At 41.5% G+C, this 257,500-nt stretch overlaps 13 protein-coding genes and 3 pseudogenes across 13 annotated transcripts in view; 5 read left to right on the forward strand and 11 right to left on the reverse strand.

Annotated features, from left to right (window-relative positions):
* Window positions 1-34,190: 34,190 nt before the first annotated feature.
* Window positions 34,191-37,537, reverse strand: LOC142940921 (serine/threonine-protein kinase pim-1-like). The gene is made up of 10 exons (XM_076083124.1): window positions 37,400-37,537; window positions 36,345-36,502; window positions 35,936-36,136; window positions 35,654-35,818; window positions 35,414-35,508; window positions 35,289-35,333; window positions 34,982-35,179; window positions 34,708-34,888; window positions 34,432-34,596; window positions 34,191-34,316 (listed from the first exon to the last, which is right to left on the reverse strand). The coding sequence occupies exons 2-10, from the start codon at window positions 36,406-36,408 to the stop codon at window positions 34,225-34,227; spliced, it is 1,206 nt and encodes a 401-aa protein (XP_075939239.1). The 5' UTR covers window positions 36,409-36,502; window positions 37,400-37,537; the 3' UTR covers window positions 34,191-34,224.
* A 2,004-nt stretch (window positions 37,538-39,541) lies between these two features.
* On the forward strand, window positions 39,542-42,626 carry LOC142940923 (ataxin-2-like protein). The gene is made up of 9 exons (XM_076083125.1): window positions 39,542-39,547; window positions 39,716-39,850; window positions 40,712-40,775; window positions 40,976-41,154; window positions 41,286-41,424; window positions 41,614-41,723; window positions 41,939-42,118; window positions 42,220-42,279; window positions 42,480-42,626. Exons 1-9 carry the CDS (start codon window positions 39,542-39,544, stop codon window positions 42,624-42,626), a joined length of 1,020 nt encoding a protein of 339 aa, XP_075939240.1.
* An 860-nt stretch (window positions 42,627-43,486) lies between these two features.
* On the reverse strand, window positions 43,487-50,596 carry LOC142940922 (ADP-ribosylhydrolase ARH1-like; annotated as a pseudogene).
* A 9,572-nt stretch (window positions 50,597-60,168) lies between these two features.
* Window positions 60,169-68,172, reverse strand: LOC142940924 (uncharacterized). The gene is made up of 11 exons (XM_076083126.1): window positions 68,035-68,172; window positions 66,980-67,137; window positions 66,571-66,771; window positions 66,289-66,453; window positions 66,049-66,143; window positions 65,924-65,968; window positions 65,617-65,814; window positions 65,343-65,523; window positions 65,067-65,231; window positions 62,311-62,468; window positions 60,169-60,345 (listed from the first exon to the last, which is right to left on the reverse strand). Exons 2-11 carry the CDS (start codon window positions 67,041-67,043, stop codon window positions 60,169-60,171), a joined length of 1,449 nt encoding a protein of 482 aa, XP_075939241.1. The 5' UTR covers window positions 67,044-67,137; window positions 68,035-68,172.
* A 2,004-nt stretch (window positions 68,173-70,176) lies between these two features.
* Window positions 70,177-73,261, forward strand: LOC142940925 (ataxin-2-like protein). Its single transcript, XM_076083127.1, has 9 exons — window positions 70,177-70,182; window positions 70,351-70,485; window positions 71,347-71,410; window positions 71,611-71,789; window positions 71,921-72,059; window positions 72,249-72,358; window positions 72,574-72,753; window positions 72,855-72,914; window positions 73,115-73,261. The coding sequence occupies exons 1-9, from the start codon at window positions 70,177-70,179 to the stop codon at window positions 73,259-73,261; spliced, it is 1,020 nt and encodes a 339-aa protein (XP_075939242.1).
* An 860-nt stretch (window positions 73,262-74,121) lies between these two features.
* On the reverse strand, window positions 74,122-81,213 carry LOC142940937 (ADP-ribosylhydrolase ARH1-like; annotated as a pseudogene).
* A 14,367-nt stretch (window positions 81,214-95,580) lies between these two features.
* On the reverse strand, window positions 95,581-100,257 carry LOC142940926 (serine/threonine-protein kinase pim-2-like). Its single transcript, XM_076083128.1, has 10 exons — window positions 98,923-100,257; window positions 98,647-98,811; window positions 98,310-98,527; window positions 97,255-97,412; window positions 96,846-97,046; window positions 96,564-96,728; window positions 96,324-96,418; window positions 96,197-96,241; window positions 95,890-96,087; window positions 95,581-95,796 (listed from the first exon to the last, which is right to left on the reverse strand). Exons 4-10 carry the CDS (start codon window positions 97,316-97,318, stop codon window positions 95,581-95,583), a joined length of 984 nt encoding a protein of 327 aa, XP_075939243.1. The 5' UTR covers window positions 97,319-97,412; window positions 98,310-98,527; window positions 98,647-98,811; window positions 98,923-100,257.
* A 195-nt stretch (window positions 100,258-100,452) lies between these two features.
* On the forward strand, window positions 100,453-103,537 carry LOC142940927 (ataxin-2-like protein). Its single transcript, XM_076083130.1, has 9 exons — window positions 100,453-100,458; window positions 100,627-100,761; window positions 101,623-101,686; window positions 101,887-102,065; window positions 102,197-102,335; window positions 102,525-102,634; window positions 102,850-103,029; window positions 103,131-103,190; window positions 103,391-103,537. Exons 1-9 carry the CDS (start codon window positions 100,453-100,455, stop codon window positions 103,535-103,537), a joined length of 1,020 nt encoding a protein of 339 aa, XP_075939245.1.
* Window positions 103,538-104,397: 860 nt separating this feature from the next.
* Window positions 104,398-110,258, reverse strand: LOC142940938 (ADP-ribosylhydrolase ARH1-like; annotated as a pseudogene).
* Window positions 110,259-116,987: 6,729 nt separating this feature from the next.
* On the reverse strand, window positions 116,988-121,019 carry LOC142940928 (protein NLRC3-like). The gene is made up of 6 exons (XM_076083131.1): window positions 120,946-121,019; window positions 120,743-120,859; window positions 119,687-119,765; window positions 118,135-118,348; window positions 117,032-117,869; window positions 116,988-116,994 (listed from the first exon to the last, which is right to left on the reverse strand). Exons 1-6 carry the CDS (start codon window positions 121,017-121,019, stop codon window positions 116,988-116,990), a joined length of 1,329 nt encoding a protein of 442 aa, XP_075939246.1.
* Window positions 121,020-125,509: 4,490 nt separating this feature from the next.
* LOC142940929 (putative E3 ubiquitin-protein ligase HERC1) lies at window positions 125,510-133,339 on the forward strand. The gene is made up of 13 exons (XM_076083132.1): window positions 125,510-125,522; window positions 125,696-125,967; window positions 126,497-126,712; window positions 127,593-127,713; window positions 128,636-128,873; window positions 128,965-129,137; window positions 129,843-129,998; window positions 130,103-130,209; window positions 130,293-130,403; window positions 130,496-130,666; window positions 131,658-131,897; window positions 132,131-132,214; window positions 132,665-133,339. The coding sequence occupies exons 1-13, from the start codon at window positions 125,510-125,512 to the stop codon at window positions 133,322-133,324; spliced, it is 2,562 nt and encodes an 853-aa protein (XP_075939247.1). The 3' UTR covers window positions 133,325-133,339.
* A 6,837-nt stretch (window positions 133,340-140,176) lies between these two features.
* On the reverse strand, window positions 140,177-210,159 carry LOC142940930 (putative E3 ubiquitin-protein ligase HERC1). The gene is made up of 77 exons (XM_076083133.1): window positions 210,058-210,159; window positions 206,000-206,976; window positions 205,384-205,479; window positions 204,951-205,145; window positions 202,481-202,792; window positions 202,289-202,385; window positions 201,188-201,331; window positions 200,887-201,014; window positions 200,441-200,585; window positions 199,468-199,639; window positions 198,196-198,330; window positions 197,388-197,547; window positions 196,443-196,568; window positions 195,518-195,739; window positions 193,310-193,462; window positions 192,157-192,289; window positions 191,335-191,526; window positions 190,210-190,434; window positions 189,886-190,059; window positions 189,677-189,791; window positions 189,447-189,567; window positions 188,833-189,004; window positions 186,802-187,132; window positions 185,599-185,719; window positions 185,013-185,064; window positions 183,264-183,535; window positions 182,519-182,734; window positions 181,518-181,638; window positions 180,358-180,595; window positions 180,094-180,266; window positions 179,233-179,388; window positions 179,022-179,128; window positions 178,828-178,938; window positions 178,565-178,735; window positions 177,334-177,573; window positions 177,017-177,100; window positions 176,010-176,566; window positions 174,243-174,858; window positions 173,288-173,561; window positions 172,422-172,632; window positions 172,160-172,326; window positions 171,053-171,172; window positions 164,703-164,949; window positions 164,344-164,397; window positions 164,210-164,262; window positions 163,706-163,906; window positions 163,443-163,617; window positions 162,576-162,843; window positions 161,070-161,283; window positions 159,981-160,189; window positions 159,750-159,877; window positions 158,358-158,494; window positions 156,486-156,686; window positions 156,261-156,391; window positions 155,193-155,404; window positions 154,962-155,064; window positions 154,601-154,747; window positions 154,375-154,476; window positions 154,096-154,269; window positions 153,187-153,486; window positions 153,031-153,096; window positions 152,807-152,932; window positions 151,981-152,119; window positions 150,623-150,804; window positions 150,381-150,536; window positions 149,200-149,322; window positions 148,980-149,082; window positions 148,501-148,670; window positions 148,188-148,326; window positions 147,828-147,997; window positions 147,457-147,626; window positions 145,873-146,038; window positions 145,710-145,786; window positions 144,393-144,645; window positions 141,703-141,855; window positions 141,245-141,550; window positions 140,177-140,811 (listed from the first exon to the last, which is right to left on the reverse strand). Exons 2-77 carry the CDS (start codon window positions 206,948-206,950, stop codon window positions 140,626-140,628), a joined length of 14,247 nt encoding a protein of 4,748 aa, XP_075939248.1. The 5' UTR covers window positions 206,951-206,976; window positions 210,058-210,159; the 3' UTR covers window positions 140,177-140,625.
* Window positions 210,160-213,059: 2,900 nt separating this feature from the next.
* On the reverse strand, window positions 213,060-229,746 carry LOC142940931 (ATP-binding cassette sub-family C member 12-like). The gene is made up of 28 exons (XM_076083134.1): window positions 229,696-229,746; window positions 229,014-229,165; window positions 228,750-228,896; window positions 228,363-228,510; window positions 227,929-228,165; window positions 226,286-226,459; window positions 224,714-224,861; window positions 223,886-224,034; window positions 223,621-223,751; window positions 223,359-223,431; window positions 222,517-222,720; window positions 222,077-222,208; window positions 221,695-221,785; window positions 221,242-221,292; window positions 220,882-220,974; window positions 220,661-220,764; window positions 219,151-219,333; window positions 218,356-218,582; window positions 218,028-218,165; window positions 217,226-217,415; window positions 217,032-217,121; window positions 216,721-216,910; window positions 216,275-216,340; window positions 215,455-215,548; window positions 215,270-215,348; window positions 214,599-214,712; window positions 213,232-213,396; window positions 213,060-213,152 (listed from the first exon to the last, which is right to left on the reverse strand). The coding sequence occupies exons 1-28, from the start codon at window positions 229,744-229,746 to the stop codon at window positions 213,060-213,062; spliced, it is 3,714 nt and encodes a 1,237-aa protein (XP_075939249.1).
* Window positions 229,747-234,056: 4,310 nt separating this feature from the next.
* Window positions 234,057-241,990, reverse strand: LOC142940939 (protein NLRC3-like). The gene is made up of 8 exons (XM_076083140.1): window positions 241,881-241,990; window positions 240,783-240,861; window positions 239,231-239,444; window positions 237,159-238,965; window positions 236,900-237,073; window positions 235,736-235,909; window positions 234,972-235,018; window positions 234,057-234,637 (listed from the first exon to the last, which is right to left on the reverse strand). The coding sequence occupies exons 1-8, from the start codon at window positions 241,946-241,948 to the stop codon at window positions 234,057-234,059; spliced, it is 3,144 nt and encodes a 1,047-aa protein (XP_075939255.1). The 5' UTR covers window positions 241,949-241,990.
* Window positions 241,991-243,756: 1,766 nt separating this feature from the next.
* LOC142940932 (protein kinase C and casein kinase II substrate protein 3-like) lies at window positions 243,757-250,484 on the forward strand. Its single transcript, XM_076083135.1, has 7 exons — window positions 243,757-243,787; window positions 244,004-244,236; window positions 244,417-244,572; window positions 246,017-246,183; window positions 246,759-246,866; window positions 247,895-248,015; window positions 250,051-250,484. The coding sequence occupies exons 1-7, from the start codon at window positions 243,757-243,759 to the stop codon at window positions 250,195-250,197; spliced, it is 963 nt and encodes a 320-aa protein (XP_075939250.1). The 3' UTR covers window positions 250,198-250,484.
* Window positions 250,485-250,870: 386 nt separating this feature from the next.
* Window positions 250,871-257,500, reverse strand: part of LOC142940933 (putative E3 ubiquitin-protein ligase HERC1) — a 14,416-nt gene continuing 7,786 nt past the window's right edge. The window contains exons 9-14 of the mRNA XM_076083136.1: window positions 256,054-256,219; window positions 255,891-255,967; window positions 254,565-254,817; window positions 251,914-252,066; window positions 251,456-251,761; window positions 250,871-251,064 (exon numbers count right to left, since the gene is read on the reverse strand). Of these exons, the coding sequence (XP_075939251.1) occupies window positions 250,879-251,064; window positions 251,456-251,761; window positions 251,914-252,066; window positions 254,565-254,817; window positions 255,891-255,967; window positions 256,054-256,219 (1,141 nt within the window). The 3' untranslated portion in view covers window positions 250,871-250,878. The remainder of the gene's footprint in view (window positions 251,065-251,455; window positions 251,762-251,913; window positions 252,067-254,564; window positions 254,818-255,890; window positions 255,968-256,053; window positions 256,220-257,500) is intronic.

Consider the following 257,500-nt stretch of genomic DNA (forward strand, 5'->3'; position numbering starts at 1 on the left):
TTGTCTGTCGGTCTATTATCTGTCTGTCTGTCTATTATCTGTCTGTCTATTATCTATTGTCTGTCTGTCTATTATCTGTCTGTCTATTATCTATTGTCTGTCTGTCTATTATCTGTCTGTCTATTATCTATTATCTGTCTGTCTATTATCTGTCTGTCTATTATCTATTGTCTGTCTGTCTATTATCTGTCTGTCTGTCTATTATCTGTCTGTCTATTATCTATTGTCTGTCTGTCTATTATCTGTCTGTCTGTCTATTATCTGTCTGTCTATTATCTATTGTCTGTCTGTCCTATTATCTGTCTGTCTGTCTATTATCTGTCTGTCTATTATCTATTGTCTGTCTGTCTATTATCTGTCTGTCTGTCTATTATCTATTATCTGTCTGTCTATTATCTGTCTGTCTATTATCTATTGTCTGTCTGTCTATTATCTGTCTGTCTATTATCTATTATCTGTCTGTCTATTATCTATTGTCTGTCTGTCTATTATCTGTCTGTCTGTCTATTATCTATTGTCTGTCTGTCTATTATCTGTCTGTCTGTCTATTATCTGTCTGTCTATTATCTGTTATCTGTCTGTCTGTCTATTATCTATTATCTGTCTGTCTGTCTATTATCTGTCTGTCTTTCTATTATCTATTATCTGTCTGTCTATTATCTGTCTGTCTGTCTATTATCTGTCTGTCTATTATCTATTGTCTGTCTGCCTATTATCTGTCTGTCTGTCTATTATCTGTCTGTCTATTATCTATTGTCTGTCGGTCTATTATCTGTCTGTCTGTCTATTATCTGTCTGTCTATTATCTATTATCTGTCTGTCTATTATCTGTCTGTCTATTATCTATTGTCTGTCTGTCTATTATCTGTCTGTCTATTATCTATTATCTGTCTGTCTATTATCTGTCTGTCTATTATCTATTGTCTGTCTGTCTATTATCTGTCTGTCTGTCTATTATCTGTCTGTCTATTATCTATTGTCTGTCTGTCTATTATCTGTCTGTCTGTCTATTATCTGTCTGTCTATTATCTGTTATCTGTCTGTCTATTATCTGTCTGTCTATTATCTGTTATCTGTCTGTCTGTCTGTCTATTATCTATTATCTGTCTGTCTGTCTATTATCTATTATCTGTCTGTCTGTCTATTATCTGTCTGTCTTTCTATTATCTATTATCTGTCTGTCTATTATCTGTCTGTCTGTCTATTATCTGTCTGTCTATTATCTATTGTCTGTCTGTCTATTATCTGTCTGTCTGTCTATTATCTGTCTGTCTATTATCTGTATCTGTCTGTCTATTATCTGTCTGTCTATTATCTGTTATCTGTCTGTCTGTCTATTATCTATTATCTGTCTGTCTGTCTATTATCTGTCTGTCTATTATCTGTTATCTGTCTGTCTGTCTATTATCTATTATCTGTCTGTCTGTCTATTATCTGTCTGTCTATTATCTATTATCTGTCTGTCTATTATCTGTCTGTCTATTATCTATTGTCTGTCTGTCTATTATCTGTCTGTCTGTCTATTATCTGTCTGTCTATTATCTATTGTCTGTCTGTCTATTATCTGTCTGTCTGTCTATTATCTGTCTGTCTATTATCTGTTATCTGTCTGTCTATTATCTGTCTGTCTATTATCTGTATCTGTCTGTCTGTCTATTATCTATTATCTGTCTGTCTGTCTATTATCTGTCTGTCTATTATCTGTTATCTGTCTGTCTGTCTATTATCTATTATCTGTCTGTCTGTCTATTATCTGTCTGTCTATTATCTATTGTCTGTCTGTCTATTATCTGTCTGTCTATTATCTGTTATCTGTCTGTCTATTATCTGTCTGTCTATTATCTGTTATCTGTCTGTCTGTCTATTATCTATTATCTGTCTGTCTGTCTATTATCTGTCTGTCTATTATCTATTATCTGTCTGTCTATTATCTGTCTGTCTATTATCTATTGTCTGTCTGTCTATTATCTGTCTGTCTATTATCTATTATCTGTCTGTCTATTATCTGTCTGTCTATTATCTATTGTCTGTCTGTCTATTATCTGTCTGTCTGTCTATTATCTGTCTGTCTATTATCTATTGTCTGTCTGTCTATTATCTGTCTGTCTGTCTATTATCTGTCTGTCTATTATCTGTTATCTGTCTATCTGTCTATTATCTATTATCTGTCTGTCTATTATCTGTCTGTCTCATTATCTATTATCTGTCTGTCTATTATCTGTCTGTCTGTCTATTATCTGTCTGTCTATTATCTATTGTCTGTCGGTCTATTATCTGTCTGTCTGTCTATTATCTGTCTGTCTATTATCTATTGTCTGTCGGTCTATTATCTGTCTGTCTGTCTATTATCTGTCTGTCTATTATCTGTTATCTGTCTGTCTATTATCTGTCTGTCTATTATCTGTTATCTGTCTGTCTGTCTATTATCTATTATCTGTCTGTCTGTCTATTATCTATTATCTGTCTGTCTGTCTATTATCTGTCTGTCTTTCTATTATCTATTATCTGTCTGTCTATTATCTGTCTGTCTGTCTATTATCTGTCTGTCTATTATCTATTGTCTGTCTGTCTATTATCTGTCTGTCTGTCTATTATCTGTCTGTCTATTATCTATTGTCTGTCTGTCTATTATCTGTCTGTCTATTATCTATTGTCTGTCTGTCTATTATCTGTCTGTCTGTCTATTATCTGTCTGTCTATTATCTGTTATCTGTCTGTCTATTATCTGTCTGTCTATTATCTGTTATCTGTCTGTCTGTCTATTATCTATTATCTGTCTGTCTGTCTATTATCTATTATCTGTCTGTCTGTCTATTATCTGTCTGTCTTCTATTATCTATTATCTGTCTGTCTATTATCTGTCTGTCTGTCTATTATCTGTCTGTCTATTATCTATTGTCTGTCTGCCTATTATCTGTCTGTCTGTCTATTATCTGTCTGTCTATTATCTATTGTCTGTCGGTCTATTATCTGTCTGTCTGTCTATTATCTGTCTGTCTATTATCTATTATCTGTCTGTCTATTATCTGTCTGTCTATTATCTATTGTCTGTCTGTCTATTATCTGTCTGTCTATTATCTATTATCTGTCTGTCTGTCTATTATCTGTCTGTCTATTATCTGTTATCTGTCTGTCTATTATCTGTCTGTCTATTATCTGTTATCTGTCTGTCTGTCTATTATCTATTATCTGTCTGTCTTTCTATTATCTATTATCTGTCTGTCTATTATCTGTCTGTCTGTCTATTATCTGTCTGTCTATTATCTATTGTCTGTCTGCCTATTATCTGTCTGTCTGTCTATTATCTGTCTGTCTATTATCTATTGTCTGTCGGTCTATTATCTGTCTGTCTGTCTATTATCTGTCTGTCTATTATCTATTGTCTGTCTGTCTATTATCTGTCTGTCTGTCTATTATCTGTCTGTCTATTATCTATTGTCTGTCTGTCTATTATCTGTCTGTCTGTCTATTATCTGTCTGTCTATTATCTATTGTCTGTCTGTCTATTATCTGTCTGTCTGTCTATTATCTGTCTGTCTATTATCTATTGTCTGTCTGTCTATTATCTGTCTGTCTGTCTATTATCTGTCTGTCTATTATCTATTATCTGTCTGTCTATTATCTGTCTGTCTATTATCTATTGTCTGTCTGTCTATTATCTGTCTGTCTATTATCTATTATCTGTCTGTCTATTATCTATTGTCTGTCTGTCTATTATCTGTCTGTCTGTCTATTATCTATTGTCTGTCTGTCTATTATCTGTCTGTCTGTCTATTATCTGTCTGTCTATTATCTGTATCTGTCTGTCTGTCTATTATCTATCTGTCTGTCTGTCTATTATCTGTCTGTCTTCTATTATCTATTATCTGTCTGTCTATTATCTGTCTGTCTGTCTATTATCTGTCTGTCTATTATCTATTAGTCTGTCTGTCTATTATCTGTCTGTCTGTCTATTATCTGTCTGTCTATTATCTATTGTCTGTCTGTCTATTATCTGTCTGTCTGTCTATTATCTGTCTGTCTATTATCTATTATCTGTCTGTCTATTATCTGTCTGTCTATTATCTATTGTCTGTCTGTCTATTATCTGTCTGTCTATTATCTATTATCTGTCTGTCTATTATCTGTCTGTCTATTATCTATTGTCTGTCTGTCTATTATCTGTCTGTCTGTCTATTATCTGTCTGTCTATTATCTATTGTCTGTCTGTCTATTATCTGTCTGTCTGTCTATTATCTGTCTGTCTATTATCTGTTATCTGTCTGTCTGTCTATTATCTGTTATCTGTCTGTCTGTTCTATTATCTATTATCTGTCTGTCTGTCTATTATCTGTCTGTCTATTATCTGTTATCTGTCTGTCTGTCTATTATCTATTATCTGTCTGTCTGTCTATTATCTGTCTGTCTATTATCTATTGTCTGTCTGTCTATTATCTGTCTGTCTATTATCTGTTATCTGTCTGTCTATTATCTGTCTGTCTATTATCTGTTATCTGTCTGTCTGTCTATTATCTATTATCTGTCTGTCTGTCTATTATCTGTCTGTCTATTATCTATTATCTGTCTGTCTATTATCTGTCTGTCTATTATCTATTGTCTGTCTGTCTATTATCTGTCTGTCTATTATCTATTATCTGTCTGTCTATTATCTGTCTGTCTATTATCTATTGTCTGTCTGTCTATTATCTGTCTGTCTGTCTATTATCTGTCTGTCTATTATCTATTGTCTGTCTGTCTATTATCTGTCTGTCTGTCTATTATCTGTCTGTCTATTATCTGTTATCTGTCTGTCTGTCTATTATCTATTATCTGTCTGTCTGTCTATTATCTGTCTGTCTTCATTATCTATTATCTGTCTGTCTATTATCTGTTATCTGTCTGTCTGTCTATTATCTATTATCTGTCTGTCTGTCTATTATCTGTCTGTCTATTATCTATTATCTGTCTGTCTATTATCTGTCTGTCTATTATCTATTGTCTGTCTGTCTATTATCTGTCTGTCTATTATCTATTATCTGTCTGTCTATTATCTGTCTGTCTATTATCTATTGTCTGTCTGTCTATTATCTGTCTGTCTGTCTATTATCTGTCTGTCTATTATCTATTGTCTGTCTGTCTATTATCTGTCTGTCTGTCTATTATCTGTCTGTCTATTATCTGTTATCTGTCTGTCTATTATCTGTCTGTCTATTATCTGTTATCTGTCTGTCTGTCTATTATCTATTATCTGTCTGTCTGTCTATTATCTATTATCTGTCTGTCTGTCTATTATCTGTCTGTCTTTCTATTATCTATTATCTGTCTGTCTATTATCTGTCTGTCTGTCTATTATCTGTCTGTCTATTATCTATTGTCTGTCGGTCTATTATCTGTCTGTCTGTCTATTATCTGTCTGTCTATTATCTATTGTCTGTCTGTCTATTATCTGTCTGTCTATTATCTATTGTCTGTCTGTCTATTATCTGTCTGTCTATTATCTATTATCTGTCTGTCTATTATCTGTCTGTCTATTATCTATTGTCTGTCTGTCTATTATCTGTCTGTCTGTCTATTATCTGTCTGTCTATTATCTATTGTCTGTCTGTCTATTATCTGTCTGTCTGTCTATTATCTGTCTGTCTATTATCTATTGTCTGTCTGCCTATTATCTGTCTGTCTGTCTATTATCTGTCTGTCTATTATCTATTGTCTGTCGGTCTATTATCTGTCTGTCTGTCTATTATCTGTCTGTCTATTATCTATTATCTGTCTGTCTATTATCTGTCTGTCTATTATCTATTGTCTGTCTGTCTATTATCTGTCTGTCTATTATCTATTATCTGTCTGTCTATTATCTATTGTCTGTCTGTCTATTATCTGTCTGTCTGTCTATTATCTATTGTCTGTCTGTCTATTATCTGTCTGTCTGTCTATTATCTGTCTGTCTATTATCTGTTATCTGTCTGTCTGTCTATTATCTATTATCTGTCTGTCTGTCTATTATCTGTCTGTCTTTCTATTATCTATTATCTGTCTGTCTATTATCTGTCTGTCTGTCTATTATCTGTCTGTCTATTATCTATTGTCTGTCTGCCTATTATCTGTCTGTCTGTCTATTATCTGTCTGTCTATTATCTATTGTCTGTCGGTCTATTATCTGTCTGTCTGTCTATTATCTGTCTGTCTATTATCTATTATCTGTCTGTCTATTATCTGTCTGTCTATTATCTATTGTCTGTCTGTCTATTATCTGTCTGTCTAGTATCTATTATCTGTCTGTCTATTATCTGTCTGTCTATTATCTATTGTCTGTCTGTCTATTATCTGTCTGTCTGTCTATTATCTGTCTGTCTATTATCTATTGTCTGTCTGTCTATTATCTGTCTGTCTGTCTATTATCTGTCTGTCTATTATCTGTTATCTGTCTGTCTATTATCTGTCTGTCTATTATCTGTTATCTGTCTGTCTGTCTATTATCTATTATCTGTCTGTCTGTCTATTATCTATTATCTGTCTGTCTGTCTATTATCTGTCTGTCTTTCTATTATCTATTATCTGTCTGTCTATTATCTGTCTGTCTGTCTATTATCTGTCTGTCTATTATCTATTGTCTGTCTGCCTATTATCTGTCTGTCTGTCTATTATCTGTCTGTCTATTATCTATTGTCTGTCGGTCTATTATCTGTCTGTCTGTCTATTATCTGTCTGTCTATTATCTATTGTCTGTCTGTCTATTATCTGTCTGTCTATTATCTATTGTCTGTCTGTCTATTATCTGTCTGTCTATTATCTATTATCTGTCTGTCTATTATCTGTCTGTCTATTATCTATTGTCTGTCTGTCTATTATCTGTCTGTCTGTCTATTATCTGTCTGTCTATTATCTATTGTCTGTCTGTCTATTATCTGTCTGTCTGTCTATTATCTGTCTGTCTATTATCTGTTATCTGTCTGTCTATTATCTGTCTGTCTATTATCTGTTATCTGTCTGTCTGTCTATTATCTATTATCTGTCTGTCTGTCTATTATCTGTCTGTCTATTATCTGTTATCTGTCTGTCTGTCTATTATCTATTATCTGTCTGTCTGTCTATTATCTGTCTGTCTATTATCTATTGTCTGTCTGTCTATTATCTGTCTGTCTGTCTATTATCTGTCTGTCTATTATCTGTTATCTGTCTGTCTATTATCTGTCTGTCTGTCTATTATCTGTCTGTCTATTATCTATTGTCTGTCTGTCTATTATCTGTCTGTCTGTCTATTATCTGTCTGTCTATTATCTGTTATCTGTCTGTCTATTATCTGTCTGTCTATTATCTGTTATCTGTCTGTCTGTCTATTATCTATTATCTGTCTGTCTGTCTATTATCTGTCTGTCTATTATCTGTTATCTGTCTGTCTGTCTATTATCTATTATCTGTCTGTCTGTCTATTATCTGTCTGTCTATTATCTATTATCTGTCTGTCTATTATCTGTCTGTCTATTATCTATTGTCTGTCTGTCTATTATCTGTCTGTCTGTCTATTATCTGTCTGTCTATTATCTGTTATCTGTCTGTCTATTATCTGTCTGTCTGTCTATTATCTGTCTGTCTATTATCTATTGTCTGTCTGTCTATTATCTGTCTGTCTATTATCTATTGTCTGTCTGTCTATTATCTGTCTGTCTGTCTATTATCTGTCTGTCTATTATCTGTTATCTGTCTGTCTGTCTATTATCTATTGTCTGTCTGTCTATTATCTGTCTGTCTTCCATTATCTATTATCTGTCTGTCTATTATCTGTCTGTCTATTATCTATTGTCTGTCGGTCTATTATCTGTCTGTCTGTCTATTATCTGTCTGCTATTATCTATTGTCTGTCGGTCTATTATCTGTCTGTCTGTCTATTATCTGTCTGTCTATTATCTGTTATCTGTCTGTCTATTATCTGTCTGTCTATTATCTGTTATCTGTCTGTCTGTCTATTATCTTTATCTGTCTGTCTGTCTATTATCTATTATCTGTCTGTCTGTCTATTATCTGTCTGTCTTCTATTATCTATTATCTGTCTGTCTATTATCTGTCTGTCTGTCTATTATCTGTCTGTCTATTATCTATTGTCTGTCGGTCTATTATCTGTCTGTCTGTCTATTATCTGTCTGTCTATTATCTATTGTCTGTCTGTCTATTATCTGTCTGTCTATTATCTATTGTCTGTCTGTCTATTATCTGTCTGTCTATTATCTATTATCTGTCTGTCTATTATCTGTCTGTCTATTATCTATTGTCTGTCTGTCCTATTATCTGTCTGTCTGTCTATTATCTGTCTGTCTATTATCTATTGTCTGTCTGTCTATTATCTGTCTGTCTGTCTATTATCTGTCTGTCTATTATCTATTGTCTGTCTGTCCTATTATCTGTCTGTCTGTCTATTATCTGTCTGTCTATTATCTATTGTCTGTCGGTCTATTATCTGTCTGTCTGTCTATTATCTGTCTGTCTATTATCTATTATCTGTCTGTCTATTATCTGTCTGTCTATTATCTATTGTCTGTCTGTCTATTATCTGTCTGTCTATTATCTATTATCTGTCTGTCTTATCATCTTGTCTGTCTGTCTATTATCTGTCTGTCTGTCTATTATCTATTGTCTGTCTGTCTATTATCTGTCTGTCTGTCTATTATCTGTCTGTCTATTATCTGTTATCTGTCTGTCTGTCTATTATCTATTATCTGTCTGTCTGTCTATTATCTGTCTGTCTTTCTATTATCTATTATCTGTCTGTCTATTATCTGTCTGTCTGTCTATTATCTGTCTGTCTATTATCTATTGTCTGTCTGTCTATTATCTGTCTGTCTGTCTATTATCTGTCTGTCTATTATCTATTGTCTGTCTGTCTATTATCTGTCTGTCTGTCTATTATCTGTCTGTCTATTATCTATTATCTGTCTGTCTATTATCTGTCTGTCTATTATCTATTGTCTGTCTGTCTATTATCTATTGTCTGTCTGTCTATTATCTAGTATCTGTCTGTCTATTATCTGTCTGTCTATTATCTATTGTCTGTCTGTCTATTATCTGTCTGTCTGTCTATTATCTGTCTGTCTATTATCTATTGTCTGTCTGTCTATTATCTGTCTGTCTGTCTATTATCTGTCTGTCTATATCTGTCTGTCTATTATCTGTTATCTGTCTGTCTGTCTATTATCTATTATCTGTCTGTCTGTCTATTATCTATTATCTGTCTGTCTGTCTATTATCTGTCTGTCTTTCTATTATCTATTATCTGTCTGTCTATTATCTGTCTGTCTGTCTATTATCTGTCTGTCTATTATCTATTGTCTGTCTGCCTATTATCTGTCTGTCTGTCTATTATCTGTCTGTCTATTATCTATTGTCTGTCGGTCTATTATCTGTCTGTCTGTCTATTATCTGTCTGTCTATTATCTATTGTCTGTCTGTCTATTATCTGTCTGTCTATTATCTATTGTCTGTCTGTCTATTATCTGTCTGTCTATTATCTATTATCTGTCTGTCTATTATCTGTCTGTCTATTATCTATTGTCTGTCTGTCTATTATCTGTCTGTCTGTCTATTATCTGTCTGTCTATTATCTATTGTCTGTCTGTCTATTATCTGTCTGTCTGTCTATTATCTGTCTGTCTATTATCTGTTATCTGTCTGTCTATTATCTGTCTGTCTATTATCTGTTATCTGTCTGTCTGTCTATTATCTATTATCTGTCTGTCTGTCTATTATCTGTCTGTCTATTATCTGTTATCTGTCTGTCTGTCTATTATCTATTATCTGTCTGTCTGTCTATTATCTGTCTGTCTATTATCTATTGTCTGTCTGTCTATTATCTGTCTGTCTGTCTATTATCTGTCTGTCTATTATCTTTTATCTGTCTGTCTATTATCTGTCTGTCTGTCTATTATCTGTCTGTCTATTATCTATTGTCTGTCTGTCTATTATCTGTCTGTCTGTCTATTATCTGTCTGTCTATTATCTGTTATCTGTCTGTCTATTATCTGTCTGTCTATTATCTGTTATCTGTCTGTCTGTCTATTATCTATTATCTGTCTGTCTGTCTATTATCTGTCTGTCTATTATCTGTTATCTGTCTGTCTGTCTATTATCTATTATCTGTCTGTCTGTCTATTATCTGTCTGTCTATTATCTATTATCTGTCTGTCTATTATCTGTCTGTCTATTATCTATTGTCTGTCTGTCTATTATCTGTCTGTCTGTCTATTATCTGTCTGTCTATTATCTGTTATCTGTCTGTCTATTATCTGTCTGTCTGTCTATTATCTGTCTGTCTATTATCTATTGTCTGTCTGTCTATTATCTGTCTGTCTGTCTATTATCTGTCTGTCTATTATCTGTTATCTGTCTGTCTATTATCTGTCTGTCTGTCTATTATCTATTATCTGTCTGTCTGTCTATTATCTGTCTGTCTATTATCTGTTATCTGTCTGTCTGTCTATTATCTATTATCTGTCTGTCTGTTTATTATCTGTCTGTCTATTATCTATTATCTGTCTGTCTATTATCTGTCTGTCTATTATCTATTGTCTGTCTGTCTATTATCTGTCTGTCTGTCTATTATCTGTCTGTCTGTCTATTATCTGTCTGTCTATTATCTATTGTCTGTCTGTCTATTATCTGTCTGTCTGTCTATTATCTGTCTGTCTATTATCTGTTATCTGTCTGTCTGTCTATTATCTATTATCTGTCTGTCTGTTTATTATCTGTCTGTCTATTATCTATTATCTGTCTGTCTATTATCTGTCTGTCTATTATCTATTGTCTGTCTGTCTATTATCTGTCTGTCTGTCTATTATCTGTCTGTCTATTATCTATTGTCTGTCTGTCTATTATCTGTCTGTCTATTATCTATTGTCTGTCTGTCTATTATCTGTCTGTCTATTATCTATTATCTGTCTGTCTATTATCTGTCTGTCTATTATCTATTGTCTGTCTGTCTATTATCTGTCTGTCTGTCTATTATCTGTCTGTCTATTATCTATTGTCTGTCTGTCTATTATCTGTCTGTCTGTCTATTATCTGTCTGTCTATTATCTGTTATCTGTCTGTCTATTATCTGTCTGTCTATTATCTGTTATCTGTCTGTCTGTCTATTATCTATTATCTGTCTGTCTGTCTATTATCTGTCTGTCTATTATCTGTTATCTGTCTGTCTGTCTATTATCTATTATCTGTCTGTCTGTCTATTATCTGTCTGTCTATTATCTATTGTCTGTCTGTCTATTATCTGTCTGTCTGTCTATTATCTGTCTGTCTATTATCTTTTATCTGTCTGTCTATTATCTGTCTGTCTGTCTATTATCTGTCTGTCTATTATCTATTGTCTGTCTGTCTATTATCTGTCTGTCTGTCTATTATCTGTCTGTCTATTATCTGTTATCTGTCTGTCTATTATCTGTCTGTCTATTATCTGTTATCTGTCTGTCTGTCTATTATCTATTATCTGTCTGTCTGTCTATTATCTGTCTGTCTATTATCTGTTATCTGTCTGTCTGTCTATTATCTATTATCTGTCTGTCTGTCTATTATCTGTCTGTCTATTATCTATTATCTGTCTGTCTATTATCTGTCTGTCTATTATCTATTGTCTGTCTGTCTATTATCTGTCTGTCTGTCTATTATCTGTCTGTCTATTATCTGTTATCTGTCTGTCTATTATCTGTCTGTCTGTCTATTATCTGTCTGTCTATTATCTATTGTCTGTCTGTCTATTATCTGTCTGTCTGTCTATTATCTGTCTGTCTATTATCTGTTATCTGTCTGTCTATTATCTGTCTGTCTGTCTATTATCTATTATCTGTCTGTCTGTCTATTATCTGTCTGTCTATTATCTGTTATCTGTCTGTCTGTCTATTATCTATTATCTGTCTGTCTGTTTATTATCTGTCTGTCTATTATCTATTATCTGTCTGTCTATTATCTGTCTGTCTATTATCTATTGTCTGTCTGTCTATTATCTGTCTGTCTGTCTATTATCTGTCTGTCTGTCTATTATCTGTCTGTCTATTATCTATTGTCTGTCTGTCTATTATCTGTCTGTCTGTCTATTATCTGTCTGTCTATTATCTGTTATCTGTCTGTCTATTATCTGTCTGTCTATTATCTGTTATCTGTCTGTCTGTCTATTATCTATTATCTGTCTGTCTGTCTATTATCTGTCTGTCTATTATCTGTTATCTGTCTGTCTGTCTATTATCTATTATCTGTCTGTCTGTCTATTATCTGTCTGTCTATTATCTATTATCTGTCTGTCTATTATCTGTCTGTCTATTATCTATTGTCTGTCTGTCTATTATCTGTCTGTCTGTCTATTATCTGTCTGTCTATTATCTATTGTCTGTCTGTCTATTATCTGTCTGTCTGTCTATTATCTGTCTGTCTATTATCTGTTATCTGTCTGTCTATTATCTGTCTGTCTATTATCTGTTATCTGTCTGTCTGTCTATTATCTATTATCTGTCTGTCTGTCTATTATCTGTCTGTCTATTATCTGTTATCTGTCTGTCTGTCTATTATCTATTATCTGTCTGTCTGTCTATTATCTGTCTGTCTATTATCTATTGTCTGTCTGTCTATTATCTGTCTGACTATTATCTGTTATCTGTCTGTCTATTATCTGTCTGTCTATTATCTGTTATCTGTCTGTCTGTCTATTATCTATTATCTGTCTGTCTGTCTATTATCTGTCTGTCTATTATCTATTATCTGTCTGTCTATTATCTGTCTGTCTATTATCTATTGTCTGTCTGTCTATTATCTGTCTGTCTATTATCTATTATCTGTCTGTCTATTATCTGTCTGTCTATTATCTATTGTCTGTCTGTCTATTATCTGTCTGTCTGTCTATTATCTGTCTGTCTATTACCTGTTATCTGTCTGTCTGTCTATTATCTGTCTGTCTATTATCTATTGTCTGTCTGTCTATTATCTGTCTGTCTGTCTATTATCTGTCTGTCTATTATCTATTATCTGTCTGTCTGTCTATTATCTATTATCTGTCTGTCTGTCTATTATCTGTCTGTCTTTCCATTATCTATTATCTGTCTGTCTATTATCTGTCTGTCTGTCTATTATCTGTCTGTCTATTATCTATTGTCTGTCGGTCTATTATCTGTCTGTCTGTCTATTATCTGTCTGTCTATTATCTATTGTCTGTCGGTCTATTATCTGTCTGTCTGTCTATTATCTGTCTGTCTATTATCTGTTATCTGTCTGTCTATTATCTGTCTGTCTATTATCTGTTATCTGTCTGTCTGTCTATTATCTATTATCTGTCTGTCTGTCTATTATCTATTATCTGTCTGTCTGTGTATTATCTGTCTGTCTTTCTATTATCTATTATCTGTCTGTCTATTATCTGTCTGTCTGTCTATTATCTGTCTGTCTATTATCTATTGTCTGTCTGCCTATTATCTGTCTGTCTGTCTATTATCTGTCTGTCTATTATCTATTGTCTGTCTGTCTATTATCTGTCTGTCTATTATCTATTGTCTGTCTGTCTATTATCTGTCTGTCTGTCTATTATCTGTCTGTCTATTATCTGTTATCTGTCTGTCTATTATCTGTCTGTCTATTATCTGTTATCTGTCTGTCTGTCTATTATCTATTATCTGTCTGTCTGTCTATTATCTATTATCTGTCTGTCTGTCTATTATCTGTCTGTCTTTCTATTATCTATTATCTGTCTGTCTATTATCTGTCTGTCTGTCTATTATCTGTCTGTCTATTATCTATTGTCTGTCTGCCTATTATCTGTCTGTCTGTCTATTATCTGTCTGTCTATTATCTATTGTCTGTCGGTCTATTATCTGTCTGTCTGTCTATTATCTATCTGTCTATTATCTATTATCTGTCTGTCTATTATCTGTCTGTCTATTATCTATTGTCTGTCTGTCTATTATCTGTCTGTCTATTATCTATTATCTGTCTGTCTGTCTATTATCTGTCTGTCTATTATCTGTTATCTGTCTGTCTATTATCTGTCTGTCTATTATCTGTTATCTGTCTGTCTGTCTATTATCTATTATCTGTCTGTCTGTCTATTATCTATTATCTGTCTGTCTGTCTATTATCTGTCTGTCTTTCTATTATCTATTATCTGTCTGTCTATTATCTGTCTGTCTGTCTATTATCTGTCTGTCTATTATCTATTGTCTGTCTGCCTATTATCTGTTTGTCTGTCTATTATCTGTCTGTCTATTATCTATTGTCTGTCGGTCTATTATCTGTCTGTCTGTCTATTATCTGTCTGTCTATTATCTATTGTCTGTCTGTCTATTATCTGTCTGTCTATTATCTATTGTCTGTCTGTCTATTATCTGTCTGTCTATTATCTATTATCTGTCTGTCTATTATCTGTCTGTCTATTATCTATTGTCTGTCTGTCTATTATCTGTCTGTCTGTCTATTATCTGTCTGTCTATTATCTATTGTCTGTCTGTCTATTATCTGTCTGTCTGTCTATTATCTGTCTGTCTATTATCTATTGTCTGTCTGCCTATTATCTGTCTGTCTGTCTATTATCTGTCTGTCTATTATCTATTGTCTGTCGGTCTATTATCTGTCTGTCTGTCTATTATCTGTCTGTCTATTATCTATTATCTGTCTGTCTATTATCTGTCTGTCTATTATCTATTGTCTGTCTGTCTATTATCTGTCTGTCTATTATCTATTATCTGTCTGTCTATTATCTATTGTCTGTCTGTCTATTATCTGTCTGTCTGTCTATTATCTATTGTCTGTCTGTCTATTATCTGTCTGTCTGTCTATTATCTGTCTGTCTATTATCTGTTATCTGTCTGTCTGTCTATTATCTATTATCTGTCTGTCTGTCTATTATCTGTCTGTCTTTCTATTATCTATTATCTGTCTGTCTATTATCTGTCTGTCTGTCTATTATCTGTCTGTCTATTATCTATTGTCTGTCTGCCTATTATCTGTCTGTCTGTCTATTATCTGTCTGTCTATTATCTATTGTCTGTCGGTCTATTATCTGTCTGTCTGTCTATTATCTGTCTGTCTATTATCTATTATCTGTCTGTCTATTATCTGTCTGTCTATTATCTATTGTCTGTCTGTCTATTATCTGTCTGTCTATTATCTATTATCTGTCTGTCTATTATCTTTCTGTCTATTATCTATTGTCTGTCTGTCTATTATCTGTCTGTCTGTCTATTATCTGTCTGTCTATTATCTATTGTCTGTCTGTCTATTATCTGTCTGTCTGTCTATTATCTGTCTGTCTATTATCTGTTATCTGTCTGTCTATTATCTGTCTGTCTATTATCTGTTATCTGTCTGTCTGTCTATTATCTATTATCTGTCTGTCTGTCTATTATCTGTCTGTCTTTCTATTATCTATTATCTGTCTGTCTATTATCTGTCTGTCTGTCTATTATCTGTTTGTCTATTATCTATTGTCTGTCTGCCTATTATCTGTCTGTCTGTCTATTATCTGTCTGTCTATTATCTATTGTCTGTCGGTCTATTATCTGTCTGTCTGTCTATTATCTGTCTGTCTATTATCTATTGTCTGTCTGTCTATTATCTGTCTGTCTATTATCTATTGTCTGTCTGTCTATTATCTGTCTGTCTATTATCTATTATCTGTCTGTCTATTATCTGTCTGTCTATTATCTATTGTCTGTCTGTCTATTATCTGTCTGTCTGTCTATTATCTGTCTGTCTATTATCTATTGTCTGTCTGTCTATTATCTGTCTGTCTGTCTATTATCTGTCTGTCTATTATCTGTTATCTGTCTGTCTATTATCTGTCTGTCTATTATCTGTTATCTGTCTGTCTGTCTATTATCTATTATCTGTCTGTCTGTCTATTATCTGTCTGTCTATTATCTGTTATCTGTCTGTCTGTCTATTATCTATTATCTGTCTGTCTGTCTATTATCTGTCTGTCTATTATCTATTGTCTGTCTGTCTATTATCTGTCTGTCTGTCTATTATCTGTCTGTCTATTATCTGTTATCTGTCTGTCTATTATCTGTCTGTCTGTCTATTATCTGTCTGTCTATTATCTATTGTCTGTCTGTCTATTATCTGTCTGTCTGTCTATTATCTGTCTGTCTATTATCTGTTATCTGTCTGTCTGTCTATTATCTATTATCTGTCTGTCTGTCTATTATCTGTCTGTCTATTATCTGTTATCTGTCTGTCTGTCTATTATCTATTATCTGTCTGTCTGTCTATTATCTGTCTGTCTATTATCTATTATCTGTCTGTCTATTATCTGTCTGTCTATTATCTATTGTCTGTCTGTCTATTATCTGTCTGTCTGTCTATTATCTGTCTGTCTATTATCTATTGTCTGTCTGTCTATTATCTGTCTGTCTGTCTATTATCTGTCTGTCTAATATCTGTTATCTGTCTGTCTATTATCTGTCTGTCTATTATCTGTTATCTGTCTGTCTGTCTATTATCTATTATCTGTCTGTCTGTCTATTATCTGTCTGTCTATTATCTGTTATCTGTCTGTCTGTCTATTATCTATTATCTGTCTGTCTGTCTATTATCTGTCTGTCTATTATCTATTGTCTGTCTGTCTATTATCTGTCTGTCTATTATCTGTTATCTGTCTGTCTATTATCTGTCTGTCTATTATCTGTTATCTGTCTGTCTGTCTATTATCTATTATCTGTCTGTCTGTCTATTATCTGTCTGTCTATTATCTATTATCTGTCTGTCTATTATCTGTCTGTCTATTATCTATTGTCTGTCTGTCTATTATCTGTCTGTCTATTATCTATTATCTGTCTGTCTATTATCTGTCTGTCTATTATCTATTGTCTGTCTGTCTATTATCTGTCTGTCTGTCTATTATCTGTCTGTCTATTATCTATTGTCTGTCTGTCTATTATCTGTCTGTCTGTCTATTATCTGTCTGTCTATTATCTGTTATCTGTCTGTCTGTCTATTATCTATTATCTGTCTGTCTTTCTATTATCTATTATCTGTCTGTCTATTATCTGTCTGTCTGTCTATTATCTGTCTGTCTATTATCTATTGTCTGTCTGCCTATTATCTGTCTGTCTGTCTATTATCTGTCTGTCTATTATCTATTGTCTGTCGGTCTGTTATCTGTCTGTCTGTCTATTATCTGTCTGTCTATTATCTATTATCTGTCTGTCTATTATCTGTCTGTCTATTATCTATTGTCTGTCTGTCTATTATCTGTCTGTCTATTATCTATTATCTGTCTGTCTATTATCTGTCTGTCTATTATCTATTGTCTGTCTGTCTATTATCTGTCTGTCTGTCTATTATCTGTCTGTCTATTATCTATTGTCTGTCTGTCTATTATCTGTCTGTCTGTCTATTATCTGTCTGTCTATTATCTGTTATCTGTCTGTCTATTATCTGTCTGTCTATTATCTGTTATCTGTCTGTCTGTCTATTATCTATTATCTGTCTGTCTGTCTATTATCTGTCTGTTTTTCTATTATCTATTATCTGTCTGTCTATTATCTGTCTGTCTGTCTATTATCTGTCTGTCTATTATCTATTGTCTGTCTGCCTATTATCTGTCTGTCTGTCTATTATCTGTCTGTCTATTATCTATTGTCTGTCGGTCTATTATCTGTCTGTCTGTCTATTATCTGTCTGTCTATTATCTATTGTCTGTCTGTCTATTATCTGTCTGTCTATTATCTATTGTCTGTCTGTCTATTATCTGTCTGTCTATTATCTATTATCTGTCTGTCTATTATCTGTCTGTCTATTATCTATTGTCTGTCTGTCTATTATCTGTCTGTCTGTCTATTATCTGTCTGTCTATTATCTATTGTCTGTCTGTCTATTATCTGTCTGTCTGTCTATTATCTGTCTGTCTATTATCTGTTATCTGTCTGTCTATTATCTGTCTGTCTATTATCTGTTATCTGTCTTTCTGTCTATTATCTATTATCTGTCTGTCTGTCTATTATCTGTCTGTCTATTATCTGTTATCTGTCTGTCTGTCTATTATCTATTATCTGTCTGTCTGTCTATTATCTGTCTGTCTATTATCTATTGTCTGTCTGTCTATTATCTGTCTGTCTGTCTATTATCTGTCTGTCTATTATCTGTTATCTGTCTGTCTATTATCTGTCTGTCTGTCTATTATCTGTCTGTCTATTATCTATTGTCTGTCTGTCTATTATCTGTCTGTCTGTCTATTATCTGTCTGTCTATTATCTGTTATCTGTCTGTCTGTCTATTATCTATTATCTGTCTGTCTGTCTATTATCTGTCTGTCTATTATCTGTTATCTGTCTGTCTGTCTATTATCTATTATCTGTCTGTCTGTCTATTATCTGTCTGTCTATTATCTATTATCTGTCTGTCTATTATCTGTCTGTCTATTATCTATTGTCTGTCTGTCTATTATCTGTCTGTCTATTATCTATTATCTGTCTGTCTATTATCTGTCTGTCTATTATCTATTGTCTGTCTGTCTATTATCTGTCTGTCTGTCTATTATCTGTCTGTCTATTATCTATTGTCTGTCTGTCTATTATCTGTCTGTCTGTCTATTATCTGTCTGTCTATTATCTGTTATCTGTCTGTCTGTCTATTATCTATTATCTGTCTGTCTGTCTATTATCTGTCTGTCTTTCCATTATCTATTATCTGTCTGTCTATTATCTGTCTGTCTGTCTATTATCTGTCTGTCTATTATCTATTGTCTGTCGGTCTATTATCTGTCTGTCTGTCTATTATCTGTCTGTCTATTATCTATTGTCTGTCGGTCTATTATCTGTCTGTCTGTCTATTATCTGTCTGTCTATTATCTGTTATCTGTCTGTCTATTATCTGTCTGTCTATTATCTGTTATCTGTCTGTCTGTCTATTATCTATTATCTGTCTGTCTGTCTATTATCTATTATCTGTCTGTCTGTCTATTATCTGTCTGTCTTTCTATTATCTATTATCTGTCTGTCTATTATCTGTCTGTCTGTCTATTATCTGTCTGTCTATTATCTATTGTCTGTCTATTATCTATTGTCTGTCTGCCTATTATCTGTCTGTCTGTCTATTATCTGTCTGTCTATTATCTATTGTCTGTCTGTCTATTATCTGTCTGTCTATTATCTATTGTCTGTCTGTCTATTATCTGTCTGTCTGTCTATTATCTGTCTGTCTATTATCTGTTATCTGTCTGTCTATTATCTGTCTATCTATTATCTGTTATCTGTCTGTCTGTCTATTATCTATTATCTGTCTGTCTGTCTATTATCTATTATCTGTCTGTCTGTCTATTATCTGTCTGTCTTTCTATTATCTATTATCTGTCTGTCTATTATCTGTCTGTCTGTCTATTATCTGTCTGTCTATTATCTATTGTCTGTCTGCCTATTATCTGTCTGTCTGTCTATTATCTGTCTGTCTATTATCTATTGTCTGTCGGTCTATTATCTGTCTGTCTGTCTATTATCTGTCTGTCTATTATCTATTATCTGTCTGTCTATTATCTGTCTGTCTATTATCTATTGTCTGTCTGTCTATTATCTGTCTGTCTATTATCTATTATCTGTCTGTCTATTATCTGTCTGTCTATTATCTATTGTCTGTCTGTCTATTATCTGTCTGTCTGTCTATTATCTGTCTGTCTATTATCTATTGTCTGTCTGTCTATTATCTGTCTGTCTGTCTATTATCTGTCTGTCTATTATCTGTTATCTGTCTGTCTATTATCTGTCTGTCTATTATCTGTTATCTGTCTGTCTGTCTATTATCTATTATCTGTCTGTCTGTCTATTATCTGTCTGTCTATTATCTGTTATCTGTCTGTCTGTCTATTATCTATTATCTGTCTGTCTGTCTATTATCTGTCTGTCTATTATCTATTGTCTGTCTGTCTATTATCTGTCTGTCTGTCTATTATCTGTCTGTCTATTATCTGTTATCTGTCTGTCTATTATCTGTCTGTCTATTATCTGTTATCTGTCTGTCTGTCTATTATCTATTATCTGTCTGTCTGTCTATTATCTGTCTGTCTATTATCTATTATCTGTCTGTCTATTATCTGTCTGTCTATTATCTATTGTCTGTCTGTCTATTATCTGTCTGTCTATTATCTATTATCTGTCTGTCTATTATCTGTCTGTCTATTATCTATTGTCTGTCTGTCTATTATCTGTCTGTCTGTCTATTATCTGTCTGTCTATTATCTATTGTCTGTCTGTCTATTATCTGTCTGTCTGTCTATTATCTGTCTGTCTATTATCTATTGTCTGTCTGCCTATTATCTGTCTGTCTGTCTATTATCTGTCTGTCTATTATCTATTGTCTGTCGGTCTATTATCTGTCTGTCTGTCTATTATCTGTCTGTCTATTATCTATTATCTGTCTGTCTATTATCTGTCTGTCTATTATCTATTGTCTGTCTGTCTATTATCTGTCTGTCTATTATCTATTATCTGTCTGTCTATTATCTATTGTCTGTCTGTCTATTATCTGTCTGTCTGTCTATTATCTATTGTCTGTCTGTCTATTATCTGTCTGTCTGTCTATTATCTGTCTGTCTATTATCTGTTATCTGTCTGTCTGTCTATTATCTATTATCTGTCTGTCTGTCTATTATCTGTCTGTCTTTCTATTATCTATTATCTGTCTGTCTATTATCTGTCTGTCTGTCTATTATCTGTCTGTCTATTATCTATTGTCTGTCTGCCTATTATCTGTCTGTCTGTCTATTATCTGTCTGTCTATTATCTATTGTCTGTCGGTCTATTTTCTGTCTGTCTGTCTATTATCTGTCTGTCTATTATCTATTATCTGTCTGTCTATTATCTGTCTGTCTATTATCTATTGTCTGTCTGTCTATTATCTGTCTGTCTATTATCTATTATCTGTCTGTCTATTATCTGTCTGTCTATTATCTATTGTCTGTCTGTCTATTATCTGTCTGTCTGTCTATTATCTGTCTGTCTATTATCTATTGTCTGTCTGTCTATTATCTGTCTGTCTGTCTATTATCTGTCTGTCTATTATCTGTTATCTGTCTGTCTATTATCTGTCTGTCTATTATCTGTTATCTGTCTGTCTGTCTATTATCTATTATCTGTCTGTCTGTCTATTATCTATTATCTGTCTGTCTGTCTATTATCTGTCTGTCTTTCTATTATCTATTATCTGTCTGTCTATTATCTGTCTGTCTGTCTATTATCTGTCTGTCTATTATCTATTGTCTGTCTGCCTATTATCTGTCTGTCTGTCTATTATCTGTCTGTCTATTATCTATTGTCTGTCGGTCTATTATCTGTCTGTCTGTCTATTATCTGTCTGTCTATTATCTATTGTCTGTCTGTCTATTATCTGTCTGTCTATTATCTATTGTCTGTCTGTCTATTATCTGTCTGTCTATTATCTATTATCTGTCTGTCTATTATCTGTCTGTCTATTATCTATTGTCTGTCTGTCTATTATCTGTCTGTCTGTCTATTATCTGTCTGTCTATTATCTATTGTCTGTCTGTCTATTATCTGTCTGTCTGTCTATTATCTGTCTGTCTATTATCTGTTATCTGTCTGTCTATTATCTGTCTGTCTATTATCTGTTATCTGTCTGTCTGTCTATTATCTATTATCTGTCTGTCTGTCTATTATCTGTCTGTCTATTATCTGTTATCTGTCTGTCTGTCTATTATCTATTATCTGTCTGTCTGTCTATTATCTGTCTGTCTATTATCTATTGTCTGTCTGTCTATTATCTGTCTGTCTGTCTATTATCTGTCTGTCTATTATCTGTTATCTGTCTGTCTATTATCTGTCTGTCTGTCTATTATCTGTCTGTCTATTATCTATTGTCTGTCTGTCTATTATCTGTCTGTCTGTCTATTATCTGTCTGTCTATTATCTATTGTCTGTCTGTCTATTATCTGTCTGTCTGTCTATTATCTGTCTGTCTATTATCTGTTATCTGTCTGTCTATTATCTGTCTGTCTATTATCTGTTATCTGTCTGTCTGTCTATTATCTATTATCTGTCTGTCTGTCTATTATCTGTCTGTCTATTATCTGTTATCTGTCTGTCTGTCTATTATCTATTATCTGTCTGTCTGTCTATTATCTGTCTGTCTATTATCTATTGTCTGTCTGTCTATTATCTGTCTGTCTGTCTATTATCTGTCTGTCTATTATCTGTTATCTGTCTGTCTATTATCTGTCTGTCTATTATCTGTTATCTGTCTGTCTGTCTATTATCTATTATCTGTCTGTCTGTCTATTATCTGTCTGTCTATTATCTATTATCTGTCTGTCTATTATCTGTCTGTCTATTATCTATTGTCTGTCTGTCTATTATCTGTCTGTCTATTATCTATTATCTGTATGTCTATTATCTGTCTGTCTATTATCTATTGTCTGTCTGTCTATTATCTGTCTGTCTGTCTATTATCTGTCTGTCTATTATCTATTGTCTGTCTGTCTATTATCTGTCTGTCTGTCTATTATCTGTCTGTCTATTATCTGTTATCTGTCTGTCTGTCTATTATCTATTATCTGTCTGTCTGTCTATTATCTGTCTGTCTTTCTATTATCTATTATCTGTCTGTCTATTATCTGTCTGTCTGTCTATTATCTGTCTGTCTATTATCTATTGTCTGTCGGTCTATTATCTATCTGTCTGTCTATTATCTGTCTGTCTATTATCTATTGTCTGTCGGTCTATTATCTGTCTGTCTGTCTATTATCTGTCTGTCTATTATCTGTTATCTGTCTGTCTATTATCTTTCTGTCTATTATCTGTTATCTGTCTGTCTGTCTATTATCTATTATCTGTCTGTCTGTCTATTATCTATTATCTGTCTGTCTGTCTATTATCTGTCTGTCTTTCTATTATCTATTATCTGTCTGTCTATTATCTGTCTGTCTGTCTATTATCTGTCTGTCTATTATCTATTGTCTGTCTGCCTATTATCTGTCTGTCTGTCTATTATCTGTCTGTCTATTATCTATTGTCTGTCTGTCTATTATCTGTCTGTCTATTATCTATTGTCTGTCTGTCTATTATCTATTGTCTGTCTGTCTATTATCTGTCTGTCTGTCTATTATCTGTCTGTCTATTATCTGTTATCTGTCTGTCTATTATCTGTCTGTCTATTATCTGTTATCTGTCTGTCTGTCTATTATCTATTATCTGTCTGTCTGTCTATTATCTATTATCTGTCTGTCTGTCTATTATCTGTCTGTCTTTCTATTATCTATTATCTGTCTGTCTATTATCTGTCTGTCTGTCTATTATCTGTCTGTCTATTATCTATTGTCTGTCTGCCTATTATCTGTCTGTCTGTCTATTATCTGTCTGTCTATTATCTATTGTCTGTCGGTCTATTATCTGTCTGTCTGTCTATTATCTGTCTGTCTATTATCTATTATCTGTCTGTCTATTATCTGTCTGTCTATTATCTATTGTCTGTCTGTCTATTATCTGTCTGTCTATTATCTATTATCTGTCTGTCTATTATCTGTCTGTCTATTATCTATTGTCTGTCTGTCTATTATCTGTCTGTCTGTCTATTATCTGTCTGTCTATTATCTATTGTCTGTCTGTCTATTATCTGTCTGTCTGTCTATTATCTGTCTGTCTATTATCTGTTATCTGTCTGTCTATTATCTGTCTGTCTATTATCTGTTATCTGTCTGTCTGTCTATTATCTATTATCTGTCTGTCTGTCTATTATCTGTCTGTCTATTATCTATTGTCTGTCTGTCTATTATCTGTCTGTCTGTCTATTATCTGTATGTCTATTATCTGTTATCTGTCTGTCTATTATCTGTCTGTCTATTATCTGTTATCTGTCTGTCTGTCTATTATCTATTATCTGTCTGTCTGTCTATTATCTGTCTGTCTATTATCTATTATCTGTCTGTCTATTATCTGTCTGTCTATTATCTATTATCTGTCTGTCTATTATCTATTATCTGTTTGTCTATTATCTGTCTGTCTATTATCTATTATCTGTCTGTCTATTATCTGTCTGTCTATTATCTATTATCTGTCTGTCTATTATCTATTATCTGTCTGTCTATTATCTATTATCTGTCTGTCTATTATCTGTCTGTCTATTATCTATTATCTGTCTGTCTATTATCTATTATCTGTCTGTCTATTATCTGTCTGTCTATTATCTATTATCTGTCTGTCTATTATCTGTCTGTCTGTCTATTATCTGTCTGTCTATTATCTATTATCTGTCTGTCTATTATCTGTCTGTCTATTATCTATTATCTGTCTGTCTATTATCTATTATCTGTCTGTCTATTATCTATTATCTGTCTGTCTATTATCTGTCTGTCTATTATCTATTATCTGTCTGTCTATTATCTATTATCTGTCTGTCTATTATCTGTCTGTCTATTATCTATTATCTGTCTGTCTATTATCTGTCTGTCTGTCTATTATCTGTCTGTCTATTATCTATTATCTGTCTGTCTGTCTGTTATCTAAACAACCGATCAGTGTTGAAATCAACAGGAGAGCTAACAGTGAACATTTCTATTGTATTTCCTTTTTTATAATAATAATATAATAAATTAACTTAAATTTGAACAAATTTTGCAGTATTGTTCTCATATTTTGCCTTTTATTTAAAATGTAAATGAATGTTTAGGTTGAAACGTTGGTGATACAAAGTCATGAGTTTTAGAAACAAACATTTGATTCCCAGCTTTAGTCACGTTGACTTTATGCCCAAAAATAGTCACAAAAACACTCGATTTGTTTGGTTCCAGTTGTTTTTCAGCCATCAGGTGACAAAAAGCAGATGTCACAGATTTTTGTAACTTTAACCACAACATCATGTGCAGCAGCACCATATTTATATTTCAAGGAAGTGAAATATTACAAAATGCTTTCACGCTGTTGTGGAATAGAACTTGACGTTCAGGAGACTTTCTACTGTCAGATTTAAGCCTTTTGAGCTCAGCCTGTGTTTCACAGTTGCTTTTTATTAACAGACTTTCTTCTGCTCTCAGAATAGTTTTCTCAAGAGGATCAAACGTCTTTGTTTTGATCTCATGTCCTCTGTTTGCCTGCTCATGTCCAGGGTGATGTGTAATAATGTACATATAATAATGTACATTCTTGGGTATTAAATAAAGAGTCTGTGCTGTCGGGTTAGAGGTACATGTGTCCCTGTGATTCTGTAGCTTCTCTTCACTAGATTTGAATCTTAACCTCGACCTCATCGCCAACCGAACGGAAACAAAACGAGACTTCTGTCCACGCGTACGTATCACTTGAAACTGAATACTTGTGCTGATAGATCAGATCATTTAAATGTGTATTATCATTGGACTATGATAAAAAATGTGGTTTCACAAAGTAGCATGCAAGGTATCATAATTCATATTATCATTGAATAGTGAGACTTGTTTGATTTGCCTGTGTTGTCAAAGTGTGTTAAATATAAATTGTTTATTTTGATCTGTAGTTTTCTCCACTCACCTTTTTGAATAAACTTTAACGCATTTAATAACTTAAAGACTCGTCTTTCCACCAAACCTTTTATAGCAGCAATATTATTAATAATACCAGACAAGCAGATGTTTTAAAACATTTCCTCAAAGCCTCTTCAAATTTATTTTCTGTCAGGAGATTACACACACACACACACACACACACACACACGCACACACACACACACACACACGCACACACGCACACATACAGAAAGTTCATCATAATATATCAAAAGTATTTAATGCACGGCGCTCTCATTGAGAACAGCTCTTCTGCTGCAATGCGACGTTTTGACCACTAGATGTCAGTGTGATGCAGTGATTTTAAGGACATCCCTTAAAACAGACACGACTCATGGAAGATGACAGAGACAGTATCACAGACTGGTTTCATGTCATCTCTAATGTAATATTTATTACCAGATACTATTTAATCAATGACAGTACAGGGCTGTCCTGAAGATCCACTAAAAATCACAATATGGCCGTCTGCAGTTCACAGCAGGCGCACCATTTGTAAAATGTCAAAAATACCATTTTACATGTCATTTGTCTTGCTGCAGAGATTCCCTGTTCGACATCATATTCTACAGATGTAAAGCCTTTAAACACTGCAGGAGTTTTTTAATTATAATACTGTTGAACACCATTATTTGGCAGCGAAAAAGCGACATCATTATTTTACAAACTTTATTACTCTTTTTAACCTTGACAAATGCAGCGCAGACCAGATCCACCCTCTTACCTTTCACAATAAAAGCACTACACATATGACGTGCACAGGCGAGTATTTTACTTTTTCGTATAGTTTATTCTTCAAACCCCAATAAACATCCCACTATAATGATTTTTCAATAAAATAGAATAACGATGTAAACAATGATCATTCCCTTTTAATATCACACATCATATGCAATCATTGGAATTAGTTTTTCTAAATATTTCTGCTCAGGTGACGTGAAAGTCTCTCACCTATAACAGTTTACCAGAGTCCAGGGTCTCCGATCAACAAGCCAAAGCCCAAAAAAATTCAGTTTAATATCAACTACAACAAAGAAAAGCAGCAAATCCTCACAGTTGAGAAGCTGAAACGAGGTAATATTCAGATTCTTCGCTTGGAAAGTGATTCATCAATGTAGAAAAAGAAAAAGCTGATTCGTTTTCTAATCGTTTCTTCTGGCTAATAATACCTTTAAATGTTCTTTGTTGGTCTAACAATAAGGTTGTTGCTGTTTATTTGCCTCTTCAGACTTTTTCTCTTCTCTATAGATAGCATATAAGCACCTTTGGAATTCGGTGAAGTTGAGCCAGAAATGCATAATCGGCTTTTCTTTTTTTTTTTTTTTGCATGTGAGCAAACTGAATGCATTTCACAATGCAAAAGGCCTCAGGTAGTCTTACATAATACATGTGATGCATTGGAGAGAATTGTGTGGATGTTTTGATCCTGCTTTGTTTTTTCTGTATTCATCATCACTTTTTATCTAAAATTCTAACTTTTTCCCGTAAACCCGGTGAACAAAGTCCCTCCGCTGAATGCGTCACGCTTCATTAGGTCCTGTGTGCTGCTGACCAGGTGTGGCCAGACACGCAGGTATCAGTGTGATGCTCATTACTTATTAACGTCCACCTTCCAACAGTCAGTCGCTCTGTAGCCAACAACATGCTCAGTAACAGAGAGGCCTTATGTCATCGCTGACACACAACTTATGATTGTGATTAAGCGCATGATCCTCTTTAGCAGTGTTGTGGAATATTTCTTATGACTAGTCGGGAGAAGAAAGTTGAGGTTTTCTATCAATATAAAGTAAAACAGAGTTTTGATGAACGATCAAGGTTTGTAAAGTCAATTTATTTGCTTGCAAGCAAAGAGAACAGTCTCACAGACACATCGCAGTCATCTGTAAGAGTGCTCTCTCTAACAGTCAGAATGCATGGACTTTTATGCTCAGACAGCTTCCTGTTATCTGCTTAGCTAACAAGAATACACAAAGAACACAACAAAAGGCAGGTCATCCTTCGAGCCTTAGTATATCATTTAAGACAGTAAGGAAGATGCTTTTATCTCCTGTTTACAAATCCCTTTTGTTCACAGTTTGCCTTACACTAATCAGTTTAAACTCACAACAGATGCTTCTTTTGAAGTCACTGTGACAACATAAAAATGACCATTTGCAGAGACAGAACAGACATTCTTTACCCTCACCCATCCCATCTGCATGCAAAGGTTTACGCCTTTACAACTTCAGATAACACGTCATCAAAGGAAGTCAAAAGTATTTCAAACAGAGGATCTCTGTTAATCAAGGCCTCTCTGTGTCTCTGTCTTACGAAGAGTAAACAAAAACAGTGCACAATGATAACAGATAACAAGACACCTGGATACTAAACTAATTAAAGTCATCTACTGAAACTACAGTTTGGTGTCTGCTCTTTTAGGACTTACATTCCTTAAACCTTCACATTAGACTATGACATATTTTCCCATTACAGCAGCCGCATTACAACTGTGGTTTGTTTGGACGCCGGGTATTATGAGTTTCTGATGACGCAACATGTTGAATGAGGCTCTGATCACAGACGGAGCTGGTTCTGTGAGCTGCCAACAGACCTGGACAGACCCAGATCTGGAGCTCCGGAGGGAGGAGGAGAGCTCAGCTCCCGGTAGCAGCAGCAGCGTCTCCTCCTCCTCCAGGAGCAGAGCTTCTCCTCTCTGGGAGCCAACACCGACACCACGCTGCTGGAGACCCAGGATGTATGGCTGGACCGTCTGGAGGGAAGGGAGGCACGGGAGAACCAGAACCAGGACTGAGAGGGTCAGACTGTCAGACCCTGCTGCAGTAAAATGAGATGTTTTCTAAAGGTTCAGAAACACTACCACTTTAGTCCACAGGGGGAGACAGAATCAACACGAATGAAAGTTCATTGTAGTAGCTTTAAATATCGCAATGCAAACACAAAAACAAAACTTCCCATTATTGAATAAAAACATTAGGTCCAAATATCATTGACACTTAAATAAAATACATCTTTACACAGCAGATGTTTTGACCCTAAATTTAAAAGGAATTCTTCTTTTTTACACCTGTGCTTTTTCCTCTGCGACACCCATCTACAACTTCCTTGACTTTCTTGTCTGGACTCATATTTAGTGAGTAAAAAAGACTTTAACTTCCTGCAGCAGCTGGTCACTGTAGTTTTTAGCAAACATTACTCAAACAGGAGGAAATGGTGCATTTGTTGGGGACTATTTTCATCGGCGGAATGATACAAATGTGGCGCACTAGTGCAACCCAGCCGCCAGACTGAAATATTGGAATTGTACGTTTCTGCAACCCACGGATACGTTGAATCTTGACGTTTCTGAACCAAAAATATGTCAACATTATGTATCAACGTTGCGCTTTTGCAGTTTTAAAAACGGTATTCTTAGTTACGTTTAGGTTCAGGTAACAAAACTTCTTGGTTAAGTTTAGTAAAAGTAAAACACAGACAAGTGGTCTCCTGGGTGAAAAGTCCCATGTTTGACTCATCCATCCGCCTCCACCTCCTCTCTACGCAGACTTATATTAAACGTATTTGTGATACATCAAAAATAAACGACATCCGGGAGAAAATACTTTCCTTCGAAACGTTATTGACAATGAGGTTCTATTTCATCCTTACTGACCGCCAGAGGCAGTGCTTCACACTGGATATCTTCCGTCTCGCGCGTGCGCAGGTCGAATATTTATACCAACAAAGTCACCTGTGACCTCGGATGACCCCCGTCGTCTATAAGTTCCGGTGTCATCCTGAATTCAGTCCTTTTTCATCTTCTCGCTACGCAGGTTAGCTACCATGGTAGCATAAACAAAGATGTGTCTACGATCAAGACATATTAGAGCTTGTCGCTGTAGCCTTGTGACCACCGGTCGGAGTTGCGGATTTCTCGCCCTCCAAGGGCTGCGACAAGCTGTCCCTCTTCGGAGGGAGCGGTGTGTTCGCCGTTCGGACATCGAGCCCCGGACCGGTGGACGCCCCTATCATCGGTCGTCACCAGTCTGATAAGGGCCACCTAAGTCGTGAAGACAGCAATCGGTGAGATCGATTAACATTGTTTTCTATAACCGTTGTTCGTTTTCCACGGTTGGCAGAGCGCTTCCGCTCTAGCTAATCGGGTGGCGTGCTAACGAGAGCGTAGAATATACGCTGTCGGCCCGCCCTTCACAGTGAGCAGAGTGTCCTGCTCAGGCTAACTTGATGAGATGCAAGTTCGACTAGATCGACATTAGCATTAGGTCCACTGATGTTGTAACATTACGGCTATCACAGTGAGCAGAGTGCTGCTGCTCAGGCAAACTTGGTGAGAGACTAGATCGACATTGGCATTGTGTCCATTGAGATTTAGTTTTTACATCTGACATAATTCACAGTTAGCAGGGTCTTCACTCAGGCTAACTTGGTGAGATGCTAGCTAGACAAAGCTGATACTGGGACTGTGTCCATCAACTTTGTAACCTTACGGCTGTCACAGTTAAACTTAGCTTTATTAAATGTCAGGTCTCTGTCAGGAAAAACATTTTTAATCAATGATTTTATTGTTCGGCACAAACTGGACATTTTGTTTTTAACTGAAACATGGTTAAATCAAGATAACAGTGCAGCTGTTCTTATTGAATCAACACCTCACAGCTTCAGTTTCATGAGTGAAACAAGAGCGCATAAGAAAGGAGGTGGAGTTGCTATATTTTATTTAATGATTCTCTTCAATGCAAGCAGATGTCCTTTGGTCATTTTAGTTCTTTTGAATATGTGGCTCTGAATTCCACTCAAGCTTTATTCCTAAACATTTACAGACCGCCTAAATACTGTGCAACCTTCTTTGATGAGTTTACTGAACTGCTGTCTATAATCTGTATTGATTTTGACTGTGTTGTTATTGTTGGCGATTTTAATATCCATGTTGATAATCCCCAGGACAGAGGGTCTATAGAACTATGTGGTGTCCTTGATAACTATGATCTGACTCAGCATGTGACAGGATCCACACACAACAGGGGGCACACTCTGGACCTAATCATCACCAAAGGTGTAAACATTTCCAAGGTCGCTGTGACTGATGTTGCACTCTCTGATCATTTCTGTGTTTTCTTTGAGAGTGCAGTCTCCTTGCGCACAAATGTCCAAACCAAGGTTGTGACGAAGCGTTACATCTCTGAAAACACCAGTGAACTATTTATTCAGAAGTTCTCCTCCACACCAGCCCTCTCTTGCATCTCAGTCAATGAGCTTGTAGATGGCTTCAATTCTAAAGTATATCAAGGATTAGAGGACTTATGTCTCAACAGGATTTGGATAAACTTGTCCATGCATTTATCTTCAGCAGACTGGACTACTGTAACGGTGTGTTTACAGGTCTCTGTAAAAAGTCTGTCAGAAAGCTGCAGCTGATTCAGAACGCTGCAGCTCGAGTCCTCACTAAGACCAGGAGGGTGGATCACATCACTCCAGTTCTGAGGTCTTTGCACTGGCTTCCTGTCAAACAAAGAATTTACTTTAAAATCCTGCTGCTGGTTTACAAAGCACTGAATGGTTTAGGGCCAAAATACATCTCTGATCTGCTGCTACCTTATGAACCATCCCGACCCCTTAGGTCGTCTGGGACCGGTCTACTTTCTGTTCCCAGAGTCAGAACTAAACATGGAGAAGCAGCGTTCAGTGTTTCTGCTCCACATATCTGGAACAAAGTCCCAGAAAGCTGCAGGTCTGCTGAGACCCTCAGCTCCTTTAAATCAAGATTGAAGACTTTTCTGTTTGCTGCCTTTAATTGAACCACATTCAATTCATATATTAATCAATTTCCTGCATTTCTGCATTTTACTACTGTATTTTATTTCTTACACTGTTTTGTAATGTTTTAATGAATGTTCTTAATTGTTTTTAAATCTCCTTTTCTTTTGCCTTATGTTTTGATGCTTTTAATGGTTTTATGTGAAGCACTTTGAATTACCTTGTTGAAATGTGCTATACAAATAAACTTGCCTTGCCTCTGGGGACGAGTATTATTAGAGGACGGGTGGAGTGAACAGGGCCCGGCTCTATTGCCAGCCGAGCTCTCCGGTGCAATGTCATCAGAGCTGCTGAGAGTGTTGCAGTGCGAGATGATGCGTTGGAGACGGGAGGATGTGCTGCTTGACGGTCTGAATCACAATCACTCAGAGAGATGAGAATATCAAGGAGGAGTATTTACTTTGCTGCTTTTCTGTGCAAAATGTAGATGTAGTTTGCTGGAGAGAGAGAGAGAGAGAGAGAGAGAGAGAATCGTGTGAATATTCCTCCTTCGAGGTCCAGGTTTTGCTTCACGTGAACTGATTTGTTGTGCTGCAGAGAATCTTCAGGGAAAAAAAGTATTTGTGGCAGCACTAAGAAATACACAAACACTAAACATGGAACTACTTTCAAAAGTACTGTTGTTTACTGCAACCGATGGGAGCAGTGAACTGATTACCAATATAATATCAGTGATGTTATTTATCAACCAAATTATAACGGACACACTCGATTAACTCTGAAGAGTTCATTAGATGGGGCAGCATGTTCGATTCATCAAGCCTCATTGAGTACGTTTCTAAGTGCATCACGGACAGAACTCATTGTCTGCTCTAGAAGTTTCCTCCCAATCATCCAGCCCCTGGCTATTTATTATCACATCTTTGCCTCCTCGGATTATACATCATACGTACTCTGGGCACTTCTTCTGTGCTGCAGCCAGAGTCAGTCTCTCATGGCAGATTTCATTTTTTGTCATTGCCCTCGTAGAAAGTTGTCCTTGACCCACTTTCTAATCATCAGGGAGGGGGGGAGGGAGGGCGGGGGGGGGGGGGCATGTGAGAGTGCAGGATGTGCAAGTGTGTCAGCATGCACTTCGTCAGTCTCGATGTATGATTGCTTGTGTATGTATGTGTGTGTGTGGGGAGAGGGCTATGTGGGCATGCATTCGATCTCTTCATGTAAATTCTGCACCTGCTGACGCTTACACTTGTCACTTAGGGGGAAGTGCTCTCGCTCGCCATTGTCATGTCGTTAAAATAGTGCCTGTAGAGACTTCTCCTGACGAGAACGTGCAGCTTCGGAATCTATTGGAGGACGCTGATTGGCTAAATTGTATGTCACTCATTTATATCTTTAATCAGCATTAAAGTATCATTGGCTAAACTGCTTCATAGATCCGCCTCTTTGGGGCAGATTCTCCAGCGTCCCAGCCAGCTGAGACGTGCAGACAGGCGGAGAGGACGTGCAGGAAAAGCATATATTTACTGCAGATATCATATTTTACACATATTACTGGGTGATTCCATATTTTCCATATTGTGTGTGTGTGTGTGTGTGGTGTGGTGTGGTGTGGTGTGTTGTGTGTGTGTGTTCAATTCAATTCAATTTATTTTTGTATATTATTTATTTTTGTCTCAAATTACAAATTAGCCTCAGAGGGCTTTACAATCTGTACACATTTGACATCCTCTTGTCCCGGGACCCTCACATCGGAACAGGAAAAACTCCCCCAAAAAAACCCTTTCACGGGGAGAAAAGAGGGAGAGACCTGTGGGAGAGCAACAGAGGAGGGATCCCTCTCCCAGGATGGACAGAAGTGCAATGATGTCAAGTGTAGAACAGGATAACTGAATTACAACACATTCAATGTATAACAGAACCACGACAGGAGGCAAGACCTGGTCCAGGTATAACCCGGATACACAGGAACCTGTGAGGCGAGAAAGTACAGACACTCTGGTGAAGAAGCAGGTCAATAATGTGCATTAATGGTATCGGTAATATGAAATAGTAATGTGAGTAATAGGACCAGGGTCCAGATGAAACCATGCTCCATGGAAACCTGTGAGGAGAGAAAGCACAAATACTCCGGGGAAGAAGTAAAGTTAGTAATGAGCATAATCAATTCATACAGACAGAGATGAAGAAGAGGAGAGAGGTGCTCAGTGTATCCTAAGGAAGTCCCCCTGTAGTTTTTGCCTATACCAGTTTGTCTAAGGGCCGGTCCAAGGCAAACCAGAGCCAGCCCTAACTATAAGCACTCTCACAAAGGAAAGTCTTAAGCCTACTCTTAAATGTGGTGAGTGTGTCTGCCCCCCGGACTGAAACGGGAAGCTGGTTCCACAAAAGAGGTGCTTGATAACTGAAGGCTCTGTGTTGTGTCACACCACACACCGCACCACACGCACACACCGCACCACACGCACACCACACACCGCACCACACGCACACCACACACCGCACCACACGCACACAACTTGTGTGTGTGGTGTGTGTGTTGTGTCACACAACACACACCGCACCACACGCACACAACTTGTGTGTGTGGTGTGTGTTGTGTCACACAACACACACCGCACCACACGCACACCACACACCGCACCACACGCACACCACACACAACTTGTGTGTGTGGTGTGTGTGTTGTGTCACACAACACACACACCACACCACACGCACACAACTTGTGTGTGTGGTGTGTGTTGTGTCACACAACACACACCACACCACACGCACACAACTTGTGTGTGTGGTGTGTGTGTTGTGTCACACAACACACACACCACACCACACGCACACAACTTGTGTGTGTGGTGTGTGTGTTGTGTCACACAACACACACACCACACCACACGCACACAACTTGTGTGTGTGGTGTGTGTGTTGTGTCACACAACACACACACCACACCACACGCACACAACTTGTGTGTGTGTGTGTGTGTGGGGTTAACAGAGCCATGGATGACTCCTGAGCTGTTTCAGGGTAGAACGCCGATTAGGGTCTCTGTTCAAACTTGTCCGAAAGAAATCCTGGCAATCTGGAGAGAAAGAAGGAGAAGAAAGGTGAGGGCGACGGCTCCGGTGATCCATCACAGTGTGAACTAAAATGAACAGATTTGTGTCTGCCGACATGTTTCTGTATGTTTTTCTTACTTTCGGAGAGCTTGTTGCTGATTCTCTGATTGTTTCGAAAGAACCTGTTCATAACAAATATATCAGTGTGGAGCATCTCAAAGAGGACCACTCCCATCTGAAACACTGTGGTGGGTCCGGCACTGTAAAACCCACGATCGTGATACTCTGGGGGGATGTGAGTACCTAGAATATACAGACATAATAAAAAGACAGTGAGGATGAGGAGCTTTGTTTCAATGTAAAGTCACAGATGGGTAAGTTAGTGAAGAGCAGGAGTAAAGCCAGACGTCTTACCGAAGAAGACGCGGTAAGTGGATGTTTTCTTCGCTAAGCAGCTCAGACCAAAGTCAATGAGGCGAACTCGCGGGATGTCCGAGCTGGTCTCGATCAATATGTTTTCCGGTTTTATGTCCCGGTGGAAGACGTGTTTGTCTTCAAGATCAATTGCTGCATCGATGAGCTGTTTCAGAATCACCTGACAGACAAAAAGAGAGAGATGATGATCAGAGAGGAGGATGTTCTGACATGTTCTCATGGCTGTGACTCGGAGCCAACTACAGCAGCTTACCTTGGCTTCCTCTTCGTCTAAGGGGCCTCCGTTAGCGTTGATGTGGTCGAGAAGGTCTTTGGCAGGGATTGGTCTCTCCAGCACCAGGATCAGCTCCTGGTCCAGTTTGTAGTGGTCCAGCAGGGATACGGGTGCCGATGTCCCCTCTGATTTGGCCGCCAGTTTTGACATGACGGTGACCTCCGCGGAGATCCCTTTCTGAAACATCACAACAGAGTTGAGTATGAGAGAGAAACACGATTCATCCGTAATACATTCAGAAAGAGAGCGCAGCACATTTCAACAGCAGCAGGTGTTGCTCACTCACGCGTTGGCAGAGAATGTTGTCATTAGGAACGTGTTTGATGGCAACCTACGAGGTACAAACAAGACTTGGTTAGCACTTCCTGACCATAGTGTGTGTGTGTGTGTGTGTGTGTGTGTAACACTTACAGGTAGATTATCTGCTTTGCGGTAGCCAGCAAACACAGATCCACATCCTCCTTCGCCGAGCAGATCCTGCTGCTGGTATTTGGCCTCAAATTCAGCTAAACAGAAAAACAAATATTCAGTTTTATTACATTTGTGAGTAACAGCAACTATATGTTACCTAAATATGAATCCCTCCTACGTTTGTTATATCTAATATAAATTATGATTTTACACTGAACATAATAAAGCCAAACTACTGACCTGTTGTGCCATGTACCGACAAACCCCGTTGGGTGTGTTCAGTCTCTGTAGGTCCAGAGGCCTCCTTCAGGTCCAGCCTGCTCTTCTCTGGACCTTCAGCACCGGCGACGGCCTTCCTCTTATTGCCTCTCTTGCTCACATCTTCCACAGATGTGTTGCAGCTTTCTACAGATGAGGAAAACAAACAGAGGAACATCAGTTTGTTGACAATCACAACACTAACGTGGACAAAAACTGATGATGGGATACATTTCCAACAGCAGTTTCACATGATCAGCTTACCAGAGTCTTCTAAGGTGGACGCCTCTACATCTTCTCTGACTTTCTCCGTCACTTCTGTCAGGCCACATTCGTCAGAGGAGGTTCGGTCGTCACTTTTAGCATTCCTTGACGGGTTAAAACGAAAGGTGGCGTTGGGGGGCCTGATAGTCCGGTTAGGGTTTCCAGATGCTGAACTTTGTTCAGATGTGCTGGTATTGAGATCTACAAATGAGAAAAATAAGTGGAACATCAGTTTGTTGTGAGCTAATGTCACTAACTGTATGAAACTGTCATCTTTCATCATTTCACAGACTCAGATCACAGTAAGAAAAAGGTCTCAACAGCAGGAATCAGGTCTATCTCGAGGTACTAACTCTAGATTAGTGCCTTCTCCTCCCTCCCTAGATTTATGCCTGGATTTCTCACTTACCTTGATCTCTTTTAAGGGCCGGAGAACCGCAATTCATTGTCTTCTTTGCAGAGTCTTTGTCCATTAAGATATTGAAGAAGTTTCGAACAGGAGAACTGTGTGAGTACTGATCCAATGCTTCACTGAGTGAACTTGCCACCGAGTGTCTTCTTATAAAGCTGTGATGAGCGGAACATAGAACATGGTGAGCGGAACATAGAACATGATGAAATGTTCTATCATGAGGTCATGTCTGTAACAGAACAATCAAGTGTTCCAGAATTATGCAAATTAGTGTTTATAGTAAATAGTGTATGTGTGTGTGTCCAGTATATTTGTATAGATGGAGGTTATCCACTGAATATATTCATACAATGCATAAAATACTATGTGTACAAGCATACAATACTTGATATTGACTCTTTCTCATCTGGCTGACTTTCCTACAAACTATTAAAATGTCCTCAGGTTGTTTCTATGAACTGTTCATCTTGATCTTAAAGTCAAAGACTTTAAAGAATGAATAAATACTACATCGTGTAAATACGTGGCAATGTGATAACAACAAAAAAGTACTTTTTGAATGAAGTATTAAATGTCTTCATGTCCTGCTGCCACTGCTGACTTGTCTTCATGTAAAGTTACTGTTCAGTTTTGAGGTAGGCTACTTATAGGCTGCTATACGTTTCATTTTCTGCTACTTTATACTTCTACTCCACTAGATCTCAGAGGGAGATATTGTACTTTTTACTTCACCACATTTATTTTGAAGATGTCTTCACTTTGAAGATTCTGATAATGAATACATTATTATGTATTAGTATAGGTAGTAGTTGAAATTAGCTTCAACATTAAATTGATGAACATATGAATCAGCATTTATAATATAGTAATTTAATTTGACATTATTTTGAAATGGGCCATTCTGCACAATGAAGACTATTACTTTAACTTAAACGCCCTTTCTTGTCCTGCAAAAAAACAAAGATTCCATTTTAAATAGAATTATAGGATGAATAACAAGTATACGTGTCAGGTCAAACTATTTGAGTCATCATTCTCCACTTAAGTCTCACCTGCAGCAAACCTGCTTTTCGAAGGATTGGCTGTTTGGGTTCAGTCACACACAGACTCCTGGGCAGATCGGCCCCTTTACGTAACGGAGAGTTGGAAGGCAGACGTTTGTCGAATAACTCGGGAGACAGGGGACCTCCAAAGGCAACCCCTTCCTTCTTCATCTGGGATGTGGGCAAGTCGGCTCCAAGTTCTTCACTTTTCCGTTTCTTGGACATCTCTTTCACCAAGAAATGAAGGAGAAGAAAGGTGAGGGCGACGGCTCCGGTGATCCATCACAGTGTGAACTAAAATTAACAGATTTGTGTCTGCCGACATGTTTATGTATGTTTTTCTTACTTTCGGAGAGCTCGTTGCTGATTCTCAGCTCGTTTGCAAAGAACCCGATGGTATCAAATGTATCACTGTGGAGCGTCTCAAAGAGGACCACTCCAATCTGAAACACTGTGGTGGGTCCGGATCTGTAAAACCCACGATCGTACCACTCTGGGGGGATGTCAGTACCTAGAATATACAGACATAATAAAAAGACAGTGAGGATGAGGATCTTTGTTTCAATGTAAAGTCACAGATGGGTAAGTTAGTGAAGAGCAGGAGTAAAGCCAGACGTCTTACCGAAGAAGACGCGGTAAGAGGCTCTTTTCTTAACGAAGCAGCTCAGACCAAAGTCGATGAGGCGAACTCGCGGGATGTCCGAGCTGGTCTCGATCAAGATGTTTTGCAGTTTTATGTCCTGGTGGAAAATGCGTTTGTCTTCAAGATCAAATGTAATTACATATGAATCAGCATTTATAATATAGTCATTTAATTTGACATTATTTTGAAATGGGCCATTCTGCACAATGAAGACTATTACTTTTAGTATTTTAAGTATATTTTGATCATAATAGTTCTGTACCGTTACTTTTACTTTTCTGAATACTTCACAGTTCATATTCACTTCAAGTACATTAACTCAAGTAGTGAACCATATTCACGTGAATGCAGTGAGAAAAAAACCTGCGAGACACTAGCTATCCTGAAGGAAACTTGGGAGGGAACCAGCTGCTGGTTCGATTAGTCTTTCGCCCCTATACCCAGATCGGACGACCAATTTGCACGTCAGGACTACTGCCTCCACCAGTGTCCTCTGGCTTCGCCCTACCCATGACGCCTTTTACGTGAGCCGATCCCCGCCTATATTTTCTCAGTTAAATATTGTTGTAAATTGAATCCCTCGACCATTTTTAACATTTAGGAACTGTTTGTAAATGATTAGGGTAGAGGATGGGCGCTGAATGGAGGAAGAGACCCATGTCTCTGATGTGTGTGTGTGTGTGTGTTGTCCTCAGGATGACTTTTTGACACTATAACAGAGATGAATGACAAAACACACAGAGATGATGAAACACATGACAAAGCACTCAGAACCAGCTTTAGTTCCTGCTAGATGTCTCCAGGACCACATTTAGCCATGAAGACAAACACAGACTCACATGGTGAAAACAATACTGGCAGCGCTGTCACAGCCGGGGAAAATGAAACACACAAGTGAAAAACCTGTTCAAACCTGACAGTCTGGCCACTCTGAATACACCAGAGGATAGTTTGACCGGATCCAAAATGGAGTCGCCCCAAACACACCGAAATAGAAGACTGAGCACGGTTTAGAGACACAACATCTGCACAGATGAAACCAAAACTATCTGCATGGAGCGATAACACAAAAGGAAAGTGAGAAAATATGTTGTTGGTTTTGTTATTTTGGTGAACTGAACTATTAAGGATGTATATGTAAATAATGATAAATACTTACTGCAGCTCATATTTTAGACTCAAAGACTTATTGGCACTTTGCTGTTGTCTCACTTATGGATACATATTTAGGAAGTGTTCCTATATCGAATAATAAATGATAGAGATGCACCGCTTACGGTTTTCAGCTGATCGGCCGATCAGTCTCATGTCTCTAATTTATTTTATTTTTATGTCGACACATTCACACTCTCTCACACACAAACACACACACACACACACACACACACACACACACATCATTTTAATTGTGTTTTTTTAATACAAGTAACCACGACAGATAACAAACTAAAAGGATAACAGAATTGTTGACAGTTCACACTTCGGAAGGGTTGTAATAAGTTTTCAGAATGGTGGTAAAAAAAGTTAGTCTGGACCCTTACTGTCAATTATTGTCCAAAGGAATCGTCAGGTCAGACTTTTAAATAATCTGAATTGGTGCGTCTCTAATGAAATGTTGAGTCCCCTGTGATTGGCTGAGTGACGTGCAGATTTAATTTACCTCTGGTTCTGTTGTCGTACAGACGAAGCCCAACACTGCGCCCACCCGTCCTCGGCCAACTCCTCCAAGCCCAGTGGTCCTTCAGCACCCCGGCGGACAGGGTCCACTGTACAACACCCCCTACCTCTCCTATGTGTCACAGATCCACTCTGTGCAGGTACGTGAGCAAATCAACGGTTACATATTTAATGCTTGTGTTGTTTTAAGACATGGAAACTCAACAAATCTGTAGCGCAACAGTATAATTAAAATTCCTGATAATTTAGTTTGAGCTACAAAAAACATTTATTTCCGTCATCGATTCATTTTGATTATGCTGATTACTTTGTCTATAAAAAGTCAAAAATAATATAAAAATGTAGAATCTACGGATGTATTTATATAGTTTATCTCTAAAATATGTGACACGTCCTCAGTGGGCAAGTGAAGGAATGTTGTGCAAACCTGGAGATGGCAGAAAAAGTTGCCTTCAGACTTTCCAGCCTGGCAACTGTGTCTTCCTAAAGCAAGCCTCTGAATGATACGATACCTTTTGATATTCCAAAGCGTGTCGGCAGAGTCGAGTTTAGATGTTAGAATTAGATGGTTGTTGCATAACCGGTCAAATAGACTGAAGTTAAACAGCTTGAAGTGTTGCGGATGTCTTCAGGGTTGACAAAACCACTGAGCTAGCAAATAGTTTAGGAGAGCAAGCCAAAGCTTTCCAATTCACACCGGTCCAACTCATCCTTATATTGCCAACTCAGTATTTGATGCCCAGTAGTCAAATATTAAATTAGCCATTAATCCACCCTCCCATCTTGGTGCTTGTGAAGCGCTTTTGTCCTATTTTGACCAGCTGCCTGCTCCTATAAATGAGGTTTTAGGTAGCTTCCTTTTCTTACTAGTTAAATAGCTTTTTGGGGGAAGTTGTTCCTTATCCAATGCAAGGGTCTGAGGACAGAGGGCTTTGTATGTATTGTCATATTGGGCTATACAAATTAAAACTGAACTGAATTGAATCATTTCTGTATTTCAGCCCCCACCAATGTACCAGTACACCATGTCTACAGTCAGCCAGGGAAAATACCCCAGGACCAAAGGTAAAAGCAGCGTTTTTAATTCTTAATTTACATTTTCACAAACTGCTTTCTAAGATGAATGTCCTGTCGGCTCTTGTCAAAGCCAGATATCTATAACCTGTGGTACAACAGTGCAGTGACATTTGCTGAACAAAGTGTAAGAAGCTGTAATGTTTATCCTTCACGTTTCTGTCGTCTTGATGATGCTTTGCGTCCTCCAGGCCAAGTAGTGGCGCAGCGTTCTGACCACGGTTCTTCAGCACCGCCCATGATGCAAGCTGCGTCAGCAGCTGGGGCCCCGCTGGTAGCGTCCCCCTACCCTCAGTCCTACCTCCAGTACAACCCTCAGCAGTACAGCCAGCAGCAGGTCATCCAGGCCATGACACCCTACCCTGGACAGGTAGGAAGTCTGCCCTCTGACCCCTTTATTTAATTCAGGGTTTAAATCCATGTGAAGCAGAGTGTTTGCAGTAGCATTAAAATAAACAACTGTTTTTCAAGTCACTTTAAGCTCTTCTTCTCCCTCTTCAGCCGATGTACTCCATGCTGCAAGGTGGAGCTAGGATGATAGGTCAAGGTGGGGGTCCCCACCCACAAGCCATGGGACCCCCAGGAGGCCCCCAGTTCTCTACACAGGGAGACGGATCTCAGGGACCACAGGGCATCTACGGTGAGTGGACCCAAAACAAAATATCTCTATGCACTCTAATGTAGAGAGCGCTCCAATATTCTGAATTTAAGGTTGTACTGCTAAATACTTTATCACGATGAGTCATGTCTGTACTTCTATTAAGAGTCTTGCATTCTATTGATAGTAAAACAACAGTATAAAGCATAATTTTCTTCTTTTTTTGTGCAGCTCAACAGTCCTTTGCCCACCACTCGGGTGCAGTTCATCAGCCCCAGCCCTCCATCACCCCGACAGGCAACCAGCCCCCTCCCCAGCACGCTGCACCGAGCCCTGGACAGGTGAGATACAGGACTGCATGGAATTCCCCAAATATACCGAAACACTTATGATGCGTCCCAATTCAGAGTCTAGATTTCTAGATGAATTGCATTGTAACAGGCGGACAAGCCTGGGCCAAAATTATACTCGTCACATGAAATCATTTGGGGAGGTGGTGGGTCCCGGTTATTGAGATTACTCAATTATCTCTTGACTTTGGGATCTCTCCTTTCAGAATGCCCAGTCAGGCCCTCAGCCCCAGTCCTTGTACCACTCAGGTCCCCTGTCAGCACCCACCCCACCCAACATGCCGCCGGGCCACACGTCTCCACAAGCCTCTTACCCCATTCAAGGCTACAGCATCCACAGCCACCAGGGTATCCCACAAGCGTACCCCCTTGGACAGATAGCACAGGTATGATACAGCCATCACTGCAAATGAGAGCATGTGTGAAATGAAAAGAAAGTTGTATCTTAAACTTGGTTTGTCAATCTGCTGCCCCCCCTCTCCTCCAGGCCCATGTACAGGGAGCCATGTCGGGTCCCCACCACTCGGGGGGGCCACGGTCAGCCCCAGTTAGTGATGTTGCAGCCGCCTCCTCAGCAGGGCCCCGGCTCAGTGCCCCAGCATCCCCAGCATGGACCACAGCAAGGAGCACACCAACACTTTTACATAGGACATCCACAAGGTACGAGACGTGAAAGCAAAAGCCGTCCCTTGATGCTGTCTGTGGCTTGAAGTGTAGCATTTATAGTGTTTTCTGTTTCCCTCACAGCAATGCAGGTACAAGCACACCCTGCTCCCTTCCATCAGCAAGGAAACTAAACCCCATCTACCCTCCTCCCCACCTCCCAAACTCTTCTTAGGAATGAGCCCCCAACATCCCCGCCGCCTGCTGGCCCAAACTGAACGCGACTCATGAAAAACAAACTGAAAGGATCGTACAGAAAGTCTCGCAGCAGCGTGTTCTTCTGCTGCAACATTCATCAGTAACAAACCTCGGTGTCGCCGAGGACCTTTTTAATGCCAATGATGGCCGACCCCTGCTGCCATCCTCCTCTTCTCTCCAACTTCTTCCCATTTCAGAGACATGAGGCACCTTGCTGGGCGGACGAGTCGGAGAGGAAAATATACGGATGAAAGACGGCAGCAGACACCATCTTCCAGCAGTGTGTTTTTAGCCTTGTACCACGACACACACGGGAGACAGACTGTCGTGGGATTCTCACGGATACAGCATGAAAGGAGAGGGGATTTTTAGCAAATCATTTCACTTTTTTTGAAAAGAAACTCGACCCAGTAGTAGAAAACACCCCTTTGCTTCTTCTCTCCTCTAGGAAAATATAATTAATAAAAAAAATAAAATGGACAAGACAAAAAAAATATTAAAACAACAATGGCCAAAAAAATAAAGTTTTCAACTTAACTTCAAAGCTTTGTTTTAATTTATTGTATCATTAATTGTACTTGTTTGAGTGTTCGTTTTGCTTTGCACTGCATGAAGCGGTTAACATCCATAATGAGACACATTTATTTTTCATTACACAACAAGAGCTCGTTAAACATTTGCTATTATGTCACTGTGGCGGCCCTGCCTCTAACAGCAGTGGTGGCTGATTGACTGCAGAGCACCTGGTCCTGGAGCATAAAGCTGCTCCAGTGTTGCTCTGGTATACGGGGAGTGATCGCTGCCGGTTATGTTTGGTTCTGCTGACAACACGCACACTTTATCACACACGCATCCACGTTGACATTACTGATGTTACTGACTGACACACTTCATAAAGTTAACCATTTCTTTATTTGGTTAAAATAAACACTTTACATAACCATCATCTGTTGTGTCTTTGCCGTATTTGTCATAGCCTAGGAGCCGGGTTGTGACAGTCACGCTGACGAAATTAAGTAATTACCTCAGAGGGGGATTTTTTGGATTCTCATTAGCTTGAATTTGTTCCACTCGCATGTTAATTTAAAATGGTCACTAGAGGGAACCGTCTTAATACACCAGCCTGGTGAGGCACACGGTCCTCGTTGCAGAAATGACTCTTCTTTGGGTTAGTGGGGCACTCTGCTTTCCCTTCAGGCCAGTATGACGCCACACTTTGTGGCTCAGCGACAGCTCTCTAGAGCTCTCTAGATCGATGTACCACAGGCCGTGTGGCCTAGTTTCCCCTCAGTGTAAGATGCTGGGACGCAGTGTGTGTGTGGCGGCCTTCTCAGTGCGACAGGGCGTAGAGCTGCTCGGCGCTGCGGTCCCGGTGTTAAGTACTGAGTTAACGAGTGCGCATGCGTGTAAGGCAGTTAGTTCTAGAGGAACGGAAGACGTGTAACCATTGTTGTTAATGTCGTGCATACGTATTAAGTAAAGTCTTAAACATGTACAGTTGTCGCTGGAGTTATTGCATTAACATGGTAGCAGAGGATGGTTGCTGGCAATTACAAAGTTCCGCCGCCGTTTGACGAGAAGAAGTCCTACGAGAGCTGGAAAAATGAAGTTGAAATTTGGAGGCTGGTGACGGACCTCGAGGAGAAGAAGCAGGCCTTGGCGGTCGCTTTATCGCTGACGGGAAGAGCGAGGGATAGTGCACTAGAAATTGCAGCAGTGGATTTGAACGACGATGAAGGAATGAATGTACTTCTCACGAAATTGGACGCTGTGTTTTTGAAAGAGGAAACGGATCGCCAGTACGAGGCGTACACAGAGTTTGACCGGATCACAAGAGAAAATGGCGTCTCCATGGTCGATTACATTGTCGAGTTTGAGTGCCGGTAAAACAGAATACGTAAGTTCAAGATGGAGCTTCCAGATGCTGTCAGCTTTCAAGCTACTTGATACTGCAGGACTTAATGTTAAAGACAAACAATTAGCGCTTACCGCATGTCCAAACCTTTCGTTTGTAAACATGAAGTCAGCCTTGAAAAGAATCTTTGCCGATAATTCTCCACAAGAGGGAGCTGATGACCTCCGTGTGTGTGGGGGTGCTGCCGAATCTGCCTACTACACACGGTTTACCGGCAAGCGTGAAAGTAATGCCAGGTCAAGCCCACAGATCCATACGGCTGTTCAAGGGACGAATCCACTGGACAGATACAGTAGATAGATAGATAGATATCTCTCCACACACACACACACACACACACACACACACACACACACACACACACACACACACATTATTTTAAAACGAAAAGTAAGAAACATATGTATGAATTTTATATTGTCTTCAGGAGCAATATTTTATAATAAAAATGAGTTCTGTGCGGTTGAACTAAACCAAACCAGTGAAATTGAGACTGTAACAGGTTAATAGAAGTTTGCTGATGTAGGAGATCTGACTACAGCATGACAACATAACAAAGCCTGATTTCAGCAGGTCATACCACTGCCACTTGGCACAGAAGTAGTCCCGGTCTCTCTCGGCCTCCTCCACGGCGTAGCCTCGACCCTGAACAAAGCTCTTTGCTATTGGACAGGCCTCGTTCAACAGGCCTAGACCCCAGGCAGTTATTGGCCTGCGCTGGACCGCGTATGCCGTGAAAAGGGCCGATGCTACGGCTCCCAGGAAACCAGTGGGGTGAGGATGGGTCATCCTGCCCGTCTCTACTGCAACAGCCACCAGCGACAACAGCTGGTCAGGCTTCGGATACCTGATGGGGAAAAAGTATTTACGTCCTTATCGGCTTTTATTATGTTATTATGATATATGTAGCTGAAGGTTCCACCATAAACCTAATGAGGTCCATCATATAGAAGATAAATACGTTTTCTGTGTTAGTATTCTGTCGGGATTAAAAACTTCTGTTTACAGTAATTACCTCTTTTCATGCTTTAATTGACTCCACATTGTTGTTGTTTTTACTGGTTCTGGCTCACGCTTTCACCCTGGAACTCTGTTTATGTTATTTTCTGCTTAGTGATCAAAGACTGTGATTCCACTGCTGCATTTATTATAAATTACTTTGGATAAAAGCAGCAGCTGTGTGCCTCAACTGTAAATGTGTTTGAAATGTTTAATGTCACGTTTTCTTTGTGTCCTTGGGTGACCAAACCAAGTTGCACTATGCATTTTTAATAATGCTACTCCACTGACATTTCATTTTGCTTTATCATCCTAACCTTTTCCAGAACCTGCCTGAATATTTCTCTCTCTTTCTGCAATTTAAATTGAACAATTTAAAAGCTGGTGACTACCATCCAATTCCGGATTAATTCCTCTTTACAACCAAATGTGACGAGTTTAGAGCTTAAACGATTAGTGGAATCATTGCTTAGTTGATCTACATTATATTATTATATTAATCGCAACTATTTTGTTGACTGATTAATTGTTTAAATCACGTTTTGAGCAACAATGTCAAACACTCTCAGATTCTCCAACCTAAAGATGAGCTTGTTTTTGATCTGGGAAACTGGGATGGACATTTTTCCCTACACTTAATTAATAGATCAAATAATCAGAAGATCAATCGATTGAAAATAATCATCAGATCATTGTAGATCCCAAAAACCAGAGTGAGGAAATGTATTCACACTTACTCATCGTATTTCAGAGACAGTAAGTCAGGAGTTATTTTGGACTCTGACCTTAACTTTGAAAGTCATGTCAGTAACTCTCTCACTTTAAAAACAAATCAATAATTGGGAGGATTTATATATCAAGCCATTTCTTTTAAGAAACTTGTTTCGACATAGTATAGTATGTCGAAACAAGTCATAGTAAATGTAGTTCATGTTACCAACTACCAAGGAGGGCTACTGTAATGCTCCCTAACCCCAAACATACAACTGTAGTTACTGTCTGTGTCTGAGAGGTGAATCCGGGTTCTTTGCTTTTTTTGGGTGGAAGGGTGTTTTACATGTGCCTTTTGATGTAACACACACTGAGTTTACTTATTAATAAATTTGCTTCATGAATAAAATGTCCTTGCATATTACTACAAATATCAAGTATGTCCCAAACTAAAACTAAACCCTACAGATTTCAGGAGACAAATGAAAGTCCAAAGACAACAGAGAGGTGCTTAGATTTGCTGGATCAGCTGCCATTTAAAAGATATGAATTGAACGTATCTCCTTTTCCCTCGCTTAGTCATCAAGTTGCCCTCTACCTGCTCGAGAAGGCAATACCGCAATATAATTGACAATTAAAAAATAATAACCATGGAGGAGAGAACATTGAAACTGGAATGCATAAGGATAAGACTGTTATTGTATTTATATTCTAAGGATTTTGATTGATTGAATAATTTAATAGCACATCAAAAATAACAATAATATAAATAATAAAAGAATATGCATGGGAAAAAGCCTAAAATGCTCTCACGGTTCTACTCCAGTTTTGATTAAAACGATCAAATCAAATAAACTTAAGTGATTAAAAAATAATTTTATTAAAAATTGTAAACAGTGACAGGGATCTGAGCTGTTTACTATTGTCCCACATGTTGCAATATATACACTAGACATTTATAAATGGACATATTAATAATACACATGATAATATTGTGTAAATAATCGAGCGCCTCTTAATTTATTTTATACGAACAGTTATGGTTACAGACTCTCTCTCCACCTCCCTACACTCATATTGTATTTAGAGTGTAACTCATTCGCCAAGAAATAGACAAAACGCTCAATAAACAAAGTGAAATATGAATTTCACTGACAGCATTATTATGATTATATTTCAGGATATTGCAATAATGTTTTTATCGTTAATTCTTTTGGCCACAATAATCACAGGTGTAGATAGATTTTCGTATACAAGAACACCTAAAAAATGGGTACTAGAGACGTATGTGCTGGGTACGTGATGGGACAACCGTCCTACCTGAGACCAATGCACATGGACCTCATGGCTGCTCCACAGCCCGTCCCCTCTGGATTCTAGGGCACTCTGTAGCCCCCTTCCTCTCCAGGCTTCAGCTGGGAGACTCCTTTAAGGGCAAATGAGAGTAAGTCCGATCTCTGCCATGACTACAAATAAATGAGATATGATTATAAAATTAACTTTGTGTCACCCAAAATGCTTGAAGGCCCTGGTTTCCTCCCATCCATGTCTTTCATACCCTCCACATATCGAGCAGCCGCCTCATGCATGAGTTCCTCCCCCGCCTTTCCTACGAGGGAGACAACGCAGAGCCAACTTGTTCAAACTGCAAACTGTTGTCCTTATTAACTTTTTAAAGATGAAAGGGGCCTGCTACCAAGAATGGCTGTTTGCCTTATCACAGCAAAGGTCAAGTTGAATTTCTACCATTTTCATTTCACTTGTGCAGAGCCGTAATAGAGCAGCAAATCAAGGCAAGACTGGAAATTAGATTAGACCTTTAGTTATGAGGAGGGTGTGGTGTGTGTGTCCCAGTGAGGGCTCAACAGAACACCGATTATCAAATCCAATAAAATGCTCGTTTGAAATGAAAATAGCAACGGAGGGACAGAAACTGGATAGAGAAAATAGTTTCAATGTCCTTTTAACCTCACCAGTGGCCAGTCCTTCAGCCGGTGCCAGATGCTGAACTGTGTCGTCGCTCACCGGCCAGTCAGGGAGCTCGGCCTTGATGTTCTTCAGACCACCAAGCTCTTTGAGCTCCTGCAAGGAGAGAAAGGGCAAGGGCAGACATTTTAGGGTAACACCACCTTCAGTAGTGCTTTAGTTTTATCACAACCTTAGCCCCTCCTTTCATATTGGTCCTGCACTGACCTGATGAATAGCTGGTCCCGACTCATTGTACTCCCAGAGCTGGTTCCTGTATCCCAGAGCATCACCAACACCACTTAGCAACACGGCTGCTTTATAGTGCTCCACTGTAGCCGAGCTAATGGGACAAAAGAGAACAAACAAATGTATGTATGCCACTGAGCCATAAGGAAACTAAGCCACTCCAGGGAAACTATAAAACCAGAAAATTGCAAATGTAGATGCTCTTTTTAACAGTCCAATTTTCACTGTAACAGTACTGAGGAGAAGATGTTTTATGAGTTTTTATCAAGATCATTTCTTCTGTCTGAGTAATTTCAACTGAAGCGGTGTTGCACATTTAAATGTTTATATTTGATTTGTAGAAAAACACCAGTAACATCACCAGCGTTATCTGTTTCTATTGATCATAATGCAAATAAAAAACACTGTGCTAAGTGAACACTTCAAAATAATATTACAACAAATAAATGATATATAAACACACACACACACATGCATGAAGACATCCTTTTCTGACCATTTATGTAACGTTCAAACATCGACATGTCAACGAGTCATCTTAGACATTACGTTACTCTCTGGCTTGATTTGAGAATACTTTCAGTCAAATGTTGCACTTGCTGCAGGAAGTCTCCATGCTGTGGTCAGTGGAAGTCTCACCGGTCCATTGCATGGTGTCAATGTACATGTTGAGGTTTAAAACAAAGGATGTGAGAGCCTGCAGGCCGCAGGTACTTTTCTGCTGCGAGCTTCTTACTGCGCATCAGAAAAATGAGCTGGATCCGGTTCAAAATTAAAAACAATATTTAATGTACTACACAAAGTTCACTTACAAACTGAATTAACTATCAATAGTAATATTTCATGAAATAGAGGCCCCATCCGCACCACACGACAGACTGGTGTGTCCGCCTCGTGGTCCAGATGAGGTCTGATTATCTCCGGGGATTCAGTTTCTTTGTCTCTCCAAAGTCTCTGAAATGTCTCATATTACACATTCCTTAGCCCATCGATCAGCTCAGTGATTGGCTGAACCCTTCGGCCTTCAGTCGGCCACTTCCTTGACCAATTCACCCCCCTTCTTGAAGGCTGTGCTCAGAAAGTCTCCAGCAACATCCCCCTCTCTCTGACTTAATGGCGGTGTCATAAAATCTCTGGTTTCTCTCACAGTGCACAACAAATTCAGTAACTCTCCCTTTAGTTTAAACCTTCTACAAGTAAACATATTGTAACACATAATATCCATCGCTAGGAGCGCTTTAAAACTTAAATTCCTCACATACAGATCCACTGGTGCCTGTTCCGTGCTTTCTGAAACAGCATGGACTTTCTCGGGCTTGTATTTTCATGGCTGCTACTGTGTTTTTGTCCTTCACATATTAGCAAAGTGGTTGGGCTTTTTGCATTTGTTACACTGACGTCCTTTTGCGGGGCATTGCTCCGTGCGACCGTGTTCTCTTCCTGCTAACTGCATGAACAGACTGGCTAGCTGTATTAGCGGCGGGGCAACCCATAGTCTTTAGCTGCTGCTGTGACAGCTCGTGTGAGCTGCAATGTCGATCGCTTTCTCGAGCGTGAGATCTGGACCGTGACTGAGTAGTTTTTCCCGGACTCTTGGAGAGTTTGTGCCGAAAACGATCCTGTCTCTAATCATCTCATCACCGTTAGGGTAGTTGCAGTCTTTTACTAGCAGCTTTAGCTCAGTCACAAACTGGTCCAAATGTTCACAATCCTTCTGTATCTTTTCGTCAAATTTATATCGCGCGAAAATGGGGTTAGCTTTGGGCGTTACAAATGCTTCAAACTTCGCATAGTACATTTGGAGTACCTTCCTCTCATCTGCCGTGAGGGTCCATGTATTATATACATCTCTGCCTTTTTCACCGACCCACAGGAGTAGATAGCTGCACTTTTCTTCCTCCTCTTTAGCGCTCAGCGGGCCGGAGAACATTAGCTCCACATGCTGGCGAAACTTTCTCCATGCGTCGGGCAGGTTAGATGAATCCCAATCCACCCGTGGCGTGGGGACGCCTGTGTTCTCCATCTTCCGTCGTCAGGTCGAAGTGAAAAGCAAGCTATTCTGACACCATGTAATACTCTGTTTCTACTGACATGTAAGTGTCTAAGTAAAACGAATGATACCAGTTTGTCTCATAGGGCGCGGTGGGCGTCCATCTTTGTTTGTATCGTTCGTTGAACCGGAAGTATCCAAGATACTACACCCATGTCGTTCTAGAACGGCATGGGTGTGCTTTGATCTGTGACGTCACAGATCAGCATAGCTCAGCACTCAAAGCCCACATTTACATTACATTACATTACAGTCACTGAGCAGACGCTTTTATCCAAAGTAACTTACAACAAGTGTATTCAACATCGGTTTTCGAGAGAACTAGTCACCAGAAGTAATAAGTGCATGTCATTTCCTCAAACAAGCATCTAAGAGCATAAACCTACGAATACAATACATTACAATACAATACAATACAATACAATACAATACTCCGAACACATTTTTGTTAGGAGACAAACTGTATATTTGTGGTAGTATATTTGTGTCATCTAATTTCCCCCTGGGGTTGAATAAAGTTTATATCTATCTATCTATCTAGTAGTAGTACAGACCAGTAGTTGAAATGGACGAAATAGGAGACGGATCTCAAAACGTAAATGTAAATGAAGAGGATAATGATATACTTCTTAACATTCACAACCCCGGATTCATCTTTCCTCCTACTCGAACAGGAGATCGAAATTATGTTGAATTCCAGGGCTTTGTGGAATTTCTCGACAATGATGGATGGTGGGATGAGTTTTCCGGAAGCGACACCGACTTCGACGAGGAAACTGAAACTAGTTCAATGGACGAAATAGGAGACGGATCTCAAAACGTAAATGTAAATGAAGAGGATAATGATATACTTCTTAACATTCACGACCCCGGATTCATCTTTCCTCCTACTCGAACAGGAGATCAAAATTATGTTGGATTCCAGGGCTTGGTGGAATTTGTCGACAATGATGGATGGTGGGATGAGTTTGCTGAAAGCGACACCGACTTCGACGAGGAAACTGAAACTAGTTCAATCGAACACGCTAAAGTTCCTGAAGACGATCCTCTGCCTGGTCCATCCAAGGAACGGAAGAGAAAGACTAACAGAGTAGAAGAGGAGAGGAGCTGCAAAAAAAGCAGACGGTGTGATGAGTCTGCTGAAAGCAGCACCGACTTCAACAAGGAAACTGAAACTAGTCCAATCGAACACGCTAAAGTTCCTGAAGTCGATCCTCTGCCTGGTCCATCCAAGAAACGGAAGAGAAAGACTAACAGAGTAGAAGAGGAGAGGAGCTGCAAAAAAAGCAGACGGTGTGATGAGTCTGCTGAAAGCAGCACCGACTTCAACAAGGAAACTGAAACTAGTCCAATCGAACACACTAAAGTTCCTGAAGTCGATCCTCTGCCTGGTCCATCCAAGAAACGGAAGAGAAAGACTAACAGAGTAGAAGAGGAGAGGAGCTGCAAAAAAAGCAGACGGTGTGATGAGTCTGCTGAAAGCAGCACCGAGAGCACCAACTTCAACAAGGAAACTGAAACTAGTTCAATCGAACACGCTAAAGTTCATGAAGACGATCCTCTGCCTGGTCCATCCAAGAAACGGAAGAGAAAGACTAACAGAGTAGAAGAGGAGAGGAGCTGCAAAAAAAGCAGACGGTGTGATGAGTCTGCTGAAAGCAGCACCGACTTCAACAAGGAAACTGAAACTAGTTCAATCGAACACACTAAAGTTCCTGAAGACGATCCTCTGCCTGGTCCATCCAAGAAACGGAAGAGAATGACTATCACATCAGAAGAGGAGATGAGCAGGGAAATAAGCAGATGGTGGGATGAGTCTGCTGAAAGCGACACCGACTTCAACAAGGAAACTGAAACTAGTCCAATCGAACACGCTAAAGTTCCTGAAGACGATCCTCTGCCTGGTCCATCCAAGAAACGGAAGAGAAAGACTAACAGAGTAGAAGAGGAGAGGAGCTGCAAAAAAAGCAGACGGTGTGATGAGTCTGCTGAAAGCAGCACCGACTTCAACAAGGAAACTGAAACTAGTCCAATCGAACACACTAAAGTTCCTGAAGTCGATCCTCTGCCTGGTCCATCCAAGAAACGGAAGAGAAAGACTAACAGAGTAGAAGAGGAGAGGAGCTGCAAAAAAAGCAGACGGTGTGATGAGTCTGCTGAAAGCAGCACCGAGAGCACCAACTTCAACAAGGAAACTGAAACTAGTTCAATCGAACACGCTAAAGTTCATGAAGACGATCCTCTGCCTGGTCCATCCAAGAAACGGAAGAGAAAGACTAACAGAGTAGAAGAGGAGAGGAGCTGCAAAAAAAGCAGACGGTGTGATGAGTCTGCTGAAAGCAGCACCGACTTCAACAAGGAAACTGAAACTAGTTCAATCGAACACACTAAAGTTCCTGAAGACGATCCTCTGCCTGGTCCATCCAAGAAACGGAAGAGAATGACTATCACATCAGAAGAGGAGATGAGCAGGGAAATAAGCAGATGGTGGGATGAGTCTGCTGAAAGCGACACCGACTTCAACAAGGAAACTGAAACTAGTCCAATCGAACACGCTAAAGTTCCTGAAGACGATCCTCTGCCTGGTCCATCCAAGAAACGGAAGAGAAAGACTAACAGAGTAGAAGAGGAGAGGAGCTGCAAAAAAAGCAGACGGTGTGATGAGTCTGCTGAAAGCAGCACCGACTTCAACAAGGAAACTGAAACTAGTCCAATCGAACACACTAAAGTTCCTGAAGTCGATCCTCTGCCTGGTCCATCCAAGAAACGGAAGAGAAAGACTAACAGAGTAGAAGAGGAGAGATAGTTATATGGACTGAGTGAGTCAGACAGACAGACAGTTTTAAGGAAGGAAGTAACCTCTTGAACACTAGCCCTATTTTTAGGCCTCTGCTCGAAAATTGCATACCCATACCAAAGAGAGTGTATTTCTGCAACTACAAGGTCTATTTTAATAATTTTTTGATTGTATAATACAGGTAACACTTGTGAGATGTGCTAATATGTGTATCAGCACAAAAGTTTCAGGTTCGCCTGAAAAAAAGCACTTGTGTCTAAAATATTACTTGAAATAATGCCTAAAAATGTCAATGGCATAGCCACAGTCATAGCACAACAGGTTTTACAGTCTCTAAAACTGATTTGACTTCGATTGAGTGAAGCAGGCCAGCATAAACCAAGCAAAGGCATGCAAAATTCTCATTTTTGGAAGCTCATCCGCCATGAACGCTCTGCGCTTTCTCATGAGAGACCAAAACAAAGACCATAGTACGCAGTATTTATGGTCGTTAGGATTTTATTGTCATATACATATACACATACACAAAATTTGACTTCTGCATTTGACCCATCCCTGCATATAGGGAGCAGTGGGCTGCCAATGATAGGCGCCCGGGGAGCCGGGGGTTCAGTGTATCTATCTGTCTGTCTGTCTATTATCTGTCTGTCTGTCTATTATCTATTATCTGTCTGTCTGTCTATTATCTATTATCTGTCTGTCTGTCTATTATCTGTCTTTCTATTATCTGTCTGTCTTTCTATTATCTATTATCTGTCTGTCTATTATCTATTATCTGTCTGTCTATTATCTGTCTGTCTGTCTATTATCTGTCTTTCTATTATCTGTCTGTCTGTCTATTATCTGTCTGTCTTTCTATTATCTATTATCTGTCTGTCTATTATCTATTATCTGTCGGTCTATTATCTGTCTGTCTATTATCTATTATCTGTCGGTCTATTATCTGTCTGTCTATTATCTATTATCTGTCTGTCTTTCTATTATCTATTATCTGTCTGTCTATTATCTATTATCTGTCTGTCTATTATCTATTATCTGTCGGTTTATTATCTGTCTGTCTTTCTATTATCTGTCTGTCTATTTTCTATTATCTGTCTGTCTATTATCTGTCGGTCTATTATCTGTCTGTCTATTATCTATTATCTGTCTGTCTATTATCTGTCTGTCTTTCTATTATCTATTATCTGTCTGTCTATTATCTATTATCTGTCTGTCTATTATCTATTATCTGTCGGTTTATTATCTGTCTGTCTTTCTATTATCTGTCTGTCTATTATCTATTGTCTGTCTGTCTATTATCTGTCTGTCTGTCTATTATCTGTCTGTCTATTATCTATTGTCTGTCGGTCTATTATCTGTCTGTCTATTATCTGTCTGTCTATTATCTATTATCTGTCGGTCTATTATCTGTCTGTCTATTATCTATTATCTGTCTGTCTGTCTATTATCTGTCTGTCTTTCTATTATCTATTATCTGTCTGTCTATTATCTGTCTGTCTGTCTATTATCTGTCTGTCTATTATCTATTATCTGTCGGTTTATTATCTGTCTGTCTTTCTATTATCTGTCTGTCTATTATCTATTGTCTGTCTGCCTATTATCTGTCTGTCTGTCTATTATCTGTCTGTCTATTATCTATTGTCTGTCGGTCTATTATCTGTCTGTCTGTCTATTATCTGTCTGTCTATTATCTATTATCTGTCTGTCTATTATCTGTCTGTCTATTATCTATTGTCTGTCTGTCTATTATCTGTCTGTCTATTATCTATTATCTGTCTGTCTATTATCTGTCTGTCTGTCTATTATCTATTGTCTGTCTGTCTATTATCTGTCTGTCTGTCTATTATCTGTCTGTCTATTATCTGTCTGTCTGTCTATTATCTGTCTGTCTATTATCTATTATCTGTCTGTCTATTATCTGTCTGTCTGTCTATTATCTGTCTGTCTATTATCTGTCTGTCTATTATCTATTATCTGTCTGTCTATTATCTGTCTGTCTATTATCTATTATCTGTCTGTCTATTATCTATTATCTGTCTGTCTATTATCTGTCTGTCTATTATCTATTATCTGTCTGTCTATTATCTGTCTGTCTGTCTATTATCTGTCTGTCTATTATCTATTATCTGTCTGTCTATTATCTATTATCTGTCTGTCTATTATCTGTCTGTCTGTCTATTATCTGTCTGTCTATTATCTGTCTGTCTGTCTATTATCTGTCTGTCTATTATCTATTATCTGTCTGTCTATTATCTGTCTGTCTATTATCTATTATCTGTCTGTCTATTATCTATTATCTGTCTGTCTATTATCTGTCTGTCTATTATCTATTATCTGTCTGTCTATTATCTGTCTGTCTATTATCTATTATCTGTCTGTCTATTATCTATTATCTGTCTGTCTATTATCTATTGTCTGTCTGTCTATTATCTGTCTGTCTGTCTATTATCTGTCTGTCTATTATCTATTGTCTGTCTGTCTATTATCTGTCTGTCTGTCTATTATCTGTCTGTCTATTATCTATTATCTGTCTGTCTATTATCTGTCTGTCTGTCTATTATCTGTCTGTCTATTATCTATTATCTGTCTGTCTATTATCTATTATCTGTCTGTCTATTATCTATTATCTGTCTGTCTATTATCTGTCTGTCTATTATCTATTATCTGTCTGTCTATTATCTGTCTGTCTATTATCTATTATCTGTCTGTCTATTATCTGTCTGTCTGTCTATTATCTGTCTGTCTATTATCTATTATCTGTCTGTCTATTATCTGTCTGTCTGTCTATTATCTGTCTGTCTATTATCTATTATCTGTCTGTCTGTCTGTTATCTAAACAACCGATCAGTGTTGAAATCAACAGGAGAGCTAACAGTGAACATTTCTATTGTATTTCCTTTTTTATAATAATAATATAATAAATTAACTTAAATTTGAACAAATTTTGCAGTATTGTTCTCATATTTTGCCTTTTATTTAAAATGTAAATGAATGTTTAGGTTGAAACGTTGGTGATACAAAGTCATGAGTTTTAGAAACAAACATTTGATTCCCAGCTTTAGTCACGTTGACTTTATGTCCAAAAATAGTCACAAAAACACTCGATTTGTTTGGTTCCAGTTGTTTTTCAGCCATCAGGTGACAAAAAGCAGATGTCACAGATTTTCGTAACTTTAACCACAACATCATGTGCAGCAGCACCATATTTATATTTCAAGGAAGTGAAATATTACAAAATGCTTTCACGCTGTTGTGGAATAGAACTTGACGTTCAGGAGACTTTCTACTGTCAGATTTAAGCCTTTTGAGCTCAGCCTGTGTTTCAGAGTTGCTTTTTATTAACAGACTTTCTTCTGCTCTCAGAATAGTTTTCTCAAGAGGATCAAACGTCTTTGTTTTGATCTCATGTCCTCTGTTTGCCTGCTCATGTCCAGGGTGATGTGTAATAATGTACATATAATAATGTACATTCTTGGATATTAAATAAAGAGTCTGTGCTGTCGGGTTAGAGGTACATGTGTCCCTGTGATTCTGTAGCTTCTCTTCACTAGATTTGAATCTTAACCTCGACCTCATCGCCAACCGAACGGAAACAAAACGAGACTTCTGTCCACGCGTACGTATCACTTGAAACTGAAGACTTGTTTGATTTGCCTGTGTTGTCAAAGTGTGTTAAATATAAATTGTTTATTTTGATCTGTAGTTTTCTCCACTCACCTTTTTGAATAAACTGTAACGCATTTAATAACTTAAAGACTCGTCTTTCCACCAAACCTTTTATAGCAGCAATATTATTAATAATACCAGACAAGCAGATGTTTTAAAACATTTCCTCAAAGCCTCTTCAAATTTATTTTCTGTCAGGAGATTACACACACACACACACACACACACACACACACACACACACACAGACACACAGACACACACACACACACACACACACACACACACACACACACAGAAAGTTCATCATAATATATCAAAAGTATTTAATGCACGGCGCTCTCATTGAGAACAGCTCTTCTGCTGCAATGCGACGTTTTGACCACTAGATGTCAGTGTGATGCAGTGATTTTAAGGACATCCCTTAAAACAGACACGACTCATGGAAGATGACAGAGACAGTATCACAGACTGGTTTCATGTCATCTCTAATGTAATATTTATTACCAGATACTATTTAATCAATGACAGTACAGGGCTGTCCTGAAGATCCACTAAAAATCACAATATGGCCGCCTGCAGTTCACAGCAGGCGCACCATTTGTAAAATGTCAAAAATACCATTTTACATGTCATTTGTCTTGCTGCAGAGATTCCCTGTTCGACATCATATTCTACAGATGTAAAGCCTTTAAACACTGCAGGAGTTTTTTAATTATAATACTATTGAACACCATTATTTGGCAGCGAAAAAGCGACATCAATTTTATTTTACAAACTTTATTACTCTTTTTAACCTTGACAAATGCAGCACAGACCAGATCCACCCTCTTACCTTTCACAATAAAAGCACTACACATATGACGTGCACAGGCGAGTATTTTACTTTTTCGTATAGTTTGTTCTTCAAACCCCAATAAACATCCCACCATAATGATTTTTCAATAAAATAGAATAACGATGTAAACAATGATCATTCCCTTTTAATATCACACATCATATGCAATCATTGGAATTAGTTTTTCTAAATAGTTCTGCTCAGGTGACGTGAAAGTCTCTCACAGTTTACCAGAGTCCAGGGTCTCCGATCAACAAGCCAAAGCCCAAAAAAATTCAGTTTAATATCAACTACAACAAAGAAAAGCAGCAAATCCTCACAGTTGAGAAGCTGAAACGAGGTAATATTCAGATTCTTCGCTTGGAAAGTGATTCATCAATGTAGAAAAAGAAAAAGCTGATTAGTTTTCTAATCGTTTCTTCTGGCTAATAATACCTTTAAATGTTCTTTGTTGGTCTAACAATAAGGTTGTTGCTGTTTATTTGCCTCTTCAGACTTTTTCTCTTCTCTATAGATAGCATATAAGCACCTTTGGAATTCGGTGAAGTTGAGCCAGAAATGCATAATCGGCTTTTCTTCTTTTTTTTTTTTTGCATGTGAGCAAACTGAATGCATTTCACAATGAAAAAGGCCTCAGGTAGTCTTACATAATACATGTGATGCATTGGAGAGAATTGTGTGGATGTTTTGATCCTGCTTTGTTTTTTCTGTATTCATCATCACTTTTTATCTAAAATTCTAACTTTTTCCCGTAAACCCGGTGAACAAAGTCCCTCCGCTGAATGCGTCACGCTTCATTAGGTCCTGTGTGCTGCTGAACAGGTGTGGCCAGACACGCAGGTATCAGTGTGACGCTCATTACTTATTAACGTCCACCTTCCAACAGTCAGTCGCTCTGTAGCCAACAACATGCTCACTAACAGAGAGGCCTTATGTCATCGCTGACACACAACTTATGATTGTGATTAAGCGCATGATCCTCTTTAGCAGCCGCATTACAACTGTGGTTTGTTTGGACGCCGGGTATTATGAGTTTCTGATGACGCAACATGTTGCTATGAATGAGGCTCTGATCACAGACGGAGCTGGTTCTGTGAGCTGCCAACAGACCTGGACAGACCCAGATCTGGAGCTCCGGAGGGAGGAGGAGAGCTCAGCTCCCGGTAGCAGCAGCAGCGTCTCCTCCTCCTCCAGGAGCAGAGCTTCTCCTCTCTGGGAGCCAACACCGACACCACGCTGCTGGCGACCCAGGATGTATGGCTGGACCGTCTGGAGGGAAGGGAGGCACGGGAGAACCAGAACCAGGACTGAGAGGGTCAGACTGTCAGACCCTGCTGCAGTAAAATGAGATGTTTTCTAAAGGTTCAGAAACACTACCACTTTAGTCCACAGGGGGAGACAGAATCAACACGAATGAAAGTTCATTGTAGTAGCTTTAAATATCGCAATGCAAACACAAAAACAAAAACAAAACTTCCCATTATTGAATAAAAACATTAGGTCCAAATATCATTGACACTTAAATAAAATACATCTTTACACAGCAGATGTTTTGACCCTAAATCTAAAATGAATTCTTCTTTTTTACACCTGTGCTTTTTCCTCTGCGACACCCATCTACAACTTCCTTGACTTTCTTGTCTGGACTCATATTTAGTGAGTAAAAAAGACTTTAACTTCCTGCAGCAGCTGGTCACTGTAGTTTTTAGCAAACATTACTCAAACAGGAGGAAATGGTGCATTTGTTGGGGACTATTTTCATCGGCAGAATGATACAAATGTGGCGCACTAGTGCAACCCAGCCGCCAGACTGAAATATTGGAATTGTACATTTCTGCAACCCACGGATACGTTGAATCTTGACGTTTCTGAACCAAAAATATGTCAACATTATGTATCAACGTTGCGCTTTTGCAGTTTTAAAAACGGTATTCTTAGTTACGTTTAGGTTCAGGTAACAAAACTTCTTGGTTAAGTTTAGTAAAAGTAAAACACAGACAAGTGGTCTCCTGGGTGAAAAGTCCCATATTTGACTCATCCATCCGCCTCCACCTCCTCTCTACGCAGACTTATATTAAACGTATTTGTGATACATCAAAAATAAACGACATCCGGGAGAAAATACTTTCCTTCGAAACGTTATTGACAATGAGGTTCTATTTCATCCTTACTGACCGCCAGAGGCAGTGCTTCACACTGGATATCTTCCGTCTCGCGCGTGCGCAGGTCGAATATTTATACCAACAAAGTCACCTGTGACCTCGGATGACCCCCGTCGTCTATAAGTTCCGGTGTCATCCTGAATTCAGTCCTTTTTCATCTTCTCGCTACGCAGGTTAGCTACCATGGTAGCATAAACAAAGATGTGTCTACGATCAAGACATATTAGAGCTTGTCGCTGTAGCCTTGTGACCACCGGTCGGAGTTGCGGATTTCTCGCCCTCCAAGGGCTGCGACAAGCTGTCCCTCTTCGGAGGGAGCGGTGTGTTCGCCGTTCGGACATCGAGCCCCGGACCGGTGGACGCCCCTATCATCGGTCGTCACCAGTCTGATAAGGGCCACCTAAGTCGTGAAGACAGCAATCGGTGAGATCGATTAACATTGTTTTCTATAACCGTTGTTCGTTTTCCACGGTTGGCAGAGCGCTTCCGCTCTAGCTAATCGGGTGGCGTGCTAACGAGAGCGTAGAATATACGCTGTCGGCCCGCCCTTCACAGTGAGCAGAGTGTCCTGCTCAGGCTAACTTGATGAGATGCAAGTTCGACTAGATCGACATTAGCATTAGGTCCACTGATGTTGTAACATTACGGCTATCACAGTGAGCAGAGTGCTGCTGCTCAGGCAAACTTGGTGAGAGACTAGATCGACATTGGCATTGTGTCCATTGAGATTTAGTTTTTACATCTGACATAATTCACAGTTAGCAGGGTCTTCACTCAGGCTAACTTGGTGAGATGCTAGCTAGACAAAGCTGATACTGGGACTGTGTCTATCAACTTTGTAACCTTACGGCTGTCACAGTTAAACTTAGCTTTATTAAATGTCAGGTCTCTGTCAGGAAAAACATTTTTAATCAATGATTTTATTGTTCGGCACAAACTGGACATTTTGTTTTTAACTGAAACATGGTTAAATCAAGATAACAGTGCAGCTGTTGTTATTGAATCAACACCTCACAGCTTCAGTTTCATGAGTGAAACAAGAGCGCATAAGAAAGGAGGTGGAGTTGCTATTTTATTTAATGATTCTCTTCAATGCAAGCAGATGTCCTTTGGTCATTTTAGTTCTTTTGAATATGTGGCTCTGAATTCCACTCAAGCTTTATTCCTAAACATTTACAGACCGCCTAAATACTGTGCAACCTTCTTTGATGAGTTTACTGAACTGCTGTCTATAATCTGTATTGATTTTGACTGTGTTGTTATTGTTGGCGATTTTAATATCCATGTTGATAATCCCCAGGACAGAGGGTCTATAGAACTATGTGGTGTCCTTGATAACTATGATCTGACTCAGCATGTGACAGGATCCACACACAACAGGGGGCACACTCTGGACCTAATCATCACCAAAGGTGTAAACATTTCCAAGGTCGCTGTGACTGATGTTGCACTCTCTGATCATTTCTGTGTTTTCTTTGAGAGTGCAGTCTCCTTGCGCACAAATGTCCAAACCAAGGTTGTGATGAAGCGTTACATCTCTGAAAACACCAGTGAACTATTTATTCAGAAGTTCTCCTCCACACCAGCCCTCTCTTGCATCTCAGTCAATGAGCTTGTAGATGGCTTCAATTCTAAAGTATATCAAGGATTAGAGGACTTATGTCTCAACAGGATTTGGATAAACTTGTCCATGCATTTATCTTCAGCAGACTGGACTACTGTAACGGTGTGTTTACAGGTCTCTGTAAAAAGTCTGTCAGAAAGCTGCAGCTGATTCAGAACGCTGCAGCTCGAGTCCTCACTAAGACCAGGAGGGTGGATCACATCACTCCAGTTCTGAGGTCTTTGCACTGGCTTCCTGTCAAACAAAGAATTTACTTTAAAATCCTGCTGCTGGTTTACAAAGCACTGAATGGTTTAGGGCCAAAATACATCTCTGATCTGCTGCTACCTTATGAACCATCCCGACCCCTTAGGTCGTCTGGGACCGGTCTACTTTCTGTTCCCAGAGTCAGAACTAAACATGGAGAAGCAGCGTTCAGTGTTTCTGCTCCACATATCTGGAACAAAGTCCCAGAAAGCTGCAGGTCTGCTGAGACCCTCAGCTCCTTTAAATCAAGATTGAAGACTTTTCTGTTTGCTGCCTTTAATTGAACCACATTCAATTCATATATTAATCAATTTCCTGCATTTCTGCATTTTACTACTGTATTTTATTTCTTACACTGTTTTGTAATGTTTTAATGAATGTTCTTAATTGTTTTTAAATCTCCTTTTCTTTTGCCTTATGTTTTGATGCTTTTAATGGTTTTATGTGAAGCACTTTGAATTACCTTGTTGAAATGTGCTATACAAATAAACTTGCCTTGCCTCTGGGGACGAGTATTATTAGAGGACGGGTGGAGTGAACAGGGCCCGGCTCTATTGCCAGCCGAGCTCTCCGGTGCAATGTCATCAGAGCTGCTGAGAGTGTTGCAGTGCGAGATGATGCGTTGGAGACGGGAGGATGTGCTGCTTGACGGTCTGAATCACAATCACTCAGAGAGATGAGAATATCAAGGAGGAGTATTTACTTTGCTGCTTTTCTGTGCAAAATGTAGATGTAGTTTGCTGGAGAGAGAGAGAGAGAGAGAGAGAGAGAGAATCGTGTGAATATTCCTCCTTCGAGGTCCAGGTTTTGCTTCACGTGAACTGATTTGTTGTGCTGCAGAGAATCTTCAGGGAAAAAAAGTATTTGTGGCAGCACTAAGAAATACACAAACACTAAACATGGAACTACTTTCAAAAGTACTGTTGTTTACTGCAACCGATGGGAGCAGTGAACTGATTACCAATATAATATCAGTGATGTTATTTATCAACCAAATTATAACGGACACACTCGATTAACTCTGAAGAGTTCATTAGATGGGGCAGCATGTTCGATTCATCAAGCCTCATTGAGTACGTTTCTAAGTGCATCACGGACAGAACTCATTGTCTGCTCTAGAAGTTTCCTCCCAATCATCCAGCCCCTGGCTATTTATTATCACATCTTTGCCTCCTCGGATTATACATCATACGTACTCTGGGCACTTCTTCTGTGCTGCAGCCAGAGTCAGTCTCTCATGGCAGATTTCATTTTTTGTCATTGCCCTCGTAGAAAGTTGTCCTTGACCCACTTTCTAATCATCAGGGAGGGGGGGAGGGAGGGCGGGGGGGGGGGGGGCATGTGAGAGTGCAGGATGTGCAAGTGTGTCAGCATGCACTTCGTCAGTCTCGATGTATGATTGCTTGTGTATGTATGTGTGTGTGTGGGGAGAGGGCTATGTGGGCATGCATTCGATCTCTTCATGTAAATTCTGCACCTGCTGACGCTTACACTTGTCACTTAGGGGGAAGTGCTCTCGCTCGCCATTGTCATGTCGTTAAAATAGTGCCTGTAGAGACTTCTCCTGACGAGAACGTGCAGCTTCGGAATCTATTGGAGGACGCTGATTGGCTAAATTGTATGTCACTCATTTATATCTTTAATCAGCATTAAAGTATCATTGGCTAAACTGCTTCATAGATCCGCCTCTTTGGGGCAGATTCTCCAGCGTCCCAGCCAGCTGAGACGTGCAGACAGGCGGAGAGGACGTGCAGGAAAAGCATATATTTACTACAGATATCATATTTTACACATATTACTGGGTGATTCCATATTTTCCATATTGTGTGTGTGTGTGTGTGTGTGTGTGTGGTGTGGTGTGGTGTGGTGTGTTGTGTGTGTGTGTTCAATTCAATTCAATTTATTTTTGTATATTATTTATTTTTGTCTCAAATTACAAATTAGCCTCAGAGGGCTTTACAATCTGTACACATTTGACATCCTCTTGTCCCGGGACCCTCACATCGGAACAGGAAAAACTCCCCCAAAAAAACCCTTTCACGGGGAGAAAAGAGGGAGAGACCTGTGGGAGAGCAACAGAGGAGGGATCCCTCTCCCAGGATGGACAGAAGTGCAATGATGTCAAGTGTAGAACAGGATAACTGAATTACAACACATTCAATGTATAACAGAACCACGACAGGAGGCAAGACCTGGTCCAGGTATAACCCGGATACACAGGAACCTGTGAGGCGAGAAAGTACAGACACTCTGGTGAAGAAGCAGGTCAATAATGTGCATTAATGGTATCGGTAATATGAAATAGTAATGTGAGTAATAGGACCAGGGTCCAGATGAAACCATGCTCCATGGAAACCTGTGAGGAGAGAAAGCACAAATACTCCGGGGAAGAAGTAAAGTTAGTAATGAGCATAATCAATTCATACAGACAGAGATGAAGAAGAGGAGAGAGGTGCTCAGTGTATCCTAAGGAAGTCCCCCTGTAGTTTTTGCCTATACCAGTTTGTCTAAGGGCCGGTCCAAGGCAAACCAGAGCCAGCCCTAACTATAAGCACTCTCACAAAGGAAAGTCTTAAGCCTACTCTTAAATGTGGTGAGTGTGTCTGCCCCCCGGACTGAAACGGGAAGCTGGTTCCACAAAAGAGGTGCTTGATAACTGAAGGCTCTGTGTTGTGTCACACCACACACCGCACCACACGCACACCACACACCGCACCACACGCACACCACACACCGCACCACACGCACACCACACACCGCACCACACGCACACAACTTGTGTGTGTGGTGTGTGTGTTGTGTCACACAACACACACACCACACCACACGCACACAACTTGTGTGTGTGGTGTGTGTGTTGTGTCACACAACACACACACCACACCACACGCACACAACTTGTGTGTGTGGTGTGTGTGTTGTGTCACACAACACACACACCACACCACACGCACACAACTTGTGTGTGTGGTGTGTGTGTTGTGTCACACAACACACACACCACACCACACGCACACAACTTGTGTGTGTGTGTGTGTGTGGGGTTAACAGAGCCATGGATGACTCCTGAGCTGTTTCAGGGTAGAACGCCGATTAGGGTCTCTGTTCAAACTTGTCCGAAAGAAATCCTGGCAATCTGGAGAGAAAGAAGGAGAAGAAAGGTGAGGGCGACGGCTCCGGTGATCCATCACAGTGTGAACTAAAATGAACAGATTTGTGTCTGCCGACATGTTTCTGTATGTTTTTCTTACTTTCGGAGAGCTCGTTGCTGATTCTCTGATTGTTTCGAAAGAACCTGTTCATAACAAATATATCAGTGTGGAGCATCTCAAAGAGGACCACTCCCATCTGAAACACTGTGGTGGGTCCGGCACTGTAAAACCCACGATCGTGATACTCTGGGGGGATGTGAGTACCTAGAATATACAGACATAATAAAAAGACAGTGAGGATGAGGAGCTTTGTTTCAATGTAAAGTCACAGATGGGTAAGTTAGTGAAGAGCAGGAGTAAAGCCAGACGTCTTACCGAAGAAGACGCGGTAAGTGGATGTTTTCTTCGCTAAGCAGCTCAGACCAAAGTCAATGAGGCGAACTCGCGGGATGTCCGAGCTGGTCTCGATCAATATGTTTTCCGGTTTTATGTCCCGGTGGAAGACGTGTTTGTCTTCAAGATCAATTGCTGCATCGATGAGCTGTTTCAGAATCACCTGACAGACAAAAAGAGAGAGATGATGATCAGAGAGGAGGATGTTCTGACATGTTCTCATGGCTGTGACTCGGAGCCAACTACAGCAGCTTACCTTGGCTTCCTCTTCGTCTAAGGGGCCTCCGTTAGCGTTGATGTGGTCGAGAAGGTCTTTGGCAGGGATTGGTCTCTCCAGCACCAGGATCAGCTCCTGGTCCAGTTTGTAGTGGTCCAGCAGGGATACGGGTGCCGATGTCCCCTCTGATTTGGCCGCCAGTTTTGACATGACGGTGACCTCCGCGGAGATCCCTTTCTGAAACATCACAACAGAGTTGAGTATGAGAGAGAAACACGATTCATCCGTAATACATTCAGAAAGAGAGCGCAGCACATTTCAACAGCAGCAGGTGTTGCTCACTCACGCGTTGGCAGAGAATGTTGTCATTAGGAACGTGTTTGATGGCAACCTACGAGGTACAAACAAGACTTGGTTAGCACTTCCTGACCATAGTGTGTGTGTGTGTGTGTGTGTGTGTGTAACACTTACAGGTAGATTATCTGCTTTGCGGTAGCCAGCAAACACAGATCCACATCCTCCTTCGCCGAGCAGATCCTGCTGCTGGTATTTGGCCTCAAATTCAGCTAAACAGAAAAACAAATATTCAGTTTTATTACATTTGTGAGTAACAGCAACTATATGTTACCTAAATATGAATCCCTCCTACGTTTGTTATATCTAATATAAATTATGATTTTACACTGAACATAATAAAGCCAAACTACTGACCTGTTGTGCCATGTACCGACAAACCCCGTTGGGTGTGTTCAGTCTCTGTAGGTCCAGAGGCCTCCTTCAGGTCCAGCCTGCTCTTCTCTGGACCTTCAGCACCGGCGACGGCCTTCCTCTTATTGCCTCTCTTGCTCACATCTTCCACAGATGTGTTGCAGCTTTCTACAGATGAGGAAAACAAACAGAGGAACATCAGTTTGTTGACAATCACAACACTAACGTGGACAAAAACTGATGATGGGATACATTTCCAACAGCAGTTTCACATGATCAGCTTACCAGAGTCTTCTAAGGTGGACGCCTCTACATCTTCTCTGACTTTCTCCGTCACTTCTGTCAGGCCACATTCGTCAGAGGAGGTTCGGTCGTCACTTTTAGCATTCCTTGACGGGTTAAAACGAAAGGTGGCGTTGGGGGGCCTGATAGTCCGGTTAGGGTTTCCAGATGCTGAACTTTGTTCAGATGTGCTGGTATTGAGATCTACAAATGAGAAAAATAAGTGGAACATCAGTTTGTTGTGAGCTAATGTCACTAACTGTATGAAACTGTCATCTTTCATCATTTCACAGACTCAGATCACAGTAAGAAAAAGGTCTCAACAGCAGGAATCAGGTCTATCTCGAGGTACTAACTCTAGATTAGTGCCTTCTCCTCCCTCCCTAGATTTATGCCTGGATTTCTCACTTACCTTGATCTCTTTTAAGGGCCGGAGAACCGCAATTCATTGTCTTCTTTGCAGAGTCTTTGTCCATTAAGATATTGAAGAAGTTTCGAACAGGAGAACTGTGTGAGTACTGATCCAATGCTTCACTGAGTGAACTTGCCACCGAGTGTCTTCTTATAAAGCTGTGATGAGCGGAACATAGAACATGGTGAGCGGAACATAGAACATGATGAAATGTTCTATCATGAGGTCATGTCTGTAACAGAACAATCAAGTGTTCCAGAATTATGCAAATTAGTGTTTATAGTAAATAGTGTATGTGTGTGTGTCCAGTATATTTGTATAGATGGAGGTTATCCACTGAATATATTCATACAATGCATAAAATACTATGTGTACAAGCATACAATACTTGATATTGACTCTTTCTCATCTGGCTGACTTTCCTACAAACTATTAAAATGTCCTCAGGTTGTTTCTATGAACTGTTCATCTTGATCTTAAAGTCAAAGACTTTAAAGAATGAATAAATACTACATCGTGTAAATACGTGGCAATGTGATAACAACAAAAAAGTACTTTTTGAATGAAGTATTAAATGTCTTCATGTCCTGCTGCCACTGCTGACTTGTCTTCATGTAAAGTTACTGTTCAGTTTTGAGGTAGGCTACTTATAGGCTGCTATACGTTTCATTTTCTGCTACTTTATACTTCTACTCCACTAGATCTCAGAGGGAGATATTGTACTTTTTACTTCACCACATTTATTTTGAAGATGTCTTCACTTTGAAGATTCTGATAATGAATACATTATTATGTATTAGTATAGGTAGTAGTTGAAATTAGCTTCAACATTAAATTGATGAACATATGAATCAGCATTTATAATATAGTAATTTAATTTGACATTATTTTGAAATGGGCCATTCTGCACAATGAAGACTATTACTTTAACTTAAACGCCCTTTCTTGTCCTGCAAAAAAACAAAGATTCCATTTTAAATAGAATTATAGGATGAATAACAAGTATACGTGTCAGGTCAAACTATTTGAGTCATCATTCTCCACTTAAGTCTCACCTGCAGCAAACCTGCTTTTCGAAGGATTGGCTGTTTGGGTTCAGTCACACACAGACTCCTGGGCAGATCGGCCCCTTTACGTAACGGAGAGTTGGAAGGCAGACGTTTGTCGAATAACTCGGGAGACAGGGGACCTCCAAAGGCAACCCCTTCCTTCTTCATCTGGGATGTGGGCAAGTCGGCTCCAAGTTCTTCACTTTTCCGTTTCTTGGACATCTCTTTCACCAAGAAATGAAGGAGAAGAAAGGTGAGGGCGACGGCTCCGGTGATCCATCACAGTGTGAACTAAAATTAACAGATTTGTGTCTGCCGACATGTTTATGTATGTTTTTCTTACTTTCGGAGAGCTCGTTGCTGATTCTCAGCTCGTTTGCAAAGAACCCGATGGTATCAAATGTATCACTGTGGAGCGTCTCAAAGAGGACCACTCCAATCTGAAACACTGTGGTGGGTCCGGATCTGTAAAACCCACGATCGTACCACTCTGGGGGGATGTCAGTACCTAGAATATACAGACATAATAAAAAGACAGTGAGGATGAGGATCTTTGTTTCAATGTAAAGTCACAGATGGGTAAGTTAGTGAAGAGCAGGAGTAAAGCCAGACGTCTTACCGAAGAAGACGCGGTAAGAGGCTCTTTTCTTAACGAAGCAGCTCAGACCAAAGTCGATGAGGCGAACTCGCGGGATGTCCGAGCTGGTCTCGATCAAGATGTTTTGCAGTTTTATGTCCTGGTGGAAAATGCGTTTGTCTTCAAGATCAAATGTAATTACATATGAATCAGCATTTATAATATAGTCATTTAATTTGACATTATTTTGAAATGGGCCATTCTGCACAATGAAGACTATTACTTTTAGTATTTTAAGTATATTTTGATCATAATAGTTCTGTACCGTTACTTTTACTTTTCTGAATACTTCACAGTTCATATTCACTTCAAGTACATTAACTCAAGTAGTGAACCATATTCACGTGAATGCAGTGAGAAAAAAACCTGCGAGACACTAGCTATCCTGAAGGAAACTTGGGAGGGAACCAGCTGCTGGTTCGATTAGTCTTTCGCCCCTATACCCAGATCGGACGACCAATTTGCACGTCAGGACTACTGCCTCCACCAGTGTCCTCTGGCTTCGCCCTACCCATGACGCCTTTTACGTGAGCCGATCCCCGCCTATATTTTCTCAGTTAAATATTGTTGTAAATTGAATCCCTCGACCATTTTTAACATTTAGGAACTGTTTGTAAATGATTAGGGTAGAGGATGGGCGCTGAATGGAGGAAGAGACCCATGTCTCTGATGTGTGTGTGTGTGTGTGTTGTCCTCAGGATGACTTTTTGACACTATAACAGAGATGAATGACAAAACACACAGAGATGATGAAACACATGACAAAGCACTCAGAACCAGCTTTAGTTCCTGCTAGATGTCTCCAGGACCACATTTAGCCATGAAGACAAACACAGACTCACATGGTGAAAACAATACTGGCAGCGATGTCACAGCCGGGGAAAATGAAACACACAAGTGAAAAACCTGTTCAAACCTGACAGTCTGGCCACTCTGAATACACCAGAGGATAGTTTGACCGGATCCAAAATGGAGTCGCCCCAAACACACCGAAATAGAAGACTGAGCACGGTTTAGAGACACAACATCTGCACAGATGAAACCAAAACTATCTGCATGGAGCGATAACACAAAAGGAAAGTGAGAAAATATGTTGTTGGTTTTGTTATTTTGGTGAACTGAACTATTAAGGATGTATATGTAAATAATGATAAATACTTACTGCAGCTCATATTTTAGACTCAAAGACTTATTGGCACTTTGCTGTTGTCTCACTTATGGATACATATTTAGGAAGTGTTCCTATATCGAATAATAAATGATAGAGATGCACCGCTTACGGTTTTCAGCTGATCGGCCGATCAGTCTCATGTCTCTAATTTATTTTATTTTTATGTCGACACATTCACACTCTCTCACACACAAACACACACACACACACACACACACACACACACACATCATTTTAATTGTGTTTTTTTAATACAAGTAACCACGACAGATAACAAACTAAAAGGATAACAGAATTGTTGACAGTTCACACTTCGGAAGGGTTGTAATAAGTTTTCAGAATGGTGGTAAAAAAAGTTAGTCTGGACCCTTACTGTCAATTATTGTCCAAAGGAATCGTCAGGTCAGACTTTTAAATAATCTGAATTGGTGCGTCTCTAATGAAATGTTGAGTCCCCTGTGATTGGCTGAGTGACGTGCAGATTTAATTTACCTCTGGTTCTGTTGTCGTACAGACGAAGCCCAACACTGCGCCCACCCGTCCTCGGCCAACTCCTCCAAGCCCAGTGGTCCTTCAGCACCCCGGCGGACAGGGTCCACTGTACAACACCCCCTACCTCTCCTATGTGTCACAGATCCACTCTGTGCAGGTACGTGAGCAAATCAACGGTTACATATTTAATGCTTGTGTTGTTTTAAGACATGGAAACTCAACAAATCTGTAGCGCAACAGTATAATTAAAATTCCTGATAATTTAGTTTGAGCTACAAAAAACATTTATTTCCGTCATCGATTCATTTTGATTATGCTGATTACTTTGTCTATAAAAAGTCAAAAATAATATAAAAATGTAGAATCTACGGATGTATTTATATAGTTTATCTCTAAAATATGTGACACGTCCTCAGTGGGCAAGTGAAGGAATGTTGTGCAAACCTGGAGATGGCAGAAAAAGTTGCCTTCAGACTTTCCAGCCTGGCAACTGTGTCTTCCTAAAGCAAGCCTCTGAATGATACGATACCTTTTGATATTCCAAAGCGTGTCGGCAGAGTCGAGTTTAGATGTTAGAATTAGATGGTTGTTGCATAACCGGTCAAATAGACTGAAGTTAAACAGCTTGAAGTGTTGCGGATGTCTTCAGGGTTGACAAAACCACTGAGCTAGCAAATAGTTTAGGAGAGCAAGCCAAAGCTTTCCAATTCACACCGGTCCAACTCATCCTTATATTGCCAACTCAGTATTTGATGCCCAGTAGTCAAATATTAAATTAGCCATTAATCCACCCTCCCATCTTGGTGCTTGTGAAGCGCTTTTGTCCTATTTTGACCAGCTGCCTGCTCCTATAAATGAGGTTTTAGGTAGCTTCCTTTTCTTACTAGTTAAATAGCTTTTTGGGGGAAGTTGTTCCTTATCCAATGCAAGGGTCTGAGGACAGAGGGCTTTGTATGTATTGTCATATTGGGCTATACAAATTAACACTGAACTGAATTGAATCATTTCTGTATTTCAGCCCCCACCAATGTACCAGTACACCATGTCTACAGTCAGCCAGGGAAAATACCCCAGGACCAAAGGTAAAAGCAGCGTTTTTAATTCTTAATTTACATTTTCACAAACTGCTTTCTAAGATGAATGTCCTGTCGGCTCTTGTCAAAGCCAGATATCTATAACCTGTGGTACAACAGTGCAGTGACATTTGCTGAACAAAGCGTAAGAAGCTGTAATGTTTATCCTTCACGTTTCTGTCGTCTTGATGATGCTTTGCGTCCTCCAGGCCAAGTAGTGGCGCAGCGTTCTGACCACGGTTCTTCAGCACCGCCCATGATGCAAGCTGCGTCAGCAGCTGGGGCCCCGCTGGTAGCGTCCCCCTACCCTCAGTCCTACCTCCAGTACAACCCTCAGCAGTACAGCCAGCAGCAGGTCATCCAGGCCATGACACCCTACCCTGGACAGGTAGGAAGTCTGCCCTCTGACCCCTTTATTTAATTCAGGGTTTAAATCCATGTGAAGCAGAGTGTTTGCAGTAGCATTAAAATAAACAACTGTTTTTCAAGTCACTTTAAGCTCTTCTTCTCCCTCTTCAGCCGATGTACTCCATGCTGCAAGGTGGAGCTAGGATGATAGGTCAAGGTGGGGGTCCCCACCCACAAGCCATGGGACCCCCAGGAGGCCCCCAGTTCTCTACACAGGGAGACGGATCTCAGGGACCACAGGGCATCTACGGTGAGTGGACCCAAAACAAAATATCTCTATGCACTCTAATGTAGAGAGCGCTCCAATATTCTGAATTTAAGGTTGTACTGCTAAATACTTTATCACGATGAGTCATGTCTGTACTTCTATTAAGAGTCTTGCATTCTATTGATAGTAAAACAACAGTATAAAGCATAATTTTCTTCTTTTTTTGTGCAGCTCAACAGTCCTTTGCCCACCACTCGGGTGCAGTTCATCAGCCCCAGCCCTCCATCACCCCGACAGGCAACCAGCCCCCTCCCCAGCACGCTGCACCGAGCCCTGGACAGGTGAGATACAGGACTGCATGGAATTCCCCAAATATACCGAAACACTTATGATGCGTCCCAATTCAGAGTCTAGATTTCTAGATGAATTGCATTGTAACAGGCGGACAAGCCTGGGCCAAAATTATACTCGTCACATGAAATCATTTGGGGAGGTGGTGGGTCCCGGTTATTGAGATTACTCAATTATCTCTTGACTTTGTGATCTCTCCTTTCAGAATGCCCAGTCAGGCCCTCAGCCCCAGTCCTTGTACCACTCAGGTCCCCTGTCAGCACCCACCCCACCCAACATGCCGCCGGGCCACACGTCTCCACAAGCCTCTTACCCCATTCAAGGCTACAGCATCCACAGCCACCAGGGTATCCCACAAGCGTACCCCCTTGGACAGATAGCACAGGTATGATACAGCCATCACTGCAAATGAGAGCATGTGTGAAATGAAAAGAAAGTTGTATCTTAAACTTGGTTTGTCAATCTGCTGCCCCCCCTCTCCTCCAGGCCCATGTACAGGGAGCCATGTCGGGTCCCCACCACTCGGGGGGGCCACGGTCAGCCCCAGTTAGTGATGTTGCAGCCGCCTCCTCAGCAGGGCCCCGGCTCAGTGCCCCAGCATCCCCAGCATGGACCACAGCAAGGAGCACACCAACACTTTTACATAGGACATCCACAAGGTACGAGACGTGAAAGCAAAAGCCGTCCCTTGATGCTGTCTGTGGCTTGAAGTGTAGCATTTATAGTGTTTTCTGTTTCCCTCACAGCAATGCAGGTACAAGCACACCCTGCTCCCTTCCATCAGCAAGGAAACTAAACCCCATCTACCCTCCTCCCCACCTCCCAAACTCTTCTTAGGAATGAGCCCCCAACATCCCCGCCGCCTGCTGGCCCAAACTGAACGCGACTCATGAAAAACAAACTGAAAGGATCGTACAGAAAGTCTCGCAGCAGCGTGTTCTTCTGCTGCAACATTCATCAGTAACAAACCTCGGTGTCGCCGAGGACCTTTTTAATGCCAATGATGGCCGACCCCTGCTGCCATCCTCCTCTTCTCTCCAACTTCTTCCCATTTCAGAGACATGAGGCACCTTGCTGGGCGGACGAGTCGGAGAGGAAAATATACGGATGAAAGACGGCAGCAGACACCATCTTCCAGCAGTGTGTTTTTAGCCTTGTACCACGACACACACGGGAGACAGACTGTCGTGGGATTCTCACGGATACAGCATGAAAGGAGAGGGGATTTTTAGCAAATCATTTCACTTTTTTTGAAAAGAAACTCGACCCAGTAGTAGAAAACACCCCTTTGCTTCTTCTCTCCTCTAGGGAAATATAATTAATAAAAAAAATAAAATGGACAAGACAAAAAAAATATTAAAACAACAATGGCCAAAAAAATAAAGTTTTCAACTTAACTTCAAAGCTTTGTTTTAATTTATTGTATCATTAATTGTACTTGTTTGAGTGTTCGTTTTGCTTTGCACTGCATGAAGCGGTTAACATCCATAATGAGACACATTTATTTTTCATTACACAACAAGAGCTCGTTAAACATTTGCTATTATGTCACTGTGGCGGCCCTGCCTCTAACAGCAGTGGTGGCTGATTGACTGCAGAGCACCTGGTCCTGGAGCATAAAGCTGCTCCAGTGTTGCTCTGGTATACGGGGAGTGATCGCTGCCGGTTATGTTTGGTTCTGCTGACAACACGCACACTTTATCACACACGCATCCACGTTGACATTACTGATGTTACTGACTGACACACTTCATAAAGTTAACCATTTCTTTATTTGGTTAAAATAAACACTTTACATAACCATCATCTGTTGTGTCTTTGCCGTATTTGTCATAGCCTAGGAGCCGGGTTGTGACAGTCACGCTGACGAAATTAAGTAATTACCTCAGAGGGGGATTTTTTGGATTCTCATTAGCTTGAATTTGTTCCACTCGCATGTTAATTTAAAATGGTCACTAGAGGGAACCGTCTTAATACACCAGCCTGGTGAGGCACACGGTCCTCGTTGCAGAAATGACTCTTCTTTGGGTTAGTGGGGCACTCTGCTTTCCCTTCAGGCCAGTATGACGCCACACTTTGTGGCTCAGCGACAGCTCTCTAGAGCTCTCTAGATCGATGTACCACAGGCCGTGTGGCCTAGTTTCCCCTCAGTGTAAGATGCTGGGACGCAGTGTGTGTGTGGCGGCCTTCTCAGTGCGACAGGGCGTAGAGCTGCTCGGCGCTGCGGTCCCGGTGTTAAGTACTGAGTTAACGAGTGCGCATGCGTGTAAGGCAGTTAGTTCTAGAGGAACGGAAGACGTGTAACCATTGTTGTTAATGTCGTGCATACGTATTAAGTAAAGTCTTAAACATGTACAGTTGTCGCTGGAGTTATTGCATTAACATGGTAGCAGAGGATGGTTGCTGGCAATTACAAAGTTCCGCCGCCGTTTGACGAGAAGAAGTCCTACGAGAGCTGGAAAAATGAAGTTGAAATTTGGAGGCTGGTGACGGACCTCGAGGAGAAGAAGCAGGCCTTGGCGGTCGCTTTATCGCTGACGGGAAGAGCGAGGGATAGTGCACTAGAAATTGCAGCAGTGGATTTGAACGACGATGAAGGAATGAATGTACTTCTCACGAAATTGGACGCTGTGTTTTTGAAAGAGGAAACGGATCGCCAGTACGAGGCGTACACAGAGTTTGACCGGATCACAAGAGAAAATGGCGTCTCCATGGTCGATTACATTGTCGAGTTTGAGTGCCGGTAAAACAGAATACGTAAGTTCAAGATGGAGCTTCCAGATGCTGTCAGCTTTCAAGCTACTTGATACTGCAGGACTTAATGTTAAAGACAAACAATTAGCGCTTACCGCATGTCCAAACCTTTCGTTTGTAAACATGAAGTCAGCCTTGAAAAGAATCTTTGCCGATAATTCTCCACAAGAGGGAGCTGATGACCTCCGTGTGTGTGGGGGTGCTGCCGAATCTGCCTACTACACACGGTTTACCGGCAAGCGTGAAAGTAATGCCAGGTCAAGCCCACAGATCCATACGGCTGTTCAAGGGACGAATCCACTGGACAGATACAGTAGATAGATAGATAGATATCTCTCCACACACACACACACACACACACACACACACACACACACACATTATTTTAAAACGAAAAGTAAGAAACATATGTATGAATTTTATATTGTCTTCAGGAGCAATATTTTATAATAAAAATGAGTTCTGTGCGGTTGAACTAAACCAAACCAGTGAAATTGAGACTGTAACAGGTTAATAGAAGTTTGCTGATGTAGGAGATCTGACTACAGCATGACAACATAACAAAGCCTGATTTCAGCAGGTCATACCACTGCCACTTGGCACAGAAGTAGTCCCGGTCTCTCTCGGCCTCCTCCACGGCGTAGCCTCGACCCTGAACAAAGCTCTTTGCTATTGGACAGGCCTCGTTCAACAGGCCTAGACCCCAGGCAGTTATTGGCCTGCGCTGGACCGCGTATGCCGTGAAAAGGGCCGATGCTACGGCTCCCAGGAAACCAGTGGGGTGAGGATGGGTCATCCTGCCCGTCTCTACTGCAACAGCCACCAGCGACAACAGCTGGTCAGGCTTCGGATACCTGATGGGGAAAAAGTATTTACGTCCTTATCGGCTTTTATTATGTTATTATGATATATGTAGCTGAAGGTTCCACCATAAACCTAATGAGGTCCATCATATAGAAGATAAATACGTTTTCTGTGTTAGTATTCTGTCGGGATTAAAAACTTCTGTTTACAGTAATTACCTCTTTTCATGCTTTAATTGACTCCACATTGTTGTTGTTTTTACTGGTTCTGGCTCACGCTTTCACCCTGGAACTCTGTTTATGTTATTTTCTGCTTAGTGATCAAAGACTGTGCACATATTCCACTGCTGCATTTATTATAAATTACTTTGGATAAAAGCAGCAGCTGTGTGCCTCAACTGTAAATGTGTTTGAAATGTTTAATGTCACGTTTTCTTTGTGTCCTTGGGTGACCAAACCAAGTTGCACTATGCATTTTTAATAATGCTACTCCACTGACATTTCATTTTGCTTTATCATCCTAACCTTTTCCAGAACCTGCCTGAATATTTCTTTCTCTTTCTGCAATTTAAATTGAACAATTTAAAAGCTGGTGACTACCATCCAATTCCGGATTAATTCCTCTTTACAACCAAATGTGACGAGTTTAGAGCTTAAACGATTAGTGGAATCATTGCTTAGTTGATCTACATTATATTATTATATTAATCGCAACTATTTTGTTGACTGATTAATTGTTTAAATCACGTTTTGAGCAACAATGTCAAACACTCTCAGATTCTCCAACCTAAAGATGAGCTTGTTTTTGATCTGGGAAACTGGGATGGACATTTTTCCCTACACTTAATTAATAGATCAAATAATCAGAAGATCAATCGATTGAAAATAATCATCAGATCATTGTAGATCCCAAAAACCAGAGTGAGGAAATGTATTCACACTTACTCATCGTATTTCAGAGACAGTAAGTCAGGAGTTATTTTGGACTCTGACCTTAACTTTGAAAGTCATGTCAGTAACTCTCTCACTTTAAAAACAAATCAATAATTGGGAGGATTTATATATCAAGCCATTTCTTTTAAGAAACTTGTTTCGACATAGTATAGTATGTCGAAACAAGTCATAGTAAATGTAGTTCATGTTACCAACTACCAAGGAGGGCTGCTGTAATGCTCCCTAACCCCAAACATACAACTGTAGTTACTGTCTGTGTCTGAGAGGTGAATCCGGGTTCTTTGCTTTTTTTGGGTGGAAGGGTGTTTTACATGTGCCTTTTGATGTAACACACACTGAGTTTACTTATTAATAAATTTGCTTCATGAATAAAATGTCCTTGCATATTACTACAAATATCAAGTATGTCCCAAACTAAAACTAAACCCTACAGATTTCAGGAGACAAATGAAAGTCCAAAGACAACAGAGAGGTGCTTAGATTTGCTGGATCAGCTGCCATTTAAAAGATATGAATTGAACGTATCTCCTTTTCCCTCGCTTAGTCATCAAGTTGCCCTCTACCTGCTCGAGAAGGCAATACCGCAATATAATTGACAATTAAAAAATAATAACCATGGAGGAGAGAACATTGAAACTGGAATGCATAAGGATAAGACTGTTATTGTATTTATATTCTAAGGATTTTGATTGATTGAATAATTTAATAGCACATCAAAAATAACAATAATATAAATAATAAAAGAATATGCATGGGAAAAAGCCTAAAATGCTCTCACGGTTCTACTCCAGTTTTGATTAAAACGATCAAATCAAATAAACTTAAGTGATTAAAAAATAATTTTATTAAAAATTGTAAACAGTGACAGGGATCTGAGCTGTTTACTATTGTCCCACATGTTGCAATATATACACTAGACATTTATAAATGGACATATTAATAATACACATGATAATATTGTGTAAATAATCGAGCGCCTCTTAATTTATTTTATACGAACAGTTATGGTTACAGACTCTCTCTCCACCTCCCTACACTCATATTGTATTTAGAGTGTAACTCATTCGCCAAGAAATAGACGCTCAATAAACAAAGTGAAATATGAATTTCACTGACAGCATTATTATGATTATATTTCAGGATATTGCAATAATGTTTTTATCGTTAATTCTTTTGGCCACAATAATCACAGGTGTAGATAGTTTTTCGTATACAAGAACACCTAAAAAATGGGTACTAGAGACGTATGTGCTGGGTACGTGATGGGACAACCGTCCTACCTGAGACCAATGCACATGGACCTCATGGCTGCTCCACAGCCCGTCCCCTCTGGATTCTAGGGCACTCTGTAGCCCCCTTCCTCTCCAGGCTTCAGCTGGGAGACTCCTTTAAGGGCAAATGAGAGTAAGTCCGATCTCTGCCATGACTACAAATAAATGAGATATGATTATAAAATTAACTTTGTGTCACCCAAAATGCTTGAAGGCCCTGGTTTCCTCCCATCCATGTCTTTCATACCCTCCACATATCGAGCAGCCACCTCATGCATGAGTTCCTCCCCCGCCTTTCCTACGAGGGAGACAACGCAGAGCCAACTTGTTCAAACTGCAAAATGTTGTCCTTATTAACTTTTTAAAGATGAAAGGGGCCTGCTACCAAGAATGGCTGTTTGCCTTATCACAGCAAAGGTCAAGTTGAATTTCTACCATTTTCATTTCACTTGTGCAGAGCCGTAATAGAGCAGCAAATCAAGGCAAGACTGGAAATTAGATTAGACCTTTAGTTATGAGGAGGGTGTGGTGTGTGTGTCCCAGTGAGGGCTCAACAGAACACCGATTATCAAATCCAATAAAATGCTCGTTTGAAATGAAAATAGCAACGGAGGGACAGAAACTGGATAGAGAAAATAGTTTCAATGTCCTTTTAACCTCACCAGTGGCCAGTCCTTCAGCCGGTGCCAGATGCTGAACTGTGTCGTCGCTCACCGGCCAGTCAGGGAGCTCGGCCTTGATGTTCTTCAGACCACCAAGCTCTTTGAGCTCCTGCAAGGAGAGAAAGGGCAAGGGCAGACATTTTAGGGTAACACCACCTTCAGTAGTGCTTTAGTTTTATCACAACCTTAGCCCCTCCTTTCATATTGGTCCTGCACTGACCTGATGAATAGCTGGTCCCGACTCATTGTACTCCCAGAGCTGGTTCCTGTATCCCAGAGCATCACCAACACCACTTAGCAACACGGCTGCTTTATAGTGCTCCACTGTAGCCGAGCTAATGGGACAAAAGAGAACAAACAAATGTATGTATGCCACTGAGCCATAAGGAAACTAAGCCACTCCAGGGAAACTATAAAACCAGAAAATTGCAAATGTAGATGCTCTTTTTAACAGTCCAATTTTCACTGTAACAGTACTGAGGAGAAGATGTTTTATGAGTTTTTATCAAGATCATTTCTTCTGTCTGAGTAATTTCAACTGAAGCGGTGTTGCACATTTAAATGTTTATATTTGATTTGTAGAAAAACACCAGTAACATCACCAGCGTTATCTGTTTCTATTGATCATAATGCAAATAAAAAACACTGTGCTAAGTGAACACTTCAAAATAATATTACAACAAATAAATGATATATAAACACACACACACACATGCATGAAGACATCCTTTTCTGACCATTTATGTAACGTTCAAACATCGACATGTCAACGAGTCATCTTAGACATTACGTTACTCTCTGGCTTGATTTGAGAATACTTTCAGTCAAATGTTGCACTTGCTGCAGGAAGTCTCCATGCTGTGGTCAGTGGAAGTCTCACCGGTCCATTGCATGGTGTCAATGTACATGTTGAGGTTTAAAACAAAGGATGTGAGAGCCTGCAGGCCGCAGGTACTTTTCTGCTGCGAGCTTCTTACTGCGCATCAGAAAAATGAGCTGGATCCGGTTCAAAATTAAAAACAATATTTAATGTACTACACAAAGTTCACTTACAAACTGAATTAACTATCAATAGTAATATTTCATGAAATAGAGGCCCCATCCGCACCACACGACAGACTGGTGTGTCCGCCTCATGGTCCAGATGAGGTCTGATTATCTCCGGGGATTCAGTTTCTTTGTCTCTCCAAAGTCTCTGAAATGTCTCATATTACACATTCCTTAGCCCATCGATCAGCTCAGTGATTGGCTGAACCCTTCGGCCTTCAGTCGGCCACTTCCTTGACCAATTCACCCCCCTTCTTGAAGGCTGTGCTCAGAAAGTCTCCAGCAACATCCCCCTCTCTCTGACTTAATGGCGGTGTCATAAAATCTCTGGTTTCTCTCACAGTGCACAACAAATTCAGTAACTCTCCCTTTAGTTTAAACCTTCTACAAGTAAACATATTGTAACACATAATATCCATCGCTAGGAGCGCTTTAAAACTTAAATTCCTCACATACAGATCCACTGGTGCCTGTTCCGTGCTTTCTGAAACAGCATGGACTTTCTCGGGCTTGTATTTTCATGGCTGCTACTGTGTTTTTGTCCTTCACATATTAGCAAAGTGGTTGGGCTTTTTGCATTTGTTACACTGACGTCCTTTTGCGGGGCATTGCTCCGTGCGACCGTGTTCTCTTCCTGCTAACTGCATGAACAGACTGGCTAGCTGTATTAGCGGCGGGGCAACCCATAGTCTTTAGCTGCTGCTGTGACAGCTCGTGTGAGCTGCAATGTCGATCGCTTTCTCGAGCGTGAGATCTGGACCGTGACTGAGTAGTTTTTCCCGGACTCTTGGAGAGTTTGTGCCGAAAACGATCCTGTCTCTAATCATCTCATCACCGTTAGGGTAGTTGCAGTCTTTTACTAGCAGCTTTAGCTCAGTCACAAACTGGTCCAAATGTTCACAATCCTTCTGTATCTTTTCGTCAAATTTATATCGCGCGAAAATGGGGTTAGCTTTGGGCGTTACAAATGCTTCAAACTTCGCATAGTACATTTGGAGTACCTTCCTCTCATCTGCCGTGAGGGTCCATGTATTATATACATCTCTGCCTTTTTCACCGACCCACAGGAGTAGATAGCTGCACTTTTCTTCCTCCTCTTTAGCGCTCAGCGGGCCGGAGAACATTAGCTCCACATGCTGGCGAAACTTTCTCCATGCGTCGGGCAGGTTAGATGAATCCCAATCCACCCGTGGCGTGGGGACGCCTGTGTTCTCCATCTTCCGTCGTCAGGTCGAAGTGAAAAGCAAGCTATTCTGACACCATGTACTACTCTGTTTCTACTGACATGTACGTGTCTAAGTAAAATGAATGATACCAGTTTGTCTCATAGGGCGCGGTGGGCGTCCATCTTTGTTTGTATCGTTCGTTGAACCGGAAGTATCCAAGATACTACACCCATGTCGTTCTAGAACGGCATGGGTGGGCTTTGATCTGTGACGTCACAGATCAAAGCACAGGTCAGCATAGCTCAGCACTCAAAGCCCACATTTACATTACATTACATTACAGTCACTGAGCAGACGCTTTTATCCAAAGTAACTTACAAGTGTATTCAACATCGGTTTTCGAGAGAACTAGTCACCAGAAGTAATAAGTGCATGTCATTTCCTCAAACAAGCATCTAAGAGCATAAACCTACGAATACAATACAATACAATACAATACAATACTCCGAACACATTTTTGTTAGGAGACAAACTGTATATTTGTGGCAGTATATTTGTGTCATCTAATTTCCCCCTGGGGTTGAATAAAGTTTATATCTATCTATCTAGTAGTAGTAGTACAGACCAGTAGTTGAAATGGACGAAACAGGAGACGGATCTCAAAACGTAAATGTATATGTACGTTATAGAAGAAATGATAATCATGTCATACTTATTGACCTTCACTACCCCGGATTCATCTTTCCTCCTACTGCAACAGGAGATCGACATTATGTTGGAATCCAGGGCTTGGTGGAATTTGTCAACAATGATGGAATACCGGATCACACCCCCATCTATTTGGTTTATAGCTGGTGGAGGTTTACGGCCGAAGAACTAATTGTGATCGATGAACTCCAACGCGATCAAAGGGACCCAGCCAACGAATATGATTACAATGACAACATGAATAATATTGTCAACATTGACAACAATGACGGCATCAACAACGACAATGTAGATGACAACGCTTACAATCGCAATCTTGATAACAATAATGAATATGCGGAAGTGGCTGGTCCATCCAATAAATGGGAAGAAAGCAGACGGTGGGATGAGTTTGCTGAAAGCGACACCGACTTCGACGAGGAAACTGAAACTAGTCCAATCGAACACGCTAAAGTTCCTGAAGACGATCCTCTGCCTGGTCCATCCAAGAAACGGAAGAGAAAGACTAACAGAGTAGAAGAGGAGAGGAGCTGCAAAAAAAGCAGACGGTGTGATGAGTCTGCTGAAAGCAGCACCGACTTCAACAAGGAAACTGAAACTAGTTCAATCGAACACACTAAAGTTCCTGAAGACGATCCTCTGCCTGGTCCATCCAAGAAACGGAAGAGAAAGACTAACACAGTAGAAGAGGAGAGGAGCTGCAAAAAAAGCAGACGGTGTGATGAGTCTGCTGAAAGCAGCACCGACTTCAACAAGGAAACTGAAACTAGTTCAATCGAACACACTAAAGTTCCTGAAGACGATCCTCTGCCTGGTCCATCCAAGAAACGGAAGAGAATGACTATCACATCAGTAGAGGAGATGAGCAGGGAAATAAGCAGACGGTGTGATGAGTCTGCTGAAAGCAGCACCGACTTCAACAAGGAAACTGAAACTAGTCCAATCGAACACGCTAAAGTTCCTGAAGACGATCCTCTGCCTGGTCCATCCAAGAAACGGAAGAGAAAGACTAACAGAGTAGAAGAGGAGAGGAGCTGCAAAAAAAGCAGACGGTGTGATGAGTCTGCTGAAAGCAGCACCGACTTCAACAAGGAAACTGAAACTAGTCCAATCGAACACACTAAAGTTCCTGAAGTCGATCCTCTGCCTGGTCCATCCAAGAAACGGAAGAGAAAGACTAACAGAGTAGAAGAGGAGAGGAGCTGCAAAAAAGTCAGATGGTGTGATGAGTCTGCTGAAAGCGACACCGACATCAACAAGGAAACTGAAACTAGTTCAATCGAACACGCTAAAGTTCCTGAAGTCGATCCTCTGCCTGGTCCATCCAAGAAACGGAAGAGAAAGACTAACAGAGTAGAAGAGGAGAGGAGCTGCAAAAAAGTCAGATGGTGTGATGAGTCTGCTGAAAGCAGCACCGACATCAACAAGGAAACTGAAACTAGTTCAATCGAACACACTAAAGTTCCTGAAGACGATCCTCTGCCTGGTCCATCCAAGAAACGGAAGAGAAAGACTAACAGAGTAGAAGAGGAGAGATAGTTATATGGACTGAGTGAGTCAGACAGACAGACAGTTTTAAGGAAGGAAGTAACCTCTTGAACACTAGCCCTATTTTTAGGCCTCTGCTCGAAAATTGCATACCCATACCAAAGAGAGTGTATTTCTGCAACTACAAGGTCTATTTTAATAATTTTTTGATTGTATAATACAGGTAACACTTGTGAGATGTGCTAATATGTGTATCAGCACAAAAGTTTCAGGTTCGCCTGAAAAAAAGCACTTGTGTCTAAAATATTACTTGAAATAATGCCTAAAAATGTCAATGGCATAGCCACAGTCATAGCACAACAGGTTTTACAGTCTCTAAAACTGATTTGACTTCGATTGAGTGAAGCAGGCCAGCATAAACCAAGCAAAGGCATGCAAAATTCTCATTTTTGGAAGCTCATCCGCCATGAACGCTCTGCGCTTTCTCATGAGAGACCAAAACAAAGACCATAGTACGCAGTATTTATGGTCGTTAGGATTTTATTGTCATATACATATACACATACACAAAATTTGACTTCTGCATTTGACCCATCCCTGCATATAGGGAGCAGTGGGCTGCCAATGATAGGCGCCCGGGGAGCCGGGGGTTCAGTGTATCTATCTGTCTGTCTGTCTATTATCTGTCTGTCTGTCTATTATCTATTATCTGTCTGTCTGTCTATTATCTGTCTTTCTATTATCTGTCTGTCTTTCTATTATCTATTATCTGTCTGTCTATTATCTATTATCTGTCTGTCTATTATCTGTCTGTCTGTCTATTATCTGTCTTTCTATTATCTGTCTGTCTGTCTATTATCTGTCTGTCTTTCTATTATCTATTATCTGTCTGTCTATTATCTATTATCTGTCGGTCTATTATCTGTCTGTCTATTATCTATTATCTGTCGGTCTATTATCTGTCTGTCTATTATCTATTATCTGTCTGTCTATTATCTGTCTGTCTTTCTATTATCTATTATCTGTCTGTCTATTATCTATTATCTGTCTGTCTATTATCTATTATCTGTCGGTTTATTATCTGTCTGTCTTTCTATTATCTGTCTGTCTATTATCTATTGTCTGTCTGTCTATTATCTGTCTGTCTGTCTATTATCTGTCTGTCTATTATCTATTGTCTGTCGGTCTATTATCTGTCTGTCTGTCTATTATCTGTCTGTCTATTATCTATTATCTGTCGGTCTATTATCTGTCTGTCTATTATCTATTATCTGTCTGTCTGTCTATTATCTGTCTGTCTTTCTATTATCTATTATCTGTCTGTCTATTATCTGTCTGTCTGTCTATTATCTGTCTGTCTATTATCTATTATCTGTCGGTTTATTATCTGTCTGTCTTTCTATTATCTGTCTGTCTATTATCTATTGTCTGTCTGCCTATTATCTGTCTGTCTGTCTATTATCTGTCTGTCTATTATCTATTGTCTGTCTGCCTATTATCTGTCTGTCTGTCTATTATCTGTCTGTCTATTATCTATTATCTGTCTGTCTATTATCTGTCTGTCTATTATCTATTGTCTGTCTGTCTATTATCTGTCTGTCTATTATCTATTATCTGTCTGTCTATTATCTGTCTGTCTATTATCTATTGTCTGTCTGTCTATTATCTGTCTGTCTGTCTATTATCTGTCTGTCTATTATCTGTCTGTCTGTCTATTATCTGTCTGTCTATTATCTATTATCTGTCTGTCTATTATCTGTCTGTCTGTCTATTATCTGTCTGTCTATTATCTGTCTGTCTATTATCTATTATCTGTCTGTCTATTATCTGTCTGTCTATTATCTATTATCTGTCTGTCTATTATCTATTATCTGTCTGTCTATTATCTGTCTGTCTATTATCTATTATCTGTCTGTCTATTATCTGTCTGTCTATTATCTGTCTGTCTGTCTATTATCTGTCTGTCTATTATCTATTATCTGTCTGTCTATTATCTATTATCTGTCTGTCTATTATCTGTCTGTCTGTCTATTATCTGTCTGTCTATTATCTGTCTGTCTGTCTATTATCTGTCTGTCTATTATCTATTATCTGTCTGTCTATTATCTGTCTGTCTATTATCTATTATCTGTCTGTCTATTATCTATTATCTGTCTGTCTATTATCTGTCTGTCTATTATCTATTATCTGTCTGTCTATTATCTGTCTGTCTATTATCTATTATCTGTCTGTCTATTATCTGTCTGTCTATTATCTATTATCTGTCTGTCTATTATCTATTATCTGTCTGTCTATTATCTGTCTGTCTATTATCTATTATCTGTCTGTCTATTATCTGTCTGTCTATTATCTATTATCTGTCTGTCTATTATCTATTATCTGTCTGTCTATTATCTATTGTCTGTCTGTCTATTATCTGTCTGTCTGTCTATTATCTGTCTGTCTATTATCTATTGTCTGTCTGTCTATTATCTGTCTGTCTGTCTATTATCTGTCTGTCTATTATCTGTTATCTGTCTGTCTGTCTATTATCTGTCTGTCTATTATCTATTATCTGTCTGTCTATTATCTGTCTGTCTATTATCTATTATCTGTCTGTCTATTATCTATTATCTGTCTGTCTATTATCTGTCTGTCTATTATCTATTATCTGTCTGTCTATTATCTGTCTGTCTATTATCTATTATCTGTCTGTCTATTATCTGTCTGTCTGTCTATTATCTGTCTGTCTATTATCTATTATCTGTCTGTCTATTATCTGTCTGTCTGTCTATTATCTGTCTGTCTATTATCTATTATCTGTCTGTCTGTCTGTTATCTAAACAACCGATCAGTGTTGAAATCAACAGGAGAGCTAACAGTGAACATTTCTATTGTATTTCCTTTTTTATAATAATAATATAATAAATTAACTTAAATTTGAACAAATTTTGCAGTATTGTTCTCATATTTTGCCTTTTATTTAAAATGTAAATGAATGTTTAGGTTGAAACGTTGGTGATACAAAGTCATGAGTTTTAGAAACAAACATTTGATTCCCAGCTTTAGTCACGTTGACTTTATGCCCAAAAATAGTCACAAAAACACTCGATTTGTTTGGTTCCAGTTGTTTTTCAGCCATCAGGTGACAAAAAGCAGATGTCACAGATTTTCGTAACTTTAACCACAACATCATGTGCAGCAGCACCATATTTATATTTCAAGGAATTGAAATATTACAAAATGCTTTCACGCTGTTGTGGAATAGAACTTGACGTTCAGGAGACTTTCTACTGTCAGATTTAAGCCTTTTGAGCTCAGCCTGTGTTTCACAGTTGCTTTTTATTAACAGACTTTCTTCTGCTGTCAGAATAGTTTTCTCAAGAGGATCAAACGTCTTTGTTTTGATCTCATGTCCTCTGTTTGCCTGCTCATGTCCAGGGTGATGTGTAATAATGTACATATAATAATGTACATTCTTGGATATTAAATAAAGAGTCTGTGCTGTCGGGTTAGAGGTACATGTGTCCCTGTGATTCTGTAGCTTCTCTTCACTAGATTTGAATCTTAACCTCGACCTCATCGCCAACCGAACGGAAACAAAACGAGACTTCTGTCCACGCGTACGTATCACTTGAAACTGAAGACTTGTTTGATTTGCCTGTGTTGTCAAAGTGTGTTAAATATAAATTGTTTATTTTGATCTGTAGTTTTCACCTTTTTGAATAAACTGTAACGCATTTAATAACTTAAAGACTCGTCTTTCCACCAAACCTTTTATAGCAGCAATATTATTAATAATACCAGACAAGCAGATGTTTTAAAACATTTCCTCAAAGCCTCTTCAAATTTATTTTCTGTCAGGAGATTACACACACACACACACACACACACACACACAGACACACAGACACACACACACACACACACACACACACACAGAAAGTTCATCATAATATATCAAAAGTATTTAATGCACGGCGCTCTCATTGAGAACAGCTCTTCTGCTGCAATGCGACGTTTTGACCACTAGATGTCAGTGTGATGCAGTGATTTTAAGGACATCCCTTAAAACAGACACGACTCATGGAAGATGACAGAGACAGTATCACAGACTGGTTTCATGTCATCTCTAATGTAATATTTATTACCAGATACTATTTAATCAATGACAGTACAGGGCTGTCCTGAAGATCCACTAAAAATCACAATATGGCCGCCTGCAGTTCACAGCAGGCGCACCATTTGTAAAATGTCAAAAATACCATTTTACATGTCATTTGTCTTGCTGCAGAGATTCCCTGTTCGACATCATATTCTACAGATGTAAAGCCTTTAAACACTGCAGGAGTTTTTTAATTATAATACTATTGAACACCATTATTTGGCAGCGAAAAAGCGACATCAATTTTATTTTACAAACTTTATTACTCTTTTTAACCTTGACAAATGCAGCGCAGACCAGATCCACCCTCTTACCTTTCACAATAAAAGCACTACACATATGACGTGCACAGGCGAGTATTTTACTTTTTCGTATAGTTTGTTCTTCAAACCCCAATAAACATCCCACCATAATGATTTTTCAATAAAATAGAATAACGATGTAAACAATGATCATTCCCTTTTAATATCACACATCATATGCAATCATTGGAATTAGTTTTTCTAAATAGTTCTGCTCAGGTGACGTGAAAGTCTCTCACAGTTTACCAGAGTCCAGGGTCTCCGATCAACAAGCCAAAGCCCAAAAAAATTCAGTTTAATATCAACTACAACAAAGAAAAGCAGCAAATCCTCACAGTTGAGAAGCTGAAACGAGGTAATATTCAGATTCTTCGCTTGGAAAGTGATTCATCAATGTAGAAAAAGAAAAAGCTGATTAGTTTTCTAATCGTTTCTTCTGGCTAATAATACCTTTAAATGTTCTTTGTTGGTCTAACAATAAGGTTGTTGCTGTTTATTTGCCTCTTCAGACTTTTTCTCTTCTCTATAGATAGCATATAAGCACCTTTGGAATTCGGTGAAGTTGAGCCAGAAATGCATAATCGGCTTTTCTTCTTTTTTTTTTTTTGCATGTGAGCAAACTGAATGCATTTCACAATGAAAAAGGCCTCAGGTAGTCTTACATAATACATGTGATGCATTGGAGAGAATTGTGTGGATGTTTTGATCCTGCTTTGTTTTTTCTGTATTCATCATCACTTTTTATCTAAAATTCTAACTTTTTCCCGTAAACCCGGTGAACAAAGTCCCTCCGCTGAATGCGTCACGCTTCATTAGGTCCTGTGTGCTGCTGAACAGGTGTGGCCAGACACGCAGGTATCAGTGTGACGCTCATTACTTATTAACGTCCACCTTCCAACAGTCAGTCGCTCTGTAGCCAACAACATGCTCACTAACAGAGAGGCCTTATGTCATCGCTGACACACAACTTATGATTGTGATTAAGCGCATGATCCTCTTTAGCAGCCGCATTACAACTGTGGTTTGTTTGGACGCCGGGTATTATGAGTTTCTGATGACGCAACATGTTGCTATGAATGAGGCTCTGATCACAGACGGAGCTGGTTCTGTGAGCTGCCAACAGACCTGGACAGACCCAGATCTGGAGCTCCGGAGGGAGGAGGAGAGCTCAGCTCCCGGTAGCAGCAGCAGCGTCTCCTCCTCCTCCAGGAGCAGAGCTTCTCCTCTCTGGGAGCCAACACCGACACCACGCTGCTGGCGACCCAGGATGTATGGCTGGACCGTCTGGAGGGAAGGGAGGCACGGGAGAACCAGAACCAGGACTGAGAGGGTCAGACTGTCAGACCCTGCTGCAGTAAAATGAGATGTTTTCTAAAGGTTCAGAAACACTACCACTTTAGTCCACAGGGGGAGACAGAATCAACACGAATGAAAGTTCATTGTAGTAGCTTTAAATATCGCAATGCAAACACAAAAACAAAACTTCCCATTATTGAATAAAAACATTAGGTCCAAATATCATTGACACTTAAATAAAATACATCTTTACACAGCAGATGTTTTGACCCTAAATCTAAAATGAATTCTTCTTTTTTACACCTGTGCTTTTTCCTCTGCGACACCCATCTACAACTTCCTTGACTTTCTTGTCTGGACTCATATTTAGTGAGTAAAAAAGACTTTAACTTCCTGCAGCAGCTGGTCACTGTAGTTTTTAGCAAACATTACTCAAACAGGAGGAAATGGTGCATTTGTTGGGGACTATTTTCATCGGCAGAATGATACAAATGTGGCGCACTAGTGCAACCCAGCCGCCAGACTGAAATATTGGAATTGTACATTTCTGCAACCCACGGATACGTTGAATCTTGACGTTTCTGAACCAAAAATATGTCAACATTATGTATCAACGTTGCGCTTTTGCAGTTTTAAAAACGGTATTCTTAGTTACGTTTAGGTTCAGGTAACAAAACTTCTTGGTTAAGTTTAGTAAAAGTAAAACACAGACAAGTGGTCTCCTGGGTGAAAAGTCCCATATTTGACTCATCCATCCGCCTCCACCTCCTCTCTACGCAGACTTATATTAAATGTATTTGTGATACATCAAAAATAAACGACATCCGGGAGAAAATACTTTCCTTCGAAACGTTATTGACAATGAGGTTCTATTTCATCCTTACTGACCGCCAGAGGCAGTGCTTCACACTGGATATCTTCCGTCTCGCGCGTGCGCAGGTCGAATATTTATACCAACAAAGTCACCTGTGACCTCGGATGACCCCCGTCGTCTATAAGTTCCGGTGTCATCCTGAATTCAGTCCTTTTTCATCTTCTCGCTACGCAGGTTAGCTACCATGGTAGCATAAACAAAGATGTGTCTACGATCAAGACATATTAGAGCTTGTCGCTGTAGCCTTGTGACCACCGGTCGGAGTTGCGGATTTCTCGCCCTCCAAGGGCTGCGACAAGCTGTCCCTCTTCGGAGGGAGCGGTGTGTTCGCCGTTCGGACATCGAGCCCCGGACCGGTGGACGCCCCTATCATCGGTCATCACCAGTCTGATAAGGGCCACCTAAGTCGTGAAGACAGCAATCGGTGAGATCGATTAACATTGTTTTCTATAACCGTTGTTCGTTTTCCACGGTTGGCAGAGCGCTTCCGCTCTAGCTAATCGGGTGGCGTGCTAACGAGAGCGTAGAATATACGCTGTCGGCCCGCCCTTCACAGTGAGCAGAGTGTCCTGCTCAGGCTAACTTGATGAGATGCAAGTTCGACTAGATCGACATTAGCATTAGGTCCACTGATGTTGTAACATTACGGCTATCACAGTGAGCAGAGTGCTGCTGCTCAGGCAAACTTGGTGAGAGACTAGATCGACATTGGCATTGTGTCCATTGAGATTTAGTTTTTACATCTGACATAATTCACAGTTAGCAGGGTCTTCACTCAGGCTAACTTGGTGAGATGCTAGCTAGACAAAGCTGATACTGGGACTGTGTCCATCAACTTTGTAACCTTACGGCTGTCACAGTTAAACTTAGCTTTATTAAATGTCAGGTCTCTGTCAGGAAAAACATTTTTAATCAATGATTTTATTGTTCGGCACAAACTGGACATTTTGTTTTTAACTGAAACATGGTTAAATCAAGATAACAGTGCAGCTGTTGTTATTGAATCAACACCTCACAGCTTCAGTTTCATGAGTGAAACAAGAGCGCAGAAGAAAGGAGGTGGAGTTGCTATTTTATTTAATGATTCTCTTCAATGCAAGCAGATGTCCTTTGGTCATTTTAGTTCTTTTGAATATGTGGCTCTGAATTCCACTCAAGCTTTATTCCTAAACATTTACAGACCGCCTAAATACTGTGCAACCTTCTTTGATGAGTTTACTGAACTGCTGTCTATAATCTGTATTGATTTTGACTGTGTTGTTATTGTTGGCGATTTTAATATCCATGTTGATAATCCCCAGGACAGAGGGTCTATAGAACTATGTGGTGTCCTTGATAACTATGATCTGACTCAGCATGTGACAGGATCCACACACAACAGGGGGCACACTCTGGACCTAATCATCACCAAAGGTGTAAACATTTCCAAGGTCGCTGTGACTGATGTTGCACTCTCTGATCATTTCTGTGTTTTCTTTGAGAGTGCAGTCTCCTTGCGCACAAATGTCCAAACCAAGGTTGTGACGAAGCGTTACATCTCTGAAAACACCAGTGAACTATTTATTCAGAAGTTCTCCTCCACACCAGCCCTCTCTTGCATCTCAGTCAATGAGCTTGTAGATGGCTTCAATTCTAAAGTATATCAAGGATTAGAGGACTTATGTCTCAACAGGATTTGGATAAACTTGTCCATGCATTTATCTTCAGCAGACTGGACTACTGTAACGGTGTGTTTACAGGTCTCTGTAAAAAGTCTGTCAGAAAGCTGCAGCTGATTCAGAACGCTGCAGCTCGAGTCCTCACTAAGACCAGGAGGGTGGATCACATCACTCCAGTTCTGAGGTCTTTGCACTGGCTTCCTGTCAAACAAAGAATTGACTTTAAAATCCTGCTGCTGGTTTACAAAGCACTGAATGGTTTAGGGCCAAAATACATCTCTGATCTGCTGCTACCTTATGAACCATCCCGACCCCTTAGGTCGTCTGGGACCGGTCTACTTTCTGTTCCCAGAGTCAGAACTAAACATGGAGAAGCAGCGTTCAGTGTTTCTGCTCCACATATCTGGAACAAAGTCCCAGAAAGCTGCAGGTCTGCTGAGACCCTCAGCTCCTTTAAATCAAGATTGAAGACTTTTCTGTTTGCTGCCTTTAATTGAACCACATTCAATTCATATATTAATCAATTTCCTGCATTTCTGCATTTTACTACTGTATTTTATTTCTTACACTGTTTTGTAATGTTTTAATGAATGTTCTTAATTGTTTTTAAATCTCCTTTTCTTTTGCCTTATGTTTTGATGCTTTTAATGGTTTTATGTGAAGCACTTTGAATTACCTTGTTGAAATGTGCTATACAAATAAACTTGCCTTGCCTCTGGGGACGAGTATTATTAGAGGACGGGTGGAGTGAACAGGGCCCGGCTCTATTGCCAGCCGAGCTCTCCGGTGCAATGTCATCAGAGCTGCTGAGAGTGTTGCAGTGCGAGATGATGCGTTGGAGACGGGAGGATGTGCTGCTTGACGGTCTGAATCACAATCACTCAGAGAGATGAGAATATCAAGGAGGAGTATTTACTTTGCTGCTTTTCTGTGCAAAATGTAGATGTAGTTTGCTGGAGAGAGAGAGAGAGAGAGAGAGAGAGAGAGAATCGTGTGAATATTCCTCCTTCGAGGTCCAGGTTTTGCTTCACGTGAACTGATTTGTTGTGCTGCAGAGAATCTTCAGGGAAAAAAAGTATTTGTGGCAGCACTAAGAAATACACAAACACTAAACATGGAACTACTTTCAAAAGTACTGTTGTTTACTGCAACCGATGGGAGCAGTGAACTGATTACCAATATAATATCAGTGATGTTATTTATCAACCAAATTATAACGGACACACTCGATTAACTCTGAAGAGTTCATTAGATGGGGCAGCATGTTCGATTCATCAAGCCTCATTGAGTACGTTTCTAAGTGCATCACGGACAGAACTCATTGTCTGCTCTAGAAGTTTCCTCCCAATCATCCAGCCCCTGGCTATTTATTATCACATCTTTGCCTCCTCGGATTATACATCATACGTACTCTGGGCACTTCTTCTGTGCTGCAGCCAGAGTCAGTCTCTCATGGCAGATTTCATTTTTTGTCATTGCCCTCGTAGAAAGTTGTCCTTGACCCACTTTCCAATCATCAGGGAGGGGGGGAGGGAGGGCGGGGGGGGGGGCATGTGAGAGTGCAGGATGTGCAAGTGTGTCAGCATGCACTTCGTCAGTCTCGATGTATGATTGCTTGTGTATGTGTGTGTGTGGGGAGAGGGCTATGTGGGCATGCATTCGATCTCTTCATGTAAATTCTGCACCTGCTGACGCTTACACTTGTCACTTAGGGGGAAGTGCTCTCGCTCGCCATTGTCATGTCGTTAAAATAGTGCCTGTAGAGACTTCTCCTGACGAGAACGTGCAGCTTCGGAATCTATTGGAGGACGCTGATTGGCTAAATTGTATGTCACTCATTTATATCTTTAATCAGCATTAAAGTATCATTGGCTAAACTGCTTCATAGATCCGCCTCTTTGGGGCAGATTCTCCAGCGTCCCAGCCAGCTGAGACGTGCAGACAGGCGGAGAGGACGTGCAGGAAAAGCATATATTTACTGCAGATATCATATTTTACACATATTACTGGGTGATTCCATATTTTCCATATTGTGTGTGTGTGTGTGTGTGTGTGTGTGTGTGTGTGGTGTGGTGTGGTGTGGTGTGTTGTGTGTGTGTGTTCAATTCAATTCAATTTATTTTTGTATATTATTTATTTTTGTCTCAAATTACAAATTAGCCTCAGAGGGCTTTACAATCTGTACACATTTGACATCCTCTTGTCCCGGGACCCTCACATCGGAACAGGAAAAACTCCCCCAAAAAAACCCTTTCACGGGGAGAAAAGAGGGAGAGACCTGTGGGAGAGCAACAGAGGAGGGATCCCTCTCCCAGGATGGACAGAAGTGCAATGATGTCAAGTGTAGAACAGGATAACTGAATTACAACACATTCAATGTATAACAGAACCACGACAGGAGGCAAGACCTGGTCCAGGTATAACCCGGATACACAGGAACCTGTGAGGCGAGAAAGTACAGACACTCTGGTGAAGAAGCAGGTCAATAATGTGCATTAATGGTATCGGTAATATGAAATAGTAATGTGAGTAATAGGACCAGGGTCCAGATGAAACCATGCTCCATGGAAACCTGTGAGGAGAGAAAGCACAAATACTCCGGGGAAGAAGTAAAGTTAGTAATGAGCATAATCAATTCATACAGACAGAGATGAAGAAGAGGAGAGAGGTGCTCAGTGTATCCTAAGGAAGTCCCCCTGTAGTTTTTGCCTATACCAGTTTGTCTAAGGGCCGGTCCAAGGCAAACCAGAGCCAGCCCTAACTATAAGCACTCTCACAAAGGAAAGTCTTAAGCCTACTCTTAAATGTGGTGAGTGTGTCTGCCCCCCGGACTGAAACGGGAAGCTGGTTCCACAAAAGAGGTGCTTGATAACTGAAGGCTCTGTGTTGTGTCACACCACACACCGCACCACACGCACACCACACACCGCACCACACGCACACCACACACCGCACCACACGCACACCACACACCGCACCACACGCACACAACTTGTGTGTGTGGTGTGTGTGTTGTGTCACACAACACACACACCACACCACACGCACACAACTTGTGTGTGTGGTGTGTGTGTTGTGTCACACAACACACACACCACACCACACGCACACCACACACAACTTGTGAGTGTGGTGTGTGTTGTGTCACACAACACACACCGCACCACACGCACACAACTTGTGTGTGTGGTGTGTGTTGTGTCACACAACACACACCGCACCACACGCACACCACACACAACTTGTGAGTGTGGTGTGTGTTGTGTCACACAACACACACACCACACCACACGCACACAACTTGTGTGTGTGGTGTGTGTTGTGTCACACAACACACACCGCACCACACGCACACAACTTGTGTGTGCGTGTGGTGCGGTGTGTGTGTTGTGTGACACAACACACACACCACACCACACGCACACAACTTGTGTGTGTGGTGTGTGTGTTGTGTGACACAACACACACACCACACCACACGCACACAACTTGTGTGTGTGGTGTGTGTGTTGTGTCACACAACACACACACCACACCACACGCACACAACTTGTGTGTGTGGTGTGTGTGTTGTGTCACACAACACACACACCACACCACACGCACACAACTTGTGTGTGTGTGTGTGTGTGTGGGGTTAACAGAGCCATGGATGACTCCTGAGCTGTTTCAGGGTAGAACGCCGATTAGGGTCTCTGTTCAAACTTGTCCGAAAGAAATCCTGGCAATCTGGAGAGAAAGAAGGAGAAGAAAGGTGAGGGCGACGGCTCCGGTGATCCATCACAGTGTGAACTAAAATGAACAGATTTGTGTCTGCCGACATGTTTCTGTATGTTTTTCTTACTTTCGGAGAGCTTGTTGCTGATTCTCTGATTGTTTCGAAAGAACCTGTTCATAACAAATATATCAGTGTGGAGCATCTCAAAGAGGACCACTCCCATCTGAAACACTGTGGTGGGTCCGGCACTGTAAAACCCACGATCGTGATACTCTGGGGGGATGTGAGTACCTAGAATATACAGACATAATAAAAAGACAGTGAGGATGAGGAGCTTTGTTTCAATGTAAAGTCACAGATGGGTAAGTTAGTGAAGAGCAGGAGTAAAGCCAGACGTCTTACTGAAGAAGACGCGGTAAGTGGATGTTTTCTTCGCTAAGCAGCTCAGACCAAAGTCAATGAGGCGAACTCGCGGGATGTCCGAGCTGGTCTCGATCAATATGTTTTCCGGTTTTATGTCCCGGTGGAAGACGTGTTTGTCTTCAAGATCAATTGCTGCATCGATGAGCTGTTTCAGAATCACCTGACAGACAAAAAGAGAGAGATGATGATCAGAGAGGAGGATGTTCTGACATGTTCTCATGGCTGTGACTCAGAGCCGACTACAGCAGCTTACCTTGGCTTCCTCTTCGTCTAAGGGGCCTCCGTTAGCGTTGATGTGGTCGAGAAGGTCTTTGGCAGGGATTGGTCTCTCCAGCACCAGGATCAGCTCCTGGTCCAGTTTGTAGTGGTCCAGCAGGGATACGGGTGCCGATGTCCCCTCTGATTTGGCCGCCAGTTTTGACATGACGGTGACCTCCGCGGAGATCCCTTTCTGAAACATCACAACAGAGTTGAGTATGAGAGAGAAACACGATTCATCCGTAATACATTCAGAAAGAGAGCGCAGCACATTTCAACAGCAGCAGGTGTTGCTCACTCACGCGTTGGCAGAGAATGTTGTCATTAGGAACGTGTTTGATGGCAACCTACGAGGTACAAACAAGACTTGGTTAGCACTTCCTGACCATAGTGTGTGTGTGTGTGTGTGTGTGTGTGTGTAACACTTACAGGTAGATTATCTGCTTTGCGGTAGCCAGCAAACACAGATCCACATCCTCCTTCGCCGAGCAGATCCTGCTGCTGGTATTTGGCCTCAAATTCAGCTAAACAGAAAAACAAATATTCAGTTTTATTACATTTGTGAGTAACAGCAACTATATGTTACCTAAATATGAATCCCTCCTACGTTTGTTATATCTAATATAAATTATGATTTTACACTGAACATAATAAAGCCAAACTACTGACCTGTTGTGCCATGTACCGACAAACCCCGTTGGGTGTGTTCAGTCTCTGTAGGTCCAGAGGCCTCCTTCAGGTCCAGCCTGCTCTTCTCTGGACCTTCAGCACCGGCGACGGCCTTCCTCTTATTGCCTCTCTTGCTCACATCTTCCACAGATGTGTTGCAGCTTTCTACAGATGAGGAAAACAAACAGAGGAACATCAGTTTGTTGACAATCACAACACTAACGTGGACAAAAACTGATGATGGGATACATTTCCAACAGCAGTTTCACATGATCAGCTTACCAGAGTCTTCTAAGGTGGACGCCTCTACATCTTCTCTGACTTTCTCCGTCACTTCTGTCAGGCCACATTCGTCAGAGGAGGTTCGGTCGTCACTTTTAGCATTCCTTGACGGGTTAAAACGAAAGGTGGCGTTGGGGGGCCTGATAGTCCGGTTAGGGTTTCCAGATGCTGAACTTTGTTCAGATGTGCTGGTATTGAGATCTACAAATGAGAAAAATAAGTGGAACATCAGTTTGTTGTGAGCTAATGTCACTAACTGTATGAAACTGTCATCTTTCATCATTTCACAGACTCAGATCACAGTAAGAAAAAGGTCTCAACAGCAGGAATCAGGTCTATCTCGAGGTACTAACTCTAGATTAGTGCCTTCTCCTCCCTCCCTAGATTTATGCCTGGATTTCTCACTTACCTTGATCTCTTTTAAGGGCCGGAGAACCGCAATTCATTGTCTTCTTTGCAGAGTCTTTGTCCATTAAGATATTGAAGAAGTTTCGAACAGGAGAACTGTGTGAGTACTGATCCAATGCTTCACTGAGTGAACTTGCCACCGAGTGTCTTCTTATAAAGCTGTGATGAGCGGAACATAGAACATGGTGAGCGGAACATAGAACATGATGAAATGTTCTATCATGAGGTCATGTCTGTAACAGAACAATCAAGTGTTCCAGAATTATGCAAATTAGTGTTTATAGTAAATAGTGTATGTGTGTGTGTCCAGTATATTTGTATAGATGGAGGTTATCCACTGAATATATTCATACAATGCATAAAATACTATGTGTACAAGCATACAATACTTGATATTGACTCTTTCTCATCTGGCTGACTTTCCTACAAACTATTAAAATGTCCTCAGGTTGTTTCTATGAACTGTTCATCTTGATCTTAAAGTCAAAGACTTTAAAGAATGAATAAATACTACATCGTGTAAATACGTGGCAATGTGATAACAACAAAAAAGTACTTTTTGAATGAAGTATTAAATGTCTTCATGTCCTGCTGCCACTGCTGACTTGTCTTCATGTAAAGTTACTGTTCAGTTTTGAGGTAGGCTACTTATAGGCTGCTATACGTTTCATTTTCTGCTACTTTATACTTCTACTCCACTAGATCTCAGAGGGAGATATTGTACTTTTTACTTCACCACATTTATTTTGAAGATGTCTTCACTTTGAAGATTCTGATAATGAATACATTATTATGTATTAGTATAGGTAGTAGTTGAAATTAGCTTCAACATTAAATTGATGAACATATGAATCAGCATTTATAATATAGTAATTTAATTTGACATTATTTTGAAATGGGCCATTCTGCACAATGAAGACTATTACTTTAACTTAAACGCCCTTTCTTGTCCTGCAAAAAAACAAAGATTCCATTTTAAATAGAATTATAGGATGAATAACAAGTATACGTGTCAGGTCAAACTATTTGAGTCATCATTCTCCACTTAAGTCTCACCTGCAGCAAACCTGCTTTTCGAAGGATTGGCTGTTTGGGTTCAGTCACACACAGACTCCTGGGCAGATCGGCCCCTTTACGTAACGGAGAGTTGGAAGGCAGACGTTTGTCGAATAACTCGGGAGACAGGGGACCTCCAAAGGCAACCCCTTCCTTCTTCATCTGGGATGTGGGCAAGTCGGCTCCAAGTTCTTCACTTTTCCGTTTCTTGGACATCTCTTTCACCAAGAAATGAAGGAGAAGAAAGGTGAGGGCGACGGCTCCGGTGATCCATCACAGTGTGAACTAAAATTAACAGATTTGTGTCTGCCGACATGTTTATGTATGTTTTTCTTACTTTCGGAGAGCTCGTTGCTGATTCTCAGCTCGTTTGCAAAGAACCCGATGGTATCAAATGTATCACTGTGGAGCGTCTCAAAGAGGACCACTCCAATCTGAAACACTGTGGTGGGTCCGGATCTGTAAAACCCACGATCGTACCACTCTGGGGGGATGTCAGTACCTAGAATATACAGACATAATAAAAAGACAGTGAGGATGAGGATCTTTGTTTCAATGTAAAGTCACAGATGGGTAAGTTAGTGAAGAGCAGGAGTAAAGCCAGACGTCTTACCGAAGAAGACGCGGTAAGAGGCTCTTTTCTTAACGAAGCAGCTCAGACCAAAGTCGATGAGGCGAACTCGCGGGATGTCCGAGCTGGTCTCGATCAAGATGTTTTGCAGTTTTATGTCCTGGTGGAAAATGCGTTTGTCTTCAAGATCAAATGTAATTACATATGAATCAGCATTTATAATATAGTCATTTAATTTGACATTATTTTGAAATGGGCCATTCTGCACAATGAAGACTATTACTTTTAGTATTTTAAGTATATTTTGATCATAATAGTTCTGTACCGTTACTTTTACTTTTCTGAATACTTCACAGTTCATATTCACTTCAAGTACATTAACTCAAGTAGTGAACCATATTCACGTGAATGCAGTGAGAAAAAAACCTGCGAGACACTAGCTATCCTGAAGGAAACTTGGGAGGGAACCAGCTGCTGGTTCGATTAGTCTTTCGCCCCTATACCCAGATCGGACGACCAATTTGCACGTCAGGACTACTGCCTCCACCAGTGTCCTCTGGCTTCGCCCTACCCATGACGCCTTTTACGTGAGCCGATCCCCGCCTATATTTTCTCAGTTAAATATTGTTGTAAATTGAATCCCTCGACCATTTTTAACATTTAGGAACTGTTTGTAAATGATTAGGGTAGAGGATGGGCGCTGAATGGAGGAAGAGACCCATGTCTCTGATGTGTGTGTGTGTGTGTGTTGTCCTCAGGATGACTTTTTGACACTATAACAGAGATGAATGACAAAACACACAGAGATGATGAAACACATGACAAAGCACTCAGAACCAGCTTTAGTTCCTGCTAGATGTCTCCAGGACCACATTTAGCCATGAAGACAAACACAGACTCACATGGTGAAAACAATACTGGCAGCGATGTCACAGCCGGGGAAAATGAAACACACAAGTGAAAAACCTGTTCAAACCTGACAGTCTGGCCACTCTGAATACACCAGAGGATAGTTTGACCGGATCCAAAATGGAGTCGCCCCAAACACACCGAAATAGAAGACTGAGCACGGTTTAGAGACACAACATCTGCACAGATGAAACCAAAACTATCTGCATGGAGCGATAACACAAAAGGAAAGTGAGAAAATATGTTGTTGGTTTTGTTATTTTGGTGAACTGAACTATTAAGGATGTATATGTAAATAATGATAAATACTTACTGCAGCTCATATTTTAGACTCAAAGACTTATTGGCACTTTGCTGTTGTCTCACTTATGGATACATATTTAGGAAGTGTTCCTATATCGAATAATAAATGATAGAGATGCACCGCTTACGGTTTTCAGCTGATCGGCCGATCAGTCTCATGTCTCTAATTTATTTTATTTTTATGTCGACACACACACTCTCTCACACACAAACACACACACACACACACACACACACACACACACACACACATCATTTTAATTGTGTTTTTTTAATACAAGTAACCACGACAGATAAACTAAAAGGATAACAGAATTGTTGACAGTTCACACTTCGGAAGGGTTGTAATAAGTTTTCAGAATGGTGGTAAAAAAAGTTAGTCTGGACCCTTACTGTCAATTATTGTCCAAAGGAATCGTCAGGTCAGACTTTTAAATAATCTGAATTGGTGCGTCTCTAATGAAATGTTGAGTCCCCTGTGATTGGCTGAGTGACGTGCAGATTTAATTTACCTCTGGTTCTGTTGTCGTACAGACGAAGCCCAACACTGCGCCCACCCGTCCTCGGCCAACTCCTCCAAGCCCAGTGGTCCTTCAGCACCCCGGCGGACAGGGTCCACTGTACAACACCCCCTACCTCTCCTATGTGTCACAGATCCACTCTGTGCAGGTACGTGAGCAAATCAACGGTTACATATTTAATGCTTGTGTTGTTTTAAGACATGGAAACTCAACAAATCTGTAGCGCAACAGTATAATTAAAATTCCTGATAATTTAGTTTGAGCTACAAAAAACATTTATTTCCGTCATCGATTCATTTTGATTATGCTGATTACTTTGTCTATAAAAAGTCAAAAATAATATAAAAATGTAGAATCTACGGATGTATTTATATAGTTTATCTCTAAAATATGTGACACGTCCTCAGTGGGCAAGTGAAGGAATGTTGTGCAAACCTGGAGATGGCAGAAAAAGTTGCCTTCAGACTTTCCAGCCTGGCAACTGTGTCTTCCTAAAGCAAGCCTCTGAATGATACGATACCTTTTGATATTCCAAAGCGTGTCGGCAGAGTCGAGTTTAGATGTTAGAATTAGATGGTTGTTGCATAACCGGTCAAATAGACTGAAGTTAAACAGCTTGAAGTGTTGCGGATGTCTTCAGGGTTGACAAAACCACTGAGCTAGCAAATAGTTTAGGAGAGCAAGCCAAAGCTTTCCATTTCACACCGGTCCAACTCATCCTTATATTGCCAACTCAGTATTTGATGCCCAGTAGTCAAATATTAAATTAGCCATTAATTCACCCTCCCATCTTGGTGCTTGTGAAGCGCTTTTGTCCTATTTTGACCAGCTGCCTGCTCCTATAAATGAGGTTTTAGGTAGCTTCCTTTTCTTACTAGTTAAATAGCTTTTTGGGGGAAGTTGTTCCTTATCCAATGCAAGGGTCTGAGGACAGAGGGCTTTGTATGTATTGTCATATTGGGCTATACAAATTAACACTGAACTGAATTGAATCATTTCTGTATTTCAGCCCCCACCAATGTACCAGTACACCATGTCTACAGTCAGCCAGGGAAAATACCCCAGGACCAAAGGTAAAAGCAGCGTTTTTAATTCTTAATTTACATTTTCACAAACTGCTTTCTAAGATGAATGTCCTGTCGGCTCTTGTCAAAGCCAGATATCTATAACCTGTGGTACAACAGTGCAGTGACATTTGCTGAACAAAGTGTAAGAAGCTGTAATGTTTATCCTTCACGTTTCTGTCGTCTTGATGATGCTTTGCGTCCTCCAGGCCAAGTAGTGGCGCAGCGTTCTGACCACGGTTCTTCAGCACCGCCCATGATGCAAGCTGCGTCAGCAGCTGGGGCCCCGCTGGTAGCGTCCCCCTACCCTCAGTCCTACCTCCAGTACAACCCTCAGCAGTACAGCCAGCAGCAGGTCATCCAGGCCATGACACCCTACCCTGGACAGGTAGGAAGTCTGCCCTCTGACCCCTTTATTTAATTCAGGGTTTAAATCCATGTGAAGCAGAGTGTTTGCAGTAGCATTAAAATAAACAACTGTTTTTCAAGTCACTTTAAGCTCTTCTTCTCCCTCTTCAGCCGATGTACTCCATGCTGCAAGGTGGAGCTAGGATGATAGGTCAAGGTGGGGGTCCCCACCCACAAGCCATGGGACCCCCAGGAGGCCCCCAGTTCTCTACACAGGGAGACGGATCTCAGGGACCACAGGGCATCTACGGTGAGTGGACCCAAAACAAAATATCTCTATGCACTCTAATGTAGAGAGCGCTCCAATATTCTGAATTTAAGGTTGTACTGCTAAATACTTTATCACGATGAGTCATGTCTGTACTTCTATTAAGAGTCTTGCATTCTATTGATAGTAAAACAACAGTATAAAGCATAATTTTCTTCTTTTTTTGTGCAGCTCAACAGTCCTTTGCCCACCACTCGGGTGCAGTTCATCAGCCCCAGCCCTCCATCACCCCGACAGGCAACCAGCCCCCTCCCCAGCACGCTGCACCGAGCCCTGGACAGGTGAGATACAGGACTGCATGGAATTCCCCAAATATACCGAAACACTTATGATGCGTCCCAATTCAGAGTCTAGATTTCTAGATGAATTGCATTGTAACAGGCGGACAAGCCTGGGCCAAAATTATACTCGTCACATGAAATCATTTGGGGAGGTGGTGGGTCCCGGTTATTGAGATTACTCAATTATCTCTTGACTTTGGGATCTCTCCTTTCAGAATGCCCAGTCAGGCCCTCAGCCCCAGTCCTTGTACCACTCAGGTCCCCTGTCAGCACCCACCCCACCCAACATGCCGCCGGGCCACACGTCTCCACAAGCCTCTTACCCCATTCAAGGCTACAGCATCCACAGCCACCAGGGTATCCCACAAGCGTACCCCCTTGGACAGATAGCACAGGTATGATACAGCCATCACTGCAAATGAGAGCATGTGTGAAATGAAAAGAAAGTTGTATCTTAAACTTGGTTTGTCAATCTGCTGCCCCCCCTCTCCTCCAGGCCCATGTACAGGGAGCCATGTCGGGTCCCCACCACTCGGGGGGGCCACGGTCAGCCCCAGTTAGTGATGTTGCAGCCGCCTCCTCAGCAGGGCCCCGGCTCAGTGCCCCAGCATCCCCAGCATGGACCACAGCAAGGAGCACACCAACACTTTTACATAGGACATCCACAAGGTACGAGACGTGAAAGCAAAAGCCGTCCCTTGATGCTGTCTGTGGCTTGAAGTGTAGCATTTATAGTGTTTTCTGTTTCCCTCACAGCAATGCAGGTACAAGCACACCCTGCTCCCTTCCATCAGCAAGGAAACTAAACCCCATCTACCCTCCTCCCCACCTCCCAAACTCTTCTTAGGAATGAGCCCCCAACATCCCCGCCGCCTGCTGGCCCAAACTGAACGCGACTCATGAAAAACAAACTGAAAGGATCGTACAGAAAGTCTCGCAGCAGCGTGTTCTTCTGCTGCAACATTCATCAGTAACAAACCTCGGTGTCGCCGAGGACCTTTTTAATGCCAATGATGGCCGACCCCTGCTGCCATCCTCCTCTTCTCTCCAACTTCTTCCCATTTCAGAGACATGAGGCACCTTGCTGGGCGGACGAGTCGGAGAGGAAAATATACGGATGAAAGACGGCAGCAGACACCATCTTCCAGCAGTGTGTTTTTAGCCTTGTACCACGACACACACGGGAGACAGACTGTCGTGGGATTCTCACGGATACAGCATGAAAGGAGAGGGGATTTTTAGCAAATCATTTCACTTTTTTTGAAAAGAAACTCGACCCAGTAGTAGAAAACACCCCTTTGCTTCTTCTCTCCTCTAGGGAAATATAATTAATAAAAAAAATAAAATGGACAAGACAAAAAAAATATTAAAACAACAATGGCCAAAAAAATAAAGTTTTCAACTTAACTTCAAAGCTTTGTTTTAATTTATTGTATCATTAATTGTACTTGTTTGAGTGTTCGTTTTGCTTTGCACTGCATGAAGCGGTTAACATCCATAATGAGACACATTTATTTTTCATTACACAACAAGAGCTCGTTAAACATTTGCTATTATGTCACTGTGGCGGCCCTGCCTCTAACAGCAGTGGTGGCTGATTGACTGCAGAGCACCTGGTCCTGGAGCATAAAGCTGCTCCAGTGTTGCTCTGGTATACGGGGAGTGATCGCTGCCGGTTATGTTTGGTTCTGCTGACAACACGCACACTTTATCACACACGCATCCACGTTGACATTACTGATGTTACTGACTGACACACTTCATAAAGTTAACCATTTCTTTATTTGGTTAAAATAAACACTTTACATAACCATCATCTGTTGTGTCTTTGCCGTATTTGTCATAGCCTAGGAGCCGGGTTGTGACAGTCACGCTGACAAAATTAAGTAATTACCTCAGAGGGGGATTTTTTGGATTCTCATTAGCTTGAATTTGTTCCACTCACATGTTAATTTAAAATGGTCACTAGAGGGAACCGTCTTAATACACCAGCCTGGTGAGGCACACGGTCCTCGTTGCAGAAATGACTCTTCTTTGGGTTAGTGGGGCACTCTGCTTTCCCTTCAGGCCAGTATGACGCCACACTTTGTGGCTCAGCGACAGCTCTCTAGAGCTCTCTAGATCGATGTACCACAGGCCGTGTGGCCTAGTTTCCCCTCAGTGTAAGATGCTGGGACGCAGTGTGTGTGTGGCGGCCTTCTCAGTGCGACAGGGCGTAGAGCTGCTCGGCGCTGCGGTCCCGGTGTTAAGTACTGCGCTGGACCGCGTATGCCGTGAAAAGGGCCGATGCTACGGCTCCCAGGAAACCAGTGGGGTGAGGATGGGTCATCCTGCCCGTCTCTACTGCAACAGCCACCAGCGACAACAGCTGGTCAGGCTTCGGATACCTGATGGGGAAAAAGTATTTACGTCCTTATCGGCTTTTATTATGTTATTATGATATATGTAGCTGAAGGTTCCACCATAAACCTAATGAGGTCCATCATATAGAAGATAAATACGTTTTCTGTGTTAGTATTCTGTCGGGATTAAAAACTTCTGTTTACAGTAATTACCTCTTTTCATGCTTTAATTGACTCCACATTGTTGTTGTTTTTACTGGTTCTGGCTCACGCTTTCACCCTGGAACTCTGTTTATGTTATTTTCTGCTTAGTGATCAAAGACTGTGATTCCACTGCTGCATTTATTATAAATTACTTTGGATAAAAGCAGCAGCTGTGTGCCTCAACTGTAAATGTGTTTGAAATGTTTAATGTCACGTTTTCTTTGTGTCCTTGGGTGACCAAACCAAGTTGCACTATGCATTTTTAATAATGCTACTCCACTGACATTTCATTTTGCTTTATCATCCTAACCTTTTCCAGAACCTGCCTGAATATTTCTCTCTCTTTCTGCAATTTAAATTGAACAATTTAAAAGCTGGTGACTACCATCCAATTCCGGATTAATTCCTCTTTACAACCAAATGTGACGAGTTTAGAGCTTAAACGATTAGTGGAATCATTGCTTAGTTGATCTACATTATATTATTATATTAATCGCAACTATTTTGTTGACTGATTAATTGTTTAAATCACGTTTTGAGCAACAATGTCAAACACTCTCAGATTCTCCAACCTAAAGATGAGCTTGTTTTTGATCTGGGAAACTGGGATGGACATTTTTCCCTACACTTAATTAATAGATCAAATAATCAGAAGATCAATCGATTGAAAATAATCATCAGATCATTGTAGATCCCAAAAACCAGAGTGAGGAAATGTATTCACACTTACTCATCGTATTTCAGAGACAGTAAGTCAGGAGTTATTTTGGACTCTGACCTTAACTTTGAAAGTCATGTCAGTAACTCTCTCACTTTAAAAACAAATCAATAATTGGGAGGATTTATATATCAAGCCATTTATTTTGAGAAACTTGTTTCGACATAGTATAGTATGTCGAAACAAGTCATAGTAAATGTAGTTCATGTTACCAACTACCAAGGAGGGCTGCTGTAATGCTCCCTAACCCCAAACATACAACTGTAGTTACTGTCTGTGTCTGAGAGGTGAATCCGGGTTCTTTGCTTTTTTTGGGTGGAAGGGTGTTTTACATGTGCCTTTTGATGTAACACACACTGAGTTTACTTATTAATAAATTTGCTTCATGAATAAAATGTCCTTGCATATTACTACAAATATCAAGTATGTCCCAAACTAAAACTAAACCCTACAGATTTCAGGAGACAAATGAAAGTCCAAAGACAACAGAGAGGTGCTTAGATTTGCTGGATCAGCTGCCATTTAAAAGATATGAATTGAACGTATCTCCTTTTCCCTCGCTTAGTCATCAAGTTGCCCTCTACCTGCTCGAGAAGGCAATACCGCAATATAATTGACAATTAAAAAATAATAACCATGGAGGAGAGAACATTGAAACTGGAATGCATAAGGATAAGACTGTTATTGTATTTCTATTCTAAGGATTTTGATTGATTGAATAATTTAATAGCACATCAAAAATAACAATAATATAAATAATAAAAGAATATGCATGGGAAAAAGCCTAAAATGCTCTCACGGTTCTACTCCAGTTTTGATTAAAACGATCAAATCAAATAAACTTAAGTGATTAAAAAATAATTTTATTAAAAATTGTAAACAGTGACAGGGATCTGAGCTGTTTACTATTGTCCCACATGTTGCAATATATACACTAGACATTTATAAATGGACATATTAATAATACACATGATAATATTGTGTAAATAATCGAGCGCCTCTTAATTTATTTTATACGAACAGTTATGGTTACAGACTCTCTCTCCACCTCCCTACACTCATATTGTATTTAGAGTGTAACTCATTCGCCAAGAAATAGACAAAACGCTCAATAAACAAAGTGAAATATGAATTTCACTGACAGCATTATTATGATTATATTTCAGGATATTGCAATAATGTTTTTATCGTTAATTCTTTTGGCCACAATAATCACAGGTGTAGATAGTTTTTCGTATACAAGAACACCTAAAAAATGGGTACTAGAGACGTATGTGCTGGGTACGTGATGGGACAACCGTCCTACCTGAGACCAATGCACATGGACCTCATGGCTGCTCCACAGCCCGTCCCCTCTGGATTCTAGGGCACTCTGTAGCCCCCTTCCTCTCCAGGCTTCAGCTGGGAGACTCCTTTAAGGGCAAATGAGAGTAAGTCCGATCTCTGCCATGACTACAAATAAATGAGATATGATTATAAAATTAACTTTGTGTCACCCAAAATGCTTGAAGGCCCTGGTTTCCTCCCATCCATGTCTTTCATACCCTCCACATATCGAGCAGCCACCTCATGCATGAGTTCCTCCCCCGCCTTTCCTACGAGGGAGACAACGCAGAGCCAACTTGTTCAAACTGCAAAATGTTGTCCTTATTAACTTTTTAAAGATGAAAGGGGCCTGCTACCAAGAATGGCTGTTTGCCTTATCACAGCAAAGGTCAAGTTGAATTTCTACCATTTTCATTTCACTTGTGCAGAGCTGTAATAGAGCAGCAAATCAAGGCAAGACTGGAAATTAGATTAGACCTTTAGTTATGAGGAGGGTGTGGTGTGTGTGTCCCAGTGAGGGCTCAACAGAACACCGATTATCAAATCCAATAAAATGCTCGTTTGAAATGAAAATAGCAACGGAGGGACAGAAACTGGATAGAGAAAATAGTTTCAATGTCCTTTTAACCTCACCAGTGGCCAGTCCTTCAGCCGGTGCCAGATGCTGAACTGTGTCGTCGCTCACCGGCCAGTCAGGGAGCTCGGCCTTGATGTTCTTCAGACCACCAAGCTCTTTGAGCTCCTGCAAGGAGAGAAAGGGCAAGGGCAGACATTTTAGGGTAACACCACCTTCAGTAGTGCTTTAGTTTTATCACAACCTTAGCCCCTCCTTTCATATTGGTCCTGCACTGACCTGATGAATAGCTGGTCCCGACTCATTGTACTCCCAGAGCTGGTTCCTGTATCCCAGAGCATCACCAACACCACTTAGCAACACGGCTGCTTTATAGTGCTCCACTGTAGCCGAGCTAATGGGACAAAAGAGAACAAACAAATGTATGTATGCCACTGAGCCATAAGGAAACTAAGCCACTCCAGGGAAACTATAAAACCAGAAAATTGCAAATGTAGATGCTCTTTTTAACAGTCCAATTTTCACTGTAACAGTACTGAGGAGAAGATGTTTTATGAGTTTTTATCAAGATCATTTCTTCTGTCTGAGTAATTTCAACTGAAGCGGTGTTGCACATTTAAATGTTTATATTTGATTTGTAGAAAAACACCAGTAACATCACCAGCGTTATCTGTTTCTATTGATCATAATGCAAATAAAAAACACTGTGCTAAGTGAACACTTCAAAATAATATTACAACAAATAAATGATATATAAACACACACACACACATGCATGAAGACATCCTTTTCTGACCATTTATGTAACGTTCAAACATCGACATGTCAACGAGTCATCTTAGACATTACGTTACTCTCTGGCTTGATTTGAGAATACTTTCAGTCAAATGTTGCACTTGCTGCAGGAAGTCTCCATGCTGTGGTCAGTGGAAGTCTCACCGGTCCATTGCATGGTGTCAATGTACATGTTGAGGTTTAAAACAAAGGATGTGAGAGCCTGCAGGCCGCAGGTACTTTTCTGCTGCGAGCTTCTTACTGCGCATCAGAAAAATGAGCTGGATCCGGTTCAAAATTAAAAACAATATTTAATGTACTACACAAAGTTCACTTACAAACTGAATTAACTATCAATAGTAATATTTCATGAAATAGAGGCCCCATCCGCACCACACGACAGACTGGTGTGTCCGCCTCGTGGTCCAGATGAGGTCTGATTATCTCCGGGGATTCAGTTTCTTTGTCTCTCCAAAGTCTCTGAAATGTCTCATATTACACATTCCTTAGCCCATCGATCAGCTCAGTGATTGGCTGAACCCTTCGGCCTTCAGTCGGCCACTTCCTTGACCAATTCACCCCCCTTCTTGAAGGCTGTGCTCAGAAAGTCTCCAGCAACATCCCCCTCTCTCTGACTTAATGGCGGTGTCATAAAATCTCTGGTTTCTCTCACAGTGCACAACAAATTCAGTAACTCTCCCTTTAGTTTAAACCTTCTACAAGTAAACATATTGTAACACATAATATCCATCGCTAGGAGCGCTTTAAAACTTAAATTCCTCACATACAGATCCACTGGTGCCTGTTCCGTGCTTTCTGAAACAGCATGGACTTTCTCGGGCTTGTATTTTGATGGCTGCTACTGTGTTTTTGTCCTTCACATATTAGCAAAGTGGTTGGGCTTTTTGCATTTGTTACACTGACGTCCTTTTGCGGGGCATTGCTCCGTGCGACCGTGTTCTCTTCCTGCTAACTGCATGAACAGACTGGCTAGCTGTATTAGCGGCGGGGCAACCCATAGTCTTTAGCTGCTGCTGTGACAGCTCGTGTGAGCTGCAATGTCGATCGCTTTCTCGAGCGTGAGATCTGGACCGTGACTGAGTAGTTTTTCCCGGACTCTTGGAGAGTTTGTGCCGAAAACGATCCTGTCTCTAATCATCTCATCACCGTTAGGGTAGTTGCAGTCTTTTACTAGCAGCTTTAGCTCAGTCACAAACTGGTCCAAATGTTCACAATCCTTCTGTATCTTTTCGTCAAATTTATATCGCGCGAAAATGGGGTTAGCTTTGGGCGTTACAAATGCTTCAAACTTCGCATAGTACATTTGGAGTACCTTCCTCTCATCTGCCGTGAGGGTCCATGTATTATATACATCTCTGCCTTTTTCACCGACCCACAGGAGTAGATAGCTGCACTTTTCTTCCTCCTCTTTAGCGCTCAGCGGGCCGGAGAACATTAGCTCCACATGCTGGCGAAACTTTCTCCATGCGTCGGGCAGGTTAGATGAATCCCAATCCACCCGTGGCGTGGGGACGCCTGTGTTCTCCATCTTCCGTCGTCAGGTCGAAGTGAAAAGCAAGCTATTCTGACACCATGTACTACTCTGTTTCTACTGACATGTACGTGTCTAAGTAAAATGAATGATACCAGTTTGTCTCATAGGGCACGGTGGGCGTCCATCTTTGTTTGTATCGTTCGTTGAACCGGAAGTATCCAAGATACTACACCCATGTCGTTCTAGAACGGCATGGGTGGGCTTTGATCTGTGACGTCACAGATCAAAGCACAGGTCAGCATAGCTCAGCACTCAAAGCCCACATTTACATTACATTACATTACAGTCACTGAGCAGACGCTTTTATCCAAAGTAACTTACAAGTGTATTCAACATCGGTTTTCGAGAGAACTAGTCACCAGAAGTAATAAGTGCATGTCATTTCCTCAAACAAGCATCTAAGAGCATAAACCTACGAATACAATACATTACAATACAATACAATACAATACAATACAATACTCCGAACACATTTTTGTTAGGAGACAAACTGTATATTTGTGGCAGTATATTTGTGTCATCTAATTTCCCCCTGGGGTTGAATAAAGTTTATATCTATCTATCTAGTAGTAGTAGTACAGACCAGTAGTTGAAATGGACGAAACAGGAGACGGATCTCAAAACGTAAATGTATATGTACGTTATAGAAGAAATGATAATCATGTCATACTTATTGACCTTCACTACCCCGGATTCATCTTTCCTCCTACTGCAACAGGAGATCGACATTATGTTGGAATCCAGGGCTTGGTGGAATTTGTCAACAATGATGGAATACCGGATCACACCCCCATCTATTTGGTTTATAGCCGGTGGAGGTTTACGGCCGAAGAACTAATTGTGATCGATGAACTCCTACTCGATCAAAGGGACCCAGCCAACGAATATGATTACAATGACAACATGAATAATATTGTCAACATTGACAACAATGACGGCATCAACAACGACAATGTAGATGACAACGCTTACAATCGCAATCTTGATAACAATAATGAATATGCGGAAGTGGCTGGTCCATCCAATAAATGGGAAGAAAGCAGACGGTGGGATGAGTTTGCTGAAAGCGACACCGACTTCGACGAGGAAACTGAAACTAGTCCAATCGAACACGCTAAAGTTCCTGAAGACGATCCTCTGCCTGGTCCATCCAAGAAACGGAAGAGAAAGACTAACAGAGTAGAAGAGGAGAGGAGCTGCAAAAAAGTCAGATGGTGTGATGAGTCTGCTGAAAGCAGCACCGACATCAACAAGGAAACTGAAACTAGTTCAATCGAACACGCTAAAGTTCCTGAAGACGATCCTCTGCCTGGTCCATCCAAGAAACGGAAGAGAAAGACTAAAAGAATTGTCCAATCTAAAAATAGTTTTTAAATTATTCCAATTAATACTGGATGAGTTGATATGTACAGAGCAACAATTTATTGGAATAAATGATGTAACACACCATTTGGCGACTTCGTGTTGTTCCAGAGATTTTGAGCAACTCAAATCCTCCCCCTTGTCTGAGTTTTGGATATGCCTCTAAAATAAATTCTCTAAAGTCATCTGGATCAGTACGACTACCTGAAAATAGAAGATAATAATACAAACAATCGATCTAACTTGAAATATAATAACGTTTAATGTTTTTGAAAGGTAACTTGATTCAAGAAAAATACGTCTGTCCATCATGATGCCTGACTTACCTCGGAATGCAAGACGTTTTCCCCCCTAGTCCTGCAGCAGCAAGTCCATCTCTGGCTTATCGGTTTGTCCTCAATACAACAGAAAGAGTGAGTGTACGAATGAAGTCGTGCAGGCGCAGCAACAGTTCGCCTCCTTCTCCCTCTAATGCAGGGGTCACCAACCTTTTTGAAACTGAGAGCTACTTCAAGGTGAGTAGTACTGAGTAGTACGAAGGGCTACCCGCGTTCAAACCTCTAGTCTGGGCCTTTTCGGTCGGATTGTGTTGCCTCGCCTCTACCCCCGCCACCCCTGAGTTGTTGCCCCGCGGCCTGTTCCGAGGATTTACGGACCTGACGACGGGGTGCGCTCGCAGCTCGCGTCTGGCACCAACGGGATGCGCCCGCCATTCAGAACCTGAAAACCTAGTGTGGTCCGCCAGCCTCGTCCTGGCTGTCCGCCGTGCGCCTCCGGGTACCCAACTCTTAACTCTCTGCAAGCGTTTTTGATTAAAAAAAGAACAACAACTACAATTTTAGACGGAGCTCCATAATGACTAGTGCTATTTTTAGAACATGTCTTGCGGGCGACTCACTTGGTCCCTGCGGGCGACAGGGTGCCCGCGTGCACCGTGTTGGTTACCTCTGCTCTAATGTATGGACCAAACGGTCTAGAAACCTCGGCTAGAATCAAGTGAAGAGGATAAGCTATAATCAGAGAATAAGGACGTTGCAGAAGACGCATGTTGGCTAACGATATCATCGCACAATTTACAGGAATGCGATCTGACGCACAGCATGAATAAATAAATCACTCATCACCGGCGATAGTAATTTAGTCTACACAAGGGATTTAGCATGGAAAACATCCCGCAGCGGGTCTGCCAGCGGCCGCCCGGTCTCCGAATGGCCACAGCTGGCGCATAGAATGACTCAAGATTCTCAAGATGAAAGGCAAAACAGACTCTAGAACGGCATGACGTCACAAATAGATGAAAGGCACAATCATTTGTCCAGATCAAAGGCAAAGAAACTATAAAGCCTACCTACCCCAGACTTTGTCCACAGTTATTGAGAACTTTCAAGACACACAGTACAGCTATTTATTCCTTCCTTATTTGAATAAATAAATATGAATCCGGCACAAATTTATCAATTTAGGGAGCGTCAAATGTTGAATCAGCAGGTCCGAATTAATGACCTTGAGCAGCAGCTAAAGGTAGCTAAGCATGACAATAATGTCAAGTCGGCCAAAATCAATGTCCTTGAGCAGGAGCTAAAGGCGGGTAGGCATGACAATAATGTCAAGGCGGGCCAAATCAATGACCTTGAGCAGGAGCTAAAGGGAGCTAAGCATGACAATAATGTCAAGTCGGCCAAAATCAATGTCCTTGAGCAGGAGCTAAAGGCGGGTAGGCATGACAATAATGTCAAGGCGGGCCAAATCAATGACCTTGAGCAGGAGCTAAAGGTAGCTAGACATGACAATAATGTCAAGTCGGCCAGAATCAATGTCCTTGAGCAGGAGCTATAGGCGGGTAGGCATGACAATAATGTCAAGGCGGGCCAAATCAATGACCTTGAGCAGGAGCTAAAGGGAGCTAAGCAGGGAGCTAAGCATGACAATGATGTCAAGTCGGCCCAAATCAATGACCTTGAGCAGGAGCTAAAGGGAGCTAAGCAGGGAGCTAAGCATGACAATGATGTCAAGTCGGCCCAAATCAATGACCTTGAGCAGGAGCTAAAGGGAGCTAAGCAGGGAGCTAAGCATGACAATGATGTCAAGTCGGCCCAAATCAATGACCTTGAGCAGGAGCTAAAGGGAGCTAAGCAGGGAGCTAAGCATGACAATGATGTCAAGTCGGCCCAAATCAATGGCCTTGAGCAGCAGCTAAAGGGAGCTAAGGATGACAATGATGTCAAGTCGGCCCAAATCAATGACCTTGAGCAGCAGCTAAAGGGAGCTAAGGATGACAATGATGTCAAGTCGGCCCAAATCAATGACCTTGAGCAGCAGCTAAAGGGAGCTAAGGATGACAATGATGTCAAGTCGGCCCAAATCAATGACCTTGAGCAGCAGCTAAAGGGAGCTAAGGATGACAATGATGTCAAGTCGGCCCAAATCAATGACATTGAGCAGCAGCTAAAGCGGGCTGAGCATGACAATGATGTCAAGTCTGAAGAGAGCCTCTTGGCAGCTGGAGCCGGCAAGAGGCTCTCTTCAGACTTGACATCATTGTCATGCTCAGCCCGTGAGTAGTACGAACAGTTATAGATTCTGTTATCCTTCATGTTCGAGAACATTTAATGTGCGTGTACTGTACCGAAAATAATGTTTATTTTCGTTGTTTAGTGCTGTATGGAATTGGTGTCCGTCTGCGCTACATGTGCATTTGAGCTAGCACAAAGATAACATGTTGTGAGTGTGATGCCCACCAATGTGTTGTCACATTGTTATGCATTTTGTTTTCATGCACAGCCAATATGTTTTAAAGTGAGCACACTTGTTTATTCCAGCAATAGTTTTATAAGTGACTGACCTAGTGGGAACAATGATGTTGCCACTAAAGCCACTAGAAGGCACTGTACTCCAGAGAAAGCTAGCACGACGTGAAGAGCGAAGCAGGATGTGAAATCCTTCTTTTCAAGTGACCAAGCGTTCAGGAGAGAACTGCAAGGCTAATAATGTTTAGCATTTTAAGACCATCCTACAGTTATAGATTCTGTTATCCTTCAAGTTCGAGACTTTCTATCCATCTTTAACTTTTTATCTCATAACTTTCTGTCTCATAACTTTGACTTTCTATCTGATAATTTAGACTTTCTATCTCATAACGTTGTACCTCCCCTAGGCCACTGCATAGCCTGGGGTAGCTTGACTTTAGGGTCGCCATGTCTATGCTGTCAACACGAATGAGTAAGGGCCACTATGGCTGGCAACCTGAGCAATGGCATGCGCAGGTTTTTGACCACATAGACCTTTGCCATGGTTTGCTTGGCTCCTATCCTCAGCAGCAGTCTAGTGAACCCCAACACATCTAGAGGAATCCGTCCTGGACCAAGTAAAGGCTTCTCTGCCTTCTGGAGCACAGTCTGCTGTGCATTGGAAAGAATGCTCTTAAAACAGACTGTTTTAAAACAGTGACATCCGCTCCGGTGTCAAGTTTGAAAGTGAAAGTTTTGTCCATAACGTCTATATCAACAGTCCATGGATCAGCATCAGATGTCACAGAGCTGAGAAAAAAACTCTCCTCCTCTTCCTCAAGACCAAGCACGGCTTTACCAGCAAGGCACACACGCTGGTAGTGACCTTTTATTCCCACAGGAACGGCACTCTGCATCCTTAGCAGGGCACTCGTTTTCAGGGTGGGGCATACCACCACATCTGTAACACTGGGAGCTCTTTGGACTTGTACTCTGAGAGCTGTGTGGCTTTGCGACATTACTTTTGAATTTGCCGAATTTAGGCTTTTCCTTTAGCTGTCTGCCTATTATCTGATATAATCAATGTGTTGTAATTTCATTGAATGTGTTGTAATTCTGTTATGCTGTTCTACACATGACATCTATTTCACTTATGTCCATCATGGGAGAGGGATCCCTCCTCTGTTGCTCTCCCACAGGCCTCTTCCTTTTTTTACCCCGTTAAAGGTTTTTTTTGGGAGAGTTTTTCCTGTTCCGATGTGAGGGTTCCGGGACAAGAGGATGTCAAATGTGTACATATTGTAAAGCCCTCTGAGGCAAATTTGTAATTTGTGATTTTGGGCTATACAAAAATTAATTGAATTGAATTGAATTGAATATCCATCTGTTTTCTCCAATTACAGGCTCTACCAACAACCATCACTGCTGCTGCCTCCACCTGCAGATCCTCGCAGACACCTGCCGCCTGAACCTTCACCTGCAGCCATCAACCTCGGCCTCCACCTGAAGACGCTGCCAGATGACTCTAGCTCCACCTGAAGCCTCCTCCATCAACCTGCACTGCTGCCTCCTCTCCTATTGCCATGTGAAGACCATAGAGGAACAGCAAGGACCAGAGACACACTCGTAAATATCACCTCTCAGATAACAAACAGAAACATAGCTGTGTCATAATAACATGTCTGGGCTGAAGAAGTAAAGCTGCCTTTCTGTTTACATCCTTCTTCTCCTCACAGCTATTTCCACACATTGACTGACTGTGATGCTGAACTTCATGGACCAGAGAGCGCTCTTCTTCCTCCTCAACTCAAGGTAGAGTTGATCAGCCAGATGTTCAGCAGTGTGAGATATTTGGTAGTGTCTCAGTGTGTAGCTGTGCTTCTTCAGCTCATCTGATTTTTTTTAATGGAGGGTTGGTGATGCGTGTTATTTCAATACAACACATGTTCTTTGTGGTTTCCTCCAGACCCTGTTGGACTTCACATCCAGATCCACAAGGAGCTGATAGAGAGCCGATGAGGACGATCCCTTCTACCAGAGCTGTGTACCAGAGATGCTTTGTCCTCCTCCACATCCTGCACATTCGCCACCGACTCCTGCTGCTCCTCTCCCAAACTGAGAGCGCCCCTCCCTGTCTCAGTTCCACCACCGCCAGATTAGTGGAAGTCTGAAAGATGCAGAGACGGCCAGTTAGCTCGCTCTGTTACTGTGCACGTGTAAACCTTTTCACTGTTGCTCAATAAATGTCCATCATTCTCTGCAGTCATCAGATCAGTCGTTTGTGTCCACAAGAGTTAACATAAACAGACACGTTCATATTAGAGATCATAGTCAGTTTTTTTTATGTTTTTACTTCAGTTTACCAGCAGATATTTTTACTTTATTTTTACTTTCTGATAAATGAGTTGATACAAATTATTTATTGGTTAAAAATGCTTACGTTTATCACTGTAAAATAATAAATCATCATCTCTTTCATCATCACCATGTCTTTCATATATGAAATTCATGTCTTTAATGCTTTATAAGCACAATCATAACACATTATAATGTATGTGCCGTCTTACCACCTAATAACCTCAGGATGGCGCCACAGCTACGGTTATTTGTTTCTAGGTGTGTAACATCACGTATTCGTATTAAACCGTTCGGTACGAGGCTTATAAACCGAACAATAATACTAGTGCATTTGGAAAATGCAGAAGCTTAAATTGTGGTAAATATAAAGATTTCGGTGGAGACACCGGTCTGTCTGTCTGTTTAGTTTCCGGGTCAGCGCCTGACCCCGGAAGCAAAACAAAACACAGCTGAGGCACGTATGTTCTGCGAGGCTTCGTGACTCCTCGATGTGGGAGATGATTCTGCCGCCGTGCTCATTGTCTCTGAATCTCTTTCTGAAGTACTCCTCCTTCTGTGGGTCACTGAACCCTCTCACCTCTGTCACCATATCAATGCATTCAGGAGGGATCTGATTGGCTGCTGCAGGTCTTGTGGTTATCCAGAGGCAAGCAGAAGGAAGCAGTTTACCTCTAATGAGGTTTGTCAGCAGCACTTCGACTGAAGTTGACTCTGTAACGTCAGTTAGGATCTTGTTGCTGTGGAAGTCCAGAGGAGGTCGACACTCGTCCAGACCGTCAAAGATGAACAGAACCTGGAACTTTTCAAATCTGCAGATTCCTGCTTCTTTGGTTTCAGTAAAGAGTTGATGAAGAAGTTCCACCAAACTGTATTCTTTTGCTTTCAGCAGGTTTAGCTCTCGGAAAGAGAATGGAAAGATGAACTGTATACTGTTGTTGTCTTTGTCTTCAGCCCAGTCCAGGATGTACTTCTGCGTTAGGACTGTTTTCCCAATGCCGGCCACTCCCTTTGTCACCAGAGTTCTGACTGGTTCATCTCTTCCGGGTAAAGGTTTAAATATATCCCCACATCCGATTGTTCTTTCTGAACCTGCCGTTTTTCGGGATGCTGCTTCTATCTGTCTGAGCTCATGTTGATCGTTGACCTCTCCACTCCCTCCCTCTGTGATGTAGAGTTCGGTGTAGATCTGATTTAGAAGTGTTGGGTTTCCTGCTTTGGCAATTCCTTCAAACAAACACTGAAACTTGTTCTTCAGTTTAGACTTTAGTTTACGTTGGCAAATCGCAGCATGAGTTTCTGAGGAAGTAACAGGAAAGATGGTCAATGGATGTTGCAGTAAATATGTAAAATTACACCTTTTGACGAATGCATACATTTCTCAACACACAAATTACCTTAATCTGCAATAATTATGCATAGTGAAAACTACTCACCAACCTCACATTTTGAACAAATTATTCAGACATTAGGCTAATGTTGGTTCAGATCTGGAGTTCAATAGATCTAATAGAAAAAGTACATATTTCCAGAAGCGGTATGTAATTCTATAAAAGCATCTTACTGCTCTGCAGAGAGTCAGCCAGCTGCTTCTGCTTCATGTTCCTCAGGAAGTTCAGTGCGAGTTTCAGAACTGCATGTCTGTTGCTGTTTCTTTGCTCGTCATCTTCACCACCCATAACGTCATCATCTTCTTTCAGCCCCTCTTCTGGACCCAGAACTTTCTTGAACTTCTTGAGCTCGTCCTTGACAAAAGTCACAATGTTTTCTTCAAGAAGCTGAAAGAGTAAAAAGTACCATTTAAAATGTTCTCACAATGATGGAAATAAACATCATATCCACCTGGCTCTGCTGATAGCCGACTCATCTAAAAACTATAACATGAAGACCATCAATATAGCATTAAAGCATGTTGGAATTAACAAGCTAGCCTGCTAGCTAGCTAAAGCGGATAGCTCTCTAGTTAGCCTGCTGTAATGCTACACTGATCACAGAAAATAAGCTTAGAAGTGCTAATGCTAGTTATTGATGTGCTACCATACTATGTTAGCTCCACAGGTTTTTACGTAGAAACGTAACGTTTTATAAACGTGTATCTCCTCCCAACCTCTCCAGGTAACGAGTATCACTATTACACAACGTTTAACCACGAAGAGCTCCAAATCCACCAAACCAGCCTGAACATGAAGAACATCTGAAACCATTGATGAGAGTTAATGGAGCAGAGACGGATAGTTGTCAGAGCTGGACGATGCTACGCTATGATTGGCCAGTATTTGTTTTAGGGGCGGGATTTAGCAAAGGGTCAATTAATGCAAATCTAAATTCAGCCCTGGATTTCTTTGGTACCATGCAGAACTTTCACAGTGTCCTTCATTTCATTGTTTTGGTTTTACAACACAAATGAACTGCTTTAGTTCACTTTCACTGCTATTATAGCTTTGTCTTCTGGCTGTAGGAGGCAGCTGTATAAGATAGGTTGAGACCAAAAACAGAGCTAAAAGAGAGTGATGATTGAACTTACATTCACCAGGTGGAAATAAACTCAACTCAAAAATGAAAGATCATGATGCTCCGTAAAAAAGCAAATGTTTGCGAACAAGTTCGCCATCATCACCTTCTCAAAGCTTGTTCCTCAGGCCCAAGTGAGCAAAAAATATTATTAAATAAATATAAATGTTTTTTATTATTGCAACTGCTGCACTGACTGCAGCCCAAATACCTACTGTTGTTTATCAGCTGATAGAGAATGAATACAGCTGCCACATCATGTGACACCTGCTTTTCACAACCGCTATGAACCGTATCACATTAGCACATAATCAACTTGCAGCTCAGCCAATTTGTGACCAGTATCTGATTGTCACGATGTGATTTAACAGGTTGGATTGCATGGTGCTTTCCAGGCAGAGGATGCCTTTGAGTGACAGTGCTAAAGAAAGACGAACAAAGGAAGTTCAGTCTTCTTTAGTTGATCTTGAAAATGTTGAAAGTGTGTATTTAAATCCGACAGAAACACAGAAATGTTCATATAAAATCAGAGCGTACAATTTCCGAACACAAAGGTTCAATGTTTGAAAAGTAAAAGTAAAAAGTGCTTTTGTGCTTTTCCATACCATGAAAACAGAGACCAGGTTTTGATGGTGCTTCAGGTCAGGCCGTTCACTGAGAACCTCTGACCTCTTCCGGTGAGGTCTGCAGACCCAGAAAACATGAGGTCATTTCACACACATACACACGCACACGCACACACACACACACACACACACACACACACACACACACACACACACACACACACACACACACACACACACACACACAGATGTGTTGTATTCTGCTGTGTATTTGTGGATGTCTTGAGTGAAAAACATTTGATTTCAATTTTTTAAAGTCTGCAATCTTCAGTCCACCTGACAAATCCATCCATTATCTCCCCCCACTCAACCTTTGCAAAAGACGATTAACCCGTACTTTGAATTGTTGGAGGAAATGAACGTTTGTTTTTTCTGAAGAATGTTGACCGACAGCAGGTACCTTCCAGTAACTGACGACTAAAATAATACGGCTTTGTTGAAGTCACCTCAGGTAGGAATGCAGGTGTTGTGTTCGAAATCGTACTTCATGTTACATCCTCGTACTGTATGTACTGCACACTGCCTACTTAACAATTAGGTATGTTGTTACCAGCAGGATGAAGTGCTTATTATAAGTTATTAAAACATTTGAACTAATAGATGGATCACCATGAAGCTTCCCCAGTAGATTTGTTTGTATTAAAGCTGTCTGAAAATGTATGTTATAATGTACAAATGAGGATTTATCTCATCAAATTTGTGCTAATTTGCTAATTTCCAGAACAGAAAAGTGAACATTGGATAAAGTCAGGTTTGAATTTAATACAGTCAAATTTAGGACTACAGGTGAATGTGGTAAAATTAACTGAATGTGTATTATGGATGTTTTCTTTCCACTAGTCTGAAAGAAGACGAGTTATGGAAACAAAATAGACCAAAATTTACAAAAAGCTTCACTGTGCAGAATGATAAATGAGCACAGTTTAACACTAAGAGGCTGTTCACATGAATCTGCAGAAGCAGAAAGTTTCTCTGTGCTCACTTTAAATCAGCTATAATACAGGTCAACTGCGATAACAAACTTTAAATTCTTACCTTGGCTCAACAATCGGCCCTCCATTCTTGAATTCTGGAGGTTCACTAATAGACCGGCCACTCTTCATGGACAAACAGCTGGGTCCATATGACTCTGGTCTCTCCTGCTTCACTGGGCTTCAACACAACATAGAGAGTACAAGTTACATTTTACAGCCCTGAGAAGACAAACAGTCATAAACAGAGAGAAAAGTGCATCTCACCTCCTGTCTCTAGTCCGGCTGTCATGTTGCTCAGAGGCAGAGACGCCGTGCTCTTTCTCCTCAGACACATTCATGTTTTAGGGTAAACCTTTACAAACACAAGCCCGGTGAGAACTCCAACCACACTGTAACAAATGTCTGCAAATCACTACAGTAAGAGATCGTTAATTCTAAACAGGTTAAATTCAGTTTCTATGACAGTGAAACACCGTAAATGTGTATCAGCCCAAACAATAATTTCTGCATTTATTTCTTGGAAAAAAATACATTTAGTCATTGTTAATTGTACTAAACATTGTACTGATTACAGAAATACACTGTAATATGAACAACAATCAATACCATCATTTTTGCATTTATAATTTAAGAAAAATACATTTGGTTACTGTTAAATATACGGACCATTGTGCTGGCAACGGAAATATAACTTATTATACATTTAAGAGCCAGCCCTGTATTTTTTTCATTCAAAATTTGTAAAAAACAACAAAAACTGTTTGTCACTGTCAAAAAACAGTTCTCAACTGTGAAATCTACGGTTGCAAAGAAACCACCATACCGTGATGCTTTATACATTGTTAATTTTTCACATTGAAGTACTGGCAACCACAGCTGCCAGTATTTTACCTTTTTACAGTGCAGTATGTCACAATAATTACATTTAATTTGTGGGTAAAGATTCTTACCTGCTTCACTCACATCCATATCATATTTTTCAAAACACTGAAGAAAAGTAAACAAATAGAAAACACTCTTCATTCTCTCCGTCTGTTCCTGAGAGTGTGTGTCTGATTTACTGTCACAGCCTCCTTACTTCATTCATAACATTCTCTAACCAGTCCAACCTGTTTGCAGGCTAAATGTGTCGCTGACGTAGATGATGGTAATCAAATGGTTATTAACTGTTACTTACCAAACCCCAACCTTTGACTTTGTCTCAAAGGCTCTGAAAACATATACGCAATGGAGTCCTTCAAGAAGACGCAATTTCAAAAGTTACAACAGATTTGGTCATTTATCTTTTTTTAATTCTTACTGGAATGAAGATGGGGCTTCGTTGAAAAAAGGTGATGCAACGTTTCTGTAAATCTAGTTAAACCACACCCACACAATCCTCAGGTAACTAAAGGTGTTTCTTTTCCCCAAAACTTTAACTTTGATTGTTGCTTATAAAGTTACAGTTATCTGTATAAAGTTTTAGCCCTGACTCAACCTTAACCAAGTCGTAGCCTTAAATTGGCTAAACAATGAACTTTGTAGACGCAGAACACATTGTCTATATTAGTCATTGATAGAAATGGGGAAGAAAACATACTAGACATCTTTTAGTTTAATAAAAAACAATTCAACAGCAAAATCTGCACATTAAAACCTTCATGAAGGAAGGATTTATTGCAGGACTGTTGTATTAGACTACATTAAATCAAGCTAGGTGTACCTACAGTAATAAACATGTTTATATATATGTTATATAAACATGTTATATGTTATATATATATATATATATATATATATATATATATATATATTAGTTTATTTGTATTGACTGTCTCACTGAGCTTTCTGTTATTGTTATTACTGTCTTGTTTTTGCTGCTTCGTTGTTAAAGCACTTTTAAAAAACATGAAATGTCAACTGTAGTGTACTGGCAAGTACTGGCAACCACAGCTGCCAGTATTTTACCTTTTTACAGTGCAGTATGTCACAATAATTACATTTAATTTGTGGGTAAAGATTCTTACCTGCTTCACTCACATCCATATCATATTTTTCAAAACACTGAAGAAAAGTAAACAAATAGAAAACACTCTTCATTTTTATGAAGCTCCACAGAAAGGACACCAGGTGGTTTGTTCCATCTGAGAAGCCATCATTAAAAAAGGAAGGAATAAATATATAGCAGGATGAACCATCTGTCAATCAAACTCCTACTGAAGCGAGTCGGGAGAAGAGCGAACACGTCTTTTCCTTGCTCTTCTTTCAATGAAGATATAACTGATGCTATTGCAGCATCTACGCTAACCTCTTCAGGAGCCGCCATTAGAACGAACAGTCGCCTCTCCGTGTCACCACACACACACACACACACACACACACACCTAAACCACGCCAGTAGCTCCTCACAGGACGCTGATTGGTCCGGCTGCAATGCAAAGTAATGCTCAGCCAGCAACCAACAGAAAAAGACCTGTTGTGTTGGAACGAGGCGGCAACCTCCGGTTCTGAAAAGTGAAGCCGATGCTTCATGTGTTAAAGCTGCATTCTCTCTAGTGTCCACCAGGGGGCGACTCCTCTGGTTGTATAGAAGTCTATGAGAAAATGACTCTACTTCTCCCTTGATTTATTACCTCAGTAAACATTGTAAACATGAGTTTATGGTCTCAATCTCTAGTTTCAAGTCTTCTTCAATACAGCATGATGTTCATTTAGTACATTATGGTCCATTTAGAGTCAAACAGACCATAAAGCAGGGGATGCTTTAGGGGCGGGGCTTACTGTGATTGACAGGTCTCTACCAGAGACGTATACAGCGTCCCTACATCACTCCTCCTCAGTCCAAATATGGTCACTTCCTGTTCACCGGTTGCAATACGGGCCAAAACACTGGACTCAAGGCTTCAAAACGGCGGTCCACAAACCAAATGAGTGACGATGACTACGTCCACTTCTTATACACAGTCTATGGTTTGATCATACAAATGTTTCAGAGCTAATTGTATCTTGAAATATGGCAGAAGACTACCTAATGATTACCTTGTGTAAACATCATTCACTCAGTTCACAGCTTAATTGATTTACAGGAAGTGTATTTTAAAGCATTGGCTGAAAAACTCTTGATACCAAACCTGGATCAAAATAAATCTGTGAGTTACGATCTCGACTTTGGCCCAAAAACATACGCAAACAAATCAACCAGCTGGGACGATTTGATCTGTCCGTTAATGTGTCTCCTCTCGCCTCTCGTGTCCCTTCAGGTCCTCAGTACGGGACGCTGGAGAAAGCGTGGCACGCCTTTATGCAGGCGGCCGATCGGCTCAGCGAGCTGCATCTGGAGCTGCGTGAGCGGCTGGCGGGCGAGGACAGCGAGAAGCTGCGCAACTGGCAGAAGGACGCCTTCCACAAGCAGATGATGGGAGGCTTCAAGGAGACCAAGGACTCGGACGACGGCTTCCGCAAAGCACAGAAACCCTGGGTCCGCAAACTGAAAGAGGTGAGCGGCACGTCGGTGGAGCCGGAGTTATGGGTTTATGTATTCGTCACTTTATTGTCTGTGTCGACACGCCGATGTTACACTGCGGCGGCGGTTTTGCATTTTTAAGAACGATAATGAGGTGAATGTATTCGGAGAATATCAAAGTGTGTGTGTGTGTGTGTGTGTGTGTGTGTGTGTGTGTGTGTGTGTGTGTGTGTGTCAGTCAAGGTGGAGGCCAGTAAGTACACGATGGCATGTTTCTTCCTCTCGTTAGCTCACTCCTCCATGACTGTGATGCCCCCCCCCCCCCCCCCGCCATTCATCTCTCATGATGAGGTTCTTGTTTTGAGCTTCACTTCAAGACACTGTCGTAGTCTACCTACAGCAAAAAGACAAAAAAGACCATACAGATGTGCCCATTGTTCAAATAACAGTTCATTCTTCTGTTACTTTGGACAACGAAGGCTCGTTCCCAGTGAAGATTGTGATTTGTGAGAGTTCATGGAATTACCAGTCGCAGAAATCATCCGTACTGATATAGAGATGTTTAGTCGTGTGTGTGTATAAGGTTCTTCTCCAGAGTCAGAGTTCTACTACAGTAGAGTTTATAGAAACACACAGGAGTACAATGTACTGCTGTGGACGTATTTTAGACTCCTTAAAGAATCTATTACAGTTTAAGCTTTAAGCTTTATTTAGAATATTTTCACCTCTTTACTTTGATGTCAGAGAACTGAAGCTGTTATCTTTGATCTCTACAAAGACACCAGACTCCATTCACAGAAACAGTGATTTAACCTCTCAGACCACAGGAGTTGTTGCTCTACTGCTGCCTCCATCTGTTAGTGTGTTTGTGTTATTGTGTTATTGTGTGACTTTGGTGATTCTGAACTACCGCTTTAAAACACCAAAGTCACACAATGACAAGTTAGGAGGCAACAGTAAACCAGCAACTCCTGAGTTCTGAGAGGTTAAATGACTGTTTTTATGAATGGAGTCTGGTGTCTTTGAAGAGAACAAAGATAACAGCTTCAGTTCCCCTCAGAAAGGTCTGTCTGACATCAAAGTAAAGAGGAGAAAATATTCTAAATAAAGCTTAAACTGATATAGATTATTTTAGGAGTCTAAAATATGTGTTTCTATAAACTCTACTGTAGTAGAACACTGATGATGGAGAAGAACCTCATACTAACGCACTTCTAAACATCACTACTGTCCTTTTTAAAATGAATCATCAGTACTGATGCTTAAACTTCAGTGCTTTAGAGTATGGAAACACGAGCTCCGGTTGCCATTTCACTTCTCAACTACAGCATTTTTACCCTCAGTGGGTGTTTGAAACTCAGTGCACCCATTATAGATGAATCCATAATGGCTCATAAAGGCTTGTGCCCGCATGACGACTCAGCATTTCTCCATTTGATGAGCTCTTATAGAGTAATAATGCATTGCCCTGCATAGCTCCTAAGTGCTTAAAAGCAACATGGCCCATCCATCAAAAGCGTTACGTTGTGCATTTAAACATCTGAAAGGCTCCTCTCTTCCTCCCGTCTTCAGGCTTACCTCAGAGCTCACCGGACTCCCTGGCCGAGTCCTGGTTCCGGGCCAAACTGAGCCGCCAGCGGAGCTACAGCTCGGCACTGTTCTACGAGGAGTCGGACCTGGACCTGAGCCGCTCGCTGGGCATCCACGCTCTCATCGACAACATGGTCAGCTTCATCAGCGGCGATGTGGGCCTCGCTCCGGCCTTCAAGGAGCCGGAGGAAAGTATGTCCACCAGCCCACAGGCGACTATCCTGGCCATGGAACAGCAACAGAGCAGGGCAGAGGTGAGGGGCTCTCTCAGGACCTCTCTGGGTCTCTGTCTCACTCTAAGTGACGTCGCTTTAAAATGTTGCCTACGAAGCAAAGGATGTCTCATTTAGTTAAATTCCTCAACTCCCCTCTCCTCGTGTCTCTTCCTCGCCTCCTCCGCTCACATCTCAGGTGGAAGGCACTAGGATGCAATGAGAGGAGGCGAGGAAAATTGATGGATGTACAAACTTAATCCCTGTGTGTTCATGGTAATGAATGAATCTACACGTCATCGATGTGTTTTAACAAGAGGAACAAGAGATATCAGGCTTTGATACACACACAATACTTCTTGGATACAATCAATATTGTTGTTTTTCAGTAAGAAAATGGTAGAATATAACCAGATTTATTCTTTAAAACTACGTAGTGTCAAATGAATGAGGCAGATTTTCTGAAAACAGTAACACATTATTGGTAATAGTGCAGCTAAAAGATCTAGAAAACACATGCGACGCTGTTAGAATATCCACTCGACCACTGGGATTTGTTTTTAATCTCCAGCTGCGGTTGGAGGCGCTCCACCAGATTGTGGTGTTGATCTCCGGCATGGAGGAGAAGGGCAGCCAGCCCGGGGACGCGGATCGATCCGGCGGCGCCTTCCAGTCCTCCTCCCTGCTCACCTCTGTCAGGTTGCAGTTCCTGGCGGGTTGCTTTGGCCTCGGCACCGTGGGCGCCGGAGGCCTGAAGAGGGAGAGCGTGCAGCTGCATCACTACCAGGTACGTGTGAGCCTCATCAACTGCTGATACTGATGAGCATCGATAGTCAAGTGACAGTTCAGTTTAACTCAAACTTGTAATGCTGCAACATTTTTTGCTGCTTTGATACAAATGGAAAGCTTGCACAGAAGATGTCAAATGTAACTTGATTTACTCAGATTTAAGAGTTGTTGGATACACAGAATTTGGTGGTCGTGACTCTGCATGCACAGCGAAGCACCAATCACAATTACTCTCATCAATTTATCAAACAACCAAAGCAGGAAAAAAGAGAAACACTGAAACAAAAAATTTTATTGCAAAAGTGAGAAAATATTTCTGCTGCAGAAAGGATGATGTTGAAGAAACGGGTACTTTGTTGTCATCTGGTGAAAATTATTTTTATATCACAAAAAAAATAAAAAATTCCCAAAGTCAGTTTTCAGCATATACATAGTTTATATGAAGTGGACGTAGTCATCATGACGTCACCCGTTGGTTTGTGGACTGATGTTTTGAAGACTCGAGTCGGGCGATTTCGCCGTCGCCCCTAAAGCATCCCCTGCTTTATGGTCCGTTTGACTCTAAATGGACCATAATCTACTAAATGAACATCATGCTGTATTGAAGAAGACTTGAAACTAGAGATTGAGACCATAAACTCATGTTTACAATGTTTACTGAGGTAATAAATCAAGAGAGAAGTAGAGTCATTTTCTCATAGACTTCTATACAACCAGAGGAGTCGCCCCCTGGTGGACACTAGAGAGAATGCAGCTTTAACACATGAAGCATCGGCTTCACTCAGCAGAACCGGAGGTTGGCGCCTGGTTGTCAGTAATGTCGTGCAGCCTGAGTAGTGACCATATTAACTGTGTGTTTACATCTTTCTCTTTTGCAGGATGGTGTAAAAGCAACGAAGAGGAGCCTCCAGATGGAAATCCAGACAGCTGTTCATAAGATCTACCAGCAACTGTCTGTCACCCTGGAGAGAGCACTGCAGGCAAACAAGCACCACATAGGTAAGAGAGACGACTGCTGCACGACCTCAGCAGTGGAGCCTCCATCATTTATCAGGATCAAATTATTCAGGTTGTAGAATATACGAATTAAAGACATTGAACATTAACTTTTTTTTGTCGTACCTGCGATCTGCTCTCACTTGTTCATTCAAAGTGCAGGACAACTTTCAAAAGTAGTTAATTGGGCTTGTTTTACATTTACATTACTTCGGGGAAGGTTTTTGACGGGGGCCATGATGGAACACGCCCCCTCAGTTTGGCCTTGATGCCCCGCCCACATTGCCTCAGCCTCTTTCCCGTCAATCAATTTTTTACAGATTCTATTTCAGCATCCTTGAGATTCTGAATACTTATTGAATGCTAAGTGAAACACTGGGCACACAACCAGAGTAGAAGAAGAAGTGTGAGCGTTCTCCTGCTAACAGACTCTGTATGTAAATAATTATGAGGATGAATGTTTAAAAATAAAAAAATAAAACACACCCACAAGTCTTCGATCCACGTCGTTCACAACTGGATTTATAACAGAATATTAACTTTGTCTGCAGGCAACAGACAAAGTAGGAAATAATAACAACAAACGCAAACAGACAAAAAATAAACCTTTTAACTACGCAGATAAATGAATCCGCTCAATTCAACAAAACCTTCCACAACTGAAACGTAAATGCCGATTAATTATTCTATGAAATAAAAAGTTTTTATTTCTTTATTTCACTGATAGTTATGTATCCGAGTTAAAATGATCTTTTACTTTTGGGTTAAATTCAGTATTTCTGTCGACCTAAAATCATCGTGCCGTCATTAAATTGACGACACCGACGGCAGAGCGGCTCCTGAAATGATGAATTTCCAGGCTTCGCTTTATTAACAGCCTGTTTGATTATTTTATCTCTTTCTCTCGACCTCTTCTCCGTCCTAGAAGCCCAGCAGCGCCTCCTGCTGGTCACCGTCTTTGCGCTGAGCGTCCGCTACCAGCCGGTGGACGTGTCCCTGGCCATCTCCAGCGGGCTGCTCAGCGTGCTGTCTCAGCTCTGCGGGACGGAGACGATGCTGGGCCAGCCGCTCCAGCTGCTGCAGAAACCCGGAGTGTCTCAGCTCAGCACCGCCCTCAAGGTGGCCTCCACACGCCTGCTGCAGATACTGGCCATCAGCACCGGGTAAGAGCTTTAGAAACCAGAGGAATGAAATCTGCACTTTGTAAAACCCGAAGATTATATCAACAAACTGTTTTGTCCTTTTGATTCGCAGGACGTACGCGGACAAGTTGAGTCCCAAGGTTGTCCAGTCGCTGCTGGATCTGCTCTGCAGTCAGCTGAAGAACCTGCTGTCCCAGGCGGGAGTCAGTCTTCTCTCTTCTGGAAAAGACCAAGAGGACAGCAAACAGGAGGACGGAGCAGACTCTGAAAAGAAAGACTTCAGAGGTGATGAAGGAGTTTTTATAATGCATGGTTAATACATGGTTAATACATGGTTAATACATGGTTAATACATGGTTAACACACGGATAACACACGGATAACACACGGATAACACACGGATAATACATACTGGTTTTCATCAACAGAAGCTATGATCAAACACGGTTGTTGACAATAGTATTTCCATTAACTAACTCAAATATAAAACTAATTTAACCTTGTTGGCAAGAATGATTTGGACGTAGACGCAACGTATATGTCTCTGGTAGCGACCTGTCAATCACCGTGTAGCCCCGCCCTAAAGCATCCCCTGCTTTATGGTCTGTTTGACTCTAAATGGACCATAATGTACTAAATGAACATCATGCTGTATTGAAGAAGACTTGAAACTAGAGATTGAGACCATAAACTCATGTTTACAATGTTTACTGAGGTAATAAATCAAGAGAGAAGTAGAGTCATTTTCTCATAGACTTCTATACAACCAGAGCAGTCGCCCCCTGGTGGACACTAGAGAGAATGCAGCTTTAACACATGAAGCTTTGACTTTACTGGACAGAACCGGAGGTTGCCGCCTGAAAGAATGGTTAAAAACAGATCCCTTTAAGAGCAATAGTTACTGTGCCTACAGTGAAAGTGTTTGTTTTCCATGAAACATAACCAAAGGTCTGTAATTGTGTCCGTGTTTTTTATTGTCTCGTTCCTCAGCGTTGATCCGTAAGCAGCACACTGCTGAGCTGCACCTCGGAGACTTCCTTGTCTTCCTCAGGAGAGTGGTGTCCTCCAAGGCCATCCAGTCCAAGATGGCCTCCCCTAAATGGACCGAAGTGCTGCTCAACATCGCAGCGCAGAAATGCTGCTTAGGTACAACCAGCCGTTGTGACACACAACACCGTGTAACATGTGCGCCTGCTTCATGTTACAAAGCTGAGATATTCATTAACCCCTCGTGGCTGTTTTGATTCTAGGGGTCCCTCTGGTGGGCAACCTGAGAACTCGGCTCCTGGCTCTTCATGTGCTGGAGGCCGTCCTTCCTGCCTGTGAGGCCAATATGGAGGACGACCAAATGACACAGGTTTGTCGGCTTTCTTTGCTTTTTTTTTTTTGTGCAACTCCTCAATAACAGCCAGTGAGCTGATAAAGTTTGTTCTCCTCTAGGTTGTCGAGCGGCTCTTCGCCCTTTTGTCCGACTGCATGTGGGAAGCTCCCGTTGCTCAAGCCAAACACTCGATCCAGATTAAAGAAAAAGTTCAGGAACTCAAACTGCAGGTGTAGTAATCATCCTCCATCCTCCCCCCCGACTCGTGTTTTGATTATTATGACTATTTGTTCGAGCGGCCGACGGTTTCTTTGATCCCCAGGGCGAGTCAGAGGAGGAGGACGAGAACCTTCCCATCCAGGAAGTGTCCTTTGACCCGGAGAAGGCTCAGTGTTGCATGGTGGAGAACGGCCAGGGTCTGACGCATGGCAGTGGGGGTAAAGGCTACGGCCTGGCCTCTACCGGCATCTCCTCTGGATGCTACCAGTGGAAGGTACAGTTACTGTTTATTACCTTATCTCCTGCTGCTTCCACGCGCTCCTCGGATGCTTTGACATCCTGAATTGTGGAAGTTGTTCCGACTTCGGAAGCTACAAAGAAGATGTTCTGTATTTTACTACTCGGAGCATTTAAACAAGACGTTGATAGCCATTACAACTTCCGTAGTCTGAACCAAGACGGCAAACTTTATTACACCTTTCAACCTTGACAAAGGCAACACAGACCAGATCCACTACTTCTGTTCTTACCTTTCACAATAAAAGCCCTCAAATTCACTCAGAGGTATTCACTGAAAGGAAATATCTTACAGTGTCTTCGGCTGTAACAGTTCAGCTCAGACAGTCAGACGCTGCTCTGGGTCAACAGGATGCTGGTTGTTGGTCTTCTGCTTGTGAATCTGTTTTAACCTTTGAAGTGTTGACAAAATTGCATCGCTGCCAGTATGAATAGTTTTGATACAAAATATTAGCAGACGAGTATTTCCCATTATTGTGTTGTCTATTAGTCCCGCCCCCGGTGTGGAAAGACCAACTTTTCGAACTAATCAAGGTCCCTCTACGTGGACAGCAACTAACTGTTACAACCTTATACCCTCTTAAAATTGATACGCAATACATGAATTAATAACAAAGTTTCTCATCGTCAACACGTTTACTTTCGTTCGCCATCTTTCTCAGTCATGTGACGTCAATCGGCAAGTCGTGTAACAAAGTTTTCAACATCTTTCCTAGTTTTTGTTCCGACTTGAGGGGCGGGGCGTTCATGGGAACTTTCCCAGTCGGGAACTCATTTTTTTTTTAAACATTTCAAAATCTTCATGAAGCCAGCTGAATGTACACACCAGGGCTGAATAATCTGATAGTTAAGGAAGGATAACAGTAGAGGCGGAGCATTAATTGATGGGAAACTGCTTTACACAGAAATATAAACTTATCTAATTTTTTGCCTGTTTTGAACCACGTCCCGTTTTATTTCCTCTGTAGTTTTACATCGTGAAGGAGAACCGAGGCAATGAGGGCACGTGTGTGGGCGTTTCACGATGGCCCGTGCACGACTTCAACCACCGCACCACGTCGGACATGTGGCTGTACCGGGCGTACAGCGGGAACCTCTATCACAACGGAGAGCAGACGCTGACTCTGAGCAGCTTCACTCAGGGAGACTTCATCACCTGCGTCCTGGACATGGAGGCCAGAACCATCTCCTTCGGCAAGAATGGAGAGGTGAGACACACTGAATATTGATTTGGATATTTAAAAAATAATTTAAAGTATCACAAACTGCGTTGATCATTGCTAGTCCGTCCCTAAATTATGAATGTCTCGTCTGGACATGGACACGCATGCATATTCATTTATTCGCACACAATTCAATAGCAAAGACGAAACATAAAAGAGCTACATGTCCTCCTCGGGGTTCTGTGTTCATCTCTAACTGCTGACTTGTGATTCAACAGGAACCAAAGTTGGCCTTCGAGGACGTTGACGCCACAGAGCTCTATCCCTGTGTGATGTTCTACAGCAGTAACCCAGGAGAGAAGGTAACGCACATAAGCATCCACCTACTGCTCCATCTGCAGGAGTTCTTTCATCTGCTCATTTTTACAGTGACTCAGCTGTTACTGGGGGATGAGATTCCATAACTTTAAGCTTTTGTTCTGGTATGATCTCTGAGGGCGGATTCACAGAAGGATTGTTAGGGTTTTGCAGCTGTTAAACCTGCACAAATAATACAAAAAAAACCCTGTGTGATTCTTCTAGCAACAAATAATACTCACCCCCTGTGTCATTTACTCATATTTAAATGAGGTAGTATGCAAAAATGTGGCCATTTTTATGTTAATGAGCCACATTGCAAAAACAGTCCAATTCACAAAGACCATTACACGCAGTTACACTAATGTGATGCTTTCTATATATATATATATTATATATATATATATATTATATATATATATATTATATATGTATATTCTGCTTATTTGTTCCAGGTTAAGATCTGTGACATGCAGATGAGGGGCACACCTCGAGACCTCTTACCTGGCAACCCGGTCTGCAGCCCCATGGCCACTGTCCTGGCCGAGGCCACTACGCAGCTGATCCGCATCCTGCATCGCACCGACCTCTGGACCCACCGCATCAACGAGACCATGACCGAGCGGCTCCACAGGATCAAGCCTTGCTTTAGGGAGTCCGCCGGCACGTCCGGTGGCGGGGGTCAGAGGCTGAAGAAGAGTCGCTCGGTGCAGAGCCGCGAGGAGCACGACGCCCAGAGGGAAAGCCAGGAGACGCCCACGAGGACGGAGGAGGAGCGGGGACGCCACGGGCGGCAGCACGGCCTGGGGGAGCTGTCGGAGCACCACCTGAGGACGCTCTGCACGGAGGTGTGGCCGGTCCTGGCGGTGATCGGAGGGGCGGACGCGGGCCTGCGTGTCGGCGGGAGATGTGTGCACAAGCAGACCGGGAGGCACGCCACACTACTGGGCGTGGTGAAGGAAGGCAGCACCTCGGCGAAGGTGCAGTGGGACGAGGCCGAGATCACCATCAGGTACGGGGGGTTGTGGCACCTTTCTTTGACATTTTTATACGTTGCTATATTTGTTATTTGCTGGTATATTTTACAGATATACCAAATTGTAAGCAAGTTGTGAATTTATTTCAACATCGGCCATGTAAAGATTTTGACTGTCACTGCACACTCAAACAATATGTGCTGAGTCAGCAGCTTTTGCTTTTAACGAGGGGAAATCCATCACATGATTGTTGGTCCAACAGCAGCGCTCTGCACGATGTTAGAGACGCACCGACAGCAAGTCTTCTTATTGGCTGATCCTGATTCCTTAAATCGTTTTGAATAGTCTGACCTGCTGATTCAGAGGTCATTTATAGTTTAGACAAACTTTCCTCTTAACTTTTCTTTAAATGGAAAATTTAATTGGATGTTCATAAATTATGAACATGATTTGTAAATTTTCATATCATAGAAAACATTCTATTCTATACTGATGTATGTAGGTCTGTTTTAGAGTCAACGATTTATTATCCGTCTAAAGTGATGTATTTATTTATCTGTTTATACAAAACTATGAATGAATCTATTTACAAGAATGTAAAGTGTGTATATTATGTTTTATTAACTCACTGCGTGGAATATATATCAATATGATATATGTGAATATATTTCTTGTGTTTACCTGATGGTCTGAATAAGTCGCTAAATATGTCGCCAGTTGTTGTTTTTTTTTAGAAATACAGTCGATAAGAGGGTTTGAAATGCGTGTAAATTCAAACCAGCACAGAATGGTCTGTATGTGAAACTGATCGGTGCGTCTCCAGTGCTCGTGTGACTTATGGTCGTCGGCAGTTTGACCTCATGGCTGATGAGAATGTATTCTGGAGCTTTCTTCACTGCCTGTATTCACATCCCTCTGACACCCTGCATTAGCCTCTTCATCGGTTTATTTTTCACCCTCCATTTCCCCCTCGCTCTAATTCACTGTTTTCATGTTTGTTATTGACTCATCATTAATCCACAACTCTTCTGCACGATGATTCACCGAGCGGCATGATTTTGTGCCATACCCACACACTCCATTTCTTTATTTGTCTCGCATGCTGTGCTCTTTCTCTCCTGCCCTTTCCCTCACTTTGTGTTTCCTTCCCTTGTCTCCTTTCACTCTCCACTCCCTTCTATTAAATTAAATTGTAATAAATTGTAATTGTAATAGTATAGTATGTTATTAAAAATGAAAATACTTTAGGCTTAAACCTTTATTTTAATCTCCATATACGTTGTACATTCATGACTTGTCATGTGTACATGTGAGCAACACATCAGCGCGGACACATGGACAGCAGGAGACATTCAACCGGCAACATGTTGGTTACAAACAGCCTCTTTGTTCTTCACAGTACAGGAAGCACTTCCTCTGTTGTTCTTGTTTCGATGAGGGAGCTGATCGTGAACCGTGCGCATCGTGTTACGCTTCATTCACGATACGGTGCTGGTGTTCTGTGGTGCAGCTCGTTCCTTAGTTTGACATCGTAGCTGGTTTATGTGCACGTGTAGAGTTAAAGTGAGACGGCAGACAGCAGCCTTTGCACAATAGTTAAGAGAGTAGAAAAGAAAGGATGATGATCGATTCAGAGCGGTAGAGCCGAGTGCCCCCATGACACACTTCTTCTTTTCTCACTGCAGGTCTCAGCAGTTTCCAGGAGAGCGTTGCAACGGACCGGATCCAGAGAATAATGGGGGTCCTTCAGAATCACAACGCGGGGTAAATAAACCTTAAGACATACGACCCGTTCACCCTGATCAGATGAGGACATCGTGTCTACATGCCTGATGAACAACAGCTGAAGCATGAGTGGGCTGATTGAATACACACTCATTTATTCCTCCTGGACTCAGTACGACCTCCAGTAACGTCTCAGACGGGAAGTATTACGAAAAAATACAAAAATACAAAATACAAAAAATATGACGTTGAGTATAAATCGTAATTTGTGTTACGATTTGTAACACAAATGTCACAGAGCCGGTTTCCAGCTGGCGTCCGTCAACCGTAGAAAAGACGTTCTGTGATTGACAGCTGACTGTGTGAGGAGCGTACAGATTCTATTCAGATTAAAACACACGGCAGTGAATTATATCTAAGTCTAAGCGCCTGTGAAGGTTTGTTTTCTTTGACGCTGAGCTCAAACAGTTACAAAAAACAAGATGAAAAGTGTTTGATTCATTGGTACTTCTGTACGCGTTGATGTCCAGCTTTCCTCCAAGAACAACGTCGCTCCAAACATGATTTAACACATTTGATAAAGTCAGTAAAGTCATAACAATGTTAAATTGGTAAAAGCATAGTAAAAGTCACGGTTTAGTATGTCATAAAATATAACAAAAGTTATAAAATAATATGTCATAAAATATAACAAACGTTATAAAATAATATGTCATAAAATATAACACAAGTTATTGTATAATATATCGTAAATATATAGTAAAAAGTTATAGTATATGTCATAAAATATATTTTTCTTAACACCTGGTGTTTTTATTGGACTGTAGTTTCACAGTACAGATGTTTATTTTAGTTATGCGTGTGTGTGTGTGTGTGTGATGCTGTGAGCGGTGGGCGGGGCCTCGGTGAGCTTACTGCTCTATTTATAGCCTGTGAATGGAACAAGGTCCTTCTCCTGCTGCCGTGTGTGTGTGTGTGTGTGTGTGTGTGTGTGTGTGTGTGTGTGTGTGTGGGCGTGGTCACATGTGGACCTGAACATGCTCTACTTGTCCTCCTCACACGTCATGTAACGCTTGTATGTTGCCGTCAGATAGCATCACACAGACGGAGAGGAATGTGGACGTACTAAGATTACCCCCCCCCCCCCCCCCCCAGCTTTCTATTTATTCAGTCTTTGTGCCGTTTCATGCCGTCCACCAATCAGATGCAGCCCCTCAGCCGATGTGTTGGCAGCGGCTTTATGAGGCTTATGTAACGTCCATTGGCGAGACGTCCGTCAGCCATCTGAGCTGCAGGGCAGCGACTGTAATCTGCAGCTGGAAACTCCTCCAATGTCACATTCATCCACCTGCTCACCAAGTACTCCAGTACTTTCACTTTACTGGATTCTATATTCATCAGACAGCTGGAGTTGGTTTTTGACTGTAAAGAGACAGATCGGATGTTTAGGAGTGTGTTTGTGCGAGGTTCTTCTCTACAGTCAGAGTTCTACTACAGTAGAGTTTATAGAAACACACAAAGTAATGTAGACTTTCATATTGGATCATATTGGTTTTAACTAACATGAGGTTTAGTAGCACACGCTACCAGTCCCAGCTGTGGCCACATTGGTACAGCGGTCTCTTTGTGAGGCATTGCTCGACCGATGTACCTTTATTGTTTGTGTGTCATTTTATGTATTTGTCTCTCTGGACCCTGAGTCTGAAATAAAGTCTATATCTATCTCTCTAATGTACTGCTGAGGACGTATTTTAGACTCTAGAATTTGCTCTAGTTTACAAAAAGTTACATTAACTTTAGTGTTCGTCGTGTTCATGTTTTTGATTTGAAGTATTTTAAATCCCTCGTTTACTAACTCCGTCTTCTTCTTCTCTCCCGTCTTTGTCGGCAGCGTCTCTGTGTGGAACAAACAACGATTAGTTTCATCCATTGAATCTGTTTCCTCTGCTATGACATGTACAAATGGCTGCTGTGAGTCCTTGAGTCCTTTCCTTAACCCCTGTTTCCTCTCTCCTCCAGCGGACGCTTCCTCAGCTTCATACTGAAGATAGAAGAAATGCTTCACAGCTGGTTCCCTCACATCACATCAGACCCGACGCAGACGGACGACGGCTCTCCTGCTAAGAAGCAGAAGGTGAAGATTTGTTGTCACATGACTGTTGGTCTCAGATGAATCATGACTTCATAGTTTCACACTTTAATGTTTTTACACACTCTGGTTAAAGTGAACGCTTTATTAGAGGAGAGATTTATAATGAGAACATGAAGAATAAAATGTTTTTGAGGAAATATCACATTTTTAATCTTCGTTTCGTTTTATTATAGAAGTGTTTGTCACACGTGATGTGTTCAAGGACCGTCGGAACGATGTAAATCCAACGATAAATACAGTATTTAGTCATGTTTAAAGCAGCTTCTTCAAATGTGAAACTGTTCCTTTGACGGTAAAACTAATGTTTGAGTTTTGAACTGTTAAATGTCCCAATGAGCTCCGAGAACATTTCATAAAAGATCCTTTGAAGAATAAAATAAGAAGCCCTAAAATACATCAGAGTAAGATAACAATCCTGCACGCTGAAGGTAATCTTGTGATTATGGTCTCTGAGGAAGAGAAGCACCTTATGTAACAGAACGACGAGTTCATGGTTTCATAAGAAGAGTAGAAGTCACACGATGAGGGGAAAACCAGAGCGGCCTCTCAACCATCTGTGGAGTAAACTCACGTTCATCCAGAGTCCACTGGAGGAGGTCCAGCTGCTCTCAGATCAGCACCACAAATCAATTCTTTGTTGTTGTTGTAATATTCGTAGACGGTTTACATTTCTCATCTTTCTGATCGTAGCCGTCGTTGCTTTTACTTTTCTTTGAGTTGATAAAGTCACGTATTCTTGTTATTGTTTTACTGAAGACTGGATTATTTGAGTTCATCAATCTTTGATCGCTTGTCCAGTTTCTCAGATAGTTGTTTATTTAAATGTACTGATACAACATATGTGGTTCAATAATTATGTTAATTCAGTTTGAGTTTAAGTCGTTTGTCTTCCACCAGGAATATAATTCTGTGGTTTTAATTTGTTTTAAACGTTTGTGTTTAAGTCGTTTGAATTACTGTAATCTCAATGGGACCTACCTGGTTAGAGAACGGTTCAATAATAATTATATTAATAATACGCAATTTAAAACGATTGACTGAAACAATGTTGTTGGTTATCGCTGACAGTCACATAATGTGTAATATTTATTGTATGTACATTTATTTTTGCTTGTTTTAACTACAGTCTTTAGTGAAAGGCTTGTTGCTCAACATCTTAACATTTAAACAATTCATTTACTTTTAATTGATTTAAAGGGACAGTGTGTAGGATGTGGTGACATCTAGTGGTGAGGTTGCAGAAGGTAACGTGAGCCTGCCGACAGTAAAGCCGTGGTAACGGTACGCTCGGAGGCCATCCATCCCATAATAACACCACTTTAGGAACAACGGCGGTCAGCCGGCAGCACCATGGCGTTAAACTCTGGAGCTCACGTTACCTCAGTTTTCAAAGAGAACTACGGTGGCCTTCAGGTGACATAAAAACATGAAAGACTGTTTGGTTTGTCCGTTCTGGGCTTCTGTAGAAACATGGCGGTGCAACTTGGCGGACTCCGCCTCCCGCTCCGTATGTGATATGAAGGGCTCATGCTAGGCTACAGAAAACACAATGATTCTTAGTTTCAGGTGATTCTACACTAAAGAACACCTAGATATTATGTCACTGATGGATCCTCTGAACGCTGTGGTACTGATGTGATTCTTCTTCTCTCCTGCAGCATCACGGTGGCGCCTCCTCTCCTCCTCCATCCTCTGCGGCGGCGCTCTGCTCCTCCGACTCCTCCAGGCGGCGCCACGCGTCGACCGTCCTGAAGACGCCCGAACCGACACCCGGCCGGCCCGCCGCCTCCTCCGCCCCCACCTCCCCTCCGCCCGCACGCCGCAGCATCAGCAGCCAGGAAGTGACCCAGGACGCCGCCGTCTCCTCCAGCACAGACTCGCACTCGGGGCCATCACCGCCACCGCCCTTCAAGATCCGCTTGCCGTGTCTGGAGAGACTCCTGCAGACCAAGGAGAGCATCGTCTCTCCTCAGGACCGCGGGGGACGGGGGCTGGTGGTCCTGAGAGAGGACTCCTCGTGAGACCGGATCTCATCGTGGCTTCCACAGAAGAAACTACAAGGCCTTAAAAAAAAGCATGTTTCAAAGTCTTCTACATCTTTTGTGTTCGTCTTGATTTTTAATTGACGCTCAGATGTCAAGTTCTCCAGCAGAAGAGTCGGAGTGTGATGAAGACGTGAACGACGGGTCAGAAAACAAATGTTAAACGTCTTCACTAATATTTGAGTTCATCTTCTAATGAGGTCAGAGGTTAAAACTATGATGGCAGATTTATTTCACGAGCTGAAGGCTTCTTCTCTTTGACACCTTGGTTGATCTGCTTCTCTTTAGATTTTTTTTTAAACATTCCTCGACCTCATGCTGACAGAAACGACACGGTTTGACCCCGTCAGGACACCGTTCCTGTCGGGTCAGAACAAACTAAACTCAGCTTTTCCTTCTTTTACAGAAGATACCATGATGTGGAAAGAAGTCTTTGTTTTTAATTAGCTTGGAATCTGCAGTTTTGTTTTATTTATTTTTTTAAAGGTGCAACGTTTCTCGAACAAGTGGAACCTTCAACACTAAAGACTTTGATCCGTTTGTCTTCTTTCAGGCCGCTGAACAGAATCACACAGACCCAGAGAGGACGTTTACAAACGTCTCCCACCATTTAAAAGATGGGTTTGGATTTCAGTTAATGTGAATACAAAACTCACAGTAATCTATAACTCATCTTCATAAACGCTGTGAGGACACAATTCACATCTTTGTTCTAGTCGTCCGTTATATCTAATGCTGCTGTTTTGGTTTAACTCATTAACTAACGGAGGTTCACAGAGTTTGCCGTTTGACAAAAACATCCGAAAAAAATATATTGACATGCAAATGAATGGAGTGTAAAGTCCTTCACAGCGACCGAGTCTTTCAGAGTACTGAGATAGAAACCCAAACCTCTCCTTTAACCGGAGCCGGCGGTCTGCACACTAAACTCAGACGTGTGGAAGCTCTTTCCTTCGTGTAAATAGTTTCTCCTCGTGAGAGACGGCCTTTGTGATATTTTGTACTTCTGAAATAAATGTGAAATCTGAGGAAACGATCGTCTTTCTTTAACAAACACACGACAGCAGATCAGTTGTGCAGCATTTATTGTTGTTGTAATGCTTTGGGAAACTCGGCATCGGCAATGAACACAATAAATATGGATATTATGCAAAACATTTTCCTAATGAAGCATTTTACACAATGTACAATATTCTTTTCTTCGGCCACCTGCTTGAATATTTTATACACATTTCCAAACTAATAAACAAACCTCCATGCAGAAACCCTGAAAATGGGATGTGGAGTAATGAGCAACCAAAGAGTTAACACGAAACACACTTCTCGCGTGGATTGTTGTGTCATTTAAAAACTGCTAATAAACCACCAGGAGAAATGAAACTCTGTGATGTTAAAGTACATAAAATGGATTTTAAAAAGTGGCCCGCCTGCTCGGGAGTTTTCCTTCGACTGGTGCAGCGATGGTGTTCAGACAATACAGTCACCCGTCACTCGTGGGTATAAATGTGTGCGTGTGTGTGTCAGTAGTCCGTGTCGGAGCCCTCCGCGTTGTCCACGTTCCTGGACAGCATGTAGTTGTCCATGTCGATGGAGCGGCAGTTGTTGATGGCGTAGCGCAGCCGCTCGGCCATGACGGCCTGGCTGGAGTACGGAGGCAGACACAGCTGGAAGAAGCAGGTCTGAGAGGTCGGCAGGCTGTCGTACGGCTGTGGAGGACGGACGGACACACACACACACACACACACACACACACACACACACACACACACACACACACACACACACACACACACAGAAACAAACAGTTAAGTCATCAGACGGGTTTCTAACTAACAGCCTGTTGTTCACACAGAGGATGACCTCACTGAGCTTCCAACAATGAAATGAACACGATCGACGGCAACATTGATGTTTAAAATGTCAAAGCAAGCGCTTCCTAAACTATTGAGATGGTAAACATCGTTATACGAGTGGACAAAGAGACGTCCTGACAGCTGAACGGTTTCCTGTCTGCATCTTTACCGTCTGATTTAAAGAAAAACAAAGGTGTGTTTCTGTTCTTCCATGTCAGCTGCACAAACCTCAACATGTTCTGCATATGGTGAGTAACCGATGCATTAAACATGACTCGTGACTCACCCGGTCCACCTTCATGATCTGAAACCTCTGGGAGATGTCGGCCGTGTTGGCGGGCAGCCGGGAGCGTCCGGAGACGAAGCGCATGAAGAGGACCCGCTCCTCGTTGGAGAACTCCTCCAGCGTCTGCCAGAACCACTGCACCAGGGAGTGCTGCTCGTCCACCTCCCTGTAGCGCACCACCTTCTTCAGCACGTCGCAGCAGATCTCCGGCATGCCGCACACCATCTGCTCCAGCTGCTTGGCCGTCAGCAGGGAGAGCAGCGGCACCGGCACGATCCACGACATGCCCTCACGCACCGCCGCCACCTGAGGGGGAAGGTGAATATAAATGTTTGAGGTGCTCAAAGCAAAGAAAAGTGTTGAAGTAAAAGACTCTGCAGCACGAGTACCAATACTCTGGTACTGCAGTACCATCTTTGATCAAGTTGTGCCAGAGTATAAGTACACAGACTGTGTACCTGTCGGTCGAGCTCGTGCAGCCGGTACTCGATGGCTCGCTCCACGTACTCCTTCCTGTTGGAGAAGGTGAGCGGGATGCTGTTTCCTCCGGGGATGATGGGAACCATCTTTCCATCGGCACTCTGCCCGACGAAGGAATCCAGAGGAATCATCTGAGAGGCAGAGAGTAACGCAACATGTTTCACTATTCATCGAGACTAGAAACACGACACAACAATGACTACAGACGACGATGCACGAGAGCCTCCTCATTGAACAGACAGCATCACATATCTCTCATATCTCTCCAGCTACATATGTATTTAAGGATTTATATCATTTTATTGCAACATTATGAACATCCGGACCTCCGGTGTCTTGAGTCACAACTGAAGAGAGAAGCAGCGTTCAGGTTGAATGATGTTTAATTCATCTGGAGAGAACTCTTCTTTTAAAGACTTCCCTGTTCTCCGTTCTCTCTGAAATCTCTTTCGTTTCTCTGAATAATATTTATTATGTCGTTCGTGGCAGTTTGAGCTCAGTGGTCACAAAGGTCAAATGTGACCGCGATGTTTTTTACAGGAGAACTCTGGTGAAGGTGGTTTAAGCTTCGTCTGTACTCGCTCTCAGCGCCGTAGCGTGAAGTCGTTTCTACTCAATCAAAAGACAACTAGTGTGACTCAGAGACATGAACAGACTGGAGGTGTAACCGGCTACACGTAATAAACTGACCTCCACAATAGAGAGGAGGGATTATCATTATCTGTAAACTCATCATTGTCCCGATAGAAGCCATGCAAATAAAGAAGTCAAGTATTAAAAGCCTCATAAAGAAATAAAGGTTGAATATCCTGTAAACTATTTGATTTGGCTGCAAAATATTTATTCAAATGAAGAGTTTTAAGAGTTCTTCTAAAGCTTCTAAAACGCTACAAACACTCGGAGGTGCAGCCCGATGCAGCGGCCATGATGACATCATTCTGTGTCTCTTCACTGCGGAGAGAATAAACTGAGCTTAAATGACCTCAAATGTAGTTTGAAAGTTCTCGTTACTCATCAGTGAGCTCATATCTGTAGAGTTACTGGTCTCTCGTCAGTATATTCAGTCTCTCTATGGTCAGACAGAAACCAAAAGTTTCATGGAATTGTTGAATAATCAGTCAGCGAGAGCGTTTCTCTCTTTGACTGAATGAACGATTCAACAGATCGGCTACAAAACCCTCAAATTAAATCACGTATTCACGGTTCTGTCAACAACAGATTATAATATCATGGTGAGACATTTGACAGCTCGTCTGGCAGAATTCAATCCAAAGCCAGCAGAGGAGCAGCTTCTCCCCCCCTCCCCCCCCTGAGAGTCTGGGAGCAGGGCCAGGTCTCCAGCAGGACACGCTGCATGGACAGCGGCCCCGGCGTTCCTGCAGCGCTGAGGGCTTCACGGTGGAGGGGTTGCGTGAGGCGAGTTTGGACAGAAGAGGGGCTCCGGGGGATACGTTGGCCGTGTGTGTGTGTGTGTGTGTGTGTGTGTGTGTGTGTGTGTGTGTGTGTGTGTGTGTGTGTGTGTGTGTGTGTGTGCGTGCTCATCCAGCAGGGCTCACATCCAGCTCTCACAAGGCTTCACGCACGTTTCCGACACCGGTTCGGAGTCTGAAATGTGAGCGCTGATTCGGGCCAACGTTCGGTTGGTTATTGTTCGACTGTCAGCTGTTAACAGGATCAACTGGTGTTCACTGTCAGCGCTCACTGGGCGTGGTGCAGCGTGTGTGTTTGTTTTGGGACAGTTTAAAAGGTTAAATGTGTAGCTTTTCCACATAAATGTTTCCAACTTCTAAACCAGAGAAATCTGCAGCTGTAATCGAGGTAACGGTGCGTTTCACTGTGGCGTCATATCCTCTTTGTGCAGCGTCATAAATTGACTTTTTATCCAGTTTTAAGCCACTTTTTTAAAGACAGATCATTAGATCGTTTTCATTTTTAACTCGATGAAGGATTTTAGTCATCAGAAAAACCAGCTGAGCTAACGTTAGCATCATTAGCTCGTCTCTCAGCTCCTGCAGGACGTCTCTGGCTGAAGAGAAGTAGCCGATCATCAGCCTCCCTGTGAGCCTTCAGGACGCTAACGGTGACGGTTTATTGTTTTCAGATGAAGTTTAAACACAGAGTGATGAGCGAGGAAGCTGAGGGGCGGCGGTGCGTCACCGGGATTGACTGCCGAGGCCTGCAGGAGATTCTATATGCAATAAAATGTGAGTCATGAATCTGACTCTATATGCAGCTGTGAATACATGTCACCTTCTCTCTCCTTTGAGAATCCTCTCTGTGGTTAAATGAAGAGTCGACTTGTTCAATTAGAGAGTTTGAAATACTGACGCATCTCCTCTTTAATGTTTAGAGTCTAAACTAGAGATCGAACAAGACTCGACATTTAAAATGTTCTTTTTTTACTGAAATACACACAAACAAAAACATTAAAGATCCTTAAATGTGGGTATACAATATGTATCTATATCAAATAATTAAGTTACATATACTCTTATGAAAAGAGTCGGGATAGATGGGCAAAAATAAGATAAAAGAAATGAAATCAAAATGGAACCAATTCACAGCTTCAATGTCCTTCAAAGTAAAGTATCACAACATTCTGACTTTAATCTCATATATATATATATATATATATATAAATAAAAGAATCAAGAAAGGGATTTCCCACCTCATGGAAGTTCTCCTCGGTGATGCCGCCGTCTTCAATGTGAAGAATGCTTTTGAGCGTCTGCACATAGAGGAGGTCCGCCTCCTCCAGGTCCTCCAGCATCAGCGGGATGCAGCACAGCTGTTTCCACACCAGCGGGGCCAGGTGGAGGTCCAGGGGCTTCTTGGTGCGGATGGCCACGCCCATCAGGATGCCCAGGAACCTGAACTGGAGCATGTGTTCGTCCAGACAGGAGGACGGGTTGAAGAGGAACCTGAGCAGATTGACAGGAGAAGGAAATATGGAGTTCTGTTCGTCACAAAGGTCAGTAGAGCAGCAACTCCTGAGTTCTGAGTTCTACAATCACTGGTTTCTCAATGGAGTCTGGTGTGTTTGTAGAGATCAAAGATAACAGCTTCAGTTCTCTAACAGAAAGGTAAAGAGGTGAAAACATTCTGAATGAAGCTTAAAACTTAAACTGATTCTTTTAGGAGTCTAGAATACGTCCACAGCAGAACATTGATTTGTGTGTTTCTATAAACTCTACTGTAGTAGAACCTCACACTAACACACCACTAAACATCTCTACTGTCTCTTACACCTGAATATAAATACATGTTCCCAACCAGCATCACCAGCTAACACAGGACAGTATGTATTAAAAAATATTACAACTTTTATTTTGAAAACCTTGTGTTTTAGGGTTAACATGGTGACTGCCTTTTACCTTGAAGAAGACACAAAGACAGAAAGGAGGGGCTTCAAAAATAGATGTAAGAAAATATTATAAATCTAAAATGTAATAATTAAATAAATAGTTTAAAAAAAAAAAAAGTAAAGAAGATGAATTTTGTCTTTAGTCCGTGTTTCATCTATTTGATCTGCATGTTGTCTTCATAGTACTTTACAATGAAGTGAATGCATGATGTTACTATGTTTCTGCATCCTCTAAATGATGAATGGTGAATAACTTCAGGTGACTTTGTAACATCTGTCCAGAGACTAGAGATGAAAAAGCTGTGACGCATTTACAGAATGTATTAATGTGCACCGTCCAAACAAACAAACAAACATTGTTTCTTTTATCTGCATTGGAGCATCAACGAACTGCCAAACTGACAATATCATCTTTAAAAAGGAATATAATGTCTCTTGTGTCTTATTTCTGTGAGATTGTTGTATTTATCTCCATATACACCACATGAAGTAGAATGTTATTTAAACATCACGTTTCCATCACACTGATACTAACAGTGAGGAACACTTTGTGTCTACCTGCGTCTCTTTCTCATGAGGTTAAATCTTCCCGAGCAGCAGGATCCTCAGCGGTGACCTCACCTGTCTCTGTTGTAGCCGACCTCGGCCGTGGCGTTGGGGGAGGGGATGAGCAGGTCGACCACGCCCGTCTCCAGCTCCTACAAACACACAGGACCAAGACCGTGAGCCATCCGGTAAACTCCTCTCCTCTTATCAAGAACCACCGACACGGATCCGTCCATACCTGACACATCTCTGTGATGGTGTCGTCAAACACCCCCCCCACGTCGTCGGCCCCCTCGCCCACCAGCTTCACCTTCCAGGCCCTGGAGGGCAGGCGGAGGTCCGAGGCGTTCAGCTTCACCACCTGACGGGCGATCTGCACGAAGACCGGTTTACACTTACGCCCCCTGTGGAGAGTTAGAAAGCACCACGCCATGAAGTCACCGGGTTCTTATTTAACGACGGTCTTCTCGTGTTGGAGATTTTCACAAGTTAAAAAAAACTGCCATTATCGTCAGATTTCATTCCGAGGGTCCTTGAACACATCATGTGTGACGAACAAAGAGCAGCCAAAACGAAGCTTAAGATTGTGATATTTCATCAAAAACATTTAAAATCTCACACCAAATAAAGAGTTCACTTTAACCAGATCGTGTAAAAACATTAAAGTGTGAGCTCCTCAGTGAAACTATGAAGTCATGATTGATTCATCTGAGACCAACAGTCATGTGACAACAAGGAGGAGACACTCTGACTGAACTACAGGAAGTGAACACGGAGAGGAGAGAGGAGAGAGGAGAGGAGAGAGTAGAGAGGAGAGAGGAGAGAGGAGAGAGAGGAGAGGAGAGGAGAGAGAGGAGAGAGGAGAGAGGAGAGAGCAGAGAGTAGAGAGTAGAGAGGAGAGAGGAGAGAGCAGAGAGGAGAGAGGAGAGAGCAGAGAGGAGAGAGCAGAGAGGAGAGAGGAGAGAGGAGAGGAGAGAGGAGAGAGGAGAGAGGAGAGGAGAGAGCAGAGAGGAGAGAGGAGAGAGGAGAGAGAGGAGAGGAGAGGAGAGGAGAGAGGAGAGAGGAGAGAGGAGAGAGGAGAGAGCAGAGAGTAGAGAGTAGAGAGGAGAGAGGAGAGAGCAGAGAGGAGAGAGGAGAGAGCAGAGAGCAGAGAGGAGAGAGGAGAGAGGCGAGAGCAGAGAGGAGAGAGCAGAGAGGAGAGAGGAGAGAGCAGAGAGGAGAGAGCAGAGGAGAGCAGAGGAGAGCAGAGAGCAGAGAGCAGAGAGGAGAGAGGAGAGAGGAGAGAGCAGAGAGGAGAGAGCAGAGGAGAGCAGAGGAGAGCAGAGAGCAGAGAGCAGAGAGGAGAGAGGAGAGAGGAGAGAGCAGAGAGGAGAGAGCAGAGGAGAGCAGAGGAGAGCAGAGAGCAGAGAGCAGAGAGGAGAGAGGAGAGAGGAGAGAGCAGAGAGGAGAGAGCAGAGGAGAGCAGAGGAGAGCAGAGAGCAGAGAGCAGAGAGGAGAGAGGAGAGAGCAGAGAGCAGAGAGCAGAGAGGAGAGAGGAGAGAGGAGAGAGGAGAGAGCAGAGGAGAGCAGAGAGCAGAGAGTAGAGAGCAGAGGAGAGCAGAGAGCAGAGGCTGGAAGTAGAGGTTTTTTAACATTTGTTTGTTGTTAAATTTGCTCTACAAAAACTTTACTTCACTAATATCGGCAGTGAAATGAACAATTGTGTCTATAAGAACACATTTTAATGAGGGTGTCCTGGTGGTCACAGAGAACATCTTCCTCAGGGATGTTCACCTGGACGTCGTTAAACACAAACAAAGACAAAGACCCATGTGGTACTGACCGTGTGGAGATCCGTTTGACGGTGATCTGGGGCCCGTAGTTCTTGCCCTGAACCATGGTCTTCCCTATGGAGCGCACCATGGGCAGAGTGTAGACTCTGGGGGCCAACAGGGGCCTCAACTGGCCCTGAACGATCCCCCAGGTACCGGCGTTGTAGTGCGACGTACAGCTCTGCACAGAAAGAAGTCACCATCATTACGTACGGTGATAGACTGTGTGTTTCACCTTCACCTCCTTGTCCAACACCCTCTTGAAGCAAAGACCACCTCTGAATGTTTAAAGACGGGTATTTAAACTAAACCCCGACCCTTTAACGTGCTCTTCAAGCTGTTACAGTCAGGAAACATGATTATGAATGTTTTCTTTGCTCACCTGGTTGTTGGGGCTGAGGTTGAGGAGTCTCCACGAGGAGTACATGAGGTCAGAGAAGTGGTAGAGGAGACGCAGACGAGCCCTCACCGCCTCGATGCTGACCTCTCTGAGGCCGCTGTACTGAGGAGGAACCGCCACGGGGAGACCCAGCTGGAGAGGAACCGAGGAGCCTGAGGAGGAGGAGGAAGAAGAGGAGGAGACACGACGACCACAAACGACACATGAAAATAGGAATGAGGAGCTTACTCATAAACGTATTAGTGTGGATGTACCCAGAGAGAGAGAGAGAGAGAGAGAGAGAGAGAGAGAGAGAGAGAGAGAGAGAGAGAGAGAGAGAGAGCGAGAGAGCGAGAGTCTAACCTGGAGCTCGAGGCGGTACGGAAGGAGCCGACCAGGCGGCGCTGTGGCAGCGTCCGGCTGAGATCTGGTGGATGTTTTTTCCCTGCAGCACCGTGGCCACCGTTGGCTCTCTGACGTGGTTGGTGTGGCCCAGACCGAGCTGCACGACACAAGGCACGGTGTTCAAAGTCACGTCAATTCATCATTTGTAGTAACGAGAAGTATTTAAACTCGTGGAAGTTTGAATTTACATTCGCCAAATTCTCATTTTCACTGAGCAGAGCCTGAACGCATCACAATTCTTGGGGGGTTCAGTGAGTGTTCAGCAGGTTACCTGTCCCTCCGAGTTGCTGCCCCAGGTGTAAACGTCTCCCGTGGACGAGAGCACCAGAGTGTGTTCAGCTCCGACGGCCACATCCTGGATGTGGACCCCCGACAGAGCCGGCACCTGCTGGGGCCGGTTGTGGTTCCTGGCCCGGCCTTCAGGTAAGCCGATCAGGGGGTCTGCGAACATAATATTTAAATTACATGTCAAACTAAAAGTTTTATACAATTACCTTATTAAGCTACTCAAATGTAACTGTGAAAACAGTATTTATCATTATTTGAGCGACATTTTTTCATCTGATCTGTATTTTCTCAACTCATCATTTACTGAAATATGGAAAATGTCATAAAGCCAAATGTCAGATGTAAAGCTGGAAATATTGAACTAATTTTCTTGAAAAATAAATAAATAACTGTTGATTGATTGATGGTTGCAGTTCTGATCGTTATAATATTATTATCGTAGAGAAGATGATGTAACCGAACCTTGGCCGAAGGTGAAGACTTTGCCGTCTGTGGTTAAAGCCACAGAGAACTGTGTTCCACACGCCACTTTGTTGATGCCGATTCCACACAACACGTCCACTTTCTGAGGAATCAAGAACTCTAAATAAACCTTCATTACATTCACCTACGTGGTTATTTTACAGCTAGAGTGAAGCAGCGGGCCTCCTAACAGTTCTGAACTCTTTCCATGTGAACAGACCTGAGGCGACGACTTGGCCGTGGAATTGCCGAGTCCCAGTTTTCCGTAGTCTCCGTCACCAAAAGCCCAAACCATCATCCCGTCGGCGGAGACGACTAAAGTGTGGTTCAAACCACAAGCCACCTGAGGAGGGGAGCACACGGCAACATGAACTCATCGAACGTGGGTTTTTAAGGAAACCTTCTAAATGTTTCAGCTGTCAGAACACAGGAACACAAATGTGAACACGTGGCATTCAAACTGAGCGTCAGGAAACAGGAAAAAAGACTGTTAAATAAACGATTTAGCCCTCGGTAAGTTCTAGTGGTGCAACGGACCATCGTAGATCACCGATCCGTACGGATCCATCCTCTTCAATTACACAGTCCAACGTCAACCATCACAGTTTAAATAAAGTTCAACTGACGATGGTTCTCCTCCAATATTCAGTCAAACATGTGATCATGATGTCATCGATCTCTGATCTCTGATAATGTTACAACAGGAGGAGAGCTAGTAACCGTGGTGTTTCACAACAACAACAGATATTAGAGATGAATTATGAGCTGTTTACACCAGCTCTAATAATAGATCATCAAAACCACTGATGACAACATTTGTTTTAATCAATAAAAATACAATATTTTATTTACTTATCATTTGAATTGTGTTTTTATGAAGAAAAAACAAAAACTATAAATTACAAATACAAAGTAAAAGGACAACATTTAGAATTCTTGATAGTTTACAGACTTATAATATAATATAATACTCTGGTGCTCTAATCAAACAACAAAGGGCTCTGTGTCTGTTAATATGGATCATCAATGATCAATAATTAGTATCGGCGGCAAAAAAACATGACCAGCGATCTCTAAAAGTTACTTTAAATTTGCTCCTTTTTTCTGTTGTGCTGATCCGACCCGTGACTCTGACCCGTGACTCTGACCCGTGCCTCTGACCCGTGCCTCTGACCCGTGCCTCTGACCCGTGCCTCTGACCCGTGACTCTGACCCGTGCCTCTGACCCGTGCCTCTGACCCGTGACTCTGACCCGTGACTCTGACCCGTGCCTCTGACCCGTGCCTCTGACCCGTGCCTCTGACCCGTGCCTCTGACCCGTGACTCTGACCCGTGACTCTGACCCGAACCGTTTCGAGACCCGTTGCACCTCTAGTCAGTTCTATCACTCCTCTGTCCTACCTGTCCCACTTGGTATCCCTCCAGAGCGGTGACCTTCTCCGGAAGCTTCTTGTTCGAGGTGTTTCCCAAACCCAGTTGTCCGTAATCACCGTTTCCAAATGTGAAAAGCTTCCCGTCGGCTGTTACCACCGCCGAGTGTTTGAACCCACAGGACATCTAAAACAAAAGATCAAAGTGAAGCAGATTGTGAAAGCACCCGAGCACCAAACATCCTTATCGGGTTCATTAGAACTCAGACTGACCTGCACCACCTCCTCTCCCTGCAGCGCTTCGATCTGCCTCGGGCGGCGCTGGCGGTCGCTGTTCCCGTGGCCCAGCTTGCCGTAGTCTCCGTCCCCCCAGCTGAACACCTCGCCGCTCTCTGTCAGGGCCATGGAGTGACCGTTGCTGCCGCACGACGTCACCAGCTGAGTCACAACGAACCCTGAAGGGGCAGAGAGACGACCGCGGAGTCAGAATGACGTTACTGAAGTAAGAAACTACAATAAAGATGTCTCATCACTGCTTTGAGTTATTTCATTATTTCTCTTTCACATCCATCCCTCCACTTCTAATCATGTTACATGTTCTTCTGCTACTGGAGGATGTTTGATTCACGGACTGTATACGAGAAGCCGACGTAGTCGTCCTGGCGTCTCACACTGGCTTGTGGATTGTCGTTGTGAAGTCTCGAGTTTGGCATTTTGGCCGTCGCCATCTTAGTTATTTGCAAACAGAAGTGACACTAGAGGGCGGAGCTAAGTACAACCGAAGGCTGAAGGAGACATTTTTAGACGACCAAAAAGTTACAATTAACTGTCATGAAGTAAAAACACACTGAGACTCGTGAGACGAGAACACCGACAACTGCCTCCCAGACTGGACAACGCTCTGGTAGAGACCTGTCAATCACTGTGTAGCCCCGCCCTAAAGCATCCCCTGCTTTATGGTCTGTTTGACTCTAAATGGACCATAATGTACTAAATGAACATCATGCTGTATTGAAGAAGACTTGAAACTAGATATTGAGACCATAAACTCATGTTTACAATGTTTACTGAGGTAATAAATCAAGAGAGAAGTAGAGTCATTTTCTCATAGACTTCTATACAACCAGAGGAGTCGCCCCCTGGTGGACACTAGAGAGAATGCAGCTTTAACACATGAAGCTTTGACTTCACTTTTCAGAACTTTCCAGGTTGCCGCCTGGTTTTATTTTATTTTCCAGTGTTTTTGTGTTATTGTGTGACTTTGGTGCTTTAAAGCGTTGATTCAAGTCTCTTTAAGCTTATAAAAACTTAATAATTCTGCAGAAGGACCTCCAGTGTTCGGATTTAAGAGCTCATGAAAAATAAAGAGTAAAGTCAGTAAGCTAGAGCTGTTATTTCAATGAGTCATATCGAATCAACATTTGCTGGAAAATATATTAACTTTCTCACAACTCAAAACTGTAGGTTTTAAAATCTTATGACAGTCGTTGAGTCGGAGTTATTCAAACCTCAATAGATTTGATTAAAAGCTATTAAACTCCATCAGAGGACACACAGGTGAGCACGTCTTAGTGTCAAACATATTAGTGAATCTTAACAGTGTGTGTGTGTGTGTGATATTTCAGCTCCACCTTGCAGAGCTGAGACGACGGTGAGGACGTGCAGGTCGTCAGAGTTGCCCTGACCCAGACGGCCGTAGCTTCCCTCCCCGCAGGCCAACACCGTCCCGTTGGGCTGGATCACAAAGGTGCAGTTCTGACCGCACACCACCTGGAGGAAGGAAAGACGAGCAGACAGATGCAGGGAATAAACAATCACATCAAAAAGGGACCACGTTTTAAAAGCTGGTAAAGAACACGCGTCAACATTCAAAATGTCAAAATCCATTAACTCAAAGAGGCACTCCGAAGAGTCGGTATTAAATACATAAAGTCTGAGGATTCCCACGTGACAAACACTGGATCCTACATCTAATAGTGCAGATTATGAAGTCAAGTCAAATGTAGCACACGTTTGACTTTATAAATGAACTGGACCTTTGACTACGGTTGCTTTCCCCGCACACATTTTGTTTTTTTGAGATAAAATTACTTTTTTTAGCAAACCAAAACTGCAATACATACATGTATTTATGCATTTTATTGTATTGTACTGTGGTAAATTGTACTGATGGTTCATATTTGCTTCTAAGTTTTCATAGTGAAGCACTTTGTAACTTTGTTCTGAAAGGTGCAATATAAATAAAGTTATTATTATTATTTTAAGAGCATTTGTAGAGGAATATTTCTGTTCCAAGCGTACTGATCCATGTAAGCGGTCGATCACTAGAAGCAGTTTCCACTGTCCTTGTCTTGCAGTAAAGTATAAGAAAATAGCAGACGTATCCTGGACTCTTCTGTGATGTGATGACAGTCACCAGGCTGGGTTAGTTAACAAACACGCGACACGTTTGTGTACCTGTTGTGCCTGAGAAAAGGACGGGGCGGTTGTGGGCACCAGGATGTTTCTGCCGGCCTCTGCCAGCTGGCCGTCTCGCCCGGCACCCCACAGATACACATCACACTTCCCCCCGAGGTGCCAGTCCTGCAAAAAAAAACACACACACACACATTATTATCGTCACAGTCTGAGAGTAAACAAGCACACTTATTACAGCTAATCTGGGTCTCAATCTAAACTACCTCTGGTCTGGAGGTGGCCCAGGACATGATCTGTTCATCCAGACCAGATGCCCATTTACTGTTGTCCTGGAAAAACAGAGTGGAACACGGTTATTACATTCAACAGTAGGTGTTAATTAGATGATAAACAGTTGAAGCAACAGCAGCCTCCCTCACCATGAGCAGAGCCATCTCGTCTTTGGGCACGGGCTCCAGGTCGGGAACGGAGAACGACTCGGAGAAGGAGGCGCCTCGAGCGAGGGCCTCCGCCGCCTTGACCGTCGTAGAGAAGCAGTCCAACCAGGACCACTCGCTGGCGCACCAGACGGCCGTGTCAGACTCCGGCGGGCAGTGTCGGAGGTTGGGCGGCACGGGGGGGCGACACAGGAGCTGGTCCAGGTGGAGCCCCACGGCCAGGGTGGCTAGGCACTGCATGTAAGGGCTGTGGACGAGCTGCTCGCCACACACCACGTGGGGCTGGAGGAGGAGGAGGAGGAAACATCAACAACTGGCAATGATGGAGAATAATCACCCTCAAGTGATGAGTAAATATGTGTGAAAACTGTTAAAATGTTAAGAAAAATACCCGAGAAATATTTGAATGTTATTTGTAAGATATGTGAAAAAAATTATAAATATATATTGATTATATATTTATAAAAAATATCCCAAGAAATACGGAAAACTACAAGAAGATTATATACGTGAAAAATATCCAAATATTATTTGTAAAATATTTAAAAAATAAAATATGTGAAAAAAGTCCAAAAAATATCTTTAAATTGTAGTAAAATATGTGAAGAAAAAACAGTGTCAGAAAAATGTGTGAAAAATGTCACAAATATATCCAACAAATATCAGAAAAATGTGAAACACATTAAACATGACAAAAAAAACGCCATCTGCTGGACGGTCCACCATTGCCATGACATGTGTGAAAAGGTGCAAGATGGAAATGTTCGAGAGTGTCGTGCATGTGTGAATAATGAACATCACAAGTGATGCCTGACAGACTATCCCATTAACATCTCGAGCATTATGTGTGAAAGAGGCTTTAGACCGGAGATAGATATTAAACGTGCGTACCTTCTCGTAGGCATACTGCTCCTGCAGCATGACAGGAAGTCTCTCCAGGAAGGCCCTCATGCAGGGCGCCATGTTGAGGCCGACCACTCCCTGCTTCTTCAGAGCGGTGCGACAAGTGGCCAGCACATGGTTGGACGCCATGAACTCTTTGGAGCAGTTCACCACCAGCACGTCCTGGAAGAGAAGCAGACCGGAGAGTAAATAGATATTCATCTCATCACAGCGATGCGGCTAGAAACATGGGGGGGGGGGGGGAACAAAGGTGTACAGATGTGGTACCTTGGACCTGTTGGAGCAGACGGCCACACCAACATCTGGGATCCAGACAATATTCTGGATCGCACCTGAACCGGCGACCACTGTCTGCAGCACCGACCCGTCCTGTTGGACACACACACACACACACACACACACACACACACACACACACAGTGTGAGAGGAGTGTGTGTACATCTGTTACTTCTACCTGCAGTGTTTACATTTATCCTGTGTGAGTTTTCTTACCCGCAGGGACCAGATGTTCATGAGGCCTCCCACTCCTCCAGATGCCAGAGCCAGGCCGTCGGGGCTGAAGGCCAGCGTTCTCACTGGGGTGATGTGGCCCTTCAGCTGGAAAACACACGTCGCTCCTCTGCCCGACCACCGGGAAGACTGCAACACAAGGACGGCAGATAAGTGGAAGAAGACCATGTACGTGTGGAGAGAATAAACAGTCATCAATTGGGATGAATCTGCAGGCTTGGTCAGAATTCGAGACAAAATCACCTTCAACATTCACCGCATGTCCAGGAATTTAAAAATAAACAGCAACCTTGTTTACATTATAACAGCAACATCTTGTAAGTACCATGAATTTAGGTTTTACTTCATTCTCCCACCATCCCTCAGAGTCAGAGGAAGAGGAATCTGGGAAGTTAGAGATGTTTTGAGGAACAGTCCAGACTGAGACGTGGCCGTTCTGGCAGCATCTGTAAAAAAAAGAAATAAAAGAGAATGAGTTTGAGGAACTCATCTAAAGGATGACTGCAACATGAACGCCTCATGAACTCAATAAAAACCAGTGAGTGTGATCAGGTGCGAGTACTTGAGGACCTACATGGCTAACATGCTGAGAGTCTTCGGGCCACGTCCCAGCAGGCCACACCAGGCCACGCCGTTCACCGGGGACGGGTGTCGAAGACCCTGCAGGCAGTGCCAGCCGGAGCCCGAGTGACAGTCCGGACTGGCCCACAGCTTCACCGTCTCCTCCTTGGCACAGGTCAGCAAGATCTGACCGTTAGGACTCCACTTCATACTGGTGATGGACTCCTGTGAAACACAAGATTCAGAGGTTCAGCCCACGAGGAGCAGGGACGAAAACCAAATCAAATCTCATTTATCGTGATGACGAGATCTATTGAAACTTTCGTCAACGAGTAAAATAGGAGACGGGAATGTGAGCGAGGGACGATTTGGGAAGAGATCCAATCCGAACTAATCTAGGAAGCTCTGTGCAGGAGGATCCCCGTGTGTGGTTGTGACATCACTATTCATATCTAAACAACCAATGTGTTTATGATGAAATAGTTTGCTAGATCAGAGTTGTTTACAAGAGCACAACGTTCTTCATAGGTAGCTCCCAAAGTTCATATTAACTGCTATATTCTTGTTTCTGTATAAGTATCTGATTTTAAGACAATTAAGGAAATGTTTCATATCACAACAGTTAAATATGTGTGAGTATTGTACATTTAAACCTTAATACATTCTATAATAGCAGGATAATCAATGTTTGTACACAAAGAGTTTACACTTAAACAATGTAACACACTTTAACTGAACCCGTTAGATGTTATCTTATGAACTAAAGATAAGATACAACTTTATTAATACCAAAGGAAATTCTTTCATTAAAGATTACAACAGAAGAATAGCAAAGAACAAAAGAATAAAATGATAAACATATATGAACAATAGAATGACAATTATTAAGTATAAAATAAATAATAATCACAATACGAGTAAATAAATAAAGAAAATTCAACTAAAATAGAAAAAGTAAAATACAACAAAGAGTAAAAATACAGATAACAAATAAAGTGGACTAAACTATAATAAAATGTGTTTAAAAACAAATCAAACTTTGCTGAGTAGAATCCTAGAAAGAGTAGAACTGAGTAGAAACCTTGTGAGCGTCGATGACCACGATGGCTCCTTTTTCTAAAGGCTCTTTGGATCCAATCAGCAGCTTTCCATCTGCGTAGCCCACCGCAAACGGCTTGTCCTCACTGTACCAGGCGATGTGCATCACGGCCACTGAGAGGGGAAGGAAACATTACTATCAAACATCTGTAAAGAGTTTCCTCCAAATAACATTTACCACCGAGAACACGAGAACACTGGCTCCTACCGTCTTTCCGGTAGCAGTGCTCCAGCTCGGTGCGGTGCATGCTGGAGCTGTCCAGCACCTCGATGAGGCCCAGAGATCCGTCCATCCGTCCCACCAGCAGCATGTCTTTGGGTTCCCCGCACCACAGGGACTCGGCCTCCTCTTTAGGCCAAGCCAACGCTGACACCCAGTGAGGCTGCACGTCCAACAGGCCCTTACCGCCTTAAAGGAGAGGAGGGGAGGTCACAGGTCAGCGAGGAGCTTTGTACCGGTCAGAGAAATAAAATCTACCGCTCAGAAGGTTTGTAATCTGCTGCCACAAAGATGGACTGCTGGGAGGACTCCTCTATACGACGCTTTATTAATAATAGATGTTATTTAGTTGGTTCAACCAGACTGACAGACGATGGGCTCTGATCACTGCACCTTCCTCTCCAGGAACACTTTGTTTATATGTTGTACATTTTGTCGGTGATTGTTTGAGATGTTTTATTTCGTCTTGTATTGACTTCCTGTTGCTGCCTTTTTGGAAAGGTCGTCATTGTAAATGAGAGCTGGTTCTTAAATTGACTTATCTGTTGAAATAAATAATAAATAATAACTAAAAGAACAACGGATCTCTCTGAACAACAGAGGAGTAGAAGACTAGAAGAAACATTTCAAACGTTTCCTTCTGATGATTGAAAAGTTGAAAGTAAACTTTTGATCAGACTGTAGACTGGAGGAGCCGAGGCATCAACTATTTATTATCATTATTATTCTATTATATCCACGGCTGCTCTTACTATTAGTAGTCCTCATTTGTCTAGCATTACTTTTTATGTACAAAAGTATTGGTATCAAAATATACTTGATGTACCAAAAGTACACTCAATATGCAGACTGACGCATTTCAAATACATTGACTTTAGGCTCTACGTCATTGGATTATAATTATTGATGCATTTAAGTGCTCATCACTTTAATGTCGGGGCTCATTTTTCCTACTTTATATACTTCATAATTGGACATTTACTACTTAATAATACATCATAGTTCATTAGTTTATTTATATTTTGTGTTAAGAATGTGAATCTGCAAAATAGCCAAACTAGTGACTAATACTGTCTAATAAATGTAATGAAATGAAAAGTATAATGTTTCCCTCTGAGATGTAGTGGAGTAGAAGTATAAAGTTACATAAAATGGAAGTACTTAAGTAAAGTACAGTACCTAAAAACCTGAATGTACTTCGTTACATTCCCCCTCTGCTAGAACAAGAGCACAAAGTTCTTCACAGATCTGGGTTCTTAATTCTGCACCAGATTGATGCATTTAACTTTAAAATGTACTGAATGTTATTCCTAAAGGTCCGCCCACCATCCTGTGGGGAACACGGACATTATACTGTTTTTATTTCTGTTACAATAAGAGGAAAAACATCAAACTTCTCAACGGTTGAGTACGTTTACACTGAACTTTAGAAGCGGTTCTGAAATATACCGAGGTGTTTAATGGACTTTGGTGCGAACTGATTGCTCAACAATGAACCACAGAAAGATGGCAATGACAGACAGAGTCACGTTTCAAAGGCAGAAGAGAGAAAATGTGCTCATGAAAGCTGATCAGAATCGTGGGCGTTGGTCCTGGAGGCGACTGAAAGTGGCCGAGGACAGATGGTCGGTGCTGCGGGGCGTGTGGGGGGAGCCAGTGAATAATGATTGGACCACATCCAGAGCATCTATTTTTAACGGGAGCGATAAAATCTTAATGCCGTCTCATTCATATTCTGCCGACACAAGCTGAGCCACGGAACACATTTCATAATGAAACAACGCTAATGGAGCGCATCATTAACATGGCCTCTTATAAAAGAAGAACCCAGTGGAGCCAGTGAAAAGCATAACTGCTTACCGTTAACCTGCCAGATGTTGACCATTTTCTCCATGGCCGACGCCAGGTATTTTCCAGTGACGCTCCAAGCCAGAGGAGACATGCAAGGGTCGCTGGGAGACCCCAAACCGGACATGCCGTCCTCTGAAGAGCCGTCACTGATGAGAGGAGACAGAATCAACACACATGAGACCCAACACTTTAAGCTGCAACACATTCTCATATTTGGCCCAAAATAAAAACATCTGACGTATTATAACCTCATAAAGTTGTTATGGGGAAATGTGAGCACATATTATCACCTCATGAGAAGTTGTTATGGGGAACGTTTTGGCAAACTGTCGCCTATTTACACACATCAACAGAACATTAGCATTCATTTGAATTAGGGAGGAGAGGAGAGGAGAGAGGAGAGGAGAGAGGAGGGGAGAGAGGAGTGAGGAGGGGAGAGGGGAGAGGAGAGGAGAGAGGAGAGAGAGGAGTGGAGGGAGGAGAGGAGAGGAGAGAGGAGAGGAGAGGAGAGAGGAGTGAGGAGGGGAGGGAGGAGAGGAGAGGAGAGAGGGGAGAGAGGAGTGAGGAGGGGAGGGGAGGGGAGAGGAGAGGAGAGAGGAGAGGAGAGAAGAGGAGAGGGGAGAGAGAAGAGGAGAGAGAAGAGGAGAGAGAGAAGAGAGGAGGGGAGAGAGAAGAGAGGAGAGGAGAGAGAAGAGAGGAGAGAGGAGGGGAGGGGAGAGAGGAGGAGAGAGGAGAGGAGAGAGGAGGGGAGGAGGGGAGAGAGGAGAGAGGAGAGAGGAGGGGAGAGAGGAGAGAGAATAGGAGAGAGAAGAGGAGAGAGAAGAGGAGAGAGAAGAGGAGAGGGGAGAGAGAAGAGGAGAGAGAAGAGGAGAGGAGAGAAGAGGCTGTAGAAATGTTAATAGTTCAATACATATAGCACAGAGAGCCTCCATTTATTCCCAACATTAGTAACACTTGTGGACACTTGGAGACATGTTGGATATATAGATTCCATTGTTTTTGTAACATTTTTCCAATTTTTGTAAAATAAAATATCAAAGAAATTCAACTTGTGTTTTGTTTCTTCTCTATGATTGATGTCATCATAACTGTGTTATTCTGCACTGAAGACACGTTCTCGTTCTCTCTACTTCTAGTCATGATGGTTCTGTTACTATAGAGCAGCAGGACTTTATACTGAGGTGAGACCACAGAGAGGAACTGTTTGGGGTTTAGAGGGTTCAACAAAAATAACTTATAAAACATGCTGTAGCTGCAGAAAGAAACAAGATCAAAGTAATGTTTAGATCAGTTCTGTGGCACCAGAGCTGTACTACAGCTCTTCCCTCCAAATGCAGCACTGGTTTCATTCACACACCGAGGTTTGTGCAGGTGGAACATTTGGATTAGAGAAAGCCTTACTCCTTGTTGAAGATGCAGGTCTGCTGGAGGGTGTACTGGTTCTTGGTCACGTTCCACATCCTCACCGTCCCGTCATTGCCACTCGTAGCCAACAGGCCTTTCTTACTGCACCAACCGCACGTGATGACCTGAGTGAAACAGACGTTTTCTTAACACCTAACAGTTTCTATTAATATATATTCTGAGCTCAAACCCAGCTGTGGGAACACTCCTGATCCCGTGTTGACTCACCCTGCTCTGGTGAGCCTCTAGCTTGATGAAGGAGCACTTCCGCAGGTCTCCCGCCATGTCGGCGAAGGTCTGCGGCCGGCTGTGGTTGTTGTCGCGGTCGTGGGCGGCCAGCGTGCGGACCAGCTGCTGGGCGGCCCACTGGCGGTGCTGCGAGGACAGCCGGGAGGACAGGCAACAGGCCGCCAGAGCGTTGGCCAGCTCCAGAGGCCCTACAGCGGAGGGATTATGGGAAGGGTGGGCATACAAATGCGCAATTAGACCTGCTCGACACGGAACAGAAGGTGACCCGGTGAGTGAGAGGAGGAACAAAAAGGACAAACACAAAAGGCACAGAAAAAAAGTGACCCAAGTGAACAGAAAGAAACAAGCTGGAACAAGAATGAGTCATGGAAGCTGAACAGACAGCACTGATGATACAATTATGTGAACATTTCTGTGACATTATATTTTGTTGAAAAACACATGATAGGACAGAATCACTGGAATACATATTTTCATCTTACCTGTAGTTGTTTATCAATCCAGACTGATTTGTTTTGATTGCAAAAAATACATTTGAAAAACTAAACAGCAACGTCTCTTTTCCAGAAATCAGTTTCATGCAGGAACTATTTTTTTTCTGCCGAACCACAGGCTTTAATTATACCTCCTCTCAGAAGGGGGCGTGCATCTTCTCGTGGACAACATGTCAATATTAATGCAATGTTAGCTCCGTGGTGTTAGGTGAGCTAGCAGTGTCGAGTGGAGATGCTTCCTTCTGAGCGGTGATACGGCTGGCAGGTGTAGTTTAGCAGAAAGAAAATAGTTCCTACATGAAACGTCTCACAACAAGGTCGGTGGATTATCTCGAGTAAACGCGTCAGGATTTATGGACAGAGACATAGCTGTTGGAATAAAAAAAATATGTTTTTGATTTTGGAGTGAACTGTCCCTTTAAGGTTAAATTACAATAACGTAAGAAAAAAGTACGTAATTTGGCTTAAATACCGGAGGCAGTGCCATGTTCAGGATGCTTGATTACTCTAATATGAACATAAAAATTAAACATTATTGATGAAGAGCCCAATGAGACAAACTGAGTCTACACACCTCTTTTCTCCATATCAGCCTTGTCATACGCAGGTCTGAGTCGGGCCCCTTTGTCTGCCAGCAGGGCCACCAGAGCCTGAGTCACCACGAAGTTTGGGGAGGTGACGAGCTTGTTCTCCTCGGCAACGCCGCGCAGGAAGCTGGGCAGGAACTTCCTCTGGATGGGGTCGTCCACCGTCGTCAGATTCATGCCGGTCGCTGCAGAGATCAGGTTCTGGAGAGGAAAGAGTATTCCTTTATAAATATATTAGTGCTGGGCAACGATTACAATTTTTAATCGCATTGTTATGCGCAAAATTCAATAATGCATTCAAAAGTAGTGTATTGCGCCCTTTTATTTTAAAAGTACTGCTATATGAACAAAAGTGCAATAACATTTGTTTTGCAAACACTTCTACAAATCACGTTCTTGTTAACAGCAGTATTCCCTTTACACAGTAGCAGTTATAACACAGTTATAATGATTCTGATAATAGATATTCAGCTGGTGTTCACAACTTTATCTTCATGTGTGTAAGAGATGCAATTTGAAATATACACCTTGAAAACTGCAAACCTATCCACGTCATGTTTTTATGTTTGATAAATTCTCAGTAGCGATAACTAAATGATATGCTTATTATAACAACTTTAAAAAAATAATTTAAAGGAATCATTTCTTTTTTAGTATTGTGGTCAGACACATATGCAACGCTGATTACCGTAATATGTGTGGTATTTGTTATAAATGTACGTTGGTACATAGAGGGTGATAAGAAGCTGTACATGGAAGCATGGAACCTGTAGTCTGTACCGTGGCAGTAACCTGCAGCACCAGGAAGTTAAGCTAATAAAGAGTTGCAGTTAAGAGCAGTTTGTTCTCTCGTGCTTATATGTTTATATAAAAACACGACAATATGCATTTTGATATTGTGACGATCCTGTAACGAGACGATCGTTTCTAAACACACGACACAATGTGTTTATTACTCAGCTTCAGAGGTGCTGGTAGGTGTTCTTTATAAACTGTGGACAGAGCCAGGCACCTTCAAGTCTTTATGCTAAGCTAAGCTAAACACCTCCTGATTCAAGCTCCATATTATAATTTATAGATGATCACTTTTAGTTCTCCGGCTGGACCTGATGCTGCTCCTTCATTCACTCACCAGGTGTTCCAATGTTAAAAACAATAATGTTTCAGCTTTAATACAGGTCACTGTTGGCGGATGAAGCAGCTCAACTGTGATTTTATTTCAGTATATTCCATCACATGCCACGGGCCATCAATAAGCAAAAACAAAGGGTGTCCTTGACAAAGTAAATACAACATCCCCAGTTCAAGTCGCGCGTATTTACTGTTACTTCTCTATTGTCCTAAATCTATATAAAGGGCGAAAAAAATCCCCAAAACACAAAAAACAAAGACTTTTAGTCAATAATCAATTAGCTGCTTGTCTGAGACACCTAAAAGACATTTGATGTTTGCCTCTGATGTGTTGAATCAGTCAATCATCAATCATGGCGTACCTCAGTGCAGAGCTGCACCAGCACCTTGGCCGCGTTGGGACTGTTGGAGGCCAAGCAGCCCACCGCGGTGCTGAGGTAAGCCAGACAGGAGATGGGTTTGCTGGCCTTGGCGGCCCCACGGGGCCTTTCGGCGTGACCGGAGCCCGACGTGGGGCTGGTGGACAGACCGGCTCGGCCGGCTGCCGCCAGACACATCAGCCTGACCAGAGTCCTGATGTTGGTTAGACCCAGAGACTCCAGACCGGCTGCGAGGCTGCAGCTCGAGCCGCTGTGTGGGAGGGAAGAGAGAGAAGTCACATATTACACAACAGACAGAAAGCTGCTTCCATCCAACCGCCAAGGACATTTTTAGGGTTGTAGTGAGGCGGCCACCTCTGGTTCTGAAAAGCGAAGCCAATGCCGAAGTGTCTTCGGGGCCGATCACAGTGAGACAAGTCGCAACAAGCGATGCTTCAAAAACACCTCTTGGCGAAGCGAGTCGGGCAAAACAGCTGATGAGCCGGTGGAGCGATCAAACGTAAATAATGGAGAACAAATAGATGTAATGCAGACGTCGAGCTCTCTGTTGCTCTGCTGTTGGATGAGGAGGAGGGAATTATATAGTTAAATCGGTAACATCAATGTCCGTTCCTACCACATCTACCGGCATCAAATCAGGAAGTCAGGAGTAAAGTAGTAAAGCCCGCCTTTTGCTTGATTTGACTGGCTGCCTCAGTCAAGCGTGACATTGACAAGCGGTGCAACTCCGCACTGAAAAGTTGAGAATATTTTAACTTTTAATGCGTGTCTAAAAAGAATGAAAGAAGACAAAGAAGATGAAGATGTAAACACAGAGCCCAGCCAGAGGGAGTGGTTAGTGAAGAGTACCTGACGGACAGCAGGGACAGGGCTCTCATCACCATGGTCCGGGCCAGCAGCACCTGGGCCGTGGCCGTCACCCTCCTCAGCGCCATCACCCGGTCGTGGGGGTTCTGGAGGGCGGCCGCCTGCTCGCCGAGGGTCACTCTGCCCGATGAACTCTTATCCACCGAGGTCTGACAGCCTGAACAACAACAACACACAGTCAGTTTACTGCTTCACTTCAGGCCGATACCATCACACGTGTTGCTGTGATGGGCTCTCGTCCTCACCTATCTGCAGCAGGGTCTCCTCCATGCTGTTGCTGGCCGTCACCATCGCAATGGAGGCCCCCAGCGGGTCGCTGTCGGGGAACTGGAGGGCCTCGGGGACGATCCTGCGCTCGCTGAGGCCCAACGGTCCAGACAACAGCTCAAACTCTCCCTCCCCCGTCAGCTTCTCGTCTTCGTCGACGTCCAGCATGTCCCAGTCCTCTGCAGCGGGACGGACAGACGCAGAGCATTTGAAGACATACACAGAATTAACATCAAGTTACACTTGAAAGGATGAAGGCACTTGCGAATGACGAAATGTAAACCATACTTTGATGTTTCAACTTATACTTTAACCAAAACACCGGCAATGAGGTAGATAATAACGACAATAAATATTAAACAAAATTTAAATCCTACCCTCTAAACTATAAAAGAAATATCTAGTTTGAATTGAAAACAAACACTATTACTGAGCTTGTTTACAAGAGAACCCAAACATCTGTTTATCACAACACGCCGTACCTTCATAGACACTGTCCTGCTTTCCCAGCAGGTCCGGAGCCTGTCCTTTATACCTGAATACACATCAGAGAATAAAATGACATGAGCTCCATTTTACTTCCTTTCAATGACAAAGTAGAACAAAATAAAGGCCTCTGAGCGGACCGCCGCTGGAGGCCGCCGCACTGTCCTGGTCCAGGCCCTCAGGACTACAAAGTACACAAACATAGACTTTTCTATATAGACTTTCACAAATAAAAAGCTGGAGTGTCGGTTCCTTCTGTAATGTTTACAGCAACGCTTCAGGTGAGTGGCACGACTCTCTCAAACACACAAAACTAACAGGCCCACAAACACACACACACACACAGATGAACCTTTAAAGGCATATAAAAAAAACGTTTTGGAATTAGTTTTCTCTTTTTGACCACGCTTGTTAATTGATGACTCAACATGTATTCAAGAAGACGTCTGTTATTAAAAACACTTTCATTTTAAGACTTCTCGTCTGTACCTCTCGCTGAAGCCCTCCTCCATCTCTGAAGCGTCTGCGCTGGCGATGTCTCCGGGCGAGCACAGGTACGGGCTCCGGTCCAGAGATTTGCCTCCAGAAGAGGCCGTTGCACCGGGACAGGACGAGTCGGACCCGTCGACGCCTCCTCTGGTGTGAGGCTCGTCCTGCTCGTCCTCCGTGCCCGGATGCTCGATCATCCACATGGCGAGCACCGTGATGTTCTGAGCGTCTGCTTCTCCTCGAGCGCCTGAGATTAACAGGATTGGATCAGACAACGAGTCATAACAAGTTTATGATGGACGACCTGCTGTATATAGAAATACTCATTTCAAATGCAACGCCATAATTATATAATGCTCTAATTACTACCTAATCACTGTTTGTTTTGCATTTTGAATTCACTTGCATTAGTTGCTAATAATACAGACATTTTAAATAAATGTACTTTTAAGAATTGTAAACTGTTGCGTCTGTTCTGTCAAACAAAAACGAGACATTCAAGCTTTATCCTTCACGTTTGGCTTTTTAACTTTTGCATCATTTTGGCTTCGTTAATGCAAAGCTGCGAGTATTTTCCTTTGTGGGAGTTGAACCTCACGTACTATAATGAATCTATAAAAAACTGTGTTGCCAAAATCAGACCCCTCAGCTCCTTATGGACAGAAATGTTTCCATTGAAACAAATCAAAACCAAAATCTTTGATCCAACAGCCATGACAGCGTAACATCTGTATCAGCCTTTAGATCTGGAGCCCTGGCTTCAAAACTACAGTTTTAACTATTTTCTCATATTTCACTAGTTTCCTGCACAAGAAATAGAAATGCATCAAAATCAACGTCAAAAATAAAATAATAACCCATAGATAAAATCAACGATGAATATAATGGTTAGTTGTATGTATATACATATAGTTGATGAATATAATGGTTAGTTGTATGTATATACATATAGTTGATGAATATAATGGTTAGTTGTATGTATATACATATAGTTGATGAATATAATGGTTAGTTGTATGTATATACATATAGTTGATGAATATAATGGTTAGTTGTATGTATATACATATAGTTGATGAATATAATGGTTAGTTGTATGTATATACATATAGTTGATGAATATAATGGTTAGTTGTATGTATATACATATAGTTGATGAATATAATGGTTAGTTGTATGTATATACATATAGTTGATGAATATAATGGTTAGCTGTATGTATATACATATAGTTGATGAATATAATGGTTAGCTGTATGTATATACATATAGTTGATGAATATAATGGTTAGTTGTATGTATATACATATAGTTGATGAATATAATGGTTAGTTGTATGTATATACATATAGTTGATGAATATAATGGTTAGTTGTATGTATATACATATAGTTGATGAATATAATGGTTAGTTGTATGTATATACATATAGTTGATGATATAATGGTTAGCTGTATGTATATACATATAGTTGATGAATATAATGGTTAGTTGTATGTATATACATATAGTTGATGAATATAATGGTTAGCTGTATGTATATACATATAGTTGATGAATATAATGGTTAGCTGTATGTATATACATATAGTTGATGAATATAATGGTTAGTTGTATGTATATACATATAGTTGATGAATATAATGGTTAGTTGTATGTATATACATATAGTTGATGAATATAATGGTTAGTTGTATGTATATACATATAGTTGATGAATATAATGGTTAGTTGTATGTATATACATATAGTTGATGAATATAATGGTTAGTTGTATGTATATACATATAGTTGATGAATATAATGGTTAGCTGTATGTATATACATATAGTTGATGAATATAATGGTTAGCTGTATGTATATACATATAGTTGATGAATATAATGGTTAGTTGTATGTATATACATATAGTTGATGAATATAATGGTTAGCTGTATGTATATACATATAGTTGATGAATATAATGGTTAGCTGTATGTATATACATATAGTTGATGAATATAATGGTTAGTTGTATGTATATACATATAGTTGATGAATATAATGGTTAGTTGTATGTATATACATATAGTTGATGAATATAATGGTTAGTTGTATGTATATACATATAGTTGATGAATATAATGGTTAGTTGTATGTATATACATATAGTTGATGAATATAATGGTTAGTTGTATGTATATACATATAGTTGATGAATATAATGGTTAGTTGTATGTATATACATATAGTTGATGAATATAATGGTTAGTTGTATGTATATACATATAGTTGATGAATATAATGGTTAGTTGTATGTATATACATATAGTTGATGAATATAATGGTTAGTTGTATGTATATACATATAGTTGATGAATATAATGGTTAGTTGTATGTATATACATATAGTTGATGAATATAATGGTTAGCTGTATGTATATACATATAGTTGATGAATATAATGGTTAGTTGTATGTATATACATATAGTTGATGAATATAATGGTTAGCTGTATGTATATACATATAATTGATGAATATAATGGTTAGTTGTATGTATATACATATAGTTGATGAATATAATGGTTAGTTGTATGTATATACATATAGTTGATGAATATAATGGTTAGCTGTATGTATATACATATAGTTGATGAATATAATGGTTAGCTGTATGTATATACATATAGTTGATGAATATAATGGTTAGTTGTATGTATATACATATAGTTGATGAATATAATGGTTAGTTGTATGTATATACATATACTTGATGAATATAATGGTTAGTTGTATGTATATACATATAGTTGATGAATATAATGGTTAGCTGTATGTATATACATATAATTGATGAATATAATGGTTAGCTGTATGTATATACATATAGTTGATGAATATAATGGTTAGTTGTATGTATATACATATAGTTGATGAATATAATGGTTAGTTGTATGTATATACATATAGTTGATGAATATAATGGTTAGCTGTATGTATATACATATAGTTGATGAATATAATGGTTAGCTGTATGTATATACATATAGTTGATGAATATAATGGTTAGTTGTATGTATATACATATAGTTGATGAATATAATGGTTAGTTGTATGTATATACATATAGTTGATGAATATAATGGTTAGTTGTATGTATATACATATAGTTGATGAATATAATGGTTAGCTGTATGTATATACATATAGTTGATGAATATAATGGTTAGCTGTATGTATATACATATAGTTGATGAATATAATGGTTAGCTGTATGTATATACATATAGTTGATGAATATAATGGTTAGTTGTATGTATATACATATAGTTGATGAATATAATGGTTAGTTGTATGTATATACATATAGTTGATGAATATAATGGTTAGTTGTATGTATATACATATAGTTGATGAATATAATGGTTAGCTGTATGTATATACATATAGTTGATGAATATAATGGTTAGCTGTATGTATATACATATAGTTGATGAATATAATGGTTAGCTGTATGTATATACATATAGTTGATGAATATAATGGTTAGTTGTATGTATATACATATAGTTGATGAATATAATGGTTAGTTGTATGTATATACATATAGTTGATGAATATAATGGTTAGTTGTATGTATATACATATAGTTGATGAATATAATGGTTAGCTGTATGTATATACATATAATTGATGAATATAATGGTTAGCTGTATGTATATACATATAATTGATGAATATAATGGTTAGTTGTATGTATATACATATAGTTGATGAATATAATGGTTAGTTGTATGTATATACATATAGTTGATGAATATAATGGTTAGCTGTATGTATATACATATAATTGATGAATATAATGGTTAGCTGTATGTATATACATATAATTGATGAATATAATGGTTAGTTGTATGTATATACATATAGTTGATGAATATAATGGTTAGTTGTATGTATATACATATAGTTGATGAATATAATGGTTAGCTGTATGTATATACATATAGTTGATGAATATAATGGTTAGTTGTATGTATATACATATAGTTGATGAATATAATGGTTAGTTGTATGTATATACATATAGTTGATGAATATAATGGTTAGTTGTATGTATATACATATAATTGATGAATATAATGGTTAGTTGTATGTATATACATATAATTGATGAATATAATGGTTAGCTGTATGTATATACATATAGTTGATGAATATAATGGTTAGCTGTATGTATATACATATAGTTGATGAATATAATGGTTAGCTGTATGTATATACATATAGTTGATGAATATAATGGTTAGTTGTATGTATATACATATAGTTGATGAATATAATGGTTAGCTGTATGTATATACATATAGTTGATGAATATAATGGTTAGCTGTATGTATATACATATAGTTGATGAATATAATGGTTAGTTGTATGTATATACATATAATTGATGAATATAATGGTTAGCTGTATGTATATACATATAATTGATGAATATAATGGTTAGCTGTATGTATATACATATAGTTGATGAATATAATGGTTAGCTGTATGTATATACATATAATTGATGAATATAATGGTTAGCTGTATGTATATACATATAATTGATGAATATAATGGTTAGCTGTATGTATATACATATAGTTGATGAATATAATGGTTAGTTGTATGTATATACATATAGTTGATGAATATAATGGTTAGTTGTATGTATATACATATAGTTGATGAATATAATGGTTAGTTGTATGTATATACATATAGTTGATGAATATAATGGTTAGTTGTATGTATATACATATAGTTGATGAATATAATGGTTAGTTGTATGTATATACATATAGTTGATGAATATAATGGTTAGTTGTATGTATATACATATAATTGATGAATATAATGGTTAGTTGTATGTATATACATATAATTGATGAATATAATGGTTAGCTGTATGTATATACATATAGTTGATGAATATAATGGTTAGTTGTATGTATATACATATAGTTGATGAATATAATGGTTAGTTGTATGTATATACATATAGTTGATGAATATAATGGTTAGTTGTATGTATATACATATAGTTGATGAATATAATGGTTAGTTGTATGTATATACATATAGTTGATGAATATAATGGTTAGTTGTATGTATATACATATAGTTGATGAATATAATGGTTAGTTGTATGTATATACATATAATTGATGAATATAATGGTTAGTTGTATGTATATACATATAATTGATGAATATAATGGTTAGTTGTATGTATATACATATAGTTGATGAATATAATGGTTAGTTGTATGTATATACATATAGTTGATGAATATAATGGTTAGCTGTATGTATATACATATAATTGATGAATATAATGGTTAGCTGTATGTATATACATATAATTGATGAATATAATGGTTAGCTGTATGTATATACATATAGTTGATGAATATAATGGTTAGTTGTATGTATATACATATAATTGATGAATATAATGGTTAGCTGTATGTATATACATATAATTGATGAATATAATGGTTAGCTGTATGTATATACATATAATTGATGAATATAATGGTTAGCTGTATGTATATACATATAGTTGATGAATATAATGGTTAGTTGTATGTATATACATATAGTTGATGAATATAATGGTTAGCTGTATGTATATACATATAATTGATGAATATAATGGTTAGCTGTATGTATATACATATAATTGATGAATATAATGGTTAGCTGTATGTATATACATATAGTTGATGAATATAATGGTTAGTTGTATGTATATACATATAATTGATGAATATAATGGTTAGTTGTATGTATATACATATAGTTGATGAATATAATGGTTAGCTGTATGTATATACATATAGTTGATGAATATAATGGTTAGTTGTATGTATATACATATAGTTGATGAATATAATGGTTAGTTGTATGTATATACATATAGTTGATGAATATAATGGTTAGTTGTATGTATATACATATAGTTGATGAATATAATGGTTAGCTGTATGTATATACATATAGTTGATGAATATAATGGTTAGTTGTATGTATATACATATAGTTGATGAATATAATGGTTAGTTGTATGTATATACATATAGTTGATGAATATAATGGTTAGTTGTATGTATATACATATAATTGATGAATATAATGGTTAGCTGTATGTATATACATATAGTTGATGAATATAATGGTTAGCTGTATGTATATACATATAGTTGATGAATATAATGGTTAGCTGTATGTATATACATATAGTTGATGAATATAATGGTTAGTTGTATGTATATACATATAGTTGATGAATATACTAAAACAGCAGAGAGGTGAGACGGACCAGTGGCTTCCAGAGCTTTGGTGATCTGGCGCAGAGAGAAGCCCATCTCCAACAGGGGCACAGCGATGGCAGGAGGAGGAGGAGGAGACGTAGACAGCCGGCTGCTGGGGTCCGACAGAGCTGGAGCAAACAACAACAACATTAGAGACCATCATCATGAAATCTGGGATGTTGGTTTGAACTTTTGGAATGAGAGAATAATTCAAATGTTGCAGGGTTTCCCTCAGTGTGTCACAGTGGAGCCTGAAATATAGAGCAGCTCTATTAATGTCAGAAGACATTATTAAGAATATCTTAAGCTTCAGTGAAAACAAGCAGAGGTACTAAATCACAGAGAGAGGCCCATTGTTTAAATCATCATCTAATATTTAAAAGGTTCCCTCTGGAATTTTCTTGTAAACCAGGCGGAGGGAGACCTTCGGTTCTGAAAAATGAAGTCAATGCTTCATGTGTTAAAGCTGCATTCTCTCTAGTGTCCACCAGGGGGCGACTCCTCTGGTTGTATAGAAGTCTATGAGAAAATGACTCTACTTCTCTCTTGATTTATTACCTCGGTAAACATTGTAAACATGAGTTTATGGTCTCAATCTCTAGTTTCAAGTCTTCTTCAATACAGCATGATGTTCATTTAGTACATTATGGTCCATTTAGAGTCACACAGACCATAAAGCAGGGGATGCTTTAGGGCGGGGCTACACGGTGATTGACAGGTCTCTACCAGAGACGTATACGGCGTCTCTACGTCACTCCTCCTCAGATGGCGACGGATAAATTGTTGAACTCAAGGCTTTAAAACATCAGTCCACAAACTAACGAGTGATGTCACGATGACTACGTCCACTTCTTATACACAGTCTGTGGTTCAGATTCACTTTGTATCCTTGAGCTCTAAGAAAGGTGTTGAATCCATCCTCTTCCTCATAAACCTGCATCGTTTACATCTCTGTTTACCAGCTTGCAGTAAGAAAAATCAATGAAATCAGTTTTATGTATCGGTTTGTAACGACTAAAGAAAACACAGTAACTCTGGCTTACATCAACATACTGTACAAGCTTTTCAGCAGCAGAACAGCGATGTTTACATGCATGGCAGTCTGGCAGACTTACAGGTACCCATTCTGTTCTGAGGTCTGGAGGGTTGGGAGTCGGGGGAGGTGAGACTCTGCCGGCGGCCGACCTCGTCAGAGGGCGAGGTCGGCAGATACGACACCGGAGGAGTCTGAGCTCGCCGGGTTGGAACCAGGGTGGTGGTCGGGTAGCTCGAGAACATTTGCCTGTCGGATCACAGAGAAGCATTAAAATAATCATCTCAGTTTGAATCATTCATGAGAAACAAAAGGCTGGCTTGGCTGCGGCCATCTGCTCTGACCTGAGGAGGCTGAGAGGCATGACCCCCGGAGACTCCGAGGCGGGGACGGTCTCCGTGTCTGTGACGGGCGTGGTGGCAGTCGTGGTGTCCTCCAGCGAGGAGCTCATGAAGGAGGTGGTGCTGGAGGCCGAGGGGCTGGTGGTGATCGGGGTTTGAGCCAACTGCTCGCCCTCCGTGCCTTCCCCCTCACCTTCTGGTTCACTCCTAACTCCTGAGGGAGACGAAAAGCCCCGGGGGAAAAGTGAACTTTGTGTGTCGGATGCCTCACGCAGACATGTAGATATATTATATTATATTATAATTCATCGCCATGCATGCTGCTCAGATTAATAATAGTGAACAGCTCTTCTGCTGCAGGCACGGCGTCGCTCCGTAGCACAGTCCTGCTTTTTAAGGCGCTAATGTACGGAGGTTCCATTCAGTTACATTGCGGTGCGTTCAAGCTCCAGTAAAAAATGGGTTTTGGGCAAAGGTAAATTACAACCTAGAGTCTATGATTACAACGCTTAAATGTAATCTTGTAAAATGTAGTTTTTGGCAGAAAACTTTAATGAATCCAGTTGTTTGAAGGAGATGTTTTCACAACATGAAATAGATATGAGAGAGGAGAGTATGACCGGTTTGATTTCATAACACTATGAAGTGAGTTTTTATATAATAACCACTATCGATGACAGTAACAAAGTACATTTATTTTCTAATTGCTCAACTCTTTGTTGATTGTATTTATTCATTAATAGGCCGTTGTTTTCTATTCTGGAGAAGTCAGTTTGTCTATCTGGCCCATAGCTTAGCGTGGAGCCCTGAGAAACACAAAGCTTTGTCAGTAAGAGCTCTCCGGGCTTCACGTGGCTTCATATTCTCACCAGGCTTGGCCTTTCCCCCGCTGGGCTCCTCCAGCAGCCCGTTCACCACCAGCTTGTAGATCATGGCCTGCGCCCTCTCCAGGTCGGCCAGGCCCAAGGCCCGCTTGATGGGGGAGCGCATCACCGCCCGCTTCACCATGTGGCGCATGAGGAACTGCAGAGCCGCCCGCATCTCCACTTCTTCCTGGCACACCGGCGAGGTGGCAGCTGTGCTTCCTCCGGTGCCGGCGTTCAGATCCGCATTGTGGCCGCTGGGCGCTGCTTCTGGTATCACCTTAATGTCAGAGGAGAGGACAGATGAGCACGATGCCCTGGATCTGCTTCACACCAGCAGACACACATGTATCCATATTTAATGATTCTAGTTATAGAAAAGAAAAACATACATATAAAAACAGGGAAGGGAGGTGAAAAACATAAATGCACTTATTCACAGTTATATCTTTACTATTCTCAGATCCTTCCGTTAGAAATAAAACTCCTTAAAGCAGAGGTTCTCAAATGTTTGTTTTTTACATATTTTCTGCACTTCTATAGTCTTAGTTATGTTAAAGAACAACACAAGAGAAATGTATTAAGATATTAGACATGTACTTAACATATTCGCATGGATACAAATGTGTTTTGATTAGAATGTAATCTATGAACTGCTATAGATTTAAACATTTTAATATTATTGTTGAACTATGAAGCCATTTGTTTCCTCAAAAAAGTTAGAGGGATATATTGGATGTTGTCTGAGGTACTTATGCATCGTTAGTGCATAAAAAACTAAACTCTTGTCTTCTCCAAACTCCGTCTACTGTAGTAAAACACTGACGATGGAGAAGAAGCTCACACTACTAAACCCTGTACATTTCCTCACACCGCTGAGGAGCATGTGTGTGATTCATCTGACTGTTGTACTCCGTGAGCTCTGATATATATATTTATATATATCGGATATCTCTTATACCTTTGGTATGAGCAGCAGCTCGGCGTACTTGCTGCAGCTCAGCAGGGTGCTGAGGGTCTTCATGGCTCCCAGGTAGAGGTAGGACAGCTGCACCGCGTGGATTTCAGACTGCGTGGCAACAGGGGAGGACTCGTGGCCGCGGGATCCGTGCTCGTGGCCTTTCTTCCTGTTCCCCTCGGCGGGAGTGTGAGGAGCCACGGTGAAGAGGGTCTCGTTCCCGCCAGCCACAGAGGAGATCTCGCTCTCCGACTTTGAGTTGGGCGCCGCGTGTGCTTTCACCTCGTCCAGGCTGTGGGACACTCGGAGGTCAGAGGTTGTGATGTTTGGAGCCGCTCCGCCGTTATCTTTTTGCTCGTTGCGGTTGTGCTCCTCGCTCTCCGCCTTGTCCTCGTTCCCGGCTGGCTCCTGCCCGGACGAGGCCGCGCCGCGGTGCTTCTTGTCGTGGCGTCGCGAGCTGAGCTTGGCGGCGGTCTCCTCGTGGATGCTGGTGAGGTAGGTGAGGTCCAACAGCAGCGAGGCGGTGAGGCCACGGAAACGCGCCACGTCGAAGGGCAGCGGCTCGCAGGGCTCCAGGTTGTAAAGCGGAGTGTCACTAGGCGACCAGAAAGTTGGGAAGCTTTAATAGAAGGGAGTGGAGAGTGAAAGGAGACAAGGGAAGGAAACACAAAGTGAGGGAAAGGGCAGGAGAGAAAGAGCACAGCATGCGAGACAAATAAAGAAATGGAGTGTGTGGGTATGGCACAAAATCATGCCGCTCGGTGAATCATCGTGCAGAAGAGTTGTGGATTAATGATGAGTCAATAACAAACATGAAAACAGTGAATTAGAGCGAGGGGGAAATGGAGGGTGAAAAATAAACCGATGAAGAGGCTAATGCAGGGTGTCAGAGGGATGTGAATACAGGCAGTGAAGAAAGCTCCAGAATACATTCTCATCAGCCATGAGGTCAAACTGCCGACGACCATAAGTCACACGAGCACTGGAGACGCACCGATCAGTTTCACATACAGACCATTCTGTGCTGGTTTGAATTTACACGCATTTCAAACCCTCTTATCGACTTTATTTCTAAAAAAAAACAACAACTGGCGACATATTTAGCGACTTATTCAGACCATCAGGTAAACACAAGAAATATATTCACATATATCATATTGATATATATTCCACGCAGTGAGTTAATAAAACATAATATACACACTTTACATTCTTGTAAATAGATTCATTCATAGTTTTGTATAAACAGATAAATAAATACATCACTTTAGACGGATAATAAATCGTTGACTCTAAAACAGACCTACATACATCAGTATAGAATAGAATGTTTTCTATGATATGAAAATTTACAAATCATGTTCATAATTTATGAACATCCAATTAAATTTTCCATTTAAAGAAAAGTTAAGAGGAAAGTTTGTCTAAACTATAAATGACCTCTGAATCAGCAGGTCAGACTATTCAAAACGATTTAAGGAATCAGGATCAGCCAATAAGAAGACTTGCTGTCGGTGCGTCTCTAACATCGTGCAGAGCGCTGCTGTTGGACCAACAATCATGTGATGGATTTCCCCTCGTTAAAAGCAAAAGCTGCTGACTCAGCACATATTGTTTGAGTGTGCAGTGACAGTCAAAATCTTTACATGGCCGATGTTGAAATAAATTCACAACTTGCTTACAATTTGGTATATCTGTAAAATATACCAGCAAATAACAAATATAGCAACGTATAAAAATGTCAAAGAAAGGTGCCACAACCCCCCGTACCTGATGGTGATCTCGGCCTCGTCCCACTGCACCTTCGCCGAGGTGCTGCCTTCCTTCACCACGCCCAGTAGTGTGGCGTGCCTCCCGGTCTGCTTGTGCACACATCTCCCGCCGACACGCAGGCCCGCGTCCGCCCCTCCGATCACCGCCAGGACCGGCCACACCTCCGTGCAGAGCGTCCTCAGGTGGTGCTCCGACAGCTCCCCCAGGCCGTGCTGCCGCCCGTGGCGTCCCCGCTCCTCCTCCGTCCTCGTGGGCGTCTCCTGGCTTTCCCTCTGGGCGTCGTGCTCCTCGCGGCTCTGCACCGAGCGACTCTTCTTCAGCCTCTGACCCCCGCCACCGGACGTGCCGGCGGACTCCCTAAAGCAAGGCTTGATCCTGTGGAGCCGCTCGGTCATGGTCTCGTTGATGCGGTGGGTCCAGAGGTCGGTGCGATGCAGGATGCGGATCAGCTGCGTAGTGGCCTCGGCCAGGACAGTGGCCATGGGGCTGCAGACCGGGTTGCCAGGTAAGAGGTCTCGAGGTGTGCCCCTCATCTGCATGTCACAGATCTTAACCTGGAACAAATAAGCAGAATATACATATATAATATATATATATATAATATATATATATGTATAATATATATATATATAGAAAGCATCACATTAGTGTAACTGCGTGTAATGGTCTTTGTGAATTGGACTGTTTTTGCAATGTGGCTCATTAACATAAAAATGGCCACATTTTTGCATACTACCTCATTTAAATATGAGTAAATGACACAGGGGGTGAGTATTATTTGTTGCTAGAAGAATCACACAGGGTTTTTTTTGTATTATTTGTGCAGGTTTAACAGCTGCAAAACCCTAACAATCCTTCTGTGAATCCGCCCTCAGAGATCATACCAGAACAAAAGCTTAAAGTTATGGAATCTCATCCCCCAGTAACAGCTGAGTCACTGTAAAAATGAGCAGATGAAAGAACTCCTGCAGATGGAGCAGTAGGTGGATGCTTATGTGCGTTACCTTCTCTCCTGGGTTACTGCTGTAGAACATCACACAGGGATAGAGCTCTGTGGCGTCAACGTCCTCGAAGGCCAACTTTGGTTCCTGTTGAATCACAAGTCAGCAGTTAGAGATGAACACAGAACCCCGAGGAGGACATGTGGCTCTTTTATGTTTCGTCTTTGCTATTGAATTGTGTGTGAATAAATGAATATGCATGCGTGTCCATGTCCAGACGAGACATTCATAATTTAGGGACGGACTAGCAATGATCAACGCAGTTTGTGATACTTTAAATTATTTTTTAAATATCCAAATCAATATTCAGTGTGTCTCACCTCTCCGTTCTTGCCGAAGGAGATGGTTCTGGCCTCCATGTCCAGGACGCAGGTGATGAAGTCTCCCTGAGTGAAGCTGCTCAGAGTCAGCGTCTGCTCTCCGTTGTGATAGAGGTTCCCGCTGTACGCCCGGTACAGCCACATGTCCGACGTGGGGCGGTGGTTGAAGTCGTGCACGGGCCATCGTGAAACGCCCACACACGTGCCCTCATTGCCTCGGTTCTCCTTCACGATGTAAAACTACAGAGGAAATAAAACGGGACGTGGTTCAAAACAGGCAAAAAATTAGATAAGTTTATATTTCTGTGTAAAGCAGTTTCCCATCAATTAATGCTCCGCCTCTACTGTTATCCTTCCTTAACTATCAGATTATTCAGCCCTGGTGTGTACATTCAGCTGGCTTCATGAAGATTTTGAAATGTTTAAAAAAAAAATGAGTTCCCGACTGGGAAAGTTCCCATGAACGCCCCGCCCCTCAAGTCGGAACAAAAACTAGGAAAGATGTTGAAAACTTTGTTACACGACTTGCCGATTGACGTCACATGACTGAGAAAGATGGCGAACGAAAGTAAACGTGTTGACGATGAGAAACTTTGTTATTAATTCATGTATTGCGTATCAATTTTAAGAGGGTATAAGGTTGTAACAGTTAGTTGCTGTCCACGTAGAGGGACCTTGATTAGTTCGAAAAGTTGGTCTTTCCACACCGGGGGCGGGACTAATAGACAACACAATAATGGGAAATACTCGTCTGCTAATATTTTGTATCAAAACTATTCATACTGGCAGCGATGCAATTTTGTCAACACTTCAAAGGTTAAAACAGATTCACAAGCAGAAGACCAACAACCAGCATCCTGTTGACCCAGAGCAGCGTCTGACTGTCTGAGCTGAACTGTTACAGCCGAAGACACTGTAAGATATTTCCTTTCAGTGAATACCTCTGAGTGAATTTGAGGGCTTTTATTGTGAAAGGTAAGAACAGAAGTAGTGGATCTGGTCTGTGTTGCCTTTGTCAAGGTTGAAAGGTGTAATAAAGTTTGCCGTCTTGGTTCAGACTACGGAAGTTGTAATGGCTATCAACGTCTTGTTTAAATGCTCCGAGTAGTAAAATACAGAACATCTTCTTTGTAGCTTCCGAAGTCGGAACAACTTCCACAATTCAGGATGTCAAAGCATCCGAGGAGCGCGTGGAAGCAGCAGGAGATAAGGTAATAAACAGTAACTGTACCTTCCACTGGTAGCATCCAGAGGAGATGCCGGTAGAGGCCAGGCCGTAGCCTTTACCCCCACTGCCATGCGTCAGACCCTGGCCGTTCTCCACCATGCAACACTGAGCCTTCTCCGGGTCAAAGGACACTTCCTGGATGGGAAGGTTCTCGTCCTCCTCCTCTGACTCGCCCTGGGGATCAAAGAAACCGTCGGCCGCTCGAACAAATAGTCATAATAATCAAAACACGAGTCGGGGGGGAGGATGGAGGATGATTACTACACCTGCAGTTTGAGTTCCTGAACTTTTTCTTTAATCTGGATCGAGTGTTTGGCTTGAGCAACGGGAGCTTCCCACATGCAGTCGGACAAAAGGGCGAAGAGCCGCTCGACAACCTAGAGGAGAACAAACTTTATCAGCTCACTGGCTGTTATTGAGGAGTTGCACAAAAAAAAAAAAGCAAAGAAAGCCGACAAACCTGTGTCATTTGGTCGTCCTCCATATTGGCCTCACAGGCAGGAAGGACGGCCTCCAGCACATGAAGAGCCAGGAGCCGAGTTCTCAGGTTGCCCACCAGAGGGACCCCTAGAATCAAAACAGCCACGAGGGGTTAATGAATATCTCAGCTTTGTAACATGAAGCAGGCGCACATGTTACACGGTGTCGTGTGTCACAACGGCTGGTTGTACCTAAGCAGCATTTCTGCGCTGCGATGTTGAGCAGCACTTCGGTCCATTTAGGGGAGGCCATCTTGGACTGGATGGCCTTGGAGGACACCACTCTCCTGAGGAAGACAAGGAAGTCTCCGAGGTGCAGCTCAGCAGTGTGCTGCTTACGGATCAACGCTGAGGAACGAGACAATAAAAAACACGGACACAATTACAGACCTTTGGTTATGTTTCATGGAAAACAAACACTTTCACTGGAGGCACAGTAACTATTGCTCTTAAAGGGATCTGTTTTTAACCATTCTTTCAGGCGGCAACCTCCGGTTCTGTCCAGTAAAGTCAATGCTTCATGTGTTAAAGCTGCATTCTCTCTAGTGTCCACCAGGGGGCGACTCCTCTGGTTGTATAGAAGTCTATGAGAAAATGACTCTACTTCTCTCTTGATTTATTACCTCAGTAAACATTGTAAACATGAGTTTATGGTCTCAATCTCTAGTTTCAAGTCTTCTTCAATACAGCATGATGTTCATTTAGTACATGATGGTCCATTTAGCGTCAAACAGACCATAAAGCAGGGGATGCTTTAGGGCGGGGCTACACGGTGATTGACAGGTCGCTACCAGAGACATATACGTTGCGTCTACGTCCAAATCATTCTTGCCAACAAGGTTAAATTAGTTTTATATTTGAGTTAGTTAATGGAAATACTATTGTCAACAACAGTGTTTGATCATAGCTTCTGTTGATGAAAACCAGTATGTATTATCCGTGTGTTATCCGTGTGTTATCCGTGTGTTATCCGTGTATTAACCATGTATTAACCGTGTATTAACCATTTATTAACCATGTATTAACCATGCATTATAAAAACTCCTTCATCACCTCTGAAGTCTTTCTTTTCAGAGTCTGCTCCGTCCTCCTGTTTGCTGTCCTCTTGGTCTTTTCCAGAAGAGAGAAGACTGACTCCCGCCTGGGACAGCAGGTTCTTCAGCTGACTGCAGAGCAGATCCAGCAGCGACTGGACAACCTTGGGACTCAACTTGTCCGCGTACGTCCTGCGAATCAAAAGGACAAAACAGTTTGTTGATATAATCTTCGGGTTTTACAAAGTGCAGATTTCATTCCTCTGGTTTCTAAAGCTCTTACCCGGTGCTGATGGCCAGTATCTGCAGCAGGCGTGTGGAGGCCACCTTGAGGGCGGTGCTGAGCTGAGACACTCCGGGTTTCTGCAGCAGCTGGAGCGGCTGGCCCAGCATCGTCTCCGTCCCGCAGAGCTGAGACAGCACGCTGAGCAGCCCGCTGGAGATGGCCAGGGACACGTCCACCGGCTGGTAGCGGACGCTCAGCGCAAAGACGGTGACCAGCAGGAGGCGCTGCTGGGCTTCTAGGACGGAGAAGAGGTCGAGAGAAAGAGATAAAATAATCAAACAGGCTGTTAATAAAGCGAAGCCTGGAAATTCATCATTTCAGGAGCCGCTCTGCCGTCGGTGTCGTCAATTTAATGACGGCACGATGATTTTAGGTCGACAGAAATACTGAATTTAACCCAAAAGTAAAAGATCATTTTAACTCGGATACATAACTATCAGTGAAATAAAGAAATAAAAACTTTTTATTTCATAGAATAATTAATCGGCATTTACGTTTCAGTTGTGGAAGGTTTTGTTGAATTGAGCGGATTAATTTATCTGCGTAGTTAAAAGGTTTATTTTTTGTCTGTTTGTGTTTGTTGTTATTATTTCCTACTTTGTCTGTTGCCTGCAGACAAAGTTAATATTCTGTTATAAATCCAGTTGTGAACGACGTGGATCGAAGACTTGTGGGTGTGTTTTATTTTTTTATTTTTAAACATTCATCCTCATAATTATTTACATACAGAGTCTGTTAGCAGGAGAACGCTCACACTTCTTCTTCTACTCTGGTTGTGTGCCCAGTGTTTCACTTAGCATTCAATAAGTATTCAGAATCTCAAGGATGCTGAAATAGAATCTGTAAAAAATTGATTGACGGGAAAGAGGCTGAGGCAATGTGGGCGGGGCATCAAGGCCAAACTGAGGGGGCGTGTTCCATCATGGCCCCCGTCAAAAACCTTCCCCGAAGTAATGTAAATGTAAAACAAGCCCAATTAACTACTTTTGAAAGTTGTCCTGCACTTTGAATGAACAAGTGAGAGCAGATCGCAGGTACGACAAAAAAAAGTTAATGTTCAATGTCTTTAATTCGTATATTCTACAACCTGAATAATTTGATCCTGATAAATGATGGAGGCTCCACTGCTGAGGTCGTGCAGCAGTCGTCTCTCTTACCTATGTGGTGCTTGTTTGCCTGCAGTGCTCTCTCCAGGGTGACAGACAGTTGCTGGTAGATCTTATGAACAGCTGTCTGGATTTCCATCTGGAGGCTCCTCTTCGTTGCTTTTACACCATCCTGCAAAAGAGAAAGATGTAAACACACAGTTAATATGGTCACTACTCAGGCTGCACGACATTACTGACAACCAGGCGCCAACCTCCGGTTCTGCTGAGTGAAGCCGATGCTTCATGTGTTAAAGCTGCATTCTCTCTAGTGTCCACCAGGGGGCGACTCCTCTGGTTGTATAGAAGTCTATGAGAAAATGACTCTACTTCTCTCTTGATTTATTACCTCAGTAAACATTGTAAACATGAGTTTATGGTCTCAATCTCTAGTTTCAAGTCTTCTTCAATACAGCATGATGTTCATTTAGTAGATTATGGTCCATTTAGAGTCAAACGGACCATAAAGCAGGGGATGCTTTAGGGGCGACGGCGAAATCGCCCGACTCGAGTCTTCAAAACATCAGTCCACAAACCAACGGGTGACGTCATGATGACTACGTCCACTTCATATAAACTATGTATATGCTGAAAACTGACTTTGGGAATTTTTTATTTTTTTTGTGATATAAAAATAATTTTCACCAGATGACAACAAAGTACCCGTTTCTTCAACATCATCCTTTCTGCAGCAGAAACATTTTCTCACTTTTGCAATCAAATTTTTTGTTTCAGTGTTTCTCTTTTTTCCTGCTTTGGTTGTTTGATAAATTGATGAGAGTAATTGTGATTGGTGCTTCGCTGTGCATGCAGAGTCACGACCACCAAATTCTGTGTATCCAACAACTCTTAAATCTGAGTAAATCAAGTTACATTTGACATCTTCTGTGCAAGCTTTCCATTTGTATCAAAGCAGCAAAAAATATTGCAGCATTACAAGTTTGAGTTAAACTGAACTGTCACTTGACTATCGATGCTCATCAGTATCAGCAGTTGATGAGGCTCACACGTACCTGGTAGTGATGCAGCTGCACGCTCTCCCTCTTCAGGCCTCCGGCGCCCACGGTGCCGAGGCCAAAGCAACCCGCCAGGAACTGCAACCTGACAGAGGTGAGCAGGGAGGAGGACTGGAAGGCGCCGCCGGATCGATCCGCGTCCCCGGGCTGGCTGCCCTTCTCCTCCATGCCGGAGATCAACACCACAATCTGGTGGAGCGCCTCCAACCGCAGCTGGAGATTAAAAACAAATCCCAGTGGTCGAGTGGATATTCTAACAGCGTCGCATGTGTTTTCTAGATCTTTTAGCTGCACTATTACCAATAATGTGTTACTGTTTTCAGAAAATCTGCCTCATTCATTTGACACTACGTAGTTTTAAAGAATAAATCTGGTTATATTCTACCATTTTCTTACTGAAAAACAACAATATTGATTGTATCCAAGAAGTATTGTGTGTGTATCAAAGCCTGATATCTCTTCTTCCTCTTGTTAAAACACATCGATGACGTGTAGATTCATTCATTACCATGAACACACAGGGATTAAGTTTGTACATCCATCAATTTTCCTCGCCTCCTCTCCTTGCATCCCAGTGCCTTCCACCTGAGATGTGAGCGGAGGAGGCGAGGAAGAGACACGAGGAGAGGGGAGTTGAGGAATTTAACTAAATGAGACATCCTTTGCTTCGTAGGCAACATTTTAAAGCGACGTCACTTAGAGTGAGACAGAGACCCAGAGAGGTCCTGAGAGAGCCCCTCACCTCTGCCCTGCTCTGTTGCTGTTCCATGGCCAGGATAGTCGCCTGTGGGCTGGTGGACATACTTTCCTCCGGCTCCTTGAAGGCCGGAGCGAGGCCCACATCGCCGCTGATGAAGCTGACCATGTTGTCGATGAGAGCGTGGATGCCCAGCGAGCGGCTCAGGTCCAGGTCCGACTCCTCGTAGAACAGTGCCGAGCTGTAGCTCCGCTGGCGGCTCAGTTTGGCCCGGAACCAGGACTCGGCCAGGGAGTCCGGTGAGCTCTGAGGTAAGCCTGAAGACGGGAGGAAGAGAGGAGCCTTTCAGATGTTTAAATGCACAACGTAACACTTTTGATGGATGGGCCATGTTGCTTTTAAGCACTTAGGAGCTATGCAGGGTAATGCATTATTACTCTATAAGAGCTCATCAAATGGAGAAATGCTGAGTCGTCATGCGGGCACAAGCCTTTATGAGCCATTATGGATTCATCTATAATGGGTGCACTGAGTTTCAAACACCCACTGAGGGTAAAAATGCTGTAGTTGAGAAGTGAAATGGCAACCGGAGCTCGTGTTTCCATACTCTAAAGCACTGAAGTTTAAGCATCAGTACTGATGATTCATTTTAAAAAGGACAGTAGTGATGTTTAGAAGTGCGTTAGTATGAGGTTCTTCTCCATCATCAGTGTTCTACTACAGTAGAGTTTATAGAAACACATATTTTAGACTCCTAAAATAATCTATATCAGTTTAAGCTTTATTTAGAATATTTTCTCCTCTTTACTTTGATGTCAGACAGACCTTTCTGAGGGGAACTGAAGCTGTTATCTTTGTTCTCTTCAAAGACACCAGACTCCATTCATAAAAACAGTCATTTAACCTCTCAGAACTCAGGAGTTGCTGGTTTACTGTTGCCTCCTAACTTGTCATTGTGTGACTTTGGTGTTTTAAAGCGGTAGTTCAGAATCACCAAAGTCACACAATAACACAATAACACAAACACACTAACAGATGGAGGCAGCAGTAGAGCAACAACTCCTGTGGTCTGAGAGGTTAAATCACTGTTTCTGTGAATGGAGTCTGGTGTCTTTGTAGAGATCAAAGATAACAGCTTCAGTTCTCTGACATCAAAGTAAAGAGGTGAAAATATTCTAAATAAAGCTTAAAGCTTAAACTGTAATAGATTCTTTAAGGAGTCTAAAATACGTCCACAGCAGTACATTGTACTCCTGTGTGTTTCTATAAACTCTACTGTAGTAGAACTCTGACTCTGGAGAAGAACCTTATACACACACACGACTAAACATCTCTATATCAGTACGGATGATTTCTGCGACTGGTAATTCCATGAACTCTCACAAATCACAATCTTCACTGGGAACGAGCCTTCGTTGTCCAAAGTAACAGAAGAATGAACTGTTATTTGAACAATGGGCACATCTGTATGGTCTTTCTTGTCTTTTTGCTGTAGGTAGACTACGACAGTGTCTTGAAGTGAAGCTCAAAACAAGAACCTCATCATGAGAGATGAATGGCGGGGGGGGGGGCATCACAGTCATGGAGGAGTGAGCTAACGAGAGGAAGAAACATGCCATCGTGTACTTGCTTGGAGCTCCTCTTGTCTTTGGGGCTCAACTGCCCCAAAAGAAGCAAATAAACTATCCACACAGGAACCAAAAGACAGAGAGACAAGAGCAACGTGTGACTGACGACCCGCCATCACCTCACTCGTCAACATCAGACGGACCTTTTCCTGAAAATCATCTTTACCTCTCTTTTTGTGAGAGAACGCCAAGTCCGGGTCAACGTTCCTCCTTCCGCTCTGAAACAGGAAACAGAGACAGAGCGTGATGCAGCTTTCAAATCTCTACATCACACAAATACCAATGCAGTGAGACAGACGGGTATGTATACGCATATGTATGTATACGCATATGTATGTATACGCGTGTGACGGCCTCTGGCTTTAAGCAGGGCCTGCTGTGGGCGTTCCCTTGTTTCTTGTCTGTGCTGTCTTGCAGGTCACACACACAGAGAGAGACAGAGAGAGTGTGTATGATTGTGTGTGTGTGTGTGTGTGTGTGTGTGAGAGATAGTGTGTGTGTGTGTGTGTGTGTGAGATAGAGTGTGTGTATGTATGATAGAGTGTGTGTGTGTGTATGATAGAGTGTGTGTGTGTGTATGATAGAGTGTGTGTGTGTATGTATGATAGTGTGTGTGTGTGATAGTGTGTGTGTGTGTGTGATAGTGTGTGTGTGTGTGTGTGTGTGTGTGATAGTGTGTGTGTGATAGTGTGTGTGTGTGATAGTGTGTGTGTGTGTGATAGTGTGTGTGTGTGTGTGTGTGTGTGTCCTACCAGAGTGCACCCCTCCTCGTCTGACTCCGGCTGAGAGAGGTCTGACTCGCTCCTGGACTTCATGAGTCTGTAGCTCGGGCTGCTCTGCACTGAGTGGCTCTCAGCGCTCAGACTCTCGCTCCTTCAGACACAAACACAAACTAATCTTAAAGACGCAGCAACGGTTACAACTGTGACTGAACTAAACATGCACTGAACCCCAAAGATGATACATAAAAAAGATGGCTCACCATTTTATATAATTAATGCTTACTACGTCTCTGTATGTACAGAATATATTTGTACTACGCATAAACATTTACTACATTCATGCTAATATTACAGTTTATATATTTAACAATTACTGTACGACTGTCTTCTAAAAAATTATTCATTATTGCATTTTATATTGTGTTATAAATAGGGTTGGTTTTTTACACTCAAAGCTTCTATTCAAGTTTTTGAATTAATCTTTGAATGTTAACCTAAAAAATGTACAAGCCTTTTGTTATTGTAGTTATATAAATATAATTGATGTCCTGTTTGATTGCTGCCAGACTGATCCGTCTATTTCCTGTTTATAGTTTGGATAAACATGTTGTCAATTTCTATATTTTTTTCAATAAATGTTGACTTTTTGACTTTTCTACAAATATTAGAATACTAACATTATACTAATACTAATACTACCAATATCAGTGGAGCCTGATCTGTATATGCAACTGTGTACAAATACTACTGTAGGTTCAAACAGAATCAATAGACGTGCAAAAAAAGAAGTGCGCAGCATTTAAATGTTGATTTATAATCTAAATGTCAACGTTATGAATGAAGCTTTAAACTATTAGCTACAGCCCTATATAGTGATTCCTATGTCTTCGCTTCTGAACTATTTCATGTCTTAGTTTTTCACTTGTGTGATTTTAAACTGCACATCAAACAGTTGGAAAGACGTAATTTTAATCCTTTTATAAAGCCTCAAGTGTCGGTAATATTTAAATGTTAAAAAGTCTCGCACAAACATTACACCGTTGTTAAATTAATTCTAATAAGCTTGTTTTTAACATGTGGAACTATCCTTTAATACTGTGCGGTTACATTAGCCTCATTCTACAGTAGAGGGATATTCTAACAGCACAAAATCACCACTGAAGAGGGAACCAACTATTTGAGTTCTGATGTGTCAGCCCCTCCCCCCTTCATAATGAATCTAGGTGCTCAGACCTGGTCATGAAGCTCAGACACTCCTGTGTTCCCGTGGCGGACTGGGTCTGGTCCTCCTCCTCCTGGTTCTGCTTGGTCAGCTCCCCCAGCACAGGGCTCACCCCCAGCAGCAGCAGGGCACAGCGGTGGATCACAGAGTTACAGGCGGCCGTGTACAGGTCCTGGCCTTCTGGGAGACCCTGAGACAGGACAGTGTCCTCCTCTCCTCCTCCTCCTCCTCCTCCTCCGGTCCTGGAGGCCGAGCCAGAGCCCAGTCCTGTGCTGCTGCTGGCCCGCTCTCTGTCCCGACTGCGAGCCACCTCCCGCGCTGAGAGGAAACATTGAAAGATTTCTGTGTGGTGCCAGATGCACATACACAAATAAAACACACACACACACACACACACACACAAGATGCTGGGTTAGAGGACAAGCAGCAGCCGCACAATACACTCAATGGTGACGCGCTGCAAAGATCAGAACCAAAGCTCATACAAACGAAACGCATCACAAAACCTCCGAGCACACCTTGGACCTAAATTACAACAACAAGGATCTTACAATCAGACATCACCTTACAGACATCTACTGTATTTCCACCAAAAACCACTGCCGGGATGAAAAGCATGTTTTCTTTAAACACTCGCCAAAACAACACCGTTTATCAAAGCCAGAAGCTGTAAAAACACAATATTATCGTCAGATGTTCACCTTTTCGACGGTCCTTGAACACATCATGTGAGACGAACGCTTCCGTCAGAAAAGCAGTCAAAACGAAGCTTACATTTTTGATATTTAATCAAAAACATTGTATTCTTATGACTATTTAAAATCTCAACCCAAATAAACCGTTTGCTCTAAAAAACATTAAATTCTGTGCAGGACAGGAGAGGCCTCAAAAATGTAAATAGTTCAATTTATATAGGAAGTGGAGCCTCCGTTTATTCTAACATTGGTAACACTTGTGGATGCTAAGACAGTCTACTTGTTTTTGACTTTTTTATGATTGATGTCCTTCTAACTGTGTTATTCTGCACTAAAGACATGTTCTCGTTCTCTCTACTCATAATCCAATAACATCGCGGAGGCTGCGTCCTCTGAACCAAGACGGAAAACTCTTTTGAACGGCAGCGGCGGCTCTTTCCGTTCTCACCTTTCACAATAAAAGCCCCAGACATACACACTGCATCACTCACTTACATTCACTCAGAGGTCACAGCACTGTTATAACTTATTTTTGCAAGGAATTTAAGTGTCAATCCTTCAGATTTCAGTTCCAAACTAACAGGCAATTCTTCCAAATTTTGTGCGTAGTTCCATTTTGTGTGTGTATATAATGAAGAAAAACTGTAATACAGCAGATTTTTCCGGGAATGTCACCACAAACACCCAGTTTTTATCACTGCAAATATATAAATATTGCAACACTTTCATTAATGGGCCATATGACTCAGTGATGGTGACTTAACAGACATTTGTCTCAATGAAAATCTTCTAATTGCCACTTTAAACGGTCATGAGCAGCAGTGTGACATGTGAAGATGGAGACTTATGAACTTACAGCTCATCTAAATTTACAGTTTCTCCAGTCCTGAAAGGTATGAACACACGTTGGTAAAATAATAAATCATTTTCAGCAGGTATCAATCAAGGCATTCATTTGGTTTTGTGACAACACAAGAGAACAGTATTGTTTACATCACTGGGATGCTTTGTCATAACAAAATAAATTGAGATTAGCATTGAATTTAGAATTTAACTGCACGTACATCATTAAATAAATATCCAAACCCCTGAAACTTCTGCACCTACATGACAACACCTGATTGGAAGACTTGAATTTCGCCCAACACGATACACTGCCAAGCAAATTCAGCAGAAACTGATTGTTCAGCATTTTCACCAGTTGAATAACGACCGTCACAAAGCAGAGATGTGAATGAATGCGAGCAGGCGGGATAAAAGAAAGAGCCTTGAATGAACTGAGAGATACATGTTTTAAATGAAATACTAGCACACATAAAAAGTACAACTCCATGCAGGTGTACTCACTTCCAGCCGTCATTACTTCGTGTTCCCGGTCATCCTCTTCGTCGTCCTGTTCCTGATGCCCCTCCTCTCTCTCACGGTCGGCTCTCTCCTCTAGCTCCGCCTCCTCGTCGATGGTGCGCGTGAACGAGTTCTCCTGAGGGTCCATGTCGAGGGAGTCCTGATTGTCTGAAATCTGACAGAAATGTTACAAAATAACATCCATGAGTGGATTTGAAAATGATACAGAATGTTTTTGTGGTTGTTTTGTTATAGCAACTAGTCTACAAGGCTCCACACTAACTATTCCACCACTGTCGCGAAAAATCATTCCAACCGCTCTGAAGCATTGTAAACTGTGGAAAACTCCAAAGCCTGAACGCATCATAACGTAATTGAATGGAACCTCCCTGCGTTAGCCGTTAGCTGTGCTGCTAACGTAACTAGCTCTCCTCCTGCTGATCTAAACACGGATTTGTTCACATTATCCGTACGGATCAACTACGGCCCGTTACACTACTAATTCTATAAGAGGAGTCCGCGATAGAGTGGTATCTATCAGAACTATTTGTATGAGAAGACTTGTTTAATCTTCTAATTATAAAAAGCAGTTTGTGAGACTTTAAATGCAAACTCACCCTCCTCTCACGTGAAGAGGATCTGGTCTGGACGAAGTCCATGTTCTTACAGGCCAGCAGGCGGTTCCGCACCTTGTAGACACTGCGATAGACCTCCGCCAGGTTCTTAGATGGTTGGTACCTGACGGGGAAAACAAAAATATACTTGTGACATGTGATTTTTAATCTATTCTGGCACTGTGGGACAATGTGCAGACCTTTAACACATCATAAATAGGATGTTACGGTACCTGCCCTCTCCACAGGCTTGGCCCAGCAGCCCTGTGTGCTTCAATAAGGCTGCCAACACAAACGTGGACACAGTGTCCAACAGGGACTCGTTACTGAGAGACGCATTGTCCCAGTCTGTAACAGAACACACAGTACAGTTCACTGTCAAGACTGACACCTCTGGCACAGAGACAATATAATTCATTACATGCTGAGTCAAAAAGGGGACCTTTGCTCATGCCATAGTCCTGCATGTTGATCCAGAGGCTGTTGGCAGGTTCTTTAGAGGAACACAGCGCCAAATCCACCAAGACACTCAAGTCGGGACACAGTGTGGAGTCAAAGGGCTTCTGCTCTTCATCATCGGACAGTGCTGCCTCCAGCAATGAGCTGATGCACGAGTCTGAAAGACACAAGTGGACAAACATTCATCGTCTCAAGTATACAAGGGCAAAAAGAAGAAACACAAACTGCCCTCAACAGCTGAAAGGTTACTGCCAGCGATGAACATGTTAAACCCGGCCGTCACAGCACCATACCCGCCCCTCCCTACCGAGCTGTGGGATGTCCATTTCCAAGCCGTTGCTGAAGAGGGGAGTTTTGAGCCAGTAGGCGGTATCCTGCTCCTCCAGCGAGGTAGCAGCCCCCTGCAGCATCCCACCGAGGCAACGGCCCACGAGGAGGGCGACCGTCCTCTCCAGGTCCACGAGCCACACCCAGGAGAGCGCCGGCTGTGGCAGCGACATCCCCGAGGCCGGCTCAGCAAAGTCAGACGTACCTGGACAGTGAAGGTTGTGTGGTGGTGTAGGACAGTATGAATGAAAGTTTACACTTTCAGGGAAAATAAGGTCTTGGGAGCTCTACACAGCCTTTGATTTGTGCAGACTTACAGCCGTGAATTATATCGAAAACTAGAAAAACAAGAGTTATATATTACATTTGTGGCTCACAAGCCTCAAAACGTCTAGAGGACAAAATGAGTAAATGCTAAATAGTGAGATGCTAAATCTTTGTATAGAGCCAGTGCAAAATAAACTGCCACCCAGCTTTGAGGGAAAAGCACAATACTGTTAAAAGTTTTGTCACAATCAAGACGAGGGTTCGAGGCTGACACGCATCCATGTTATCCTTAAATCTGTCACCACATTATAACCCAAAGGGATTCCGTACGGAACAAAGACCGACCAAATCCAAACTAAATATATTCAACCTACTTTTCATTCAAAGAGAATCACATTAATGTGCAGTAAATTAGTTTTTGATCTCTAGTGATAGAACAGCTAAAACAGACCTGGTGACCCAGTGTATATAATACACAACACTGTTAAAATAGAAAACATTTTTAGTCATGAAATAATAACCTATTACTCTGAGTAACGTTAGTTTATTTACATTTTTAGGGGCGAAACACACTTTTTAACTTCACAGGAATGTTTGCTTCATTGTTTTTTTTTTTTCATATTACCAAACAGCTAATCAATGTTGATACGGTGTGAATGCTATTAGATAATAGAGAGATAGTTACTTTATTCATCCCACAAGGGGAACTTTGTTCGTGTGATGATAGAGTACATGCTTTGAATTCCTTAGACATGTCTTTGCCAGATGATAAAACTCATTATATAAAGACGATATAGATTACAAAGCAGGGTCAGGGTTTCTTTAGCTTCTTGCTCACCATGCAGGGGCCACTGCAGCTCCTGGTCCTCCAGAGGGGAGGCAGCAGGCAGCAGCCTGTTGAGGCGGTCCAGAGGAGGCAGCAGGTCCAGCAGGTGGCTCAGCAGAGGCCTCGCCACCGACACCGGCAGCAGCAGCAACGAGTTGATGATCTGGCACAGCATGCTGCCTGCCGCCGACACGTAGATCACATCTGGAGATGGAGACACGGAGGTTGAAAAACACAGGAAATTATGAAAAAAAACAAAGAAATAATGAAAAAAAAACAAAGAAATATTGGTTAAAAGGGTGAGAAAAGGGTCGGTAGAAATAAAAGATGTGATAGAAATCTATTAATCCCAAAGGAAATTATTGATCAAAGATTACAACAGAAGAACAAGAAGAAAACAATAGAGGAAGACTATAAATATATATAAACAATAGAGTAATAAGTATTCAGTGAATGAGAAGTAATACTGACACCAGCACCTAACAGAAGCTCAAATAGACAATTGTGCACGATATTGAAAAGTAATAAAACGTTTTATTCCAAAGATCTTTTCTGTTTACTTTGAATAAATGATCATGTTTCATATCAAAACATATAACCTAAATGATTTACATGTTTTATGCAGTTTAACCTGCACAGTCTTTAAGTGAGTAGCGTGAGAAGAAGAGAAATAATGAAAGTGTTTTGTGACGAAGAGGCAGAAGTGGACAAGCGGAGGACACACACACACACACACAGAGAGAGACAGAGAGAGAGACAGAGACAGAGAGACAGAGAGAGAGAGAGAGAGAGAGAGAGAGATTCAGCCACAAGAGATGAACCGATCCTCTTCACCTTGCAGCTTCTCTCGTATGCTGCCGTTCCAGGAACTCTCTTTGATCAGAGCAGCAGAGCGGGAGAAGATGTCGGTGGCGTGAGGCAGCAGGAGCTGCAGATGCTTGTGGAGTAAAGCCACACTGCTGCAGTTCTGCAGAGAGAAAGCACGAGGACCGTAATGTCTCAAGACGCTTAATTCATTTAATCTAAATTCAAATATCTGGCTTGAAGGCTGCTGAACATCGTCACATTATCACAGAGCATACAGAGAGTTACTTTCATGCATCAGTTCTGAAAATAATGTGTTTTTACTAGTGCTGGGCAACGATTAAAACATTTAATCGCATGGATTTTTTGCGATGAATCGCATTGTTATGGAAAAGTTCAATAATGAATTCAAAAGTAGTGTATTGCGCACTTTTATTTTAAAAGTACTGCTATATGAACAAAAGGTCAATAACCTTTGGTTCACGAGATGCAGGTAGCATGTTTTATACTTAATGTGAATATAATTCATACTTTGTTAGCATCTTATTCTGAAAACCGGATGTGCGTCTGAAGAAACCGGATGTTGTCTCACGTTAATCTTTCCGCTAACTTTCAAAGTCCTTCGCTCGTTCCCGATCTGTGCTGTTTAAATGCGTTTACCGTGAATTTCAGCATATAGGTGCACTAACATTACTGACTATAGGATGTTTGCTGGCTTTTATCCCACTGTTCTTGTCATCCTCTTGTTGTTATGTATATATATTGTCTCTTGTCTTTCAATTTAAAAAAAAGAAAAAAAATATATATATAATAAATTTAAAAAATGCGTTAACGCGCGATAAAATAATTGTTGGCGTTAATTAATGAATGCGTTAACGCGAAATTAACGCGTTAACTTGCCCAGCACTAGTTTTTACGCTTCATGAAGAAGACCATGTGAGTTCTGAGATTAGATGTGCATTAAAGAGTAAATAACTTCATCAGCTTGGACATCAGAGGGCTTCTGCCTTTCAATGGTGAAGCTATAATCTCACCAGTGTTAAGAAAAAAAACCTAAAACACATGATCCGATTGGCACCGGACCAAGAGGTTTGAATAACTCCGTGATTTTCCACATAATAAAGCCGCTATCCGTGGAAGAGAGAGTCGGCGTTTTTGAACAAGACGAGCCGAGTGTCCGTACCTCGGTGACTGAGTTGATGTGGCAGTACGCCAACAGCTGCTTCTGCAGGGAGCACAGGAGCTGGTGGAGGTGAGCCGGCTGGCTGCTGTCGGAGGAGGACGTGCCCTGCTGCAGCTTATTGCTGTTCTTCTCCAGCTCACCGAACGCCTGATCCTGCACAACAACAACACAAGTACGATGTGAGGGATACATTCAAGGACTCACGGTCAGGGTATAGTTTATTGTCATTATGCAACACAGGGCTGCACGACGAGAGTTCATTTGCTACACAAGAAAAACCTTTTTTTATTTTGCATCAGGATGAATGTAAACAAACGATTCTCTGGGCAGATAATCTGGTCGGCATTTTACATTAAGAACCAGGGGAACGTGAGAACGTTGAATATATATCGCAACGCAGTTTACTTGTGATAAATAAACAGACAACGTGTACTCAGTTCTGCTGCTTTCAGTATTCTGATCAAATACGACACATTACTTGAAGAATAAAAGAATGAATTGAACATTGAACACGAAAGACGTGTTTTCAAAGCAGAAAATGTTCGGCAAACCACCTTTTGACCTGAGGTACTTATACTTACACTAAAGTATTCACATTCATATTATTCTGCTTTATACTTTTTACGCCACTACATTTCTTTGAAAACTTAATTTATTTTGCAGATTCAGATAAATAATGTAAAACTTTATTCCACAAGATTCCTGGCAGTATATGCATGCAAAGAAAAAAGTATTTAGTCAGCCACCAATTGTGCAAGTTCTCCCACTTAAAAAGATGAGAGATCATTTTCATCATAGGTACACTTCAACTATGAGAGACAGAATGGGGGGAAAGAATCCAGGAAATCACATTGTAGGATTTTTAATGAATTAATTGGTAAATTCCTCGGTAAAATAAGTATTTGGTCACCTACAAACAAGCAAGATTTCTGGCTCTCACAGACCTGTAACTTCTTCTTTAAGAGGCTCCTCTGTCCTCCACTCGTTACCTGTATTAATGGCACCTGTTTGAACTCGTTATCAGTATAAAAGACACCTGTCCACAACCTCAAACAGTCACACTCCAAACTCCACTATGGCCAAGACCAAAGAGCTGTCAAAGGACACCAGAAACAAAATTGTAGACCTGCACCAGGCTGGGAAGACTGAATCTGCAATAGGTAAGCAGCTTGGTGTGAAGAAATCAACTGTGGGAGCAATTATTAGAAAATGGAAGACATACAAGACCACTGATAGTCTCCCTCGATCTGGGGCTCCACGCAAGATCTCACCCCGTGGGGTCAAAATGATCACAAGAACGGTGAACAAAAATCCCAGAACCACACGGGGGGACCTAGTGAATGACCTGCAGAGAGCTGGGACCAAAGTAACAAAGGCTACCATCAGTAACACACTACGCTGCCAGGGACTCAAATCCTGCAGTGCCACACGTGTCCCCCTGCTTAAGCCAGTACATGTCCAGGCCCGTCTGAAGTTTGCTAGAGAGCATTTGGATGATCCAGAAGAGGATTGGGAGAATGTCATATGGTCAGATGAAACCAAAATAGAACTTTTTGGTAAAAACTCAACTCGTCGTGTTTGGAGGAGAAAGAATGCAGAGTTGCATCCAAAGAACATTATACCTACTGTGAAGCATGGGGGTGGAAACATCATGCTTTGGGGCTGTTTTTCTGCAAGGGGACCAGGACGACTGATCCGTGTAAAGGAAAGAATGAATGGGGCCATGTATCGTGAGATTTTGAGTGGAAACCTCCTTCCATCAGCAAGGGCATTGAAGATGAAACGTGGCTGGGTCTTTCAGCATGACAATGATCCCAAACACACCGCCCGGGCATCGAAGGAGTGGCTTCGTAAGAAGCATTTCAAGGTCCTGGAGTGGCCTAGCCAGTCTCCAGATCTCAACCCATAGAAAATCTGTGGAGGGAGTTGAAAGTCCGTGTTGCCCAGCGACAGCCCCAAAACATCACTGCTCTAGAGGAGATCTGCATGGAGGAATGGGCCAAAATACCAGCAACAGTGTGTGAAAAGCTTGTGAAGACTTGGAGAGGGTGAAACAACAGCGCTTCCTTCCTGAGTAACGTCTGCCTTGGTCTATTCCAAACAGATCGTTAATGATCTCTCAGATAATGGTTTGTTATCGAGCGGCACACACACTGAAATCAATAAGAGCGAACTCTCCGATAAGAGCTGCAGCAAACATCTACTCACGGTATAGAAGCCCAGGTTCCTGAGCAGCGTCTTCATGAGGATCTCGGCCAGGTGGGTGTCAGGGTGTCCCGCCGTGTCGCTGTACGTCGGGTCCGGGGCGGCCGCGAAGCCCGGGCCAGAGCAGAGCCCCTCGGGCCCATCGGCCGGAGAGCTGTAGCCCAGGAGCGAGGCCACGTGGGTGTGGTCCTGGAGGCTGGTCAGGATTATGTCGAGCTGCATCCTCTGTGGCACAAAAACACACACGTTTAAAATGAGACTGCTGACCTAGACAGAAAAAACAAGCCGACAAACAGCACTCGGTGTTAAACTGGTAAACATGGAGGTTCATACTGAGGGGAAATAGTCCAATGTGCAGTCAACAAGCTAGCCTCGGCGGCGGTTATCACAGCTCTTCTGTTTTAGTCATATTTCATGAAACACTAGGTTTTTAATTATTGAGGTAACTGCACATTTTTTGCATGTGCAGAAATGTTCCATAAATTAACAGCAAATTTGTACTTTTAAAGGAACGGTTTGATATTTTGTAAAAGACACTAAATTTGCTTTCTTGCCAAGAGTTAACTGATACGATCGATATCACTTTTATATCTCTACATCAACGTCAGGCTACAGCCGCTAAACTTAGCCAGAAACACGCTAAGCTAACCGGCTGACCACTTAGAGGAACCAAACCAGCCTTTTACTCCACCAACACCACAACGTGAGCCATCAACCAACCATTTGTTAATCTACACAAACCTCAAGTACATTAATGTAAACCAGCGGCTGTGACCGGCTTTTAATGTCTAACAATGAGATTAATGTATAAAAAAAGTGCTCAGTTTTAAGCATATACGTCTCCACTGGAATTCAGAAAATAAAACTCTACACATGCATCCAGAGTCATGGATCCTGACAGGTGTGTGTATCAGGAAGCATAGCGTACCTGTCCTTTGGAGAGACTCTCCCATTTGTCAGGGCCCTGAGGCAGCAAGGAGTGAAGGAGCTCCATCCTCTCTCTCAGCGGAGGCAGCAGCATGGTCGCCCCCACCGACAGAGTCTCGATCACCGCCTGATGGAGACACACACAACACACACACAACACAAAGCTTCAGGTGGGGCAACAGATCCAGAGTTTGTTGACATGTTAAGAAAGTACTGTTTGGATGTTTTGAAGTAGGGTTGCATGAAGTACTTTTCCATCATCAGTGTATGTGTAGACACTTAAATAAATTAAGATCAGTTTGTGTTATTCTGTGACTTTGGCTGGTTCGGATTCACCAAAGTCACACAAAATAAACAAGGGAACAGAGAAGTGAAGCCGTTCTACGCTCTCTTTAAAGACACCAGACTCCAGTCGTTCTACCTCACAGATCACAGGAGTGGCTGGTCTATCACTGCCTCTATCTGTTGGTTCATTTGTGTCAGCAATTTGACAGCAAGGTAAAGAGGGGAAGACATTCTAAATATAGCGTTCACTTAAACTGCAATAGATTCTGTTAGGAGTCTGGAATACGTCCTCAGCAGAACATTGATTTGTGTGTTTCTATAAACTACTGTAGTAGAACTGTGACTCTGGAGAAGAACCTCATACAAACACACTTCTAAACATCACTACTGTCTCTTTAATGTCCACTGAGCTAATCTCAATGATTACATACACAAGAGAACAGCTGAGGAGTGACGATTCAGATAAAATAGAATAAAACAGCTTTAATTACAGGCATGGAAAAGGTGACAGAGATGCTGCTGCAGCTCCGTGTTTCTTTAAGTGAGAACTTCATCCTAAATATGTTGTGTTTGTTCACAAAGTGTCTCTGTTTTATTATTTCTACTATCTATCTTGGTCTTTACTATGCTGATAATCCCCCCCCCCCCTGCATCTTCTTACCTCCTGAATCTCGTCAGGCACTGAGGAGTCCATCAGTCTGAAGAGCAGTTTCGTCAGGGGTCTGGCCTGCCGACCTAAGATACTGGTGGCCACGCCCCCAGCCAGAGCCAGATGATTGGACAAAAGCCGAAGGCACAGCTTGAGGAAGTTATGATGCTCCCTGCAAATACATTTTTTTAAATGTATTTAATTTTAGCCACGACTATTGAATCTTATTGCCAAGATGACGGTGTGAAAGTTTCACACGTAAAAATCACAGACTTAAAAAAACAAAAAAGTTAAAAACAAGATAAAAAAGAGACGAGAGACTTAAAACAATCCAGTAAACTAATATATATATATATATTTTGAACTTGTCACAAACAATCATCCGACGTCTCTGGTACCACATAGAGCCCAATATCAAGCTTCTCATGCTACTGGAGGGTAATTAAGGTGTCCTTAGTTTTTTTACTTAACGATGCAACTTTATGTCATTTCAGACCATTGTTACTAAAGTTAACGCCCAAAAAGCTCAAAGACAAAAAAAAAATAAACGTGCTATAGTTAAATCATTTGTTAATTATTTACACATATCACAGCCTTTGTGTGAACATGTAATTCTTCTATCAATATGTTTTCCTTTACAATCATACTCTGTGAATCAAAAGAGCAGATTTGTCATTTTAAATAGAGATGTTAGTAATTAACCGTGAATCTGATAATAACAACCCTCTTTCCTGGAGAGGAGGTGCTTAATTATACACGGTTATTTCTCTGTGTTTTCTCCACACCGGTCAGTGCAGTGATGGTGGCCGTGTGTGTTTACCTGGATGAGGGGAACGGAAGAGGAGGGACTTCACTGTTGATGCCGTCGCAGTAGCGCTCGAGGAAGGAGCGCAAGTGGGAGAAGGTGCTTTCCTCCAGGTCGACACAGTAGGGCCTGTGCCAAGCCACCACCTGCCTACAGAGCCACAGGGAGTAAGTATTCATATATTAATATTAATATGAATATGAAGAGCTCTAGTGCTTCATAGGTGCTCCAGTGGAATGAATGTCAAACATCAAAGCTCTGGAGGGACATGCTGTTGTTGTCATTCAAACACTTTGTCCACTAAACTGATGAAGCTTGAAGCATTTCTCCACTGATTTAAACCAGCAGGAATAACGTCGGGTTAGTCGTGCTCGTCGTGATGAAACGTTAACTGAACTTTATGTGTAGAATCGATGCCGTGCCTCAAAACCACTTCAACAAAGTTCTGCCTTACTCCTGTTTTCTAATGAATGTTAGTTTTCTACCGATCTATCTAAAGAATGCACTTCCTGTGAACACTGCATATCAAAATAAATGTGACACATGTGAGAGTTGGCAATGTGGTTTCCTGTTTTTTTTTTGTCAAGAAATCTCATCACTTTACTTTGAAGGTTGAATCGACATCATCACACCACAGACGCTGCGTATTGTTCCTCCGGTAATGACCTCATCAGATTTATCAAAAGGAATCACAATATTATCATAAACATTGGATCAGTACATGTGTGGTACTCCACTGTGGTGTGATGAAGTTTAATCCAACATTGCAAAGTCAAACATTCAGATTTTTTTTCTCACTAATTTGAGAGCTCAATCTCAGAGAATATTACATTTTTTTCTTGTTAATTTGGTTTTTCTCGAACATTTAACACTTTACTTTAAAAGATTATCAGATTTTTTTTTCATAACACTGATGTACCGTTGACATGGTGTTTATAATGTTTTGACTATATCATCTCTTATTATATTTATAACTTTTACACATTAGGAGACAGAGTGACTTTCATCTAAAAGAACTGCATGTTTATCAAGATCTAACCTCCTTAAGACTCACTGAGACACTCTGTACTTTACGTCAGTAACACAGTCAACATGACATTAACATCACACAGAAGGAAAAAGAAACTGCTGCCATTTCACGTGCAGTCACTGACCTTTGACCTCTATTGTGCAATCCTATCAAACCCCCCCCCCCCCCCCACCCCCCTCCCCCCTCCCCTCCCTGTGTGGCTATGTTTATGTTCAATGCTACCGTCGCTACAGCAGTTACTCTGATGTTGAGCTGACCTGTCTCTGGGCAGGGCGGTCCACGCCAGGCTGTGGGACGTTCCGGCTGAGATCTGCTGAATAGCGACTCCGTCCAGACCCACCACCTTCTTGGGTTTGGTGATCAGCTCCGTGGAGTTCCCCTGGCCACACTGGCCCATGGAGTTGTTGCCCCATGCGTACACTTCATTGTCTGGAGAAGTAATACAAGATTAGATATAGAATCTGTACTACACTGATCTGAAATATACGGTCTAGCTTCAGTTAAGCATTAGCCTAAACAAACAGGGTCTATGTATTTTGCTATTACATCACGCTACTTGCGACAGCTCTGTCACTTGTTTAACAAACATAAAATCATGATCACACTGTGACTTGACAAGAGGCCGTGGATTTAGCATGTTCAGCCACATTGATCCCCGACACCATGCTAACGTGTTTTAATGCAGCAGCAGCTGCTCAGAGTTACCGACCCTCTAAATCCCCAAAACCCGCCAGCGGGACTGAAAAGCATGTTTCCTCTAAACAATCGCAGAAACTACACCGTTTATCACAGCCAGCTGTAAAAAAAAAAACACCATTATCGTCTTTCTGACGGCCCTTGAACACATCATGTGCGACAAACACTTCCGTCTGAAAAAGAAACCGAAACAAAGCTTAAAATTGTGAAATTTCATCAACAACATTTTATTCTACATGTCTCCTTTAAAATCTCGCCACAAATAAAGCTTTGCTTTTTTCTGTAAAAAACATTAAATTGTGAGCTCCTCAGTGAAACTATGAAGTCATGATTGATTCATCTGAGACCAACAATCATGTGACAACAAAAATCCGTGAAACTTCTGCACAAAAGACATGTTCTAGTTCTCTCTACTTCTAGTCATGATTGTTCTGTTTCTATAGAGCTGCAGGACTTTTATATTACAGAGAAAATCAAGACTACAGAGAGAAACTGTGACAAAAAGCTCCCGAAAGAGAAGAGCAAAAGACAAACCATGCGACAGGGCCAGGCAGTGACTGTCCCCGATAGAGATGTCCACCACCCTGGTGGTAGCCAGCTCCTCGATCAGTTTGGGTCTGAGAGCTGTGGCCTCAGAGGAACCACATCCCAGACAAGCACCGCAGCCCCACGCGTACACCTAAAGAACAAGTGGCACCAATCAACATCAGCAGAGGAGTTCTTCCGCTGCTCACATCGCAAATCATTTAATTTTGGTCTCCAGGAGTAAAAACAGTGAGACTGTATCTTTGAGACAAAGCCTGAGAAAGAAGAGCTCCGTTACGTAACAAGTCATCACTGTCAACGTCCAACCGGCTGTCAGCAGAAATGCATAAACAGCAGTATGAAATTCCCTCTTTGGGACAAAGAGCCTTCATTTATTCCTCAACAAACCGGGCTTTTGTCCCGTCTTGGTTAACCCTTTAGGACTGCTGTCATACCTGTCCGGTGGAGGTTAAGGCGAGAGACGACTGGCTTCCTGCACACACTTTCCTGATGAACATTCCCTGCAGGGCTTCCACTACTTTTGGCTTGTAGACTCGATTGGTATCACCGTGACCGAGTTTTCCTGCGGGACAACACGTGGTTTCACTTGTATGAGAGCATGTACTCACACTGTAGTACAATTTGAAGAAATACAAGACAAAACTGCAAGAATTATGTGAAGGCTCCAATTTAAATTCAATTTACAAGATCACTGATGACGTTTAACAACAAAGTCTTGGTGAAGGGTTTCCTCACCGTTGTCTCCTCCTCCGAAGGACCACACGGTGCGTCCATCCTTGGACAGAGCGATGGTATGAGAGCTGCCACACGACACCTCTCCCACGTTACTGATGTCTTTAACCAGGGTAGGAATGTTTCGGCTGTTGCTGTCACCGTGACCTGCATCCCCCCAAACAATGAAAGAAAACGTCAGACTGCTTACGCACGGAAATTACAAATGTGGAGTTTTATTTAGCTCGTCTGAGTGGAGGGTTAAAAAAAGTCCACGCGGAGCATCCGGCACACAGAGCAGAACGAGGTTGTTCTCTCGAGTATTAGTTCACAGCACTTCTTCCTGTCATGACTGGGCCTTTACAGGTTCATGTGTTCATGGTGGCTCATTCTGCAGTCAGGAGTACATAGAATACTAAACTAAACTAAAACATTTAATGTCATCATGTATATACTGAAGGCTTTAATTACTAATAATAATAATAATAATAATAATTATTATTATTATTACAAAATCATTCCAAATATAAAGAAATCAGAACGTAAACAATTATTATCGTGCAAACTGCAAAATAGTAAATAAAATAACTTATAAATAAATCAGTTAGAAAACCAACAGCTTTCTTTTTCTAAATAAAATATTTTAAGATATTTGCATCTATAAACGGACCACATCTCTCTTTTCTGTGCGGTAGCGACGGAGCCGCTCCCATCTGTCAACAGACATGCTACTAGCTGTCAGCTACAGCGTTACCCAGAATGCCGTGCAGTAGTGGAACTTTGTAAATGGCCAGTTATTAGTTAAACAAATTTATGAGTCACAAATTGTTGTGCGTCATGGTGTTTTACCGTGTTAACGAGAGTTAGCTTGAGGGGTTATTAATAATAATAATAACTTTATTTATATAGCAACTTCAGAAACAGAGTTTACAAAGTGCTTTGACAGACAAAGCAGAAAAAGCGAGACAATAAAATAAGTTACAAAGTGTTACAAAGTTATAACCATGAGTGAGAAGAGTAAGAAGAGAATCTAAGAGCGTTGACAATCCCCCCGGTTGTACTGGGAACTACTTAAAAGTAACAGCCGTACATTAAAAGAGATCCTAAATGAGTTCAGCAACTTACCTAATCTTCCAAAATCTCCTTCACCCCACGTGTACAGCTCTCCATCCTCACTGACTGCAGCACTGTGTCTGTAGCCGGCAGACACACACACCACCACCTGACACAGAACAACAGACACACATCAGACTTAATCATCGGTTACTGGATTTAAAAGATGAAATAATGTGCACCATGTGAATAGAATAGCCCTACCTTCCCCTGGAGTGGCCCCTGGATCAGTTTGGGGTATTTCTGTGTTGAGCTGTTCCCGTGACCCAGTTTGCCGTAGTCACCGTCGCCCCAGCTGAACACCTCGCCCTCCGTGGTGAAGGCCAGCGTGTGGCCGTCGGAGCCCTTGGACGACGACACCTTCTTGATGGCGCGGTGGGGCTCAAAGGTGAGCTTCTTGAGCGTCCACTGGTTGCTGGAGTCTCCGAGGCCCAGACGGCCGTAGCTGCCTTTACCGCAGGCCCGGACGGAGCCATCGGACGAGATCACAAAAGTGCAGTACTGGCCCGCCTCAATCTGCAGAGAGAGAGAGTGAGTGAGTGAGTGAGTGAGTGACCAGCGCTGTGGTAAAATCCTGTGGCGCTAAACTACAGCTGTGAAGGGCGTAGTTGTCTCATTGGTTGGTGGACTACGGTTTTTCAGAATTTTGGCCATCGAAATCTGAGTGGGTTATTTTGCAACCAGTGAACAGGAAGTGACCATATCTGGACTGAGGAGGAGTGACGTAGAGACGCCGTATACGTCTCTGGTAGAGACCTGTCAATCACTGTGTAGCCCCGCCCCTAAAGCAGCCCCTGCTTTATAATAATACACGGAGTACACTGGTTTTCATCAACAGAAGCTATGATCAAACACTTTTGTTGACAATAGTATTTCCATTAACTAACTAAAATATTAAAACTAATTTAACCTTGTTGGCAAGAATGATTTGGACGTAGACGCAACATATACGTCTCTGGTAGAGACCTGTCAATCACCGTGTAGCCCCGCCCTAAAGCATCCCCTGCTTTATGGTCTGTCTGACTCTAAATGGACCATAATGTACTAAATGAACATCATGCTGTATTGAAGAAGACTTGAAACTAGAGATTGAGACCATAAACTCATGTTTACAATGTTTACTGAGGTAATAAATCAAGAGAGAAGTAGAGTCATTTTCTCATAGACTTCTATACAACCAGAGGAGTCGCCCCCTGGTGGACACTAGAGAGAATGCAGCTTTAAGGCTCTTTATAGACCTGGAGGTTGCCGCCTGGATACAACACCCGGTCTCCAAGAAATGATGTTCCCATACAACTGAACTGCTTTCTCAATTATGTTTTTGAGGGAAACGTATTTACAGTTTTAAACACATTTTTAACGTTGTGAATTTCAACCTGACACAAAACAAAACAAAAACTACTGAAAAAAAATACTTTAGTAAAAGATCTTGCTTTGGCTTAAAACAAATGTTTGTTACGTATCTTAAATTAAGTAGGTCATCTGGGAAATGCAATTGAAAAAGGCAGTTTTCAAGAGACCAGGCTGAGCTAGTTTCTGATGATTATTTGATTTAATTTCCTGCAAATTCAGCAGCACATTAGGAAAAATGATTTTGTGCAACTTCATCTTGCAGAGAGGCCCCTGACATTATAAACAGATGAACAAAGGTTATGTGGGTAAGATAATTGTCTCATACCATCGATCCGTCTAACACAGCATGTCACATTGTTTTGATACACAGCTGTAGTTCCGCTGAAGGGAGAACCAGTGCTGTTAATGCATGATGTCACACGTGTTTATGAAATGCTCTTTTTGTGATCATGCTGATCAGTAAAATTCATGCTCTGAAGAAAAACAATATTTCCCCCTTAAAACTTAACCCATTTGACAAAACATAGCTAATTTAATTTTGAACCGAGGTCATTTTTACATTAATTACCTCGGTCATGCTTTGTGACTTTGTGCCGCGTCATCACGGTTAATATTTATACCACCAATGTGTTTATGGTAGAAATGTTTACTGGCACGCAGTGTAAAAATACTAAACGTCCTGCATTAAAAATGTTCCTGAAGTAAAAGTATTAGCATCAAAATACACTTTAAGTACCAGAAGTAAAAGTACACTCAATATGCACTCAAATACTATATGCATCATTGGATTATAATTATTGATGCATTAATGTGTTCATCACTTTAATGTTGCAGCTGGTGAAGCTCATTTGAACTACTTTATATACTTCATAATATACTACTTAATAATAGTTCATAGTTCATAAGGTTATTTATATTTTGTGTTAAGAACATGAATCTGCAAAATAGCCAAACTAGTGACTAATACTGTCTAATAAATGTTATGAAATTAAAAGTATAATATTTCCCTCTGAGATGTAGTGGAGTAGAAGTATAAAGTTACATAAAATGGAAATACTTAAGTACAAGTACCTCAAAACGTGTACAAAGTTACATTCCATCCCATGCTACAACAAGTAAATTGCAGAAGTGAAATTGTTTACAAGAGCACAAAGTTCTTCTTAATTCTGCTCTAAAGGGAACCAGATTGGTGCGTTTAACTTTAAAATGTGCTAAATTTAAAATCTAGCCACCACAGTGTCAGAAAGCTTCAGATGCTGCCTCTCTAAACATGTGCAGACACACAGCTCTACAGAAGACTTGTGAACTGTTGTTCTCTTACGGTCTGTGCGTCGGCGAAGCTCGTGGCCAGCTTGGGCTGCAGGATCTTCTCCTGCGTTCCCTCCACCAGCTGGTGGCTGCTGTTACTGCCCCACACGTAGACCTCACAGGTCTCAGACACCACGGGCGTCTCGCCGGTCTGGATGCTGTCTGGGCTGACGCAGGTGCGAGAGTAGTCCGACGCCATTCGACATACCTGGAAGAAAAGGACGCGAGTTAAGAACCGCTCCGGACATCTTTGAATAATCATTTGTGTCTGACGAGTTTCTTAAAATGACATCTCCTCCCTTTTCCTTCCAACATATTTTTGACTAGTAACTTACAGGAGTTACTCGTATGGATCGAAGTGAAGGCTATCCACTCCTTTAAATAAGCATGTTGAGGTGTATTATTTAGAGTATAATGATACGTAGAATACTTCTAAAATGTCTTACTTCTTCTAAGAGACAGAGTGCTGCCTCATACAATGAGCACAAGCCATCAGTGGTCCGTGTGGGTTCTCTCCACTGGCTGCGATCTGCTGAGGAGCCCTGAGACAGAAGAAACGCATTTAAATATATAAATGTTCAGACCATAATGACTTCAAAACAATTACAATCATCACACTCAACAGGGGGCCTTTGTCACAGACCACCAAAAGGAAACGTTAAACAACCTATGCACCTTTAAATCTGATAGGAATCCAAAAACCATGTGATACATTTTAGACAACCCCGAAAACTTTGAAAAAAACGTAAATAACTCGTTTGAAAGCCTATGACATCATCATTGTTTATTTACCAGCATGTTTGTATTTGGTTGGTGCAGAATGTCAGTAGTGTTTTCAGTTATCACCCCTTAAGATCATAATAGCTGCACTATAAAGCATACAGATGGATGAATTATTGTTAGTTTATAGTGTTTTCCATAGAGACAAGAAAGACGTGGTTGGATGAGCAAAGTAAAGCTGCCGAGGCTACTGAGTCCTTGTTTAAGCAGAAGTTATAACAGTTCTGGTTTGAGTTATTAAACCACACTTCCAATCTGCCAGCAGTGTTGATGTTTACTTACCAAAGAGCGCCTCATCTGCATGAGGATGTTCATGAAACAATCATATCCGATGAGCCCTTCTTGGTTCTGTAGCACCTTATTCTCCTCCATAGCACTGACCAGGGCTGATGCAGCCAAGGCCATCTCGATCCACTCCAGCAGGTAGCGCAGGGAGCCCCTCTGGGAGGCCAGCCCCAGCAGCAGCTCGGAGGCAAGCCGCCGCCCTAAAATGTCCGCCCCAGAGTTTGGCATGGTTACCCCCTTCAGGAAAGTGGTGACCTGGGCCAGGCAGTCCAGGCCCATTGGCGGGATCTTGCTCTCGTTGGCCAGAGAGAGGGGCGGCAGGGAGCTGACCACGTCGATGGCCGTGTGAATGACATCGTTACACAAGTTTATGTTGCCTCCGGCACCTCCGCTGGGGCTGGGTGGAGGAGGCATCATCCAGCTCTGGCGCAGCAGAGCAAAAAGAAGGCTGAGGCCCGTGCGGACGCCCATCTCGATGAGGGCGTCCGTGCTGGAGCGCGGCCGCTCGCTGACAGAGTGCAGATCGGCCGAGCCCGAGTTGTTCTCTGGAGAGTGCTGCTGCTGCTTGACCTTTCCTTTGTCGTGGTACTTGTTGGAAAGTGCGTAGAAGATGCGCTGGAGCACCAGCACACGTTTGCGCAGGGCTGCAGCGAAGGGAGAGTCGGAGCAGACCATCTTGGCCAAGGCCAACTGGCTGCTGAGTAGCGCGTCCAGGTAGTGCTCCTGCTCATCGCTGGAGAGGGATTCACGCTCAAAGTCCGGGAGCTGGGGCCCTTTCAGACACAGCACCTGCTGGGGCAGCAGCACGGCCTCTTTGTTGACCAGCAGCTTCGAGTACAGCACCGACACTCCCTCCCGTGTGGCGATCGACTCGCTGTCCTCCGTGATCCACGAGCTGTTCAGGTGCTCCAGCCATTTGAGCTTCACCGGGGGGATCATCAGAGCCATGGCATGTCACTCTGGAGCCATCAGTCCTGAAAACATCAGACAAATTGTTAATATCAAGCTTGTGAACAGCAATTTGTGTTCGCAAAGGCTGTCTTTTCTCAACGCTATTTAAAATGTTGGGGAAAAACACAATAATCTTCAGTTTGAGGTTATTAATAGTTTCCAGTTTGCAAAATTGGCACAGACCTTGATCCATTCAACACTTCTTCACTGGATAATATCGTGAATCAAGATGAAGAAACAAACATTATGGACTTATGTGCTAATAACACAGATGAGGTAATCTATGTAAATATGACCTAATATATATCAAAACAGAAAATAATATCTAAATCTGCCCGATAATAGAGCACTGCTCTCAGTGAAAACTAGCCTGGTTGAATAAAGGTTTTTTTTAATGCTTTATCGTGCGATTTAAAGTTGTATTATTACTTGTACCAATATTTTATATGCACACTGATTACATTCTATTTCATGATGTTTAGTCGTTTGTGAAGTTTAGCCATACATTTACAGACTAGCCTCGCTCCAGTCTGTATTGTAAACACTACACACATGTTGACCCGTGCATAACAGGTCAGAGAAGTCCAAACTCTGCTTCAAAGAATCCATAACTGGAAACTAAAGGCATGCTTCTTTTTGACACCAGTTGCAATCTAGAAAGGGTTCTCTGTAGGTAACCTTACTGCCTCTGGGTTTAAGTTGAGGTACGCCAGGTGTAAAGATGAGTAACGTGTGGGTCAAAGCGCTGCTGCCCGCTAACAAAGTCCAAGAAACGTGACCACTTCACTCCTATCCTTGCATCCTTACACAAATCCCTACATGTTCTCACCCTTACATATTCTTCAGAGTCTCTCAGCCCTTACAGCACCAGACCCATCGGATCCGCCCAATGTGGCCAACTGGCTGTGCACTGTTCGTGGAGAAAGGTGGAGTCTATTGATGCTTTTAAGATGCACCTTAAAATCCACCGTTATTCTCGGGCTTTCAAGTGTGTTCAACCCGTGTTTGATTGTGTTTAAACTCGTTTCCAATTGTAATCTTGCTTTATTTCCACATATACACCGGATGTCTCTCTGCTTGTATGTGCTATATAAATGAGATAACCTTCTTCCATCATACCTGTTGTATAAACAAATACCATGTTTATCGTTGACATTTTGTAATCCAGCTAAATGCTTTGCTCCAGTTTACAGTGAAGGTGAGCAACTTTCTGCAGACACACTGGTGAGGCTACAGGCTCAACACTGCAGTTGTTTACAATCATATTGTAGTTGTGATTGTTCATGATACTCTCACGAACAAGTGAAGAAATACTGCACCTCCATTTGCACTATTACCACCATTCTACACCAATATCCCAAATCCATTGTCCATTGTTCTTTATGTTCATATATATTCTTCGATGTATATTTATATTGTACATAGTAGTTGTTTGTTTATGCTTAGTTACTTTGTTGTCTTTAATGTCCTTGATTTTATATTTTTCTTGTTTATTTGTATATTCCATGTATGTACGTTGAGAGCAATGTGAAAACCGGAGTCAAATTCAATAAAGCTGATTCTGATAGCTAGCTAGCTAGCTGCTAACCGACCAATCATCAGAATCAATTACGGGATTTAATGCAAATTATGAATATTACTCATTATTATTTAGTAGTAGAAAAACAGCACTGTAGTCAAATGTGTATTAATAATAACTATATTAATACCTATTTTAGTTATTGTGGATTTTTTACTTATTTAATATTCTTTACTGTTTTCTTACTTATTTATAATACTTGATTTTATTTTGGGGTTTATTCTATGTCTCTTGTTTGCACTTTCCTGTGTGTGTGTGTGTGTGTGTATATATATATATATATATATATATATATATATATATATACACACACACACACACACACACACACACACACACACACACACACACACCACTATGCTGCTGTAATCCTGTAAATGTCCCCACAGCGGGACTAATAAAGGATTATTTTATTTTATCTTTGACATTGCAGTTGTTTAGGTAAACAATATTGTTTTATTCTATTGTTTTTTAGATTCATTTCTACTGGTTTCTTATATCAATTTCTACTGGTTTCTATTTTTATATTAGCTTCTACTGGTTTCAATTTTTTTGTATTAATTTCTACTGGTTTCTATTTTTTTTTAATATTAGTTTCTACTGATTTCTTTTTTTATATTAATTTCTACTGATTTCTATTGTTTTTTTATATTATTTCTACTGGTTTTTATATTAATTTCTACTGGTTTCTATTGTTTTTTATATTAATTTCTACTGGTTTCTATTGTTTTTTTAATATTATTTCTACTGGTTTTTATATTCATTTCTACTGGTTTCTATTTTTTTAAATATTAGTTTCTACTGGTTTCTACTTTTTAAATATTAGTTTCTACTGGTTAGCTAGCTGCTAACCGACCAATCATATTGTAATCGTACCAACTGTCCAGTTAGCTAGCTAGCTACGCTAACTGGACAAGTCATCTTGCAGCCACAGCCCAATGCATTAATTAATTTGTTTTTCATTTTTATCTTAGCTGAAGTTGTTAGCACTTAAATAAATAACTTACCTAACCACCGGTGATATTAGACAGTTAGCTTTGTGCTAACCTGCTTGTTGTGTCAGATTAGAAGGGCAGTTTATCACCAACGGCAAACATGGTGATTATCACCAACTGCTAAAATTTAAAAACATGACATCACACAAGAAACGGTTAACAGCAGCCTTTACCAGCGCGTGCGGAAAAAACAATTAACCGTTAATATTGTCAAATGATGCTGCTGTTTATGTTAGCTAGCTAACGTTAAGCTAACTTTCCTCTCACGTCACTCAGCTAGCAAAATCATACAATACCGTAATCACAGACGTGACACTATAATGTGCAGATAACAATAGAGTTATTACCTTAAGTTAATCACATACCAATATGCATATTCATGTCTTAAAGGAGCGATTTTAGCTTCAGCATTATAGATTGGCTTATCTGCTGTATCATAGCTAGGGTTAGCTTTTTGCTAGCTACACTTTCTGACGTTAGCTTGAATAATTAATTAACATAAATACAAATAAAAAATAAAGCTCGCTTACCAGTAAAACTGCCAAACAGGCCTCCTCGTAGTGCTTACACAAGACTGTGCATTTCATGGACAGTTTACTGTGAAAAGGTGACATGCATGGAACCTTCCATTGGCGGTTGGCAAACAATGATTGGTGCATAACCGCCACCAACTGGTATGGAGTGTGCATCAGGATATCTACTGTATGTCTGTATATATATATATATTTATTTATTTCTTCATTTAAACACTTGACACTTTACATTACACTTCATCATACTTGTTTATAGTACTGTTATCTGTTTGTTGTGCACTTTATTTTATATTCTTTCATACTCTATTGTACATTTTAATATGTTTCTATTTCTTGTTGATTGTTTAATGTTATGCACCAGCCGCCATTACACATTCCTTGTATGTGCAACATACATTGGAAATAAACTAAATTTCTGATTCTGATCCTGATAAATATTCATTCTGCTAATGCAACAAGTCGACTAAACAATAAAAAAAGTCAAACTATACAGCATGAAAAGAGGAACATTTTCATATACATGCATATGTGCATCTACAGTAGTGGCATTAAGAGTGGGGACAACCTAGTTTCCCCATAAAAATAAATGTAAATAACTCCTAATTTTGACCAAAGCTGTTCTTTCTATCAATGTGCCGTTTTAAGCCAAACAGCTACTGAAACGTGGCTTTAACCTGCGATTAGATTTATTCTGCGAGTCCGTGAAGAGTCTCGGTCTAAAACTCTCATGTATGTCCCGTTAAACCGATGGAGGGCCACTGCCTCTTTTTGGTGGAAATACAAAATCACATCTGTTTAATATTATTAATTATTATTGCCAGGCCATTCAGAATATTGATTTGAACTCAATGATTGCTATTGGATCCTTCCTGCTTGTGTTTGCACTCAATTTCCAATATCTGTGACAAAGTATATTTGTACCATTCCATTCACAGTTTTGAGGTAGTTACAGATTGAATTCTCTGCTGCTCATCTAAACACACAATCATTTTCTAAAATGTCTTATTTCAGATTTCGAGGACACATTATGCACACTGTATTTTTACTTCAATTAATTATGATTACAGGACTTTTACTTGTAATGGAGTATTTTTACATTAGTGTGTTGCAACCTTTACTAGAGTAAAAGGTGAAATGTGTCTTCCACCACTCATAGCTGGTGATGTCGGTGCTTAATTTCCTGCAATCAGAAGAAGCCATTCTTTGTTTTAAGATATGAAAAACAACTTTCCGTGTCAGCCATCACATTCTAACTTTTGACTTATTCAGAACTTCTGTTTTTATCAGTTTCTTTGGTAAATTGATTATTTTTTATTTGTTTGTCATTATTAACGATCATCACATCTTCAGCTCTTTGTGAGCCCACTCGATGAAACCAAAACCAAATCATAAAGGTTGTTCATTTTAAAAACCAATAAAGAGGTGAGCAAATGTTTTAAATGAAATTACAATAAGGGTTGAGTAAAGTCAGCAGTTCTCTCGACAAAAAGTCAAATAAGATTTTTTATTTTGGATTATTGCAGGAAATAATCTCTGTGTCAGACAAACATTGATGATAAACAACAGGAAGTGAACAAATGCTGACTCATTTCCTGTTTTAGGACTCGTTCCTGCAGCACTCTATACTCAGTCCATCAGATCTGGGTCTCCGGTTGTAACCCTGACAGTCTGAGGGGTGAAGTATCTGGAAGCCGTCATTAAACTTCAGATTGAGGAAAAAACAAAACAATTAAATTCACATCTGATTTATAATATTTCGACCCTACTTTGCTCTTTAGAAACCCGATCAGTAGTTGTGTTCACCTTGTTTTACAGTATCGTGTTCATTTTCAACTCACTGCATTTGTAAAGGTTGTTGACGCGAGCGATGTCGTTGTCGCTCATCTCTGTGGCGCGTCCAAACTCAAGGTCTGGGTCGCTCTTCGAGACGATGGTTGGCTGCCCGTTGCTGGAGGAGAAGGCGTATCTTCAGGAGAACACGAACACAAAGGGCAAAGAGTTGCACAATCACAAGCTCACAACAGTTCTACAGTTGACTTAGTTTCATGTAGCTCTTTTGGGCAACCTTATAGTTCGTGTGTGCATACAGTTGCACTCAAAGGTATTTAACCCACATTGCAAATTAGGTTCATTGGCAAAATTTAAAAACTTTCAGCTGTTTTCAATAAACAACTCAAACAAGGACAATTTAAATAGCTCAACACAACTAATGTTACAAGTGGTTTCTCCTAATTCAACACAAAATGCCATTTTCACAGAATCTTCAACATTCTATACAACAAGAAACAGGCTTACCTGTGAAATGATTTTAAGTGAGGCATCCCTTTAAATGTTCATGTGTAAAGATTATACATCTTCATCTGTATATTGTGCATCCTCATCGTTTATATCGTGAGGATGGAGAATAGGAGGGATTGTAAGAGCAGGCTGAGGACGGGCCTCGCCAGTAAAACATAGTAACCGCAGATGAAGGGAAAGTCCTTAACAGCATTTCACAGAGAAGACAACCCTCTTCCTCATAACACACTGCTGAGATTATGACGCCCGTGTGTGTGGAATTCTCTTTTAAAAGACCTGTTGTGGCAAACTCTCTCTATGACCTGATCTTTAAACAAATTCACAGACTTTGCAAAACTATAAGAGCATTAGCCACCACCAGCTATTCAATCCATATTTCCTTATGGCTTCACTGAAGAGGATCGTTGGTGTCGGATCAAAACAAGCCGCCCTGTAGCCTGTAGACACAGTAATGAGTATCATTACATACAAAGCTAATGTGTTTGAACACCTTTGAAATGCACATTCTGGACAGGAAGAAGAAACATGTGTCAGCAAACAGCACACAGTGTGACTGAAGCTGACACATTTTCATGATTACCACTTTGTTAATCAAGATTACAATATGACAGGACTGATTAAGATATGTTTGTGAAAATATATTTATTATATTATAATATTATTATGTTACAGTGTTTAGTGTGTAGCAGGGCCTGTGTGGTTCAGGTGTTCACAGTGTTGGCAGCAGCGAGGAGTGAGGAGAACAGAGAGTCCGGTCTTTGCTTCAGCACATCTGGATGGTCAAACTCGGCCACCTGTCGGACAAATCACTGACTGTTAGTCTAGGTTTAGAAGCACGTAAACGTCATCTTTATCTTATCTTTAATCTGTTACCTCTCCGTTGTCCATGACCAGAATACGGTCGGCGTGCATCACAGTGTTGATGCGATGGGCGATGGTGAGCATGGTGCAGTCCTGGAAGGCTTCACTGATGGTGGTCTGGATCAAGGCGTCGGTCTCTGCATCGATGGATGCTGTTGCCTCATCCAAAAGAATGATCTGTTGGACAACAGGAGGGACAGTTAGTCCAGACGAAGAGAGGAATACTGGTCGTGGTGGGTTAATTGATGCAATTGTGAATAATATCAATATCACAGGCAGTTAGTTTGGTTGGTTTTGCAACACATGCAGATGCAGGGAGCAGGGGAAGGACCCAAACACAGTCCCAGATGAGGAGGCAGCAGGAACAATTCAGTGACTGTATTTAAATGGCTTTCAGAGTCCAAATAAAGCAGGTGGTCTGTTAGGCAGGTACACAAACAGAACTCCATGCAACAAGGAAGGAATGAAAGACGAGACGACAACCAACAGTGAGAAGACAGGACTATTGGTACATCTTCAGTCTCTTATTTGTCATTTCCTCACTCCTCACTTGTTGTTCTGCGCCGCCATCTTGACGGCCGTCCCAAAGCTCTTCTGTCTGCTCTGTTATCTGAGCGAAGATGGTTATCTGAGGAGCCATGGGCGAGGAAGAGCAGCCTTCACGGAACGACACGCCCCCTTATTGTTTATCAGTTATTTGATTGGACGCTTCAGCCGATCGGACTGATCTGATATTTCTTAACGTTACTGAGATTTCATACCAGAGTGAAATCACAGAATAAACTCAAGTTGTATATTTGATTTGGTTACTTTTTCACCATCTGGTTAAAATATATGTTAATTGTAGGTCTGAACAACAAAAGGACCACAAACAACTTTCTTCATTTTTTAGAAAGATTTGCCTTTTATGATCTGTTGTTTCCCTCAATAACCTTTATGATGGAAACACTTAAAGTCAGAGAGAGCTGAGAGACTGTCTGTCTGTCAGCAAGAAGAACCTTTTACATCTTTTGTTTTCAATTCATTCAGTCACGTGAGGCTGATAATTACTGGTCAGGTTTAATAAGTTACATATTTTTAAATTTCCCCAAAACATTTAGCCTAATAAAGTCTTTCCAGTGTTCAAGAGACACCATGTCTCAGGAAATGTCAGCAGGAAGCACTGCTGCTCTGGCAGTGATGGTAACTGCGTGTCTTAGTTAGTATTAGTACAGTGATCCTGTGTGCAGACACAAACTCCATCAGAAGTCTCTGCAGCTGTTAAAGCCCACTGACAGCTGATCAGAACAGAACCACCACAGATGTGGCAGTAGAGCAGCTGAAAAACTGGCAAGTGTGTAAATAACAAGAAGTCAGAAGACATAAATTCATGTACAAACCTTGGAGTTGCGTAGTAGTGCTCTCGCCATACATACGAGTTGTCTCTCTCCTACAGAGAAGTTCTCTCCGTTCTCCAGCACGGTTGCCTGTAGTTTCCCCTCCAGTCTGGAGATCTAAGGAAACAAAACAATCCTCATAGAACCACCTTCATGTCTGCTGCTACCTCACCTCTAAGAGTAACCTACACTGATACTGACTACGATACAATCAGGATATAAAACCCAACGGTTTGTAGAATAGTCAAAGCTACCAACTAAAACATAAAATTGCTACTTTCACATTAATGTATCGGCAATAATAATCTAATGATATCATTGCGTAACACTCACAGGGTGCATTTTTCTACTTTGTGTACTTTTACTTTGATACATTAAGTACACAAAGCTCATAATACTTCAGTACTTTAACTCAAGTAAGATCTTACATGCAGTGACTTTACTTGTGATGGAGTACTTTCACAGCGTGGTATTGCTACTTTTACTGAAGTAAAGGATTGAATACTTCTTCCACCAATGCTACGGTTCATAATATATTTGAAAATAAGGGTTCAATAACACCAATGCACCACTAAGACAGCTACTATCTGGTCAGATAACATTTCAATTCAAGATGACTGAGCACACGCTCTAATGAAGCTGTGAATGTGCTTCATATTGTCCAGCCAACATACCGAGTCCTTCATGTAGGTCTTCTCCAGCGCCGCCCAGATCTCCTCATCATTGAAGTTATTGAAGGGGTCTAGGTTGTACCTGGAGGGAAGGACATGCAGCCAGTGACTAACCCACCACAGTGAGAGCAGTGTGTACCCGTGTGGAAACATAAAGCTACATGGAGTTAGGCGTTAGCTTAGGTTACCTGACTGTTCCAATGAATAGCACAGGATCCTGGGGGATGATAGACAATTTGCTGCGCAGATCCTGCAGACCAATGGCCGTAATGTCCACGCCATTGTAGGAAATTTGGGTTTAGAAATGTTTTAAGAAATCATAATAGAAGTGTTTAATGATTCATAATTAAGAAATCATAATTAGAAGTGTTTTGGAATACATAATTAGAAGATTCATAATTGTAGAAGTGATTTGTAGTTAGAAGTGTATCTTAGTAGCACCTTTATATCGGTTTGTGAAACTTGTGAAGTTTTTGCCAAAAGTTGCAAATCCTTATCTTTATATAGAATGTTTATCATAGAAGTGTTAAGCCATAAAAGACAGTCATTGAATGTATTAAACTGTGAAGAATAGCCAAGGGAAAGTCAGACTTCCAGACAGACATTTGCAGGTTGTGCCCGCGCGAGGGTTTTCGGAAGCCTGACGCCAGGAGGAGGCAACCGAAATTAGCCAATAGGAATTAAGATGGACAAAAGGGAGGGGATTTCAAACTGTAAGGGGAAGTGCTGGAAAGGAATTCACGCTCTTTCTCCTCGGCTCTGAGCCTGGAAACATCTGTGTTTCCAGGCTGAGTCGCGAATGAATAGCTTTTCCGCGCGGATCATATTATTATATATTCTGTTAGTAGTGTACTTCATTCTGTAATTGTATTAGCTTCGGTAGGATTAAATACTTTTTAATTGTTAACCAGTTTATGGTAGATTTATTAAGAAGCAACTCTACTGTAAAACAGTGGAGCGTGCTCTCCGGCCTTCTCTCGGTGGGGAAGATTTCAGCCTCCACACCATCTATCAGGATGGTCCCTGATGCCGGCTCCACCAGCCTGAACAGAGCCACGCCTAGAGAGGACTTCCCTGCAGAAACAAAGCACAACAGTAACTCTAATGGTGTACAGAGGCAGGGTTCCCTACCATGCCTCTACAAGTTAACACTCTAATCCAAGTCAGTTCTTTCATTTACACATTTAAATCCAAAGGTGCTCTTGTAACACTGGACTTTCTACATGTGCATTGTAGAAGCTACATTATGATCAATATCGACGATAGGTTTTGTTGAAATAGATAAAATTGTGTGCGTATTTAGGTTCAAGATTCAACTCTGATAATTAGTGATAGTTTCCCTCAATCAATCAATCATGTCAATATGTCTGAGTCATCTTGACATTTACACTAAAATCAACCTGCATGTAAAAAAAAAAAGTTATGAGTAAAAGCTGCTGGAGTCAAGGTCTTACCAGAGCCTGTCCTTCCCACAATGCCCAGCTTCTCTCCAGCTCGGATGAAGAAATCGAGTCCGTTCAGGACAATGGGTGTGTTTTCTCGGTACCTCATCTTATAGTCCTGGAAGGTGATGGTTCCGCTCTTCGGCCAATCCTCTGGGACTCGGGCCTCCTTTATTGGCCCGGGGGCCTCAGACGTACAACCCTGTACACAATAAACAACAACTACTGTGAAGGAGAGGAAAGGAGGTGCGTCAGAGAAAAATGTACTTTATAGAAGAGAAATGATTAGCTTTATAAAGAGGCAGAGAAGTTTAGAGTCTGACCGTGATGTATTCCTGCAGCCGCTCCACCGAGTTGAATCTAGCCTCCACCTCCGTCGCCAGCCTCACTGCATACTGAAGCAGGCCAGTCAGCTGGACAACACATCAACATCTTTAAACACACACGTTGCAGTTGCTTTCAACGTATCTTTACAAAAAGAAACCAAAGGTTCATTCATGTTCTGTTCCAAATTCACCTGTATGGTGCTGCACAAGGCCAAGCCTTTCAAAGACGGACTGATGACGTCATTGCTGCTGAGCACTACGAACAGAGACACCAACAACGTCATGGTCAGCGCCATGGAGTCCAGGCAGAAGGAGAGCCAACGTGTTCCGGAGAGAAACAATAAATAGTGGTTGGAGTTGATGTCACTCAGTGACTTGAACCTACAACGTGATAAAGGACATGCAGGTTTGTGAACATACTGTACCGCCTCACCCCAATGATCCGTAACACAGCATTTAAAAGGCAGACCAGGTTCAGAGACTCTGACTTTGCAGGAAACTCTATGAGTGAGTGTGCTTTGCTTATCTCGAGAACTGTTCATTTGATCTACTTGTGTATTGCTGGGGACCCAAGGGAATGCGGTGTCAAATGTTGGTGGCACTATAACAACAAACTTTGCGTTTTGGCCCTAAACTTTGGAGCTGTAAGTGACAAAGTCCCAACGTTTTGTTTGTTGTTCTGTCATAGATTTAATCATATTTTTTCACTTTACTGAAAGCAAACAATGACCTCTTAGTGTAACTTAAAATCAGGTTATTATGCATTATAGCAGCTATTACAATGCGTTACTCTAACTCTCTAATGTATTAGAACTATGGGAATTATAGTACACTATGATTTAAAAAATGTGCGTCAAAAACAAGAAATATTGCATCAAGATCAATTTTCTGCCATTTTAAATTGTGTCCAAATTGTCACCCAGACAACGCTGCAAACAACAATATGAGGAGCGACGCAGTGGAGAGTCATGTGGAGGAACTTTGCTATCTTACAGTTCGATGTGTCTGTCTCTGATGTTGTAGGCGTGGATGGTGCTGAGGCCCTGCAGGGTGGAGGTGGTGAGAGAGATGCAGGGAGAACGACTGATGTTCTCATTCCTCTTCATCTGACGGATACTCCTCTGGAAGATACTGCAGATCAATCACAACTGATATATTTAGTAAAGCTTTAAAGAACTCTTGTACTGTACCTGCTTTTAAGACGTGCAACCATTTAAATGAAAATCTGCATCTAAATAAATGTCATAAAATGAACTCAACGTGTGATCAGCAGGTAGCCATACAAGGCGTTTATTTCATGTTTAAACTGGTATCAACTCACAAGAGAATGAGGGTGAACAACGCTCCAATGAACACCACAGCTGCCAGTATCGGGGGAAAGACTGCCGAGATGGTGATAACGGTGAAGGTGAACAGCAGAGCAAACTGCAAGAAAGGGTCTATGGTGAGGGGAAGCACCGCGTCCACCTCCTCTTGATCTTTGGAGAAGCGGTTGAGAATGCGTCCTGTTGGCGTCGTGTCAAAGAAACTCATGGGACTGGAGAAGATCTGAGGAAGGAAAACATAAAGGCATTGTACTTGTTCATTATATGAACATAAAGCATGCCCCTTGTTACCTCCCATCCCTCCTCTCCATCCCCCCGTAGCAGAGAGAGGGCGGGGCCAGAGGGGCTGCTCAGTTGAATATCTTAGTCTAGTCCGTCTCACTAATTGATCTCACTGAGGTTTTGAAGTCGGGGAAAGAATCCGTGGCTCCGACCATGGCTATGAAATATAAATCTGTCTTTGAAGACGTAGACGGATTTATATTTGTGACTTTTTCTCCTGGTCCCTCCCTTCTGTCTGTAATACTTTGTCCGTTGGTTATGTTTTCCTTTGTTTTGACATTTCATTATTTCTTGTTTTATTTTGTGTTACTCACCTCTCCTCTCGTTTCAGATGCTTCACTTCCTGCCCCTGTGTGTTTTGTCTGATTACCTGACGTGCATTTGAGTCCTGTGTCTTTCTCTGCGGTTCCATCAGTCGTAACAGTAAACTATATGGAAAAATCCTAACAGATCGTATCTTCAATTCAGTAAACATGGTTGTGTTTGATGGTATGGCCATCCATCAGTACCTTCTTGAACATGGTGTCGTGGAGTTTGGTGGCCGCATTCAAAGTCACCCAAGTGTAGAAGAAGCATTTGGTGACGGCAAGTGTCACCATGACCACCACCAGCAGGCCATAAATACTTTGGTAGAAGTGCAGGTGTGGGTTTTGTGAGATGTCTCCTTGGTTTGAGGTTGTGTTATTGGATGACTTAAAAAAATAGAAAATATATCATGTTACAAACCAGGTCCAGAGAGACAATTCATCAACACAACGTACTACAGTTATACAGTTATGCAGTTAAGTTCTATCTGTTCTCTACAGCACACCTCCTCTATCGCTGCCAGTGTAGACAAAACCAGTTTGGTTCAGCCGTAAATACAGCGAAGTTATGTGAAGTAAAAGAATTTGCAGTGCACATGCAGCAATACCAACATCTGTGCACATCTGACCGACCATGTGAAAAGGGTGTGTGGCTGTTGGTTTGTCGGTTTGGAAAAGGTTAAACAGACACTCTCTACACAGCCATCATTGAGTCCATCCTCTGCTCTTCCATCACAGTCTGGTACGCTGCAGCCACAGCCAAGGACAAGGGCAGACTGCAACGCATCATCCGCTCTGCCGAGAGGGTGATTGGCTGCAATCTGCCGTCCCTCCAGGACTTGTTCGCTTCAAGGACCCTGAAGCGAGCAAGGAAGATTGTAGCCAACCCCTCTCACCCTGGACACAAACTGTTTGTGCCCCTTCCATCTGGTAGGAGGCTGAGGTCCATCAGGACCAAGACCTCACGCCACACGAACAGCTTCTTCGCGTCCGCAGTCGGGCTCATTAACAGAGCCCCACTGACTCCCCACTGACTCTGTCACCCCAGGACAAATTCCTACCGGTCACTCCCCTGCATCCCTTCTATTACACTCGACACTTTACACTACACTTACATCTCACTTGTTTATAGTCCTGTCATCTGTTCGTTGTTTATAGTCCTGTTATCTGTTCGTTTGTGCACTTTATTTTATATTTCACTTTATTTTATATTTCATCTTTATTTTATATTTCATTTATTTTATATCTTACTTTACTTTATATCTCTTGTAAATTTGAATATGTTTCTACTTGCACTGATTGTTGTTGATTGTTAAATGTTTGCACCTCCCATCACGCCAAATTCCTTGTATGCTCAACATACATGGCAATAAACGGTTCTGATTCTGATTCTGATTCTTTGAAGAGAGCTATTCACATCCCTCAGACTTCTTATAAAACATGCCCATTGGAGCATTAAATAGTCTTTCCAGCTGTGGGAAGTCACACACTTACTGAAAACACATTCAAATGCAACCAGGGCTGTATGTGTTTGTGTGAGTGTAGGTGTGTGTGTGTGTATGAGAGAGAGAGAGAGAGAGAGAGGGAGAGAGAGAGAGAGAGAGGAGGAGAGGGAGGAAAGAGAGAGAGAGAGATGGAGAGGGAGAGAGGAAGAGAGAGAGAGAGGAAAAGAGCGAGAGAGAGAGCGAGAGAGAGAGAGAGATATGGTTCTCACCCCGTCACCCTGCCCCAGCCAGATGCTGAGCCACCAGTTGCTGAAGGCTGTGGTTCCAATCATCAGGACCAAGTTGAGGAAGGTGAGGAAGCTCACTATGTAGCCTGCAGCACAGTCACATCAAACATCATCAACCAGGTTGTCCATGTGTGAATTGTGTATTATTGCATACGATCATGCCAATGCATGCATGTGTGTGTGTGTGCTGTCGGTGTTCAAACCTCCAGCTGCCTTGCAGTATTGCTGGTAGACTCTCCAGGAGACGGCACCTTCTGTGGTGGACTCCTGACTGACCAGCTGGTCATCGACAGGTGCTGAAGAGGAAGAGGCAAGGCAAGTTTATTTGTATAGCACATTTCAACAACAAGGTAATTCAAAGTGCTTCACAAGTGAAAAATGAAGAAAGAGATCTTGAGAGAGAAGCTGCTCGACCATCCAGCCAGCACTTCTGGCCACTTAACGCACACACCCTTTGTCTTTAACACATTGAAATGGAACCAAATGAGTCTGACATCCTTGCTGGATTAGATCTGAACTTCACCGACATCAGAGCTATAATTGAATACGTTTTCCAGACTCACATCTTTGGTTAGTTGTCATTCCATCGTCCTTTTCATCCGACATGTCAAATGCTGAAAGAGAGCACGGATGTGGAAGGGAGATATCAATAAAATGACAGAAGAAATATCTGTCATCTAGACCTGTAGACACACACACGCCCGTATGAAACACTGATAAGAGTATATTAACAGTCAGGATTGTAGATGTGTTGCCCTGTCTTCTATTGTTTTACAAAGCTTTTACAAAGTTCATTGTCTTTTCTTTTGTTGACGAGTTCACAGAGAATTGTGTCAAAAGTAAAGCAGGATTTTCTAGAACGCCCCCTGACTGCTTCTGTTAATAAATAATGTGTCTTTGTACTAAACTCTAATAATCTCCAGCCTTGTTTTCGTTAAATATAAATTATTATGTGATGAATTGTGAATCTATTTTAGTTCATTACACAAACAAAGATGTTTTCCTGGTTTGCGTACCTGGGTTCACTAGCCCACCGCCGGTGCTTTGTCTCCGCTCAATGTCCCTCAGCTGGGCAGCTTCTTGGGGAGACACTTCCTCCTCCTCATTCTGACAAAGCAAAAACGCAGTGATGCTGCTGAGTCTGGACAAGTTGACGACAACTCACTTCCACCCTGAAGTAAATGATGAATCGTTAACTCGTGGCCAAGTAGAAGACTTGTTTCTGCCTCCTATGAACCTCTGACACATCTGGTTTACAGCTCACGTGTATCGGTTTATTGTTTTTAAGCTAAAAACCTCATAAAGAACCGGTGAAAGGGTTTTGCAGCTGGTAAAACATGGAGGAGAGACACATAAATAAGTACACTAGAGTTTTGTACTGTAGATTGATTTTTTTACCTCGGGCTCCATCTGGGAGTTGATGATGAGCTGAGCATAGCGTGCATTGGCTTTCATCAGGTCCTGGTGGTTCCCAGCCTCCTGCACCTCGCCATCATCCAAAAGCATAATGTCATCACAGAACTCCAGATACTGACAGACACAAGTGAGGACAACCATGTCAACAAACCATCTCAGCACTGAGGCCCGAGTTCTACCGAACGCAGTCCAAACAGCACGTGTTCACATGTATGACACGTGGCATCTAAACAGCTGATGCCTGCAATCAGAAACCACCAACTGGTGCTCGATGTTCTGGTACTTTGGGGTTTACCACAATAGGATCTTCAAATCATTTTTGATGTGTTTTAAACAAGTATGTGAATTTAATTGAGAAATGTGATTCTTAATATTAAGCTATTTAGGATTCACTATCTGCTGAAGAATGAAGCGGTGTCTACCTGGAGCTGGTGTGTAATCAGTATGATGGATTTCCCCCGGAGCTCTTTCTTAATGCATTCCTCAAAGATGTGTTTCCCCACATGGGCGTCGACAGCAGCTAGCGGATCGTCAAGGAGGAAGATGTCCTTATCGGAGTAGACAGCTCTGGCCAGACTGATCCTCTGCTTCTGCCCCCCCGACAGATTCAGCCCTCGCTCTCCGATCTGCCAACAGAACAGCAGAAAGCTGATAAGATCCCTGACAGCATGGTGAGGTGCATCACACAATCTGCTCTTCCCTTTTACTAAATTACAACAATATAGAAGAAATAAAACTAATCAGAGCTTAAGATTAACTCAGAAACATCCGTCAGACTTGGAACTGATCCCAAATCAAACAAACCGCCTGAATAAATTTACTGGTATTCAACTTGCAATTATTTAGTTCTGACTCATGCAATACTTTGTTTGTTGTAAAATGACACAGTAGATGATTTTTCGGGTTCAGTCAGTTTCATGAATGAGTTGCTAGGAGACAGTCAAAAATAACATAGTTGGCAGAGTTTGAGGTATTTTGTTTTGATATTTCAATGCAAAATATTCAAAATAAAATGATGTCGTTACTAACGAAAACACAAGATTAAAACGGGCTTTAAAAGAGTTCAAAGAAAGAAAAGCGAAGTTGATTATTGATTGTTCCAACTAATGTTTACCTTTATCTATCGTTTAATGCTAATGTCCGCTAGGGGTTTCCAACCCCACATCGGAGGGTGTTAGTAGTAAAAGTTCCACTCAGCTTGTAAGAAATCATTCAAAAGCAGAACAAACATTCAGCTCGGGGGGTTTTGAGTACAGCAGACCACCTCAGTTTGATCACCATGTGGGAGGACATCCAGGTCAGCTCTGAGACTGCAGACCTCCACAACTCTGCTGTATCTGTGGAGGAGGACAATGAGGTAAAGTGAAGGGACAGCGACGTATAGTGTCTTCAACAGAGCTTTGAATATTTAATTCAGTTAACTTAATAGTAAAAACAACTTTTGGAAAACGGTGTTTTTTAGTGAGTCAGGTCTGCTGCATGTTGGCTTTCACTGCAGTATGTACTTCATACAAGATCACGATTACAGCTCAACAGAGAGAGAGTTTACCTTCAGTCGTTTTAGTGACACAGCAGCCTCAGCCAGGACCTTGGCAGACATGGGCATAATATCCAAGCAGAACCTCAAGGAGTTGAAGATGGCGATGGTGGTGAAGGCCTGTTCATGAAGAAGAATGACGCTCACACTATATAACACTTTGTTATTCAGTACACCTCAACCATGTAAATCCCACAGTGGGCATGATGGCAAGGGTTGTTGTGCTGCATGTGCTGCACTACTGCAGTACTCACATCGGTTGTGTTGAGCTTCAAGCTCAACGAAGTGTGTACGAGGAAGGTGAGAATGATGGAAAAGGAGGGGATGATGCTGGTGATGCTGGTATTGGCGTTCTGGACGTAACTGACCTTCCGCAGTTCTTTCTTCTCATCTTTCCGTAAGCCTATAAGAGAGACGGCATCAACAGAACAGTTTCAGGGTTTTTTACTCTACTTCTATTAGCTGACACCAAACGAGCATGGACTGGTGGAGGCAAGGGCACATGGGAACTCAACCCTAGGTTCCTGCTTTGCTCAATGGAAGGTAGCACACCCGACTTTCAAGATTGGGTTTGTGTTCATACAAAGCCACTGTATAAATGATAAACATGATATTTGTTATTCAAGAAATGTCTGTTTAGTTGGTTTCCTGTTTTGTTTAGAATGTCCGTGCCTCGTGTGTCCTGTGTTCACTTCACTACCTGCGTTTGTATGTTCTGTGTGATTGTCTGTCCCGCCCCTGATTGGATCCTCCTGTGTCTAATCATCTGCACCTCCACAGTGTCTCAGCGTCGGTTGGTCTGTCGTGCTCCCTGCTCTGCTCCCTGTTCTGATCTGCAGTGATTCCTGGGGTGATCCCTGCTCTTCTCTGCTGTGTTCCCTGTTTAGTAGTTTTGATTTCTTGGACACATTTTTTGACTCCCCAGCTCTGCAAGTTTAGTTTTGAACATTTTCGTAACAATTAAAGCCACCGTTATTCATCCCTCTGTCCCCCGTGTCTCTCTGCCTTTGGGTCCATCCCCTGCTACCAAGAAAGATTAAAACCACGTTTGACTGGACGACGAAGTCTGTCGAACTTCATACCTGTGATCTTCTCTTCAAAGGAGTCTTCCCAGGCGTACATCTTGATGAGCTTGATACTGTTGAGAATCTCATTCATTGTGCGAACACGGCTGTCTGTTATCAACATGGTTTTCCATCTGAACTTGTTCATGAGATTGGCCAAGCCAAACTGAAAGCAGAAAAAAACAATATTAATCTTTGTGTTTGGGGAGAAAAATGTATTTGTGTCTTGAAATATATTTGATTCAAAAGTTTTCTGCTTCAGTGTCTTTAGATCTTTTTGTCCGATGTTACTTTGGTTACTGAAGTATAATTACAAGCATTTCATAAATGTCAAAGGCTTTTATTGACAATTACAGTAAGTTTATGCAAAGAGTCAATATTTGCAGTGTTGACGATAAGTTGCTCTCGAAGGATGTTGTGGTACCATTCTTTATTCTGTGTTCTGAGGCTACATTGTGAGTGAGCCCACTCCCTTGGCTGAGAAGCAACCCACACATGAATGGTCTCAGGATGCTTTACTGTTGGCATGACACAGGACTGATTGTAGCGCTCACCTTTTCTTCTCCGGACAAGCTTTTTTCTGAATCCCCCAAACAATCGGAGAGGGGATTCATCAGAGAAATTGACTTTACCCCTCAGCAGTCCAATCCCTGTACCTTCTGCACAACATCAGTCTGTCCCTGATGTTTCTCCTGGAGAGAAGTGGCTTCTTTGCTGCTCTTCCTGACTCCAGGCCATCCTCCAAAAGTCTTCGCCTCACTGTGCGTGCAGATGTACTCACATCTGCCTGCTGCCATTCCTGAGCAAGCTCTGCTCTGGTGGTGCCCCGATCCCGCAGCTGAATCAGCTTCAGGAGACGGTCCTGGCGCTTGCTGGACTTGTTGGGTGCCCTGAAGCCTTCTTCACAACATTTGAACCTTTGTCCTTGAAGTTCTTGATGATCTGATAAATGGTTGATTTAGGTGCAATCTTACTAACAATTCATCTGATCACTCATTCTGGAGTATATGCAAATTACCATCATAAAAACTGAGGCAGCAGACTTTGTGAAAATTCATATTTTAGTCACTCTCAAAACTTTTGGCCACGTGTGTACAAAGCTATTGTGAAGTGAGTTGACTCCGGACAGCTCGGTTTGCTGCATCTGCGTGAACTGAAGAAAATCCTCTGGTGTGTTCTGTGGGTGTTCGTTACTGAGCTCCTAACAGTGAGATGCTGTGGTGTCTCAACACGAGTCAGACAGAGAACGGTGACTGAGCCAGCCGGTAGGTTTTGAGTTTTAACAGCCGAGGATCATCATCGATGGAAAAAAACACAACGGTGTCAATTGAAAACATGCCGCAAAAAGGAAAATACAGATATGTTAGTGTTTTCCACGTTGATGGCTGAATTAGTTAGAATGAATGAATTGGAAAGCTTTAATTATTTGCTAACTAATTAAAATGCATTTTTGTTTATAACCTGTGATTATTGCAGTGCCTCCTTTTAGCTCTGATTGTGATGTGGCTCGATTAAATCTCAATCCATTAATTTTACACTGCTCATGAAAATAGATCTAATAACTGTTTGTGCGGTTTCTAACATACAGACCTGTACTGGGATGAAGATGAGGTAGGTGCAGACTCCAGTCAGTGCGGTGTAGCCCAGAATGTAGCAGGCATAGACAATACACACAATAAAGAGCACCGGGGTGGACAGCATGAAGCTGCCAGACAATGCTGCCTCGAATAATTTGTGGCCATCGTTGGTCAAAACACCAATCATCTGGATGGGAGAGAGGAGAGAGAGAGAGATGTAAAATACATTTGCCAAGATTGCTTTGCCAAGGCAAGTTGCTTGAACTAATGGTGAGAACAAATGAATTCCACCGGATGTTTATGACAAAGAAGTGCGGCCTTGTAAAACAGGATCAAAAACAAAGTTGTGCAGGAAACAAGAACACATATAGCCACAAGGGGCCATTCCAGGTTCCAGGGGACAAAGTATTTAGCTGAACAAAGTTGAGCAAAGTCAATTCAACTGGTTTAATCTTGTTTAAAGACAAAGTGAGACCATTCATGACCACGTAGCAGCCTTTCAGAAATACACACTCAAAGTCCACCAGTCATACTTTTTGTTACATTTGACATCAAAAATATGCAGCAAGTTTGGTGATGTTTGGACAAACTGTCATTGATTTATGGACAGATTTGCCCCATGCACATGAACTATGAACACATGAACTAGTCCCGACCCCTATTGAGTGATTTTGAAGTAGTTTCACACACGTGCTCTAACATCGTCATGAAACATGTCCGAGGAGTTTTGTATTGATTGGATCAACGGTTTCTGATCTATTGTCCAATTTGGGTTGTGCCACGCTCATCTATTGTAGTAGAAGCGCCACCTAGTGGTCGATTCGACTGGAACTTTCAGGGTGTTTCAGCTGCTCTTGTAGACATACCCTGCAGGATGATTGTTGAGTTAGGTCTATTATTATGCTGAGGCAGGCCCCCTTGAAGTTCATTCGTCAATATCTTGAAAACATTATAAGATATCAAGAAGGTTTTGATCTGTTTGTTTACTTTGGTCCAATAATGATCCACAGAAAGTTTGGTAACAATTAGATCTACATTTAAGGAGAAGATGATACAAATGTATGTTTTAAAAAATCCAAATGGAGATAAATGTAGTGGGTGAAGTTTCAAATTTGTCAAATTTCAATTCAATCTGACTGAATCTCCCAAAATGTGTTTTTGTGTGTTGGCACGTTCCAGCGCCATCCTTTGGCCGATTGAAGTCAGATTTCTTGTAAGCACATCGTGTCCAGTTATTGGGCCAAGTTTCTGTTTCTTGCTGTTTCCAGCTCACGGGTTATCCCTTCGGAGCTAGAACCCTAAAAATGCAAAACTGTCGACCAAAATGTTTGATAAAATAAATCTATATATTGAAGAAAGGCATTATGCAGTCGTCCCCTGTCACTCCAACTAGATGTGCACTTGATGTATGTCCACATTACAAATAACCACACCATCAACATTTAATTCCTGCCTTCACTTCAGCTGCTGAAGACTTGGACTGACCCCAGTCTACATGTTAAACTCCACAAATCTAACAGACACGAGGTATATTGAAAATATATTTTCTTTAGACTACTTTGTACAGTTCACCAAGAGTAAGAAGATCTCTCTGACGATGGACAAAGCGATTTTGGTGTGTGAGATCGGTTTCCTAGAGAAATGCAGGCACCCTACCTCTCCCATTGAGATGTCGCTGTGCACCCGCAGAGAGATGACTTTCTGAAAGGCCACTGAAGAGAAGGCTCCCTTCAGTCTGACTGCAGTGCGCAGGTTCAACGTCCACATCAAGGATACCAGGAAGGCTTTGGAGAACTCAGAGGCGAACAAAGCGAAGGACAGACCAACACCGTAGAATACTGTGGACTTCTCTGGGTCCGCAGTATAGTTCAGTATCTCATAGACCAGAACAGCCTGAGAGGACAGAGACGTTTGTGACACACAAAAGAGCATTCAATATTAAACAACCTTTACATTTGTGTCATAAAACCTTTGTGCACATTTACATTGAATGTGACATTAGCGACAACCTCAGAAAAGGCTCCTGGATCTGGTATCCAATAGAGGAAGCACTGGTACTGGCACTGATATGCAGCTTCTAATGTAATTACCGGGCCCAGAAACAGTGTCACCATGACAAGGACACCAACAGTGACGGAGAGAATCAGCCTGGTTCTTTGAAAGCGAAGGAATACTCGGACCAGAGAGGCCTTCTGCAGGCCCACCTTGGCCACCTCTTCCTCCCACAGTCTGTGGAGTCTGTGCACAACACACAATGTGAGCCTTATTCAATTATTACTCGAGTAAAACAGTGACACACACACATGACCTCTTAATTCATAACTTCCTCGCAATTTCACGAGTCATTTTCCAGATAAGAATTTCAGCAGCTATACTTAAATATCTATAAATCTGTAAATATACTGTCCTGTACTTCATTGCATCAAATGACAGTAGAGACATGGGGGGGGGGGCATGAATCAACAAGAGTGTCCAACCTTTCTCCGCTGGTGTCGGCTACATCCAAAGGAGACAGTTCGGGAGAGCTCACATCCAGCTTATTCTTGAAGAAGGCCCACATCATGGGGGTCATCCAGGCAAAGGTTGCAAAGGACAGGAAACCTGCACTGTCCATAGGGTGGGACCTGGACATGGAGACATTGGTACAGTATCTGTCTGCTAACATGTCACCTTACATGTATTTATCAAGTGGAATATAAGAGCATCAAAACAAGAGAAATGATGTCATCGATGACACTGACTGAGATGAGGACCGGCGGAAGGGTTTGAGGGTCTGAAGGCTCTGGCTGTATTTTCCAAACAGGGTCGGGTAGGATTCTACTCTGCTGTCCAAATCAGTATGTTCTGGTACGGAGGCCACAGATCCAGTTCTCCATCGGAAAACATCTTCCTGCTGAAGAGTCATAGACACAAAGAGAGAGAGAGAGAGAGAGAGAGAGAGAGAGAGAGAGAGAGAGAGAGAGACAGAGAGAGAGAGAGAGAGAGAGAGAGAGAGAGACAGACAGAGAGAGAGAGAGAGAGAGAGAGAGAGAGAGAGAAGACAGAGAGAGAGAGAGAGAGAGAGAGAGAGAGAGAGAGAGAGAGAGAGAGAGAGACAGAGAGAGAGAGAGAGAGAGAGAAAGACAGAGAGAGAGAGAGAGAGAGAGACAGAGAGAGAGAGAGAGAGAGAGAGAGAAAGACAGAGAGAGAGAGAGAGAGAGAGGAGAGAGAGAGAGAGAGAGAGAGAGAGAGAGAGAGAGAGAGCGAGAGAGAGAGAGAGAGCGCCTTTTGTCAATATTCCAACTAAAGAGAGTCTCCAAAAGTGGATCAAACAAGTTTGCATCAACACAGGCTGCAGGAGAAACAGTAGAAGAGGAAAAGATCTCAGGCAGTGAACGCCACATGAAGAGGCCAGCAGTGAGCTGGTGTTTGTTCATAACTTACAAAAGAAACTCCTCGACTGTCGCTCCTCTCCAGAGAAAAGTCTTTCTTCATTTTGTCCTGTAGGGAAACAAACTGCAGCGTCACTATTTCACATTGCTTTAAGTCTAATAACCAAATACTTTTAACAGCATCAACATGTATCTCATTCTGCTGTGTAACAGTGTAACGACATTACGGTTATTGTGTGTTTGAAGCTTACTCATTACTCATTTCAACACAATCATCAGTCATAAGAGATGCTGCCATTCAGGATGCTTTATGTATCACAACTGTGATCAAAATACTTTACTTGGTCAAATATCACAAATGTAGCCGCATTGCATGAAAGGTTATGAAGTCCAATTAAAAACAAAGAGTAAGATTGTAATGATTTCGATAAGGCTGAGGCAGAGGCATGCAGAATAGCAAACTTGTGAATATACATTTGTATACATTTTATATGTATTCCACCCACATTGTGTTGAGACATCATCCCGATATTTAAACTTTGCACTATTTAATTTCTTAGATTCCCATTTTTTACTTGCGTGACTTGAAATTTTAAAACTAGTCATTCATGCCTCGTGCGTAACTGAAAACACAACGTGTTTATGAATGACAGGAATCATATGTGCCTCTCACCTCCAGTCACACTGCGTCAAAGTTCCAACAGCCACATTAAATGAGGGTGTATGAAATGATGAATGACTCCATGCGACCCTTGTTACCGCACAGTTAAATACACATGTGGAGTATTTCTGATCAGGTGTAACATCAATGTGTGTTATGATTCATTATGAGGACGGTGCACCTAAAACCACCAACTTCTCCGTCTTCTAAACAAACCCTTTAAACAAACTATATCTGTTTGTAAAGAAGACTTTCTGCAACCTCAAGCATGAAAGACCGTTCAAACATACGTCATCCTCTCAGACATCCGAATGGACACAATTGAACTAAGATACCAAAACTACAACAAACTAAAGAACCAAAAGTGATCAAAACCTTTTTAAACTGTAAAGAAGCAAAATGAAACAGTAGCTCTGTGTGGAGGACACGGATGACTCGCTGCCCCATAACGTGAGGTGCAGTCAGTGGTTTGAATACGTTTTTCTACAGTTCCACCTCTTAAAGATAAGTCTGAACGGCGTGAGGAGCTGTACGACACTGACAAGCTCAGCAGCCAACAGCTGGGTAATATACAGATAACCTGGTAGTACCAGGGAAAAACTGCCTTTTCTAAGCTTTTATAATCATTTATTTTATTTGACCTTTGTCCTACCAGGAAGCCTGCCTCAGGTAGCAGCCGTACAAAAACACGAAATAACACCATACACAATGGGATCTACAAAAGATTACAAGAAAGCAGAATAATAGCTGTTTAACAAAGTGGCCTGACTTGAGAAAATGACTTGCGTGACTATTGGCTCAGAATATGAATGGAAACCTGCATTATAAGGGGCAGGGCGTTTGAAAGATGTCGATGTTTGCCGGACACAGAGGGTCTCGAGAACAATTCTTTGTCGTTGCATCGTAGGAAGTGCATTTTCGGAGCTTGATCCATATTTCAATCAGGAGAGACTTCATTAGAATTTAACAATAATTCATAAAATTTGAAGAGTCCACCCTGAAGTAGGATAACGAGGGGTAGGGATGCTGAGGTCAGATAATAATAATAATGTATAATACAAATATTATATAATATAATAACTATTTTATATGAATAAATAAAGTAAATACTTTACCTACCTTTATAGAGGTTGTCTTTTATTTATTCTCTGCACAGAGAAGGTTCAGTCATCACAGCAGAGTGCGTACGTCTCAGTGAGGAAGAACCAGGTGTAGAGTGAACGCGCTTTCTTTATACAGAAGGAGCGACGGTGGGGGCCGATGTTGCAGACATTTTGGTCTCAGACGGATGGAAACAACAATGAGAAACAAAAGGCCAGCAACCAGAAGAAGCGGCCCGACGGCCTTGGGGCTGGAACATTCCCGTACAACACAGTTACAGTTATCTCTGTTATCAACAGGGAACTCTTCTTTGCAACAATAAGAAAGATACATCTGGGCCTGTACGCTAACACAGTGAAGTTCAGCTGAGTTCAGAGTAAACTAAGTATATATACTATACTACGTATACTATACTATGTAGAAATATCTATACTAAGTAGAAACATATACTAAGTAAAAATAGCATTACATTCCTCCCTCTTGATCATTATACATTAGATCAATACAATAGTATATACACCACGCTAGAAGTGAGAACATCAGTCAATAACATTTCATAATGATGTTAGTTTGGGACATCATTAACCCCGAGCGTAGGAAAGAGCTGATGGATGGTTTTAAACTAAACTACACTGAGACTATCACACTTTGTTAGACTCAATTTAATGTACAAATTAAACGTCACTAACAACATATTTCAGTTTGGTTGAATCTTTAATTCGTGTTAGTTTTTCAAATGAAATAGCAACACATTCATGACATTAAATCATGTTGTAGCAAATAAACACATTTCTATAGTTAGTTTAAATGAATCCTTCTATCCGTCCGTTACTGTTTGTGCTCATGTCAGCATTTCCTCACAGAGTTGAGAGTTCTTGTATCAGTATAACTAATATCAATAAAAGGAGAAATAATTAATCACTCAGTCAGCAGTTTCAGATTATAATGCTGTGCAGATAAATACGGATATTAAACAATGAATAAAAAGTATGATGTAAGGTTAAATGATTCAATGCTTTTATATAAAATGAGATTACATTTTAGATTTTACCGAATGTGGGTTTTTTCAGAATGAAGCATAGTTTATGACATTTTTGTGACGACAGTGCAAACATTGTTTTTGAAAGGCTAAACGCCAACAGATCTGGGTTGAAAAAGAACATTTCGTTAGACATGATGTGAAAGAAAGGTCCAGCGTAAACCCTGCTCCCACACATGCCAGACGTCTTTCAAGGCGTTCTTTGTTGCAAGTTGTTAAATGAAGACATCAGATTATGTGTCGCTACTATTTTAGTCGATAATGCAACGTAATATAAAACCTGCAGCCGGCACACAACTCCAGCTGTTGTTGTTTCTGACTGTCTCACCCAATCCAACCTCAGGGCGGAGCAGTTGACTACGCAGTTACAACAAGACACTCTGTGACGTCCTTTCACAAATTCCCATTGCATTTTTTTATCAATCCATTTCTAAAATCAGCCATTGATTATGCTCCAATGGCTTAGAAAAACATTGGTCTGAGGCCTGCATCAATCACTCCCAACAGACAGCAGACAACTGCTTCTGTGTAGTGTTCAGTAGCTCTGCTAAAGAGTGATACTGAGATGTCTCTTGAGCTTATTGGTGCATCAGTTTTCACCTGCAGATGTGGCATTTTGATGATTCACACAGTCGGATTTTAGTTCTTTTAACGTGCTCAGGTCTGTTGTATCGGACTTCTTTGTTGGTATCCCATTTCTTTGATCTATCACTTGTTCTTACAGTCACAATTTCTAACTACTGTGCCCCTGGAAACCCATATACATACATATAACACACATATCTATATATATATATATATATACATGCATACAGTGATTTTGACGTTTTAATGAGGTGCACCTTTATTTGCACCCCATGGTGATAATCAGACAGAGAGCGTTTTGCAGTTAAAAGATTTGAGGCGCACCGCACTGCCTTTTAGTTGCCCGATCAGACAGAATGTTTTTGCAATTTGCTGCGTCTTTTGTTGTTGTTGTTGTTGTTGTTGTTAGGTAATTACCACAATGACATTTTAAAGGAGCTGTTAGTAAGATTTAGTGGAATCTGAATACTCCTCTGCTCACTCCTGCCTTTCAAAGCGCGTTGGAGAACTAAAGTGACCTTACGGTAACGTAAAAGCGTGAAAGCTTTTCTCTTGATTCAGTGTTTGGTTTGTCCGTTCTGGGCTACTGTAGAAACGTAGCGGCAACGGACCTGCTCCTTATGTAGCTCATAATATATATAGTACAACGATTCTTAGGTTCAGGTGATTATACTCGAATGAAAACATAGTTATTTCCAATTGCTGTGAATCATTGGTTACAGTAACCACGGCGGGTAAAGTCATTTAGCTCCGGGTATCATCGCCACAATGATAAAAATAAAAACCCGGTTAATTTTTTTCCGTTAGAGGTGTTGTTAGGGGCTCTCTTGCAAAAATACAAGGAGCAGAGAGCGGAAAAACGTGAGGCGCTCAGCTACGCAGAAGTAATACGCAAAATGCTTCACTCTCATTGAGAACAATCACAAAAAGTTTTAGGCTGCTAAAACGCACTCCTGTCTGATCAGGGCTTTAGTCTGTCTTAAGGCCCCCCAGTTTGGGAACCACTGTTCTTCACAGGAAGACACATTTAGTCTTCAATCTGTGACAGATAAACTGAGCATGGTGACAATCTCGAGTCAGTGCCGAGGTCCATTCGTCCAAACCCAAACGCAGGGTAGAGGGCTCCAGTGAAAGTGCAGCGGAAGGTGTGGAGGTGGATCTGTTTGATCGAAGAGACAACGGAGGGGAGACAGTAGAAGGACACGGTGCCGGCAGGCCAGTCCAGATACACTGCTACTCTGTTGGAGTCAGACGGCGGGCCAGTAGCTATGTCTTCTGGTTTGTTATCGTGCCAGGCCGTGTAACCCTGAGCCGAGCAGAACAGACTCCAGGACTGATCGTTCCATCCGATACAGCAGTCATCACCGTCTCCTCTCCTGTTGATTCCTCTGTATGTCACTCCGATATGAACCCTTCCTCTCCACTGGACCTCCCAGTAACAACGCCCAGTCAGACCTTCTCTACACAGCAGCTGTCTCCAGCTGTCAAATCTCTCCGGATGATTGGGATACGGCTGCTTCTCTTTCACCACCATCACTCCTCTGTTGTCGTCGGAGAGTGAGAGGTTTCGGTCTGCTGTGGTTGGGTCCAGTGAAAGCTCACAGAAATCTGATGGAGGACATAAGACACAAAAACACAGCGTTAAGTTGACTGCCCTTTGAAATCACCAACGCAGCTTCCATGTTGATTGAAAATGACGTTGGTTAGATGTACATTATATGTCATTCGCTTCTAATTAGTATGGGTAGAAATATAACGTCTTTATTACCTTTGGACGAAACCAGTCTTCATGCTAAGCTAATTCTTCTTGTTGTAGCTTTATAATTACCGTACACACATTAGAGGTCAATTTAAACCTCATCTTATTCTCTGCAAGAAAGTGATCTTTATCACATGAGGTTTTAGTCAACCAGATCAGTGACGCTAGAAAAGTTTAACTTACACCTAAGAGGTGGTGGGTTCAGCCGACACTTTCCACAATGATCAATCCTGTGGGAAAAGGTAGAGACTTGTGAATGGCAGAGAAAGACGAATCAAAACAGACACTAAGTTTGCTTTCACACCTGTAGTTGGGTTCATTTGGTTTGGACCAAGGGAAAAAACATGAAGTTGACAGGTAACTCGTGGATCGGACAGTTATGGCAATTTTCATCTTGCGTCATCAGGACCCACAACGGGAAATCAAATTCTGGTGACTGGCGGAAGTTTATGCAGCACTTTAATGCTTCTGATTTGTATATTTATGTTCTTTGGTGTCACAAATAGCTCACAAAAAATAGATATAAGCATTATCAATATCCTTAGAGTGAAAATAAACTGCATGTTATAAATGAATAGTGACTAACAGGTAGAACTGTACAAAAGCCCCTTTACATGCTCCAAGATGACTGGTGCGAACGCATAGTGCGAATAATTTATTTGTTGTTAAGCTTTTGAAATCGTGCTAAAATCACATATCTGCTATCATAAAGTCTTGTTGTTGGTTTGTTGGTTTTCTCACCACAAACTCAGCAGATTCAGCTAAGAAGCGGATCGAGATCCACCTTTTTAGGCGGCCTCGGTTCGGCTACTTGTGCCGCATCTTGGTTTAATTGACAGTCCAAATGAACCGTACTTACCAAGCAGTTTAGGTGTGAAAGCACTCTAACACATGCACATATATACAACAACCATAATGTATTTGCACAAGTATATAATCTATGCTACTTGAGAGTTTCCAGTTTCCAGCGGGGGTCAACCAGTCCAGCACGCAGCAGCGTCAATCCTGAGTCTCCAGGATGGTTGAAGCTCAGGTCCAGCTCTCTCAGATGGGAGGGGTTGGACATGAGAGCTGAAGCCAGAAAAGTGCAGCCTATCTCTGTGACCTGACACTCCGAAAGCCTGTAAACACATCAAAAGCTTCATAATAGATTCACACCTTCATTAATTATTAATTCCGACCCTGCAACAATCTGCTTGGAAATTTCATGCTTCCTCTTACCCTCATTTTAACAAAATGTATGACTTTCTGTCAAACTGTGCTCAGCTCAACTGACCCTTGATTAGGCCCCGCCACTCCAAGAGCTACGTTACCGTGGAGCCCACACTGTCACTAACTGCAACCCCAGAATAAATATCATATTTTTGTAAAACCAGAAAAGGCAATTTCAGAGAGAAGCAAGACAGAAGGGTCTAAAATATGGTTTTGATTGATATTTCCAGGATGTCAAAATGATTCCGCAGTGAAAACAGGTAAAAAAGATAAAGATAGAAGCTAAAGCTACAGATGAGTGTAAAAGTGAACCAGCACATCACCTGGAGATCCAGACAGAAGACAATGAAATTAAGAAACCATACTATTCCTGTAAAGCCGGGTATGTCTTTATTCACATAAAAATCAAAAGCAGCGTGTGTAAACGTTCAGTATACCTTCAGTAGATAGTGTAGCATAGAAGCGCTAATGCTAGTTAATGATGTGTTAATGTACTCTGCTAATGTTAGCTCCACAGGCTTTTACGTAGAAACGTAACGTTTCATAAACGTGAATATCTCCTTCTAACCTCTGCAGGTAACAATTATCACTACTACACAACGTTTAACTATGACGAGCTCCAAATCCACTAAACCAGCCTGAACATGAAGAACATCTTAAACCATTGATGAGAGTCTGTGGAGCAGAGACGGATAGTTGCTGGACGATGCTACGCTATGGTCGGCCAGTCTGCATTTGAGGACGGGACTCAGCAAAGGGTCAGCTGGTCAGAAACTTTTTGTAATATTTTTGGATTTAGCACCATGAGCCTCCCCAAGAGATCAGTAATCTTCAAAAATAACGTGAATCTGAATGGTTATTAATCCATTCAAATGATAAACTATTTAACAAAGACTGACCTGAGAATCTCCAGTCTACAGTGCGGACTCCTGAGTCCAGCTGACAGCATCTTTACACCTAAATCCTGCAGGTCATTGTTACTCAGGTCCAGCTCTCTCAGACTAGATTTCTTGGTGATGAAAACTGTGGCCAGAGCTTCACAGCTTTCCCGTGAGAGGTTACAGCCTCTCAGCCTGAAGAAGAAAAAGTAGTTTGAACTCTGCCACAGAAATGAGCATTTTCAACACATTTTATGCTTTCATGTATATGAACACCTACCGAGCTGTTTTGGATGCTTTGACCACTGGCAGAAGCCTCAGAAAACCTTCCTCTGAAGCTGAGAATTTCCTCAGATCAAACACGTCTAGATCCTTTTGTGATGACAGTAAGATGAAGACGAGCGCTGACCACTGAGAGGGAGAGAGTTTGTTTCCAAGGAGACGTCCTGATCTCAGGTACTGTTGGATCTCATCCACTAAAGAATGGTCATCCAGCTCATTCAGACAGTGGAACAGGTTGATGCTCTTCTCTGGAGACGGATTGGCCTTGATCTTCTTTTTGATATACTGCACTAAGATCTCTTTGACTTCTTGTTTACTTCCTGTGGTTTTCAGCAGGCCTCGTAGGAGAGTCTGATTGGTCTCCTGTGAAAGGCCCAGGAGGAAGCGGACAAACAAGTCCAAGTGTCCATTTGGACTCTCGAAAGCCTTGTCCACTGCAATCTGGTAGAGGTGTTTGAATTTGATATCGAGTTGTAATGGCACAAGCTGTACTGAGGAGAACCGGCTTCTTCTTCTCAGGAGATCGATGCCGGTGTTGATGAACGTCACGAAGACATAAAGTGCAGCCAGAAACTCCTGAACGCTCAGATGGACAAAGCAGAATACCTTGTCCTGGCTCAGCCCATGCTCCTCTTTGAAGATCTCTGAGAATAGTCCAGAGTGGATGCAGGCAGCTTCCATGTCAACGCCACACTCTTTCAGGTCGGCTTCATAAAAGATGAGGTTTCCTTTCTCTAGCTGCTCAAAAGCCAGTTTTCCCAGAGTGAGAATGGTCTTCTTGGTCTCTGTGTTCCAGACTGGATCTGTCGACACACTGCTGTGATACTTTGCATTCCCTTGTTTGGTCTGAACCACCAGGAAGTGGATGTACATCTCAGTCAGGGTCTTGGGCAGCTCCGCTCTCTCTCTGATTCTCAACACATGGTCCAGGACTGTAGCAGTGATCCAGCAGAAGACCGGGATGTGGCACATGATGTGGAGGCTTCGTGACTCCTCGATGTGGGAGATGATTCTGCCGCCGTGCTCATTGTCTCTGAATCTCTTTCTGAAGTACTCCTCCTTCTGTGGGTCACTGAACCCTCTCACCTCTGTCACCATATCAATGCATTCAGGAGGGATCTGATTGGCTGCTGCAGGTCTTGTGGTTATCCAGAGGCGAGCAGAGGGAAGCAGTTTACCTCTAATGAGGTTTGTCAGCAGCACTTCGACTGAAGTTGACTCTGTAACGTCAGTTAGGATCTTGTTGCTGTGGAAGTCCAGAGGAGGTCGACACTCGTCCAGACCGTCAAAGATGAACAGAACCTGGAACTTTTCAAATCTGCAGATTCCTGCTTCTTTGGTTTCAGTAAAGAGTTGATGAAGAAGTTCCACCAAACTGTATTCTTTTGCTTTCAGCAGGTTTAGCTCTCGGAAAGAGAATGGAAAGATGAACTGTATACTGTTGTTGTCTTTGTCTTCAGCCCAGTCCAGGATGTACTTCTGCGTTAGGACTGTTTTCCCAATGCCGGCCACTCCCTTTGTCACCAGAGTTCTGACTGGTTCATCTCTTCCGGGTAAAGGTTTAAATATATCCCCACATCCGATTGTTCTTTCTGAACCTGCCGTTTTTCGGGATGCTGCTTCTATCTGTCTGAGCTCATGTTGATCGTTGACCTCTCCACTCCCTCCCTCTGTGATGTAGAGTTCGGTGTAGATCTGATTTAGAAGTGTTGGGTTTCCTGCTTTGGCAATTCCTTCAAACAAACACTGAAACTTGTTCTTCAGTTTAGACTTTAGTTTACGTTGGCAAATCGCAGCATGAGTTTCTGAGGAAGTAACAGGAAAGATGGTCAATGGATGTTGCAGTAAATATGTAAAATTACACCTTTTGACGAATGCATACATTTCTCAACACACAAATTACCTTAATCTGCAATAATTATGCATAGTGAAAACTACTCACCAACCTCACATTTTGAACAAATTATTCAGACATTAGGCTAATGTTGGTTCAGATCTGGAGTTCAATAGATCTAATAGAAAAAGTACATATTTCCAGAAGCGGTATGTAATTCTATAAAAGCATCTTACTGCTCTGCAGAGAGTCAGCCAGCTGCTTCTGCTTCATGTTCCTCAGGAAGTTCAGTGCGAGTTTCAGAACTGCATGTCTGTTGCTGTTTCTTTGCTCGTCATCTTCACCACCCATAACGTCATCATCTTCTTTCAGCCCCTCTTCTGGACCCAGAACTTTCTTGAACTTCTTGAGCTCGTCCTTGACAAAAGTCACAATGTTTTCTTCAAGAAGCTGAAAGAGTAAAAAGTACCATTTAAAATGTTCTCACAATGATGGAAATAAACATCATATCCACCTGGCTCTGCTGATAGCCGACTCATCTAAAAACTATAACATGAAGACCATCAATATAGCATTAAAGCATGTTGGAATTAACAAGCTAGCCTGCTAGCTAGCTAAAGCGGATAGCTCTCTAGTTAGCCTGCTGTAATGCTACACTGATCACAGAAAATAAGCTTAGAAGTGCTAATGCTAGTTATTGATGTGCTACCATACTATGTTAGCTCCACAGGTTTTTACGTAGAAACGTAACGTTTTATAAACGTGTATCTCCTCCCAACCTCTCCAGGTAACGAGTATCACTATTACACAACGTTTAACCACGAAGAGCTCCAAATCCACCAAACCAGCCTGAACATGAAGAACATCTGAAACCATTGATGAGAGTTAATGGAGCAGAGACGGATAGTTGTCAGAGCTGGACGATGCTACGCTATGATTGGCCAGTATTTGTTTTAGGGGCGGGATTTAGCAAAGGGTCAATTAATGCAAATCTAAATTCAGCCCTGGATTTCTTTGGTACCATGCAGAACTTTCACAGTGTCCTTCATTTCATTGTTTTGGTTTTACAACACAAATGAACTGCTTTAGTTCACTTTCACTGCTATTATAGCTTTGTCTTCTGGCTGTAGGAGGCAGCTGTATAAGATAGGTTGAGACCAAAAACAGAGCTAAAAGAGAGTGATGATTGAACTTACATTCACCAGGTGGAAATAAACTCAACTCAAAAATGAAAGATCATGATGCTCCGTAAAAAAGCAAATGTTTGCGAACAAGTTCACCATCATCACCTTCTCAAAGCTTGTTCCTCAGGCCCAAGTGAGCAAAAAATATTATTAAATAAATATAAATGTTTTTTATTATTGCAACTGCTGCACTGACTGCAGCCCAAATACCTACTGTTGTTTATCAGCTGATAGAGAATGAATACAGCTGCCACATCATGTGACACCTGCTTTTCACAACCGCTATGAACCGTATCACATTAGCACATAATCAACTTGCAGCTCAGCCAATTTGTGACCAGTATCTGATTGTCACGATGTGATTTAACAGGTTGGATTGCATGGTGCTTTCCAGGCAGAGGATGCCTTTGAGTGACAGTGCTAAAGAAAGACGAACAAAAGAAGTTCAGTCTTCTTTAGTTGATCTTGAAAATGTTGAAAGTGTGTATTTAAATCCGACAGAAACAGAGAAATGTTCATATAAAATCAGAGCGTACAATTTCCGAACACAAAGGTTCAATGTTTGAAAAGTAAAAGTAAAAAGTGCTTTTGTGCTTTTCCATACCATGAAAACAGAGACCAGGTTTTGATGGTGCTTCAGGTCAGGCCGTTCACTGAGAACCTCTGACCTCTTCCGGTGAGGTCTGCAGACCCAGAAAACATGAGGTCATTTCACACACATACACACGCACACGCACACACATACACACACACACACACACACACACACACACACACACACACACACACACACACACACACACACACACACACACACACACACACACACACACACACACACACACACACACACAGATGTGTTGTATTCTGCTGTGTATTTGTGGATGTCTTGAGTGAAAAACATTTGATTTCAATTTTTTAAAGTCTGCAATCTTCAGTCCACCTGACAAATCCATCCATTATCTCCCCCCACTCAACCTTTGCAAAAGACGATTAACCCGTACTTTGAATTGTTGGAGGAAATGAACGTTCGTTTTTTCTGAAGAATGTTGACCGACAGCAGGTACCTTCCAGTAACTGACGACTAAAATAATACGGCTTTGTTGAAGTCACCTCAGGTAGGAATGCAGGTGTTGTGTTCGAAATCGTACTTCATGTTACATCCTCGTACTGTATGTACTGCACACTGCCTACTTAACAATTAGGTATGTTGTTACCAGCAGGATGAAGTGCTTATTATAAGTTATTAAAACATTTGAACTAATAGATGGATCACCATGAAGCTTCCCCAGTAGATTTGTTTGTATTAAAGCTGTCTGAAAATGTATGTTATAATGTACAAATGAGGATTTATCTCATCAAATTTGTGCTAATTTGCTAATTTCCAGAACAGAAAAGTGAACATTGGATAAAGTCAGATTTGAATTTAATACAGTCAAATTTAGGACTACAGGTGAATGTGGTAAAATTAACTGAATGTGTATTATGGATGTTTTCTTTCCACTAGTCTGAAAGAAGACGAGTTATGGAAACAAAATAGACCAAAATTTACAAAAAGCTTCACTGTGCAGAATGATAAATGAGCACAGTTTAACACTAAGAGGCTGTTCACATGAATCTGCAGAAGCAGAAAGTTTCTCTGTGCTCACTTTAAATCAGCTATAATACAGGTCAACTGCGATAACAAACTTTAAATTCTTACCTTGGCTCAACAATCGGCCCTCCATTCTTGAATTCTGGAGGTTCACTAATAGACCGGCCACTCTTCATGGACAAACAGCTGGGTCCATATGACTCTGGTCTCTCCTGCTTCACTGGGCTTCAACACAACATAGAGAGTACAAGTTACATTTTACAGCCCTGAGAAGACAAACAGTCATAAACAGAGAGAAAAGTGCATCTCACCTCCTGTCTCTAGTCCGGCTGTCATGTTGCTCAGAGGCAGAGACGCCGTGCTCTTTCTCCTCAGACACATTCATGTTTTAGGGTAAACCTTTACAAACACAAGCCCGGTGAGAACTCCAACCACACTGTAACAAATGTCTGCAAATCACTACAGTAAGAGATCGTTAATTCTAAAACAGGTTAAATTCAGTTTCTATGACAGTGAAACACCGTAAATGTGTATCAGCCCAAACAATAATTTCTGCATTTATTTCTTGGAAAAAAATACATTTAGTCATTGTTAATTGTACTAAACATTGTACTGATTACAGAAATACACTGTAATATGAACAACAATCAATACCATCATTTTTGCATTTATAATTTAAGAAAAATACATTTGGTTACTGTTAAATATACGGACCATTGTGCTGGCAACGGAAATATAACTTATTATACATTTAAGAGCCAGCCCTGTATTTTTTTCATTCAAAATTTGTAAAAAACAACAAAAACTGTTTGTCACTGTCAAAAAACAGTTCTCAACTGTGAAATCTACGGTTGCAAAGAAACCACCATACCGTGATGCTTTATACATTGTTAATTTTTCACATTGAAGTACTGGCAACCACAGCTGCCAGTATTTTACCTTTTTACAGTGCAGTATGTCACAATAATTACATTTAATTTGTGGGTAAAGATTCTTACCTGCTTCACTCACATCCATATCATATTTTTCAAAACACTGAAGAAAAGTAAACAAATAGAAAACACTCTTCATTTTTATGAAGCTCCACAGAAAGGACACCAGGTGGTTTGTTCCATCTGAGAAGCCATCATTAAAAAAGGAAGGAATAAATATATAGCAGGATGAACCATCTGTCAATCAAACTCCTACTGAAGCGAGTCGGGAGAAGAGCGAACACGTCTTTTCCGTGCTCTTCTTTCAATGAAGATATAACTGATGCTATTGCAGCATCTACGCTAACCTCTTCAGGAGCCGCCATTAGAACGAACAGTCGCCTCTCCGTGTCACCACACACACACACACACACACACACACACCTAAACCACGCCAGTAGCTCCTCACAGGACGCTGATTGGTCCGGCTGCAATGCAAAGTAATGCTCAGCCAGCAACCAACAGAAAAAGACCTGTTGTGTTGGAACGAGGCGGCAACCTCCGGTTCTGAAAAGTGAAGCCGATGCTTCATGTGTTAAAGCTGCATTCTCTCTAGTGTCCACCAGGGGGCGACTCCTCTGGTTGTATAGAAGTCTATGAGAAAATGACTCTACTTCTCTCTTGATTTATTACCTCAGTAAACATTGTAAACATGAGTTTATGGTCTCAATCTCTAGTTTCAAGTCTTCTTCAATACAGCATGATGTTCATTTAGTACATTATGGTCCATTTAGAGTCACACAGACCATAAAGCAGGGGATGCTTTAGGGGCGGGGCTTAGTGTGATTGACAGGTCTCTACCAGAGACGTATACAGCGTCCCTACATCACTCCTCCTCAGTCCAAATATGGTCACTTCCTGTTCACCGGTTGCAATACGGGCCAAAACACTGGACTCAAGGCTTCAAAACGGCGGTCCACAAACCAAATGAGTGACGATGACTACGTCCACTTCTTATACACAGTCTATGGTTTGATCATACAAATGTTTCAGAGCTAATTGTATCTTGAAATATGGCAGAAGACTACCGAATGATTACCTTGTGTAAACATCATTCACTCAGTTCACAGCTTAATTGATTTACAGGAAGTGTATTTTAAAGCATTGGCTGAAAAACTCTTGATACCAAACCTGGATCAAAATAAATCTGTGAGTTACGATCTCGACTTTGGCCCAAAAACATACGCAAACAAATCAACCAGCTGGGACGATTTGATCTGTCCGTTAATGTGTCTCCTCTCGCCTCTCGTGTCCCTTCAGGTCCTCAGTACGGGACGCTGGAGAAAGCGTGGCACGCCTTTATGCAGGCGGCCGATCGGCTCAGCGAGCTGCATCTGGAGCTGCGTGAGCGGCTGGCGGGCGAGGACAGCGAGAAGCTGCGCAACTGGCAGGACGCCTTCCACAAGCAGATGATGGGAGGCTTCAAGGAGACCAAGGACTCGGACGACGGCTTCCGCAAAGCACAGAAACCCTGGGTCCGCAAACTGAAAGAGGTGAGCGGCACGTCGGTGGAGCCGGAGTTATGGGTTTATGTATTCGTCACTTTATTGTCTGTGTCGACACGCCGATGTTACACTGCGGCGGCGGTTTTGCATTTTTAAGAACGATAATGAGGTGAATGTATTCGGAGAATATCAAAGTGTGTGTGTGTGTGTGTGTGTGTGTGTGTGAAGGTGGAGGCCAGTAAGAAGAGCTACCATCAGACCAGGAAGGAGGAGTGGACGGCGGTTACCAGAGAAACGCACGCCAAGGCCGACCCGGCCAAGTCTCAGGAGGAAGTCCGCAAATTCACAACCCGGGCGGAGCGCTGCAGCGAGGAGGCCGAAAAAGTATAAAGAACACACACACACACACAGTCCCATGCGTAGCTCCACTTGAACCAGTCTGGGTGTGTCAGCTAGTGTCCAGAGGTGTGTGTGTTTATAAGGAGGAGCGAAGCTGTGATCGCTGCTCTCTTCAAACACACCAGACTCCTTTCACAGAAACACTGATTCTACCTCTCAGAACGGCTGCTGCTCTACTGCTGCCTCCGTCTGTTTGTGTAACTGTGTTTGTTTAAAACACTAAAGTCACACAATGACATAATAATGTAAGACATTATTTATCGGCATATTTCAGCAACAGGCTATTCAGAGCGCTTTACACAAAACATCGAGAGCAAAACGAGACAAAATGCAAAAGAAACGCACTACAGTCGGACATTTAAATACAATTCTAAGTACCAGATCTCCTCTTTCTGTTGGTGCAGCTCTACGAGGAAACGCTGTCCAGGGGAAACACAAAGAAGGAATTTGATACTAAAAAAGGCCGTAACGTTGGAAGAGATCAACGTGATGTGTGTGACTCAGGACGCTGAGGCTTCAGTTTAGGTTCAGCTGAACTTTAGGACATATTTTAACACTGAACTGAGACTTGTATTGAAATCACATTAATAAAGGAACTCTTCACGGTCTGTTAGAACAGGAGGGAGGATTACAGCGACAAGAAACGTATTCGCATGGACGGTGACGGACTGGCATCAATTATGCCTCTTGAATACTTAAGTTGATTTATAGAACACTTCATTAGCAAACAGGTTTGCTATAAACGTACACACAGCAGCATTATCAAGCTTTACATTTGAGAGAGCAGTGAAACAAAAAGTAAGCTTTGACTCACTGAGATGAAGGTTGGACTGGTAGATTGTTGTGTCGCCCCCTGGTGGTCGGTAGAGACACAGTTTTAAAACACTTCTGCATCGGCTTCACTTGCCGTCTGGTTCCAGGCGAAGCAAATCCCTTGAGATGTTTGTAATATATGTGGGCTTATTCATGTTCAGATGTCGTGGACAAAGTGAATCTTAGCATTCAGGAGCAGTGAGCTCACCATTAACATGCAGACAGTAGGAGCCGGGGATCGAACCGCCAACCTTGGATGCGTAGGAAAAGATATTTGGCCCAATGTGCAGGTGGTTTTGTGTGCTCTGATCACAGCGCGTCAAGGTGGTCGTTTACAAGATGCATTTTAAGACATGTGCACATGGTCTGTGTGTACATCACCCACTAAAATACATCAATCCTGAGCTTTAACCACGCAGAGGAACATTCCATTCATCTTTCTGAATGTAGGTTGACAACGGGTTGTACAGTAGCTGTGTGTGTGTGTGTGTGTGTGTGTGTGTGTGTGTGTGTGTGTGTGTGTGTGTGTGTGTGTGTGTGTGTGTGTGTGTGTGTGTGTGTGTGTGTGTGTGTGTGTGTGTGTGTGTGTGTGTGTGTGTGTGTGTGTGTGCTGCAGGTGAAGCAGCGCTACACGAAGGCCCTGGAGGAGCTGAACCGATGTAACCCCCGCTACATGGAGCAGGTGTTCAACCTGACCCAGGAGGCCGAGCGTAGGAGGCTGCGCTTCTTTAAAGACGTCCTGCTGGACATCCACACACACCTCGACCTGTCCGCCAAAGACTGGTAGGACACACACACACAGTGATTCGGTGATTCATGATCCGTGACTCAGAGCGAAGTTATGTAGAACTGTGAAGGTTTAAATGTGCGAGTGTGTGTACATAAGAGTTAATGGAGAACTCTGTGTTGGCCGTTAACCTTTGACCTCTCGCTCTATTTAAACAAGCCACTGTTACCACGGTAACCACCACGGGTAAAGTCCAACGAGGTCTTTGTCCAAATATTGAACAAAAACTTCACCTCTTAACTTTACTCTGGATTGAAGTACATTCCCATCATCACTTCCTCTTCACAGGGATGTTATTAATATTTTACTGATTGTCTTCTTGTTTTACTTTAAAGTAGTGCTGGGCAAGTTAACGCGTTAATTTCGCGTTAACGCATTCATTCATTAACGCCGACAATTATTTTATCGCGGGTTAATGCATTTTTAATTAATTTTTTTTTTAATTTTTTTTTATTGAAAGACAAGAGACAATACATAGACATAACAACAAGAGGATGACAAGAACAGTGGGATATTGTAACAGACTGTCTCATGTTTATCGTTTTGTATTGGAGATGTGATGTCCCTTCAGGGTTGCCGTAGAGAAAAGGCGACTTCCGCTTCTGGTCGGGGGGGCAGAAATAAAGAGAGAAGCTGCACCAGCTGTTGCTCTCCCTGGAGACTACTGGACATCGCTGTGGTAAAGTCAGCAGACACTCAGATCTCCGTGGTCAACTCAGCAGACACTTACACTTTAGTGCACCGATATGCTGAAATTCACGGTAAACGCATTCAAACGGCACAGATCGGGAGCGAGCGAAGGACTTTGAACGTTAGCGGAAAGATTAACGTGAGACAACATCCGGTTTCTTCAGATGAACATCCGGTTTTCAGAATAAGATGCCAACAAAGTATGAATTATATTCACATGAAGTATAAAACATGCTACCTGCATCTCGTGAACCAAAGGTTATTGCCCTTTTGTTCATATAGCAGTACTTTTAAAATAAAAGTGCGCAATACACTACTTTTGAATTCATTATTGAACTTTGCCATAACAATGCGATTAATCGCGATTAAATATTTAATCGCGATTAATCGCAAAAAATCCATGCGATTAATTGCGATTAAATATTTTAATTGTTGCCCAGCACTACTTTAAAGTTAAATTATTTATTCTTCAAAATCAACAATTCCAGTTTAAGTAGAGAGCGACGGGTCAGGTTCCTCATGAAGGAGTCCCTGAAGTGAATATCCTCGTGTGAGCGCTGGTGTTTTGGGTTAAGCCTCTCAACCAAACCACCAGATCAGATGTTTCCATAGAACATAAAGTCCTGCTGCTCTAGAGGAACAGAACCATCATGACCAGAACTAGAACATGTCTTCAGTGCAGAACAACACAGTTAGAAAGTTTAATTTATTTAATTTATTTTACAAAGAATAGAAAACACTGCAATCTATTCATCCAACATGTTTCCAAGTGTCCACAAGTCAAAAAACAAAACATTCATTGAACTCTTCACATGTTTACAACCTCTGCTGTTCTCTCCTCAACAGTTGTTGTATTAGCATGTAATAGCATTCCTGTCGGCCTTGTATAGGACACAAAGTCAGACAAAAGAACGGTAAACTTGGATTTAAAATGTGTAATGACAGAACTTAAAGGAGGAGGAGGAGGAGGAGGAGGAGGGGATGATGAAGATGGCTGACAGTCATTTTGTCCAATAGGTTCAAAGGCCTGCACCGGGACCTGGGTCAGACCATCCAAGCAGCCAATGACACTGAAGATCTGCGATGGTGGAGGAACACCCACGGACCGGGCATGAGCATGAACTGGCCACAGTTTGAGGTGTGTGTGGACACACACACACACACATACACATATACACACACACACATATACACACACACATATACACACACACACACACATATACACACACATACACACACACACATATACATACACACACACACACATATACACACACATATACACATATACACACACACACACATATACACACATACATATACACACATATACACATATATACACACACACACACATATACACACATACATATACACACATACATATACACACACTATTTTAATCTACTCCTGGCACTATTTACATCACTTCATTCATTCCTCCTTTTTTTCCTTCACGTTTCTTGAGCAGAAGGAGAACTGTGAGGACTGCAGTCGTGGTTCAGTGTGTGTTTCAGAGAGACGGACTGAATATCAAACAGGCTTCCAGTGAAAGCCTTGTTGTGTGACTGAGAGCTGTGTGTGGGGTCAGGAATGTCTGAACACACACACACACACACACACACACACACACACTCTCATGTTGTGGTAGAAATCTACAGATTTCACTGCAGCTCTGCAGACTCTCCCCAACATAATAAATACAAACTCTCAGTTCTTTCGTCTGCTGGGAGGTTTCTGAGAGTCCAGCCTCAGTGATGATATCACTGATTATCATTCATCACGCAGGTGTTTCTGCACCCTCATCATCATCACTCTCTGGTCCTCAATCCATGTGTTGTCTGTGAAAAGATCTGCAGACCCAATGTCAAGTCACAATAGTCACCTGGATTCCCGCCCTCCACTTTTACTTTAGGCAGAGACACTGTGTGTGTGTGTGTGTGTGTGTGTGTGTGTGTGTGTGTGTGTGTGTGTGTGTGAGCTGATTGTAGACTCGTGTTGTTCTATTCTCTCGAATTTCTGACACATTTTCACACCTTTTTTCTTTCTGTTACCGACCTGTTTGTAGCTCTGCACACCGTGTGCACACCCTACTGTTTCCACCCGTACAACAATACAGCCTCTATGGTTTAGAGCAGTGGTGCCATTGTCACGTAGTTTCTGAAGGGGCCTCGAGAGGCGGAGACAGCGATGGAGAGGACGAAGAGGCTCAAATACTCAAGCAGGGGGAACGTTTATAAGTGAATGAAAACATGCCAGAGGGGCCAATTGTTCTGTATTCTTTCCAGAGAATTGAAAGTGGAATACATTTAGTCCTATAAAACTAAATAAACATATTATTTACCTATCTGGATTCTTTAAAAGTCATGCAGGAAACAAAGTCTCCTGGAGGAGGAACATCATCCTCATCACTCTTCTTGAGGTGTCAAAAGAGATTTTCTTCACACCTCGGGAGGGACAATCTTTCATAACGGGACAAAGTTATCACCGTTTACCTTCCACAGTGTTTCCAGAACTGAATAATAAGAGTTTAGAAAGAGAAAGAGAGATGTTGGCAGAAAGAAATGAATCTCTCTGTCCTCTGAGGAATGTCCTCTTGGCGTTCCCACAGCGCCACCGACACGCTAACAGAGAGCCATTGTCCAACACACACACACACACACACGTGTGTCTTTCTGTACTTGTGAGGACTCTCTGTTGAGTATACTCATTCATAACTCCAACTGTAACTCCTCTGCTGAGTATTTATACTTTAAAAATGTAAGAAAGGGAGCCGTAACATCAGAGGTACAGTCTGCCTGTGTGGTGTGAATTCTACGCCTGTGAAGACATTGAGTTTACACACACACACACACACACACACACACACACACTTCCTGTAGTGATGATAGTTGAGGGTGTTACCGGTAACTGTATCCTCGGCCACCTACTTCTGTCAGCAGCCTGTTATCGTGGCCGAAGTGTGTCCGTGTGATGCTCTGATCCCCTCAGACTCCGATCATATTTTATGTAAAGCGTAAACAGTGATGAACACATTGATGCATTAGAATTAAAAGCGGATAATATTTACTTCACAGTATTGAATCCTTTTCATCTGTAAGAGTAAGAATCCGTTATTTAAGTTAAGTCCTGTTCATGTGATCATTTGATGTGTGTGTGTGTGTGTGTAGGAGTGGTCTCCGGAGGCGAGTCGCTCCATCAGCAGGAAGGTGCGAGGTGGAAACTCCGAGGACAACGTGGTCACCCTCACCAACATCGTGTCCTCGGGCGGAGTGGACGTCCCACCGAGTCCCATCACGCTGGACACCGGCAGGTAGGAGGACGCCTCCACTCAAACCCTCACCGCCGTGATCACCGTGTCTCATGTAGGAGGGGTAGCATGGAGACTACCCAAGTATAAAATACACCTTTTAGATCTCTGATCACGTTTCTTTGCCACAGATGCTCATTGCTGATCATTAATGATCCACATTAACAGACACAGGCTGTCTTTGTTTGATTATAACAGCTGCTCTACATTCATCTCAACGCGCTGAAGTCAGTAAACCAGCGAACATTCTAAATGTTCACCTTTTACTCTGTTATAGTCAGTTAAAGGGTTTCTCTTCTTCATTAAAACAATTTAATAATAAGGAAACAAAAGATTACATTTTTATGGATTAAAACAAATGTCGTCATTGGTAGTTTTAATGATATATTATATCACGTGCGTGCGTAAAGGAGAGACGTTTCCTCCAAAGCAGCAGACATTTGGCTGTAACTCACTTGCTCTACTTCTTTCTTTAATCCCATCACGTCTGCTGCTGACGGTGCTCCACAGACGCACCACCGGCCCTCCCTCTGCTGGAGGAGACGTCTGTGAAACGTCCACATTTAGCTTCATTTCTTTTGACTGGAGTCTCAAATGAGCGGGGAGGACACTGGAGAGGTTGTCCTCTTTGTCTCACACAGGAAGCAGTCACATTAAACTCCACCAAACACTGATGTGCGTGTGTGTGTCAGTAGTCCGTGTCGGAGCCCTCCGCGTTGTCCACGTTCCTGGACAGCATGTAGTTGTCCATGTCGATGGAGCGGCAGTTGTTGATGGCGTAGCGCAGCCGCTCGGCCATGACGGCCTGGCTGGAGTACGGAGGCAGACACAGCTGGAAGAAGCAGGTCTGAGAGGTCGGCAGGCTGTCGTACGGCTGTGGAGGACGGACGGACACACACACACACACACACACACACACAGAAACAAACAGTTAAGTCATCAGACGGGTTTCTAACTAACAGCCTGTTGTTCACACAGAGGATGACCTCACTGAGCTTCCAACAATGAAATGAACACGATCGACGGCAACATTGATGTTTAAAATGTCAAAGCAAGCGCTTCCTAAACTATTGAGATGGTAAACATCGTTATACGAGTGGACAAAGAGACGTCCTGACAGCTGAACGGTTTCCTGTCTGCATCTTTACCGTCTGATTTAAAGAAAAACAAAGGTGTGTTTCTGTTCTTCCATGTCAGCTGCACAAACCTCAACATGTTCTGCATATGGTGAGTAACCGATGCATTAAACATGACTCGTGACTCACCCGGTCCACCTTCATGATCTGAAACCTCTGGGAGATGTCGGCCGTGTTGGCGGGCAGCCGGGAGCGTCCGGAGACGAAGCGCATGAAGAGGACCCGCTCCTCGTTGGAGAACTCCTCCAGCGTCTGCCAGAACCACTGCACCAGGGAGTGCTGCTCGTCCACCTCCCTGTAGCGCACCACCTTCTTCAGCACGTCGCAGCAGATCTCCGGCATGCCGCACACCATCTGCTCCAGCTGCTTGGCCGTCAGCAGGGAGAGCAGCGGCACCGGCACGATCCACGACATGCCCTCACGCACCGCCGCCACCTGAGGGGGAAGGTGAATATAAATGTTTGAGGTGCTCAAAGCAAAGAAAAGTGTTGAAGTAAAAGACTCTGCAGCACGAGTACCAATACTCTGGTACTGCAGTACCATCTTTGATCAAGTTGTGCCAGAGTATAAGTACACAGACTGTGTACCTGTCGGTCGAGCTCGTGCAGCCGGTACTCGATGGCTCGCTCCACGTACTCCTTCCTGTTGGAGAAGGTGAGCGGGATGCTGTTTCCTCCGGGGATGATGGGAACCATCTTTCCATCGGCACTCTGCCCGACGAAGGAATCCAGAGGAATCATCTGAGAGGCAGAGAGTAACGCAACATGTTTCACTATTCATCGAGACTAGAAACACGACACAACAATGACTACAGACGACGATGCACGAGAGCCTCCTCATTGAACAGACAGCATCACATATCTCTCATATCTCTCCAGCTACATATGTATTTAAGGATTTATATCATTTTATTGCAACATTATGAACATCCGGACCTCCGGTGTCTTGAGTCACAACTGAAGAGAGAAGCAGCGTTCAGGTTGAATGATGTTTAATTCATCTGGAGAGAACTCTTCTTTTAAAGACTTCCCTGTTCTCCGTTCTCTCTGAAATCTCTTTCGTTTCTCTGAATAATATTTATTATGTCGTTCGTGGCAGTTTGAGCTCAGTGGTCACAAAGGTCAAATGTGACCGCGATGTTTTTTACAGGAGAACTCTGGTGAAGGTGGTTTAAGCTTCGTCTGTACTCGCTCTCAGCGCCGTAGCGTGAAGTCGTTTCTACTCAATCAAAAGACAACTAGTGTGACTCAGAGACATGAACAGACTGGAGGTGTAACCGGCTACACGTAATAAACTGACCTCCACAATAGAGAGGAGGGATTATCATTATCTGTAAACTCATCATTGTCCTGATAGAAGCCATGCAAATAAAGAAGTCAAGTATTAAAAGCCTCATAAAGAAATAAAGGTTGAATATCCTGTAAACTATTTGATTTGGCTGCAAAATATTTATTCAAATGAAGAGTTTTAAGAGTTCTTCTAAAGCTTCTAAAACGCTACAAACACTCGGAGGTGCAGCCCGATGCAGCGGCCATGATGACATCATTCTGTGTCTCTTCACTGCGGAGAGAATAAACTGAGCTTAAATGACCTCAAATGTAGTTTGAAAGTTCTCGTTACTCATCAGTGAGCTCATATCTGTAGAGTTACTGGTCTCTCGTCAGTATATTCAGTCTCTCTATGGTCAGACAGAAACCAAAAGTTTCATGGAATTGTTGAATAATCAGTCAGCGAGAGCGTTTCTCTCTTTGACTGAATGAACGATTCAACAGATCGGCTACAAAACCCTCAAATTAAATCACGTATTCACGGTTCTGTCAACAACAGATTATAATATCATGGTGAGACATTTGACAGCTCGTCTGGCAGAATTCAATCCAAAGCCAGCAGAGGAGCAGCTTCTCCCCCCCTCCCCCCCCTGAGAGTCTGGGAGCAGGGCCAGGTCTCCAGCAGGACACGCTGCATGGACAGCGGCCCCGGCGTTCCTGCAGCGCTGAGGGCTTCACGGTGGAGGGGTTGCGTGAGGCGAGTTTGGACAGAAGAGGGGCTCCGGGGGATACGTTGGCCTTCTGTGGTGTGTGTGTGTGTGTGTGTGTGTGTGCGTGCTCATCCAGCAGGGCTCACATCCAGCTCTCACAAGGCTTCACGCACGTTTCCGACACCGGTTCGGAGTCTGAAATGTGAGCGCTGATTCGGGCCAACGTTCGGTTGGTTATTGTTCGACTGTCAGCTGTTAACAGGATCAACTGGTGTTCACTGTCAGCGCTCACTGGGCGTGGTGCAGCGTGTGTGTTTGTTTTGGGACAGTTTAAAAGGTTAAATGTGTAGCTTTTCCACATAAATGTTTCCAACTTCTAAACCAGAGAAATCTGCAGCTGTAATCGAGGTAACGGTGCGTTTCACTGTGGCGTCATATCCTCTTTGTGCAGCGTCATAAATTGACTTTTTATCCAGTTTTAAGCCACTTTTTTAAAGACAGATCATTAGATCGTTTTCATTTTTAACTCGATGAAGGATTTTAGTCATCAGAAAAACCAGCTGAGCTAACGTTAGCATCATTAGCTCGTCTCTCAGCTCCTGCAGGACGTCTCTGGCTGAAGAGAAGTAGCCGATCATCAGCCTCCCTGTGAGCCTTCAGGACGCTAACGGTGACGGTTTATTGTTTTCAGATGAAGTTTAAACACAGAGTGATGAGCGAGGAAGCTGAGGGGCGGCGGTGCGTCACCGGGATTGACTGCCGAGGCCTGCAGGAGATTCTATATGCAATAAAATGTGAGTCATGAATCTGACTCTATATGCAGCTGTGAATACATGTCACCTTCTCTCTCCTTTGAGAATCCTCTCTGTGGTTAAATGAAGAGTCGACTTGTTCAATTAGAGAGTTTGAAATACTGACGCATCTCCTCTTTAATGTTTAGAGTCTAAACTAGAGATCGAACAAGACTCGACATTTAAAATGTTCTTTTTTTACTGAAATACACACAAACAAAAACATTAAAGATCCTTAAATGTGGGTATACAATATGTATCTATATCAAATAATTAAGTTACATATACTCTTATGAAAAGAGTCGGGATAGATGGGCAAAAATAAGATAAAAGAAATGAAATCAAAATGGAACCAATTCACAGCTTCAATGTCCTTCAAAGTAAAGTATCACAACATTCTGACTTTAATCTCATATATATATATATATATATATATATATATAAAAGAATCAAGAAAGGGATTTCCCACCTCATGGAAGTTCTCCTCGGTGATGCCGCCGTCTTCAATGTGAAGAATGCTTTTGAGCGTCTGCACATAGAGGAGGTCCGCCTCCTCCAGGTCCTCCAGCATCAGCGGGATGCAGCACAGCTGTTTCCACACCAGCGGGGCCAGGTGGAGGTCCAGGGGCTTCTTGGTGCGGATGGCCACGCCCATCAGGATGCCCAGGAACCTGAACTGGAGCATGTGTTCGTCCAGACAGGAGGACGGGTTGAAGAGGAACCTGAGCAGATTGACAGGAGAAGGAAATATGGAGTTCTGTTCGTCACAAAGGTCAGTAGAACAGCAACTCCTGAGTTCTGAGTTCTACAATCACTGGTTTCTCAATGGAGTCTGGTGTGTTTGTAGAGATCAAAGATAACAGCTTCAGTTCTCTAACAGAAAGGTAAAGAGGTGAAAATATTCTGAATGAAGCTTAAAACTTAAACTGATTCTTTTAGGAGTCTAGAATACGTCCACAGCAGAACATTGATTTGTGTGTTTCTATAAACTCTACTGTAGTAGAACCTCACACTAACACACCACTAAACATCTCTACTGTCTCTTACACCTGAATATAAATACATGTTCCCAACCAGCATCACCAGCTAACACAGGACAGTTATGTATTAAAAAATATTACAACTTTTATTTTGAAAACCTTGTGTTTTAGGGTTAACATGGTGACTGCCTTTTACCTTGAAGAAGACACAAAGACAGAAAGGAGGGGCTTCAAAAATAGATGTAAGAAAATATTATAAATCTAAAATGTAATAATTAAATAAATAGTTCAGAAAAAAAAAAAAAAAAAAAGTAAAGAAGATGAATTTTGTCTTTAGTCCGTGTTTCATCTATTTGATCTGCATGTTGTCTTCATAGTACTTTACAATGAAGTGAATGCATGATGTTACTATGTTTCTGCATCCTCTAAATGATGAATGGTGAATAACTTCAGGTGACTTTGTAACATCTGTCCAGAGACTAGAGATGAAAAAGCTGTGACGCATTTACAGAATGTATTAATGTGCACCGTCCAAACAAACAAACAAACATTGTTTCTTTTATCTGCATTGGAGCATCAACGAACTGCCAAACTGACAATATCATCTTTAAAAAGGAATATAATGTCTCTTGTGTCTTATTTCTGTGAGATTGTTGTATTTATCTCCATATACACCACATGAAGTAGAATGTTATTTAAACATCACGTTTCCATCACACTGATACTAACAGTGAGGAACACTTTGTGTCTACCTGCGTCTCTTTCTCATGAGGTTAAATCTTCCCGAGCAGCAGGATCCTCAGCGGTGACCTCACCTGTCTCTGTTGTAGCCGACCTCGGCCGTGGCGTTGGGGGAGGGGATGAGCAGGTCGACCACGCCCGTCTCCAGCTCCTACAAACACACAGGACCAAGACCGTGAGCCATCCGGTAAACTCCTCTCCTCTTATCAAGAACCACCGACACGGATCCGTCCATACCTGACACATCTCTGTGATGGTGTCGTCAAACACCCCCCCCACGTCGTCGGCCCCCTCGCCCACCAGCTTCACCTTCCAGGCCCTGGAGGGCAGGCGGAGGTCCGAGGCGTTCAGCTTCACCACCTGACGGGCGATCTGCACGAAGATCGGTTTACACTTACGCCCCCTGTGGAGAGTTAGAAAGCACCACGCCATGAAGTCACCGGGTTCTTATTTAACGACGGTCTTCTCGTGTTGGAGATTTTCACAAGTTAAAAAAAACTGCCATTATCGTCAGATTTCATTCCGAGGGTCCTTGAACACATCATGTGTGACGAACAAAGAGCAGCCAAAACGAAGCTTAAGATTGTGATATTTCATCAAAAACATTTAAAATCTCACACCAAATAAAGAGTTCACTTTAACCAGATCGTGTAAAAACATTAAAGTGTGAGCTCCTCAGTGAAACTATGAAGTCATGATTGATTCATCTGAGACCAACAGTCATGTGACAACAAGGAGGAGACACTCTGACTGAACTACAGGAAGTGAACACGGAGAGGAGAGAGGAGAGAGGAGAGTAGAGAGGAGAGAGGAGAGAGGAGAGAGGAGAGAGGAGAGAGTAGAGGAGAGAGAGGAGAGGAGAGAGGAGAGAGTAGAGAGGAGAGAGGAGAGAGGAGAGAGTAGAGAGGAGAGGAGAGGAGAGAGAGGAGAGAGGAGAGGAGAGGAGAGGAGAGGAGAGAGGAGAGAGGAGAGGAGAGAGCAGAGAGGAGAGAGGAGAGAGGAGAGGAGAGAGGAGAGGAGAGAGGAGAGAGGAGAGGAGAGGAGAGGAGAGAGCAGAGAGCAGAGAGGAGAGAGCAGAGAGGAGAGAGGAGAGAGGAGAGGAGAGAGGAGAGGAGAGAGGAGAGAGTAGAGAGGAGAGAGGAGAGAGGAGAGAGTAGAGAGGAGAGGAGAGGAGAGAGAGGAGAGAGGAGAGGAGAGGAGAGGAGAGGAGAGAGGAGAGAGGAGAGGAGAGAGCAGAGAGGAGAGAGGAGAGAGGAGAGGAGAGAGGAGAGGAGAGAGGAGAGAGGAGAGGAGAGGAGAGGAGAGAGCAGAGAGCAGAGAGGAGAGAGCAGAGAGGAGAGAGGAGAGAGGAGAGGAGAGAGGAGAGGAGAGAGGAGAGAGGAGAGAGGAGAGGATAGGAGAGAGGAGAGAGCAGAGAGCAGAGAGGAGAGAGCAGAGAGCAGAGAGGAGAGAGGAGAGGAGAGAGGAGAGGAGAGAGCAGAGAGGAGAGAGGAGAGAGGAGAGGAGAGGAGAGAGGAGAGAGTAGAGAGGAGAGAGGAGAGGAGAGGAGAGAGGAGAGAGCAGAGAGGAGAGAGGAGAGAGTAGAGAGGAGAGAGGAGAGGAGAGAGCAGAGAGGAGAGAGGAGAGAGGAGAGGAGAGGAGAGAGGAGAGAGTAGAGAGGAGAGAGGAGAGGAGAGGAGAGAGG

This window comes from Anarhichas minor, unplaced genomic scaffold (assembly GCF_050575085.1).
Source record: "Anarhichas minor isolate MPS153535 unplaced genomic scaffold, ASM5057508v1 ptg000121l, whole genome shotgun sequence".
Classification (NCBI taxonomy): domain Eukaryota; kingdom Metazoa; phylum Chordata; class Actinopteri; order Perciformes; family Anarhichadidae; genus Anarhichas; species Anarhichas minor.

What these genes read in the sequence shown, in the direction of transcription:
- LOC142940929 (XM_076083132.1), top strand. An exon ending in ATACTGGCCATCAGCACCGG is followed by an intron (nt 128,874 to 128,964) that starts GTAAGAGCTTTA and finishes TTTGATTCGCAG; the next exon opens with GACGTACGCGGACAAGTTGA. An exon ending in CTGGATGCTACCAGTGGAAG is followed by an intron (nt 130,667 to 131,657) that starts GTACAGTTACTG and finishes TTTCCTCTGTAG; the next exon opens with TTTTACATCGTGAAGGAGAA.
- LOC142940927 (XM_076083130.1), top strand. An exon ending in CTGCACCGAGCCCTGGACAG is followed by an intron (nt 102,635 to 102,849) that starts GTGAGATACAGG and finishes CTCTCCTTTCAG; the next exon opens with AATGCCCAGTCAGGCCCTCA. An exon ending in GGGGGCCACGGTCAGCCCCA is followed by an intron (nt 103,191 to 103,390) that starts GTTAGTGATGTT and finishes TTTCCCTCACAG; the next exon opens with CAATGCAGGTACAAGCACAC.
- LOC142940926 (XM_076083128.1), bottom strand. Translation starts at nt 97,318, where the DNA reads ATGGACAAAGACTCTGCAAAGAAGACAATGAATTGCGGTTCTCCGGCC. An exon ending in GTCCACCTTAGAAGACTCTG is followed by an intron (nt 96,729 to 96,845) that starts GTAAGCTGATCA and finishes CCTCATCTGTAG; the next exon opens with AAAGCTGCAACACATCTGTG. An exon ending in ACAACATTCTCTGCCAACGC is followed by an intron (nt 96,088 to 96,196) that starts GTGAGTGAGCAA and finishes GTGATGTTTCAG; the next exon opens with AAAGGGATCTCCGCGGAGGT.
- LOC142940924 (XM_076083126.1), bottom strand. Translation starts at nt 67,043, where the DNA reads ATGGACAAAGACTCTGCAAAGAAGACAATGAATTGCGGTTCTCCGGCC. An exon ending in GTCCACCTTAGAAGACTCTG is followed by an intron (nt 66,454 to 66,570) that starts GTAAGCTGATCA and finishes CCTCATCTGTAG; the next exon opens with AAAGCTGCAACACATCTGTG. An exon ending in CACTTACCGCGTCTTCTTCG is followed by an intron (nt 65,232 to 65,342) that starts GTAAGACGTCTG and finishes TGTATATTCTAG; the next exon opens with GTACTCACATCCCCCCAGAG.
- LOC142940925 (XM_076083127.1), top strand. An exon ending in TGACACCCTACCCTGGACAG is followed by an intron (nt 71,790 to 71,920) that starts GTAGGAAGTCTG and finishes CTCCCTCTTCAG; the next exon opens with CCGATGTACTCCATGCTGCA. An exon ending in GGGGGCCACGGTCAGCCCCA is followed by an intron (nt 72,915 to 73,114) that starts GTTAGTGATGTT and finishes TTTCCCTCACAG; the next exon opens with CAATGCAGGTACAAGCACAC.
- LOC142940932 (XM_076083135.1), top strand. Translation starts at nt 243,757, where the DNA reads ATGGCAGAAGACTACCGAATGATTACCTTGT. An exon ending in GGGTCCGCAAACTGAAAGAG is followed by an intron (nt 244,237 to 244,416) that starts GTGAGCGGCACG and finishes GTGTGTGTGAAG; the next exon opens with GTGGAGGCCAGTAAGAAGAG. An exon ending in GACCTGTCCGCCAAAGACTG is followed by an intron (nt 246,184 to 246,758) that starts GTAGGACACACA and finishes ATGTCCCTTCAG; the next exon opens with GGTTGCCGTAGAGAAAAGGC.
- LOC142940928 (XM_076083131.1), bottom strand. Translation starts at nt 121,019, where the DNA reads ATGAATGTGTCTGAGGAGAAAGAGCACGGCGTCTCTGCCTCTGAGCAA. An exon ending in GGGCCGATTGTTGAGCCAAG is followed by an intron (nt 119,766 to 120,742) that starts GTAAGAATTTAA and finishes CTGGGTCTGCAG; the next exon opens with ACCTCACCGGAAGAGGTCAG. An exon ending in GGCTGACTCTCTGCAGAGCA is followed by an intron (nt 117,870 to 118,134) that starts GTAAGATGCTTT and finishes TTACTTCCTCAG; the next exon opens with AAACTCATGCTGCGATTTGC.
- LOC142940923 (XM_076083125.1), top strand. An exon ending in AAAATACCCCAGGACCAAAG is followed by an intron (nt 40,776 to 40,975) that starts GTAAAAGCAGCG and finishes TGCGTCCTCCAG; the next exon opens with GCCAAGTAGTGGCGCAGCGT. An exon ending in GGGGGCCACGGTCAGCCCCA is followed by an intron (nt 42,280 to 42,479) that starts GTTAGTGATGTT and finishes TTTCCCTCACAG; the next exon opens with CAATGCAGGTACAAGCACAC.
- LOC142940931 (XM_076083134.1), bottom strand. Translation starts at nt 229,746, where the DNA reads ATGAAGAAAGACTTTTCTCTGGAGAGGAGCGACAGTCGAGGAGTTTCT. An exon ending in TTCCGCCGGTCCTCATCTCA is followed by an intron (nt 228,897 to 229,013) that starts GTCAGTGTCATC and finishes CTCCATGTCCAG; the next exon opens with GTCCCACCCTATGGACAGTG. An exon ending in TGAAGCTCAACACAACCGAT is followed by an intron (nt 223,752 to 223,885) that starts GTGAGTACTGCA and finishes CTTCATGAACAG; the next exon opens with GCCTTCACCACCATCGCCAT.
- LOC142940930 (XM_076083133.1), bottom strand. Translation starts at nt 206,950, where the DNA reads ATGGCTCTGATGATCCCCCCGGTGAAGCTCAAATGGCTGGAGCACCTG. An exon ending in TGCCTGACGAGATTCAGGAG is followed by an intron (nt 196,569 to 197,387) that starts GTAAGAAGATGC and finishes TGTCTCCATCAG; the next exon opens with GCGGTGATCGAGACTCTGTC. An exon ending in TCAGAACAGAATGGGTACCT is followed by an intron (nt 171,173 to 172,159) that starts GTAAGTCTGCCA and finishes TGTTTGCTCCAG; the next exon opens with CTCTGTCGGACCCCAGCAGC.
- LOC142940921 (XM_076083124.1), bottom strand. Translation starts at nt 36,408, where the DNA reads ATGGACAAAGACTCTGCAAAGAAGACAATGAATTGCGGTTCTCCGGCC. An exon ending in ACAACATTCTCTGCCAACGC is followed by an intron (nt 35,180 to 35,288) that starts GTGAGTGAGCAA and finishes GTGATGTTTCAG; the next exon opens with AAAGGGATCTCCGCGGAGGT. An exon ending in CAGCAACAAGCTCTCCGAAA is followed by an intron (nt 34,317 to 34,431) that starts GTAAGAAAAACA and finishes CTTTCTCTCCAG; the next exon opens with ATTGCCAGGATTTCTTTCGG.
- LOC142940939 (XM_076083140.1), bottom strand. Translation starts at nt 241,948, where the DNA reads ATGAAGAGTGGCCGGTCTATTAGTGAACCTCCAGAATTCAAGAATGGA. An exon ending in ACCTGGTCTCTGTTTTCATG is followed by an intron (nt 239,445 to 240,782) that starts GTATGGAAAAGC and finishes TTACTCTTTCAG; the next exon opens with CTTCTTGAAGAAAACATTGT. An exon ending in GGCTGACTCTCTGCAGAGCA is followed by an intron (nt 238,966 to 239,230) that starts GTAAGATGCTTT and finishes TTACTTCCTCAG; the next exon opens with AAACTCATGCTGCGATTTGC.